At 43.2% G+C, this 288,358-nt stretch overlaps 1 protein-coding gene and 1 pseudogene across 1 annotated transcript; both read left to right on the forward strand.

Annotated features, from left to right (window-relative positions):
- Positions 1 to 74,815: 74,815 nt before the first annotated feature.
- On the forward strand, positions 74,816 to 199,969 carry ICE1 (interactor of little elongation complex ELL subunit 1). The gene is made up of 18 exons (XM_088442295.1): positions 74,816 to 74,911; positions 87,519 to 87,544; positions 89,372 to 89,483; positions 99,205 to 99,281; positions 100,530 to 100,567; positions 103,369 to 103,451; positions 103,549 to 103,588; positions 103,677 to 103,736; positions 114,782 to 114,865; positions 118,265 to 118,306; positions 120,399 to 120,742; positions 121,555 to 125,763; positions 127,015 to 127,183; positions 127,364 to 127,524; positions 175,275 to 175,465; positions 181,839 to 181,945; positions 193,780 to 193,878; positions 196,881 to 199,969. Exons 1-18 carry the CDS (start codon positions 74,816 to 74,818, stop codon positions 197,057 to 197,059), a joined length of 6,117 nt encoding a protein of 2,038 aa, XP_088298421.1. The 3' UTR covers positions 197,060 to 199,969.
- A 47,905-nt stretch (positions 199,970 to 247,874) lies between these two features.
- LOC148511372 (U2 spliceosomal RNA) lies at positions 247,875 to 248,052 on the forward strand (annotated as a pseudogene).
- Positions 248,053 to 288,358: the final 40,306 nt, after the last annotated feature.

Here is a 288,358-nt window from a genome sequence, read left to right on the forward strand (position 1 = left end):
CCTGGCTGATGCCAAGGACTATAAAAAACTAAAACAGGAGATCCTAACTCGCTTGGGAGTCACCTCCTTTGTTCGTGCCCAACGGGTCCACCGCTGGGAGTTCCATATGGACAAGCCTCCACGTTCACAGATGCATGACCTCATCCATCTGTCCTCAAAATGGCTACAGCCCGAGACGCTGATGGGACCACAGATCGTGGAAAGGGTCGTGATGGACCGGTACCTGTGATCGTTACCTGCGACTCTGCACAAGTGGGTGAGCCATGCAGACCCTAAGTCCGTGGACCAGTTGGTCGAGCTGGTGGAGAGGTACGTGGCGGCTGAGGAGCTGATGAGTATGCCCCACCGAGCCCCGATGGCGCACCGGCGAACTCCCACAGACACTGGTAAGACTGTTCCAGGGGAGAAGGGTGCTGGGCGGTGGAATGTACCTAAGACTGAGGGTGTAGAACCTGGAGACAGGCCTGCCAGGCCAGGAAGGTTCTTGCCCAGTAAACGACTAGACATTAATATGATTCAGTGTTTCCGGTGTGGTGACTTCGGCCATATTTCCGCTAATTGTTCACTTACAACTGAACCTATGCAATGTGACACTGCTCATGTCTACCGCAGGGCGTCTTTCTTTGCACAGACAGCCTGTATGGCTGACCGGCAGGCTGAGACTGATAAGCACATGTGTGTACTCACTGTAGGTGGCAACCGAGTAGAGGCACTGTTAGACTCTGGTAGCTTGGTGACACTTATGAAAGCTGAGCTGGTGAACCCCTTAAGGCATACAGGGAAAACTGTTGGTGTGACCTGCATACATGGGGATACTCGATATTATGTTACTGCCGAGGTGAACATCGAGACACCATGTGGTTCGGCTATAGTTTCTGTGGGTTTGGTGCATGGTCTGATGTACGATGCAATATTGGGGAGAGACTTTGCTCACTTCTGGAAGTTGTGGGAAAGTCGTTTTGTTCCAGAAGTGAACAACCCCGATCCATTTGAGAAGGTTGTCGATGTAGTGGAGAAGGGAGTTTCTTCTGAGTCAGAGTTATTCCCTTTTTCTACTATAATTGGCGAACTAGAGAATGCAGAGCGTGACGGTGGCCCGCCAACTGATGTGCCTCCCATTGAGGTGGGAAGTGTTGTTGGGCCAGTTGATCGTCTGCCTGATTTAGAGGTCAGAAGAGAGGTCTTTGCCGTGGAGCAGTTGAATGACCCTACTTTGGTAAAAGCCAGGGAGACTGTAAAAGTAGATGATGGTAAACCCGTAGACCCTGATAGTCCTTTGTCCTATCCCCACATGGCAATGTGTCAGGATTTGTTATATCAGGTGACTAAGAAGGGGGAAGATGTTGTGGAACAACTAATAGTTCCCAAAGCCTACAGAAGAACAGTGTTGGATCTGGCCCATGGTCATATAATGGCAGGCCATCTAGGGGTAGAGAAAACCACTGAGCGAATAACGCAGAGGTTTTTTTGGCCCGGGCTTCATAAAGAGGTATCTGACTTTTGCGCATCCTGCCCTGAGTGTCAGTATCATGCTCCCAGACCACATTTTAAGGGTCCACTAGTTCCATTGCCTGTTATAGAGGTGCCGATAGTGAGAGAGCACCTGGAACAGGCTCAACAGGCACAGCAGAGGGTATACAACCGCAATGCTTGGTTACGCAGCTTTGCTCCTGGGGACAGAGTGTTAGTGTTGGTTCCCACTGTGGAAAATAAACTTTTGGCTAAATGGCAAGGGCCCTTTGAAATCTTAGAAAGAGTGGGACAGGTCAATTACAAAGTTTACCAGCCGGGGAAAAGAAAGCCGGAACAGATATACCATATAAATCTGTTAAAGCCCTGGAAAGATAGAACGGTACTGTTGGCCGTCCGAGCCCCTTCAGTAAATCCAGGGCCCTTAGTTCCCGAAGTGACAGTGGCAAAAACCCTGTTGGCAATTCAACAACAAGAGGTCAAGGAGTTTCTGATCAGAAATAGGGTGCTGTTCTCTGACGTACCTGGGAAAACCTCGGTCGTTAAACATGACATCATCACTGACCCAGGGGTTAAAGTTAATCTAAAGCCCTATAGGTTACCAGTAGCACAAAGAGAATCGGTGTTGAAAGAAATTAAAAATATGCTAGAGTTAGGGGTTATTGAAGAATCACATAGTGAATGGTCAAGTCCCATTGTGTTGATTCCAAAGCCCGACGGGAGTGTGCGTTTCTGCAATGACTTCTGAAAGTTGAACAGTGTCTCAAAATTCGATGCCTACCCGATGCCACAGTGGAGAAGGAGGCGTTGGCCATAAAGTTGGCGTTAGAGGCTCTCAGGTACTACTTGGTTGGAAGAAAGTTCAAATTGATCACTGATCATGCCCGTTTGAAGTGGATGTCCGAAAATAAGGACAGTAATGCGAGAATTACGAGATGGTTCTTGGCGTTACAAACTTTTAAATTTTCAGTGGAACACAGGCCAGGAAGCCAGCTGGCCAATGCAGATGCGTTGTCACGCGTTCATTGTTTGGGGGCTTCAGTTGTTCCGCCCCACAGGTCGAAACAAAGGAGGGGGATATGTGATAGGATCACTGGTAAAGTGGTCTGTGGCAGGTACATTTGTCCCAGATTCCTGTCTTATGTGTTTTAAACCCCCAGGAGAAAGTTTGCAGTGTAGCAGGCTTGAGTCTCGGCTTTTTGAAAAGCCGGTTTGGGACCTGGGGGTTGTGGGTGAGAGGAGAGGGAGGGCTCCACCCATGGCCACTCCAGGTTTTGGTTCTCGCAGCCTGGTAACAGGCTTGATAGGGTTTCCACCTGAGAGTGGCCAATATAAGCCTAGTTTGGATAAGGCTGAGTGTCTCACCTGGGAGAGCAGGCTTGGAGTTTGCTCAGAGACACTTGAAAACCTATTTGTAAGTGCTGTGCTGTGCCTTTGTTGCTGGCGAGGGCATTAGGCCCTGCCAGGTACTTGTAGTGAGTGAAGTCACTTGTGAAGTTAGTGCCCCGACAGGGCTAGGATTTATGTTTGTTTTCTTTATGATTATTTCTGACATTGTACAATAAAGACTGGCGCCGACCAGCTTGTACTCTAATCCAGTCTGGCGTGCTGTTTCCCAGCTGCTGTGTGTGAAAGGAAGGAGTCCTCTACCCAGGAGAGGGACCCCCTAACCTGACTGTGTCACAATATATATACATATATATATGTGTGTGTGCATGTTTTGGTTTTGAGTCTAAATCATCGTTATGTTTTGGTTTTGGCAAAACCAACCTCAATTGTGTTTTTTGGTTTGTTTTGAATTTCTTTACAAATTGATAAAACAACTAAAATCATGTAATTTTGACCTGTTTTTGTTCCTACAGTATTGATAACATCAACACCATTAATTTCCAGTTAATTTCGACCTCCTCACAGCTCTCAATATTGTTTTACCAATATCGGCTAAAGGCTGCATTGAACTGGCTGGATAAATTAAGTAACAGAGCAACGGCACAAACACATGGCAGTTTTAATATATATAGCACATATATTAAACATAGTGGCACAAAGTAGCAGATAGGATGGTAGATTAGTAAACTATATGATCCTATAGAATGTTTTTTTAATCAAGAACTAATAGCCTAAAAGTAAAAACCTAGTAGAAAATATAATATATTACCAACACACTTCTCCAACCAGCAAAGCACAGGCCTCAGGTCAATACAGGCAATTCAAGCCAGAGTAACAGCCTAGTAGAAAAGATAGTAAATTAATAATTAATAAATAACAAACATCTCCATCTAGTAAATTAAAGGCTTTAGGCCAATGCAGGTGAATGGATATGGAGAAAAATTAATCAATTAGCGGAAATATTAAAGAGAATCTCATTAGCAAAGGGTGCCTATTTTTCCTTAAATTCTGTTTGGCTGAGATAATCAGCTGACTTCTTTATTTTTCACAATAGTTTAAACATATCTATACTGTCACCATCACTATTTATATTAATTTTACGGAAGCATAGTGGTGACAATCATATGGAGACTTGTAACCTTGTCTTCTTGTGGTCAACATTTTGCTTTGTATTAAAATAATTTTGATTTGCTGCCAAAACCCTCAGTTAAGTACAGTAATATACGCTGCATGTCAAACACACACAATCTTGGCAAAGCCCATAATGAAAAGTGGCGCCTGATGGAATTGTCCTTGGGCTCTCCCACCCACTCATATGATGTATATTTGAATGTTTAACAAAAACTTCAGTGACAGGGACTGCCATTTTTGTGGCTAAAGTGTTTGATCCCCATAACAAAAACATCTTAGTGGTTTGGTTAAACCAGGCTACCAATAGGTTTAAGGCTAACAGTGTTGTTATTCATTGTCACAGTTGAAAGACATCATCATTCTCATCATCACCATCTTTACTATTGTTAATATATTCATCACACAATATTAGCTCATATCCACTGGAAACCACCATTAAAGAAGTCTATGTGTGTTTGGTCTTCCTCATAGAATTCAAAGTTAATTTTGATGAACATTATTTAACTTTTTTAATTTTTGGAATTAGTCTCATGTGCCAGTTGCTCACAAGGTTCCTGGATGTGCTAAACACTCTTTTTGAGTACACAGGAGTGCTCAGCTTAAGTAAACTATAGCTAGTTTGTACAAGGGGATGTAGTTATGAGTCTCAATACCTACATCCAAATCCCGACAAGGGACTTAATATAGACATTGAAATACTGACGCCTATCTCAATCCCAATGCTGGAATGCTGAAGGATGCCAGCCCAAACTAGGTAAGTCCAGGGCACCCTTAGTGTTAGCCGTGGGGGGGGGAGGTTAGGTTTAGGGAGCGTAAGAGGGTTAGGGTTAGGTTTGGGGGGGAGGTTAGCATTAGGCATCCCTAGGGGGGAGGGTTAGGCACCCCCGGGGAGGTTAGAGATAGGCAGGGTTAGGTTTAGGGTGCAGTAAGGAGGGTTATACACCCCCGGGTGGAGGTTAGGGTTAGGCACTAGGGGAGAGGTTAGGGCTAGGCACCACTAAGGTGAGGGTTTAGGGGGGGAGAGGGTTAAGGATGGGGTACTTACCTGCCCTGTTGGGATCTGAATTAATAAATTGAAACAGACCTTCAACAAAATGGCCACCAATCTGCAATCTAACTACTAGACTTGACTTTTAGTGACAGATGTGTACACCAATCAAATCAAGCTTCATGGACAGGAAGTCCAATCAAAGAAGTAACATGCACCCAGCAAATGATTTAAGCAGCTAATCGGTATGTGCAGCATACCCACAACCCCCGCATGCAAGGCAGCAACTGCATACCTAGTTGTAACTCCCCAAGCCACGTCACATGACTGCACCACCCGGAAGTGAGTGAAAGACCACGGTGATCTCCCCAGTGGCAAGTGTGGCTGTGTACCAAACAACAGGAGAGGAAGTAAAATGATCTCCGTGGTTAGCCCCCAACAGGGCAACCCATAGCAACACTGCTCCAACCACAGACTCCCAACAAAGGTCGATGCCCAGCAGACCACCGCAAAAAGTGCGCCCAATGATGCGTCCCCTGTTTGAGAACTGACTTTTATTCCGACGACAGCAAAAATCACTGCCTGAAGGTGACTGCTACTACAACTAAGGTACACTTCAAAAGCAAATAAGACTGCCTATTCTACACATACCAGTCTGTGACTGGGGACTCCAGAGTAGTAGAGCAGGACGTCGATCTCTACTACAGACTCCTAGTACCACCTAGGCATGGACTACATCCATCACAGCAGCATATGTTTTATAGAGACTCTTTTTTCTTAACACATTTATTTAGCCATTTCTCTCATATGTTTAATTGATGCATGTGATACCCCAATTATTGAATCACTGTCTATTGCTTTGTTGTTGCATTATGTGTTATATTTATGGTATAGTTCACTTTGTGTTGTGACCGATACAAAAGTGTTCTTCCTTTTACCCGGGTTCACTCCAATGCGACTATGAAAACATTTACTGTATGAGGGTCTGATATATATTCTTCCTAAAATTCATAAGGGTCTGAATCCACCTCCAGGCCATCCAATTATTGCAACTCATGGTTCATTATTCCAACCCTCATCTACTTATCTAGATACTATTCTTCAGCCTCTAATCCAGAGTCATGCAAATTTTCTTCTTGATACCACCATGCTCCTGAATAAACTTGTGACCTTGGGTACTATACCACCTGATGCATGGTTAATGCATGCTCATGTAACCAGCCTATACACTGTTTGGCTGCTCTTAAGAAATGTTTGGGCTTTGCGCTGGAGCATGCATGATAACGTCATCAGCCAGCGACATAGGCTGGGTGCAGGGTTTTGTTTCCAGATGTGCGGCTTCACGTGTGGTAGGGTAGTGCATATAAGGTAAGCAAGTTTTATGTATCTTTAGAATCCTGAAGACAGTGTGAATACACTGAAACGCTGATTGAAGACTTTTATGTCCAGTGTTTTCATTTATGGGGCTGAATAACACACCTTTTGGATTCCATACAATGTTATTGTACCCTACATGTTGCATATCGGTATTAGGCTTCTGAAAAAAAGGAACCATTGCCGTTTTTTAATATATTTTTACATTAGTGTCACTTAATTACTGACTCAATTAAGTGCCCCTTATTATATCATATATTATATGCTATTTTAACTATTTTATCAATTTGAATAAATTCATAGAATCTACACCCTATTGGTTGTCTTCCTTTTTTATATATATTTATATTGTCCTAGTCATAGTTTGGTGAGCGCTGGTTTCTTTTCCATTTGTATTGTGAAGACACCTAACTGAGCTTGTGTTTGTCATTTGGAATGCCAGATCTGCAGAGATAGATTTGTAGAATCGAGCTGTCAGGGTTCGGCCTAGGATCGTCCATTACTCACCCCAGCAACGGCTTCCACTGACTTCTTGTGCAGTCAGACATCAGGTGCGGCGGCGGGTGACGCGCTGAGGATTTTGCCTTAGGTGCTCTGGGACTTCCATGTGCGGCTCTGTGTCTTGGTTACTGAGGTTGCCGTCATGGGCGCTGCCATGATAGTCTTTCTCACCTGACTGTTCCTTCAGCCAATGGTAGCGTGGTCTCAGTCACCTGAAGCTGTTCTCCTATGAACTGCTACCATAGAGTATATAACTGGGCTCTGGTCACAAGGAAGTTGCCTGTACAATATCGTTACTACTGGTGCCTGCTTGCCATCACTTCTTTCCAGGTTTCTGTTCCTTGCTCTCGAGTCTTCTCCAACTTCTATATCCCTCCAGTGCATCAAGAGAAGCATTCGGTGTACTTAGTAGACATCAGCTGAGTACAACCACTCTGTCATCCTCCGGTGCATCTAATTTTGCACTCTGTGCACTCAGTACACATCAACTGAGTACAACCACTGTGTCATCCTCTGGTGTGCCTCAATTCGCACTCTGTGTACTCAGCACACATCAACTAAATACAACCACTGTGTCATCCTCCAGAGCATCGGGTATCACACTCCGTGTACTCAGTACACATCAACTGAGTACAACCACAGTGTCATCCTCTGGTGTGCCTCAATTTGCACCCCATGTACTCAGTACCCACCAACCGAGTACAACCACTGTGTCATCCTCCTGTACCAGCGGTGCAAATGGATTCGCACATCATGTACTTAGTGCGCATCCATCCTAGCATAATCCCTGAGTCAACCTTCTTTTCCAACGGTGTGCCAGGATCTGCACTCCATGCAATCAGTGTTCGTCTATTCAAGTGCAGATCACCATCCTCCTATAGTGCCAGCCGAGCATCCTACTCCTCTGTGGACCTGCCCTCCTGTCTTTCTGTGTACCACTTCAGGAAGCAATTCCCATTGTGCCAACTCTGTACCTATAGGTATAGAATCTGTACTAGTACTTCTCCAAAGTACTTCCTCTGGGCCATAGCGGTGTGCCTCTCTCCATTTCCCACTCATATCGGATACCTGACCAAAGGTCCGCAACCTGCTTGTCGGGAGCAGCTAAAACCCATATCCCGCTTGGAGGGGTCACTGGTGAACACCTCCCAGCAGGTTACAATCCGTGCCTTTGGTCAGGTCTCGTCAACATCCGATACTTGTGGATGAGGAGAACTTACATTCAGGCCCCTTGCCTCCGATTCCTCCCTCAACCCGGGACCTCAGCTTTCAGTTCTTCAGTAGGGAATTCCTCGGAGGCAGGTGTGACAGTTTGTACAGGCCAAATGGTAGCTACTGGGTCCCAGGGTGTGGGAGCACAGCAAGACCTTGCCTCTCGCATGGATAATCAGAAGGCCACGCAACATCAGGTGGGTCAACACCTACCAACAGCTTTCAGGGCAGTTACTGTCCATACAGGCAACCTTGGCCACACTACTTTCTCCTCCCACTGTGGTAGCCCCTTCCAATCCTCCAGTTCATCCTCTGGTTTCTGGAAGCCCAAAGCATCGTCTTCAGTTGGAATCTCCTGAATGCTTCGATGATAACCCTAACGCTGTTGAGGTTTCGTTAACCAGTGTGAAATACAATTTGAATGCCTGTCACAGAACTTTCCTATGTCAAGGTCTAAGGTGGCCTACATTATCTCTCTCCTATCTGGAACCACTGTGGACTGGGAATGGGCAGATCCTTTGGTGTCCAACTCCGAAAATGTTATTTCTGCTTTCCAGAGAATCTTTAACGAGATGGGTCGCACTGCCTCAGACTCCTCTGATCTCCTTCGAGTCTGACAAGGGATCCATACTGTAGGTCAGTACATGGTCCAATTCCAAACGATTTTCTCTGAATTAATATGGAATAAAGAGGCCCTCAAGGTCGCCTTTCTTCATGGTATTTCGGAAAAAAGAAAGGCGAATTAACATTCCTTCCTGAGTCTTTTGCTGATGTAATCTCCTTGTGTATAAAAATTGATTTACACCATAGAGAACGGTTGGCAAGTAGAGGGTGAAAGGACCGTTTCCGGGACCGGTTTTTACTAGAGGCACATCCACCTCCCTCTGCTACAAGAAAAGCCCATGCAGGTCAATAAGTCTCGGTTAACTATGGCTGAGTGTACCCGTCAGTTTCAGAACAAGCTCTGTCTTTACTGTGCAGCCCCAGACCATATTCTCAAAACGTGTCCTCTTCTTGCAGGAAACGCAAGACCCTAACTGGTCCTAGAGGTGTCCAGTTGGGGGTATTAGTCAAGCCATACCATTTGATGGATAGCCTTTTATCAGTGATCATTTCCCACAAGTCAAGGACAAAAGGTGTGAAAGCCTTGGTCAATTCAGGTGCTGCTGGGAATTTTATTTCCGAGTCTCTGGCTGTAACCTTGGGTATACCGGTTACTCCCTTACCAAATAAGTTAGACATCTCTGGTGTTGACGGCAACGTCATTTGCGGAGACTCTATCTCCTCAATTACTCTTTTGGTCTCTCTTCAAATAGGATGTTTTCACCATGAAGAATTGCAACTTCAAGTTCTTCCAAAAACCTCCTACTAACTAGTCTTAAGTCTGTCTTGGCTTAGAAGACACAATCCCATGCTGAACTGGGCTATTATGCAAATCCTGGCTTGGGGATCTGGCTGCTTCCATCAATGTCTGACTTGGGTGCTTCCAGTGCATATCAAGCCTCTTCCTTCCAATCAATCAAGAGTCCACTCTGACCTCTGTCTACCTGTAATCTATCAAGATTTTTCTGATGTTTTTAACAAACAGGCTGCAGACCAGCTACCTCCCCATCACTCCTGGGATTGTGGCATTGATCTACTTCAAGGGAAAATGCCACCCCCTGGCTGTATTTACCCTTTATCTTTTCCAGAGACAGCGGCTATGTCCGATTACATCAAAGAAAAACTAGCTAAAGGCTTTATCAGACCATCCTCCTCTCCTGCTGGGGCCGGTTTCTTTTTTGTTGAAAAGAATAATGGAGGGGTCAGACCCTGTACAGACTACTGTGGTCGAAACTTGATCACTATCCAGAACCAATACCCACTTCCACTCATCTCTGAACTTTTCGATAAGTTTTGTAGGGCTCACTTTTTCACCAAATTAGACCTTTGAGGTGCCTACAATTTAATTCGCATCAAGGCTGGAGATGAGTGTAAAACCATGTTCAACACCTGGGATGGCCATTTTGAATATTTGGTGATGCCATTTGCACATCATTTCCGGGAATACTCTGCAGATGGATCCAAACAAACTGTGTGCCATCCGGGACTGGCCCCAATCAAACTCATTAGCATCTCATTAGCGATTCTTGGGGTTCTCAAATTATTATCGCATTTTTATTTCAAACTTCTCCTCCTTAGTTGCTCCCAACACAGCCCCCACTAAAAAGGGAAACCAATCCTTCTCGCTGGCCATCTACAGCAGTGGAAGCCTTTCAACATCTAAAAACAGCCTTTTCCACCATCCCGATCCTTTGCCAACCACAACTGAAAAACCCCTACATCCTAGAAGTGGATAGCTCTTTGGAGGGAGTAGGAGCTGTACTATCTCAGACTGCGGAAAATGGGAAAATGCATCCCTGTGGGTTCTTTTCTCAAAAGTTTTCTCCGGCTGAGGAAAATTACTACATTGGTGACCAGGAATTGTTGGCTATGCGTTTGGCACTAGAGGAGTGGAGACACCTTTTAGAAGGTGAAAGGTTCCCCATTACTATCATCACAGATCATAAAAATCTGATCTTCCTCCAGTCTGCCCATCGATTCGATGCCAGACAAGCTCGTTGGTCCCTCTTTTTCTCAAGATTCAACTTCAAACTTCAATTTCACCCTGGTGTCCTGAATAAAAAAGCTGATGCTCTTTCCTATCTTCACAAGAGGAAGAGGACCAAACTCAAGTTTGCCCAAACCTGGTTCCTCTCATCTTTACATCCACCTGACTCCTGTCTCCCCTGCCAGGTAGAATCTTTGTCGCACCACAGCTGCGAAAAAACTTCCTACATCGATCCTACTCTTAGCCTAGAATGAATAAAGATGTCTGAGACTACATTATGTGCTGTGCCAAGTGTGCCCAACATAAACTCACTCGCAATAAGATTTTTGGGCAGTTACGTCCTCTACCCATTCCTGCCGCTCCTCTCATCTCTACATGGATTTTATCTTCGAATTACCACCGTCCAAAGGGCATAATACCATTTGGGTGATCGTTGACCAATTTTCAAAGATGGCTCACTTTGTTCCCTTAGTTGGTCTTCCCTTGGCACCACAGTTAGCCAAAATATTCATCCATGATGTCTTCAGGCTGCATGGTCTACCCAAGGAGATAGTGTCTGATCGAGGGATACAATTTGTGGCTAAGTTCTGGAAGGCTCTTTGTGCTTCTTGCGGAGTCAAATTAAAATTTTCATCTGCCTGTCACTCCCAAACTAATTGCCAAAGAGAGAGGGTGAATCAGGAACTGGAGACCTTTATCAGACTCTTCGTATCCTCTTCGCAAGATGACTGGCTCGATTTTTTACCTTGGGCAGAATTCTTCCATAACTTCAGATGCCATTTTTTGAGTACCACTCCATTTTTTGCAGTATATGGTAAACATCCACGAGTACCCAATTTACAAGAGTTACCTCCTATGGAAGTTCCTGCTGTAATTGATCTTGTGAATTCCTTTTCTGATATATGAGAAAAGATTCATTGTTCCCCGAAAAGGGATTCTAGAAATTACAAAAAGTCTGCTGAGCAGAAACGCCTTGCTGTTACCCTTCTAAGAGTCAGAGACAAGGTATGGTTATCATCTAAGGACATTCGTTTATATTGTATTCTTAAAGTGATTAATCCAGTGGTTTATAAATTGGAGCTCCCGCCTCAGTTGAAGATCTCCAATAACTTCTATATTTCATTGTTATGTCCTGTGATTCTTAATCAATTTCACCATTATCCACCCAAAACACCTCAAGTTCGGATTCAACAGGGTGTCGAGTTTGAAATCAAGAAAATCCTTGACTCTCGACATCGATCAAATTGCCTTCAATACCTCACTGACTGGAAAGGATATGGGCCGGAAGATCGTGCATGGATCAAAGCCTCAGACGTCCATGCTCCTCAACTCATTGGAGGGTTTCACAGGAAGTTTTCTGATAAGCCTTGTGGGTGTCTGGAGTCCACCATGAAAAAGGGGGGTACTGTCAGGGTTCAGCCTAGGAACAGCCACTACTCACCCCAGCACCGGCTTCCCCTGACTTCATGTGCAGTCAGATGTCAGGTGCAGTGGCAGGTGATGCGCTGAGGATTTTGCCTTAGGTGCTCTGGGACTTCCATGTGCGGCTCTGTGTCTTACCAAGGTTGCCGTCATGGGCGTCACCATGATAGTCTTTCTCACCTGACTGTTCCTTCAGCCAATTGTAGCATGGTCTCGGTCATCTGACGTTGTCCTCCTATGAACTGCTACCATAGGGTATATAACTGAGCTCTGGACACGAGGAAGTTGCCTGTACAACATCATTACTACTGGTGTATGCTTGCCGTCACTTCATTTCAGGTTCCCGTTCCTTGCTCTCGAGTCTTCTCCAACTTCTATCACAACTTCCGGTGCATCAAGAGACGCAATCTGTGTACTTAGGGCCTGATTCAGATCTGGACGCTACGTTGCGCTCGCTCTGCGCGATAGTAGCCTGTCTGCGCATGCGTATAAGTCGCAGTGCACATGCGCAAACTAGTATAAGCGATCAGATTTTGCTTGCTCACCCTAAAAAGACTGCCTGGTGGAATGGAATGAGTGACAGATAGCACCGTTTGTGGGTGGTAACAGGGGAAGGTGCTAGTGAACGGGGCGTGGTACTGCGAACGCAGGCATGTCTGACCGTCAGAACGGAGTTTAATGGGTGTGCATAATTAGCAAAGTAGAATCACTGAACATGTCACTTGGTTGTTTTTACCCTGAACTGCTCGCAGTGCTTGCGGGAGGGTAAGGTCTACCTCAAGCGCTGCAAGCAGCTGCAATGGCTCTCGATGTTACCGATTAATCCTTCAAATACTGGAGATGACGTGTGTTGTGAGTGGCAAGGGGGCGTCTTTATACACTAGAGAGCACTTATTGCCGGGGCTCGCTAAGACATAGTGAACTCAGTACACCTCAACTGACTACAACCACTGTGTCATCCTCCGGAGCATCTGGTATCACACTCCATGTGCTCAGTACACATCAAACGAGTACAACCATGGTGTCATCCTCTGGTGCATCCCAATTCGCACCCCATGTACTCTGTACATACCAACCGAGTACAACCACTGTGTCATCCTCCTGTACCAGCGGTGCTTCTGGATTCCCACATCGTGTACTTAGTGCGCATCCATTATAGCACAATCCGAGTCAACCTTCTGTTCCAACGGTGCGCCATCTGCACTCCGCACATTCAGTGCTCGTCTATTCAAGTGCAATCGCCATCCTCCTCCAGTGCGAGCAGAGCATCCTAATCCTCCATGGACCTGCCCTCCTGTCTTTCTTTGTACCACTTCAGGAAGCAATTCCCATTGTGCCAACTCTGTACCTATAGGTATAGCATCTGTATCTGGGCCATAGCGGTGTACCTCTCTCTATTTCCCACTTGTATCAGATACCTGACCAAAGGGCCGTGACCTGCTTGTTGGGAGCAGCTAAAACCCATATCCCGCTTGGAGGGGTCACTGGTGAACACCTCCCTACAGGTTAGACTCCGCACCTTTGGTCAGGTCTCGTCAACATCCGATACTTGTGGATGAGGAGAACTTACATTCAGGCCCCTCGCCTCTGATTCCTCCCTCAACCAGAGACCTCAGCTTTCAGCCCCTCAGTAGGGGATTCCTCTGAGCCGGGCGTGACATGAGCTCTCCAGAAATATTTTGAATTCAGCTGGGTTCCAGAATTAGTTATAGTTCCTGATATTCAATCTGAACATTGTACACTTTGTATGTGCATAGTTTATTTCTATATCTGTATTCTAATGTCAAAGTATTGTTTCATGTGTTACCTCTATTGATATGATTATTCTATTACTATAATAATTCAATTGATGATTGGGGCTATTTAATATAAATGTGGCATTATGGGGTGTCTTTTAGTTTAGGTTTGATGACAAAGGTTTATCCATTTAATGAGTAGGTCATTTGTTGGCTTTTCAATAAATATGAGGCTGAAGTTGATTTTTTTTAAAATGTGAATACTAATAATAATTGTATTGTCTGTAATATGTTTTTTTTAGGTGATAGGTCTATAATAGAGATGCACAGTTAAATTTTCCTAAAATACAAACACACCCAAAGTTAAGGGTTCCAAGTCGAATCGAGTCCTGGTTTGGAATCACTTTGGGATTCCAAGTCGAATCATGTATCGGTTCATTCTGCATTCAGGGCCTGATTCAGAGGCGGACGCAAATAGCACTCGCTCGTCCAGAAAATAGGGGTGGCTATTCAAATCAACCGTTCGCTCTTTGCGGTCTGTTCATGCCTCTAGGTCTGAACGAGCGAACAAAACTTGCGGTTGTTTTTTGAAAAAATACGCCCCCTGGCCGCTCGCATCCTACGTCATGTCCGCTATTTATTCGATTCATCGAGTACATCGACCAGGGTATGAACTGCTCGCTATTCTTGGGGTTGGTTTTTGCTACTACAATTTTGCGAGCAGTTCTGGCTATAAAATAACCCAGTGGCGTGGTCAATGACGCTGATGTTTTAATTATGCACACCCATAAAACGCCCGTTTTGACCTTTAAGCACGCCTGCGTTCGGATCTCCACTCCCAGTTTTCAAGCACCTTCCCCCGTTACCACCCGCATACGCCTACTCCTGTCACTGAAATTATCAGGCATTCGCTATTTTGCGAGCACATGAATTTCGACCGCACTGACTGGTTGGCGCATGCGTATAACGATCCGTACGCATGCGCGTACGCATCGCTCGGAGCGAACGAGCGGCCGCTTACGAGCGGCACTGAATCAGGCCCTCAGTTCGGAACTCTGATTTAAAAACCAAACTTGGGTTATGGATTGCATGTAAACAGGTCCAAATAGCAGTATTATTATTTTTTTATACATTTTTAAGGTATCCAAAACTGAACCAAAACCGAATCCAAACCAAAACACTTGAGGGTGGTTTTGCCAAAAACAAAACGCGATGATAAATTAGAACCAAAATCAAAACACAGTGGTCCATGCACATCTCTAGTCTATATATTAAATGTAAATACTATTACAGATGATGGTAATATGGGTAATCAATAAGGGGTATGGAGGAACCAAATTACATGCATTGATAAGTGTGACCTGTTTTTTGAGGGGTAAGATCCAAATGTACTGATTATAATGAAATATTGAACATGAATAGAAGCATACAAATTTATGTAACTGTTTATAAATTATAAGTATACTACTAAATACTATTTTTTAAACTCTGTATTGGTATACTACACTTATTTGCATGTTTTGTTCTGGTTCACTTGTATTAATTGTGGGTAGAGATTGCCGCCTAGAGGTTCTTTGAGGGGATGTTAGGCTGAATATTCCTTGATTTTTTTGACAGGCACAATCTACAGCCATGGCCAAAAGTTTTGAGAATGACACAAGTATTGGTTTTCACAAAGTTTGCTGCTTCAGTGTTTTTAGACCATTTTGTCAGATTTTACTATGGTATACTGAAGTAAAATTACAAGCATTTCATAAGTGTCAAAGGCTTTTATTGACAACTATGTCAATAAGTTTATGCAAAGAGTCAATATTTGCAGTGTTGACCCATCTTTTTCAAGACCTCAGCAATTCGCCCTGGCATGCTGTCAATCAACTTCTGGGCCACATACTGACTGATGGCCACCCATTCTTGCCTAATGAATGCTTGGAGTTTGCCAGAATTTGTGAGTTTTTGTTAGTTCACCCGCCTCTTGAGGATTAACCACAACTTCTCAATGGGTTTAAGGTCTGGGGAGTTAGCTGGCCATGGGCCCAAACTTTCGATGGTTTGTTCCCAGAGCCACTTAGTTATCACTTTTGCCTTATGGCAAGGTGCTCCATCATGCTGGAAAAGGCATTGTTCATCACCCAACTGTTCGTGGATGGTTGGGAGAAGTTGCTCTTGGAGGATGTTTTGGTACCATTCTTTATTCAAGGATGCTTTACTGTTGGCATGACACAGGACTGATGGTAGCGCTCACCTTTCCAGACAAGCATTTTTCCAGATGCCCCAAACAATCTGAAAGGGTATTCATCATAGAAAATAATTTTACCCCAGTCCTCAGCAGTCCAATCCCTGTACCTTTTGCAGAATATCAGTCTGTCCCTGATGTTTTCCTGGAGAGAACTGGCTTCTTTGCTGCCCTTCTTGACACCAAGCCATCCTCCAAAAGTCTTTGCCTCACTGTGCATGAAGATGCTCTGACACCTGCTTGCTGACATTCCTGAGCAAGCTCTGCACTGGCGGTGCCCTGATCCCACAGCAGAATCAACTTTAGGAGACAGTCCTGGCTGTCAGGATGTGGCCTGAGATCGGCCACTACTCACCTCTGTGCCGGCGTCCTTGGGCTTAGGTGTTCAGTCGCTGGGAGTGGAGGTGAGTGGTGGCTGAGTGTTCTCCCCGGGGTCTGCTAGGGCTTCCGTGCATACATCCTGGTTCCCATGGTAGCGGGCATGGGTGCAGCAATGTTGGTACATATCACCTGACTAGTCTCTCCCAATGGTAGCCCTGTGGTCACTCAGCTGATCCTCTGATACAATGACCAGCTACCTAGGGGTATTTAGTCTCACTCCAGGAGCAGGAAGTTGCTGTTCAACTTCGCTTTCCCAGTGACTGTGATGCCAGTGTTTGTTCCAGGCTCTTAGTACTATTTTCAGCGTATCCCACAGCTAGTCTGCAGTTATTATTTTCTGAGACTGGATCTACAGTATATCAAATATTCTAACCTGCGTTATATGTAGCAGCTCTCAGTACTGATTCCCTTTGTTACTTGTTTGAACTGCTAAGCTGGATAGCTCTGTGTCAAGTTGGATTGCTATTCAGCTCCCAGCTGAGTCCCTGTGTTGCATCCCTCAGCTAGGGTGATTACTAATGCTCCAAGTCTCATCTCTGTTCCCTGCACAAGTTACTTGTATGCTGTGCCTGAATCTCCTGTGCAACAATTTCACTCTCCAGCGTCTGAAGTCCCTGCAGTTATTATCCTCCATGACTGTTTCTACTGTGTAACAAGTTCACCCACCTGCGTCTGTGTTCTGTGCACAATTACTTACACTCCAAGTCTACCTACAGTGTATCAGTTCACTCACCAGCATCTGAATTCTTTGCAGTTACTGTTCTGTGTATGGATCTACAGTGCACCAAGTACATTACCTTGCATCTGGGTTCCCTATACACCCAGTGTCTTCCAATGTCTGGATCCCCGAGTTCCCTTTACACTACCCTGCATCCAAATTTTCCATGTTACCCTAAGCATTCAGTACCTGACCCTCCATTATTCATCATCTCTCCCAACTAGTTTGTGCCTGTCCTCCTGTGTCACTTCTTGGTGTATCCAGCAACATCTCATAAGTACATACCATCTTTTCCACGAATTACCGCAGTGACATTTCCTAGTCTCCTTGTCACTCCCAGGTACCTAACCAGAGGGCTGCGACCTGCTCACTCAGTGCGGCGAAATGCATATCCCAACAGGAGGTGTCACTGGTGAAGACCACTGAGTGGGTTAGACTCTGCACCTCTGGTTAGGTCTAGAAAACACCTGGGACTGACCTTTTGAGGATACTGGCACTGTCACTCCCCTCACTGCCTTTTAGCCATCCTAACCCCCCCCCCCTCCGGATCCCTGTCTCCCTCAGAGGAATTCCTAGCTACATATTGCGACACTGGCACCTGCTGTATATTCTTGGGTGCCCTGAAGCCTTCCTAACAACTATTGAACCTCTCTCCTTGAAGTTCTTGATGATCTGATAAATGGTTGATTTAGGTGCAATCTTACTAGCGGCAATATCCTTGCCTGTTGTGAGGTTCTGATTTTGTTGTGGAGCCGGGGTGGTGATAGGGGCAGACACAGAAGCAGATTTAAATGAAAAAGTGGAGTTTTTAATAAGTGACTTAGAGGACATGGGAATGGCAAACGAAAAAGTCCAGGTATAGCACTAAAGTGCACTTGATAACTGTAGTGGGGGTTAATGAGAAAATGTCCAGATAGTGACAGGCAATAACAGTCCAGTATACAAGTATGGTGAGCTGAAAATAGAATGCAGGTATGATGAGCTGTAACTGAATGCAGGTTTGATGAGCTGTAACTGAATGCAGGTTTGGTGAGCTGTAACTGATGCAGGCAGAGGTAGTGAAGTCCAGCTGGGAGTGAAATGAAGCAAGGTGCAGGGAAACAGCAGGTACAGGTATTCAGGCAGGTAAGAAGGTATATGGAAGGTGCAGGGTAAGTCTAGCTGACACAGGTGCTCAGGGAAGGTAATTGGAGGAGGCAGGGGAATCCACCAGGGTTGGAGCAGGTCAGGTGAAGCAGGCTTAGGCAATGAATCCAACAAACAGGTGAAAGCACAGTAACTCTCTCTCTCAGCTGTTGCTGAGAAGCACGTTGGACTGGCAATGCAAGGGAGCTCTGAACTCTCTTAAATCCCCAGTGCTCAGCCATGACTGGTCAGAGAGGAGCACGTGGCACACCAGGATAGGGCAACTAGGTCACATGTCCGGAGGCAAGATGGCGGTGCCCATGCCAGAACAGAACGGAAGCACCACAAAGCCTAACCAGACCAGAGTGACAGTATGCCCACACAGAACCACGCACAGCCAATGCTCCCCGCCAGGCACCAGCACCACTGCCAGATGCCCCTCGCCATAGCATCCTCACAGGTTACACCTGCCGAACACCATGCCGAGAACCTTTGGTCGTGACAGCACCCCCCCTTTATGGGTGGCCTCAGGACACCTTCTAGACTTTTCGGGGTGAGCCAAGTGGACTTTGTTGACAGGACTGGCAGCGTGGACATCCTCAGCTAGGGCCCAACAGGAACAGGAAACCGAAAACCCCTCCTGGGGTACGAGACCTGAAACCCCCTCCTGGGGTCCGAGACTTGAGATATCCTCTCGAGGTATGGGGCAGAAAACCCCATCCTGGGGCTGGACACTCAGAAGTCCCCTATGGGGCTGAGGCTCTGGAGACCTCCCTTGATGTTGAGACCTTAGAGACATCCTCTGGGGTTGAGGCTTTGGAGTCACCCCTCCTGGGGCTACCAAGGACTTCCCAACAGGTGGTTGCATCGCTGTCAAAACTTTTGCCTCAAGCACGGGGGTATTCCGTAGTGTTTCTGGACCACTAACAGGGGATAATAACCGTGACAAGGCGTCAGTCTTCGGAAGGCAAGACACTTGACATTCACCACTCCATGACTGAACCTGCATAGTGTTCCAATCAATTCTAGGGTTGTGCTTACACAGCCACGGGTATTCGAGTATGACTTTATGGGAAGTCTTGAGTATGATGAAAAAACTGATATGTTCTACATGGAGGGCTGCAACATGAACTAAAACCGGTGGAGTTTTCTTAGGCGCAGTTCCATTACATAGAGATTTACCATCAATAGAGGTCCAGGAGACAGTATGATCCAAGGTGCTACAAGGAATTTGAAATTTATCTGCCAACCAAGATGACATGAAATTCCCTGCTGCCCCTGAATCCAAAAGGGTAGACACAAACACAGGGCTAGAATTAATATCAAAGGCTATGGACAATACAGAGTCAATATGTTTAGAGGACGGAAGAATTGCTCCTAACCTAGCTAGAAACGGGACGCTCCCCGGCTTGCGGGTACAGGAAGCCACCAGGTGACCCGCATCTCCACATTATAGACAAAGGTTCTCTTTAATGCATCTCTGTCGTTCTTCGTTAGAGAGACGGATATGATTTACCTGCATGAGTTCTTCCTCGGAAAGGGAGGGAGTGGGACGGGTAGGGGAAGGGAAACGCTTAGCTCTGTGCTTTTCATCTTGGCGCTCTCTAAAACGTATATCAACTATATTACAAAGGGAAATGAGATCACTAAGACTATAGGGTAATTCATGAGTCACCAGGTCATCCTTTAAACAAGCTGATAGACCTTTCCAAAAGGCCAATGTTAAAGCTTCTTAGTTCCACTTGAGTTCAGATGCCAACGTCTGAAACTGAATGACGTACTGGCTGACAGGACGGGTCCCTTGTTTTAACTTCATAATACTGAAGGAAGCAGAGGAAGTTCTTCCAGGCTCATCAAAAATCCTCCTTAATGTTGCTAGAAACTCTGGGTAATTATCCAGAAGCGGATTTGAACGCTCCCAGAGCGGAGAAACCCATTCCAGGGCAGAGCTCATGCAAGAACGGAACGGTAGCATCACAAAGCCTAACCAGACCAGAGTGACAGTATGCCCACACAGAACCACGCACAGCCAATACTCCCCGCCAGGCACCAGCACCACCGCCAGATGCCCCTCGCCATAGCGTCCTCACAGGTATCACCCGCCGACCGCCATGCCGAAAAATCCTGGTCATGACACCTGTGAAGCCCTTTTTGTGCAAAGCAATGATGACTGCACATGTTTCCTTCAAGCTCCACCCTCCTTTTAAAGCTTCCAGTCTGTTATTCTAACTCAATCAGCATGACAGAGTGATCTCCAGCCTTGTCCTCTTCAACACTCTCACCTGTGTTAACGAGAGAATCACTGACATGATGTCAGCTGGTCCTTTTGTGATAGGGCTAAAATGTAGTGGAAATGTTGTTTTGGGGATTAAATTCATTGTCATGCCAAAGAGGGACTTTGCAATTAATTGCAATTCATCTGACCACTCTTCTTGACATTCTGGAGTATATGCAAATTGCCATCCTAACAACTGAAGCAGCAGACTTTGTGAAAACCAATACTTGTGTCATTCTCAAAACATTTGGCCATGGCTGTATAATAAAACAGGTAAGATATGACAGTTTTTTGTGATTGGTGATTGTTTTTGGGATTGTTTTTGTGTTTACTTAAAATATCTATATAAGTAAGATAGGTTAGTTTAGTGGAGTTGATATTCATTTTTGAAGATTTCTATAGCTTAGGGATGTCCGAGCGGACATAGGGCTTTATTCATTTTAGGATGGAATTGCAAAGCTGCACGCAAGCAGCTTTGGAATTCCATCCTTGCAATTATGGTAATGCAGCAGGAGACATTGGCCCTCATTCAGACCCGGATGCAAGTGGCCGTTCGTACGTTCGGCGTACGTACAGACATATGTTAATTCAAGCACTCGCTCGTAATTTCGAACGCATCTAAACATCCTCCCCAAACTCTACCAACCCCTCCTCTAACTAACGAGCGTGCCAAATAGCGAGCGTACATCCCCAATGTGGCTTGCAGGGAACGCACGCACAAGTACAAACCGGAAGTGGGCCTGTCAGATTCCGATTACCTGCTCCTTTATTCTGCCTACCTCCCTCAATCGTATCATGCCAATCAATATATCAATTAGCTTAATTGTTTTTTTGTTTTTTTTTGTTTTTTGGCAATGCAATAAACTTTACTCTTGTCCGTGTTTGTGTTTACCCGCAGAATACGTACGGCTTAAACATTCGCTGTTATTTGTCAAAATACATGTTTGAGACAATTAAACATTTGTTTTATTTGTTTTTAACCACGCATATTTTACTGGGTTCATTTCTTTATTTAAATTTGCTTATGCATGTCACTGCATCAAGCCTATCATAACTCGCAAAAGATTTGTGGCCCTGTCGAACACATGACTCATACACTAACCAATAGAATTGGTCCTGTTAATTACCCAAATACATTAGCCAATCAAATTTATTTTCGGGTCTTTATTAAAATTGATTTTTAGAAAATACACCATTGCCATCATGAGAGCCTCGGCATTCACCAGGCGCGAGCTGATGGTGTTAACCGAGGTCATGGACAGGCGGATCACCAGCCAGCCTCCCCCCATCACCAATAGGGAAAAGCATTCCGCATATGCAGAGGTACGTGGCCGCCTGCGTTCCTTCGGCTCACGCCGCCAGATCGGCCAGCTGGAGCGCAGGTGGTCCGACCTGCAACGGCGGATGCCCCGCTTGCTGGCATGCTTTCGCATGCAGATCGCGGAAAGTAAGTTTTTGTGACTGTGGTTTTCATGTTTTTCTTTGTGGCCATATCTGCATGGCCATGTTTTCCTGTATGTCCTATTTATTCTTTGTACTCATATCTGCTTGGCCATGTTTTCCTGTATGTCCTATTTATTCTTTGTACTCATATCTGCATGGCCATGTTTTCCTGTATGTCCTATTTATTCTTTGTACTCATATCTGCATGGCCATGTTTTCATGTATGTCCTATTTATTCTTTGTACTCATATCTGCATGGCCATGTTTACATATTTGTGTTGTCAAAAATTAGCGTTTAACTAGGTCAGGGTTGAAAATAACCACAATTTGTTTCCCATCTTTTAGGGGCAGAGCAAAGACTACGGCGTCATCGCGGTCAAAGACGGCGCTCTCGGCCCCTCTCCCCAACCCCCAGCCAAACCTACACACCCCAAAATTTCATTATTTCCCCCTCCTCCCCAGCCTGCACAGACCCTGTGGAAGATGTGTCGGGGCTCCTTCCCCTCCATCCCAATTCCCCCTCCCCTCCAACCACCCCTCTCGTAACTACCCCCTCCCCTGAATCCCAAATCACCCCTCCAAACTCGTTGGGAATGTTGGCACCTCCGAGGAGGACGAGGGAGTTGCTTCTGTCCCGGGCGTGATTTTGAACGGTATGTTAGTTTTTTTACTTTTTTTTATAAAAGTGTTTGTATGTAATCCTGTGTCTGTGCCTTTTTTGGGGGGTTTGTCAGAATTTGGTGTAGATTTCTGTTTGTCTTTACCTTTTACTGCTGTTTTCCCCATACACATATCACACCTGTCAGAATCTGATGTTTTTTGTTGCAAATTTTGGGGTGTCCATGCCTTGGTTTTTTTGGGGTAAATCTGCTTTTGGTCACAATATTGTCATTTTTGGATAGCTTTGTTTGGCTTGTTTTTTAATGTGGTTTTCATTAATTATGTATTAAGCCCCACACTTTTCTAACCCACAGAGGAACAGAGGCGTTTGGCGGACTTAGCTGGATGCGTAGAAAGGATGCGGGGCTACGTCATCGGGCTGCTGGTGGTCCTTGACCATATGTCTGTCATCCTGCATCCCTAATTTATTTTTGTTATTAAAAAATAGTTGTATTCATTAAATTTTTGAACTTAACGTTCTGTCTCATTCCTTGTCTCCAAATCTTAGATTGTTTACACTGACATAAGTAGACTCTTCCAGCAAGTATTTGCAATTAATGTCACTAAGATTGTGTGTTGTATTTTTTAGGAAAACAGGCACATGAAACACCTAACAGTAACAATCTGCTTGGCCTTTTTTTGTGTTTGACAATTTATATATTACTACATTTTACATGTTCCAATTTGGGGGGCAACCTGCTTAGGTCGAGATTACAAAGACTACTGATTGTACAGGATTCCTTTTGGTGTTGGTTTTGACCCAGAAAGCATCTTTAAATTTAGATCAAAATGCGTCATTACAGGATTAACCCTTAATACATTTTAACGTGGGTGAACCTGGTTACACTTGCTTGTAATGGGCAATAAAATGACCAAAATTACACTCTCAAAAAATTTATTCACAACATAACTAAAATAACAAAGTGTTGACTCACAAACAATACACACAGTGAAAACCAAAAATACAACCCATAAAACACCATATGAAAAAAGAAATGAAAAATCAAGAACTGGTTGACGAAGGAGCATGCCAACATGATTCCACAAATGTGGCGTTGCAATATGGGTTCCAGAATATATATCCAATGTGTCCCCATGAAGGTTTTTTTTGGGAAGCAGGAAGTAGTCATCGTTTCAGTCCCATAGATTATGAAATCAAACAGAAGATGGGAAACAAAAAACAAATTAATTAGATGTTCTCTAAAAATCCATACCACATTGTGTCTAAACACTTTTGTGTTGCCAATAATGACCTAAAATATCTGGCCACCACATCATCGCGTATGGCCCCCCCACATACTGACCTCTGACCAACCTCGGGGGGGCCATCCTCAGGCAAGGCATCCTCTGGCTGCATTGGGACACCACTCCTTATGGCAATGTTGTGAAATATCCCACACAGGACCACAATTTTCGAAACCATATCCGGAAAATACATGAGCTCGCCACCAGAGCGGTGGAGGCATCTGAATCGGCCTTTTAAAAGGCCGATACAGCGCTCCACCACTTGCCTGGTGGCTGTAAGTGTGGAATTAAAATTTCTTTGTGGCCCTGGTGTGGGAGCCAAATAAGGAGTGAGCAGCCAGGGCGTGCAAGGGTAGCCACTGTCTCCTGTGAAAAAAAAATGACATCAGGATCACTGTGTATCAAGCTTAACATTGTTATGTACTAAAGGTCTCCACTTACCCAGAAGCCACGCATCACCAGCTTGTAGGTTGTTTAATTTGTGCCATATCCCTGATTGCCGGATGACGAATGAGTCATGTGCACTTCCAGGTAAATTTGCATTCAGGGACAGGATCTGGAGGGAGGCATCACATACCACCATTACATTCAGGAAGTGATAGTGTTTCTGGTTGTGAAATATGGCCTCCAGCCGTGCTGGAGGCTGAAGTGGTATGTGAGTACCATCCACAACCCCTATGATGTGTGGGAAGCCAGCTATTTGGTAAAAATTTGCCTTGGCCACACTAAGGGCACCCATATCCAAAGGCATTTGAATAAAATGCCTTTGGATATTGAAAAGGCCTTTGGCGCTTGAAAAGGGCCTCCATCACTGCCCTCAGGATCCGGGAAAAGGAGGATTGTGAGATCCCGCCACTATTCCCACCGTTGTTTGAAACGATCCTGAGGCACAGAAATGTAACACCGCCATAAATTGCGTAAGTGGTGGTATTGCTGTAGGACTGTCAATTTGCCGCTCAAGATCACTCTCTATTAATGAGAGAGTGTCTATGATGATTTTGGGCGGAAGACGGTAGCGTCTCAACACCTCATCATCGGGCATTCCAAAAAGGGTGACATGTGTTCGATATATCTGGGGCCTTGCACGCCTACGATGCCTACGCCTGGGACGAGATTGAGGTTGGTCGGCTTCCGGGAGCATGGCCACAAGAATCCGACCAAGATCAACCTGAAATGGCAAGATTTGAATGTAAGGCTTTTTTGGGCAAAAATATTTGAAAAATTACTTAGCTTGATGATACAATCCAATGATGCTTACATGCCGGGGTATTGTCATGAATGTCCAAAGCTATAAATAATAACAAATAAACAATGCAACAATTTAGGGTGGGCATTTAGGAATCTAAATTGGGTGCAAGACAAAACAGAAAAGGGGAGAAACACACATTTGGGCAAAGAGCAAAACGACATTGCGCAGACTACCTCAATTTGGGCCCAAATGTATTAAACAAATGCTAAAGGGAAAACACAACCAATTTCACGGATCCAAATAAGCAGATAAAAATGTGCTAATTAGTTCGCAAATACAAGTCTCAAAATAAGCAGATAAAAATGCGCTAATTATTTCGCAAATACAAGTCTCAAAATAAGCAGATAAAAATGCGCTAATTAGTTCGCAAATACAAGTCTCAAAATAAGCAGATAAAAATGCGCTAATTAGTTCGCAAATACAAGTCTCAAAATAAGCAGATAAAAATGCGCTAATTAGTTCGCAAATACAAGTCAAAAAAGAAACAGATAAAAATGCGCTAATTAGTTCGCAAATACAAGTAAAAAAATACGCAGATAAAAAAGCACGAATTAGTTCGCAAATACAAGTAAAAAAATACGCAGATAAAAAAGCACGAATTAGTTCATACATTTCGGACTCACAAAACCAAAGGTTAAAAGTGTAAGGTCAAACAAAGTTGCGTTAAAAAAAAAGTGAACATTTAATAAACAAGTGAAAAAATAAACTTACCAATAGAGGATATATAAGTCACCGGATAAAAAGGTAGTTGGGGCAGAGCCAAAAGAAACCTAACAAAGGAGATTTTTGAATAAATTAACGAGCCAAAATTCACAAAAAGAAGGAGACACAAAGTGAACAAAAGTAAGACGGCCAAAAACTTACCAAAAAATAACTCGACAAAGAAAACAACCACAGCAAAAAAAGCGAACGAAAAAAAAAAAATAGACAAACCAAAAACCACTCCAAACAATGCCAAATCCCGCCAACAATCCACTCAGACCAACGTAACCTCCAACAACCAACAACCGCCACCTCGACTCGAGATGCCCCAAGCCATAAATAGTGTTTAAATTAAGGAGGGATCATAGGAACGCACAATCAATGATGCAGACGAAAAATAAGGACGCATGTATAAATACGTCACGAGGCAAAAAAAACGTTCTGGTGTATTTCTTGTTTGGAGATAAGAAATGGCTACAGACCAGGGAAACATAATATAGTGCAAGTTTGCAAGCTTAAATTTCTCAACATTTAAACAAATAGGTGAGGAGGATGACATGGAAGAGGCTGCTGGGCCCAGTATTCCGGCAAAAGCAGGGAAAAAGAAAAGTCAGCCACAATTCACAAGAAAGGAGATGGAGGTTTTGGTTCAGAAGTGTGTGGACATCCTGCCACAGACAGACAGGAATATGAGTGCAAGCCAGAAGTGGAGAATGTGGGAGGAGGTAGTCAGTGCTGTCAATAGGGTGGGTGATTATGTCCGTCTAGCCCGGGATGTCAAACGGCGGTAAGTAAAAACTTGACCCCCCTAAAACCAAAACCCACCAAAAAAAACAGAATAATGGTTCTTTTTTCACCCACAGATGGGGCGACTTCAAATATCGCCTGAAGCAAAAACTGGCGGACAGGGCTAGGCATGCAAGGGGGACAGGTGGGGGTCCCACCCCTGTGTCATTGGAGTTGAATGATTTAGAAGAGCTGGCACAGGGGTGTGTGCAGGCTGTGGAGGTGTTTGGCGTGTCCAACATGGATACGGACATGCCAGACTTTGCGGCTCCTCATGTTGTCCCAGGTAAATATTGTGATGTCACCAACTCGGAAATGCTATTGTGCCAATATGTAGATTCTAATGTGACTCTTTTCTCATTTTTCCAACAGAGACACAGGCGGATGAGTCTGCTCCAGAGGGGAGCCTTGGCCGGAGAATTTCTGCTGGCTCTGCAAGGGAGGAACCAGTACATCCGGCTGAGGACCCTGCAGAAGCCAGTCCAGGGCAATTCCCCTCGCAGGCAGTGTCCCTCCTCACAGAACTCAATTTTAAATCGGATTTCCATACGGAGATTCTGCAGAGGATGGACGCCAGTCTGGTACGGGTGGCTGAGGCCCTGGAGCAAAATGCTGCGGCCAACGTGACCATTGGTCAGGCCCTGGCGGAAAATACCAGGGCCAACATCCGCATCGCCAATGCCCTGGAGCAGCTCGTTCGCCAGCACATGGTGGAGCCGACCTCCCTTCCTGCCGGATCATCAGGATCCTCCACCTCTGGCACAACATCAGCCAATCCTCCAAATGTGCCTAGCCCTGTGCCTAGTCCAGAGGCCACAACATCTGCCTCTGGACGGGCCAGCCCGATGACATCCCGGACCCGGTCTGGTGCCCACCCTTCCCCAGCCAAACGGGGGAAAAAACGTTGACAGCACTGGCTACTTTTCCCACACTTCTTCTGTGCTTGCCCCATATTCCTTTCTGGACAAAACTTCCCTCTCCTTTCTTGTGAATTGTTTTTAATTTTTAGATTTAAGTTTCCATACCTTTTATGTTTGCACAAATTTAAAAATTATTGGGAATAACACTGCCAAAAATATTTGGGGCAAAAATGTGCCTGAAAATGTTTTTAGTTTCCAATAAATTTTTAAAAAATGTTCGACATTGTATTCTGACATTATTTTAGAAATGGTTTACATTTAATCCTGGCCCACAAGGCAAAAACGAGCTCCCAAAAAATTTAAACGAAATAAAAAAAAAAGGCCTCTTTAAGGAACACTTTAAAATTTACATAAGGATGCAAATTCTCCAGACAAAAGCAAAATGGAAAAATACACACAAACATGATGACATTATTGTTACAATAGCACAAAAACCAAATATCAACCAAAAAAAACAGACCAACAAATGTACGCTAATTGATTGTGTAATCCTGACATTAGCAGCTATGATTTCCACCTGCATACGGTTTTGTGCTAACCCAAAAAACTGATTTCAAAACACATTACAAGCTGGTTTTCAATACAAAAATAATTGTTTTTCTGACAAGCCGTGATTAATCGATGAAACATCGTGGAGGGCCGGGACGGAGGAGAAGGCCATCGCCAATGTGGTTGAGTAATCCAGACCCTAAGCTGCGCGAGCAGTTTGAACGGAAAGAGGATCATCCAGTGACGTATGAGTTGGTACGAACACATTTGACGTTCGCATCAGATAATGCATGTACGCCCAAAAAACGCCTCGCCACGCCTGCGTTTTTCCATCTCCACCCCGTCAACGCTCAAAAACGCCCTGTTCTGTCAATCACATTTGACATGTCACTTCCTGTACGCTATTTGATGAACGAGACAAAAAAACCTCGCAATATGCCGTACGCACATGCGCAGTGTTACACCGACGCATGCGTGCTTTCTCAACATCGGAACGCAACGAGCGTACTGCTGTTAACGAGCGGCTCTGAATGAGGGCCATTATTCCTACTGCACAAATTAGTTATCCGAGCTGCGCTGTACAATACAGCATCGGATAATCTTCGAAAACATTTTCCGGCTAAGTGACCTATGGGGTCATGCAAGCCGGCCACCGCAGATGAGAGAAAGAGACTAGGAAATCTCTGTCAGCCAACAGAGATCCTGGACTCTTTTGGGAAACAAAGGCCCTCGCCATTGCTGCTCTCTCCCACCCACAAAATCTGCGCTCAGCAGTGCACTGCTAAATCAGGCTCAGTCCAATAGTTGGGACAAGCCTTTTTGACATAAATACGTAGCAAGAAACTGTCAACATAATAGGGTGACATCACAAATGGCTAAGAGCCAGTCATTAATGTAACAACTTCCAGAAAGTAAGATACCAGGTAGTCAGATGTTCAGGGAACATGATTTGTTTGCAGTAAGGTCTGTGCAGAGGTGGAATATAAAGACTAAGGATTCAGTTCAGTTCCCAAACAGTACGTAAAGATAAACTACATTTGCTAAAGTTCCATGTGGTTGTTGGAGGAGCTATCCTGGTTGCTGGCGTTCCCCACGTACAGGGGATAGAGTTAAAATGATCATCTGTCTCAAAGGTGTTGTCAGGTTGTGGGATTTCTGATTGCTTATTATTTCAAACCTGATGCCATTTGGGTCACATGTTCTGAACTTCCTATGGATCACAGACCCATAGTATAAAGCCTGTTACTAACTGTGTCTCAGTGTCTGTGCAATTTTACTTTCAGGTCTTTCTTGGACTCCTGCCAGATCCCCGCTGAGCCTGTGGTTTGCTGTGGACTTTGCTATATCTCTGCCTGTGCTCCGGTTAAACTTCTGATACTGGTTATCAGCCGCACTACAGAACTCAGCATTGCCATTTCCTAAGTATTGTTATCCAGCTCCATTGCTGTGGTTGCATCCCCTGCTGGATTATTTACTCTGCCTGTTGTCTTCTACTTCCATGGATATTGAACTCACCTCTACTACAGTTGTCAACTGCACCGTTACAGTTATCGTCACCGGACCCTTTGTGCATCGTGGGGCTCAATCCCACTCTGGATCCCCATCACGCTGCAGGGCTCAACCTTGCCCCAGACCCTCACTACATTGTGGGGCTCAACCCCGCTTTGGATCCTCATCACGCTGCAGGGCTCAACCCTGCTCCGGACCTTCACTGCATAGCAGGGCTCAACCGTGTCCTGGATCTTCACTACATCACAGGGCTCAACCCTGTCACGGATCTTCACTGCATCACAGGGGTCAAACCTACTTCACATCACAGGGCTCAACCCTGTATCGGATTTTCACCACGTCTCAGGGCTCAACCCTGTTCTGGATCTTCACTACTTTGCAAGGCTCAACCCTGTTCCGGATTTTCATCACACTACAGGGCTCAACCCTAGTAACGTCCTTTATACCATCCTGAGGTCTTAGCCTCATATTGGACTCGGGGTTCCCCACCACATTAGTATCAGAGACTTTATTTACATATGCGGGGTAATCCTATATTGACTACTGCATATCTGAACTTCTGTGTTGTTGAGACTGTGGGCCTGAATCAGAGCCGGACGCTATTTGCGCTCGCTCATTCAGAAAAAGGGTCCGGCTATTTAAATTGAGCGCTCACTCTTTGCGGTCTGTTGACGCCTCTATGTCTGAGCTAGCGAATGAAACATGCGCTCGCTATTTTGTAAAGACGCCCCCTGGCCGCTCACATCATACGTCATCTCTGCTATTTATTAGATTAATTGAGTACATCGAAAGGCGTCTGAACTGCTCGCAGTGCTTGTGGTTGGATTTTCCTACTGCAATCATGCGAACAGTTCAGGCTAAGAAACAACCAAGTGATGTGGTCGATGACGCTGCTTTGTTAATTATGCACACCCTTAAAACGCCCGTTTTGACTGTTTGGCACGCCTGCGTTCGGATCTCCACTCCCTGTTTTCAAGCACCTTCCCCTGTTACCACCCACAAACGCCTCATCCTGTCACTCAAATTAGCAGGCACTCGCTATTTTGCGAACACACGATTTCCGACCGCACTGACTGGTTGGCGCATGCGCATTACGACCCATATGCATATGTGCGAACATCGCTCGGAGCGAACGAGCGTCCGCTTACGAGCAGCTCTGAATCAGGCCCTGTATGTGAAATGTTGCTATATATTTTGCCTGTGAATAAATTCTATTTACTTTTATTCCATGTTACTGAGATTCCATGAACAGGTCATTCCTAAAGCCACCTCAGTTTATAGTGCCCAGTAGGCCTGACTCCTTCCAGGAGTCTGAAGTGTCGGCAACCGTGACACAGTGGCACTTTTGACCTACAGTGCATGTTTTAGAGTCATTGCAAAATGTGTTGATTAAAGTTGTGAATGTGATGAAAGCGTGCTAGCTGGAAGCATTTAGGTATGTTTCCTGAACCTTCTATGTTTAATCAGATGTCAGCTCTATGTGGTACTGTACCCCAGAACATGAGTGTAAGATTGCCTTAAGAAACATAGCTATATAGGTGCAAAAAAGGGAACACAAGCAAATTCCAATATATGGAAACATTGCGTGTCTGTTGTATTTGCCATACTTATTTCTCCTGTATGTGTTAGAGTCTGTGTTTGTTGTGGACCCGGGGTGGTAACAGGAGTAAACACCGGTACAGGTTTAAATTGAAAAGTAGGTTGTTTAATGTGAATATTGGTAGACTTGAACAATAAGATAAACTAAAGTCCAGAAATAACAAACTAATAAATGTAGCAGGGGGAAACTGTAGTGAGTGGGAATAAACTAATGTCCAGCACAGTGACAGAGATGAATAAGGTGAATCCAGATAGACTGTAAAGGTGAAATGGATATATGGTTATGCAAAGTAATGGCTAATAGGGAAATCCAGAATGGCTGTGATGATGGCAGAAAAGAAAATCCGGAAATGCTGTGATGATGGCTGAAAGGAGAATCCAGTAATGCTGTGATGATAGCTGAAAGGAGAATCCGGTAATGCTGTGATGTTGGCTGAAAGGAGAATCCAGTAATGCTGTGATGATGACTGTACAGGAATGGGTTAACTGTGGAGACAGGTTCAGGCAGGAGTGGGTCTGGTGGAAGGTGCAGGGCGATCTCCAGCAGAGTGCAAGGCAAGGCAGAGCGGTGCAGGCTGCAGGAAGCCAAAGGCAGACAAGGAGCTAGGGCAAGAACTGGAGCACAGGTCTTAGGTTCAGGAGTGCAGGAACTCTCTCTCACAGCTGATGCTGTGAAACACGTTGCACTGGCAACTACAGGGCACTCCAAACACCCTTAAGTACCCAGCAACAGAACATGCTAGGCCAGAGAGAGCAGGTGACCCACAGATGATTGGCCTGCTAAGTCACATGGCCAAAGACAACATGGTGGTGCCCAGACATCCGTGATGCCACTAGTCTTACCCCAATCAGGATGGCCCAATGCTGCCAGACCTCTGTGCACACACTATGCCAATCTCCACATGCCAGCTCCCCTGCCAGAAGGACCATGCCACAGCGCCCTCACCGGTAAGGACCAAACACCTCCACGCAGTGAAACCTGGGTCGTGACAGTATGATATCTAGCACCCTATGGGGAGTTTCATTGTGTAAGTATTGTATAAAGTTTAATCCAATATTGTGGATGATTCTCTGCACCAAGAAAGAGAACCAAGGGACTGAAGGGGGTTATAAAAAGCCCATCTGCCGGACCAATGTTGAGTCAGTGGCAGGTCACATAACTCAGAACCTGTTGAAACCAGCTGCAAGTGGCTGAGTTGGACTGTTACATCAGTTACAGAGGGTCCTGAGGTAATTGTGAGGAAGGAGCAGGAGCTGCACTATGGGTGCCACCTGTGAGAGCTGGTCAATAGGACTGGAGCACCAGGGGAAGGGCCAGGTCAGAAGGAGGTGATTCCTCAATGATAGACTGTCACCTCAGGAGAGCCACAAGCATCTAGAGAGGTCTGTAACTTCACACCATCCACAGCACACACCACCTCCCTGCACTTACAGCCGACTGAACAGAGGGCCTGATTCAGACCCGCTCGCGAGCGCAGGACGCTTGCAAGCAGGTCGATGGTGCCCTACTGCGCATGCGCATGACGGAGCTCCCTCCGTCGTGCGCATGCGCGAGACTCGGCTAGCGACGAGGTAGCCGTCGCTCCGGGTCTCGCACCAAAGGGAGCGTGCTGTCGATGTTGATTGACAGCACGCCCCCTTTGGTGGGCGTGCCGGGGGCATTGCTGCCAGACGGAGGCGTTCCCATGGGAACACCTACCGTCTGAAGTTGACCCCATTGACATCAGTAGTGATGTCAGTGGGAGTGATTTTGGCTCTGATAGAGCCAAAATCACTCCAGGGCTTGCGGCAGCGAGACCCTACCGCAGGGTCTCCGTCGCAAGCCCGATGGTCGCGATGGAGCTATGCTATGCGAGCATTCAAGAGGCCGCTCCATTTTCATGTAGGAGGGCCCTGATTCAGAGCGAGCGCTCTGGTCAGAACGTCCGGCTCTGAATCAGGCCCATAGTTCCCTCTACTGATGTGAAGTACAGGGTGAAGAATAGCTTTGGTCACAGTACAGCCACCAGCCCTTCTCACTGCACAGTCATGGTATACAGGGTTCATATTTACCTGCCTGGTCAACGCAGCTATTGTGAAGAGAGGCAGCTATAAACTGTTAGAAGTAGCTGTCAATTCTCCTCATCACAGTAATCATATATCTCCAGCTGATAGTAAATCCAGAGTTAGAAGGTGAACATTATCTACGGTACCTCAGATAATTAGTTATTGAGTCAAAGTAGGAAAGCATCTATCAGCAGTGGCAGGGATAAACTGACATTTGTGTGCTTACGAGCATCAAACCTCTCCCAATACCCAGTAAAGGGTCAGCAGCATCCCTCAGTTTATCTGCAAGAGAAACACAACCTAATTAGTCAGTAAATAAGGAGTCTCATGTTTAACCCCACTTAAATTAAATAAAGGGTCCCCTCTTCGCTTAGAAGTAATTATAAATGCATATAAATAACAACATTGGCTCTATAATACTGTTCCTAGAGTTCTTTAAGGCTAAATATCATAATTAGCTAATTTGGCAGGTCATCTGTCACCATCCTATGGCCTAGAACTGTACATCTGGACTATAAATTGATATATTGTAGAAAGTAGATTACAACAAATGGGTGTTTACTATTTGTGTAATAAACACTGTAGCCAGCGCAAGTATTAGATATTGCAACAAATGTTACTGCTAAGGTTATGCTTGGTAAATCCCATAAAGTGTTACTGTGTTTGCTAAGTGGTAAGGTTTTGCTAAACCATTCATTCCTCCTGCAAGCTTAAGTTCCAGTGTTCCTGCAAAATAAACCATTTTATTTGTGTACAGTTGTAATATTTGATGCAACCAACTGTTATGTGTGTTAATGTTTTCTGAGAAACTGTTATGGCAACTGCTGAAAAGTGAAACTTTATTCTGAAACCCCGGAGATTTCCTTTGTGTGTGGATAACCCTCCTTTATCTATCCTATCCTAATAAAATTAGAACGCATCACACCACACTTGTACAACACCTGTTCGGGTATCACATCTATACATTCAGGGCCTGATTCAGAGCCGAACGCTCTGACCAGAGTGCTCGCTCTGAATCAGTACCCTCCTCCCTGAAAATGGAGCGGCCTCCTGGCCGCTCGCATAGCTGTGTGTGACCACCCACAGCATATGCAAGCGGCCAAAAAGATGGTCGCGATGGTCAAGACCATCGCGACCATCGGGCTTGCGACGAGACCCTGCGGTAGGGTCTCACTGCCGCAAGCCCTGGAGTGATTTTGGCTCTATCAGAGCCAAAATCACTCCCACTAACATCATTACTGATGTCAGTGGGGCCGGCTTGAGACTGTAGGCGTTCCCATGGGAACGCCTCTGTCTGGCAGCCACGCCCCCGGCATGCCCACCAAAGGGGGCATGCTGTCAAGCAACATCAACAGCACGCCCTCTTTGGTGCGAGACCCGGAGCGACGGAGAGCCCGTCGCTATCCGGGTCTCGCGCATGCGCACGACGGAGCTCCCTCCGTCGTGCGCATGCACAGTGGGGCAGCATCGACCCACTTGCGAGCGTCCTGCGCTCGCGAGCGGGTCTGAATGACCCCCTCAGTCCCATTGTTCCATCCCACTTTTAAGCCCTGAGTGCTTGGACCACTTATCTCATAAACCACAAGTGTAACTACCCAATACTGTAGTTAGACAAGGGGATCTTCAGGACTTTTATCATGGAGATAGGTTGACCCAGTCTAGTATTTTACTGTACTTGTTGGTACTAAAAGCAATCATAGTCCTCCTAGGTTTTTTCCACCAAGTCTGCCATAAACAGTTAGGATAATAACATTTCCACATTTGGGTATTTTATTTATTTCCAGTTATTTATATAGCGCACACATATTCTGCAGCGCTTTACAGAGAATACTTTGGCCATTCACATCAGTATAACTCCAATACGTACAATCACTGTACCATAAGGAGATGAGTGGGTGAAGGAGGCTGACTGGACGACACATGTTGCTTGGTCTGCCACTGAACTCCATGCCATCATGCAGGAGTGCCACTCATACAAGACAGACTTGATTGTATTATATACTCAAATATAATATATTGTTATTATTACTTGAAGAGGCGAGTGGATGAAGGTGTTATGTTACATTTAGAAGAAACTAAGCTATTTACAGTTAAAGATCATTTTATCCACAAAATATATCAGTAAATAGACTACCAACATTTTAAATAACATTGTTACTATGATACCTACAGTAGCTCATAACATCTTCATCCATTAAAAAAGTAATTTAAAAAATGTAAAAAAAAATTGGTACATAACATCTTCATCCACTCACCTCTTCATTTATTATTTATTTATTAACAGTTGCTTATATAGCACCAGCATATTCCATTGCTCTTTACAATTGGGAACATATTCATAAGCCATTTTATGTTATTTTACTCCATCTCATAACTGCAGTTTTCACAGCAGAGAATGCAGAGGCAGTGTTAAGGCAGTAAAAAAGGTCACCTTATTGTAAGGATATTAATACTAGGAAGGATCTGGATGGGGTGTGGGCAGCATTTACACAAGTGATACAACAAGTTTAGTCAAATCATGTAATGGTATTTCCAGACATATTTGACATGGCTGAAATGCAACCTCTCATAGAGCCGGATACAGAGGTGGATAGTAATGAAAGCCACAACTGCATCTTCTTACGCAACAGTGCCGCAGCCAACTGAATTCATACAGAGATGCCCACTGGCTGCAATTCAGTTCCATCATTTTGCGTAATAAATCAGACCATCGGACGCATATCGATCGCACCATCGAACATTAGAGCAGCCCTTTGGTTGCTCAGAATGTCAATTAGAACATGGCCGCTGGTGACAGCGCAAGTGGGCAAAAAGACACAGTTGCTGGCTGTGACATGCCTGCGAGAGTGATCATGGGCACTGTTTTTGCCTCAATAACTTTGTCATTATAATCCTAAGAAAAAGTTTATATTTACAGTGTACTGACTATGAAGAAACATACATGGTAATGGTCCTTCTGAAAATACCACTCATTTGATTTTAATATGACACTTTTATATTTGTGTATAACTGAGTCTCTGAATCTGTATACGAAGTGCTACAATGTAGCAGCCGCAGCTTTTTTCATTCCAAGTTCCACAGATATACAAGTGTTGCATATCAAGTTAATCAGCACAGAGTTGGTGCGTTCTAGTCACATTGTTTTCGGCAAAAAAAGATGCCCAATGCTAGCAGAGTTGCACGGGAAATGGCGGCTCACTCACGCTAGGCAAGTTGCACTGCGTGACGTATTGGGGCTAGATGTATGGGGACATATCTGTACTTTTCCAAACAGATTCACAACATTTTAAGATCCAGAAAAACAGAAACTGAGCTTGAAATCACATGACATTAAGTAGTGAAAGATACAAAAACAGCCTACTGTTCTCATTTGGTGGGGCACCCTTAATTTTGGGAGACTGTGCTACTCATTCAGAGATCTGCCAGTAAGAAGGGAGATCTGAATGCAACAAATAGTCATTAACAATGTATTAAAATGAGTGCAACCTAGCATGGAGTCAATGATTGCCACACCCCTTGAATGCTTCCCATGTCTGGTAAAATGGTATGGAATCCCACCTCTCAAAAACATCTTGTCTCCCTCTAAAAGTAATAATGGGAATTTGCATGCAAATTATTATCATCATCATATTTTATTTATTAGGTGTTACAAAGGTTCCCCAACACTGTACAATGGGGTAAATAAAAAAAAAATAGCGAAGTAACAGTGTAACAGATCCTAAGTACACCACACAACAACTAAACAGAGCAAAGTGCACACATTACTGCGATCAGCCCCTGAGGTGGCACTTGGATTTCCAACGTTACAGGTCAAAGCAAAGGGTTTGTGGCTGTTTGAGGTGAAGTGAAGAAGCCACAGACAGCCTCCAATGGCAGTGCTTGGTGAGAGAAGCAATTGAGGAGAGGCCAAGCAACCACCACCCAGCTACTGACAATTGGGTAAGAATCATCCTCTCTGACTAAGACTGAGGAACTGGGACTAGAGGTCTCATTCAGACCCACTCGCAAGCGCTTGAGCGCTCGCAAGCGGGTAGATGTTTGGCTGTGCGCAAGTGCAGCGGCTGCACTGCGCGTACGCAAGCCCCAGAGCGAGAGAGAAATTCTCTCGCTCCGGAGCTCACTACAAAAGGGGCGGCTGTCGATGTTGATCGACAGCTCGCCCCATTTTGTAGGGATGGCGGGGGGGTGGCTTCACAAATGCAGGCGTTCCCAAGCGAATGCCTGCCATTTGTGGGCGGCCCCACTAACATCACCAGTGATGTCAGTGGAAGAGCTTCCGGCTCTATTAGAGCGGAAAGCTCTCTGGGGCTTGCGGTAGACAAGACCCTACCACAAGGGTCTCGTCGCAAGCCCCGATGGTCGCAATGGTCTTGACACATCCATTACTTAAATAGCAAAGCAGTGACTTTTTATTAATCTCATACCTTATAATTGAAGTTTAGGACTTTACCTTAAGTGTGTCACTTTTAAGTCATTAAAAGTGATAATTTAAGGTAAAGCACAATGAGGAGAGTAGGAGGGAGGGGATCAAAGAGGAGAGGAAATTGCCGATCAGAGAAGGGAGGTGACAGAAGCCAATAAGAAAGGAGAGGGGAAGGGCAAAGACAATCAGAGAGGGCCAGTGAAAGAAGCCAATAAGAAAAGGAGAGGAGAGGGGTGCTGACATAAGCCAATAAGGAGAGGGGAGGGACAAAGTCAATCAGAGAGGGATGGTGACAGAAGCCAATAAGAAAGGAGATGGGGGGAGAGAGTATCAGAGAGGGGTGGTGACAGAAGCCAATAAGAAAGGACTGGACAGGGGCAAAGAGCCGATCACAAGGTATAGAGGGGAGGGAATTAAAGAGGTGAGAAATGAATGTAATCTGACATGAAAGGGGAGGTGACCGAAGATGATCACAGAGGAGGGAGGGCCGAAGAGGAGGCAATTTGGGCAGCTTGAGAGAGCATGAAATGTAGAAACAGATCTCAGATCTGTAACTTATTTAGGATATAGAGCAAACAAACCAAGATAAAACTAACAGGCGGCCGTCATACTGTGCAGCACCCCTTGAATTTGGGTACTCTGGATGGTGCCGTCTGGGCCTGATTCAGAGCCGGACGCTCTGACCAGAGCGCTCGCTCTGAATCAGGGCCCTCCTACCTAAAAATGGAGCGGCCTCGTGGACGCTCGCATAGCTGTGGGTGACCACCCACAGCTATAGCGAGCGGCCAAAATGATGGTCGCGATGGTAAAGACCATCGCGACCATCGGGCTTGCGATGAGACCCTGCGGTAGGGTCTCGCTGCCGCAAGCCCAGGAATGCTTTTGGCTCTATCAGAGCCAAAAACACTCCCACTGACATCACTAGTGATGTCAGTGGGGCCGGACCCAGACGGTAGGCGTTCCCATGGGAACGCCTCCGTCTGGGCAGCAACGCCCCCGGCACGCCCACCAAAGGGGGCGTGCTGTCAGTCATAATCGACAGCACGCCCCCTTTGGTGTGAGACCCATAGCGACAGCTTGGCTGAGCGCTCACAAAAGGGTCGATGTTTGCCCACTGGGCATGCGCACAATGGAGCCGGTTCCGTCGTGCGCATGCGCAAGACCCAGCTAGCGACGGGTGCTCCGTCGCTCCAGGTCTCGCACCAAAGGGGGCGAGCTGTTGATGGTGATTGATCGCTCGCCCCATTTGGTAGGCGTGGACGGGGGGGTGGCTTCACAAATGGAAGCGTTCCCAAGCGAACGCCTGCCGTTTGTGGGCGGCCCCACTGACATCACCAGTGATGTCAGTGGGAGGGCTTCCGGCTCTATTAGAGCCAGAAGCTCTCTGGTGCTTGCGGCCACGAGACCCTACCACAAGCGTCTCGTCACAAGCCCGATGGTCGCGATGGTCTTGACCATCGCGACCATCATCCTGGCCACTCGCAATAGCTGTGGGTGGCAACCCACAGCTATGCGACCGGCCGGGAGGCCGCCCAAAAAAAATAAAAAAACGCCCAGATTCAGAGCGAGCGCTCTTTCAGAGCGTCCGTCTCTGAATCAGGCCCTTAGGCCCTCATTCAGACCCACTCGCGAGCGGCTGTCCGCTCGCAAGTGGGTCGATGGTCTGCACTGCGAATGCGCATGACGGAGGGAGCACCGTCGTGCGCATGCGCGAGACACGACGAGCGAAGGACTTTCCTTTGCTCGGAGTGTCTGATCAAAGGGGGCGTGCTGTCGATGTTGACTGACAGCACGCCCCCTTTGGTGGGCGTGCCTGCCAGACGGAGGCGTTCCCAAGGGAACGCCTACCGTCTGAAGCCGGCCCCACTGACATCACTAGTGATGTCAGTGGGAGTGATTTTGGCTCTGATAGAGCCAAAATCACTCCTGGCCTTGCGGTTGAAAAACTCAACCGCAGGCTTTTGCTCGCAGTTTCGATGGTCGCGATGGTCAAGACCATCGCGACCATCATCCTGCACGCTTGTATATGCTGTGGGTGGTGACCCACAGCTATACGAGCTTCCAGGAGGACGCTCCATATTAATGGAGGTGGGCCCTGATTCAGAGCCGGACGCAAGTATCGTTATAAAGAACACCCATCCTACAGATAATACGGGGTTAACCCATTAAGACTATAAAAACTTTTGGGACCATTAACACGATTCTGTACATACAAGAAACGTATGCGTTTGTGGACATTGGACATTTAAGAACACCCAACCTACAGATTCAAAGTCGGGACGTTTTTTACCCATTTGGAACATTAGGAACATATAGGTTTTTCATAATTATATGGTCACATCCCTTAGTCAGCACACACTAAGATTGCCCCAAACTGCACCACTACTATCTCTACTCATTGTATTAATTAGAGGTTGAGATACCTCTACAAGTGGAGCAGCTAGGGACGACCTTGAGATAAGACCAAGAGCGCTGGATACCCATACCATTATAGATTTAGACATGCATGAAATGTATTATGAAATGTTATTTTAAACATCTTAAATTATGTAAGTCCCTATCCCCTTCAAGACTTCCTTTATATACGATATGTTCTTCATCATTCCCCAATATATATTCCACAGTGAATATTTAAAAAGATTGATGGCCTTCTTTCCTCTTTAATTTGGTCTAGTGGGAGAGTTCGAATTAAAACTGATACGTTGACTAGGCGCAGAGACTCTGGCACTGCCCTCATTTAAATTATATTACTATGCCACGCAACTGGCACATTTATGGGAGAGGTTCCAAGCACTACAGGTAGACTCAATGATTAATCATATCATAGCTGAGAGCGACACGGGTTTGTCTCCGGTTCAACTACTCCTTAGCGACAGCTTGATAACTGTCAAAATGCCCCTGGTTAAACAAGCTGTATTGATTTGGAGATTGGCCTCGCGAATTTTAAAGATGGAGGGATTAGATCCAGATGCCCCGTTAGCTCACACAAGAGCACTTTCTGAGCTTTCAGAGTTGCAAGTTGGGGAAGTATGGGGAAGATGGGGAGTGACATCTATTGGGCAATTATATCGGGAAGAATTTTTGAAATCTCTTCAGCAAATTCAAGCAGAGTTTAAAGTCCCTGGAGAATACTTTTACAGATTTATTCAACTAAGACATGCACTTAATGCTCAATTCAGAGGGGCTCCACTGCTTCTTCGTTACTCGCCACTTAAAACAATGATGACATCGTTAGGGTCTTGCCGCCTGATTTCTATTTTATATAATAAATTATTGGATGGGCATCATGCATCTGACCTAGCGCATATTAGACAAAAATGGGTAAACGATGTTGGTGTACTCTCTGATGAGGCATGGCAACTGGCTTTGACCAGTCCGCGCAATGCCACAGCGTCTGCTCGATTTCAACAGATACAGCTGTTTATACTCCATAGAGTTTATATGACACCCACTAGGTTATATGCAATTGGGGGTAGGGCAAACTCACAGTGACCCAAATGTAACTCAGCAGGGAAATTTTTGGCATCTCATATGGCAATGTCCAAAGATAAATACTTTCTGGCAAGAGGTATGTCATATTATATCAGACACAGGTATACCACAAGATATCCTCACTCCAGTGTCCTGTGTTCTAGCTACAATTGAAGATGAGTCTATTGATAAATACTCTAAACTATTTGTAAATTATATGTGCATGCTCGCTAAAGTATGCATAGCGAGGGAGTGGATGGCGCTCTGCTCCCCGAGCATTAATGCATGGATATCGCTGGTAAAAAAAAAAGTAGCTTCACATGAAAAATATGTATTTATAGCCAGGAAGTCAGAAAAGAAATTTCTTAAGATATGGTCTAGGTGGCTTGAATCGACACATGCTGGTCATGCCAGCTCGGGATCTGTCGGTGATGATTACTTACTAAATTTTGATGATAAATATCAAATGTCTGATACAATAGCTTTACATTTGTATGATGTTTAGCTGTTATTCAAAGTATACATATATTTGAGATTTGACTGGCCGAAATCAACTCTAAACGACTATGTTAGATCCTCTCAGAAGTTGCTTTTTCTATATACTATATGTTGATGTTTGACTATAACAAATTGAGGCCAAGTCCAGGTTTCTCTTTGAAATACAATTTATTGTGAATCAACAATTGTCAATATACTGTTTTTACAATGTTTCAGCACTGTTAGTATATTTTTTATGCTTGTAACTGCTTATAAAAATCAATAAAAATGTATTGAATAAAAAAAAAGACTTCCTTTATAGGTTAGAAGCATCCCCACATCTTTCCCATGATCTCCCATGATCCGCGGTATGCGCATAAGGGTAGTTTTATGTCCCCCAGAGACACTAATTGATGGCTTAAGAACCACCTTGTGCCATCCCATAATATAACATTAAATAATATGTCATAATGTAAGCCTAAATTAAATTTTTTTAAAATCAGAGTGTGATAGCATGTTGTTGGCTATCAAAAGGTGGACTGTCGAAGCCGGATGATTGGCTGAGACAGAATCTGTTACAATTAAAATCTGCACAACGCCATTTTGCGAATGGCAATAAAACGCTATTTTGCGAATGGCCACCCAGCACCATTTTAGCGAAACTCACACATTATAAGTACATACGGCGATGCTATTTTTTAGCGTCGTGCGATTTCCACGCAATAGAACAATGTTAAAAGTCCTCATTATATAAATACATACAATTACTAAAACATATAATATGAACAACCTTGCATAACACGTACCACGGTGTACGCCACAAACACGTAGTCGCACAATGCTACAGTAACTAGCATCTTTTCTTAATATCCTTACACTTACACTTTGCACACTTACATAGGAAGGTTCCCTAGCATTAAGGTTAATAACCGAGGTTTTATTCATTATTATGTAATAAAGCGACTGTATTTAAGATATCAGGTTTAGTACATGATAAGCAGACCGTGTTTGGTGCCATTCTGAACAACTGTTTATTTGCAGATTTCTGGTTCCATCGGCAAGGAAATCGCAAAATGCGTCTGGGAATTATGGATCATAAAGAGATAGGCATTGAAATGTACTCTGTTCGTGTAATGTAATTAGCCAGTTTAGACTTGTTCTTCGGCGGGAAAACGGACACAAAGAAGCTGTTGGGGGCTGAACTATTACAATACAAACTGACCTATGAACTGCATCATAACAGGAGAACCAGGAAGAAGAACCAATGGGATTATGCCAACTTGTTCTATTGTATTGCCCATGTCTGCAAGGGTCTATATGCAAGCACCCTGAATCTGCTAGTCAGTCATCTTTTCTTTGCTGTTGACGGAGGTTTCATAGTTGATGCCTGGAATCAGAGCGCATGCATATGTATTCGACTGTACCTAGTGATTGTATAATCTGTTTGCGCTAAATGTATTTAGATCACAGCATGTAACTATCTGCTTTTGGGTGAATAATATCTTTTTGTACTTTGGAAACACAATCAAAGTCTGGAAAGCAATTATTTTTTGTGCAACTTATAATGCTAAATAGTGACATTTAGGGTGTATAGATAGGTAGGAATTCATAAAAGAGACCCTGCCAAAGAGACCAGCCACAACCTTAACACAATCAGAGAACTGAGGGCCAGAAACAGCTCCATCTGCAAAGTTCATGACCCAGATGCCAAAAAAGAGACAGGTAACAGCCGTAGAAAGAGACTAAGCCATAAGCATCAGCCCCTCCATTCCAACTGCACCTAGTAGACAGCTGCCCACACACAGTAAGGGTAAGCAGACTATTGATATATATATATATATACAGTATATGTGTATATATATATATATATATATATATATATAAATAAGATACCAGGAGGTCCGGCACTCACAGTGACATATAAAGCTTTAGAGGTGCCCTCACAATTAAAGAAATGTAAAAATCAAGAGGTGCGGAACTCTCAATGAAAATATACAAGCAACACCTATGTGTAAATCAACGTTTCATTAACTATGTACTATCTTCAGGATTACAAAAAGTTAAATGTCTTACCTTATATACATGATACACCCTGTGTGGAGATTGCACCGACAATGGGACCGTGCACCCAGCCGGTGTCAATCAGTGATGACGTCATCGCATCAGGCATGAACGTCAGACAAACGTGCCCATCACCATGGTTACCGAATAAACAAATCAATTAGCAACAGAAGCACTGTAAATACATAGAGATATAGTGAATCATAAATATAAACCGGCAAATTACAATTTATCATGAACACAATAAGTGGCAGAAACAGAAATAAACATGAGATATCAAAATAAGCAATCAGAAACAAGAAATAGTTATAGATTCATTAAGCCCATGGGGTGAGATCACATCTAAGCGATGGATCCACCTAGCTTCACATTGCAGTTTGGAATGCTTATGTTATAGGATGATTGATCACATCCCTCAACCTGTGAGAGGTGGCGACAGGAATTGTTTACTAATGCAATGTGAAGCTAGTTGGATCCATTGCTTAGATGTGATCTCACCCCGTGGGCTTAATTAATCTATGTATTTTTCTTTATTTCCTTAATTGTGAGGGCACCTCTAAAAGCTTTATATGTCATTGTGAGTGCCGGACCTCCTGCTATCTTGTACATTTAAGACTCCTGTACTGGGTTCTATTGTCAAGGCACCCATCATCTATTATTGTTGCACTATTGATTCCTAATAGTCACTAGTCGCTATTTAGCGCTTCAAATCACTTAAGAAAGAATTGCTTTCCAGTCCAATCGTGTGGTTCCAAAGCACAAAAAGTTATTTATGTAATGAAAAAGTAACACGATGAAAGATTTAACACTTAGTGTGAAAAGCAATAATATAGTACAAGCCGATACATACGCGTGCGCACTGGTCCCAGTATACAGTCATCAATACAGAAGCCTGCGGTCATCCAAGAGAATGGCTGAACACTGGGATTGGAACACTGCTTACATACCTTACAGAGTTCGAGGTTAACAAAAGAACTAGTTGACAAGTTTCCATTGGTTCTAGCTTCTGGATACTCTGGTCATTGGTTGATTCATACGGTGTCATCAGGGGCATGGCTCAGTCCTCAAATGGTTACATTGTGTAGATTCCCGCCGAACAACTGGTTAAATCTAGCTACAACACTGCATATAGATTATAACATTCTATGCAATAACTTCCTATCATCCATAACTAGCGGACGCAAGATGCGACTCCTTTGCCGATAGGAACGGAGGTCTGCAAATAAACATGGATTTAGTATGATACCAAACATGACATGTCTACTATATTCTAAACCTTAGATCTTATTTACGTACATATTTCATAATGATCACTTGTTAAAAGGACCTTTAATAACTCTAGTTATTACCTATTGTGAATAGGAACCATTTTATATATATATGCGTTTGCATATGTGCGTCTGTGCTTTGGAATAGGAAGTGTTCATATGTATGTATGTGAATACGCATGTGAGCGTATATGTGTATGCATGTGGATACACATACGAGCGTCTATGTGTATGTATATAAGTCTATGGGCCTCATTCAGAGGTGGTCGGAGGATGCAAGCGGTCGCTCAGAAACTGGGCGGCCACTTGCATCCTGACCGCCCGCCTCTGTTGCGGTCGTTAGGCTGTGGGTTAACACCCACGGCTTACGACAAGACCCTAGGGTAGGGTCTCACTTGTCGTAAGCCCCGGAGAGCTTCTGGCTCTGTCAGAGCCGGAAGCTCTCCACTGACATCACTAGTGATGTCAGTGGGGCCTCCCCCAAACGGCAGGCGTTCCCATAGGAACGCCTCCGTTCGGGCTGCCACCCCCCCGACCCACCTTCCAAATGGGGCGAGCTGTCAATCAACTTCGACAGCTCGCCCCCTTTGGAAAGAGACCCGCTACAACCAGCGCTGTCGGTCATAGCGGGTCTCACGCATGCGCACGAGGGAGCTGGCTCCCTCGTGCACATGCGCACTGGCAAAACATCGAGGCGGCCGTGCGGTCGTAGACTGTACCGCCGCCTCTGAATAAGGTCCAATGTGTGAGCATTATGTGCATCAGTGTATGTGTGTTGGGTTCGCATTTGTGCGCACTGGATTGCATCGACAAAAAAGTAGCATCCGATTTACTCTTTAGCAGATCGTAGATGACTAGATCGTCAGATAATAGCAAGTGATCTTATCAAATTATTTGACTTCGACAGTCCACCCTTTGATAGCAAACATAAAACTATCACCTTCTATTCTTAACCATTCCAGTCATGCATAATAATTTATTACTCAATGTTCTAAATGGTATGACACAAATTGGTCATTGAACCATCAATAATGCATTTCAGGAAGGGTAAAACAACCCTTATACACACTCAGCAGATCCATAGGGGATCATTGACAGGATGTGAGATCTCATCGAACCTATAAAGGAAGTTTGGGGGAATTGAGACTACATTATATAGGATGTTTAATGGAACATTTGCAATAATTATTATTATACATGACTTAGCCTATTCACATATTATTATCTGATAGTACATTCAATTTCAGGATTGTAATGCAGTTCTTTATCAACCTTAGTACCCATACCACCACCACTCACCACCATCATGATTTCATTTTTACTGTTCACCTTAAGTGGTACATTTTCCACACTTCAACACAGCGAGAACACATCTGACACATAAACCAATTAGTAAAATGACAATCAGTATAAGAATAAGGAGTTTACCTATACTAGCAACCATCTCCTGTACCCACTCTCCCAGACCGGCGAACCATTTTACAGGGTTTAACCAAGAGAACCATTTCTCTACCTTTACCTCTGTCTCATTTAACAAAATATTATGGTCCTTCCGAAACTCCCACTTCAGTTGTAGGATTTCATCCATTTTTTTGGTCAATCACCTCTTTGGGGTCACTAGTATTATTGGTAATGTACGTGCAACACTTGACAGCAAATTGGGTGGCCAAAGTCACACAGTATCCACCAGTAACAGATGTTGAATAGTTTAACACTAACCTATGTTGTACCAACTCCTTTTTATAAGCCTGTAGCTCTTTACCAGTATATCTGAAAGTGTCATCATACTTCTTGATGATGTTATCTATTAATTTAGCCAGGTCTTGAATATATCTAATATTTAAAGTTCCCCGAATGATCCTGGTGGGATCTAATGCTACCAAAATTTGAAAGCCAGTTGTTTCACTAATCAACTGTTTGGCCATATGGAGGTGGTGCGGTTCTATGGATACCAATCATTTCATCATGTGAAAGTGTCATAACCTCTGGGATCAATTTACCAATAAAATATAAACCTTCAGAACTCAGAGAAAGCCACTTGTATGCTTTCCTTCCACATATAAAAAACACATAATCCGGGAGTAAGGAACAGAATGCATCATTATCATTGAACACATTATTCTAACAAAGAATCCTGCCCCTTTTTCCCCCGTTTGCCTGGTACACGTTTCTGGTTGTATAACATCTGCACAGTACCCTAATGATACTCTACCATTTCTTTGTCATAACTACACATGTACCTATACCGGAAATATTTTCTGAAATTTGTGATATTCGAACATAACAGGGATCTATCTACTTGGTACTAGTGGAGCCTAAAATTAGGGGGTCTAGATATATTAAATTTCTTGTCCACCGGTCTTCCCCCATGTAATTCAAGGACCTCATAGTTTAATGGGAATCGTACTAATCCTACATTATGTTGTCCCTGAGGCACGTGAGTGCAAACCCAACATTCAGTCTGGTTTAAGACCTTACCCACTAAGGAATGACAATCCTCTAAAGGATGCCTGCCCAAAAATAGATTACTCTTGGACTGGCATCGTTGGATGCACTTCTCATCAACTAGGGATCCACAGTACTCACAAGCACAGTATTCCTCAGACAATAACCCCTCACACTGTCTCTGAGTTTCTTAGCTAACAGATCTCTTAACAAATTCCTGTACTCAATTTGACCATATGCCGCCCTGATTGTTTTATCGCTCCCTCTCCCAACTCCACTCCATCGACATCACCATCAGCTTCCCTCTCCGGCACAGAGACAGGAAATTCCAAAACAAATAAGAATGAGAACCCTGGAAGGAAGCAAAAACACAAATCCAGCCCGCCACACCATTGCTGGAATAGTGGTCTGCACACTTCTCTAGCTCAGGTGTTCCACTGCAGTCTCTAGCTCTCCCGGAACAGGCTTGCAATCAACAGGTCCATGTTATCTGCCTCGACTCCACCTTGTACCTCCTTTGGATAGTTGACCTTTCTGCAGTGAGTGGAATGGACCCAGGTATCTCTTTCTGCTACTTTCAAAGATGTTGTACTTGTCATCAACACCTGATACGGACCTTCCCACCGGTCTGTCAAACAACCTGAGCGTAAGAATTTTCGGATCATAACATTTTCTCCAGGTTCAGCATCATGACAGTTTGTTTCTGGCATATCTGGTGACATTTTCAATTTCTGTTGCTGCTGTTTCAGCTGTTTACTCATTTTTATAAGATATTTCACAGTAACCTCATTATTACTCTTCAAGTCATCCTGTGGACTTACAATCAAATGAGGTTGTTTCCCAAACAGTATCTCAAAGGGGTACAGATTAAGAGGTCTAGGAGTTGTTCTGATGCTATGGAGGACTAGCGGTAAGGCTTCTTAATAGTACCATTCACTGTTTCCACCTTCACACTGGCTTGCGGTCAGTAGGTGGTGTGAAGTCTACTATTGATACCCATAAGCTTACACATGTTCTGGAAGACATCACCAGTGAAATGAGTACCCCTATCACTTTCTATGATTCTAGGGATACCGTATCTGCATACAAATTCCTGGACAGTCTTTTAGCAGTAAAAACAGCAGTATTAGTGGCAGCTGGATATGCCTCTACCCAGTTAGAAAATACATCACTACAAACTAATACATACTTGAGATTCCTGGAAGGTGGTAATTGGATTAAATCAATTTGTATTACCTGAAAAGGAAAGTTTGTTGGAGGGATATGGGATGGCTCAGTGGGGATTGTCTTCACGACATTTTTCCTCAAACAAGTCAGACAGGACATTGCTCTTTCGAGCTTGAGCAGAAAAGCCTGGTGCACACCAATATGCTCTGACCAACTTGCACATACATCCTTTTCCCATGTGAGTTAGACCATGCACTGCCTCAGCCAAGCTTGGGTAATATGCCTTGGGAGCAACATGCCTACCTAGTCCATATCTCCAGAGTCCAGAGGACTCATGAACACATCCCTTCAACCTCCAGACTGCCTTTTCCTGTAGGGAAGACAAATTTTGCATCTCAATTAATTTCTGCATGTCTATTGTCTGGAAGACCATCACTTATTCAGTTGTTAAGTTTATGCGTAAACCAGCTGCAAATTTGGCAGCTTCATCTGCTCTGTTATTGCCCATCGACACCGGGTCTTCTTCGCATTTGTGTGGGCTTTACATTTGATGACAGCTACTGCCTTTGGTAGCTGGATCGCTGTCAGAAGTCCTTTTATGTGATGTGAGTGTGCAACTGGTGTACCTGCTGCTGTCATAAAGTTTCTCAGATGCCAAAGAGGCCCAAAATCATGCACTACCCCGAAGGCGTACCTACAGTCAGTGTAGATATTAGCGGATTTACCTTCTGCCAGTTCACATGGTATCTCTAAAATGTGACCAGTTCAGCCACCTGTGCTGAGTGAGGTGGACCACGTGGTTCAGCTTCTACAACATCCTCACCATTTACAACAGCATAACCTGTGCATAATTCTCCTGTGTCAGTTTGTCTATGCCAACTTCCATCCGTGTAAAATGTCAAATCTACATTTTCTAATGGAGTATCACGTATGTATGGTCTTGCAATAAAGGTCTGATTCATATATTCCATACAATCATGTTAGTATATCTGCAAAACTCACCTTCAACCACCCTCTGTGCATCTTGAGGCACATATGGTAAGAACGTTGCTGGATTTACCATATTGCACCATTTAATGGTGATATTTGCAGGTGCCATTAGAGCTAGTCCCCATTTCGTGAACCTTGCTGAAGGGACATGTCTGGTTTGGGCAGAATTCAACAAGGCAGATACTGCATGTGGTGTATAGACCGTTGTATCATGTCCTAATACTACATCTTTGCTCTTATTTACCAGAAGAGCGGTTGCACTTACACTTCTTAAACATGTTGGGAGTGATCTTGCTACAGTGTCCAGTTGTGCACTGTAGTATGCTACAGGTCTGCTAGCATCACCATGTGTTTGTGTGAGGACACCTGCTGCGCAGCCATCAGCTTCCATAAAATATAACTCAAAGGGTTCATAATCTGGTATTCCCAAGGCAGATGCTCTTGTCAGACTATCCTTAAGGAAAGCCTGCTCTGTTTCCTCAGTGTGTGTGACACGGTCGAGTTTTGAGGATAACACCAGTTCCTGCAATGGTAATGCCAATATAGAAAAACCTGGGATCCAAGTTCTGCAGTATCCATACATGCCCAAGAAGGTAAGGATTTGCTGTTGGTTTTGCAGCAGTGTCACGGTCTGTATTGCCTGTATTCTGACAGTCATCAAGTGTCTTAGCCCCTGGGTTAGACAGTGTCCAAGTATTTAACCTTAGTCTGGCATGGTTGTAATTTGTCCTTTGCAACCTTGTGCCCTGTTTGTGAGAGATTAAGCAACAACAGTTTAGTATCATTTAAACATGACATAAATGAATCAGAGCACAACAACAAATCATCTACATATTGAATTAAGACAGACCCATTGCTTGGTCAAAAAGATTGCAAACAGTCGTGTAAGGCCTCAGAGAAAATACTGGGGCTATCTATGAAACCCTGGGGAAATCGTCTCCATGTATATTGTACCCCTCTGTAGGAGAATGCAAATAGATATTGACAGTCAGGGTGGAGGAACAGAGAAGAATGCAGAACACAGATCAATAACAGTGAAGTGGGTTGCAGATAGTGGGATCTGTATGAGGATGACAGCTGGACTGGGCACTACGGGGAATTGGCTTTCTCAACTTCGTTAACACCCCTAAGGTCCTGTACTAATCTATAACCCCTCCCCCCAGCCTTCTTTACTGGAAAAATGGGACTATTGGCTGGACTTGCTGTAAAAATTAAAATCCCTTGTTGCAGTAACCTTTCAATTATGGGATAAACCCCTAGCTCCACCTCTGGCTTTAATGGGTACTGAGGGATTTTTGGAGCTTGCCTACCACTCTCCAAATTTACCATTACAGGGGATACATTTGCCATCAATCCAGTGTCTTGTCCATCTTTGGTCCAGAGGGAACCTGGTATTTGTAACAACATTTATTTTACCTGTGTTGGAATTTGTTCTAGAACAGAGTGTAACATTAGCCTTTGTGGTGTATCGAAGATATCCTGTACCTTATGCGCAACCTTTTCCAATACATCTAGATATATACCATCAGGGGTACAGTATATAACACATCCCATTTTACACAGCAAATCCCTTCCCAGCAGGTTAGTAGGAGCCGCCGCTGCCAGGAGAAAGAAATGCTTGGTTTGCAGTGGCCCGATAGTAACTTCTGCAGATCTGGTTAGAGGGTAATGCTGTACCCTCCCCATACTCCCATTGCTGCTACGGTTTTGTTAGTAATCTGTAAATTAAATGGAGAATTATCACTGATCTGGTCACCCCTGTATCTACAAGAAAAGTGTGTTTAATACCAGATATATCAACTTTCATTGTAGGTTCTTCCCTAGTATTCTCAGTCAACCTGACTGGCTGTAGACTACAGGTATGACCTGACCCCTAGCACTATCATTCTCCAGTAAAGCATTTGTGGTCACTATGTGGGCAGGTAACTGTTGGAACTTTCCTGAATTTTGTGAGTGCCCTCTCTGCATGTACCTAGGTGCTCCCTTCTTATGTGCCCCTGAATTCCCTCTCTGCACTCCCTTCTTAGATGACCTTCTTTATTATAATTAAAACAACTTGCAGTATAATTCCGTTGCTAGTATGTGTTGTAAGGTTGTGGCTGTGTATATGATCCCTCTAGAGCTTGAATGCTCACTGCCATTAATTTCTCACTCTGGGCCTCTTTCTTCCTGCAAATGTTCTTGTCATGCTTTATGGCTGAATCTCTAAGTGCATCTACAGTAATCCCTCTCCAGTTAGGTAGAGAGGTTTGCACCCTGGTTTTTAGATTGTCTTTGAGACCATCCATTAGTACCATTACAGCTACATCCCTGTGGTGTACATCATTCTTTATATCTGCTATCACAGTATCCTGTGTTATTGTTAGCAGCGCTCAGGCAAAATAATCTGCAGACTCACTTTTTGTTTAATAGTGAAAAGTTTGCTCCAGTTCACTACCACTGGAAAGTATATAGCCAATTGTGTGATTCATACGCTTTATATTCACCTGATTATTCTCATCTGTTAAGGATTCATCCTCCTCCAGTACACAATCAGTAATAAACTTTTGTGCATCAGTATTGGAAGGAAGACAGGCCCTTAACACCATTCACCAATCCTTATTAGTTGGTTCGTGAGCATTACCCAAATCTTTAATAAATTTCTGGCATTTGGCTCTTTCCTAGGGTCTGGGAAGTTTGACATAATTGAATGCAATTCTGCTCTAGTCCATGGACAATGCATTGCTACATTCCTGATGGGAACTATACCCTCTTTGTCTGGAACTGCTATAGTATGGACAGGATGTATACCTACCTCATCATCATCTGCAGGATCAATTACCAGACTTAGTGTTTCAGTACTAGGGGCATTCCCTCTCCTACTACGCTCTCCACTAGTCTCACCAATTTCAGCTGCTGGTTGGATCACTGCCTTTCCTTGTCTCTGTGGAATATCTAACAGATTAACAGCTTGGGCAAGGGTTGAAATTATAGTGGGTTCATCTTCTATAATTCCATTTTCCTGTAGGTGACTTAAAACAGGGTATAAGTTATTTGTTACAATTTTTTTATTATTTTTGGTATCGGCTGTACTTGCACCTTCGGCCGCATAGGGCAGTGGAGGTGCGCATGTGCTATGCTACCGGGCGGCACCTTGCTTTGCGGCATGAGTACGCTGTTTTGCGGCATGCTACTATGCCACGTGTGTACGCTATTTTGCAGTGTGAACATGCTAATTTGCGGCATGTGCACGCTGCTTAGTGGTGTGAGTACACTGCTTTGCGACATACATACACCACCGTGCCACGTGTTCCCCTCATGCTGCCATAACTTTAAACAATCATTATACTTTACTCTTTTCTTCATAGACTTCACAAAACATGTTATCTCTAACAATATTCAATACCTCCAAATTGAAACTGCCAACTTTGGGAAAGGGTTTCATACATCCTTTGGTCATTTTGACCCATTTGTCACAATATATGGTCGCGTACGCACCATATTTCACATTAATTAAATACCTTGCTGAACCGGTAGGCCCATCCATTAGCAGCATCACCTCGACCATCCCTAGTGACTGCTTAGCACCCATCTGGGACGTTTTATCAGTTCTACACAATGAGGAACAGAAAATAGCCTATGCTATTTTTCTGTCTCTGGGACAAATTCACAAGCTTTCTGACACAGCTTCCTCCCATTGTGCTCAACCAACCACTAATCATTTTGTCAGTTTTACACGAGGAACAGAAAACAGCCTATGATGTTTTCTGCCTTCCAGCACAACCCTTTCACAATCACTTATAAATAAGTTTTGCAATTACTCTCAGGTGTGCCTACCGAAAACCCCTTCCGGTCTTCGCCGGAAACAGCAATCCCTGTTTCCGCTGCCAGTATACCTGCTATTGTATACCTACTCGGTAGTAGTTGCACCTTGTCAGACACTCTACCGGGTCTCTCCTGCCTCGTACCGACAGTGAAGAAAAACCTTTTCCATTCCTCTTTCCCTTTTATCACATCAAGCATACATTCATATACTTTTGTTTTCTGGCCAGATAAATACTTTCCCCTTGGCAATACCTATTCAGAGGTGTTCTAATAAATGATATAAGACTATCTATCAAAACAATTGTTTAAACACGCAGCAGCAATACCGAGAAGACGCATACGCTATTTGCGAATCACCTATTGCAGTGCAAAAATGACAATAAAAGAAACAGACTTTTCTCTCTTGTCCCTAGGTCCTAATCAGCGCTCCCTAGATCACCCAAAATGGATATTCGATTTCACAACACTGAATACAAAACAGGCTTAAAACACATTGCCTTCTTATCCGTATGTGACACATCCAACCTTTGTTGAGGAATCGAAATCCGGTAGCATCGAGTAATTTCCGGTAGCGTGACCTCACAGCTGAGCCCCCATCTATTGATTCCTAATAGTCGCTATTTAGTGCTGCAGGTCGCATAAGAAAGAATTGCTTTCCAGTCCAATCGTGTGGTTCCAAAGCACAAAAAGTTATTTATATAATGAAAAAGTAACACGATGAAAGATTTAACACTTAAGAGTAAAAAGCAATAAAATAGTACAAGCCGATACATACGCGTGCGCACTGGTCCCAGTATACAGTCATCAATACAGAAGCCTGCGGTCATCCAAGAGAATGGCTGAACACTGGGATCAGAACACCGCTTATATACCTTACAGAGTTTGACGTTAACAAAAGAACTAGTTGACAGGTTTCCATTGGTTCTTGCTTCTGGATACTCTGGTCATTGGTCGATTCATACGGTGTCATCAGGGGCATGGCTCAGTCCTCAAATGGTTACATTGTGTAGATTCCCGCCGAACAACTGGTTAAATCTAGCTACAACCACTGCATATAGATTATAACATTCTATGCAATAACTTTCTATCATCCATAACTAGCGGACGCAAGATGCGACTCCTTTGCCGATAGGAATGGAGGTCTGCAAATAAACAGGGATTTAGTATGATACCAAACATGACATGTCTACTATATTCTAAACCTTAGATCTTATTTACGTACATACTTCATCATAATTACTTGCTAAAAGGACCTTTAATAACTCTAGTAATTACCTATTGTGAATAGGAACCATTTTATACATATGCGTTCGCATGTGTGTCTGTGCATTGGAATAGGAAGTGTTCGTATGTATGTATGTGAATACGCATGTGAGCGTCTATGTGTATGTATATAAGTCTATGTGTGAGCGTTATGTGCATCACTGTATGTGTGTTGGGTTCGCATTTGTGCGCATTGGATTGCGCCGACGCATAGTAGCATCCGATTTACTCTTTATCAGACCATAGACGACTAGATCATCAGATAATTGCAAGCGATCTTGTCCAATTATTTGACTTCGACAGCACTCTTCACTCCGGGGATTGATATTTTTTTGTCACATGGGTGATTCTGAATGAACTAATCAATGCATGTGAGGCACAGATTGTCACACCATAACTACTTTTATTTTTATACTGACGTGATGATTGTTATAAGCCATGGCTGAAAAGCATAATTTGGAGCAAGATCTGCCATTTAATCCTTTGATATTCACTGCTGGAGAAATTTCGGCTACTCAGAATCAGATGCTGAGAATATCCTGGAAAAGGATTGCTTATTGGAACAGGCAGAATCTCTACCTAGTGATTTTATCTAGAGACCTCTTAAAATTGAAGAAAAGAGAGGTAGACTTTCAATTGCATGGGATTTCATTAAGCAATTATTACAGAGCAAAGTTGATACCAAGGTGCTTCAGCATGAAGAATTGTCTGACTATAGGTAGATATGACCCCCAGTTCTGTAAAAAATGGATCGCAATTATGAACAAATGCTCTTTTGACCTCATGTTTTTAGTGATTGTGCAATCTAAAAAAGAGCTCCTAGCCGTTAAGGATAAGATTGTCATCTTTGAAAGCAAACAATTATCTGTCTTATCATCTGACAGTGAAACAGACTGGCTGAGTAATCATAATAACCAGATCGCTATTTACAAATGGGACTTTTGAAATATAAAGAGGGAAAAATTAAACAAAGCAGAAATGGATTATGAGCAACACAAAGTGTATCAGTGGTTAAGTGGCAGCAAGCTGAATATATCAAGACATCCGTTTTTTTGCCGGAGGTAATCTAAATCTGACACAGATTAATCGCAGGAGGCTATTAATACTGCTAGTGACTCTAAACAATCTGCTAGCAACAGTGTCCCTTTAGGGAAAGTGACTCGATCAAAGGTTATCAAATGTCAGACATACCCGGAGAGGGGGACAAAACCAAAGGAAGAAATTGTGGAAGACCACCCTTAGAAAAGAAGAAATAGTGCTCAATTATTCATCCTCTAAGCTATCAAAAGCAAAATTACAACTTTTGACCAAAGGACTATCTTTTGTCCCTAACGTACCATTTGATGATTTAAATGGCAGACTGAGAAACATCAATTTAATCGACAATTAAAACTGAAATAATTTTTTAATAAACCAGAAAATAAGAAAAATACCATCAGTGACCCTATACCATCTTCATTACGTAGAGTACGACAACGTTCTAATTTTGAACCTAACTCCAATAATGCAAGTATAAAAACTTATATTCACATCCTTGAACAGGAAGTATCCAGCATTAGTAAGATGCCTCGGATGAGCCATCCCAATCTAACGCCATCTGAAAGAACTTGACGGACAATCCTAACCTAGTCATTCGTCCCACTGCTAAGGTGGGAGCGGTGGTCCTGCAGGACCTATGTGATTACAAAACTGAAGTTCAATGACAACTAACTGATTAATCTACATACTGCAGACTATAGGGTGATCCTACCTCAGTCTTTAAACAAGAATTCACAAATCTTCTCTTTGACGATTTCATCGAGAAATTTGTTGAACATGGCTATTGTCGCAAGAGATTACTTGAATCTAAGAATCAAGTTATGATTATTGACAGGTGTGACCTACTCAAGAAATAAAGTGACTGTACTAAGAGAAAAGTTTGGCCATGGGTCAATCAATGTAATGTGTTGTCTCCAGCAATTAACAAATAGTTAAAAAGCATATTATAACCAATGATTCAGTGGACTTAACAGACACTGATATCATGCCTTATTACTCCAGAGGTAGAAACTTGCGTGATATTCTTGTCAAGTCAGATATTACCAGAGTATTACTCCTGACAAAAGGCATTTTTTGTCCCGTAAAGAAACTGGATGCTTTAGATGTTCTTGTGTCACATGTAGATACTTAATATCAGGGAATACTTTTAACCATCTGCACTATGATAGGAAATATGACATTTTTCATCACCTAACGTGCAACAGTACAGTACATATTTTGTGTTTCAAATCGTGTGCCCTTGCGCGCTATCATACATTGGCAAGACCCAATGTAAATTTAAGGAACGCATGGCAATGCATCGCTCGAGCATTCGATTGGCATTGCTATGTGATACCAGTGATCAGCCCGTAGCTTGCCATTTTGCAGAATTTAATCACAGTTTGGCATGTTTACATTATAGGATGATTGATCACATCCCTCAACCTGTGAGAGGTGGTGACAGGAATCGTTTACTAATGCAATGTGAAGCTAGGTGGATCCATCCCTTAGATGTGATCTCACCCCATGGCCTTAATGAATCTACATCTTTTTCTTGCTTTGATTGCTTATTTTGATAGCTCATGTTTATTTCTGTTTCTGCCACTTACTGTGTTCATGATAACTTGTAATTTGCCAGTTTATATTATGATTCACTGTATCTCTATGTATTTACAGTGATTCTGTTGCTTATTGGTTTGTTTATTCAGTAACCATGGTGACGGGCACGTTTGTCTGGCGTTCACGCCTGGCCCGATGACGTCATCACTGATTGAAGTCGACTGGGTGCACGGTCCCATTGTCAGTGCGATCTCCACACGGGGTGAATTATGTATATAAGGTAAGACATATTTTACTTTTTGTAATCCTGAATATAGTACATAAAGGTAGCGAACGTTGATTTACACATTTGTGTTGCTCGTATTTTTTCATTGAGAGTGCTGAACCTCTGGATATCTACATAATATATATACAGGCTGAGTCACCCATATCCAAATATTCCGAAATACAGTTTTTTCTTTTAGCATGATTGACGTATAGTGACACCTTTGCTTTTTGATGGTTCAATGAACACAAACTTTGTTTAAGCCACAAAATTATTAAAAATATTATATACATTTACTTGCAGGCTGTGTGTATAAGGTGTACAGTATATAAAACATAAATGCATTCTATGTTTACATTTGGGTCCCATTCCCAAGATATTTCATTATGGTATGCAAATGGTCCAAAATACGGATTATTCTGATATCCAAAATACCCCTTGTCCCAAGCATTTTAGATAGGGGAGACTCAACCTGTAATATTAGTATATCTAAATATATCTATATATCTAAAAATATGGATGCAGAGCGCTCACTATAGTGGCGCCGGCAGCCGACTCAATATTTAAATATGTAAACAAACCTCCCATCGCTGTATGTCATATTTCCAAGTCCCAATTGATTCATTTTAAGGCAACTTTGACTGTACTAGGGAAAGAAATGTGCTAAACTCACACATTTTGTAAACTCGGTCAATGTAATCGGGTCCGAGAACATGCAAACTCAAATGATTTTTGGACTTGCATAGCTCTCAAGATTTAAACTGTCATCCAGATGTTTTCCTAATTTGAACGCACAACTCGCCCAGTGTAATAGGGTAGCAATTTGAAACTCACACCTAAAACAAACAAATACTCTCAAAAACATAGAGGTGGTTTTAATAGGCCTTCTTTCACTGGATTATGAGTTTTAAAGTCTTTAGGTCTTGGGATCAATATGGACCACCACTCCCCTCTGTAGTAGTCCTAATTGGTGGATTTTAATGCAGGATTGACTAACTGGGCCAAATGTAATAATAGGGTCAGAGTTTACAAATGAACATGCAAACTTGCATGTTTTATGGGCTCACATAACTCTCGTGATTTAAACTCTCATCCAGATGTTTTCCCATTTTGAATATAGAACTCAAACAATGTAATAGGGTAAGAGTTTGAAACTGACATGACCGAAAACTAAACAAAAAACAGTGGTGGTTTTAATAGCATATACTGTATACCAATGGACACATATTCTGCTCAGGGTGACACACGGCATTAGTAAACATAACATTTAAAGGCATTACGTACACACACTTTTAATAGTGGCACATATTTTTGAAAAGCAAACCTTTATACATTTAAATGCATTGAAACAATCATTTAAACAGCATGGTCCACTTTAAAAAAAACAAAAAAAACCTATGGTTATAAGGATAAAAATGATAATATATTAATAATAATTATGTGTGACATATTATTTTGTCCGTAAAGAGGTTCAGAAATTATAAAAATCATTTAGGTTGTTAGTTAAGAGGGGAGTTTTTTTTGTGTTGACTTATGAGGACGAGGTGGAGTCGCTGGATGGTCCATGCCCATTACATGCTTGAGTTCTTCCTCAAACTATGTGCAGTCGACTGATGCTGGATGTACTCCGCCTGCCCTGCGACCCATGTGGCGCTCCTCAAACATCTTGGCTTCAGGACCCTCTTAATGTCTCCAAACCTCTTCTTCACATTAGAGAGGTCTTGCTGGCAGGAGCTAACCATATTCATTGCGTCCTAGACCGATCTCTCCAAAGCCTTCTTCCGGGATGCAGGGGTCCTGTGTGCCTAGGCACCCAGCAGGCGTAGAAATACCTACACCATAGCATGGACCAGGGCACAGTTCTCATCATATGAGAATCTCACATTGCGCCCTGTACTAGTCTTGCCAGGTGCAGTGGCCTACTCTTTCTCCTCCTCACTGGCCTCCACAGCACCTTCTGCTCCTCACTGTCTTACTACTCTGTGGCAGGCTCAGACTGCTGCTGCAGCATTAATTCCTGCCCCTCCATTCTCCTCTCTCTGTCCACTCTCCTGTAAGACACTGCTACTCCAAAACAACTACCAAAACTGCAAATCCTTCTCTCAAAGGACAAAATGGAGGATCAGGGTTTAGTGTGTGTGATCAGGGGCGCATGTATAATGCGTGCAGGGTGTGCGGTGCACACAGGCCTCTTGATCCAGGGGGGGCCCACATCACACACTCTGCACCCATAATTTACTTACCTCTCCAGAGCCCCATGTCGGCACCGGTGTCCGTGCTGTAAAATCGCCGCCACAGCCATTTTCACGCCATTTTCGTATGCATAGTCCAGGGAAAATGGCCACCGCAGTCATTTTCCAGGTGACCTGCGCAAGCATTAGACTTTGGGCACACTCTAGTGCCCAAAGTCTATAAGTGCGTCGCTAGCCATGCACCGCCAGCCACCGGAGAGGTCCCGTGACGGAGACTGTACACGGGCCCCCTCCTCTCTAGAAACACCCATGTGTGATGCTTTAATCAGGGTACTTGTGGGTGCCAATGGGTGAATTAACATGCTGATCAACGCTACTAAATGAAACTCACATTACGGTTGGTCTAAAAACTTGGATGCTTCCTGGTTCGAAATCTTGTGAGATGTCGTGATTTAGGTTTGGGCCTGAAAATTCAGACCCTATTACAGTGACCAAGTTGCACACCATAATGTCCGAGTTGAAGCGAGTTTATTCCGCACACCACTCTCAACCCCACTACATTTGGCCCTCTAACTTTTATATAGCATGAGCTATATATATATATATATATATATATATATATATATATATACATACATACATACATACACACACACGTTGAGTCTCCCATATCCAAAATGCTTGGGACCAGGGGTATTTTGGATAATGGAATATTCCGTATTTTGGGAGAATTGCATACCACAATGAAATATCTTGGGAATGGGACCAAATCTAAATCACAGAATGCATGTATGTGTTCTATACACGTTATATACACGGCCTGCAGGTAATATTATACAATATATTCAATAATTTTGTGGCTCAAAGTTTGTGTACAGAAATTAAATTCATTTATGTTTCATATACACCTTATACACACAGCCTGAAGGTAATTTTATACAATATTCTTATATATATATATATATATTTGTGCCTTAGACAAAGTTTGTGTACATTGAACCATCAAAAATCAAAAGTTTAATTATCTCAATCATGCCAAGAAAATTCTGTATTTTGGAATCTTTGGATATGGGAGACTCAACCTGTATATATAAATTATAGCCATTATACAAGTATTAAACTATATTAACTCTCAATCACCATAACTTTCACGGTGATATGGTTGTCATTAAAATTTTCTCAGTTTTCTTTTGTTACATTAGTGACTGGCTGCTGGAGAAAAGTACTTGTACTGATAAACGTCGAGACCAGGTCTTGTTCAAGCCTTAAGGGGGGTATCCACTAGACGATTAAGTTGAATGATAACGATCGTTCGTTCAATCATTTGCAAAAGTGTCTAAAATGACCAGCAATGCGCGTGCCCGCTGGTTTAGACATCTATCATCTTTCATACATGCTGGTCAACCAGACGATATCGTCAGGTTCAGCATGTTTCCAGATGATTGATGACCCTGCACTGAAAGTCTGCTCGTTCAGTGCAGGCTCATCACACGACTGACAAATGACGGAACGATTAATAATAATTTAATAATTTTATTTATATAGCGCTTTTCTCCTAAAGTGCTTTACATTTGCCTTTACAGTACAAAACACAAAATAAGCTTAAACAAGGGACATTAGTGAAATGCTTGAGTGAAGAGGTAAGTCTTGAGTCTATTTTTGAAGGATTCTAGAGGGGAGTCCTCACGAACTGTGCGGGGAAGTGAGTTCCATAAGGTTGGAGCCCCAAAACTGAAAGTTCGACCCCCAGACGAATTCCGGGAGATTCTAGGTACTGTTAATAGCCCTTCGTCAACGGATCGCAGTACTCATGTGGGACAGTACAGAATCAGAAGCTGCTTTAGGTACCTTGGGCCATGTAGGGCTTTGTAAGTTAGTAATCCAATTTTGAAAATAATTCGCCATCTGACAGGCAGGCAGTGAAGGGAGTAGAGAGTGGGTATTATGTGGCTGGAACGGGGCTGGTTGGCTAATAGCCTGGCAGATGCGTTTTGTACCATCTGCAAGCGGTGCAATTCTTTTGCTGGGAGTCCAAAGTAGAGGGCGTTGCAGTAGTCTAGGCGCGATGATATAAATGCATGTATGACTTTAGGCAGATCTTCTGAGGGAATTAAGTGCTTGATTCTGGCAATCTTCCTCAGATGAAAGAATGAGGATTTGATACCTGGTTGTCAATCCACTATCCAGGAAAACACCAAGATTCCGGACATGTTCAGCGTTTTGTAATTCTGATCCCCCAAGTGTTAGTCCTGTTGGTTGGCTATGCTGTAGCCCTGACTTGTGACCTATCATAAGGACCTCTGTTTTATCAGGGTTCAGTCGCAGCCAACTGGCACTCATCCACTCCTGAAGCTCAGCTAGGCAGTCATTTAGGGTTGTTATGGGGTCCTTTGTACCTGGAGCAAAGGACAGGTACAGTTGTGTATCATCTGCATAGCAGTGTTACACCAGGCCATGACGTCTGATTATTTCACCCAATGGTAGATGTATACTGCAGAAAGCATTTGAGATAGTATAGAACCTTGTGGGAAACCGCATGGAAGTGGCACTGGTGATGAAGAGTTTACTCCAGAAGAAACTCTCTGTGACCTGCCATCCAGTCCACAGAAATTTTTCAGCCGCTAAACCAGAATCCCGTGGTCCACAGTATCAAATGCTGCTGAGAGATCCAGAATGATTAAGATTGAAGAATCACCTCTTTCTCTTGCCATCAGAAGATCATTAAGCACACAGAACAGAGCAGATTACAATGTCGTAATCGTGCAGTTGTTTTCAGATCTTGTAGTGGAAACCCCCCTTTACTTCCCAGGTTCACTTTTGCACACTAAATCAGCAGATATACCAGATTGTTAATTAAACCATATCATATTTAGAGATATGTACTATGCATGGGTACATATTGACAAAAAACTTGGTGGAAATCACCGGTCCTTTCAGTATGTTCGCATATGGGTTGGGTAATACCGCTGGATGTCAGCCCGCTGCCGGAAGAAGATCCTGACAGGGAAGGTAAGTAGGCTATCCCTACCCCTCAATTAGTGGTGCCTACCTCTAACCTCCCCCCCAGGGGTGCCTAAACCTAACCCCCCCTCCTAATCCTCCCAGGTGGGTGCCTAATTCTAAACTCCCCCTGTGGTGCCTAAACCTAACCCCCCTTTTCCCTAGCCTAACCCTGCTTCGCCCTAAGTCCCCCCGGGAGTCCCTAAACCTAACCCTCACCCCACACGGCTAAGAGCTCCCGATGCCCGGCTTACCCACGTTTGGTATGCCGGGCATCAGGATTTCGTCGTGGGGCTGAAGTCAGCAGTCGGTATTTAGACTGCCGGCTTTCTGACTACATTTCCCCCCCTTGTTGACCATTACTAACTTCCTCTTATGGAAAGAGAAGGGTCTCTCCAGTTACAATAATGTATTTGACCAAGGAGGAGTATTGCTCCCTTTCACTGTGCTCCAGCAGAGATTTGACCTCCCCAGACAGCACTTCTATATGTACTTACAAGTGAGGTATTATGTATCCTCTCTCTCAATTCATCCCACTACTTTATCTGAGCCAGTTCATTTAGATTCTCTTTCGTATACTTAAGAATAACCCCTTTAGGCTCAGTTATTTATATCACCACCTCCTACCCAGTCTTACTGTCCCCCAATGGGAGGTTTTACAAATAAATGGCACACAGATATTTCAGAGGTACATGTATTATCGGCTCTAGTTTCTCATCACGATGTGACCTTACGTCACCTATATTCTGCAAAAGGTAAACATTCGTACACTCCACAGGGCCTATATTACTCCATTTCAACGTAGACTTATGATATCCACAAAGACTCACTCGCTCGTTTCTTTCGCAATATGTGGGAATGTTAAAAATTTTTAAATAAACTTGTTAGTTTTATTAATTTAGTTTTTTCCACTCATGCGATCCCCTTGCCTGTCTATGTTCGAATTTTAAATGCTGGGATTTATGCTCTCAAAAAAAGGTTATATTGACACTTCTCACCATCTTAGTAACACTGGGGAAAAAAATGTTACAACTTCTTTATTTTGACAGGCACTCTACATTTCCAGATGTAAACAATGGGGTAAATTTTTTTTGCAAGAAATGGAAATTGTACATTGATAAGTTAGATCTATCCAGAGCTATTTTTCAGCAGGAACTAAAGGTCCGATTCAGACCCACTTGCTTGGATGCATTTGCACGCAGACTGCCAATGTTTGCATTGTGCGCATGCAGTGCCCATGCAGTGCGCGAACCAGTCCGAGCGATCGGGAAGCGTATGCTCGCTGTGCATAGACTGCTCAGCCGAGTGAGTGACAGAAGTCATTTGTGGGTGGTGACAAGGGTTGGTCTTTAAAAACGGAGGAGTGGAGGTGCGAACGAAGGCATGCCTGAGCATCTCAACGCCGTTTCAGAGGTGTGCATGAGACGCGTCATAGTACACGTCACCTAGCTGGATTGTACACTGAAGTGCTCACACTGCTTGTGGTAAGGTATGGTCAACTACAAACGCTGCATTCGCTTCCGATGCTTGAATACACATCCTGGAGAGGACTTGCGCAAGTGGGCGTCTTTAGACAGGCTGGTGTGCGTCTGCATACACAGAGCGATCGCACGCCAAGACATAGTGGGCGTGCTAATGCCTTGCCGTGCGATCACCTGCCTTGCTGTTAGTTAGCCGGATTTGCATACGCATCTAGCGAGTGGGTCTGAATCGAGCCCTCAGTTCCTGAACCTCTCATTTACTGTAACGTAATGTCCTGGGCCAAAGTGTATTTTCCATTAGATAAGTTTTATTTTAAAGTCCCTTTTGAGTACCTTATTTTCTAAATACTATACATATATACTGTATACTATACAGTCAGGTGCATAAATATTGGGACATTCATATTTTGGCCTCTATTCACCACCACAATGGCTTTGAAATGAAACAAGATGTGCTTTAACTGCAGACTTGCAGATTTAATTTGAGGGTGATTACATCCAAATCAGGTGAACGGTGTAGGAATTACAACGGTTTCTATATGTGCCTCCCACTTTTTAAGGGGCCAAAAGTAATGGGACAAACTAAACAATCCTAAATCAAACTTTCACTTTTTAATACTTTGTTGCAAATCCTTTGCAGGCAATTACAGCCTGAAGTCTGGAATGCATAGACATCAGCAGACGCTGGGTTTCATCCCTGGTGATGCTCTGCCAGGCCTCTACTGCAAATGTCTTCAGTTCCTGCTTGTTCTTGGGTATTTTCCCTTAAGTTTTGTCTTCATCAAGTGAAATGCATGCGCAATCTGATTCAGGTCAGGGGATTGACTTGGCCATTGCATAACATTCCCCTTTTTAGCCTTAAAAAACTCTTTGGTTGCTTTTGCAGTATGCTTCAGGTCATTGTCCATCTGCACTGTGAAGCGCCGTCCAATGAGTTCTGAAGCATTTGACTGAATATGAGCATATATTGCCCGAAACTTCAGAATTCATTCTGCTGCTTTTGTTAGCAGTCACATCATCAATAAATACAAGGGAACCAGTTCCATTGGCAGCCATACATGCCCACTCCAAGACACTACCACCACCATGCTTCACTGATGAGGTGGTATGTTTTGGATCATGAGCAGTTCCTTTCCTTCTCCATACTCTTCTCTTCCCATCACTCTGGTACAAGTTGATCTTTGTCTCATCTGTCCATAGGATGTTGTTCCAGAACTGTAATGGCTTTTTTAGATGTTGTTTGGCAAACTCTAATCTGGTCTTCCTGTTTTTGAGGCTCACCAATGGTTTACATCTTGTGGTGAACCCTCTAGATTCACTCTTGTGAAGTCTTCTCTTGATTGTTGACTTTGACACATATACACCTACCTCCTGGAGAGTGTTCTTGATTTGACCAACTGTTGTGAAGGGGTTTTTCTTCACCAGGGAAATAATTCTTCTGTCATCCACCACAGTTGTTTTCCGTGGACTTCCCGGTCTTTTGGTGTTGCTGAGCTCTCCGGTGCATTCTTTCTTTTTAAGAATGTTCCAAACAGTTGATTTGGCCACACCTAATGTTATTGCTATCTCTCTGATGGGTTTGTTTTGATTTTCAGCCTAATGATGGCTTGCTTCACTGATAGTGACAGCTCTTTGGATCTTGAGAGTCGACAGCAACTGATTCCAAATGCAAATGTCACACCTAGAATCAACTCCAGACCTTTTACCTGCTTAATTGATAATGAAATAATGAAGGAATAGCCCACACCTGTCCATGAAATAGCTTTTGAGTTGATAGTCCCATTACTTTTGGCCCCTTAAAAAGTGGGAGGCACATATAGAAACCGTTGTAATTCCTACACCGTTCACCTGATTTGGATGTAATTACCCTCAAATTAAATCTGAAAGTCTGCAGTTAAAGCACATCTTGTTTGTTTCATTTCAAAGCCATTGTGGTGGTGAATAGAGGCCAAAATATGAAAATTCTGTCAATGTCCCAATATTTATGCACCTGACTGTATATACCATAGACAAAAAAAATTACGGTTTCACGTCTCATTAAGGCTGCTTAGACATGGGGCCTGATTCAGAGCCGCTCGCAAGTGGCTCAATGTTTGGCCAATGCGCATGCACCGCATCTGGCGTACGCGAGCCCCGCAGAGTGACTGACAGCTCACCCAGTTTTCTAGTCGAGTAGGGGGGGTTGGCGTTTGTGGGAGGACCTACTGACATCATAGTGATGTCAGTAGTGGACTTCCTGCTCTATTAGAGCAGGGAGTCCACTCGGGCTTGCGGCAGCTGAGACCCTACCCCAGGGTCTCGTCTCCAGCCCGATGGTCGCGATGGTCTCCAGCCCGCTTGCACAAGCTGTGGGTGGACACCCACAGCTTTACCAGTGGCCTGGAGGCAAAAAAAGCCCACAGACCCTACGAGCTGCCTGCGGCAGCGAGCGGGTCTGAATCGGGGCCCTGATCTGAAAATTCACAAAACCTATTGAATTTCTGCCACTCAAACTCCAAAAAGCATTGAAATTACGATCATTAATATATGGTATGCCATGACACCATGTGGTTAACTGCAGTTTCAGCACTCTCACAAATTGGTGGAGCTGCTAATTCACAGAACTGTGTGCTCATTGGAATATATACATGCAGTCTATGCAACTGAGGTCCGAGCAGTTATGTGGCACACACATCCCACTCAGTGCCCATACATTCAGTCACCACAAAAATTTGACTGAGTTCCAACATCCTTCTCACTCCATACATCCATCTCATTCATTATACACATTCAGCTTCCCAATTGCTAAAACTATCATACTCTGTCTATACATGTACACTATCTTTGCCTCCATGCTGCTATACCTTCCCCAATCCCTCCAGCTGTGTTTTCTCCAAACTGTGCTAGTCTGCATGCCCTGATCCACACCAATTTGTTTTTCCCCATGTGCACCGCCCTGTCTTCTTGCATCTGTGCCACTGTTTCCTCATCTGCACCACTGCCGTGCCCCATCCACGTCACTGTCTTGACCTTATCTCTGCCACTCTTTAATCCTCGATCTGCACCACTCTGTCCCTCCCAATCATGCCACTCTGTCTTCCCCAATCCCTTCTGTTGTGTGTTTTCCCATTATACTAGCTTGTATTCCTCATCCACACCAATCTGGCGTTACCCATCTGCGCTGCTGTCTTCCCGCATCCACGCACTCTGTAACCCCCATTCATGTCACTGTTCCCCCAAACTGTGCCACTCTGTCTCCCCCCCATGTGCATAATTTCCCATCAATCTGCATCACTTTGGCTCGCCCCCATTTGTGCTGCCTAATCTTCCCCTCTACACGTCATTCTGTCTGCCCAATCCACACAGCTATGTCTCTTTCCCCCACAGTGGCGTAAATTCATCCCAGACGCCCGGAGGCAAGTTTTAATTAGGGAAAATATATATTGTGCATATCTATTACATATGCAGTGATCGCGGTGTGACAAAATATGTGGGTCCCACAGACCCTCCACTTTAAAAAAATGGGGTCCTACCTGATCATTTCTGGGTCCCATCACAATTTATGCTTTAGAGCTCCCCATATGCCTCTCAGACCTCCCCTAACCCCTTACAAATGATGCCACACAGCCATGCCTGGCCTTTTATGCCGCAAATTAATGCCATTTACACATTATGCCCACATCAGTGCCCGGTCTTTACACATTTTGCCACACAGCCATGCCCAGTTTTTAAACATTATGCCGCACACTAATGCCTGGTCTTTACACATTATGCCATGCAGTAATAGCCCTTACAATGATTCCACACAGCCATGCCCGGCCTTTATACGTTATGCTGTACATTAATGCTCACATTAATGCCCTTTAGTCCCTCTATGCATTGCCCCCAGCAGTAGTCCCTCTATGCATTGCCCACAGTAGTAGTCCCCCCCTATGCATTTCCCCCAGTAGTAATCCCCCCCCTATGCATTGCCCCCAGTATTGGCCCAGCAAATTGCCCTTTAGTGACCTGGGCCTAATGCCCAAGTCACTCACACCTTCAATTGGGCCCAATGCCACCTATGTAGCCCGGGCCTTGCGCCCACCTATATACCCACAGGCCTATTGCCTGAAATTATCCCACGGGCCTAGTGCCTGACAACCCTGGTGGTCTAGGGAGGGGTTAAATAACGGTGGCCCAAGGCCGCCTACCCGTATGGTGGAAGAGGCTGCGGGGGGGAGCTTTGTTAGCTCTTTTTCTTTCCACCCCCGCAGTCCTCTTCGGTCCTCAGCTTCATTCTTCTGCCGCTGGCCTGTCCTGGCCAGCAGCACCGCCTCTTCCTTTCTTCCTCCTTGATCACGCCGTCTTCTGGCCTTTGGCGTGGCCGCCGGAACTGTTGCCGCGCCGCTCTTCTCTTCGGTAGATCTTCACTCCTCCCCTCCGCCGCCGGTACTGAAGTTTCCCGCTCAGCGGAGTCTAATTCAAGACGCCACGAGTGGGCGGGGCTATGACACTGCGATTGGCTCATCGCGTCTGCCTCCTGCTGGATCGCGAGCCGTGTTTGGCTCGCGGCCAGTGCCAAATAACCGCCGCCGCTTCTAGGCTTCCGGGCAGCTAGTTCAGCTTAGCTTGTGCCTCCCACCGCCACTGGTGGTAGAGACCAGACAGTCCCTTCACCAGGTACCTGCCGCTGTAGTTTACCCGGCGCTGGGAACAAACACACTGTCCCAGCGAGCACTGTTGCTGTGCCGATGCTGGGATCTGCTCAGACCTCAATCGCATAGACTGCATGTGTGTATTCCAATGAGCACACAATTCTGTGAATTAGCAGCTCTACCATTTTGGGAGTGACAGCAATCTCACTCTGAGTGCTGAATCTGCAGTTAACCACATGGTGTCATGGCATACAATATCTGTATTTCGCAAGGAACAAATCCACTTAAGGCGTCAGCATTAATGATCATAATTTCATTTCTTTTTGGAGTTCGAGTGGCATAAATTCAATAGGTTTTGTGAATTTTCAGATCATGTCTAAGCAGCCTTAATGAGACATGTGAATCCGTAAGGTTTTTTGTCTATGGAATTTCATAGCTTTTTTAAAATTTATTAACCATCAGGGTTTGCATGAGCAAACCAGGCCACCTGCAGGGGAGAAGGGCTATAAAATGGTACACTAGCGCAGCTGGAAGAGGTGGTTTGGGAGGTGCAGAGTGTGAGACAGCTGAAGGGGTGCGGGGTAGCGGCAGCAGCGGTGGTGTAGAGCAGTAGCAGCGGTGCAGTGCAAAGGGGACATCAGTGGGCGACAGAGGACTCACTGGTAGTGCGCATGCACCTCAGAAAATAAAATCAATAAGTCACAGATGCACAAACGCAGCAGCAAGATCCATCTATGCATCCATGTTCAAAATGTAATGTGTACAAAAAAAAAGGTGCCCCCCCCCCCCCCCCCCCCAAAAAAAAAAAAACACAACCAGCACTAGGCTTCTAACAGCCAGTCCTGGTTGTGTTTAAATACAGGAGGAAAATGACGTAGGGGGTCCCCTGTACTTAAGCACAACCAGCACCGGGCCAGTCAGATCCAGCTCTGGTTGCCAAAATACTGGGGACAAATGTAGGGGGTCCCCCGTATTCAGCGCAACCAGCACTGGGCTCTGAGCCGGCCCTGGTTCTGGAAATAGAGGGGGGAAAAATGCGTAGTGTCCCCCCGTATGTACCAGAACCGGACCCTTTCTAGCGGGGGGTGATGCCACAGCCAGGGGAGCCCTTTCACCGGGTCCACCAGCCAAAGCATTACCCCTGGCCGATAGCCTAGGCCAGAGATCCCCCTAAACAAAAGGGGTCCCCCTCTCCAGGGCACCCAAGGCCCAGGCTGAGAGCCCGGGGCTAACCCCGGCACCCCTGGGTGGTGGGTGCAGAGTTGATTATGTAAAGTGTGGTGCAAGTAAAGTTTGAATATTGGCTTTTGCTGTTGAACTACAGTTCCCAGCAAGCCTCCCTGCATGCTGGTACTTGGAGAACCACAAGTATCAGCATGTGGGGCATTACGGGCCTGCTGGTACCTGTAGTTCCACAGCAAAAGCAATATTAAAACAACACAGAACACACACACACCGTAAAAAAGTAACATTTTATTAAAACATACATGCACACACTATCTCATACTCACCTATGTTTCCCTGTAGCCAATCTGTCCAATGGAGCACCTGTAAATATGAAAAAAAAAGAAAAAAGAAAAAGCGTGGCCCGCCCTCCAAAAACAATAACCAGGACCGGGCTTTGAAGAACCAGTACTGGTTGTGCTAAATATAGGGGACAAATGACGTAGGAGTCCCTTGTATTAGGCACCAACCAGCACCAGGCCTGGTTGTCAAGATACAGGGGACAAACGATATAGGGTTCCCTCTGTATTCAGCGCAACCAGCACTGGGCTCTGAGACGTGGTTAGCTGTGGTTTTACACGTCCCATCAAGCCTACCCTGCATGATGGTACTTGGAGAACCACAAGTACCAGCATGCAGGCCCGCTGGTACCTGTAGTTCTCAGCAAAATAAATATTAAAATAAACCCAGGATACACACCGTACAAAGTAAAAGTTTATTTAAAATACATGCGCGCACACACACATGTACACATACTCACCTATGTATCCATGTAGCCATCAGTCCACTTCTCCAGTAGATTATCCATATGGTATCTGAAAAAAAAAAACCACACTCACCTTCTCCTATGCGTGGATCGGTCCTCTTCGGTCCAAAGTAGGCAATCCCCGGGCTTGGCAAAACAAAAAAACATGACCCACGGACATCCCGAATGAGAGCTTAGCGGCGGGATTTCACTTTGGAAACCCCAACGCTGAGCGCTCATTGGCTGAGAGAGGCAATCCTTCCACCTCTCAGCCAATGAGCGGTTCTCACCATTGACTTCAATGGTGAGAACCAAGTGTGCCCATTTCAAAAACGGCGCCTCAGCGCCATTTTTGAAATTCAAGATGGCCGCCATGAGCCAATCATGGCTCGCGACGTCATCGCCCTGCCCCTTCAGCTGGCTTATATAAAGCCAGCGTGAGGCGCTGTCAGGCCAGTCCGTACCCGGGGATGCAGCAGTGAAGAGCTGCCGAAGAAAGAAGACGTCGGGGAAGTCCAGGGGCAGGTGGCAGCCATGAAAAAGAACTTCAAGGCTGCTGCCCTCCAGTTGAAGATGCAGTACAATAAAATAAAACAAACAGTGTCTGTTGTTTTTTTTCTTAATATTTCTTTTACAAGGGTAATATAGGTACCAGTGGGCCACTAATGTCCCGCTTGCTGGTACTTGTGATTCTCCAAGCACCAGCATGTGGGGGAGGCTTGCTTGGACCTGTGGTTCTACTACAAAAGACAATATTAACAATTCTATTTTTTTACACCACATTACACTATCAACCCGGCACCCACCGCCCCAGAGGTGCTGGGGATAGCCCCGGGCTATCAGCCTGGGTTGCCCTGGAGAGGGGGACCCCTTTATTGGGGGGGTCCCCAGTTTTGGCTGACTAGCGTTCAGGGTTGATGCTTCGGCTGGGGAGCCCAGTGAAAAGGCTCCCCTGGCTGTGGCATTAGCCCCCACTAGAAAAAGTCCGGTGCTGGTTCTGGAAAATACACGGAACCCTACTCATTTTTTCCTTTGTATTTCCAGAACCATCTCAAAGCCCAATGCTGGTTGCATTAAATACGGGGGACCCCTTACGTCATTTGTCCCCCGTATTTTGTAGGGCTGTGCACCAGACCATTTTTGCTGGGTTTGGTTCCGACTCCTCATCCGGCTTTGGATTTACCAAACCTGCCATGACTGGCTTTGGATTTGTTTTACAAAAACTGTACCAAAAAAGCTAAAAATCACATAATTTGGGCTTTCTTTTGTTCCTAGAGTATTATTATCCCCAATAACATTAATTTACAGTCAATTTAGACCACGTCACAATATTGTTTTCACCATTATTGGCCAAAGGCTTCAGTGAGATGGCTGGTTACTAAGCCACAGACACCGCAGTTTAAAGCACATCTATGAAACATTGCCACTCACTACTGAGTCACAGTACTTGTGTATCATGGACACACAGATGGCTATTGCCCAAGGAGTCATGGTGCTTATACACACAGAGGGCTATTGCCCAAGGAGTCATGGTGCTTATACAGAGGGCTATTGCTAAATTGAGTCATGGTGCTTGTATACGGATTCAGTATGATTTACCGCATGGCCGGCAGTTCAAATCCCAACAGCAGCATCCTGGCAGCAGTGAAAGATAAGTTTTGACTAACCTATTCTACCCCCTAACCCTCCCTTAGGGGTGCCTAACCCTAACCTCCCCCCAAGTGCCTAACCCTAATCCCCCCTCTAAGTGCCTAAAACTAACACCCCCTTCCCTGCCGCCTAAACCTAAGACCCCCGTGGTGGTGCCTAACCTCCCCCAGGGGTGCCGTCGAAATTCCGACGCCTGTCATTTTACCTACGCCGGGAGCCTGACATCCCGATTGAAGGTAAGCCAGGTTCGTACAGCCGCAGGGTGGGGGGGAGGTTTAGGTTAGGGGCACCCAGGGGGGGATTTAGGATTAGGCACCCCCCCTGGGTTAGGTTTAGTCTAGGCAGGGCAGGATTAACGGGGGGGGGCGCCAGGGGCGATCGTCCCAGGGCCCCCACACCTGAAGGTTTAAAGTAAACCTGAATAGACGGAACCAGTTCCGCCGCCTCCGGCCAACCTAACCTCGGCGCCACAGAGAGGCACCATTTGCCAGACGCCCGCTGAGATTATAACCAGCGGGGGCCCGGCTCCCTCCTTGCAGGGGCAGCCGGAGACTGCAGGGCCCCGGCTCACGCAGTGCACTATGGGAGAGACGTCATGACAGAGCAGCAGCCTGGACGTGGATGGCAGCGGGGCTTAAGGTAAGTAATAGCTCTTTTTTTTTTTTTAGTGCAAGCTGCTATTGTACTGGGGGCATTCCTCGGGGGGGGGGGAGCATTACTACTAAGGGGCATTACTATTGGGGGCACCACTTCTGGGGGCTTTACTACTTGAAGCGGGGCGTTACTACTGGGGCACTACTACAGAAGGAGCATTACTATTAGGGGCACTAATACAGGGGCATTACTACTGGGGGCATTTATACAGACAGTACTACTACAGGGGGCATGACTACAAGGGTATTACTACTGAGGGCATTTAGACAGGGGGCATTACTATTGGGCACACACAGGAGGCATTTATACAGAGAGTACTACTACTACAGGGGCCATGACTACTGCGGGCACAACTACAAGGGTATTACTACTGAGAGCATTTAGACAGGGGGCATTACTATTGGACACACACAGGGGGCACTACTACAGTGATTACTACTGGGGGTAGTTACACAGGGGGCATTACTATTGGGAACACTACCACAGGGGGCATGACTATTAGGGGCACGACTAATGGGTGAATTGCATAGGGGGCACCACTCCTGGGTGCACTGTATAAAGGGCACCACCACTGTGGGCACTGACACTACTGAGGTCCCCATTGCGCACACCCCCAGTTCATCACATCTAATAACGGCCCCCACATGTTTGTTGCCCAGGGGCCCCCACAGACCTTAATCCGGCCCTGAGGCTAGGGGAAGTGGGGTTAGGCACTGGGGGGAGGTTAGGCACCTCTAAGGGAGGGTTGGGGGGTTGGAGATTAGGGCTACTTACCTTAATCACCGTTCGGGATTTTCACCCATGTCGGGCTGACGCTGTCGGGATTTTGGTAAATCATACCGATCCCACCCAACTTTGCCTTTAGTCAATTTGCCAGTTGAAAATCATGCCTAAAGTCTCCTGAGATTGGCATCTCGACCATTCTCAATTCTTAGTAAATTTACCCCCAGGACTGCATTGGTCCACAGATAATCCTGAAATACAAAAAAAAAAAATATTAAAACTTATGCTTCTAATTAAAAAGTATTTTGGGATATTAAAAAATATATTAAAATCAAATGAAAAATACTACAGTATATCCTAATAACCATGTGGTTAGTCATGTAGGTGTGTGCTGTGTGATTGGGGTAAGATGCGACAAGTCTAACACGTGTAATTGAGCAGATCACAAAAACAAATCAGTGTTGTGCTTATGCTATACTACAATATTACATACTCCGCTGGCAGCGGGCACAGTGTAACGTGTATAATAATGCAGCGATCCCAGGATTAGAGACGTACAATGCAGCCAGAGCCGCCCTACTTGCCCCCGGCACGAAACACAACGCCTGCCCCAATCACTTGTGTGTATACAGGTCGCGTCGCAGTTTTACCGTCGGCCAATCTGAGGTCCTGTCTCACACAGGCTGAGGAGTGTATCTGTCACAGCCGCCAGCCTGTTGGTGTGTCTTGCTAAAAGAAGGCCGCGCCCAGCGGGATATGGGCCGGACGCGGCAGGGAAGTGTTTTGCTGGTAAACGCACTACTTCCGGGACATAGAGCAGCAGTAGTAGCGCTGGCTGCCCGGTTACTCCTCAACATGGTTCTTTATCGGCTGAAGCGATACAGTTGGTTGGTGAGTCCGCGTGCCTGGCTATCTCCCCCTGTGTGTGTGTATTATAGGGAGGACCTGCCGCTGCTGCCCTGTGCTGTGTGTGTACCAGCTATGCTTATTGTGTTCTGTGGGGTGTGATGTCTTGTTATTATATATCTAGAGTCTGTTTCCCACCATACATTTCTTACATATACTTGTAAACTTCCATTCTTCTATGTGTTATTATGCTGTTGTACCAATCCATTATGTAAAGTACTAAATGGATGATCAGGATGTGGAGTTGTCAGGATCACTATCACTGTCTATTCTGAGCATTATGCTCATCTACACCAGTGGTTCCCAGTTTTCCGACTGGGTAAACCATGTCCACCCATTTGCATTATTTGTGACCCCCCCCCCCCATTAGTTGTAAAGTGATACATTTGTAGTGAATATATATTAGATACAATTATTACAATATTTAGGTGTCACTATAAATAAAAGCAGTATATGTGCCATAAACAAGATTTTTTTAAAGAAAGACAAGAATAGAATGGAGTGTATATATTTATTCCAAACAATATATATATGAAAAATGTAAATATTTATAATCTATAGTCCACATATGATTTCTTTCACAGAGATACAAGAATAGACTTTTTCATGGGTGATGCATGGGACTTGAGTTCATTAGGACACTGCTTATCCCGGCATATTTCATTATCACCTGATGTCCCACCACGTTATTAAAGAAAGTTTTTCAAGTTCCTCAGGGGCAAACCCATGGCGTAACTACTAGTGTGCGAGTGGTGCAATTGCACAGAGTGCAGGCCCTGTGAACTACACCATCGCTGCCCAACAGTTCCAGCATCTGGCTAGCAGAATGCCTGAGACGACACCGTCCTCTGGACGCTCCAGACGTGGACACCACAGCCTATACAGCTCTCCTCAGTATCCTGCGAATGTTCTGGGCACTTGTGGCCCCGCCCCCTTGGCATGATGTTATGTACTTAGGAGTGTGGCTGGTACAGGGCCCCATAACATCCAGTTACGCTGGGACTAGCAACATCCCAGGTTGAGAACCACTTATCTATACAATTGTGTGGATTGTTTTATAGAAGTGGAGGATCCTGAAAATGTTTTTAAAAGGTCTTTGGAATAACTCTACAATGTGATGTCATTTTCTGTGAGTCTGTATGTAGTATGTATACAAGTCCATATTCTGATATTTATTAATAAAGAGATTTGTGGGTTTTTTTTAGTACTCTTTCTTTAGTTTCTATTATCAGACATTTAATTTCCAAGTTTTCTAATGTTGAGTGTTTTAAGAAAAAGAAAAAATTCTGCAGAATGTTTTGCCAGCTGGGTGGCATTAAGACGTAGCCGAGTGGGGGCAGTGTTATGCTTTGCAATCATTTTGATATCATTTTTAAAGACTCTTGTGAACATTGCTAACTTGCTTGACACTTAAATCTTTTTTAAAGACTCTTACAGATGTTACCCAATTGCTGGCTGGACACAAATATTTGTGTCCAGCAATGCACATTGAGGCATAGTGCACATCTGCATCATTAGTCTACCCTCTCTGTAGTCCAAACTGTACCCTGTCTCTTAAAGATGTGGGAGGGATTTGTGATGGGTATCCTGTCACAAAAACATCAAAGCGTAATAGATTGCTACCCGAGAGTGAGCCATCAGCAGAGCACAACCAGCGTTGTGGTTATGTGACGGACGCAGCTCTCAGCTAATAACGCTCCATTGCTAGACTAATAGTGGGAAGCTATTGGCTGAGCTCTGTATTGGTCACTTGACCACAATGCTGTTTAGGCTCCTGGAGGAGGTTTATAAATGACATTCTCACTGCAGATTACTCCGCAGTACTGACTTTTGGACCACAAGACACTGCCAGAGTAGGTAGGTGAAGTTGTTGCGCCACCAGGGCTGTTGCTGTTTTGTCAACATTGTAATAAAGTTGACATTTTGCCAGTGTTGACAAAACAAACACAACAAATTTCTGTTTTCAGAAGGTTGATACATTTTTATACAGCTTTATTCTGAATCAGACCCGTTTTGTAAGGTTTTTAAAATTTTTAAACTCATCCTTATATAAAAAGTATAATAAAGAGAGAGCAGTTATACAGTGCAGAACACTCCAGTTTATCATTTAAAATATTGATAATATAATGCTTTTGTAATCTTATGCTGGATCATTGTGTGTAATTTACTTTAGAAATACAAATGTATAATATGTGTTTGAGGTCTTTTACAAAGTTAGTTATGTCTACATTCTATTTCTTGCAATTTTGGCTATTTTTCAGGTGTAGTTTGTATTCTCACTGTCCAAGAGAGGGTCAGTGATCCTCATCATGATGCCCGGGGAGACCCACTCAAACGCTGCTGACATTGCTTCAGAGGCTGCAGGATCCTGTCAAAATTGTACTTCTTTACAGCAGGTATTAATTACTCAAACATCTAGCAGAAATGCATTGCAGACAATCATTGAATGAATTCTCACACATCTGTATAGTCGCAAATGCCAAACTAAGCATAATAGACATACTATGATAGCCTTTTGAGCACTGTATTTAATCTTTACACTTCATAGGAAAATGCTAGTTACAGGACGGTGAATATTTGTTTATTTATGTTAGAGTAACAAGTGTGTGAGACACTTTCTGATCTGCACCATTAAATCCAGTCCTATGCGAATGTGCGTGGTTTAAAACTTAGGGGCAGATTCAATTAGCTGTGTACAAGGTCACACAATTTTTCTCCCACAGCCTGACTTTTTGCTTTGAATGCAAGAAATCATGGCTTCACTATGAGGTATGTTTACTAAAGTGAGAGTTTTTAGAAGTGGAGATGTTGCATATAGCAACCAATTAGATTCTAGCTATTATCTTCTAGAAGGTGCTAGTTCAATGTTAAGTAGAATCTAATTGGTTGCTATGGGCAACATCTCCACTTCTAAAATCTCTCACTTTAGTAAATATACTTCATGGGGGTCAATTCAATTAGCCGGGAGGGGTGCGGATGGGATACGTTTTGCTGTTGCCATAGCATTCAAACGCCGCCAACGACACCGCATCTCTCACCCCTTGCGGCTCTTTTTTAGGCAGAATTCGCTTAATTTTGTACTCAACCATATGGGGCTATGAACAATTTTGAGCGAATTCAGTCTGCCGTCAAGCACCTGCGAGTGCATCACGCCTAATTGGATTGACCCCATGGTGTGCGACTTTTGTTTTTGTTACTTTAATAATATTACAATTTCAAAATATAGTGCAGTTCCTCTGGTACACCCCTTCTAATGAATAATCTTGTATTTACATAGGTAATTATAAAATATGGTTAATAAAGACCATTCCTAGTTATGCCATTTAATGACATGTATGTTGAAGTATTGTATTGATAGAAAATATTTGTTTTCTTTAAACTTAGTAGCAAATATTCTTTCACAATATTTTACTACTTGTTTACTCAAATGTACAAAATGCAATAGAGACACATAAATGTACCCCAAAATACTCCAAACACTGTTAATTTCTTAAATAGACCTGCTGATTATTTTCAATTCGGGGTAATTCAATTCTGTGCATTGGCTGTGATGTTCCTTTGGAATGGATGGGTGAAGGCTTTGACCATAATTGACTGTAATATGTGCGGCTGGACATCATGTTGATGTCTTGTAGTACACTGCATTGAATTCTCCCAGAGAATTTAAACTGAAGTCACAGCTGGAAGCAGACTGAGGTGACCCGGCTTATGCTGGTCCCTTTACTAGTTATCTATATATCTGCATAATTCATTACAGGCCCCAGAGTATAAGTTTCTTTTGTTTATAGTTACAATTGAAAAGATTTCCACCCAAATTAAATATGTAGGTAATTATGAATCCTTTGGTTATTACAAGTCTCTGAATAATAAGATTGTTTTCAAAGCATTTTGTTTCACATTACATTTGGAGTTGACAATAAGAATTTTAAAGTAGATTCAAGTAATCTAGAAAAAAAAAGCTGTTGTCGCAATTTAAATTCTAATATGTAAAATTTCAGTGTCAATTTTTGTCTTGAATCCTTCTATTTTATTTAAAATTCCAGAATCTGAATGAATACGTTGCAGCTTTGATTGCGCTCAAACAAAAAATAATAGAATCGGAGTAAGTATATTTAATGCAATTGTGAAATTGTATATTTGTCATCATCTAACATGATATTGTAAGCAGAATGATGCACATTGAAGGGGCAGATCTGGACAAACCAAAGCCCATATTGATAGTTACACTTATCAGGGACATCATGAACTGTTATACTGAATAGATGTACAGGTATCAATTTCGGGAGGCATCCTGTTCTTTGAAAATATGTTTTGTGTTGGTGCTCAGGGTTTCAAAGTATTCCACTTATTTTACTGTTGACATTGCTTCTCTGCTATTGAATGTACTATACATTCCATTTACAGATCAGTAATTTGCATGCGAAACACATAACCTGAATCTTACTGTTGCATGTTAATAATTTTGCATGCATATTTTTCATATACCAAACAGCAGAACTTAGTTCTGGCTACACAACCTATCATAATGCTTTGGCTGGGAACTCCTAATTGCTTTGAACCAATTCTAAAGGTCACAGTAAATAGTCAAAAGAGACCTGCTTACACATCTTGCTTCTAAGCAGTGGATAAGGGTGTACAGAAAGGGAAAATGCCTTGCTCATGGTGCGCTTTCTTAAGTCACTACGATGACATGCATCCAAACTTTGGGCCTAATACACTACGGATCGCAGCTGCGATTACGCACGGAGGTCTGCTGCGAAAGTATGCTAATGAATGCAATTGCAAAGCCGTCGCACAGCCAGCATAGAGACTCCCTCTACCGCTATCTCACATCTGTAATACTTTGCATATACATTGGGAACATCTTCCCCTCACGCAGACTTACAACAGGTCTGACCTTACTCAGAAATTGCTATCCTCATTGCACGCAGTGAGTACTCCAGCTGCGTTGCTGTCACAGTGGCTAATTTATGCACGCCATGTATTGGCGTTCAAACGGATAGGCGCGCCTGCATTTCTTCGACCACTCCCACGTCGTCACCCCCAAATGCTGACCCTCCCGTCACTCAATCTGCAATGACTTTCTTTCTGCGTGAGTGATCGCAGGGCGGTCGCAATGCTAACTCACGCACGCGCACTGCGAAGCATGCACAGTACACCCCATCGACCGATTTGCGTATGCTGTTGTAGTTGGGATCTGTGATAAATCAGGCCCTTTATCCAGAATGTCCTTGTGTGTAGCACCTTTATATGGACACTCACACGGTACAAACACTCAACTCTTTAAGAGCTTCAGAAGATCCCAGCAATGAAGTTTGCATAAGCCAAGAAAGCAGACTTGTCAAGTCCATAACTTGATGGTCCACTCCCTTTTCGCTAAGCTTATTAAATAATTGTATTTATTTATTATGCTTTTATTGATGCAAATACACTTCTAGGTCTACTGTAGTGCGTGTTTATTTTGCATACACATGTAAATTGTCTAATTTTGTTTTCCAGCCACCTGCTTGCAAAATATCAGCAGAAGTGTGATGATATCCTTTACAAGAAATGTTTTGTAACAGTGAAGTGTAATAGCTTTCTAGTTTAGTTTTTGTATATATTCTTAGACGCACACCCCAATATTTATCTACTCTTGTTTTTTAGGTTTTGCAGGTTATCTATTGAAGATGAGTATTTAAAGTAATGCAATTGCAGATTATTTTAAGATGTTGGCAGTTATATGTATAAACAAAAATAAAGTTCAGCATTCATGTCCTTATATTTCTACAGTGCTCAATGTATATACTGCCACATGGTCTAGTTGTCTTAGTGGAGAGCATAGCATTATGCAGATGATGATATACAAGTGACTTAGCATCTTTTAGTAACTATATAGTAGTGGCATCTACTAAAAATAGTTTTCTACTTCAGGGTCCATAGGGTATCCACAGGATACCTTGGGGTATAGGTGTGACGTCAGTCGCTGGGCACCATAGAGTTAAGCTTTTCAGCCTCCCAGGATGCACTAGGGTCCCCCTCCTATACCCCGCCCCCGAGCCAAGGCACCTCAGTTTAGTTTGGTGCCCGGCCGGCGTCGGGTGCACCTGTCGGAGTGGGGGCTAGAAGAGCCCCTGAAGCTTTCTTCAGTGCAGCTGTGGCTGCACATCTGGATGTACAGCATGGACAGTCAGTCCTGACGTCCATGCTGTCTTCCCTACACCCCCGCCGGTACCAGAACGCCGGTACCGATCCGGGGATGCTGGTGAGCATCTGGGGTCACAGCTAGCGGTGACCCCAGATGTTCCGGACCATGGCCGGATCCAAGGGGGACAAAGGTAAGCAGCAGGGTCCCGCGGTGGGTCCCCGCTGGTCACATGGTCCTAAGTCCCCAGGCAGGGGGCTCCCTGGGGACTGGCTGCAGCGTGGAGCCAGGCGACCAACCTGCGCTTTCCACTACCCCCTGGGACAGTGGACCGCAGCAGAGCGGTAGCGCTGCGGCGTCCCAGGGGTTAAATGCATGCCAGGGGAGCGCGCCTTCCCTGTCTCACAGCCGGCGCCTCCCCCGCTGCACACAGCCCTCTCTGCATGCTGCCGACTGGTCCTGTGGCAGCGCTCCTCCCCCAGGCCAGCCTCCTCTCTGCTCCTCGGCGGCCATCTTCTCCAGAACGCATGGTGAACGCTGCTGGAAGCGCTGGACGGAAGCATCGTGGTCTGGGTCCCCCCGCATACCTCTCCTCCGCTGTGGTCAGGTCTGTGTATGCAGCGCTGTGTCCTACCAGGCCCTGTGTCTGCGTAGTTGAGTGATCAGCGCTGTTAGTGCAGGAATTGTTTTTCTTTGCATTGTATGTGACTGTGCTAGCGCTGCTGCCTGTAACTTTCGAAACTGTCAGCTTTATTACTGTCCCTGTTCTTTCTGCTAAGCCCTTGCGGTGCGGTGCTGCAGGGTGGTCTCTCGCCTATTTAAGTTATAATTGGTGAGAGAGGTCACATACGTGGTGCCATCATGTCCGAAAGTGATTTTCCCCTCCGGCTACAGTGTACTACGTGTAAAGTACCGTTAGCGGAGGGGGAGGGTAGCGCGGAGGGCCTTTGCCGGCAGTGTTTGTCCATGGCGCGGCCTCTTACGGTTACAGCACCGGTACAGGAGCCGCCCTGGGCTTGTTTCGCTCAGGCGCTTACAGCCTTAGTGGGCCAGTTAGCTCCGCAGCCCGCGTTTACACCGATGGGTTTATCCCAGCAGTCAGTGGTGTCGTCACCCATGCAGGGTTTCCCACGACAATTGGTGGTGCCCCACAGTCTCCCTATTTCCCCGCTCCCGGTTTCTCAGGAGCCAGCGTGGGTTAACTCCCTGACGAGTTCTGTACAGCACTTGTCGGATGTGTTGCAAGGGGAGTCTGTGATGCGGCCGCATAAACGGCCGGTGGCGTCTCTGTCGGCTCCTTATGAGGATGATGAGGGGACGTCTGATGATGGGGAGATTCTGGATCCTTACGATCAGGAACCTCTCCATGCTAAGGACGCTGATGCTAAGTCCAAAGTATATATTCCTGGACTTATTCGGGCGGTCTGCACAGCCTTGGTGATTGAGGACGAAGTTCCCCCAGCGGCTAAACCTAAGTATGCCTTTTTCAAGGATGTAAAGGGCGATGCCACAGTCTTTCCTCTTTCGGGTCAGTTGGTGGACCATTTAGAGGAGGCGTGGAAGCAGCCTGGCAAAAGATACCAGCCGCAGAGACGCCTGGCGGTGGCTTATCCGTTCGCGGATAATTATTTTGCAAAGTGGGAATCCCCTCCACAGGTGGATTCTCACGTGACCCGTCTTGTCCGTAGTGCCACATTGCCGATGCCATCCATGTCCTCCCTTAAGGATGCTACGGACCGCAAGGTGGAAATCTGCCTGAAGTCCGCTTATTCCCTTGCCAGGGGGGCAGCATGGCCGGCTATGGCCATTTGCTGGGTTGCCAGAGCGATGGAGCGCTGGGCGGATTCATTAGAGGCTTCTTTTGATTCCGACTGTCCGGCCGAACAGGCGGAGTTGATTGGCAATCTCCGTGATTCGGCCACCTACATCAACGAGGCAGCCCTAAAGCCAGATGACAAGCCTGCGGCCTGACGGTCCGGGCCTCCCTTTGGAGTTCGCCCAGTGTTGGTCGACCACTACGACAGACACTTGGGTTCTGGAGGTGGTTTCCCACGGATACACCCTCTCCTTCCGGCACAGACCCCCGGCTCGATTCTTCACCACGGGTCTGCCATCAGACCGGAACAAGGCTACGGAGCTGCGGAAGGTATTGCACACTATGCTCCAGGCTGGAGTTATAGTGCCTGTTTCATTCTCCCAGAGGGGCCAGGGTTTCTATTCAAATCTATTTTTGGTACAGAAACCCAATGGGTCATATCGTCCGATTCTCAACCTCAAAGCACTCAACAAGTCTTTGCGGGTCCCGAAGTTTCGGATGGAGACCCTACGGTCCATCATTCTGGCGCTGGAACCTGGTTACTACATGGTGTCATTGGACATACAGGACGCTTACCTGCATGTCCCTATTCTTTTGCGCCATCAACAGTTCCTCAGGTTTGCAATCCGCAGCGACCACTTCCAGTTTCGGGCGTTACCTTTTGGCCTGGCGACAGCACCATGTGTTTTCACCAAGGTGATGGCGGTCATGGCGGCTTCTCTGCGGCTGCAGGGAGTCCGCATGTTGCCGTACTTGGACGACCTGTTATTGGTGGCAGGATCTCCAGAGCTCCTGTTACGCCACTTGGACCTGACCATTGCACTGCTGCAATGGCACGGCTGGTTAATCAACTGGCAGAAGTCCACTCTAATCCCGTCTCGGAGGATTCTGCATCTTGGAGCCTTATTGGACTCGGGACAGCAAAGGATCTTCGTGACGGAGGACAAGATCTCTGCTTTACAGTCAAGGGTGCGCAGTTGTCTGCACAGCCGCCGGGTGTCCTTACACTCGGCGATGAGGTTACTGGGCTCCATGGTGTCGGTGTTCGACATGGTGGAATACGCCCAGTTTCACTCCAGACCTCTGCAGCACCTGATCCTGTCTAAGTGGAACGGGCTGCCTCAGTCTCTGAAGTCCCAGACGATTGTGCTCACCCCGGAGGTTCGCCTGTCCCTTGCGTGGTGGTTACAGACGACCCACCTCAACAAGGGACGTCCGTTCTGGGTTCCAAATTGGGTCCTGTTGACAACGGACGCCAGTCTTCGGGGCTGGGGAGCAGTTTCGGGTCCACACTTGTTCCAGGGCAGGTGGACGCCGACAGAAGCGGAGCTTCCAATAAATATCTTGGAACTCCGTGCGGTCTTCAATGCTCTCCAGCAGGCACAGCGGTTTCTCCAGGGTCACCCGGTGCAGGTCCAGTCGGACAACGCTACCACTGTGGCCTACATAAACAGGCAAGGAGGAACTCGCAGTCGGGCGGCTCTCGTAGAGGTCTCTCGGATCCTGGTTTGGGCGGAGCGCAATCTTCCGGCCATATCAGCGGTCTTCATCCCGGGAGTGCTAAATTGGGAGGCGGACTTTCTAAGTCGCCAGGACGTTCATCCGGGGGAATGGTCCCTGCACCCGGACGTTTTTCAACTACTGGTGGACAGGTGGGGTCTTCCAGAAATCGACCTCATGGCGTCCCAGCACAACAACAAGTTGCCGGTGTACGGGTCTCGCACAAGAGACGTAGGGGCGTCTCTGGTGGATTCTCTGTCCGTCCGGTGGACGTTCCGGTTCGCATACCTGTTTCATCCGGTCTCCCTTCTTCCACGGGTAATCCGGAAATTCAAACAGGAAGGAGGGACGCTCCTGTTGATAGCTCCTGCGTGGCCCAGACGGCACTGGTTCTCAGACCTTCAGGGTCTGTCCGTGGACAGTCCTCTGCGGTTGCCGCTACGACCGGACCTTCTGTCTCAGGGTCCTTGCCTTCACCCGGATCTGACTCGGCTGTCTTTGACGGCGTGGCTGTTGAGACGGCCATGCTGAGGTCCCGGGGGTTTTCCGGCTCTGTGGTGCGTACCATGTTACGAGCTCGGAAACCGTCTTCCACGAGGATATACCATCGCGTGTGGCATACGTTCTTCCAGTGGTGTCGACCGAGAGGTTATGCACCGCGGGAGTTTCGTCTGTCTCGGATTCTCGCCTTCCTGCAAGCGGGACTAGATCACGGGCTTCGCCTTGCTTCTTTGAAGGTACAGGTTTCGGCCCTATCTGTCTGGTTTCACCGTAGGATTGCTACAATCCCGGATGTGCGCACCTTAATGCAAGGTGTTCTCCGCATTCAGCCGCCCTTTGTTCCACCTGTGGTGCCTTGGGATTTGGCTGTGGTCCTGAGGGCTCTCCAAGGACCGCCGTTTGAACCACTGGGCTCAGTGGATCTTAAATGGCTAACAGCTAAGACTGTTTTCCTTCTGGCCATTGCTTCGGCCAGACGTGTTTCTGAGTTAGGGGCTCTTTCTTGTAGACCCCCTTTTTTGGTTTTTCATGGGAACAGGGCAGTGCTCCGCACTCGGCCCGAGTTTCTTCCCAAAGTTGTTTCCCAGTTTCATGTTAACGAGGAAATAGTTGTTCCGGCCTTTAACTCACCGGGTCTTTCCGTGGGTGAGGCCTCTTTGGATGTTGTGCGGGCCTTAAGGACTTATGTTGACCGCACTTCTTCGTTTAGGAAGTCGGACGCTTTGTTTGTCCTCTATGGCTTCCGTAAAAAGGGTTAGCCTGCTTCAAAGCAAACTTTGGCAGCCTGGATCCGTATGGCTATTTCTGAAGCTTATCTTCATGAAGGCCTACCGGTCCCTCCTTCTCTGAAGGCTCATTCCACTAGGTCTGTGGGTCCTTCGTGGGCAGCTCGACGTGGTGCCTCGACAGTTCAGATCTGCAAGGCTGCTACGTGGTCCTCTGTCCATACCTTCGTGAGGTATTACAGGTTTGACACCTTCGCCTCTCAGGATGCTTCCTTCGGGCGGCGGATTCTCCTTTCTGCACAGGAGCGTCCCCACCCTTAAAGGATACTGCTTTGGGACATCCCCAAGGTATCCTGTGGATACCCTATGGACCCTGAAGTAGAAAATATGAGATAAGGTAAGAACTTACCCTTGTTATCTCTATTTCTACGAAGTCCATAGGGTTCCACAGGACTCCCGCCCTGTCGCACCTGTGCTGCAGATGGGCTTTGCTCTGGTCACCGGTTTTCCGTTTCCCTCTGGTGAGAATGTGATTCTTGTATGTGTCCAATTCTTTTTTCTCTCTCTTCCTTCTCCTCCTCCGGCCTATGACTTGATAACTAACTGAGGTGCCTTGGCTCGGGGGCGGGGTATAGGAGGGGGACCCTAGTGTATCCTGGGAGGCTGAAAAGCTTAACTCTATGGTGCCCAGCGACTGATGTCACACCTATACAACAAGGTATCCTGTGGAACCCTATGGACTTCGTAGAAATAGAGATAACAAGGGTAAGTTCTTACCATATCTCATATTATTTAACTCTTAAAATCTATTAAAATTAGTAATAGTAACAAAGTATTTAATGGTCTCAGGTAATATGTCGATTAGCAGTTTAAGTTCAAAAGTCATACAAGTGGTGGCGGTTTCTATAGATTAAAAAAAAAAACCTTCTTTCCTGTTTTAACATACATTTGCAGTATGAGCCCGGGTTCACGCCACCCGTCTAAACAGCTCCCATGGCTATGGAGTAAAATTGGGTAAAATTACTTTTTAAGATTTTTTTTTTCTTTTCTGTACTTTTAGCTTTTGTTAGCTTTATATATTTTAAGTCTAAGGGGTTTCTTTACAAAGCGGCAGATTATAATGGCCACTGCTTCCCCCAGTGTTTAATTTCTACAATGTAAAAAGGTAATGCAAAGCTTTTAATAGCAAAATATGTGTTGACTTACACCTTTACTCAAATTGCGCAAATAGCCCCATTTGACGAGCCATGGACTTTGTGACTTATCCGTGTCAAGTATATTTTTCCCTTAAATATGTGTTTTGGTCACATCACTAATGTTACAATGGTGCACAGACTACTGGGGCTAGCATTACATGTACTTCTATGTGTGACTATTGTAAGGCGTAGCTGCACCAGGTCCCCTTCCATGTAACCTTATTCTTAATCTGTGACTTTATACATACTTTAGTATTTCTTGTCACACATGAATTAATATAAACTAGTGTATCTGGTACTGTGAGTGTCTATGTACATGGCTACATTGTGACTAAGATGCACAATTTCAGAAAAAGTACATGTTTCTTATGGTGGCAATGACTCATCAATAAAAGCATTGCCCCTTTAAATTTCAGGCTCAAACATGCCAGGAAACATGGTGAATAAACACCTAACTTCACTTCACCATAGTATCCTTCTCAACCTCCCTGCTGCCTTTGATACTGTTGACCGCCCCCTTTTGCAACCCCTCAATTTCATCATCCTCAGTGACACTGTCCTTTCCTGGTTTGTCTCCTACCTCACCAATTACTTCTTTTCTGTATCTACTCATGACTCCACTACACCCTTTCCTCACCTACCAGAGTTCACCAAGGACCTATCTTGGTCCTCTACTCTTCTCCCTCTACACCTCCTCCCTTGGTGGTTTTTTATCAGCTCCTTATGCTAATAACACTCAAATGTATCTCTTCACTGACCTCTGTCCTCAGGTTTGTTTGCCTTACAAGATTTGGTGAAACCTATATCACTTAAACATAAAGTATAAATTTATTTTTTTAATTCCCCACATTCCACTCTTTCTGTAAATCGACCTCTAGTAATTTCCTCTCCCCATATATGAAAAATGTTGTTGATGTAATAACTTATGTGCTTTATTTTTAATTTGGTGATTTTGTTGTAGTTTCATTTAATAGAAAGAAAATGAATAAAATATATATATATAACATACTCTCTAGTAATCTTGATCTATATTCTGTATGTAGTTTCTTTTTTTCCTTAACTAGAAAATACATCTTCAGTATGCAGAAAGGTAAGAGCACACCATCCTGGACATGTGCCACTATTTGCTTTACACCTAATAGACAAATGCAGGCACATTTGTGTTTTGTAATACGTACTTCATCGGTATGAAAAATCATATAGGAAGTAGCAAAATTGATCAGTCTATTTCTACTATTTATTTAATAACCAAGACCATGCAACCCATGTAAAATACGCTGGTGATGTCCTGAGGATGTACGAATGGTGCATCAACATGTGCAACTACTTTGAATGTAAGGGAAGTAAACCTCTAAACAAGCACCTTTAATATTTTTAGACTGTCATACTTTTTTTTTTGTCTTGATTTTAAAGATACAAAACCCCCCAATAATGAATATACACTACCAGGGAAAAGGCTTCGAACATCCCATTTTCTCCAGTTTCTATTGAAATGTATACAATGTCTCAGTGTATTCCGGAGTTGGCGCATATAACAAAATCAATTGGAGATTTTAAAAAACAAAATTTAATTAAAATTTGTGACTTCTTAAAGTAGCCACATTTTGCAGATACAGCCGGCAGTCAAACTTGCCGCACTCTTTCTACAATGGAAATCGAGCACTGTTGCAGAAGTTCATCACAAAACAGTTCAATTGGGGTTAAAAAGAAAAGAATGGTGCACTGGAAAACAATGAGGCTTTTCCTCGTTGATCCCTAGTATTGGCTATAATCCAGATAGCAGGAAGAGATGATATTAGCTGATAAGATGGTAAGGCTGGGAATCGGCATGCAGACTTGATTTACTGTATATTGGTGTATGCCATTCTTTCATAGGTCATGTGCCGTCTGCAAAGCCTATAAATGGCAGGTGGATCTGAACCACAGCTGAAATTATATTGCAGCTGTAAACGGCAATAGACTAGAGCCATTGTTTATGCGGAAGGTTCGAAGCTCTGCTCGGTTAAACAGCAGATAACTAATTGTCAGTCTCTAGTAAAAGCAGAGCCTCAATGGGGTTTAAGTCTAGACTGTTTTGGCCATTCTATGATTTGAAGCCTAATGTCTTATTTTTATTTAAAAATTAGCTCTGATGGCTTGGAGGTATGTTTAGGGTCATTTTTCTTTCTATAGAATGAACACTTAACTAACTACTGTAAGTGTAGTCCATAGGGTATTGCATGGTTCTGCAAAATGCTGTGGTAGCCCTTGTGGTTCAGGGGGCCAGTGACACTGCAGTGATTCTGTTGCTTTTGGTCTGGTCGACCTCTTCCTGTGAGAGTTTCCTCCAACTACCAAGTGTCTTTTGATGGAGTAGGAAACTGTACTCATTGACAACTTGGCTTTCTTTGCTATTTCTTTCTCTGAAATACTTTTAAAGGTTATAATGGTCTATCTTTCTTTTGTATATTGCCATCAGGTGAGAAAAAGGCAATTAACAGACAGGAGGTTTGTAATCAACACATTGTGACTCCTGTAGAAATTGTTTGCATCAATTTTTAAGGCTTAATTTATTTCCATTTCTGCAGAACGTTAATATTGCTTACCTTTTGTACCCTTTCATGTTATTCAGGGGACTTGAATTGCTTAAATTACAATAAAAACTGGAATAATGTGGGTGTTATGAAACTTGACCAGCAGTGTATGTATTTATAAAATCTTTAAGAAGTGCTGTATTGTTGTTTATATATAATTATAAAGTAGAAGCATGAAATAGCTGTACTGGATAAGCTCTGTTTCAAACTGAAGTTAGGTCATAATTCTAGTTGTAAGTGTTAGCATATTTTATAATGGATGTTTTACCAAAGTCAGCACTGTTTACACTAAATACAAACTCCTCATAATTGTCCGCATTCTTATATGATATGTATTGATTTAGGGCGAATGAAACTTTAAGATGTCAGCTAGAACAAATATTGCAGAAAATATTACCCCAGGAACGTAATGAAGAGGAACTTAAATCTTTAAGAGCGGAACTGGAAGAGAAATCGGTATGTCATACTTTCTATATTCATAATGTGTTCCGTAATTAAGAGAAGCATAATCCATATATTTTAAGGTTTAAAAATAAAACATAGGTTCACTCTAGCACTCGTGATTTGGTAATGCAGGCCTGTGTCGCTCCTTGGTCCACCAATTGGACCAGAGGATAGAAATAATAAACAATAAAGTAGAGTCCCAAATATACGTTAATCCTGTAAACAATTATGGGATTTGTCGCCTGCATTCAGAGGCAATGTAAATGAAAAACAAAATAAATTTACTCTTTCCACTGGTCACATCTGCTGGCAAAGGTAAGCTTTTTACAGATATGTATAAAAGAACTTGTTGCCTTTATGTACTGCTTCCCGGCACACTGCCTGTGAGCAGATTGGGGCAGGTTTGTTATTACTCGCATTCACAGTAGAGCCGGTATGTTTCACACCTCCCTGGGGCTTCCACAGCACCACGCCGCTTTCAGTCCCCGACTGTTTCCTGGGTGGACCGCCGAAGGGAATTACAGAGCAGCAACATGCTACTGGCTTTTGGGGAGAGAGAGGCTTGATTGGTTCCAGGACGGGGTGCCGTTGCACGTGTGGGTGACGTCATCATTTTGGGCCGCGGGTAGTCTCCAGGGAATGCCGGCGGCTATGATTACATTGTGTCCAGAGTGAGTAGGATGCCATGCCTCCACCAGGTATTTCATTGGCAGCATCCCACGCAGCTGCAAAGCCATGCAGCATAACATCTGATGACAGCGGCTGAAGTTCTGTGTGGAATAGCTCACAGCAGATACAGGGGGATGGATGTGTACTAACAAGATAAGCAGTTAACTAGGATTATTACGTATGAGTGTTAACTTGGTGATTTCTGGGCTTATAGTATATAAGCAACTTTCTCCTTCATCCACCAGGTGACACTGGAGATCTAGACACTGGGGTATAGACAGGTGGATGAGAGGAGCTGGCACTTGAAATCTTTGTGTGAGTGACTCTTCCCCCTCTATCCCCCAGAAGCCCCAGTTTTAGAATTGTGCCCGAGAGAGCCAGTCACATGGGGCTGAGCTCCAGCCCGTACTTAGTTTTTTTGTCTTTATTTATTTTCATTACTCTCACAGCATTGAGGACAGGCTGACAGAGAACTGCATCTGTCAGCCTGCTACATGGAGGCATCAGGAGACCCACCGCCACTAATAAAGAGTGTGTGTCCGGGTCCCAGGCACCCTGGCAGTAGCTCAGGGAGGGACACGCCACAGCTTATTATAGAAGCTGCATCCGTGCTACCCTATGCCTAGCCGCAGACCTGATTGCCAGCAGTGGCAAGTATAAATCTCTACCCCCAACTAGCGAGGGACTGAGATATATCTGCGGCACCCCCACCCCTTCCCTCGATCAAGTAGTAGGCATTGCTCAGTTTGTCATTCACAGGCAGGAGCAGATAGCTCTGAGTTTCAGTAGAAGCAGATATCTCAGTTAAGGAGTCTGACTAAAATTCATCATGAATTGCTTGCAGATATCTGATACCTCAGCAGTGTTCTCCCCAGGCTTTATTTAAAGGGCAGTCCATCCGGCAAAATTGTCTTGTCGCCCGGGACCTGTAGGATGCACTGTTTGTCCTGTGTGCAGTGCCGCAGAAACCAATCACAGCCGGCAGCATCTTCTCAACTAATCGCCGCCAACAGATTCTCTTCACTACAGCTCCCAGAATCACCCTGGCGCTTGCGGCTCCTCCTCCCTTTGTGTTCGCCTTCTGCAGCTGCCGCCCGCTCGTCACACAGACTCCTTTACTCTTCCTGTGCCCCGTGTTCCCTGCTCACTCAGCCACACTCCGTTCCCTCTCCATCACACGCTGCTCCTGCCACAGCCACTCTCCATTCACTGCGCCTCAGTGGGGATGTCGGACCCAGGCTGGGGAGGTGTGCAGACCTGTTGGAGCTGCAGAAACTCTTCCAGAAGCTGGTGCCGCAGGTAGAGGAGCACCCTGAAAGGTGAGGACCCCTGTCCTTGCTGCTATTGGCTGGCTTTGTGGCCCCTGTCACTCCCCGGCTGTGTGGCCCCTTTGCCTGATATTAATTCCCATGTACCCTGACTGCTGTGTGCACCCCCTCCTTAGCCCTAGCACTGCCTGTCCCTAACCACCTCCTTGCCCAATACTGCCCTAGCTATCTATCCTTGCCTCCTCCCAACACCCAGGCCAGGCATAGTGTGCAATAAGCGGCCATACTGTGTGGGCATATTGTGCAATAAGGGGGCATACTGTGTACATATTGGTCAATAAGGGGGCATACTGTGTACATAATGGGCAATAAAGGGGCCATATTATGTGGGCTTGATGTGAATTGGTACTATTGTGTGGACACGCCCCCTTCATGTAAAGCTACTCCCCTTTTTGCACAAAGGCTGCCACGCGGCTGCTACTTGATGCCACCCAGCTGCCAAAATTTTCTGGGGAGAACACTGCTCAGCTTAACACTATCTTCGGTTATCTGACCTCTGAGGTCAGGAATTGTGGGTTCAGGTCCCATCTGGGGTGATAGTCTTTATTTCAGCAGTCGTATCAATAGAGGTAATTTTTTGCAAGCCTTTGCTTGACAGATATTTGTAAAATCATACATTTTTCTATTAATTCACCCTCCTTCAGTTGGGATCTCTATTATCTTAATTTCTTTTCTACAGGTCATTCTAGACGCTTGCCTGTATTAAATGTTGGATAATAATGCTTATGCTTCTAGTGCGTAACATACAGCATTATGTTCTTCTGTAATGATTGGCCTATCTAGTGTTCACTCTAGCTCCGGCGGCAGATAGGGCGCTGGAGCCAGAGAGGGCACTTACATGCACCCGCCGAAGGCGTGCGCCCAAAAAGGGGGCGTTTCTATAAGACACGTCCCCTTTTCGTCACACCTGGGGGCGTGCCCGGCACTTACGGACACGCTGGGCAGCCCCCAAACATTGCCGACAGGGAGAATAGATGCCGGGCGCATGTGCCTGGCGTCTATTTTCTGGTGGTGACCGGGTCACTGCACATTTCCCCACCCACTGGACACTGTGACCCGCGGGTGAAGACTGCACCCGCAGGCTGTGAGGGCAGGGCGCTTTTTGCCCTCCAGAAGGAGGGCAGGGCGCCGCGCCCCGCTAAAACAGCCTAGCGGGAACACTACCTATCTTTCCTTACACATAGACTAGACACTGTCTGGTTTTCTCCCCTGAACCTTTTCTTTAGACCAAGAGTCTTCTTTTTTTTTTTTTTTTTTTTTTTTTTTCTCCTCCCATGTGAGTGCGCGAGGAATTTTAGTTTTGCGCTGTTATCACTCTATGGGGGTATTCAATATTGAGCGAAAAGTCCTTGTTGGACTTTTCACTCCATATCGGAGCCTTGATGGGGATAAAGTATTGGGCGCGCGGCCGTTTTATCCCCGTTTTCAATTTGAAAGCTGCGAGAACGGGACCCGGCGGAAAGGTAAGTATCGGAAAAAATTTGGGAATTTTCGGGAAAGCATACAGGGACCCCCCTAATGATGTCCTGACATGGGGGATCATTATGGGTACCCCTATTTTGGGGTAATTGTTGGTTAGGATGCGCTTCGGGGTGTGGTGGTGTTTGGGGATATGTAGTTAGGGATGGGGAAGTGGGGATGGTGCTGCAGCGTAAAGTAGGGGTACCTTATTCTACTTGTAGGTTAACGTGATGAGAGAGGTTGCGTGCGCTCCTGGGTTGTGTGTGTGTGTGTGTGAGAGAGAGCGAGAGATTTGATTGGAGGTACAGTGCTCCTCGGGGATCGTTGCGTCTCTGGATTGTTCGTGGGGGCGTGTGGTGGTGGAGGGGATGAACAGGTACAGTCCACAGTTTGGGAGATAGGTAAAGCCTTTCAGGGGGCTACTTGACATGCGGTCCTTACTACTGCATGTTCCCCTGCTGGACCTTTGGTCTACAGATTTGAGAACTGGGATGCCCTAGTTGTGGTGGTCGGGGGTTGTCCCCAGTTGCGGCGTCCCGCACTGGTGAGGAGAGGCGATGCTTACCTACCAGTAGGTGCCCGGGGTCCGTGGCAGGGAGCGTCTTTCTCAAGTTCCAGTTGGGGCCAAAGTGTCTGTTTGGCTGATGTGGATTTTCCACGTGCCCATGGGTGCAAGGCAGAGATTGTCCTGTTGGCTGTGTGCGGTCGCCCTTGTGCAAGTGTGACTGCACAGCTGGACTATCCCATCCAGCCGTGTTGCATCAGAGTGTGTCAATTAACTCATCAAGCGCCTGGGTATTTTCTTTCTATTTTACAAATTGTATGATACCCTCTGCTCAAGCTCCTACCTTGTCTGATCCCTCGGTAGAGCCCAGATGGACCCAGAATATGGGACAATATCTTGCTCAGATGGCAATGTACCTAGATAACCTCAGCAGGGACCACAGCCGCTAAGAGACGTTCATCCCATTCCTCAGTGGATTTTCCTGGAGAAGAGGCTTCAGCATCCTCTTTCCAGGAAGAAGGGGAATTGGATTATGACTGGAAAGACACCACAAACTGGGAGGGTGACTTCCCTTCTGATTCAGGAGTTTCTATTTTGATAGATGCGGTCAGGGCGACTTTGCATCTACAGTAAACAGCTATTCCAGAGACTAGTTAAGCTTCTTTCTTTAAACGTAAGAAGAAACGTATATATTTTTTCCAAGAATTTTCAACATTTTGAGGGAATATTTCTTAACAGTTTCTTATATAGCACAGCATATTCCGTTGCACTTTACAATTGTAAACACTAATTGAACAAAACTGGGTAATAACAGACAGATATATAGGTATGATGGCCCTGCTCGCAAGCTTACAATCTATAGGGAAATGGGCATTGATATACAAGGATAGGTGCTATATATTGCATTTGGTCGAGCCAGAATGCACAGTTTCTTGGTGGGCTGCATGATCCAGTCACACCAGAATGTCGGCCAAATGTCATGAGGATGTGTGAGGTTGTGTGTGGACTGTGAAAGGGGATGTAATTAGATATGGACGCTATGAAGGTGATGTGGGTGGTTCCGGAATCTGATAAGCTTGCCTGAAGAGGTGAGTTTTCAGGGAACGCTATTAAAAGAAGCCTGGTTTAAACCTGATTCCAAATTTCACATTCCCCAAAAAAATGAAGTGTCTTATTCTTTTTCGGAAGAGTATACCAAGCTTTGGGACATTCCACCCATGGTGGTTGCTCCTATTGCTAGGATAGTTAGGAATACTGTATTCCCACAACACAATCTGTAACTCCTAAAGATCTTATTGATAGAAAGAATGAGGCTGTACTTAAGTCTTTATTCACTTTGTCAGGAGTCTTGCTTCTCCCAATTCTGGCCAGCGCCTGGGTGATAAATGCTTTCAATCCCTGGATGAACCAGATGATTACTAGATTTCAATCAGAGGAGGTGTCTGAAGCTAGCTCTTTAGCTGATCAGGTTTTGGACGCTCTAAGCTATATAGGCGACGCTTTAATAGATACTATTCATTTACAGTCTCATATTTCGGCTTTGGCCATTTCCACCAGGCGTTCGCTATGGCTTAAAACATGGAAGGCAGACATTGAATCCAAGCATGTTTTAGAAGCATTGCCTTTTGAAGGAGGTTCTTTGTTTGGTCCAGAATTAACTAAAATAATTTCTCAGATTACAGGAGGAAAAAGTCCTTACCTTCCTGTAACTACACCAAAAACAAAATCCCCTAGGTTTTGATCCTTTCGGACATGAGGCAGGGGAAGCTTTCAGGCCTTCCGGGGCGTGTCTAGGGTCCTTGGGATGGACCTTCAGGGGACGGGCTGTCCCCGGCACCAGGTCAATCCACATGGCTGTCACGGGACTGGGATCCGTCCTCTGGTGGGAGGCCGCTTATTAAGATTCCGGGAAACTTGGATTGAATCCAATCCAGTTTTTTGTCAATTGGGGGGTTACATCTTGGATTTGGGGGGGTCCAGTTCCCAAAAAACTCTTTTCCATGCATCTCCCTGTGGATGATTGCAGAAGGACGGCTCTCATACAGGCAATTTCCGTGCTTTATACACAAAGTAGGTAGTAGCGTTTTGAATAATATAAAAGAATTGATGTACGTCTAATTACATAATCACTTAGTAGCATTTATTAAAAACTAATATAATATAAAAAGCAATTGATAGCAAACACAATAAAAATGAGCTGTGAATCAGCAAGCTAAAATATTAGGACAATATTCCACCCTGATTGTGTGTTCATACAGGCATACGATGTTTGTTCCTATGATGCTCCCGGATAAAATGTATGTCTCAATGATAGACAATAACATTTGTGAAATTCACTGTCCCGTATAGATGATAAAATATCAACAAGTGGTACTTGAATCAGTAGAATATATGACTGTTCATGATATAATTACCGTTCCTTGCACCGATAGGGGGAATGCTCCTATTGACATATACACTTGATATGCTGCAGTTGGAGTCCTCCAAAGTTCACAGTGTGGATCTGTATTATGGTCCAGTGATGATCAAGGCAATGAATGTTCCAAAAAGGGGCCCCTGATGGGGTATAGCCGGTGAGCTGGTTCAGAGTATTCAATCCAACAGTGATGCTGTAAGTGGGGTCACTTAGGCAAATTGGGGTGGTGTGCTGGTAGTATACTGACGCGTTTCGCTGTACAGAATGACAGCTTTTTCAAAGGTAACTTTCGTGCTTTCCGATTCTGGAGTTATTATTCCGGTTCCAGTTCTGCTCTAGTCTTTTCTTAGTAGACAAACCAGACGGGTCGTTTCGTCCCATTCTCAACCTTAAATGCTTATCTCCATTTAGCAAAATTCAAGATGGAGTCAATAAGGTCAGTCATTTGCTCCACGGAGGTAGCGGAATTTCTGGCCTCCATAGATATCAAGGATGCCTACCTCCATATTTCTATGTGGAGGGGTCATCAACATATTCTGCGGTTTGCAGTGGGGCATCTGCATTTTCAGTATCTGGCTCTGCCATTCGGTTTGGCCACCACTCCCAGAGTCTTTACAAAGGATATGGCACACATGATCTCCCTACTAAGGAGTGGGGGGTAAAATGTGTTGAGCTGCATTTACACGGTACAATATCTATGAACGATAACAATATCGTTCAACGATATATCGTTCATTTTTATGCAGTGAACGCCCAACGATGTGCGTTCATGCAGGTCAACTTGCGCGATATTGTCAACTTTGCCTGTTCAGAGATGTGGCAGGATGACTTCACTGAAAGATATCTTTTAAAGATATCTTTCAAGTCGGTGGTGGTACAGATCGTACCGTGTGTATGCAGCTTTAGCTTATCTGGATGATTTGTTTTAAAGGTATCCTCAATAGCCTTATTGCAACAACATCTTCAGGTTACCTTAGGCATGCTCCAGAGATTCGTCTGGATCATCAATTTTACCAAAACAAATTTAATTCCATCTCCGAGGATGGTATTTTTGGGTCTTCTCTTCGACACTGTAGGGGTAAATTTACTAAAGTGAAAGTTTTTCAAAGTGGAGATGTTGCCCATAGCAACCAATCAAATTCTACTCAACATTTAACTAGCACCTTCTAGAAGATAATGGCTAGAATCTTATTGGTTGCTTTATGCAACATCTCCACTTCTATAAACTCTCGCTTTAGTACATTTACCCCCCAGTGTCAGTGTTTCTTCCCCAGGCGAAGATTCAGAATCGCAATCCAGAATAAGGACCATTTTACAGATGTCTCATATCTCAGTTCTCAGGGCTATGCGGATACTGGGAAAAATTGTGGCTTCATTCGAAGCCGTTCCTTTCGCCAGATATCATGCCTGACCACTACAAAACCAATTGCTTCATCGATGGGTGAAGCCATACCCTCGATTAATCAGGCAGATGTTCAGATTATCTCTGCAGACCCGGCAGTCTCTCCACTGGTGTCTACAGGATGCAAATCTGAACTGGAGTTTTCAATTGTCAATAATTAGACTATTGTCCCCCCAGATGCAAGCCTAACAGGCTGGGGGGGCAGTGGTTCTATAGACAGACCGTATCTTTTGGTCTGTCCAGGAAGCATCTCTTTCCATCAGTATATTGGAATTAAGGGCAGTTCAATATGCATTGGTTCAGGCTTGCTTTGGTATATCCCAGAATTAATGGCATCCCTAGATGGATGAAAAAGGAATTATTAACCGTAAAATCTCTTCCTTGGAGTCCATCTGGAGGATGCCGAGATCCCTCCCTTGTTTGGTTTCATACTAGATACCTGTTGTTCTCTGGTTTCTCAGTTCTTCTGTGGGTCTTTCTCCATCTTTGTTAAATATAGACGGAGCTTAGGGTGAAAGGGGAGGGGGTTATATAGGGGGTGGGAGTCAGTTTCAATTAGCTACTGTCCGACTCCACACCTCACTACTCATATCCCAGAAGTAATGGCATACCCTAGATGGACTCCAAGGAAGAGATTTTACAGTGAGTAAAAATCGTAGTATAATTCGTCTGCCACCACCAAGGAATTTAATGTAGGAAGAATCTTCTCCCACAGCTGGTACAAAAAAAAGTTAGAAATATTATTGTGATTATTAAAAGGACACACAGATTACAGACTATTTCAAAGAAAATATAAAAAGGGTAAAACAAAGTTAAGATATCAACTTTTGGAATTGAACAATGCTGGAGTAAGGTCTCTTCTAGAAGAAATTTGGTTCATCCCAGCCATGTGACTCCCTGAACCACTTGCTGTCTAGTTTGCTGGGTTAATATACCCATTCTGTCATGCTTCCTATCTCACAGAAATGGATTCTGAACTTCATAGCACATGGCATACAGCTAGTCTGATATTTAATTACTTCCCTGGTTTCAGATGTGATGGCCGGACCTTGTTCTCATGACAGCGCTCCTGTTCAGCAAATGGATATGGCACAGTGGGCAGCTTGACAATAGGACAAGATCTAGAGGTCTTGTTTCCTCCTTCCTGAGCTTTCTGTGTACTGTAGAGACTGGCTTAAATTTCAGACAAGTGTGAATTCATATTTCCCATTCTGCCCCACAACTTAGACAATGCACTGCACACAGGACGTTTCTTTTGGCATGAAAACATTGGGTCCTGCTCTACTGGAAATGACAATCTGCCACATCCTCTGAAACTTAAAAATGTAAACATTCTGGTTTGCTATAGCTGAACATACAAATCGTTTGGCTAGCTGATACAATTTAAACATGTATACAGTGGATCATATAGATCATAACACATATATGGTTACCAATGTTATTGTTAATATGCCCAGTGCAATATGAAATGGGCTTTATCATTAGAGTATGTTTTGTGTGTGGGGAATGGAATGATCTTTACCTAAAGCTGATCCTTTTTCCTTTTCGCTGTCTTTGTAGGTGGTTATTGTGTACGTGTCCATTCACTCCCTGTCATGTTTGTTATTTGTATATTCTCTGACTCTAATGGTGCGTACACACGGTACGATCAGTCAGCGATAATTATCTCGCTGACTGATCTCCCTGCACGTTCCCGGTGTGCTGGATGATCGAAATCGATCATCCAGCACACCACCACCGACTGTCCCTATGTAACCTGGACGAGATCGCCCAGGTTAGCTAGCATGCACTGTTTGTTTGTTTTCAGTTACACTTTAAGAAACCAAGCAGTTATAGAAAAAGCTAGCATGTTGGCAAATAGTATAACCTTTATAAAAATTCTGCTTTGTAATAGTTATTTTCATTTACTGTATTTTTTTTTTTTTTTTTTTTTACTCTGTTTTCATTTACAGTCTACACTCAGGATTTATCAACAATCACAAGTGGATTATGTCAGAGTCAAAGAAGAATGTCAAAGAAGTGATGTGTTGTATGTATCCCTGTTAGCTGATCATAACTGAACATTACGGTTGCTTAGTTGCCGCGGTTGGGTTCTTATGTGATTTGAAGAAGTCATGGTTTGGAAGAACTACAATATGACAGAACAGGCAGGGGAAGATGGACATAACTCATTACATTTTCTCATCTTCCCTGTTGAGAGAACCTATATGCACTCTTACAGACACTGTTAAGGAAAAAGAATATTTGAGGATGGGTACTTTAAGAAAGTGGTTTGAAATGTACAGTTCCAGTATTCCTGTGACTGTCTTTTAACTCTACCCAAATCATGTTCCTTAAGTTGTCCTTCACTAAATTAACATTAAAGAGAGACCTACAAATAAAATACAAGGAGCATTAGGGCATTATTTTTCCATAAACTAATAACTGCATTCCCCCTTTATGATGACTTTTGGCTACAATTGCCTACTAGACATGCATAGGCAGATTGTTGTGCACAAGGGAACATGGTAGCTGTTGGTGAATGCTCAAATTTTGCAGGAGCACAGGTGACGTTCTGCAAGTCGTCATGTTCTGTTAAATAATTTCATTCCAAGCTATCTATTGTTTTACAGAGCTAGTCTGTCATTGCTTACAAAACAAGGCAGCGTAGAGACACCTAATTTACTGCACAAACACATTGGACCTCATTCAGAGCCGCTCGCTCTGAATGAGGGCGACTGTTTTATTTATTTATTTATTTTAAAAGCTGGCCGCCTGGCTGCTCGCTAAGCTGTGGGTGACCACCCACAGCTTTTGCTAGCGGCCAGATGATGGTCGCGACCATTGGGCTTGCGACGAGAACCTTGTGGTAGGGTCTCGTCTGCCACAAGCCCCAGTGAACTTTCGGCTCTAAAGGAGCTAGAAGCTCACTACTGACATCACTGGTGATGTCAGTAGGGCCGCCCACAAACGGCAGGCGTTCCTTCAGGAATGCCTCCGTTTGTCCAGCCACCCCCCCCACCCCGCCTACAAAACGGGGCGAGCTGTCGATCAACATCAACAGCTGCCCCATTTGTAGCAAGCCCCGGAGTGAGTTAATTTTTTCACTCGCTACTCCGCGCACAACCATCGACCCGCTTGCGAGTGGGTCTGAATGAGACCCATTGTTACAACACAGTGGGAAACTAAAAGAGCAAAGTTGGTTTAGGTGAAGGTGCTTTTGAACTCCTATTTTCACTTTTTAATGTTAATCATGCAGTTTCAGTTAATGTATTAATAGGTTGTTAATCACCCTTAGGAAGAAGAAACTGGAAGCAAAGTTAAAGAAAATGGAAGGTAATGTGCCCCTTTGACTGCTTTGTTGGGAAGCTAAACGTTTAGGGAGTCTATTATTGTAAAATCATGGTCACATATTTTTCTGGTGATGTGGCTGGAACTGTGTCCTTGGCTGAAGATGTCTTAAAATGCTTCCAGTGCCTTGGTGTCTTGTTGTTTTCGTTTGGAAATAGTTATTTGATCTTGCTTCATGTTAATAATTGTTTTATAGATCTTCTGCTAGAATAGGAGTAATCATTAGACAGTGCTTCTTCAGAAGTGCATGTTTTGTGGCTCTCCTCTCGATCACAGGTGTATCAATGGTTCAGACAATTTGGCAGATCCACCTGTTGTCCTGCTTTTATGGGTATGAGTCAAGATGTTAATAACTTTCTTACACCTGCAAATTCTGGATAACAAAAGCATGTACATTCTAAAATGAAGCTTAATGGGATTTCCCATGTATCTGGAGGCAACTACCATACATACTGTAGCTGCAGTATTGCTCACATTCCAAACTTCTAGCAAACTAATTGGCAACAGTTTTTGCCTGTCCCAATTTATTTAATGAACACTGTTGTATTATTTTAACATTTTTTAAGGGGTACTTTTATCCAAGAGTAGCATGTCATTATATATGGGTAAGTGAACATAATAGTGAAGTACATACAAGAAAAGGAGTAAAGCCGGATACACATTAGATGATGTTCAAACGATACAATGGTCACCCCTATTTCCCTTAAACTCCCAGGTAAACTATATAGTGTGTGCACACTGTGCCTGATTCAGAGACAGACGATCTGAAAGAGCGCAAGCTCTGAATCAGGGCGTTTTTTGGGGGGTTTTTTTGTGCGCCCTCCTGGCCGCTCGCATAGTGTGGGTGACCACCCACAGCTATTGCGAGCGGCCAGGATGATGGTCGTGATGGCCAAGACCATCGGGGCTTGGGACGAGAACCTTGTGGTAGGGTCTCGTGGCCGCAAGCCACAGAGAGCTTCTGGCTCTAATAGAGCCGGAAGCTCTCCCACTGACATCACTGGTGATGTCAGTGGGGCCGCCCACAAACGGCAGGCGTTCGCATGGGAACGCCTCCGTTTCTTAAGCTACCCCCCGCCACGCCTACAAAACGGGACGAGCTGTCGATCAACATCGACAGCCATCCCTTTGTAGTGAGCCACGGAGCGAGAGAATTTCTCTCTCGCTACGGGGCTTGCGCACGCGCAGTGTGGCCGCTGCACGTGCACAGAGCACACCATTGACCCGCTCGCGAGCGGGTCTGAATCGGGCCCATTGTGCAATCTTCCAAATGACCCAACGATATATTGTGCGTCGTTCAATCGACTCATTGTTAATATATATAATGTTAACATATCGCCTGGTTGTCCTGTAGTGTGTACACACTGCATGATTTGCAGAAAATAATTGACGATATCCACAGACTGAGCAGCATGTACGGCAGATCAGAAGATGCCACGGAAGTGCGCATAGTGCGTTCACACTGGACGATTTGAACAATTTGTCGTTCCAATCCGTCGGAAAAAAACAAATCGTTTAAAAATTGTCTAATATGTACGCAGCTTAACTTTTGCATCAATGCATGAGTAAACACATTCTAAGTGTTAATGTGGGTACACACTATATAGATATATCTGCAAATGATGGTTGTTCGTACACACTGAACTACCATCATCTGTGCCTGCACGTAGGTCCCGGCGACCAGGGGGCGTGTCCCGACACCCCTCCTTGCGGCTGCCGCTGTGTGTGTATGGGCGGTCTGCCGACCGCCCGTACACACCTGCCGATGGACAGATATGTCTGCATACATGTCTGTCCATCGGCTACAGCCCAGCCAATGCAATAGGTCTGTGAACGCCAACGTCACCGATATGTCGTGGGTACACACTGCCCGACAGGCAGCAGATACATTGGCCGATCAATTGATCGCCCAATGTATTTGTCAATGTGTACCCAGCTTTAGTATTCATCCACTCTTATTATATCTAGGCAGGCTGCAGCTTAATAAATGAAACAAAATAGAGCAGGAAATATTATTTTATACAGCATGGCCACCATCCCTGAAAAATAGAATGTGATATATTAGAGATTAATTGAAGGATTTATATTGTAGATTAGACGTCTAGTGCAACAGAAAGATAACGTAACACTGTGCATATTACCGCCTTAGTCTAATGCCGATGTCCAGGGACATCCTGGATATCGCATGATTGCCGGTACACACTCCAGCAATTAATGAAGCGCGAAACGATCACTCGTTGTTTTCTTCATTAACATGCATGGCGCCGCATACGATGATATCAGGTTTCATGTACAGCACGTCAAACCTGACAACATCACATGCGACCGTACCAATTTGGCCAAATCAGAACATCACTCTGGTGTGCTTCCAGCTTAACCATGGAGATGTTTGAAATGCCACTCAGTGATGGCTTCATAACGTGCCGCACCTTCTCCTTAACTGGTCCCACCCACTGATCCAGTGTCATTTGTTGATGCCGCCACTTCTTAAGAGTGCAGTAGAGATGCATTCCTTGATGGCACTTGCTGGCCAGTGGACAGTCTGTGGAGAGGGATATCTAAGGCTAGTTTGTCCCTGGTAATAGTTTATAAAGGTGGTTAAGCAAAGCATTGTCCAGGTTTATAAATGCTTAGTAAATGATATTTCATGGGTTTTTTTTTTTTTTTTTACTTTTTAAATAACTATTCTTTAATCTTCATGGTCTCCCCAAAAATGAATGTGACTCAAATTTCCTCTTTCTAAAACATAAGTGTTAGTGAAATTGCAATAACTACTTTTATTTTAGAGGCTGCTGCAAAACATGTTAAAGATTTTAAACAGCTGCAGTTGGAAAAGAAAGTTATTGAGAAGGAATTAAAGAAAATGCAGGTACGACATATCTTAAGTGCTACTTGGATCGCACTGAAGTCTATTTCCATACATAATTTGGATGGTAAATGCAGGCTTTTGTTCATGTTTCATACAGAAAAGACTTGGTGGCTTTGAAGAGGAAAAGAGTAAAAAAGGTACAGTTACTGTTTACCCTGCTGTTTTTTGCTTACTTACTATTTTGTTTTTAATTTCTATTGATTTAATTTCCTGCTTTCATTATAGCAATGAAGAATGCACAGACCCAAGTTGAGATTAAAGAACCTGTTGTGGCATTAGATAAACGTAAGAATTTTCACACAATTATGTCTTGGCTTTTGGTATTTAAATTTTTAAACCAGTTCAAAAACAATGCAACTGCCCTTTCTAGGAATTTTACTCCAAAAAGAAACCAGAAATGGAGCTTCTTTGTTGCCTATTTGACAGAGAGAGAGTGGCCACAAATTAGTTAATTTCTCTTAGCCGAGTACCTCCCAACAAGATCACTGTTTCATTTGCCTACAACTGTGAAGTTGTGTTTTTTGTTTTTTTTATATTGTGAATGAAACAACATTTAGGACAACATAACAGAAAACTTCAGCGTGCATAACTATTCACCCCCCTAAAGTCCTTTGTCGAGCCACCTTTTGCGGCAATTACAGCTGCAAGTCACTTTTGATAAGTCTCTATGAGCTTGCCACATCTTGCCCCTGGGATTTTTGCCCATTCCTCAAGGCAAAACTGCTCCAGCTCCTTCATGTTGGATGGTTTTCGCTTTGAACTGCAATCTCCAAGTCTGACCACAGATTCTCAATTGGATTGAGATCTGGGCTTTGACTCTGCCATTCCAACACATTTAAATGTTTCCCCTTAAACCACTCGAGTGTTGCTTTAGCAGTATGCTTCGGGTCATTGTCCTGCTGGAAGGTGAACCTCCGTCCCAGTCTCAAATCACAGGCAGACTGAAACAGGTTTTTCTCAAGAATATCCCTGTATTTAGCACCATTCATTTTTCCCTCGACTTGAATCAGTTTCCCAGTCGCTGCTGCTGAAAAAAATCCCCACAGCATGATTCTGCCACCACCATGTTTCACTGTGGGGATGGTGTTCTTGGGGATGATGGGATGTGTTGGGTTTGCTCCACACATAGCTTTTTCCTTGGTGGCCGAAAATTTAAATTTTAGTCTCATCTGACCAGAGCACCTTCCACCATACATTAGGGGAGTCGCCCACATGCCTTTTGGCAAACTCAAATCGTGTCTTCTTATTTTTAACACTAAGTAATGGCTTTTTTCTGGCCACTCTTCCATAAAGCCCAGCTATGGAGTGTACGGCTTATTGTGGTCACATGCACAGATACACCAGTCTCTGCTGTGGAACTCTGCAGCTACTTCAGGGTTACCTTTGGTCTCTGTGCTGCCTCTTTGATTAATGCCCTCCTTGCCCGGTCTGTGAGTTTTGGTGGGCGTCCCTCTCTTGGCAGGTTTGTTGTGGTACCATGTTCTTTCCATTTGATGATGATGGATTTGATGGTGTTCTGGGGGATCATCAAAGATTTTGATATTTTTTTTATAACCCAACCCAGAATTCTCAACAACATTGTCCCTGACTTGTTTGGAGAGCTCCTTTGTCTTCATGGTGTGATGCCTCTTGCTTAGTGGTGTTGCAGCCTCTTCAGAAAAGGTGTGTTTATACTGACAGATCATGTGACACTTAACGAGCGTACATACTAGACGATATGCTTCCTGAGTGATATCGTCTAGTGTGTCCCCGGCAGGGTGTGCTCAATGTCGTTTATGACATTGAGCACACATGCTGAACGATATCATTAATGATATCGTTCAGCGCCGGGCTCTCTTCCCCATTCCCCAACATGCAGCAACCTGACGATATCGTCAGGTTGGCCTGCATGTTTGCCTGATGAACGATAATGACAAACGACCCGCGGGAATGCGCAACGTCATTATCGTTCATCGTTTTGGTGTTAAAAATGGACGATAAAGTGGACGACTGGACAATAACTATATCGTTCAGTTGTCCACTTTAATCGCCCAGTGTGTACGCACCATTTGATTTCAGACAGGTGGACTTCATTTCACTAATTATGTGCCTTCTGAAGGTTATTGGTTGCACCAGAACTTTTGAGGGGCTTCATAGCAAAGGGGGTGATTACATATGCACATGCCAATTTTCAGAATTTTATTTATAAAGATTATTTTTTATATATATTTCTCTCATTTCACTTCACCAAATCAGACTATTTTGTGCAGATCCACCACATAAAATTCAGATTACAACCTGTATTTTTATTTTTTTAATGTAACAAAAAAGGTAAAAAGCAAAGGGGCGTGAATACTTTTGCAAGGCCTGGACCCCAAAACGTCGATTAAAGCACCTGTTTTTTTTTTACCCTTAAAAACGAGACTTGGAGTGCTATCTTTTTGTTCTTTGATTACATTGGGGGTGTGCTAGCCCCAGGGAGGCACCCAAGCAAGCTATCAGTGGGTTCCAGCTACCTGCTATATATAATTTTTTTTTTTTTTTCCCAAAGAGTATTTCAGTCAGAGATGACTGAACAGCTGTCCTGTAGAAGGCTCCTGAATGAGCCAAAATATCGACCTACATGAGTTAATTGTTAACTATTGGTGACATTCAATAAAGCTTTTTTTTTTCTTTAGAAAAATAATTATATTATAAAATACAAATTAATCTCTGTGACTAGTTGGTACATGGTGTGCGTGTTTTAAAATGAGTTTAAAATATTCATTATACAAGTATTGAACACATCAACATTTTTCTCAGTAAATATATATGTAATGGGGCTATTGTAATGAAATATTCACCAAATGTCAGCAACGACCCCAGTGATAGCGCTGAGTTACAAAATATGTGGGTCCCAGGGACCCTCCACTTAAAAAAAAAAAAAAAAATGGGGTCCTACATGCTTTAGACCTCCCCACGTCACTACACACCCTTAGAATGCCCATCTGATACCCCCAACAGTATCAGACCTACCCACATGCCCCTTAAATCAGGGCTCGACAAATCCCGGGGGCCATGTCGCCATGGCTACCAGATTTTGCTGCTTGACTACTAGATTTTGCAGTGAGGGAGGAAGCAGATCCTTATCAGCTCCGGCGGAGATTCGTGCTAATAGTATTGCAGTGTTCATATCATGCACAGGAGTGCATGTGCTGAGTGTCGCCTGCGGTGACTGTTGTGCCTCTGTCCGTCCCGGCCTGCACTGACTCCTCTCCATCCTGGCCTGCTCTGATCCCTGCTGTCTGTCCCAGTCTACGCTGATCCTCCTGTACGTCCCAGCTGCCTACTGTCTCCTATCTCCAGCTGCATAGAGCTCTCCGGTAGTAGGTTCTATGCGTGGCCAGGGATTGCGGAGCGGCTTCAGAGGGATAGTGGTGTGACCATGAGGGAAGGGGGATTTTGTTGTACTTTCTGGCACCATTATTTTATGTGAAATGTGGTCCGTTATTACTGGAGGGTGGGGGGTGGAGCAGGGGAGCTGTGCAGAGCAGTGAGGGGGCCTCCGTTTTACTGTATCCATTCAACTGTGACCATTTTGTGGACTAGTATAGTGTGTATAACAGTTGCATAACACACAAAGCTGTGCTCATTCACTCCTGTAATTTTGTCAAGCCCTGCCTTAAATGCATTTTTAATACCTCCATGATCCTACATGTGATATGAGACTGTATGACTGTACACAAACACCATAGTGAATAAGGTATTAGGTAATAAGAGGCATATTCATCAATGAATATGTGCGTTATATCCCAGATAACAGCTGTTTTCAAAGGTGGTACGTATAAGTATGTACAGGGGACCATAGCAGATATTAGAAATTATATCTGCTGCAACCCCCTAGTCTTCATGTTAGTGTTGGCAGGGAGCCTTTGGCGCATGCCCCCGAAAAAGGGGCAGGGTCAGAAAAGGGGACGTGTCCTTGAGATGCGCCCCCTTTTCATCACTGTAAGGGGCATGCCCATCACTCACGGAGATGCTGAGCTGCTCCCAAGCTCTCCCTGCAGTGTGAAATAGATGCCGTTCGATGCCGGGCACAGTGGCTTGCAGCTGGGGACGTCCGTTGTAGCTTTTCGCTGTATATAGTGTCCCTTATTCACGTTACGTCACACAGTAGTGCCCTTTGTTCACGTTACACCTCAGTAGTGCCCCTTACAACACATTATGCCACGCCGTAGTGCCCTTTTACACATTGTTATCCAATAAAAATCAATTCCAGCAGATAGAAACCTCACTCCATATAATTGCAAGTGTGACTCCAGGGTCAAAGGGTAGAATTGATTGCATGCAAAAAGTCCTCAGCAGTATTATCTTGCGGTTATAGTATCAGCAATGTCTGTTACTTGTCAAGCAGCTAGCTTGTCTTCGAAAGCAGTTCAATCTGTCACTGTGGATAGTCCGTGTTAATAGTGCCATGCATTACCGGTATCTGTTCTGTGATGGCGTCTGGAGCCGGGGAACCCCCTCTTGCCGCTGCTGCTGGTAAGCGGCGTCTGAAACCAATGCTGGTAAGCAACGCCTGGAGCTATGGGAAATAGCTCTTGCCGCTGCTAATGGTAAGCGGCGCCTAGAGGCACCCCTGCTGTATGTGGAAGTTCGGGGATAGCACTGTACCCCTTCAAAATAGTGCCGCCGTCATTCAAATCAGGCGCCGGATGCAAACCAATCTGAGCTCGCTGACCTGCAGCTGCTGCTGATTGGCTGCTGGTCTGCAAGCTCCAATTGGCTCGCGACTGGCGCCTATCGGGCTTGTGAGAACTGCTGTGTGCAGTCCTTGTGTCTAGTGTAGCCAGCCAGCCAGCCAGCCAGCCATTTAGAGCTGGTTTTTATTTTTATTTTTTTTCCTCTGCAGGGCGGATGTTGCCAGTCCCCAGAGAGTGCATCCCTGGGGACCCAGGCACTTTTTAAAAGTGAGTCCCCTGTCTCCAATACCGAGTAAAATGTACGCTGTAGCGCGTATTTGTGATCACTGAACCCATGTCATCCACACATGCAAAGAAATCAAACCATAGATGTCCATAAATTAAGTTAATTAGAGATGAGCTAGTTCGGATTTCCGAAATCCAAGCCCCCCTGATCCGAGCCGGGAACCGAGTCAGGCTCAGGTTTTCCCGCATGGCTCGGATCTGAAATCGAGGCAAAACGTCATCATCCCGCTGTCGGTTTCTCACGGGTTTTGGATTCTATAAAGGTCACGTGATCGCCACTATTTTTTTTTTCCAGCTGTGGAGTGTGCAGAGTTGGGTGGGAGCTGGGAGCTCGGTGTGTTTAGAGTGTTATAAAAATAAAAAATAATAAAGTACCGCTAGCTGGCTACTGTGGGCAGGGAGGGAGGGAGCTGTTGCTGACGCTGACCATAGGGGCTGGCTGGCTACTGTTGTCCATATACAAAAAATAGGGGCTGGCTGGCTACTGTTGTCCTTGTCCATATAGGGGCTGATTTGGATGTAATTACCCTCAAATTAAATCTGAAAGTCTGCAGTTAAAGCACATCTTGTTTGTTTCATTTCAAAGCCATTGTGGTGGTGAATAGAGGCCAAAATATGAAAATTCTTGTCAATGTACCAATATTTATGCACCTGCCTGTATACATAGGGGCTGGCTGGCTACTGTTGTCCATATATTGGCTGGCTGTAGTGCTGTGTTGTCAAGAGGCTGCCCTGTCTGCTGCAGGGGTACGCTCATACAAATAATTTTTACAGGGGTTGTACGCTGTCCTTCATCAAATTAATTTTTACAGGGGCTGTCCTGTGGGTTGTATGCCACCCTTCATCAAAGTAAGTTTTACAGAGGTTGTACGCTGACCTTCATCAAACTAATTTTTACAGGGGTAAAAAGTCTTTGCGCAGATTCAGAACTACCTATTTGTTGTATAATTTTTACAGGGGCTGCACTGTGTGTTGTACGCTGCTCTTCATCAAAATAATTTTTACATGGGCTGTCCTATGGCTTCCACGCTGCCCTTCATCAACATAATTTTTACAGGGGCTGTCCTGGACAAAAGTCCATGAAAGATGAAGTTTTGCCGCTTTCTGAGACCTGATTTTTGGCGGGAAAAATCTGAACTTGGTTGGAAAATCCGAGCCTGCACATCCCTAGTCTCTGCTACAGTGGTAACTCTCCTTTAGATAAGAATGAGAGCTATGGCTTCTGCTGGATCGGTGGCTGGAAGAGGAATCATATCTGTGAATGGGAGAATGATCCGATCTGTGACTGTACCGACTTTGGTGAAATGGATAATGTGATGGCGAGTAACTGGGTTGGGCCATCATTGCTGTGCTGGATCCGTGAGGGGTTTCCGACCTATAGAAGTTATTCATCATTGCTTGTCTTTGAAGATTGTCCGGAGAAGAGTAAGATCTCTGATACTTTGAACTTTCACCTCCTGTTCCAAACTATTTCATGAACTCCCCATTGCCATCATGCCTGCGGTCATGTGTTGATGGACTGTTTCCAATAAAAATGCCATTTCCTTGTGGTGAGTAGGCTGCGCTATTTGCTTCTGCGGAGCCATGGCTGCTTCCTGATCTGAACTGAATTTCAGCGGCCTCCCAAAGAGTTTGATTCCATTTGGCTAACTCATTCTACAGGGAACAGGCTCCTCATGTTTGAAATTGACAAAAGCAAACTGTTTCGACTTTCCATCCTTGTCCTTTGGAATTTTAACGTTAATTGCAGGACCATCCTGCAGGAACAGCTCAAACAGGATCTCCTTGGTGGCCCTGGGATCTAAGTTCCCCACAAACCGCGTCCTATCAGCCTCGGCAGCGCCCATCTCTCTCCTGAGTCCCGTCTTGTGTGCCCAGCAGCAGCAGTCGATGGGTGACACGATAAGTCACCGCGCAGCACCTTTTGGAGCCTAGTTTTTTAAACTGCCATCCTGTCTGCCACTGCAGTGCCACTCCTAGATGGGCCACGTGTTTGTGCCACCCACTTGTTTCGCTTAGCATAGTCATCCAGCTACCTCGGTGCAACCTTTTGGCCTAAAAACAATATTGTGAGGTGTTCAGAATAGACTGGAAATGAGTGGAAATGAATGTTATTGAGGTTAATAATAGCGTAGGAACGAAAAAAAAATATTCTGTGATTTTAGCTGTTTTTATGCTTTTTCCCAAAAAAATACAGATCCAAAACACAAAATCCGGAAGGGTGGTTTTGGCAAAACCAATCCAGATCCAAAACCAAAACACGTAAAGTGGCTGGTGCACACCCCTAGTAGTAATGTGCAATGACACGGGGAAAAAGTATTGAACACATTAAGAAAGGGAGGTGCAAAAAGGCATGGAAAGCCAAGACACCAGCTGAAATAGATCAGTAATTAGAAAGCAATACTGCCCCTTGTCAATGCAAATTAATATAAACTGGTTCAGTCCCAACTGATGGCCTATAAAAAGGTGTCTTATTACCAAGGTGTCGCACAAGAAACCTTTCATGATGGGTAAAGCAAAGAGCTCTCAAGACCTTTGCAACCTTATTGTTGCAAAACATACTGATGGCATTGGTTACAGAAGGATTTCTAAACTTCTGAATTTTCCAGTGAGCACCATTGGGACCATAATCCGGAAGTGGAAAGAACATCATTTCACCTTAAACTGGCCACGACCAGATGCTCCTTGCAAGATTTCTGACAGAGGAGTAAAAAGAGTTATCAGAAGAGTTGTCCAAGAGCTAAGAACCACTTGTGGAGAGCTTCAGAAAGACCTGGAATTAGCAGGTACTACAATTGTTTGTTTCAAAGAATACAATACATAATGCACTCAACCGCCATGGCCTGTATGCACGCTCCTCACGCAAGACTCCATTGCTGAAGAAAAAGCATGTTGGAGCTTGTTTAAAGTTTGCTGCACAACATTTCAACAAGCCTGTGAAATACTGGGAGAATATAGGGGGTCATTCAGACCCGCTCGCGAGCAGCAGGATGCTCGCAAGCGGGTCGATGTTCCCCACTGCGCATACGCACGACGGAGGGAGCTCCGTCGTGCGCATGCGCGAGACCCGGCGAGCGACGGGCTCACCATCGCTCCGGGTCTCGCACCAAAGGGGGCGTGCTGTCGATGTTGATTGACAGCACGCCCCCTTTTGAGGGCGTGCCAGGGGCGTGCCTGCCAGACGGAGGCCGTCTCAGCCGGCCCCACTGACATCACTAGTGATGTCAGTGGGACTGAATTTGGCTCTGATAGAGCCAAAATCACTCCAGGGCTTGCGGCAGCGAGACCCTACCGCAGGGTCTCCGTCGCAAGCCCAATGGTAGCGATGGTCAAGACCAACGCGACCATCATCATGGACACTCGCTATAGCTGTGGGTGGTAACCCACAGCTATGCGAGCGTCCATGAGGACGCTCCAAAAAAAGGTAGGAGGGCCCTGATTCAGAGCGAGCGATCTGGTCAGAGCGTTCAGCTCTATAGTCTGGTTAGATGAGACCAAAATGTAACTCTTTGGATGCCATAATACGCACCATGTTTGGAGGGGAAATCGCACTGCACATCACCCTAAAAAAAAAACATACCAACAGTGAAATTTGGAGGTGGGAACATCATGGTGTGTGGCTGTATTTCAGCATACGGTACTAGCATACGACGTATGACTGAAGGAAGGATGAATGGTAAAATGTACCGAGACATTCTTGACAAAAATCTACTGACATCTACCAGGATGCTGAAGATGAAACGAGGGTGGACATTTCAACTAGACCATGATCCCAAACTCACAGCCCAGGACAATATCTCAATTGGTTTCAGAGAGAGAAAATAAACCTACTAGAATGGCCCAGCCACTCACCTGACTTGAATCCAACTGAAAATCTATGGAAATAACTAAAGATCAGAGTTCAAAGCAGAGGCCCACAGAATCTTCAAGATTTGAAGACTGTGTGGAAGAATGGGCCAAAATCGCACCTGAGCAATGCATGCGACTAGTTTCTCCATACAGGAGGCATCTTGAAGCTGTCATTACCAACAATTACTTTTGTACGAAGTATTAAATAAATTTCAGTAAATGTGTTCAATACTTTTTTACTGTGTCATTTCACATTATTTCACATAACTTAATTTATGGACACCTATGGTTTGATTCCTTTGCATGGGTTGTTGCTGACATTTGGTGAAAATGTCATTACAATAGCCCAATTACATAAATATTTACTGAGAAAAATGTTGATGTGTTCAATACTTATTTTACCCGCTGTATACTTTTCAATTATACTGGCGCCACTGGAATCATGGATGTCATCCAATTGTCATTTTGGTTCTCTATTATAGACACCTGTTGTGTAACTGCTAAATCCTACCAGAGGCCTGCGGGGACTTGCAGCTCTTAACAGCCGGGAAAAGTTCACATATATTGCCAAAGAAACCTTCTCATAGGAGAGATTAGGATGTTGTATCATGTAGAACTTAAACTAGGTCTGGAGTGACAGGAGGCCATATAATTTACAAGTACGATACAAGACATATCGCTCTCATATGTGTGTATGTATATATGTATATGTGTGTGTATATATATATATCAGTCAGGTGCATAAATATTGGGACATTAACAGAATCTTCATATTTTGGCCTTTATTCGCCACCACAATGGCTTTGAAATGAAACAAACAAGATGTGCTTTAACTGCAGACTTTCAGATTTAATTTGAGGGTAATTACATCCAAATCAGGTGAACGGTGTAGGAATTACAACGGTTTCTATATGTGCCTCCCACTTTTTAAGGGGCCAAAAGTAATGGGACTATCAACTCAAAAGCTATTTCATGGACAGGTGTGGGCTATTCCCTCGTTATTTCATTATCAATTAAGCAGGTAAAAGGTCTGGAGTTGATTCTAGGTGTGACATTTGCATTTGGAATCAGTTGCTGTCGACTCTCAATATGAGATCCAAAGAGCTGTCAATATCAGTGAAGCAAGCCATCATTTGGCTGAAAAATCAAAACAAACCCATCAGAGAGATAGCAAAAACATTAGGAGTGGCCAAATCAACTGTTTGGAACATTCTTAAAAAGAAAGAACGCACCGGAGAGCTCAGCAACACCAAAAGACCCGGAAGACCATGGAAAACTACTGTGGTGGATGACAGAAGAATTATTTCCCTGGTGAAGAAAAACCCCTTCACAACAGTTGGCCAAATCAAGAACACTCTCCAGGAGGTAGGTGTATATGTGTCAAAGTCAACAATCAAGAGAAGACTTCACAAGAGTGAATATAGAGGGTTCACCACAAGATGTAAACCATTGGTGAGCCACAAAAACAGGAAGACCAGATTAGAGTTTGCCAAACAACATCTAAAAAAGCCATTACAGTTCTGGAACAACATCCTATGGACAGATGAGACAAAGATCAACTTGTACCAGAGTGATGGGAAGAGAAGAGTATGGAGAAGGAAAGGAACTGCTCATGATCCAAAACATACCACCTAATCAGTGAAGCATGGTGGTGGTAGTCTCATGGCGTGGGCATGTATGGCTGCCAATGGAACTGGTTCCCTTGTATTTATTGATGATGTGACTGCTGACAAAAGCAGCAGAATGAATTCTGAAGTGTTTCGGGCAATAATATATGCTCATATTCAGTCAAATGCTTCAGAACTCATTGGACGGCGCTTCACAGTGCAGATGGACAATGATCCGAAGCATACTGCAAAAGCAACCAGAGTTTTTTAAAGGCTAAAAAGTGAAATGTTATGCAATGGCCAAGTCAATCCCCTGACCTGAATCTGATTAAGCATGCATTTCACTTGATGAAGACAAAACTGAAGGGCAAATGCCCCAAAACAAGCAGATACTCAAGACATTTGCAGTAGAGGCCTGGCAGAGCATCACCAGGGATGAAACCCAGCGTCTGGTGATGTCTGTGCGTTCCAGACTTCAGGCTGTAATTGCCTGCAAAGGATTTGCAACAGAGTATTAAAAAGTGAAAGTTAGATTTAGGATTGTTTAGTTTGTCCCATTACTTTTGGCCCCTTAAAAAGTGGGAGGCACATATAGAAACCGTTGTAATTCCTACACCGTTCACCTGATTTGGATGTAATTACCCTCAAATTAAATCTGAAAGTCTGCAGTTAAAGCACATCTTGTGTGTTTCATTTCAAAGCCATTGTGGTGGTGAATAGAGGCCAAACTATGAAAATTCTGTCAATGTCCCAATATTTATGCACCTGACTGTATGTATGTGTATGTGACTGTGTGTGTGTATATCTGTAGATAGATTATATATATATATACACACACACACACACACACACACACACACACACACACACACACACACACACTGTTATAATACAGAAATTTTTTTTTTTTTTTTTTTTTTGTCTTCAGAGAAAATAAAATTCTTGCTGGAAGAACTCTGGGGTTGCTTAGACTCTTCAAAAGAAAAAAACGATCTTGATCACCTGATATTTGGTAAGAAATTAAATATCTTAAGTTATGTGCAAATTGTTCCTGAATTTGGTAAAAATTACTGGAAGAGCATGGTATTACTTATCTGGAATGCTTGTGACTTTCTGTATATGGAGAAATGTGCCTAATATTAAAAAAAAAAAAAAATAAATAAAAAAAAAAGTACAGAACAATACATGCCTGGGTTCTAAACAACATTAAGTACAATATTTTGGGCCTTATTTATCAATGAGTATTATCGTTCATAACGAGTGATAAAACTTGTTGTGAATGATAAATGGTGCTCCAGCCATACAGCACCCAACTGTCATTTTCAAACAGATGACAGTTGAGAGCTGATTGGTTGGAGCACCATTTATCATACACAACAAATTTTATCACTAGTTGTGAATGATAAAACTTGTTGATAAATAAGGCCATTTGTCTTAAGAACAACTATTCTGGTTTGAACACCATCCACAAGATTGTGATGGAAAACCAAATGGCATAACCTGTAATGGTGCGGTCACACTGGGCGATTAAGGTGGACGACTGAACGATAACGTTATCGTTCAGTCGTCCACTTTATCGTCCATTTTTATCACAAAAACGGTGAACGATAACGACGCGCATACCCGCGGGTCGTTCGTCATCATCGTTCATCGGGTTAACATGCAGGCCAACCTGACGATGTCGTCAGGTTGCTGCATGTTGGGGAATGGGGGAAGAGAACCCGGCGCTGAACGATATCGTTAATGATATCGTTGAGCGGGTGTGCTCAATGTCATGAACGACATTGAGCACACCCTGCCGGGGACACAGTAGACGATATCGCTCAGGGAGCATATCGTCTAGTGTGTACGCACCATAAGAGTGTAATTGGTCTAATCAAGGCACTGAGAATAGATAGGACACTTTGTTTATAGTACACTGTAGTACTAAACACCAGTAGCTACCACTGGGCAGCTCTGTGTAGGGCGAGTGGGCACACTATAATATAATATGAAGAGCACAGAATGGGGCAGCTGGAGTCAGTGCAAAAAGAAAGTTAAATGTATTTTTTTTGTATGAAGTTTCATTAATAAACATTGTTCTTGTGTGTCTCTATTAGGTTTTTATAGCGCCAGTGATTTGTGATGTACCAAAACAATAAATAAAATAAGAATCTGTGTATGTCTCGTAGCCTCCCCCCACAACATCGGGGTGTCAGCTCAACCTGACATAAATGAAGTGGTGGTTAGCAACTTCTAATATGATGTGTAGACAGTGAAATCAAGTCAGAGCACCTTAAAGTGCTTAATAGTGTAAATAAATGATGTGCAAAAGGAGCAATGAAGAATCAGTTATTGCTATTTATTATTTTTATGTCTTTTTATCCATGTTTTTATGTCCTATGTTATTATTAAATATGTATTTTTTATTCATACATCCATGGTCTAGATCAATTGTTAGCTAGAGGTTTCTTGTATCTAAACAATTGATCTAGACCATGGATGTATGAATAAAAAATACATATTTAATAATATGTACTGTACTAAGTACAGTACTGGCAGTGGGGGAGTGTGCTGCTTGTTAGTACAGTACTGGCAGTGGGGGAGTGTGCTGCTTGTTAGTACAGTACTGGCAGTGGGGGAGAGTGCTGCTTGTTAGGACAGTACTGGCAGTGGGGGAGTGTGCTGCTTGTTAGTACAGTACTGGCAGTGGGGGAGTGTGCTGCTTGTTAGTACAGTACTGGCAGTGGGGGAGTGTGTTGCTTGTTAGTACAGTACTGGCAGTGGGGGAGAGTGCTGCTGCTTAGTACAGTACTGGCAGTGGGGGAGAGTGCTGCTTGTTAGTACAGTACTGGCAGTGGGGGAGAGTGCTGCTTGTTAGTACAGTACTGGCAGTTGGGGAGTGTGTTGCTTGTTAGTACAGTACTGGCAGTGGGGGAGTGTGTTGCTTGTTGGGACAGTACTGGCAGTGGGGGAGTGTGTTGCTTGTTGGGACAGTACTGGCAGTGGGGGAGTGTGCTGCTTGTTAGGACAGTACTGGCAGTGGGGGAGTGTGCTGCTTGTTAGGACAGTACTGGCAGTGGGGGAGTGTGCTGCTTGTTAGTACAGTACTGGCAGTGGGGGAGAGTGCTGCTTGTTAGTACAGTACTGGCAGTTGGGGAGTGTGTTGCTTGTTGGGACAGTACTGGCAGTGGGGGAGTGTTGCTTGTTAGTACAGTACTGGCAGTGGGGGAGAGTGCTGCTTGTTAGTACAGTACTGGCAGTGGGGGAGTGTGTTGCTTGTTAGTACAGTACTGGCAGTGGGGGATTGTGAGTTTTCCTTCAAATTGTCATTCAGAACTTCAGATTTCCTCATAGATTTCTTCTCGTGTCTCTTAAAGTAGCATCTTAATAGACTGGCAGTGGGGGAAGTGTGCTGCTTGTTAGTACAGTACTGGCAGTGGGGGAGTGTGTTGCTTGTTGGGACAGTACTGGCAGTGGGGGAGAGTGCTGCTTGTTAGTACAGTACTGGCAGTGGGGTAGTGTGTTGCTTGTTAGTACAGTACTGGCAGTGGGGTAGTGTGCTGCTTGTTAGTACAGTACTGGCAGTGGGGGAGTGTGCTGCTTGTTAGTACAGTACTGGCAGTGGGGGAGTGTGCTGCTTGTTAGTACAGTATTGGCAGTGGGGGAGTGTGTTGCTTGTTAGCAGCACACTCCCCCACTGCCAGTACTGTACTAACAAGCAGCACACTCCCCCACTGCCAGTACTGTACTTAGGAGCACACTCCCCCACTGCCAGTACTGTACTAAGTACAGTACTGGCAGTGGGGGAGTGTGCTGCTTGTTAGGACAGTACTGGCAGTGGGGGAGTGTGCTGCTTGTTAGTACAGTACTGGCAGTGGGGGAGAGTGCTGCTTGTTAGTACAGTACTGGCAGTTGGGGAGTGTGTTGCTTGTTAGTACAGTACTGGCAGTGGGGGAGTGTGTTGCTTGTTGGGACAGTACTGGCAGTGGGGGAGTGTTGCTTGTTAGTACAGTACTGGCAGTGGGGGAGAGTGCTGCTTGTTAGTACAGTACTGGCAGTGGGGGAGTGTGTTGCTTGTTGGGACAGTACTGGCAGTGGGGGAGAGTGCTGCTTGTTAGTACAGTACTGGCAGTGGGGGAGTGTGTTGCTTGTTAGTACAGTACTGGCAGTGGGGGAGAGTGCTGCTTGTTAGTACAGTACTGGCAGTGGGGGAGTGAGTTGCTTGTTAGTACAGTACTGGCAGTGGGGGATTGTGAGTTTTCCTTCAAATTGTCATTCAGAACTTCAGATTTCTACATAGATTTCCTCTCGTGTCTCTTAAAAACAGATAGATAGATATATCTATCTATTATATATAGATAGATAGATAGATAGATAGATAGATAGATATCTATTATATAATTTTTTTTTTTTTCTTTAATTTATTTAGATGGACAACTCCGGACACTTACAGAAGTGAAAGCCAGCAAAAGTAAGTCGCTTGGTAGTCTTCGTGTATTGGAAACCTTTGTCTATTGTACTCTATGTGGAGCCCACACTTGCAACGTCCAAAGTAAAAACACAACATATATAGGTATCATTGACTAGTCTTAACTTTGGCATTGGCCTCGTTCATTTAAATCATTCATTATTCATTCATTCTGTAAATTTTCACCTGTTGATAAAACGTAAACTGAACAAACATTAGGGGAAATTCAATTAGCACAGTGGGGATGTAGCTCCCTGGTTAAGAGCTCGCAGCTATTCAGTTGACTGCATCATACCCTGCATTTAACCCAGAATGTGCAATTTAGAGCGACTACTGCCAAGTAAATTATCTCCTGGGTGCGATTCATTTACAGCATTCGGTAACCTCGCTACTAGCCCCGGGGCACAACTCAATGCAGATTTCTGCTGGCATCATCAGGAGGCTGCCAGCTGAAATCTACATTAAGGGACAGTCACGTGCTTACAGTACCACGGGAGTAATTGAAGAGCTCCTGGCACTTAAGCCGGGAGCTACATCCCAACAATGCTAATTGAATCGCCCTCTGTGAGTGAAACTAAGATGGTGTAGGGACGATCTATGTGACAATATGCATGTTTTATTCACATAGGCAAATATGAAGAGTATCAAGCACATGCAAACATACAAAAGTGTCTTTTGGTTACGCAATTCATGTTGAGTATTTAAATAATGAGGGTTTTACTCGCAGTGCCAAATTGTGACAAGGTCAGGTTGCTGCCGGACTTCTAATGTGTTTCCTGGTGGTATAACAGGCAGATGAATGTCAAGTATCTGTCGAACTGCATCAAAACAGACAATAAAATTGTAAATGTGTCTTTAGTTAGAGAATATGTAGAATCTTCTTAACCTTTTGTGTGTTAAATAAGCTTAACAGTGGGCTCTATTCTCTTGTGTTCATATCTTGCATCAGAATAGATATAGATATGATATAATCATACAAGTTTAGTCTGACCTGAGCAGTTAACCCATGGATAAAATTTTTTATCAAATTACATTTGTATTTTGAGTGACATAGTGGTTAGCATTGAGACTTACAATATTGAGGCCATGTGTTCTATCATAACTTGGGTGCTATCTGTGTGGTGTGTGATTATCTTCCATGTGCTGGGATTTCCTACTACAGTTCATTTATTAGGTTGTTAATATTAGTGTTTTTGATTGGTACAAAATTTAGACCTTAGCGCAGTGATTTTCAACCTTTTTCAACTTGCGGCACACTGAATAAGATTTTAAAATTGCCAAGTAACACCATCGGTCCACCACTGAGAAAAACAAGTACATTGGTCACAACGGGGAAAAAAAAACACATACATTGGCCCATGCAGAAGAAAACAATCACATTGGCCTCCACAGTAAACAAAATAATACACACTGGACCTCGCATAAAAAAACACAATCGCCCTGGCACCCACAGAAAGCAAAATAACACATTTGGTCCCTACCTGTCCATAGCAAGGAAAGGAGATCCCTGTCACTCAGCCGCGGAAGTGGGTGCAGCCTGTCACACTTACTCCTCAGCAGTGAGCACTGTGGGGCGGGACGGTGACGTGACGTGTGTGACCTAGAATTTCACACCGCCGCGTCTCCATGGGTCACAGCCCGAGCAGTGGCTGAGCCAAGCACTGCCTGAGCCCAAAGCTAAGAGTTTCACTGCGGGCATCTCCGGTGGCACACTTGGGAACCGCTCGCAGCACACTGGTTGAAAAATGCTGCTTTAATGGGTCAATCCTATTTTGTGTGAGCAGGAGCCAGTTGCCATTGCTACGGTGTAGACTGCCGTCAACTCGCTCCCCTCATGGCCTGATCTCGCAACTGGACTTGCAGATTTTTTATGTGAAGTCCTATGAGGTTGCGAAGAAATGTCAGTGTGTCCGGAGGTACCATAAGTGCAGCATATAGTCACACATGCGTTGCGAGGGCAAACACGGATAATAGGATCAGTACCTTAGCTTCACTAAGGCAGGGACTGATGAAACGGCTATATAAACAAACTTAATAAAAATTTAAGCTTTATTATTTGCTTTAAGCAAAACTTTACATTTTTGTTTAATCATAGAAATACATGTGAGAAAAGAGAGAAAAACCAAACCTCCTTGCCATAGCAGCCCTGAAATAAGTCTCTCAAAGCTGGCTTCAGTACAAGCATCGTATGAGCCAAGAAAGTGTACGAAATCAAAGTGGAAGCCTACTTCTGAGGTAGCTACAGCAGGGTGCAATGGAGACAGTGCCTTTTACGAGGAGACAACTACAGACTTATTTATACCCAAGGATCTGAGTGACAGCAACTCTGTGAATTCCGATCTTGAAAATGAAATGGAAGAAGTTCAGCAAGTAATGAATTGGGCAACGCCTCTCCCACGTCTTTTATCTCCTTTAGAATTGTCACCATTGACTGCAGAGGTAGGTCTGAAACCTTAACGATCATCGTATTGATAACTGATCTGTGAACGGATATCAAAGTTATGGAGCCTAATCTCAGTTACACGTAACTAGTCTCCTTCGCATATAGGGCCTGATTCAGAGACTGACACAGAGGTGGTTACACACACAATGGAGTGATTGTTTGCCATTGCAAATGCGTATAAGCCACACTGCGCATGCGCAGCAGTCACAGACGAGTGAGTGACAGGTTATCAGCGTATGGGGGTGGAGACGGGGGGTGGTATGAGAAACACTGGCGTGTCTGTCCATGTAAACGCCGTTACATGGGCATGCATTAATTAGCCACTACGAGTGCATACGCAGCTCTGTGTGTTTAAAGAGCGCCCAAGGCTGCGGCAGGTTAGACCTGCCGCAAGGCCAGGATGGCCACCAATGTGCGGTAATGTTAACCGATATTTACATTGGTATGCGTCGCTCGCACGTAAGAAGGCAGCAGTGGTCATCCTTATGTTTGGGTGATCTTCGCAGACATTAGCATATTTTCGCTGCTGCGTTGCGTGCGAAATAGCAGCTGCGATCGCATTAGCATCCATCTCTGAATCAGGCCCATAGAGCTCAACAATAATGGACAACACATTTAGAATAAGTAAACATTTCAGTTTTATGGCTATCTAATGAAGATTAACTGTATTCCCTTAAGAAGGGGCTATACTTGTACTGATGCTGAGTCTGTTTGGTTGTAATTCTATATATTCTTTTCTCTGATAATGTGACATCCTTAGAAAGATGTTAAACAGATCTTTTGACCTTGCTATTTTTCTGTATTCCAGCATGTGTTTGGAGAATTCACAGACTCTAGTGATGCTGAGAGCTGCGATGGCGCAAGTGAAATTGTGGCAAACAGTACAATTGACTCTGCAACCATAGATAATAACTTACTTTCTGTTCAAGACCAGGCCAAATCTTTTTCACATGTACAAACAGGATATGTTCTTGAGAAGGCCACTAAACAATACATTGACATAAATGAAGAAAGTAACACTGCAGTAGCTACAGAGGACTTTACAACATGTCATATCACAACATGTTCTACTTCTAATGATGACGCTGCCACAGCTACACAATTGGTAACAAACAGGCAAGACATAGATTCAACTACATTGCAGACTGAATTAAGTTGTGGCCATATTGCAAATACATTGCCTGCATTTAAAGAGGTGATGACTGAACACACCGGTATGGATCATAAATGCACATCAAATGATCCTGGTAACAGAAAAGACATCTCTGAGGAACATTCTTTAGTTCAGGCAAACTTTGATATATATCCAGGAACTTTAGATGACCTGAATGAGTCAAAGTTAGAAAAACCTGATATTCCTGAAGAATCCACAACTGAAATAAACCCTGTAGATAACTTTAAACCTGGAGACTTTGCAAACAAGTTGGAAAATCAGAAAATGTGGACTTCCGAAGATGGCTTCAGTTCTACATCTCCTTTGTCTGTTATTTGTAATCCATCAGTAAATTTGATCAAGCAAGATGGCCCAATCAACTTAGCTGTAGATAGTAATAACTGCCCTACATTTGTATCTAATGACCATGAATCTATTGGATGTTTATTTGATCATTCCAGAGCTGAAAACCTCATTGTTCATAACCGTTTCACAGCAAATGAGGACATCTTAGCTTCCATGGAGAAGTCCAGTGTTACTGTTCCATACTGTGACCAGGAAAGCTCATCATGTATAAACTCTGAAAAATGTTCAAGTGAAAATTATAGTCAATTAAATATTGTTAATGTTGAGCAAAATGTGACGGGTGACGCAAGTCAGTCTCATTTTGAAGATAAAATTTGTGCAGACTTCAAACAGTTGGAACATTGTACTAAAACTGTTAATTCTGAGAATGTTGTTAGTGGTTCACCTATGGACACTGATGAAGTTGTAGAGCAGTTAGGCAGCTTGCCTGTTTTGCATTTCACAAAACACACTGAGATGTCTGAGCAAAATATTTCCAACACTGACAATAATTACCCAGGATCCATTTTGAAGCCACAAGAACAAATCCAATCAAAGATGCTATCAGGGCAGGAAGCACATATGCTTTATAATAATTTCCCAGTGGTTTGTGATACAAATGGTATCGATGTAAAGGAGTTTACGTCAACTTTAGTTAATCAGCAATTTGAACATCATTTAGAGAATCCAAATCAGAATGTTAATGAAGTAAATGTAAATCGTTTGGATAAACAAAATATTCTGTCTCCATCTTTGAACAACAAAGATAGCGTTTACTTTTTATCAGAAGAATTGGCATGTGGAAGAAAGAAAGATGATGATATGGAAAAAGACTTATCCCAAAATGAGAAACCATTGGTAACCAAATGTAACACAAAAATGTGCCTTGACATTAAATTATATGAAATGGGCAATGCATCTAACTCCTGCTCTGCAGACGAACAGAATGAAAGGACTTCACCAAAGACTTTAGAACTGTCTTCTGGGGTTTCAAGTTCCACTAAACTCTCGTCTACTTCTCTAGTGGACCAGAAAACGGCTGCAACAGAGGCACAGTCCGTGTCGGCAGGCACTTCTGATGTAAATGGTGGTTACTCTCTGTTTTGTACTGATGATCCATTATGTTCATCCGTGAATGACAAATGCAGCTCAGATATGCCTACATCTAAGGCTGAAGGTATATTTGATTGTTTAGAGAAACCTTTTTGCCATGACATCAGTATGTCAGTTGTTGCCAATAACATTAAATTACCAATGGATAAGGACAAACAAGGTGACAACATAAGTAAAGTAGAACACAACCATGCGGAGAATGATGACACATCACATTATCTAAATAAAAGAATAGCCAGCTCTGAGGAACCTTCATTAGTACAGTCAAGCCTAGATTTGTCTCCAGAAAATGAGATTGAAAAAAATTATTTTACTGAAGTAAGCACAACTGAAATCAGAAATTTGTCTAACGCTCAAGAAGTAGATCCATATAAAGACTTCGGCATTCAGCTGAATTCTGATGATTTAAAAGAGAAAAGTGCTGTCCGGTCTTTACTTTCAAATACAAACCTTATTCCTTCAAAAGAGAAGCAATCTATAGTAATAACTGACATCACTTCGGAAGAATTGCAACATGATCATTTACACTCAGATTCAAGTAGCAGCTTAAAAAAATTAACTAAAGAAACAACTGACCTGTATGATGCTTCTTTAGATAGTAGCGAAGCAGAAGATGATTGTCTAATGCGTAAAGTCAGCTATTCACGGACAGCCTTAAACAATCCAGCTAGAACTCAATCTTGCAAAACTATTTCCAATGATAGTAAAAAGTGTAGTGATAATGGACACTTCAGAATAGGTGATACACATGTTGCTCCCTTGGTCCATGATGAATGTGAAGGACAAGTTCCTACAAAGCTTGTTCCTCAAAATTATTTAAATTCTTTTAAAATGGAAAAAGACAGCTCAGTAGTTCAACTGAAAGGGAATGTACAGAGACTAACTGTAGCTCCAAAGAATGACCCATCTACTGAAGTAAATCCTACAGAGTGTTACCCCGATGACCGTAAACAGGAAGTATCTCCTCCACTTGTTTCTGCTTACATTCAATCTGACATTAATGACACGGAAACAAGTATTAGCAATAGTGTTGGAAAAGAATGCAGAAGAATAGTTCCTGGTAAAAATCTCATATGGAATTTTAGTAGGCCTGATGATTTCTTTGACCACAGAGCAATATCTATGACCAAAGGACATAAAGCAAATACAGAAAGGTTATGTGCTGGCTCAGAAGTTTTGCGTGGTAAAGGAATTGTAAATACAGGGAAAACAGAAATTCTTCATACAAATATGCCAAAAAAGTCCAACCATAGTGGGTTTGATTTTCAAACTGTTAGGAAAGAAAACCATCCACATTTACTTTCTCGCAGAGGAACCATACTACAGAATACACAGTTGGGACAAACTGTGTTAGCTAATGCTGACACATCCACCAACACAGACGTTTCACCAGAAACTATTAATACAGTAAGGTCAGAAATGGGTCCACCATTGCCACCTCTACTGGGTCCTTTGTTGGCAACTCCTCCCAGAAGTCTGCGTCCTTTGTCACCTGTGATGTCGTCTTCAAGTCGTTCATCATTACCATCTCCTCTTGATGACTTAATTTCTCCTTTGCCAGGAACTCCATTTCCACCATTAATGTCACCATTATGTGATGGTCGCAAACGAAAATCGCCAGTATTTACTACGCCTTCTCCTGTTGAGAAGGCAAACCAAAGGATTTTGTCTTCCCCTTTGCAGTTCTGTTCTGCAACCCCAAAGCATGCCGTTCCTGTACCTGGAAGATTACCTCTTTCTGCTACTGGAACATCTACACCTAATGTTCAAGAAAATTCTGTCAAAATTCTAGACACAATGTATCCAGAATTGTCTGCACGGGCCAGGACTTTGAACATCTTAAAGGGCAATGTTCAGCTAAATCGGAGTTTGCCAGGAGAGTGCAAAACTGTACCTGTGAGCCAAATAACTGGCTTTAAAGCTATTACATCAACCTCAACAGCATTTATAAAAACAGGGAGCAACTCCAAAGCAAACCACTGTATAGACGAACTAGGCTCTTGTGACAGTCAACAGCCAACTAGCAACTGTGCCTCAGTAAATAAGAGGGCAACCAATTCTTTCCCAATGCCAAAAAGTGCCAAAAGACTCCGTTTAGACAGCGAATCCCCATTTGCAGAAAACATCAAAGACAGTTTCACAACACCTGCAAAAAAGAACTCTGAAGCAGGGAAATTGGATGAGTCTTGTCAAAACATTATTTATTGTGAGTTGTGTCCAGATGTAATGAAAGATGGCAATGTTGATGAGGAAATTATAACAAATGCTCTTAGAAGAGTAGAGGACTTGTGTTTTGATCTTCTGCCAGTAATTCGTAGCCATGTTCATGTAGGAACCATTCCCAAAGTTCCAGTCATGAGAAATGAGGAAAAGGAAGTGATTTATGAATTCAGCAGCTCCAAAAAAGTAAGTCTGTTGCTGTGCAGCAAATGTTACTGTTTCACTGCCCTTTCCTTAAAGGGAAAAAACAAGTTGTAATTTATATATGCTGGTAGTTGCATGATTGTGATTACCCAAGTGCATAATAATCCTCATTCAAGTAACCAGACACAGGATGAACCAAAACACTATTACAACTTTTGCAGTCAGGCATTCTTGTGGAGTTTTTTTATTTTTTTTATTTTTGCTCAAACCTATTTGCTCACAGAACTTTACCCACATTACCTTTTTCTTAGTTAAAAATACAGATAAAGTTCTAGGTGGTACAAACGACACATTTAGATCACTAAGAGATGTTCAGTTCCTGAAGCAGTCCGTCACCACAGAATAGGCAGTTCACTTTCTTGTCTTCATTATATACCAGTCACTACTTTTGATTAGTCATTTCCAGGAAAAGCTTGGAAAGGTGGCGTATGGGTGGTCGGGTGAAAAGCCATCGATTACACCACTGTTATTAAATGTCCTCTTTTAAACATGGGCCTTCTGATCAAATAAAAATGGGGGGGGGGGGGGTTTACAGTAAATGTTGAAGCTCCTTGATTAACTGAGCACTTGTTTGCTAAATAATTCTTTAATATTTATGCTTTAGTACACAAACATTATTTTGCTGCTTTTAAACCTAGATCTGGAAAATCCATAGAGCCTATCCTCCTAGGACGTTATGTCCTGCATGGATTGGAACATTTTTCCTTCTCCAGTGCCCGTGTATCATGCAGTTCCCAAAGGAAAGGTTGTGCGTGCACAGCTCCGACTGCAACGCTAGCATCTGATTGATGCCACAAACTGCTGTGCATATTGCTTTGCATTTCAGAGCAACAAACTTTTATTATAAGGGAACTGATCATAATCTGGGTGCACTCTTATCAAACTGGTCTATGCTCCACAGTGGCATTGAAGTAATTAGAGGGGAACTGAAATGGATATATGATGTACTGGATGACAGCGTTATGAAGGGGGCTTATTAATAATGCACAATGGGGTTTTGATGATGGGTAACCGGTTTTTTGGAAAACCACTATAATTGAAAAGTCCTGTTTTTATTAGAATAAATTATCCCAAAGCTTGGGGTTTTTTTTTACCATCACAGAGTTTAAGACTGAATAATAGCACTTCTGCATGCAAAATTAATCTTGTCATATCCTTGTTTGATAAATGTGTGCAAAGACCTGAATGCGTCATTGATGAAACTTTATTTTGTTTTCTGTATTGTGCATTCAGGATATAGCTGACCATTTCCTTCATGCGGTTTTCAAAAAATTGAAAACTGGAAAAAGAACATTGGATGGTGCTTGTCTCCAGGCTCTTTGCAGAGTTTATGTGGGATTGTGTCGTCAACTCGGAGACATCGAAAGGGCGCGAATTCTCTGTTATAGTATACTTAAAGAAGGTAAGGTTGTATTATGTGACAACTTTCAAAACCCTACCTAACGTGGTCTAGCTTTAGAGAATGTATGTGTGTACAGTATATGCTCCTTATTGTCCAAAAGTAATAAGATGAGCATCCTAGAGGTGGCGTGACTAAAAGACTTTATGTATAATTTACTATTGAATCCTTGCTCTTTCTTAGATTTCCCAGAGCCTGATAAATTGTTCCTGTTCATAATCAGTTCGTGGAATGATCTATTTTCCCTGCATGGAGTGATCAGTAAGGCAATACAAGCAGTTCTTAAAAGCCTGACAAAAGAAGAGGTTGGCCCATGTCTTAGTGCTTATCTTAACTGGGAAAAGGTAAGTTCATCATGTTGTGTATTATATGGAACATGAGAAGTTTGAGTGGATAGTATTATTGCTTACCACTACATTCATTCCTGCAGTCATCATTGATCAAGCTATTATTTCAGATATGTATTGTATGTTTGTGGATATTAGCATCAGTTTCTCATACAGAATAGCACCCCTAATGATCTAAGACTTGTCTTTAAAGTTTTATTAATGTCCATAGTATAGCCCATCATAATAACTACAATAGTAACTCCGAACGTATTGTTTCCTGTGTTCATTTTTTATTATAAGCTCTTTTAAGGTATAGATGTGTCCTCATACTTGTAGCCAAATACGCCATGTGGCACGCGATGCCTGGTATAAGTTAGCTGCCAGGTTCCATGCGACTTGGCGCCGGGCGTCTCTTTCGCCTGAAAATGCTTCTTAGTCACTATGCAGTGTACTAGGATGCACCAAGAGACTGTGCTGATTAATTTGATATGTGACACTTGTATATCTTGGTGTGGAAAAAAGCCGCGGCTGCTGCATCGTAGCACTTCGTATACAGATTGAGACTCAGTCGCTCACAGATATGCAAGTGTCACGTAACAAATTAATCAGCACAGGCTCCTGGTGCATCCTAGTTGCATCACATTTGCTTTTTCAGGCTAACACACATTACAGGCTAAAAAGACGCCTGGCGCTAACACCGGAGTCACACGGGTGTGACTGCAGCAAGAATGTATAAGGACACATCTGTAGGTTTTATTATACTGATGACTGCCCTTCCCCCATTCTACATTTAACTTGCCTAATTCTAAAACACATATTGATATATCTCTATGCAGTATCAAAAGAATAAATATTAGGCTAGTGTCTGATTTCACTTGACTTCTTTGGCCAGTGACAGCAATAAGGCCTTTTGGGCACTGGATTAAAAAAACTAAACTTAAGTACCTGTCCCAGCTCCAACTGAAGATTGGTCTAAATCAGGGATGGGGAACCTCAGGCTCATCAGAATTATTTGGTCTGGCCCTCTGAGCTTTTTTTTTTTTTTGCTAGCCTCATCTGGATAGCAGGGTGCCTATAATGCTACCCTGCAGCCAGAATCTATGCAGCAGTGCTGGCTGGAACGTCCTTAGGACGTTTCAGACGGTCACACCGATGTCCTTACAGCTCCACGGAGCATCCTCAGGATGATCCAGGTATCGCTGTAATCACTGTCGATTGTGCCCCCGCCCCCGTGTGACATCACGCGGAGGGGGCGTGTGCCTGCATCGGGCCTGCAAATAATGTTATATATATCAAAATGGCCCTCGGCAGAAAAAAGGTTCCGCACCCCTGGTCTAAATATAAAATTAGTTAAGTGTCTCAGTTGTTGCCTTTCAGTCACGGACAAGTCAATGGCAGGACTTCTAATTCGGGCTTCCTATGTTGTCTGCTTTGCAACCAGGTCTGTGGAATTGGTACACCTTGCCTTTGACTCTGACTCCTCTTTTTTTCTACTGTCCGACTCCTTAATAAATGGCAAATGTGTATTAATTAGTAATAACAAATTTAATGTCGTAAAATGGTAGCACATGGCATTTTCATGAACACCACATAAATCTTCAGGCTGCTTAGATTGATTGAACATAAAATATGTATAATTTATTAAAATTTTTGAATATGAAAACTTTGCCCAAATCATTTAAGGGCATGAAATAGTAGAGGAATACATGTAAACTATTAAAGCAGGATGGTCTGATTAAATCACTGTGTAGTGTCTAAGAGTGTCGGCTGCATATGGTAATTGGTAATTATCGCAGTGTAGTGGTTGACAACATCGTGGGGGTAATTATTGCAATCTAGACGGAGGTGACTGGCAGCATGGATTAATTATAATGGCTTCATATATTATACCATAACCTTCTTTATACAGAAATCACTCTTAAAATGCTTAGAGGAGTAAGTTTGTTTCTCAAAAAAATAACCACTTCTTCCAACAAGTAATTAATAACTTATTAGTTACTGGAGAATATGACCATAAGGTAATTAAATAAATGCAATACATGATTTCACAGTCATGTATTCTCAAGTAACTAATGCACAATGCTGCTAATACTCATCCCTGCTGTACCAACATTATTATACTCCTTACCTATTCCCTGTACTGTACCACTTCCAACATTATTAGTATCATATTATGTGTCACTTACTTACACTCACAGATCATTATCTGGACAAAGTACACTTTTTAACTTCACTATGCAGCTATAGATTTTTTTCTTTGTTTGCAACAGAACTTTATTGTTCCCAAACAGAGAATAACGAAGCGTTGCTGACTGTCCTGTTAATCCAAGCTTTCTACTCATTCTGTTTAGCCAGATACATGATTTCACTGTGATATAATTTCCAGTAACTAATGTACAATGCAATATTTAACTACATTTGCATGAATGACATTCATACTTAAATCCTGTTTGATATTAGTCGCTATTTCAGACATCGACAATCAGAAGCAGTGTTCTCCCCACACTGTATTTCTCAGCGGTCCGTCTGGTATAAAGGGGAGGGCGCGGTTGCCAATGGGAGCATTCACTTGTTAAGAGCGTTGTCCTCCTGAGTTCACTCTCTGTATGACTGTGTTTTTGTTACTGGGCCTTCTGTGTAGCTAACAAGTGGGGCAGTATCTGAGCAGTGCTGCCGTCTGTGTCCATCCAGCATTTTGTTTGTCACTGTACCTTCTGTGTAGCCATCAAAGTATCCGGTGCTGTTAAAAATTGTCCAAAAAACAATTGGCCAGTATTTGGGCATTGTTACCAAAAAAATAAAAAATTGTGTCCAAAAAGCAATTGGGCCATTTCTGGGTGCTGGGTGCTGTTAAAAATATGTATTTTGTAATTGGGCAGTATGTGGGAGTTGTTAAATATCAAATGTATTTGTGTCCCATAATGAGTAAAGCTGCATACACAAACACCGATTTTTTTTTGAACGATTATCGTTAAACGATATCGTTTGAAATAATCGTTCAGTTTCTGAGTTAAACGATGAACGATAATTGTTCATGCGCATTCACGTTTGTAGTTCAGGCAGACTTGCCAACTCAACGATTTTCATTAAGGGAATATGCAAAAATAGTTTGTAGTTCAAAAAAATCATTCATTACACTTTAAAAAATCTGACAGAAAATCGTTCATAAAATCGTTGGTATCAAAATCGTTGTGTGTGTGTGTGTATGCAGTTTAAGAATTTAAATCAGACAACTACAATCTTACCTTTCTGAAAAATGAAAGTACAAACCCAACAGCAGAGACAAATATTTCCAACAAGGACATTGCAGACAAGGCTGGTCATCTTATAAATGTTTTGCATGAAAAATGTTTCTCTAAACATCGTATATCAGATGTAAACAGTGACTGGTTTAAAACATTTCAGTGGTTGCTAGTGGGTCATTCCATGTCAAGTGAACCAGACTAATTTTGGGAACATTTTAGTACACACTATGCAATAGTAACTAAACACCCACCCATAGTTTTGCTACTATTGCATATTGTGAACTAAACTTTTGTGGGGACGATCAATGCAATGATGTGTTCTACATGTATACTGTACATTTTGGAAAGAAGACCAGCCACAAAAGAGGAAGTGACTTAGGTAACTATTCTGTGCAAAGAACTTTGAAAATTAATTTTAATCAACCATGAGTAAAGTAAATTACACACTGATTCGTGCTCAAACTTAAAAAAAAAAAAAGTGTTCTTGAAGAAACATGGTTAGGAGAAATTGTACGTTCAATTGCTGTTTTGATTGACTTACAGAGAGATGCTTTTGTGGGAGCTTTAGGAACTGTGTTGGTTGTCAAAAAACAAACTGCCATGTACTACATTGTACGGAAAATTGCTTGAGCAGTGCAAGGCTATGGGTTGTACGTACTTAGAGCATCTTGTTATTGGAAAGAATGCAAATTACACTTTGGAAAGAATATGGCAAAGAGTTCTTGACATCTTGGCTTCACAAATAAGATGTGAAATACTTAGACATTTGCATTCAGCAGATTATTTCAGAGTTCTGTGTGATGAAACAAGATATCTCAGTTTTGAAGCAATTATATACATTACATATATCTGTCAACTTACAAAACTAACCGTAATCATTTTTTTTTTTTGTTATCTGTAATGATGGCAGTGCTGAAACTATAACTAGCAAAATAATTGAAAAATTTGCCAACGTAGGGTTGAAAAAACTTAGGCTGTGATGTAGTTGCTGTCATAATTAGGAAGCACAAAGGAGAACAGAATGTCATCGGCGCTGACCATTATATACAGTCAGGTGCATAAATATTGGGATTTTGGCCTCTATTCACCACCACAATGGCTTTGAAATTAAACAAACAAGATGTGCTTTAACTGCAGACATTCAGATTTAATTTGAGGGTAATTACATTAAAAACACATCAGGTGAACTGTGTAGGAACTACAAAGGTTTCTTTATGTGCCTCCCACTTTTTAAGGGGCCAAAAGTAATGGGACTATCAACTCAAAAGCTATTCCCTCGTTATTTCATTATCAATTAAGCAGGTAAAAGGTCTGGAGTTGATTCTAGGTGTGACATTTGCATTTGGAATCAGTTGCTGTCGACTCTCAATATGAGATCCAAAGAGCTGTCACTATCAGTGAAGCAAGCCATCATTAGGTTGAAAAAATCAAAACAAACCCATCAGAGAGATAGCGAAAACATTAGGAGTGGCCAAATCAACTGTTTGGAACATTCTTAAAAAGAAAGAATGCACTGGAGAGCTCAGCAACACCAAAAGACCCGGAAGACCATGGAAAACAACTGTGGTGGATGACAGAACAATTATTTCCCGGTGAAGAAAAACCCCTTCACAACAGTTGGTGAAATCAAGAACACTCTCCAGGAGGTAAGTGTATATGTGTCAAAGTCAACAATCAAGAGAAGACTTCACAAGAGTGAATATAGAGGGTTCAGCACAAGATGTAAACCATTGGTGAGCCACAAAAACAGGAAGACCAGATTAGAGTTTGCCAAACAACATCTAAAAAAGCCATTACAGTTCTGGAACAACATCCTATGGACAGATGAGACAAAGATCAACTTGTACCAGAGTGATGGGAAAAGAAGAGTATGGAGAAGGAAAGGAACTGCTCATAATCCAAAATATTCCACCTCATCAGTGAAGCATGGTGGTGGTAGTGTCATGGCGTGGGCATGTATGGCTGCCAATGGAACTTGTTCCCTTGTATTTATTGATGATGTGACTGCTGACAAAAGCAGCAGAATGAATTCTGAAGTGTTTCGGGCAATATTGTATGCTCATATTCAGTCAAATGCTTCAGAACTCATTGGACAGCGCTTCACAGTGCAGGTGGACAATGATCCGAAGCATACTGCAAAAGCAACCAAAGAGTTTTTTTAAGGCTAAAAGTGGAATGTTATGCAATGGCCAAGTCAATCCCCTCACCTGATGCGTCTGGTGATGTCTATGCATTCCAGACTTCAGGCATTTAATTGCCTGCAAAGGATTTGCAACAGAGTATTAAAAAGTGAAAGTTAGATTTAGGATTGTTTAGTTTGTCCCATTACTTTTGGCCCCTTAAAAAGTGGGAGGCACATATAGAAACCGTTGTAATTCCTACACCGTTCACCTGATTTGGATGTAATTACCCTCAAATTAAATCTGAAAGTCTGCAGTTAAAGCACATCTTGTTTGTTTCATTTCAAAGTCATTGTGGTGGTGAATAGAGGCCAAAATCTGAAAATTCTGTCAATGTCCCAATATTTATGCACCTGACTGTATGTGTTTAATATTATATATGCAAATATTGTAACCAAAAACAACACCTGTGTGTAAAAATAAAAAATAGCAGCTTGTTCCAATATTGTAATTGGTGAACAATTCCACCTAATAAAATATAAACAGAAAAAAGTAACCTTGTGGAATTGCACTTAAAGAATAGTGACCCTGGGCAGTAAAATATCAAGACCATTTAATTCTATAAAATTAGTACCAATATATTAGCCATCATTAAATATAATTCAATATAATAAATAGCATAGTCATAAAAATACCATATTTCAATACTCCCCTATAAGAAATTCACCATGCTGGTAAAGGTAATGATAGGCCTCTTTAGGAAATTTCGGTAAGAGGGTCAAATGAACAATGAATACAGTCTCAATTAATAGATACAGTCTCTATTGATTCATGTGATCTGTGGAACCACAAGTCCCAGATATATAATTTTCGGGTTAACTGTATCTCTGACTGATAGCAACCCAAATCGGATATATAGACAGGCGACTACCCGGTGAATAATACTCCTTTACCACTTAGCACTGCGGTGTCTCTCTCCCAAACAGACATCAGGTGACAGGGATGTCACCATAAAGGGGCCTATCCATTAGCAGATCTTTCTTTAACGATGAAAGACAAAAGATTATCCCTTGAAAATTCCTGGGGCTGCGGTGACAGATATCTGTCATGTACATGACAGATTTTTGCAAACGACGAACGATATTGCATGACATCATTCAGGGAGTGGATTTTTTTTATGTTCCTATGAATTTTCATTAAAAATATAGTTCGTCGTTTACCGCTTATAAACTGCCAGATATTTCTAATATCTGGCATCGATGAGCGATATTTGACCAACATGTTGGAGAGACGAAAGACACAATTTATCGGCCGCAGGAGTGCGCATCTGTCATCGTTCAGGGCCTATCCATTAGCAGATAAATTGAACGACTGAACGATATATCGTTCAATTTATCTGCTAATGGATAGTCCCCTTAACACCAGGCTCCAAACAACCATCGAGCCTGCCTGCAAAGTCTGAAAAGCAATCCAAATTGCTGTGTAATGTATAATAACCAGCATAGAAGGATCCTCTGACTGATTCTGGCTCCGAATCAAGGAGGCGTTCTTTTTTATAAAGCCTCCTTACAATAGGGGTGAAACTATTAGGTGGATTTGTTCACCATTTCCAATATTGGAACTAGCTGCTATTTTTTATTTCTTCTTCGGGTTCCATAGGGTCCATATGATCTACCTTGGGGTATGTAGGTGAATCTCATCCAATGCACTAAACAGCAAAGCTTTGGAGCTCCCAGCATGCACTGGTCCTCCTCCCTATATACCCCGCCCCCAGCCACAGGGATTCAGTTTTATTGTTTGGTGCGCGGAAAGACGCACCTGTTATAACAGCGGGACTGCTAGGCAGTTCTAGGCTTTTTTCTTTTTATGTATTACCTTAAGTTTTTTTCGAACTTCCGAGTTTAGCGGTACCAGCAGCTGTGAAAGACGCTTGCACCGCGACTCCTCCTACCTCCGTCGACGGTGAAACACCAGCACCGCTATATGCCCTGAGGTACTCGGCAGGACTCAGCGTGGCTTGGCTAGCGACTTTCGCTGAGGCCCGGGACTGTGGTCGGGTCACGGAGATGGCAGGTAAGCGATTCCTTTCGGGGAATCGTGCGCGAAGCAGTCCCCTGCCTCCGGTTTTGAGACGCTGTCAGGATCCGGCCTGGGATCAACCTTTACTCACCGCTGGACTGGTGTCTTTAGGTTCTGAGGCATTCAGACGTCAGTGGCAGTGGTGGGTTATGGCTGAGGATTCTCCCCGGGGTCCGGTTGGACTTCCATGCATGCGTCCGGACTCCTGTGTTAGCAGGCATGGGCGGAGCCATGTTGGTTCATCTCACCTGACCAGTTTTCTCCAATGGCAGTCCTGCTAGTGTACCAGCTGATCTCAGGATCCAATGACCAGCTGCCTGAGGGTATTTAGGACCTATTCCTGCAACAGGAAGTTGCTTGAGCAACAATTGTCACCCCTAGTGTGCTAGTAGAGTCTTTGTTCCAGGTTCCTTTTGTTTTCTCGTTTTCCAGTGTTTCTCTCGAACTACAGTGCGACCAATATCCCTGCCTGTGTGCCAAGTCTCCAGTGTCTCCTTTGAGCGACAGTGCGATTACATCTTTGCCTGTGCATTAGTTCCAGTGTCTCCTTTGAGCAACAGTGCGACCAACTTCCCTGCCTGTGTACAAATTACCAGTGTCTTCCGGAGCAGCAGTGCGATAACATCTTTGCCTGAGTGCTTCACCTCCAGCAACAGTGCACTTACATCTCTGCCTGTGTGCATCCGCATGCCATTACCTGTGTATCCCACGAGTGCCATTCCGTGGTGCAAAAGTGCGTCTGCACGCCACTTCCAGTGTACCTCTCAAGTGCCAATTCCAAAGTACCTTTCAAGTGCAATCCGGTTGTGCAAAAGTGCGTCAGTGTGCTATTCCTGGAGTACTCAAGTACCATCTACTGGTGAAACTCCTTGTGTAACAGTGCCTGAGTTAGGAACTTCCCCTGGGCCATTGATATCTTGAGTTTCTATTCCCACGGATCTTGGATACCTGGTCAAAGGACCGCTACCTGCCTGTAGGGTGCAACTAAACCCATATCCCGCTTGGAGGGGTCACTGGTGAACACCTCCCTGCAGGTTAGACTCCGCACCATTGACCAGGTCTCGCCAACGTCCAAGATCTGTGGATGAGGAATTCTGATATCCAGGCCTCACCCCGAATTCTTCCAAACCCAAGATCACAACCCCTCAGTGGGGCATTCCTCAACAGCAAACCTGGCAGACGCATCGGAGACTGCTGCTGGTGAAGGCCTCGTGTAATGTGTCCTCACGGAGGCGGCCGGGGCCATATCGTTTGTCGCCGAGGACGGGTGGTAAGATGCACTAGAGCACACTAGTAAACGTCTTACTGCCGTGATGTCAGCGTACCGGGCCATCAAAATCGCAGCCATGGGGAGATAGGTGCTCCCTCGGCCGCTCCTCCCCCCAGACGCAAACGTCCGGTTAAGGATTCCCGAGTCTGGCTTGCTATAATTGGCCACCTCGTGTGTGAGACGCGCGCAGTTTAGCAGTGATCCGTGCACTGAAGCAGTGGTCTCAGAGGTTTGGTCTGTCTCTCTTTATACCTCTCTTTTGGGTTTGGCATATAGTTCACTCTATATCCTACCATTACCCCTTCGGGGCTGGTCAGTTGATCCTGAGTCCATATTGCTTTAGCAAATATGCATATTTATGCCTTGCCTATTTTTTCAAGACTGTCAGGTATAACTATCTGTGTTTCTCCTCATCCCTCTGAAGTTGTGTGGGGTGTCTCATTGATACAAAGTCTCACATTACATTTATATTGTATACCTTGTACCATTTATACATTGTCATGTCTGAATGTAAAGGTGAAGATGGGAGGTCTCCAGTGCTTAATTCCCGTAAGTCTTGTTTGGCAGACTTATCAGACCAGGATGTAAACCAGTATGGATTGAACAGCTATCCAATATATCTGGTACACCTGCACCAGCACCAGAGTCATCATGGATGGCCATTACACCTGAGGTTTTGTCCTATTTAATAGTCAAGGCCACAGAGGTACAGGCTCCGGCTGCTGCAGCGCCTCATGCTATGGGGTACGCACAGCATATGCATCATCCTATGTGTATGCCCCCCATGAATCCCTGTTGGGGTAATTTGCCTGCTCACTCTAGTCAGAGTATACTGCCACTTCAGCCTCTCCGCAGGTGGATAGACCGGTGGTAGTAAAAAAGCAGGGGCATAAAAGAGGTTCTTGTTATGTGTTGCTTCACGAGTCTGACTCGACCTCCTCATCAGACTGATACTCAGAGCTCTGGGTCTGTCTCACTGAAAGAGGACCATCAGTCCCTGGTGGATGTTCCCTCTCTAGTAAGAGTGGTCAGGTCTGTCCTCAATATGGAGGAAGAGGAGGTGCCGGTGGCATCTAAGGGGCCAATCTTCAGGCGACAGTCAGTGACTAAGAATTAATTTCCTCAGTCAGGGCAGCTGTCGAATCTCATGTCCGAAGCATGGGATACTCTTAGTAAGCATTTTAATGCCACAAGGAATATAACCGCTCTGTACTAGTGATGAGCGGTTCGGATTCTGAGGAATCCGAACCGCTCCGAACAGGTGGAATCCGAGTCCACCCGAACGCAAGTTCGGGTGTTCCCGCCTGACTCGGATTCCACCTCGAGGCCGAACGTCACCCGTCCGGCGTCGGATTCTCGCGAGAGCCGAGTGACGTTCGGCCTCAATAAAAAGGCGCGGCGCCCGGCAGTCGGCGCCATTTCTCGCGTGACGCGTAGTTAGGTAGTTAGCTAGTGCGCTGTCTGTTCTAGTGTTAGATAGATTAGAGTAGGCAGTGCTCTGTGACTTTACTGGGCATAAGCCCTTGTGTGTGCTCCGTGACTGGGCATAATAAGCCCACTGTGTGTATGTGTACTCTACTACTCACTGTATTATACAAGCTCCGTGACAACTGACAGGGCATAGCCCACTGAGTGTATTATACAAGCTCCGTGACAGGGCATAGCCCACTGAGTATTATACAAGCTCCTTGACAGGGCATAGCCCACTGTGTCTATTATACAAGCTCTGTGACAGGGCATAGCCCACTGAGTGTATTATACAAGCTCCGTGACAGGGCATAGCCCACTGAGTGTATTATACAAGCTCCTTGACAGGGCATAGCCCACTGTGTCTATTATACAAGCTCTGTGACAGGGCATAGCCCACTGTGTCTATTATACAAGCTCCGTGACAGGGCATAAGCCCACTGAGTGTATTATACAAGCTCCGTGACAGGGCATAAGCCCACTGAGTATTATACAAGCTCCGTGACAGGGCATAGCCCACTGAGTGTATTATACAAGCTCCGTGACAGGGCATAGCCCACTGTGTCTATTATACAAGCTCCGTGACAGGGCATAAACCCACTGAGTATTATACAAGCTCCGTGACAGGGCATAGCCTACTGTGTATATTATACAAGCTCCGTGACAGGGCATAGCCCACTGAGTGTATTATACAAGCTCCGTGACAGGGCATAAGCCCACTGAGTATTATACAAGCTCCGTGACAGGGCATAAGCCCACTGAGTATTATACAAGCTCCGTGACAGGGCATAGCCCACTGTGTCTATTATACAAGCTCCGTGACAGGGCATAGCCCACTGTGTCTATTATACAAGCTCCGTGACAGGGCATAAACCCACTGAGTATTATACAAGCTCCGTGACAGGGCATAGCCTACTGTGTATATTATACAAGCTCCGTGACAGGGCATAGCCCACTGTGTCTATTATACAAGCTCCGTGACAGGGCATAAACCCACTGAGTATTATACAAGCTCCGTGACAGGGCATAGCCTACTGTGTATATTATACAAGCTCCGTGACAGGGCATAGCCCACTGAGTGTATTATACAAGCTCCGTGACAGGGCATAAGCCCACTGAGTATTATACAAGCTCCGTGACAGGGCATAAGCCCACTGAGTATTATACAAGCTCTGTGACAGGGCATAGCCCACTGTGTCTATTATACAAGCTCCGTGACAGGGCATAGCCCACTGAGTGTATTATACAAGCTCCGTGACAGGGCATAGCCCACTGTGTCTATTATACAAGCTCCGTGACAGGGCATAAGCCCACTGAGTATTATACAAGCTCCGTGACAGGGCATAGCCCACTGAGTGTATTATACAAGCTCCGTGACAGGGCATAGCCCACTGTGTCTATTATACAAGCTCAGTGACAGGGCATAAGCCCACTGAGTATTATACAAGCTCCGTGACAGGGCATAGCCCACTGTGTCTATTATACAAGCTCCGTGACAGGGCATAGCCCACTGGGTCTATTATACAAGCTCCGTGACAGGGCATAGCCCACTGGGTCTATTATACAAGCTCCGTGACAGGGCATAGCCCACTGAGTGTATTATACAAGCTCCGTGACAGGGCATAGCCCACTGTGTCTATTATACAAGCTCCGTGACAGGGCATAGCCCACTGAGTGTATTATACAAGCTCCGTGACAGGGCATAGCCCACTGTGTCTATTATACAAGCTCCGTGACAGGGCATAAACCCACTGAGTATTATACAAGCTCCGTGACAGGGCATAGCCTACTGTGTATATTATACAAGCTCCGTGACAGGGCATAGCCCACTGAGTGTATTATACAAGCTCCGTGACAGGGCATAAGCCCACTGAGTATTATACAAGCTCCGTGACAGGGCATAGCCCACTGTGTCTATTCTACAAGCTCCGTGACAGGGCATAGCCCACTGAGTGTATTATACAAGCTCCGTGACAGGGCATAAGCCCACTGAGTATTATACAAGCTCCGTGACAGGGCATAAGCCCACTGTGTCTATTATACAAGCTCTGTGACAGGGCATAAGCCCACTGTGTCTATTATACAAGCTCCGTGACAGGGCATAGCCCACTGAGTCTATTATACAAGCTCCGTGACAGGGCATAAGCCCACTGAGTATTATACAAGCTTCGTGACAGGGCATAGCCCACTGAGTGTATTATACAAGCTCCGTGACAGGGCATAGCCCACTGTGTCTATTATACAAGCTCCGTGACAGGGCATAAGCCCACTGAGTATTATACAAGCTCCGTGACAGGGCATAGCCCACTGAGTGTATTATACAAGCTCCGTGACAGGGCATAGCCCACTGTGTCTATTATACAAGCTCCGTGACAGGGCATAAGCCCACTGAGTATTATACAAGCTCCGTGACAGGGCATAGCCCACTGTGTCTATTATACAAGCTCCGTGACAGGGCATAGCCCACTGGGTCTATTATACAAGCTCCGTGACAGGGCATAGCCCACTGGGTCTATTATACAAGCTCCGTGACAGGGCATAGCCGACTGAGTGTATTATACAAGCTCCGTGACAGGGCATAGCCCACTGTGTCTATTATACAAGCTCCGTGACAGGGCATAGCCCACTGTGTCTATTATACAAGCTCCGTGACAGGGCATAGCCCACTGAGTGTATTATACAAGCTCCGTGACAGGGCATAGCCCACTGAGTGTATTATACAAGCTCCGTGACAGGGCATAAGCCCACTGAGTCTATTATACAAGCTCTGTGACAGGGCATAAGCCCACTGTGTCTATTATACAAGCTCCGTGACAGGGCATAAGCCCACTGAGTATTATACAAGCTTTGTGACAGGGCATAAGCCCACTGAGTATTATACAAGCTTCGTGACAGGGCATAGCCCACTGAGTGTATTATACAAGCTCCGTGACAGGGCATAGCCCACTGTGTCTATTATACAAGCTCCGTGACAGGGCATAAGCCCACTGAGTATTATACAAGCTCCGTGACAGGGCATAAGCCCACTGTGTCTATTATACAAGCTCTGTGACAGGGCATAAGCCCACTGTGTCTATTATACAAGCTCCGTGACAGGGCATAGCCCACTGAGTCTATTATACAAGCTCCGTGACAGGGCATAAGCCCACTGAGTATTATACAAGCTTCGTGACAGGGCATAGCCCACTGAGTGTATTATACAAGCTCCGTGACAGGGCATAGCCCACTGTGTCTATTATACAAGCTCCGTGACAGGGCATAAGCCCACTGTGTCTATTATACAAGCTCCGTGACAGGGCATAGCCCACTGAGTGTATTATACAAGCTCCGTGACAGGGCATAGCCCACTGTGTCTATTATACAAGCTCCGTGACAGGGCATAAGCCCACTGAGTATTATACAAGCTCCGTGACAGGGCATAGCCCACTGTGTCTATTATACAAGCTCCGTGACAGGGCATAGCCCACTGGGTCTATTATACAAGCTCCGTGACAGGGCATAGCCCACTGAGTGTATTATACAAGCTCCGTGACAGGGCATAGCCCACTGTGTCTATTATACAAGCTCCGTGACATGGCATAGCCCACTGAGTGTATTATACAAGCTCCGTGACAGGGCATAGCCCACTGTGTCTATTATACAAGCTCCGTGACAGGGCATAAACCCACTGAGTATTATACAAGCTCCGTGACAGGGCATAGCCTACTGTGTATATTATACAAGCTCCGTGACAGGGCATAGCCCACTGAGTGTATTATACAAGCTCCGTGACAGGGCATAAGCCCACTGAGTATTATACAAGCTCCGTGACAGGGCATAGCCCACTGAGTGTATTATACAAGCTCCGTGACAGGGCATAGCCCACTGTGTCTATTATACAAGCTCCGTGAAAGGGCATAGCCCACTGTGTGTATACAAGCTCTGTGACTCCAGTTCATAGTGATAAAGTAATATGGATCACGAGAATGAACTGAGAGGAGAGCAGAAACAACATGTAAATGCTAGCATTGCAGCGGCTGGAAGTCCATCACTTTTATCTAAAGCTGATGCTCAAGGGCGTAGAGGCTTTAAAACCTTAGGGAACCTGAAATCAAAAAATTTAGATTTTACAGGAGTAAAGACAAAAAAAAAACCTCTAAAGACTACTACTTTTGCAGAGAAACAGAAAATTGGCAACATACCATTCACCACACGTAGCGGCAAGGAAAGACTCAGGCTTTGCCCTTTATTTCTGAGTGGTGGTTCTGCAGCTGTCAGTGAGGCATCTTGTGCCTCTCGTGATGATAAAAGACCTTTTCAATCAGACTATAGAAGTGTGAAAAAATTTAAAACCAATAAGGCAGTCGAACAAACTGTGTTTTTTGAAACACAAATGTCAGAAATCCCTGAGGAGAGTCTAAGTGGGTCCACAAGTGGCATTTCTATGTGTAAGCCTGACCTTTCAGAGAAGCCGCCCTCCACAGTTTCTTTTCCATCTGTAGTTGTGGGGATGAGCAGTATTGCCAAGGACATAGAAATTGAGGATGCCACCGTGGAATTGCAAGAGGATGAGAGGAATATATGTGCAGCTGATGCTGGCACTAATGAGGATGTTGAGGATGAGGATATTATTTGTATAAGTCAGGCACCAGTGGAAGCAGCTCTTGGCCAAGATAAGAAGGCCATTGCCATGCCTGGGCATAGAACCAAGAAATCCACATCTTTTGTGTGGAATTACTTTTACCCTGACAACGTTTGTCAAGCCATTTGTAGCCTCTGTGAGACCACAGTTAGTAGAGGTAGGGACGTTAAACATCTAGGAACCTCTACGCTATTACGTCATCTGCAGCGAGCTCATGACAGGTGTTTGATAACAGAAACTACTGCAAAAAAAATAACAACAAGCAGTCCAGCATTAGCTAGATGCCTTCTCTCTACTAAATCCCAGCACCTGCAATCTCCGCCGACAACACCTTCCTCCTCAATATCCTCAGGAATGATCAGTGGTAGTACAACATCCAATTTGTTAGTGCTAAGTCACGGTGACTCCTCCAATTTCCAGGACACCTCAGAAGAAACTGAATCTTTGAGCGCTAGGCCTGCTGCTGCTGCTGCTGCTGCTGGTGGATCTTCATCCCAGAAGTGGACAAAGAAGACTACTAGTAGTATACCAAAAAAACAATTGACTGTTAAAGAATCTCTTGCAAGGGGAAGCAAGTATGACAGCTCTCACCCTGTCGCACAGCGGATCACTGACGCCATGACAGCTATGCTAATATTAGATCTGCGTCCAATATCCTCAATTAATGCAGTGGGATTTACACAGCTAGTTGAGGTCATGTGTCCCCGGTACCAAATTCCATCTCGGTTTCATTTTACCCGAAAAGCCATTCCTCGGCTGTACCAGGACGTTAAACAGAACCTAATTATTGGTCTGCAAAATGCTATTGTACCCACTGTCCACTTAACCACAGATATGTGGACAAGCGGTAGTGGACAAACTAAAGATTACATGACTGTGACAGCCCACTGGGTGGGTGAATCGCCTTCAGCAGCAGCAGTATCTAACAAACAACACCAGCTCATTCAGAGGCAGGCAACTCTGTGCATCACCGGATTCAATAAGAGGCATACCGCTGACAACCTCTTAGAAAAACTAAGAGATGTCATAGAAACATGGCTTACCCCACTTGGACTCTCCTCAGGATTTGTGATTTCTGACAATGCTACAAATATAGTGAAAGCATTACAGCTGGGTGAATTCCAACACATCCCCTGTTTTGCTCACACAATAAACTTAGTGGTGCAGGGTTTTTTAAAAAACGACAGGGGCGTTCAGGAGATGCTGTCTGTGGCCCGAAAAATTTCGGGACATTTTCGGCATTCAGCAACAGCGTGCAGGAGATTGCAGCACCTGCAAGAGCAGTTTAATTTGCCCTGCCATCAACTGAAGCAAGAAGTGGTAACGAGGTGGAAGTCAACCCTGTATATGCTTCAGCGGATGGAGGAGCAGCAAAAAGCCATCCATAGCTATACGACAAGCCATGACATTGGGAGAGGAGGGGGAATGTACCTTACCCCAGCACAGTGGAGAGTACTTTCTGTCTTGTGCAAGGTGCTCAAACCATTTGAAGTTGCCACTTGTGAAGTGAGTGCTGACACTGCTAGCTTGAGTAAGGTGATTCCCCTGATTTCGCTTTTGGAAAAGCAGCTGGAGAAATTGAAGGATGATATTAAACAAAGTGATTCCGCAAAGTATGCTGGACTGATAGATCAAGTCCTTTGTTCGCTTCGCCAGGATCCACGGGTGGCCAAGATCTTGAAATCTGATCATTATATTTTAGCAACCATTCTTGATCCTAGGTTCAAGTCATATGCTGTGTCTTTCTTTACAACTGACCCAGATCTTAAAAGAACCAAAGCGCTCCTGGTGAGCAAGTTGGCAGCTGAAGTGACACATGGCACTACGATGACGTCTCCTCCTTCGGTTTCTCCAGCAGCAGCCAGAAAAAAATGCACCTTTTCCAAAAGACCCAGTGGTGATGCAGATAAGTCAAGTCAACATTTTGACATCTGGTCGGGTCTAAAAGATTTGCCCAACACCAGTGACACCTCTACCGCAACTCCATCTAATACGATTACCATCCAAAGAATGGTGGAGGATTATTTTCAGGACACCATACACGTAGACATGTCACAGAGTCCCTTCGAATATTGGAAGAAAAAAAAGGCAATTTGGAGACCCTTGTATAAACTGGCTTTGCATTATTTAAGCTGCCCACCCTCCAGTGTGTACTCGGAGAGAGTTTTCAGTACAGCCGGGAACCTTGTGAGTGAACGACGAAGGAGGCTACTTCCACAAAATGTAGAAAAAATGATGTTCATTAAAATGAACTGGAAATTTCACGAGGAAAACCTTTCCCATCAATCACGTCACAGTACAGATACTTCTGTAATGGTAGATTCCAGCGGGGATGAACTGATATTGTGTGAGGAATCGGATGATGTACACACTGATGAGGGTGAGGATGGCAATGATGGTGACATCATGCCACTGTAGACCTGTTGCCTTTAGTAGATTGGAAGATTTTTTTGTGGGGGCCCAAACAAACCAAGCACTTCAGCCACAAAGTGGCAGTACCTGTCGCTGAAATGCTTTGTTTGTTAAAGTGTGCATGTCCTTTTTAAGATCCAACATAAAGGATGGGTGGGAGGGCCCAAGGACAATTCCATCTAGCACTACCTTTCATTTCTGCCACTGCTGTGTGGCATAGTTTCATAGATGTGCTTTAAACTGTGGTGTCTGTGCCACTGCGCCGCTGCTCTGACGCTTGGTCACCAGTCAGCTCACTGCAACCTTTGGCCAATAATGGTGAAACCAATAATTTAAGCTGTGAGGTGGTCTAAATTGACTGTAAATGACTGGAAATTAATGTTATTGAGGTAAATAACACTCTAGGAAGAAAAAAAAGCCCAATTTATGTAATTTTAGCTTTTTTTGCCAATTTTGGCAAAAAATCCAAATCCAAATCCAAAGCCAGTCACCGCAGTTTGGCAAATCCAAATCCAAAGCCGGATGACGAATTAGAACCAAATCCAAATCCGGCAAAAATGGTCCGGCGCACATCCCTACTCTGTACCCATTTGCACCAGGAGTGTGTAATAAATGGGAAATTCCCCCAACGATAGATGCTCATGTGACATGATTAATCAGGAGCGCTACGTTGCCAATTCCTGCAGCATCTTCTGTGAAAAAGGTTATGGATAGAAAACTGGATAATCACTAGAAATCAATGTTTTCACTATCTGGAGCTGTTACTAGACCAGCTACGGGTGTAGCTTGGGTGGTCAAGATCATGGAGGAATGGATGAAATCTCTGGAGGATACTATAGTTGATCCAACGAGAGAGCAGCAGTCCCTTCTCTGCCAGATGCGGGAAGCAGCTATGTATATGGGGGCAGTGGGAATTGACGCAGGCATCCTGGCTTCTTGGGTCTCGGCTAACTCGATTGCAGCCCGAAGAGCCCTTTGGCTAAAGACCTGGAAGGCGGACGCAGGGTCTAAGAAGGCACTGAAATCTTTGCCTTTTGCAGGGAAGGTACTGTTTATGGAAGTCTGCTGAATTGCCATCTACATCTACCTCTGGGAGGCAGTCGTCATCTCAGTCCTTTCGTCCACAAGGTAGGACAAAGAAACAGTCCAAAAAATCTTGCTCTACTAAATGCCCGGCTGCCAAACCAGATGGTAAGCCTACTGTCTGATGGGGCAGGCCTCCCCCTGGAGTATGTCAAGTTTGGAGGCCAACTTACAATTTTCCCAGGCCAGGCAGCAGGCAACTACAGATGCCTGGGTGCGAGAGCTGGTCTTTCAGGGTTATGCCATCACATTCCTAAAGCATCCCCCTCAGAGGTTTGTTGCTACAAACCTTCCTGCAGACCCAGTCAGAGCTTCGGCCTACCGAGAGTCTATTGGGGCACTCCTGTAGTCAGGAGTCCTAGTCCCTGTTCCTGTGACGCAACAGGAAAGGGGTTATTACTCAATTATTTTTTATTCAATGAGTGTCATTGCCCTATCCTGAATCTTTAGTCTCTCAACAGATTCATCCATGTGCCCAAATTCCGTATGGAAACTCTACGGTCAATTATGCTGGTGATGGAGCCTGGAGACTTCAAAGTCTCACTGGACTTACAAGATGCATATCGGCATGTCCATTTGCAAGATCCCACCAGGCCTTTCTCAGGTTTGCGGTGGATCAGCAACATTATCAATTCCGGCTCTACCCTTCAGTCTGGCCACAGTCCCTCAGGTATTTACCAAGATAATGGCAGTCATGACGGCAGACAACAAGGAGTCAGGATCCTGCCATATCTAGAAGACCTCCTGCTATTGGCACAATCTCAGGAGATGTTACAATGTCCTCTACGGATGACCATTGTCTGCCTACTGGAGCACGGCTGGGTGATCAATTGGAATGTATTTTCTTTCACCAACTCAGCAGATGGTGCACTTGGGGGCGCTGCTGGACTCTCTGGGATAGAGGATTCTTCTTCCAGAGGACAAGATTGTAGCACTACAGTCTCGTGAGCAGAATCTACTTTGCAAGCAAATAATGTCAATTCACTTGGCTATGCAGATACTGGGCTCCATGGTAGCCACATTCGACATGGCGCCTTCTGCCCAGTTTCACTCCAGGCCTCTACAGCTGTGGAATTTGGCCCAGTGGGATAGTCAGTATCATTGAATAAAGCATCAGATGATTCACATCTCACCAGAGGTTCAGCTCTCCCTTGCTTTGTGGCTGGAGACCACTCATTTGGACAAGGTTCGTCTGTCATGGATCCCGGAATGGGTTCTCCTCATCACGGACGCAAGTCTGCGAGGATAGGGAGCAGTGACTGGTCATCGCACCTTCCAAGGAAGGTGGACGGACCAGAAAAGTCATCTACCAATAAATATATTGGAGCTTCGAGCACAAAGCACTCAGTCTGGTGCAGGACCTTCTTCAGGGCAGGCTTGTCCAGGTTCAGTCCAACAATGTGACAGCAGTGGCCTACATAAATCATCAAGGAGGCACACGAAGTCCGGCAGCCAAGAGGGAAGTGGCAAAAATTCTGCTGTGGGCAGAGGGCCATCTTCCAGCAATCTCGGCAATATTTATCCCAGGTGTTCTCCACTGGGAGGCAGACTTCCTATGACGCTAAGACATACACGCCGGAGGATAGGCTCTTCATCCGGAGGTGTTTCAACTGCTGGTGGACAGGTGGGGGTTACCGGATTTAGATCTCATGGCATCACGTCACAACCACCAAGTCCCCAGGTACGGGTCCAGAAAAAGGGACCCCTCAGCTGCCTTCGTGTACACTCTGGCGGTGATATGGAACTTCAGGTTTCCTCCAATCTCCCTCCTCTCAAGAGTCGTTAAAAAGTTCAAGCAGCAGGGAGGCAGGATGATACAAATAGCCCCTGCCTGGCCCAGGAGGCATTAGTTCTCAGATCTGACACGTCTATCAGTCGACAGTCCACTTCCACTGCCTCTAAAACAGGATTTGCTAATGCAGGCTCTTGAGTTGTCCGTCTTAAAGGCCGTGATTCAGACGATGCTGAAAGCAGGGAAGCCTGCTTCTGCTCGCATCTATCACAGAATTTGGCGGTCGTTTTATTTTTGGTGTTCCCACAGAAAATATGACCCTACAGTTTTCAGGGTAACGAGAATACTGTGTTTTCTTCAGGCTGGATTAGATTTAGGTCTTCGTCTGGCTACCTTGAGAGTCCAAGTTTCGGCTTTGACAGTGCAAAATTGCTCCTCTGCCGTATGTAAGAACATTCTTACAAGGGTTTGTGCCTGCAACCTCCATTTCTCCCACCGGTGGCACCGTAGGATTTGTCCTTGGTTCTCAGGGCACTGCTGTCGCATCCTTTTGAACCCTTGGATAAGGTGGACTTGAGATGGCTGACTGCGAAGACACTTTTTTTTTTTTTTTTCTTCTCGCCATCTCTTCAGTTCGCAGAGTTTCTAACTTGGCAGCATTGTCATGTCGTTCTCCATATTTGATCTTTCATCCAAATAGAGCGGTCCTCCGTACTAAGGCGGGGTACCTCCCGAAGGTTGTTTCCCGTTTCCATATAAATAAGGAAATTGTAGTCCCAGCCTTCAAGTCTTCAGACCTGTCTACAGGTGAAGCTTCCTTGGAAGTGGTTTGAGCGCTTCGTATTTTACGTAGATCAGACCAGTTCCTTCAGGAAATTAAATTCTCTCTTTGTGCTATATGGATTTCACAAAAGAGGTTGGCCAGCAAACAAACAGACGTTGGCTTGCTGGCTTGGTATGGCTATTTCTCACAACTATACACAAGCTGGTCTCCCTGTTTAAAATAAGGTGTGGTCTGTTGGACCTTCGTGGGCGGTAAGACATGGCGCCTTGCTGAACAGCTTTGCAAGGCAGTCACTTGGTCTTTCGTTAATACGTATATCAAATTCTATTCTTTTGATACGTTTGCCTCCCAGGATTCTTCCTTGGGGCGGCGGATTCTCCTCTCTGCGCAGGAGGGTTCCCACGCTTAAGGGAACTGCTTTAGGACGTCCCCAAGGAAGATCCTGTGGACCCTATGGAATCCGAAGAAGAAAGACAGAATTATGGTATAACATACCTTGGATCATTTTTTCTTCAAGGTCCATAGGGTCCACAGGGCACCTGGCCTCAGTTGGGATCTGTTCTTTACTTTTTTGTATCACTGATTCCCTCTTCGTATGTTGAGTATTTCTTGTGCAATTTTTCTTCCTTCTCCACTCTCTCTCTCTTGCCTTTAGACTTGGTTACAAACTGAATGGCTGAGGGTGGGGTATATAGGGAGGAGGACAAGTACATGCTGGGAGCTCCAAAGCTTCGCTGTTCGGTCCATTGGATGGACCTTGAAGAAAAAGAATTATCCAAGGTATGTTATACCATAATTCTGTATTTTTACAAACGTGTTGTTTTTGGATTGCTATTCGAACTTGGCAGGCCTGTCCGTTGTTTATGGAATTGAATGAGACACCTGCTATTGATTTTAAAAATCTCAATCTACATCTTGCTGGTGAATGGTAAGAGCTTCAAATACATTGTTCTGATGCTTATGGTATTCCTTTTAAGACCAATATCTATGGTAAATACAGAGACACAGTTATTAACCACATAGAAGAAAGATTTCTAGTTATGCCAATCATATCCTGTTTTTTCAAGAGTTTTCAATAGAACAATGATGAAAATGAGGCCTTTCAGTTGCTTTTAGAGCATTATTCTAAACATGGAAGTTCTGCGATTCTAAACTATGAAAATGGTGAACTAGAATGCGCAGTGGCATCAAAATTGTTTGAACTAGAGCACAGGTTCTCAAGCTCTGTCCTCAGGACCACAAACAGTGCATGTTTTCCAAGTCTCCTCAAAGAATCACAAGTGACCTAATTAGCTCCACCTGTGGTTCTTTTAAATGTGTCCGTGAGTAATGACTACACCTGCTGGGTGACCTGGAAAATGTGACCCTGTGTGGGGTCCTGAGGACCATGTTTGAGAACCACTGAACTAGAGTACTACAAAAATCTAGATTCAAAACAAACAATGCATACATTTGCAACAACAACTGAGCTCAACAGGGGCGATTCAATTGTTTAGCCAGCGGCTTTCTTTTTTATTTTTTTAAAGGCGCATGACGGAGCAATTCAATTTTTAGCCGCTGCGCGCGCCATTTCTAAAGGTGCAAGCAAAAATATGCGAGAAACCTGTTAGGGCACCCTAACCAAAACTTTAGATAAATAGGTATAATAAGGCGTAAAGGCGGCGATAATTAATGAGCACCCAGAACAATTAAATTGCAAAACTGGGCGCTCATTAATTATCGCCGCCCACACAACAATTGAATTGCCCCCAATGAATGTTTTCGAAATTTAGCAAAGCTAGCTGCTATTGGTTTGACTATACCTGTGAGCATAGCTGAATTTGTAAGATAAATTTTTACTGTAAAACGAAGTAAAACCTGTTTTAAGAAATGGCGTGAAGCCGTGCACACTTAATATAAGTAGAAGAGAAGAATTAATATAAAAATGTTAATCTCGATCTTAAATCAATATAATGTCAAGATTTCAACATTTCATTATTGTGAAGGCCCCAATCTGGCTTCTTCTTGATGCCATCTGGCTGGCCTCATTTTCTGAGGAGAACACTGATAAGAATGGTAAGTTTGAATATGAAATATACAGAGCGAAGTCTCAATACAGAGACACACTAATAGGGGTATTCAATATGAAACGTAAACTTCGCCGTCTATGCGTGTCGAAGTTTTCGCCGCACATCGGAGCTTTTGCCGGCGAAAAAGTATGGCGTGCGCCCCCGATTTATACCCGTATTCAATATGAAATCGTCGAAAACGGCACCCGGCGAATGTGAAATCAGCGAAAACTTCGCTGATTTTTGGGGAAATGACCCTAACACCCCCAAAAAGATGCTCTGACATGGGGGAGCACTCTGGATACCCCCTATTAGCCCTGCTGAATGTTTTTGGGGTCTTTAAACGGGCTCAAAGCTGCTATTTTGGGGATTTCCGAAGGTGGTGAAGAATAGTATTTAGAAGTTTTTTTTCGCAGAAAATAAGTAGTCCCAGCACATTTTGGGTACTTGAAAATGGGGGTGAGCATAGTTAAAAGTTGCAAAAGTGAAATTTAAAAAAAAATTTTCGCTCCATATTGAATACCCCTATAAGTGGCTACTTTTTTAGGTAACACTTAAAAACACTTTCCTGGTACTGGGTAGGACTCCCCTTTGCTGATAGAACAACCTGAGTTCTCAGTGGGATGGGTGCAACCATGTACTGGAAACTTTTCTTAGGGATTCTGGCCCTGATTCAGAGCCGGACGCTCTGACAGAGCGCTCGCTCTGAATCAGGGCCGGGCTTTTTTTTTTTTTTTTTTTTTGAACAGCCTCCTGCCCGCTCGCATAGCTATGGGTGACCACACACAGCTATAGCGAGCGAGCATGAAGATGGTCGCGATGGTCAAGACCATCGCGACCATCGGGTTTGCGACGAGACCCTTGTGGTAGGGTCTCGTTGCCGCAAGCCCTGGAGTGCTTTCGGCTCTAACAGAGCCGAAAGCACTCCCACTGACATCACTTGTGATGTCAGTGGGGCCGGCCCCAGACGGTAGGCGTTCCCATGGGAACGCCTCAGTCTGGGCAGCCACTCCCCCTTTGGTACGAGACCTGGAGCGACGGCTTGCCCGTCGCTATCCAGGCCTCGCGTATGCGCACGACGAGTGGGTCTGAATCAGGCCCTCTGTTCCATGTTGACCTCCCAAAGCTATTGGATTGAAATCCGGTAATAGTGGACACACTGAACTTAATGTAATATTTGTGGAACCAGCTTAAAACGATGAGTGTTTTATAACATGGCATGTTATCCTGTGGGATTTAAACTGATAGATCCATGTTAGAATCCTCATTGGCCAATCACTGGGCCAGAGCTCGTTATGTGTATCAGAACCCCTGTGCTGAGCACTGAATGGACAGTTGGGGAGAAAGAACACTAGACTACCACCAGTGCTGTGTTCTGTATTCTCTGAGCTCTATTTTGTGATACACACAGTTTTATAACCATATGCAAACATTTTATTTATTTATTTATTTACAGTTTCTTATATAGCGCAGCAAATTCCGTTGCGCTTTACAATTGTAAACATTAATAGAACAAAACTGGGTAATAACAGACAGATATATAGGTAGGAAGGCCCTGTTCGCAAGCTTACAATCTATAGGGAAATAGGCATTGATGCACAAGGATAGGTGCTATATATTGCATTTTGGTCCAGCCAGAATGCACAGTTGCATGACCCATTTACACCGGAATGTCGGCCAAATGTCATGAGGATGTGAGAGAAAGACGATGTGTGAGGTTGTGTGTGGACTGTGAAAGGGGATGTAATTACATATGGAGGTTATGTGGGTGGTTCTGGGATCTGGTAAGCTTGCCTGAAGAGGTGAGCTTTCAGGGATCGCTTGAAGGATTGGAGACTAGAGGAAAGTCGTATTGTGCGTGGTAAGGCATTCCATAGACTGGGTGCAGCCCGAAGAAAGTCCTGTAACCGTGAATGGGAGCAAGTAATGCGTGGGGATGAGAGACGCAGATCTTGTGCTGAGCGGAGAGGTCGAGTAGGGAGATATTTAGAAATGAGTGAAGAGATGTATGTTGGTGTGGTTTGGTTAATAGCCTTATGTGTAAGTAAGAGTATTTTGTATTGAATACGGTAGAAAACCGGCAACCAGTGGAGGGACTGACAGAGTGGGGCAGCAGACGATGAACGTTTGGCAAGGAAGATAAGCCTTGCAGCTGCATTCATAATTGATTGTAATGGAGATAGCCTGTTTTTGGGAATACCAGTAAGGAGGCTATTGCAATAGTCAATACGGGAAATAATAAGTGCATGGATTAGAGTTTTTGCAGTGTCTTGTGTGAGATATGGTCGAATTTTGGATATGTTTTTTAGATGTATGTAACATGATTTTGAGAAAGACTGAATGTGGGGGACAAAGGACAGTTCAGAGTCAAGGATGACACCAAGGCAGCGAGCTTGTGGGGCAGGGTGGATTGTCAAGTTGTCAACAGTGATAGAGAGATCAGTTTGGTAACCGTTATTGGCTGGTGGAAATATAATTAATTCTGTTTTAGAAATATTAAGTTTCAGGTGGCGAGATGACATCCAAGATGAAATTGCAGAAAGACATTCAGTGACACGGACCAGTACAGATGGTGATAAATCTGGGGAAGATAGGTAGATTTGAGTATCATCTGCATACAGATACTACTGAAATCCAAAAGAGCTGATTAGTTTGCCAAGAAAGGAGGTATAGATTGAGAATAACAGAGGCCCTAAGACAGAGCCTTGCGGCACTCCAACTGATAGAGGTAGCGAAGACGAGGCAGAATCAGAAAAACGAACAGTAAAAGAGCGATCAGATAGGTAGGAAGAGAACCAAGAAAGAGCTGTGCCCTTAAGACCTAGGGATTGTAGTGTTTGTATGAGAAGAGAGTGGTCAACAGTGTCAAAAGCAGCAGAGAGATCTAGAAGAATTAGGAGTGAGTAATGGCCTTTAGCCTTGGCAGTGACCAGATCATTTACTACCTTAGTCAGTGCTGTCTCTGTGGAGTGTTGGGAACGGAAGCCGGACTGAAGTGGGTCCAATAAGTTATGTGAGTTAAGAAAGTGTGTGAGGCAGGTGTAGACAAGTCTCTCAAGTAGCTTGGAGGGGCATGGGAGCTGGGAAATAGGACGGTAATTTGAGAGAGTGTTGGGGTCAGAGTTTTGTTTTTTCAGAATAGGAGTAATCACTGCATGCTTGAACAGTGATGGATTGTTGCCAGTAGAGAGAGAGAGATTACAGATTTTAGTCAGGGTTGGGATAAGCACAGGAGACAGAGCTTTACTGATTTGTGAGGGTAAAGGATCTAGAGTAGAGGTAATACAGTAGGAGGAAGAGAAGAGGGAAGATACTTAATCTTCGTTTGTGAGATCAAATGAAGAGAATGTGCCAGAGGATTTAGGTAGGGAATTGAGCAAGTCACTAGCTGAAGAAGAGCATACCATTTCATTTCGGATCTCATCAATCTTGTCCCTAAAATAGGAAGCAAAATCTTGCACACAGATAGTAGCAGGTGGTTTGGGTGAAGGAGGGGTAAGAAGCAGTTTAAGAGATAAGAGATTGGAAATATGTTTGTTTGGCAGTGTCCAGAGCAGCACGATAAGAGTTGTAGATAGTCTTCTACTCCAACTGACTTCCTCACATATAAGACTTTCGCCACGGACGTTCAACTTTATGTGAGAGTTTTTGTAGATGCCTTGTTAGGTTAGAATGCCACGGTTGACGTCTAACTCTACGTGGTGTGTGATGGGTAGCTGGAGCTACTTCATTGAGAACTTTTTCTAGAATCTGGTTTAGGTGTGATGCCGCAGTCTCAGGAGAAGTGAATGTAGAAATAGGTGAGAGGTGTTGTTGTAGAGAGGTAGATAGTTGTTGAAAGTTAATAGCATCAATATTTCTGTGGGTTTTAGGTTTGGTTAATTTCAAGGACGTTGCTGTAATGGAGGAGAGTGTGCAGGTAATAAGGTTGTGATCTGAGAGAGGGAAATTAGCATTAGTGAAATCAGAAAGTGAGCATAGTCGAGTGAATACAAGATCAAGGCAGTGGCCCTCCTGATGAGTAGCGGAGTCAGTCCATTGGAAGAGGCCAAGAGAGGATGTTAAAGAGAGTCGTTTGGAGGGATGAGGAGATTGTGGACTGTCAATGGGGATATTGAAATCACCCATAACGATGGTGGAGATGTCTGATGATAGGAAGTGAGGGAACCAGGCAGAAAAATGTTCCAGAAATTGTTGAGGTGGCCCAGTTGGGCGATAGATAACAGCAACTCGCACAGAGAAAGGGGTGAAAGTCCTGATATAGTGTACTTCAAATGATGTAAATTGAGTGAAGGTACCTGTGGGAGAACTGTGTATGTAACAGATTGGGAGAGTAATATTCCTACCCCACCTCCTTTACAATTACCAGGCCTGGAGGTGTGAGAGAAGTGTAGGTTACCATTTGAAAGTGCAGCAGGAGAGACAGTGTCTGATTGTGTGAGCCATGTTTCCGTTATTGCCAGATGGTTGAGGTTAGTTGAAATAAAGAGGTCATGGATGGATGTTAGTTTGCCTTGCAAAGATATTCACCCCCTTTGCATTTTTCATGTTTTGCTGCCTCACAAACTGGAATTAAAATGGATTGTTTGAAGGTGTGCATCATTTAATTCACAGAACATGCCTACAACTGTGAAGTTGTTTTTTTTTTTTTATATTGTGAATCAAACAACATTTAGAACAACATAACAGAAAACTTCAGCGTGCATAGCTATTCACCCCCCTAAAATCAGTACTTTGTCGAGCCACCTTTTGCGGCAATTACAGCTGCAAGTCGCTTTGGAGAAGTCTCTATGAGCTTGCCCCTGGGATTTTTGCCCATTCCGCAAGGCAAAACTGCTTCAGCTCCTTCATGTTGGATGGTTTCCGCTTGTGAACAGCAATCTTCAATTCTGACCACAGATTCTCAATTGGATTGAGATCTGGGCTTTGACTAGGCCGTTCCAACTCATTTAACTGTTTCCCCTTAAACCACTCGAGTGCTGCTTTAGCAGTATGCTTTGGGTCATTGTCCTGCTGGAAGGTGAACCTCCGTCCCAGTCTCAAATCACAGGCAATACAGTACAAGTGGAGATCTATTGCTTACTGGACTGTCCAATTCTCTATTGCAGCAAAGACTACCTTACATATACCAACATTGATGGGACCCCTGACCAATAGAGACATAAGGGAAGGGAAGGCCGCCACATTATTCTCACAAGTAGGCCACAAGAACGTACACAATAACAGTATAGATGATTTCTTTACTACCTTTACTAAATTAGAGAAAGTAGTCACGATAGAAAACAAGGTATAGTGGGACCTACAGACTTTGAATTGGTACTCAGAAAATAAGATTATACCCAAAGGGTTGAAAATCACAAAGGAACCATCCGTTCACCGTAATAATTTGACGTTTACAGAGGCATGGAATAATATACTCAAAGAATGCTCACACAGGTTATTATCATTATTGATCAAGACACACACGGACCACTTGAACAAACTTAAGCAAGACATACAACAATGGAGTGCACTCCTTACTCCGTATGAACAAGATGCTGAGTTTCTGACTCTGATCAAACTAACCACAGACAAACTTAATAAAAAAGAGGACAAAACTATCTCCATCAAAAAGAAGAAAATCCTTAGGGATAAATACAGTATTAGCCACACAACACTGAAACCTAAGAATTACCCCTCCACATATAAAAAGAAAAATAAGGATCAGAAGAAATCCACAGACAAAAACCACCAACACACACCTAGGATTGGCAAATCTCCCACTCTCAGAACTCCAATCTATAAAAAGTTGAACCTCACATATCAAGAATTTCAAACACAAATCCACAGCCACAAAACCAACACACAGGCATTAAAGAATAAGACCAACTCTTAAGTCTCCGAGCATCACAGTAGACTCAGAAGATAGTCTATCTAGCGAAGATTCATTCACAGTACATGATATAGATGAAGACCCAGAATACCAACTAGCTAGACTATCACTAGAACGTGGCTGGTTAGATACTGAACCCGAACTTCTAAATCTTACCATACACGACACATTTCAATCAAACCAATTGGACAGCACGTGCAAACCTCAGACTACAAATACAGAAGTACAAAGTACTTCGGATACGGCATCTGATACACCATGTGTAAACCCTCTTCTTTTTTTAGACCTACAATCCCAAGTACACATGATCCCCCCACAACCGAAATCTACAAAAAGAAAACTAGAAGAGGATGCAGGGGAGGCGAGACAAGCAAAAAAACCCGGACAACCACCAATACCACTAAAGGACAGGGTATTTTCAATCTGAGTAGTTTCCCGTTAACAGTTCATCACATTTCAGCATTAGACAAGGGACTTAAATTTGCGCCCACTAATCAACCAGACAAATTTAATACATATTTAGATATACACAAATTTGCAAGAAAACTGACTCTAAAAAAAAATTTTCAGCAAAAACCATTACCCCAACACATACCAGCGGAAGACAACATCCGGCATACAGATTTAAAACCACCATCCAGATTCTATCCCATCCAAAGTACCGACAATCATATCACAACATTCACAAACATGTTAACTAAAGATGTGGAGCAATTATGTGACCATACCACCAAACGTAAACAACAATACAGGAATATGACTTTGAATGAAATAAAAGCTCTCAAAGAACTGAGCACCAACTCCAATATCATAATCAAACCAGCGGATAAAGGGGGGGGTATAGTAATCCTAGATAAAATACAGTATATCCAAGAGGCCCAGAGGATCTTGAATGATACCACAACTTATAAAATATTACCTAAAGATCCCACAACGCAGTACCGACATGAACTCAAATCATTACTACAGGAAGGTTTAGAGAAAGGCATACTGACACAAAAGGAATACCAATACCTAGACATACCACATCCCATCATCCCAGTTTTTTACTATCTGCCTAAGGTACACAAGAACTCCAAGAAACCACCCGGCCGTCCCATTGTATCAGGTATCAACTCATTAACTTCCAACCTTTCCCAATACCTAGATATTTATTTGCAACCCTTTGTTAAAAAACAAAGGTCTTATCTACAAGACACCACGAATATTCTAAATATACTTAATACAATACATTGGGACAAAGAGCTTTGGCTAGCTACTAGCGACGTAACATCCCTCTATTCGGTTATAAGACACACACAAGGCCTACAAAGTATTAAATACTTTTTGGAACATGACTCATTGATGCCTATGGAACAGACTGATTTCATTTTGAACAGTATTGCATTCATCTTATCACACAATTACCTGTGGTTTGATGATCAATTTTATCTACAAACCACAGGGACAGCTATGGGGACGAGGTTTGCGCCTAGTTATGCCAACCTCTTTATGAGCCACTGGGAGGACAATAACATCTGGTCCGGGCATGACTTTGGCGCAAACCTCGTCCTCTGGAAACGCTATATAGACGATATATTCTTCATTTGGAGGGGAGACGAAACATCACTTTTATCATTTATTGACCACATTAACATCAATGACTGCAACTTAGAATTTACCACCAAATACAGTAAAACCAATGTGGAATTTCTCGACTTAAACATACTTATAGACAACAACTGTATCCACACAAACACCTATCACAAGCAGGTAGATGTTAATAGTTATATCTTAGCCACCAGCAACCACCACCCCAGCTGGCTTAATAGTATACCCACAGGACAATTCAAGCGATTGAGACGCAATTGCTCAAGAATTGCAGATTATGAAACACAAGGACAACATTTAAAATCACAATTACTATCCAAGAAGTATAATACTAACTTAGTAGAAGCAGCCTTTACAAATGTCAAGAAGACCGATAGGGAACCCCTCCTAGAATACAAAATACAAAACACAAAACACAATAATGAGGATAATGATATATACTTTATTACCCAATATAGCAACCAAGCCAAACGCATTAAACAATTAATCTACAAACACTGGCCAATCCTCCTAGGAGATGAAACGCTGCAAAAGGCCTTACCATACAAACCGAAAGTAGTGTTCCGCAAAACATCTGACATTAGAAGCACTATCACTAGGAATCACATTCCCCCGAACAAGGAGGGAAATACGCAGAACACACTAACTAGAATGTGGAGCCAAAACATAGGGGCTATTTTAGGGGGATTTTTTTACTGTGGCACAGGCAAAGCTTGCATTACGACCAAGCAAAGGAGCACCCAACCCATCAGGACCATAAATTCAACAAGTAACAATATGGTCTGGCACATCAAAGATAACATAAACTGCAACAGCAAAGGGGTTATTTATCTATTACAATGCCCCTGCCATAAGCAATATATTGGCAGAACAATTCGCTCACTTAAAATAAGGGTGAACGAACATCTTTACAACATAAAGAAAGGTTGTGAGGATCATCCCCTCTCGTTACATTTCAAGAGATTTCATGACTCAGATCCAACATGTCTGATGTTCACTGCACTTAAGTTAGTCAAACACAACTGGCGGGGGGGTGATTATCTCAAAAAAATAAATAAGGAAGAACTTAGGACCATCATTAACATGGGCACTCTTCACCCTAGGGGTCTTAACCTGGACAACGAAATCAGGTCGATTGTATGCGATAATTGACCCAGACTATTATCACCATCCCCTTATGTTGTAAGGGTCTTGTTTTTCCACATGATTAAATAGTAAGCATAAGATTCCTTCTTTGCTTATATATATATATATATATATATATACATACATACACATATATATATATACATATATATATATATATATACATATATATATATGTATTGAGTTGTTTTATTTTCTAGGCAATATTGGACCAATCGCTTTATGCGGTGATAACCTTATATTTTTTAGATTATAGTCAGTTAGTGTCTATGGGAGATTCACCTTAGATTGCTCTCTGCTATTCTTTATTCAGTCCCTATTCAGTGTTCATTACTTCACATGCGACACAGGCCATATATATACTATACATCCGTTATGTCTGTGATTTGCTTTGCAATCATGGTATATTGTCAATTCTACCAAGTGACGCTCATACACACTTAAGAGAACAGATTCAATTAGCAATCAAGTTACCACGCCCCATTACACCAGCACCAATCAATGGAGCTTGTGACTGGGACTGGATGTTTAAAAACACACCCTTGAGACTGGACATTAACCACATTGCCTTGAAGAAGACCCTCTGTGGGTCGAAACGCGTTGGCACCAGAACCATAATCCTATTTAACCCACAAGCGAGGACTGGAGAGAAACACTGAATCCACAGTGTCGGCTGACACTTACTGCCAGGACACGTAACAAGGGACACCAGACCAGAGAGGAGGATCCCAGAGATCATCGAGCCGGCAGGTGTAAGAGCGGAGTCCTGTCGAGGCAGGAGGAGGTGAGTGCCTTAGCAGGTCTGGAGAACAGGGACTGTTCCCACCAGAGCCATCTCCGTTCATCCGTCTCTGTTACACCACGCAGTCCCGCCCGACTGGACGCGCCGGTGGTCACGGAGTCAGCCCGGTGCTCTCCGGCGAGGTCCACGGCCCGGACTCGGTGTTAGTGTCCTACGCCTCCCACTGCTATCCAGGTATATACCCGTACTGCTTACCCCAGAACATCACCCCGGGCATCTATACTCATCCTACACGCCGCTGTCCACTGACTTTATCGTGCGGGACGCCGCACCAACTTATTCCCCCCCCTTACACATTAACTCTTCCCAGCTAAATTATCTCCAGATCCCAGCAGTGTGTTGTTTTATCACATCATATCCCACTTTGTAACAGTGGGGGACTCATTCTCTTACAGAGAGGCACGCACCTCGAGACTTGCCCCATACAGCTGTACACTGCATACTCACCTGCATGTGTATAATCTGACGATTCATTCACCATCCACTACAATACTTTGATAATATTGTTTGCTCTTTATTCATGTATGTTTTTCTTCAGTAAATATATATCTTTTAGCCAATTGGGTCATTTTGTATGCACCATATGCAATCATACGTACTTATATATTTGTAAGGGGTATAGAGCGCATTTGCTCACATTTGTTTTTCTCAAATCACAGGCAGACTGAAACAGGTTTTGCTCAAGAATATCCCTGTATTTAGCACCATCCATCTTTCCCTCGACTCAAAATAGGTTACCCAGTCCCTGCTGCTGTAAAACATCCCCACAGCATGATGCTGCCACCACCATGTTTCACTGTGGGGATGGTGTTCTTGGGGTGATGGGATGTGTTGGATTTGCGCCAGACATAGCATTTTCCTTGGTAGCTGAAAAGTTAAATTTTAGTCTCATCTGACCAGAGCAACTTCCTCCATACATTTGGGGAGTCGCCCACATGCCTTTTGGCAAACTAAAATCGTGTCGTCTTATTTTTATCACTAAGTAATGGCTTTTTTTCTGGCTACTCTTCCATAAAGCCCAGCTCTATGGAGTGTACGGCTTATTGTAGTCACATGCATAGATCAGGGCTTGACAAATTTTTCTAAAATCTAGGAGCCAGGATAAAAGTGTAGGAGCCAGACCACCGTCCCCCCAAAAAAATGACAGGAGTGATTAAGGAGCACAGTTGTGTGTGTTATGCAACTGTTATACACACTATACTAGTCCACAAAATGGTTGCAGTTGAATGGATATAGTAACATGGAGACCTACTCACTGCTCTGCACAGCTTCCCTTGCTCCACCCCCCCCCACCCTCCAGTAATAATGGACCACATTTCATATAAAACAATGGTGCCAGAAAGTACAACAGAACCCCCCTCCCCCCCTCGTGGTCACACCACTATCCCTCTGAAGCCACTCCACAATCCCTGGCCACGCATGTACCCTTTTACCGGGGAGCTTTATACAGCCAGAGATAGGTGACAGTAGACAGCCGGGACATACAGGAGGATCAGCGAAAACTGAGACAGACAGCAGGGATCAGAGCAGGCCAGGAGGATTCAGTGCAGGATGGGATGGACAGGAGGAGTCGGCGCAGGCCAGGGCGGACAGAGGCACAGCATTCACCGCAGACGACACTCAGCACATACACTCCTGTGCATGAACTTAATGCCGCAATATTATAGGTACAATTCTCCATTCTCCATGAGGATCTGCTTCCTCCCTCACTGCAAAATCTGGTAGCCATGGTGACCTGGCCCTAGGGATTTGTCAAGCCCTGGCATAGATGCACCAGTCTCTGCTGTGGAACTCTGCAGCTCCTGCAGGGTTACCTTTTGGTCTCTGTGCTGCCTCTTTGATTTATGCTCTCTGTGCCCGGTCTGTGAGTTTTGGTGGGCGGCCCACTCTTGGCAGGTTTGTTGTGGTACCATGTTCTTTCCATTTGTTTATGATGGATTTGATGCTGCTCCGGGGGATCATCAAAGAGTTGGATTTTTTTTTATATCCCAACCCAGAATTGTACTTCTCAACAACTTTGTCCCTGACTTGTTTGGAGAGCTCCTTGGTCTTCATGGTGTGATGCCTCTTGCTTAGTGGTGTTGCAGCCTCTGGGGCCTTTCAGAAAAGGTGTGCACTTGCCAATTTTCAGAATTTTATTTATAAAGATTCTTTTTTATATATATTTGTCTCATTTCACTTCACCAAATTAGTCTCTTTTGTGCAGATCCATCACCTAAAATTCAGATAAAAAAATAAATAAATTACAGGCTGTAATGTAACAAAGGTAAGAAGCCAAGGGGGGTGAATACTTTTGCAAGGCACTGTATTGATTTTATAGTGTAACACAGGGCTCGACAAATTTTTGTAAAATCTAGGAGCCATCTTAAAAGTTTAGGAGCCAGACCATCGTCCATTACCAAAATATATGAAAGCTTGTATAGACCACCACACATGCCCTTTCAGTGCCTCTCAACCTAGTAGTAAGCCCCCTGTAAAAGTGCCCCCCGTAGTAAGCCCCTTGATATAGTGCCCCGGTAGTAAGCCCCCTGTAATAGTACCCCCAATAGTAAGTCCCCTGTAATAGTGCCCCCAGTAGTAAGCCCCCTGTAATAGTGCCCCCTGTAGTAAGGCCCTTGAAATAGAGCCCCTAGTAGTAAGCCCCCTGTATTAGTGCCCCTAGTAGTAAGCCCCTTCTAATAGTGCCCCCAGTAGTGAGCCCCTTGAAATAGTGCCCCCTGTAGTAAGCCCCCTCTAAGTGTGCCACACGCACACACAAAAAAAACCCAGAATGCTTACCTTAGGCCAAGATCCTGCGTCCGCTGCCGTCTGCCGCTCTTCGGAACTATGGGATAGACATCATGGACGTCTCTCCCATAATGCCCATGGGGGGAGCCGTATGTCGGAGCTCAGGAGTGAGCTCCGGCTGCCGTTGCGGGGAGTCGGGCGTCCGCCGGTAACATTTCAGCGGGCGCCCGGCAGGAGCTTTCCGGAGGCGGTGGGGGGGGCTTGGAAAACCCGGTCGCCAGGACTAAAATCTTAGTCGCCATGGCGACCTGGCGCCCGGGATTTGTCGAGCCCTGGTATAACGTGATTATTCAAATTATAAACACTCATTAATTCTTGACCGCTCATTACTGAGAACCCTTTAATCATACCTCGTTATTTGTTATCTATGGTCTAAGGAGTAAAGGCACATTCTAAAGAGTATGAACACTCCTAACGAGCAGAAACATTGTTATCTCTGGTACATTCCAATCTCTTGAGTATTTGAAAACTACTGAAATCTGTCTCTATTTCAAAGTATGTCAACTTATGAATAACTTTTAAAGGCTTACACCATCTTGTCACAAACGGAGTCTAATGTGTGGAGCCTAAGATCGACTTTCTCAGTTTCCATCTTTTATTCATAGCTTATCCTATACTATCTACCTAATCAGGATCGTGCTCTTGCTAAACTAAGAACAGGTGCGTATACATATAACAAAACAAATTACCTTGTGCTAAATGAGGCACCTGTAAGAGCGGATTCAAGTATCCCCAGCAACCAGCAGCACAAGACACGTGGAGAATGCCAATCTCCACACACAAGAAACTTGAACAAAAAGAATTGTGTAGTGCTTAATGGCTCTAAAAAATACAAGAACTCAATCTTCCAAAAAATAATAATTTTAATATTAATAATAGTTGAAATTAGAAATTAAATAAAAAATTTACAATTAATGCATAATATAAATGGCTCCCGGGAGTACATTTATTGGATACAATTAAATTGGAACAATTAAACATTAAAACATTTAAAACATTACAAATCAAAAATGAAAACAATTTAATCTTCCACAGTTGTGATAATAGCACTGTCTGGTTGTCGGTTATATTGATACTATGTGGGAGAGCTCAAAATAAACAAAGTAGCAAATAACTTGTTGTCAGTCCAGAAACATGTGTCTAAAAAGCCAGCCTTTTCTTATTGTTCCATAAACGCTGGACACATTGGAAAAACACAATAAAGTGCACAAATTGCTGTCTTCTAGTAAGTCTCTGAACTCTAACAGGGGTATTCAATATGGGTGCGATAACATCGTTTTTGCGTTAATATCGCACCTATGACGTCATTATCGCAGGTTTTACTTTTACACCGTATTCAATTTCAAACACTTATCGCAGTTTTGAAAAGTCTTTGATAAAAAACGGGGATAATTTTTCACCATTGAAAAGGTGTCGAAAAAAAGTGCAGAATTGGGGTTTAGGGGTGCAGGCTTAAAAAAATAGCCTGCACCCCTGGGAATGACATTTAAAAAAGAACTGTGTCAAAAAAAGTAAAAAAATAGGGACACCCCAAAAAATGAAATAAAAAATTGGGGTGAAAAAAAAAATGGGAAAAAATTGTTTAACAATAGGGAAATAGGTTCAGGGCTATTCTGCAAGTATGCGGCAGATGTTTTCTAGAATAGAATTATAGCAGCAGCTGCACAAATGCAGAATTTAAAAAAACATTACTTTAGGGACACCAAAATATGCTAGTACCCATTTTCATGTATCCCAAATTTGATGGGACCACTTAAAAAACGAAAAAAATAACCTAAGTGCTCTTCTGCATCACTTCTTCAATGTTGGGAAAAAAACACCTGCTGCGGCTATTTAAATCCCCGACTTTCAATTAAAGGCTAAAACGGGGGTACCCATAGTGTTCCCCCATGTTTTTACAACTTTAGGGGGGTCTTACAATTATTTTAAGGAAAAATTCGTAACTTTACGCAAATCCAACTTCGGAGCTTCCCGTTTTCGTTAATTTTATATTGAATACGGGGATAAGCGGGAGCGCGCACCAGACTTTAACGCAGGAGAAAACTCCGATATGAAACGTTAACTTCAACAGTGAAGTTAACGTTTCATATTGAATACCCTTGTTAGTACTAGAAATCAGTTGCTGAGATGGTATTGTTGCTTCCATCTGCATTATTGCAGTGGGTCCGCTGCCCGCCAATACAGACAACTATTGGAAAGGTACATACCTGTGCCACTGGGTGCTGCTCCTTCTGCTCTCCACTCTCCTGGTGTGCTGCATCGGCAGCGTGAGCCACTGGAGCAGCTTTAGCCCGCTGTGGATTTACATTTATTCATCCGGTTTTCAGGACAGTCATCTATGGGGACACCGATCATTTCCATTACCTATTTGTGAGTATACCATCTCAGCAGCTGATTTCTAGTACGAAGAGTCCAGAGACTTACTAGAAGACAGCAATTTGTGCACTTTATTGTGTTTTTCCAATGTGTCCAGCGCTTATGGAACAATAAGAAAAGGCTGGCTTTTTAGACACATGTTTCTGGACTGACAACAAGTTATTTGCTACTTTGTTTATTTTGAGCTCTCCTACATAGTAGTATCAATATAACCAACACCCAGACAGTGCTATTATCACAACTGTGGAAGATTAAATTGTTTTAATTTTTATTTTTGATTTGTAATGTTTTAATGTTTAATTGTTCCAATTTAATTGTATCCAATATATGTACTCCCGGGAGCCAATTATATTATGTATTAATTGACAATTTTTTTTTTTATTTCAACTATTAATTATTAATATTAAAATTATTTTTTATTAGATTGAGTTCTTGTATTTTTTAGCGCCATTAAGCACTACACAATTCTTTTTGTTCAATTTGCGTATACATATAAGCCCATCTACAGGAACTTATACATAGGATCACCCCCCCTTTCCCGGGAGCTTTGGCCCATCCCCCGTTGGGCAAGTTCAGTCTTCAGTCTCTAATTGTCCTTTGTCTAATTCATCTTGTCATGAATATTCAGGGAAATAATGATAGTCTTGCATTGTCCACATGTCTGTCATCTTCAGTTAGGCTTTTCCCACATATGGTGCAGTTTGGAATGTCGTCTTGGGCATAGATGTTATCATAGACTTCAGTCATCATCAACGTCTTTGGTGTAGCTTCCTTGGCGAAACCGTTAAGTGTAAATTACTTCTTAATCAGAAAAATAGCAAGTTTTACTGCAATATAAATGATTACAAACAAAGCTAAGCCTTCAGCAATAAGTGAAATGATTCCTGATATCAATCCACCAAATCCCGTAAACCAGGATTGAGGAACCTTTTTTTCTTCTGTCGAGGGCCATTTTGATATCTATAACATGCAGGCCAAGCCCCCTCCATGTGACATCACACAGGGTGGGGTCCCAATCATCGGTGATTACAGCAATGCCGGAGCATCCTGTGGATGCTCCGTGGAGCTGTAAGGGCAGCGAGGTGACCGTCTGAAGCATCCTAAGGGCGCTTCAGCCGGCACTGCTGCATAGCTTCTGTCTGCAGTGTGCTATTCTACGCACCCTGCTAGCCAGATGGCTCGCATAAAAATGCTCAGAGGGCCAGACCAAATTATTCCGAGGGCCTTATATGGCCCCTGGGCCTCAAATTCCACATCCCTGCCTTAAACCAATTAACTGGGTTTAACCAGGAAAACCATCCATTACCATCAAGATCATGCTCTGGATCATTATGCGTTTTTCTACACTGATCTTGATTTTCTTAGTATTGGTAAATTGTGCTAGAACATGATGCATGCAAATACATTTGTAATCCCGTACCTCATTTAGATGAAAGTACAACTCTCTCCTGTCACTTAATATACTATTTGTGCAGTAACTTGGCTTAATGCTTGTGATGAAAAACTCAGAGTTTAAAGCTAAAATTAAAACTATAATAAAAGCAAAGTATGCATTCACACAAGCCTCAAGTCTGGCTTTGGGCTTAACATATATCTGTTCATAATCTAAAATTACTCGAACTCCCCTTGGGTGAAGGTTTTGCAATGTGAGGCGTGTATCCTGGTGTACTTTCCCTGAAGTTTCACCGAAGTAGATGTAGATGTAGTCGTCAGGATTTGGAATGGACTTTCAAATCTGGGCTCAAGAACCTTCCTGGTATGATTCCGAACTACCACCCAGTCTCCTGGTTGTAAACGGTGGGTACCTGTATCAAGGTTAGGGTCTGGAATAGAAGAAAACACTTGACTAAGTATTTTAGTTAATTGTTTCTGTAAGGTAGATACATAGTGCATCATACATCATATCTGCAGATGACCTCAGTCATGATTTTTCTTAGCCACTGTCTTTGCATCTGCTCTCTGACACTCCCACCCTCCAGGCCAGTGACTGTCTAGGTCCGTACAAATGAGGATATCATACATATCTGGAGCATTTGGGCAGTTGTATAAAATCAATTTGCATCACCTGAAAGGGATACTGAGTCTGGGGAGTACTTTTCAATGGGGTTGGGACAGACTTACCAGGATTGTTCAATGCACATATTAGACACCCTGTTACAAAGGCCTGTGCTGTCTGTGCAAATCCTGGAGCTATCCAATTACGGTTGGGGATGGCCACCATTGTATCTTTCCCCAGGTGCACTTTACCATGTATTATGTGGACTATAACTGGGTAAAGTGCTTTTGGTAGACACAAACGTTGACCTCACCCCCCCCACTCACCATTTGTTTCTTTAGCTCCTATTTTTGACCATGCATTTTTTTTTTTTTTTCAGCCTCTGGAGCTTGGGCCTGGAGCTTTATGAGGGTACTTATGTCAACCTTGGGGGTGGGATCTAGCACGTAAGTGGGATCACCCTGGGAATATAGACTTATGGCAGCAGCGTGTGCGGCTTGGTCTACCAGTCTATTGCCTTCAGATGTAGTCTCTTGAGTGTGTGCCTTTATCTTTATCACTACAAGCCTTTGGGGCAACTGGAATGCTGTAAACAGTGCTCTTATGTGGCCAGTGGGTCTCATTCAGACCGGCTCGCAAGCACCTATGCGCTTACAAGCGGGTCGATGTTAATGCCCTGCACACGCGCAGCGGCTGCACTGCGCTTTGCTCAAGCCCCTGAGCGAAAGATAAATTCTCTCGCTCCGGGGCTCACTACAAAAGGGGCGGCTGTCGATTGTGATCGACAGCTCGCACCGTTTTGTGGGCGGGGGGGTGGCTGGCCAAATGGAGGCGTTCCCGACGGAACGCCTGCAGTTTGGGGGCGGCTCCACTGACATCACTCGTGATGTCAGTGGCGAGCTTCCGGCTCTAATAGAGCCGAAAGCTCACTGGGGCTTGCGGTAGATGAGACCCTACCACAAGGGTCTCGTCGCAAGTCCCTATGGTCGCGATGGTCTTGACCATCAACCTGGCCGCTCGCTAAAGCTGTGGGTGGTCACCCACAGCCTAGCGAGTGGCCAGGAGGCCGGCTCAGAACATAGAAGTGGCCGCCCTCATTCAGAGCGAGCGCTCGCATTTTGTTGTTCAGAGTAGTTTATGCTTAGGTGGTTAAATATCAAATTATCTCATATATTTTTGAGAGCTGTATGGGTTTTCCCACAGTGGCACCTCATGATATGCTATTGAGATTACTGTTCTCTTCAATAAATGGACTCTTGAAAGTATCCATCTTATTAACCTCTCAAATTGCCTGATTTATATTGGGATTCCTCCCAAATAATTAGCTATCGTTTATATGTGTGCTTGTTATTGTATTGATCTTCCATAGCATGTAATGTCAGCATTGTAGTTGACATTATGGCTGTCATTAGCACTTTGACTTTATAAGACATGATTTGTCAGTATTGTACAGGATTGTGGCTAATTCCATTTCGAAAAATATTACGTCATGATTAAACTCTGAACAATTAGCCTAAATATGTTGAGCGTATACATTGTACATTTATTACGGTGTTGGTGCTTTTAATATAACAATTGTCTCAAACGGATTGAATCAAAAAGTATTTATCTTTTTGTTTACCTGACATTTTATTAACTTTAGCATTAGCTTCTCATTTCATTTTATAATATTTATCATGACAATTGAGCAACATGTTGACAGTTAGATTACATAACAGACCTTCCCAGACCAGCTCCTTTTTGGATTTATCACTTATTTGCTGTCTTATTACATTTTGCATAAAAAAAGAAAAAGTTGCGTTTGAATTTACTCCACATTATATTGATATGAAAGTAGTGTCTCTCTCTCTCTCTCTCTCTCTCTCTCTCTCTCTCTCTCTCTCTCTCTCTCTCTCTCTCTCTCTCTCCCCCTCTCTCTCCCCCTCCCCACACCAAGGGTCGTATTCAATTAGCCTTGGTAATTAACCACGGACTAATGCAGTTGCTGGAGCTATTCACTTGAAACCCATGGCAGTGCGCAGGCTGCAATAACACTAATTAATATCTGTTCGAGCCTTTTAATTGTTGCTGGTGTCGCAGTTGTTTTGAATTTTATTGTTGTAGTTTTTTTTTTTTTTTAAATAGTCCCTGGAGTTGTGTGTGTGTGTGTATGTATGTGTGTGTGTGTGTATATATATATATATATATATATATATATATATATATATATATATATATAGATAGATAGATAGATAGATAGATATATAGATATATATATAAATATATATATATATAGATTCTAGAGACTTGCACTCACACCTCACTTAGCAGGCCAACGTAGGGGTGCCACACGGATTTTTTAGGGTCCACAAATAGAAAACAATTGTCATAGACAAGGGCACTCACCATATAATAAACACATTTTATTGAGGCAAAATATAGCTTCCTTGATATAGAGAATATCAATCTTCCAGATATAAATCCAGATAAAAGTCGTCAACATTTCGGTCCCTGACGGACCTTCCTCAGGACATTACATCATATAAGAATAGAATAATGATCTGGTCATCTATTGTACTAATATCTGCGGAAAAAACAAACATAGAAAAACACAGGCTCAGTCTCCCAGGCTTCAAAAATCGTGGCCAAAAAATAAATACATAAAAAGACGCAGACAAAATTACCCAACTGGTATGAAATATATCAAAATGAAAAATTAAAAAATTAACTATACCATGTCATACAGAAAACTCATATACTTCGTATGCACATGCCTTTAACTGGTACAAATCATGTGGACACAGGATGGATGGACCTAACAACACATAGTTCCATTATACACGCATATCATACACATACATATTGTGGGCTAGTAACACTAGTCATCACTACAATTTACTGGTGATTCAATGAAAAATATACATGGTAATCCAGTAGTATCTACATACCATAACACCAATTACAAGTGCAACAGAAGGTATAGTATACCTGAGTTAGAAACTGAAACCCAATAAATGAAGTCACAATTTGCAGCTCACAGGGACCAGCACGTGTATACAGACAAGAGCCAGAAAGTCCAATGCGGCTGAATAACAAAAAAAGCAGGAAAACAAATCTTAATAGATCATTAGACGGCCAGCGCGTCCGCTGTATACCAAAAAGTAACCAGTCTCTTACCAATGCTGTACAAATATGCCACCAGCAGAATCCCGCTCCTGTGTTCAAGACGCCTGCTTCCATGCGACGCCAATGTGTGTGCCACTAGACAGACCATGCCGCTCTCTTAAACCGGAAAATCCGGAAGTGCGTCATGTGACACGCACGCTGGTGATTCATACCACCAATATCCTGCTTAGCCAAGGAAACGCACAGGCTTGCGTTCCATGACAACTCACTAACCCCAGGCAATAAACATCCGCTCTGCCTCACCTCTAGTATAGGCGCACAACCCGACCACGGTATAGTCCATCTGTGCATATAAGTATCCATCCTGAGACATGGCATAGAATATCACTGACAGGTTTCATTAACATATCGGCTAGCCAGCCAAATATTAATAATAATAAATGATAAAAAATTAAACATACTCGGCTAATGATGGCTCTAGCAGGCACACACCCAATGTACACCATCACAGCTCACAAACAATAATAAGAACCTAAATAAACAAAAACAATAAACAGACTATACAATCAATAATGACTAATAACTACGCCACGCTATGAAGTCCGAGACCATATACTCATATCACCACCAACAGGATCTGTCTGAAATATAGCTTATTGCCAATTCACACATACCTGTCACATTAAAAAAAATTTGGGGAGTGATATATTTTTTTAATGAGAATATAAAAAAATTAAAAAATTTTTTTTTTTTTTTTTTTAAAAACAAAATAAGACCTCCACATTGCAATGACATACATAATACAAAAAATAAAAAATATGAGAAATATCAGAAAACATATAAAGAGAAATACCCCACATATAACACCCATATGTGGTTTAAATACAGAAATAAATATAAAATCAGGAATACAAAATCCACCACCCAGAAGAAAATCCAAATAAAGAAAAACTAACATCCACATCAACCACAATAGAAGAAACAAAGCCCCCACCAAAGAGAAATACTAAAGAAACATATTGAATGAATTGTTTTCGTTAAGACCCTTTGGGGCCACAGTGTCCAATCGATGTATCCAATAGCTTTCACGTTGTTTCAATAACTGGAGTCTGTCACCGCCGAATCTTGGGGGAGGAATCCAATCGATAAGTTTACATTTCAGACTTGCCACCTGGTGATGTCGATCCAAAAAATGTCTGGCTACAGGCTTGTCCGAAGACCCAGAACTTAATGCTGCCCGGATGGTGGCCCGATGGTTTGCCATACTGTCACGGAATTTACGAGACGCAAGTCCAACGTAATAAAGTCCACATGGACAGATCAAAATATAGATCAGATGATCTAATGCACAATGTAGATGGTAATATTGATTTTTTTTTGCCTGAATGAGGGTGTGGGAATGAAGGACCAGTCAGCATTGATACAAGAGAAACAGGAAAAACTTCCAGGTCTGACAGTCATGATATTCTGAATGGACGTGTTCTCATTAGGATAAATTGTAGGACGCAGCAACATCTGCTTCAGACTTGGTCCCCTCTTATAGGCCATCATAGGAGGTCCCATATTCTTAAATGGTAGTTGTCTATCACTTGATACAATAGGCCAATGCCTTCTGAGTGGCAAATGCATGATTGTCAAACTTAGTGATAAAAATCTGACGGTGTTCTTTAGAGGTACTGGAAATTACCTCAGTGCTTGGTGTTGCAAAAACCTTTTGTGCTTGTCTTAAACATCGTTTTAAAATGTCGGATTTATAACCTCTCTCTTTGAATTTATTAGTCATTTCTTGTAGCTGCCTGTCCCTATTCATGGGATCGCTGTTAATCCTCATCACTCTCAAATACTGTGAGATGGGCAGATTATTTTTCAATGCTGGAGGATGAAAACTGGTGGCCACAATGCTAGATTCCTATCTGTTGGTTTCTGGTACAATGACGTCACCATACGTCCGTTCACTTTGGTAATTACATCTAAAAAACTGATGGTGGTATTATCAACCTGAGAAGTGAACCTGATGGGACTGGACAATGAATTTAACGAGTCGACCATATCAGTAAATGCTGCTTTAGTACCACTCCATAATAATAAAATATTGTCGATGAACCTACGATAAAAAATAATGTGTACTATACTGGGTATAGATACGTTCTAACTCATATCTGGCCATGTAAAGGTTGGCATAAGCTGGGGCCAAATTAGACCCCATTGCAGTCCCCGACAGCTGCAAATAATAAGAATCTTTATACAAAAAATGATTGTGATACAAAACTAAACTGACGAGATCAACTAGAAACTCGGTTGGTATATGTGCTCCCTTAAGTATTTTATCACTTACAGGTTCAATGTAGGACATTGGACCTGTAAGTGATAATATACTTTTGGGTACTATGGATGTAAATTCCTTATACACCGTAATTCCCCATATAGGCGGCCTTGAAGCCATTAAGCTTCAATTACATAATCGTAAAATATAGTACACATATTATTTTTTATCGTAGGTTCATCGACGATATTTTTTTATTATGGAGTGGTACTAAAGCAGCATTTACTGATATGGTCGACTCGTTAAATTCATTGTCCAGTCCCATCAGGTTCACTTCTCAGGTTGATAATACCACCATCAGTTTTTTAGATGTAATTACCAAAGTGAACGGACGTATGGTGACGTCATTGTACCAGAAACCAACAGATAGGAATCTAGCATTGTGGCCACCAGTTTTCATCCTCCAGCATTGAAAAATAATCTGCCCATCTCACAGTATTTGAGAGTGATGAGGATTAACAGCGATCCCATGAATAGGGACAGGCAGCTACAAGAAATGACTAATAAATTCAAAGAGAGAGGTTATAAATCTGACATTTTAAAACGATGTTTAAGACAAGCACAAAAGGTTTTTGCAACACCAAGCACTGAGGTAATTTCCAGTACCTCTAAAGAACACCGTCAGATTTTTATCACTAAGTTTGACAATCATGCATTTGCCACTCAGAAGGCATTGGCCTATTGTATCAAGTGATAGACAACTACCATTTAAGAATATGGGACCTCCTATGATTGCCTATAAGAGGGGACCAAGTCTGAAGCAGATGTTGCTGCGTCCTACAATTTATCCTAATGAGAACACGTCCATTCAGAATATCATGACTGTCAGACCTGGAAGTTTTTCCTGTTTCTCTTGTATCACTTGTACATCAATGCTGACTGGTCCTTCATTCCCACACCCTCATTCAGGCAAAAAAAATCAATATTAAGTACCATCTACATTGTGCATTAGATCATCTGATCTATATTTTGATCTGTCCATGTGGACTTTATTACGTTGGACTTACGTCTCGTAAACTCCGTGACCGTATGGCAAACCATCGGGCCACCATCCGGGCAGCATTAAGTTCTGGGTCTTCGGACAAGCCTGTACCCAGACATTTTTTGGATCGACATCACCAGGTGGCAAGTCTGAAATGTAAACTTATCGATTGGATTCCTCCCCCAAGATTCGGCGGTGACAGACTCCAGTTATTGAAACAACGTGAAAGCTATTGGATACATCGATTGGACACTGTGGCCCCAAAGGGTCTTAACGAATACAATTCATTCAATATGTTTCTTTAGTATTTCTCTTTGGTGGGGGCTTTGTTTCTTCTATTGTGGTTGATGTGGATGTTAGTTTTTCTTTATTTGGATTTTCTTCTGGGTGGTGGATTTTGTATTCCTGATTTTATATTTATTTCTGTATTTAAACCACATATGGGTGTTATATGTGGGGTATTTCTCTTTATATGTTTTCTAATATTTCTCATATTTTTTATTTTTTGTATTATGTATGTCATTGCACTGTGGAGGTTTTATTTTGTTTTGTTTGTTTTTAAAAAAAAAAAAAATTTCTTTTTTTATATTCTCATTTAAAAAATTTTTGGGGAGTGATATATTTTTTTTATGTGACAGGTATGTGTGAATTGGCAATAAGGTATATTTCAGACAGATCTTGTTGGTGGTGATATGAGTATATGGTCTCGGGCTTCATAGCGTGGCGTAGTTATTAGTCATTATTTATTGTATAGTCTGTTTATTGTTTTTGTTTATTTAGGTTCTTATTATTGTTTGTGAGCTGTGATGGTGTACATTGGGTGTGTGCCTGCTAGAGCCATCATTAGCCGAGTATGTTTCATTTTTTATCATTTATTATTATTATTAATATTTGGCTGGCTAGCCGATATGTTAATGAAACCTGTCAGTGATATTCTATGCCATGTCTCAGGATGGATACTTATATGCACAGATGGACTATACCGTGGTCGGGTTGTGCGCCTATACTAGAGGTGAGGCAGAGCGGATGTTTATTGCCTGGGGTTAGTGAATTGTCATGGAACGCAAGCCTGTGCGTTTCCTTGGCTAAGCAGGATATTGGTGGTATGAATCACCAGCGTGCGTGTCACGTGACGCACTTCCGGATTTTCCGGTTTAAGAGAGCGGCATGGTCTGTCTAGTGGCACACACATTGGCGTCGCATGGAAGCAGGCGTCTTGAACACAGGAGCGGGATTCTGCTGGTGGCATATTTGTACAGCATTGGTAAGAGACTGGTTACTTTTTGGTATACAGCGGACGCGCTGGCCGTCTAATGATCTATTAAGATTTGTTTTCCTGCTTTTTTTGTTATTCAGCCGCATTGGACTTTCTGGCTCTTGTCTGTATACACGTGCTGGTCCCTGTGAGCTGCAAATTGTGACTTCATTTATTGGGTTTCAGTTTCTAACTCCGGTATACTATACCTTCTGTTGCACTTGTAATTGGTGTTATGGTATGTAGATAAAACTGGATTACCATGTGTATTTTTCATTGAATCACCAGTAAATTGTAGTGATGACTAGTGTTACTAGCCCACAATATGTATGTGTATGATATGCGTGTATAATGGAACTATGTGTTGTTAGGTCCATCCATCCTGTGTCCACATGATTTGTACCAGTTAAAGGCATGTGCATACGAAGTATATGAGTTTTCTGTATGACATGGTATAGTTAATTTTTTAATTTTTCATTTTGATATATTTCATACCAGTTGGGTAATTTTGTCTGTGTCTTTTTATGTATTTATTTTTTGCCACGATTTTTGAAGCCTGGGAGACTGAGCCTGTGTTTTTCTATGTGTGTGTGTGTGTGTATATATATATATATTTTATAATATAATATAATTTTTATTTTTTTACTTTTAATGTTCTCTTATTTTGCAGACACCACCAATGAATATAAGTGTCATGCTGTCAAGTGTTCTTATGGCAATACAGCTCTATCCAGATGTAAAATTTTGTCAAAGTGAGACGTATGGAGAAGATTTGTCAGACAACATTTGGGAATATGTGTTTGCTGTTGATCTCCTGTGCAACCACTGTAAATGGACTTGGACACATGATAATGTTATAAGGTATTGGGGATATTCATGTTAATGCCGATTTAAAAAAAAAAAAAATTTAAGAGCTTACACTATATTATGTAAGAAGCTGTTGTAAATGAGTGATTATTCAATTCAGTATAATCTACTTTATTGACATTTTTTCCATGTTGTAAAGCTGGATACACATTAGGATGACAGTTCGGCCATCCGGCCAATCCGCCCTCCTATCTGGCGATTGGTAAGTGCATACACACTTGCCAATCATCGGCCTGATGTGTCATGCCTGACGTCACAACTGGGCGGGCATTTACATATGTTTGGTTTGGTTTTCTTTTTAGTTTGTTTTCCATTTTACCTGTGATGTGCTTTTATTGTTAGTTTATTTGATGCCCATGTATATCAAGTCGAAGTAGTGTTATTTCTTCTTCAGGGTCCATAGGGATCCACAGGGATACCATGGGGATATTTATGGTTGGAGAACAAGAACCACATAGTTAAGCTTCAGCTCCTAGGATGTCTCGGGTCCTCCTCCATATATACCCCGCCCCTAGCCATAGGATTTCAGTTGTTCGTTTGGTGCAGCAGGATCAATACGCACCTTTGTAACGGGACTGCTCTGGCAGTCCTAAGCTTTTTTTTTTTTATGTTTTATTTTATTTCTTATGTCTGAGTCAGCAGTACTCAGCGTCTGTATTAAGACGCAGATAATGCAACTCCATCTACCTCCGCCAAGCCGCAACACCAGTAGCTGGCCTGGTGATCTCGACGGGTCGCGGCTGAGCTTGCTAGCAGCAATGCTGCGACCCGGACTGCGACCAGACACATGGAGATGTTGGTTAAGGTTATTCCTCGCTTCAGGTTTCAGAGACGCACCAGAAGCTGCTGCAGTCAGGGCCCGGGGTCCGCATCCTCACTACACCACCAGGGCCTTATCGCCTCACGACCGGGGATCGGCAGAAGACTCGTCTGCTGCCACGACGCCAGCGTACCCGGCAGATTAACGCAGCTAAGGGGAGGTAGGCGCTCCCCCGGCATCTATTCCCCTGACCCAGATGCAGTCCCTAAGAAAGGTTTCACGCATCTGGGTTGCTCCTCCTATCCTCAGCGTGTATATGAGATTCTCAAGGTCCACGCTCATTACGCCCTATAGCTGTTGGTCTCTGGAGGGTTTGGGTCAGTCTCCCTGTATACCTCTCCCTTGGTTAAGGTGTATAGTGCTCTATATCCTACCATTCCTTTGTGTAGTTGAGTTAGAGTTGATTGTGATTTTATTACATATGCATTGTATGTGACTGTTTGCTAGCTGCTGTATTGACACACTCCTTTATTTCTGTCAATTATAACTATTACTGTTTTTCTTATCTTCCTCTTGGGGTGGAGGTCTTTCTCTGAGTGCTTCACATTCATTAAGATTTTGTGAAGGCTGTCACATAACATTGCAATTATTGCCTTTATTTTGAACATGTCAAAAGCTAAAGGGGATACAGGAGGGGGAGCCCTCTGTGCTGGTTTCATGTAAATCATGTATGGCTTCTTTGTCCCCTCAGGACATTAAGGATTGTTTGTGTGTTGCCCGTTATAAAGAGCCACCTAACCAGTTCAGTTCAGTTTACTTTTTGGGTATCCTCTTTGTCACAGCTAATGAAGCATTTTGTGGATTGTATGGCTGCTCCCGCTATGCCTCCTTGGATGGGGTGTCCACAGCATGCTATGTTTGCACCTCCTATGCATTTTTCCTTGAAGTATGTTGTTGGCCATTCTAGTCAGAGTATGTCACCATCTAATGTTAATAGCAGACCGGTAGTTACTAGGGCGCCTAAGCGCAAGTTGACTTTTTATCAGTCTGCTCAACATATGGATTCAGATTATGTGCAAGGTTCCTCTCCGGGCTCTAGCTCGGGTGTGGAGGACCTTCCGTCCACAGTGGATGTTCCTTCTTTGGTGACGGCAGTTAAATTAATCCTAGACATTCAGGATTATGAACCAGCTCATAGTAAGAAGGCTCCAGTGTTTAATCACCACTAGAAGGTGGTCAAAACGGAGCTCCCTGTATCTGAACAGCTTACAGAGCTTATCGAGGAGGCATGGGATAACCCTGATAAACGATTTTATGTGAAGAAGAGAATAACATCATTGTATCCGTTCCCACCTTCTGTATGTACTAAGTGGGAGGTACATCCTACTGTGGATGCTCATGTAACACATTTAGTCAGAAATGCTACATTGCCTATTCCGTCAGCATCTTCACAGATAAAAAGATTGAAGCCTGTCTTAAAACAATATTTTCGTCATCTGGAGCTGTTACTCATCCAGCTATGGCTGGAGCCTGGGTAGCCAAAGCGGTTGAAGAATGGATGGGAGCATTGGAAAATTCTTTACCAAATGCTACCAGAGAACAGGTGATGTATATCTCCCATATATGGGAAGTGGCTTCCTATTTGGGAGGAGCTGCTGTAGATGCTGGAATTTTAGCTTCTAAAGCACCAGCAGCTTCAATAGTGGTGCGCAGGGCCCTTTGGTAAAGATACTGGAAAGGCGCTGGAAGTTTTACCTTTCTATGAAAAATTACTATTTGGAGCAGATTTGGATAAACTAATAGCTACTCTGACGGCTTCAAAGTCAGCAGGTCTACCATCTACAGCGACTATAAAGTCCAGGCAGGTTTCTTTTTGGTCCTTCGGTTCTCAGGGACGAGCAAGGGAGCAGCCTTCCTCTAAGACATCTAGTTTTAGCAAAATATCAAGGCGACAAGCTAAGAGGTCTGGCCCGGCAAGACGTCCAGCTTCTAAGTCGGACAACAAACTCTGCCTCCCGGGGGATCCCAGGGTGGGAGGGCGACTTCTTCAGTTTGCGAATTGTTGGCATCAAACGACAACAGATGCCTGGGTCCAAGAAATGATCTCTCAGGGGTATGCCCTCACTTTCAGGAGGCATCCTCTCCAGATTTTTTTTTCTTTTCCACAGATCCCCCCCCCCCCCCATCAGATGCAGTCAAGGCCTTGGCCTTTCAGGAAGCCATTCACTCCCTGCTGCAGGTGGGGGTAATAGTCCCGGTTCCTGTGTTGCAACAGGGAAGGTGTAATTATTCCTATCTATTTCTGGTTCAGAAACTGAATGGGGCTCATCACTCTATACTAAATCTAAAAACCCTCAACAGGTTTATCCATGTACCCAAGTTTTGTATGGATACTCTCCGGTCAATTATTTTGGCAATGGAGCAGGGGATTACATGGTTTCCCTGGACATTCAGGATGCATATCTGCATGTTCCTATTATACCATCCCACCAGCAATTTTTACGGTTTGCTGTCCTTCAGCAACATTACCAGTTTCAGGCTCTACCTTTTGGCCTATCTACGGCTCCCCGTGTTTTTACCATAATAATGGCAGTCATGAATGCCTATCTCAGGTGTCAGGGAGTCAGAATTCTGCCATATCTGGACAACATTCTGATAATGGCACAGACTCCGGTTGTTTTACAAAACCATCTTCAACTGACCATCGCCTGCTTACAAAAGCACGGCTGGATCATCAATTGTAAGAAATAATCACTTTCTCCAACACAGCAGATGGTACATCTGGGAGCTCTTCTGGATTCTCGGGCACAGACTGTGTTTCTGCCAGAGGACAAGATTGTGGCCCTATCGTTGCGAATACGAAAGCTGCTTCGAAAGCGAAGGGTATCCATTCTACTAGCAATGCAGGTCCTGGGATCAATGGTATCCACCTTCGACATGATGGGGTATGCTCAGTTCCATTCCACGCCTCTACAAAGATTGATTCTCTCCAAGTGGAACAGACAGTATCATCGAATAAAGTCCCAGAGGATTTTTCTTACTCCAAAGGTTTGTCACTCCCTCCTGTGGTAGCTGAGAAAGGCTCATTTGAACAAAGGGCGCCCATTCTGGATTCCAAATTAGGTGCTGCTCACCACAGATGCCAGTCTTTGCGGACGGAGAGCAATGACAGGTCATCACACTTTTTCAGGGAATATGGACAAATCCGGAAAGTCGTCTACCAATAAACATTCTGGAACTGCGAGCAGTATACAAAGCACTTGTCATGGCACAGGACCTGCTCCAGGGCAAGTCGGTCCAGATCCAGTCCGACAATGCGACATTAGTGGCCTACCTCAATCATCAGGGAGGCACAAAAAGTAACGCAGCCATGAAAGAGGTGAAAAAGGTTCTGATTTGGGCAAAACGTCATCTTCCGGGGCTCACGGCAATATTCATACCAGGAGTACTCATTTGGGAAGCAGACTTCCTAAGTCGCCAGGACATACACGCCGGAGAATGGTCTCTCCATCCGGGAGTGTTTCAGCTCCTGGTAAACAAATGAGAGATCTCTTGGCATCCATCAGCAACCTTCGTGGACGCACTGGCAGTAAGATGGGACTTCAAGCTGGCATATCTATTTCCTCTGATCTCCCTCCTACCAAGAGTTCTCAGGAAATTCAAGCAGGAAGGCGGAACATTAATCCTGGGGACTTCAGCTTGGCCCACATGTCATTGGGTCACCGACATACAGAATCTGTCAATAGACAGTCCGTATCCTCTTCCTTTATGGCAGAATCTGCTAACGCAGAACCCCTGCCGGCATCCGTCTGGCTTTGACGGTGTGGCTCTTGAATCTTCCATCCTAAGAGCAAAAGCTTTTTCCAATTCTGTAATTCAAACGATGCTTAGGGCACGGAAGCCTGCCCCTGCCCGCATTTATTACAGAGTTAGCCATTCTTTTGGTCACTGGTGTTCCCACAGATGATCCTAAGGTGTTTAGGATTTCCAGGATATTGGCTTTTCTCCAGGCAGGTTTAGACTGTGGTCTCTGCCTGGCTTCTTTGATAGTTCAGGTTTCTGCACTGTTAGTCTGGTTTCAGAGGAAGATTGCCTCATTAACAGATGTTACAATTTTTTTCCAAGGAGTTCTGCGAGTTCAGCTTCTTTTGTTCCGCCGGTAGCACCCTGGGATTTGTCCTTGGTTCTTAAGGGGCTACAAGCTCACCCATTTGAACCTCTAGACCCTGTAGATTTGAAGTGGTTTACAGCGTTTTCGCACGCTCTCCATTTTGATTTTTCACCAGGATAAAACTGTTCTTCGTACAATGGAGGGTTACCTTCCAAAGGTAGGGTCCCATTTTCATGTAATTGAAGAAATTGTAGTTCCAGCTTTTCAGGCTCCACAACTTTCTGTTGGTGAAGCCTCCCTGTATGTAGTTCGTGCTCTCCGTATCTATGTGGAGCGCTCAAACACTGTTACAAAAAGAGCATCTGATTTTCTATTATATGGTTTTCACAAACGAGGATGGCCAGCTAATAAGCAGACTGTGGCGAGATGGCTACGGATGACTATCTCTCAGGTGTACACACAGGCTGATCTCCCTGTCCCAAGCATGGTGATAGCACATTCTACTCTGTCTGTAGGGCCATCGTGGCATTTAGTCATGGTGCCTCTGCTGAACAATTTTGCTAGGCAGCCAGGTGGTTGTCTGTCCACACTTTTCTTTTATGCCTTTGATACTTTTGCCTCTCAGGATGCTTCCTTTGGGCGGTGAGTTCTCCTTTCTGTTCAGGAGCATCTCCCACCCTAGAGCTGCTTTGGGACATCCCCATGGTATCCCTCTGGATCACTATGGACCCTGAAGAAGAAAATTAGAGTTATGGTAGACTTGCCTAGATAACTCATTTTCTTCCAGGTCCATAGGGTCCACAGGGCACCCACCCTGACTGCATGGGAATATTTTTTCTTTAGGGCACAGATTCCCTCCTTTTGTGTGAGAGTGTTTCTGATGTACGATTCCTCTTTCCTTCTCCTCTTTCCTTCTCCTCTTTCCTTCTCCTGCCTTGAGGCTTGTTAACTAAACTGAAGTCCTATGGCTAGGGGTGGGGTATATATGGAGGAGGACCCGAGGCATCCTGGGACCTGAAGCTCTAACTGTTTGGTGCCTGGTCTCCAACAATAATATCCCCATGAACTCTATGGACTTCAAAGAAAAGGAGTTATCTAGGTAAGTGTACCATAACTCTTTATTTTTTTGCCTCTAAACTCCTCAGCCACAATATAATACTGGGTAGTAGATACTAATGAGTTTGTCAGCTCTCTTGCAGGACGCTGTTATAAATATGGTGGTCTACATATGCCGTATATTCATACTTTTTTCTCAATCTTTGAAATACAGAAAATGAATAGTACTTTGTGCATTCAAATTGCCAGAAATATCATGTTTGATTTGGTGTCCTGCAGTGGTTGTGTTGACCTAATTTCACTTAAAGATTCAATTAAACATAAAATATACATACATCTTTACATACTCCGAAACGAATTGGTGGATAAACAGATTTATATTCAAATGTTTTGCAATGCACCGTAACATGGCTATTATCTGTACTTCCCCGTGTTCCTAGTAAAGAACTTTGGCCAATTTTGGATAAATGGGTGAGACGCAAAAAGGGCAACCTGAATATTGCACTTGTCCCAGATATAATCGTTGCTACTGTGCTTCGTCTTGTTGGTAAGTTCCCATTGGTTGGTTCTGTTTGTTTTTTGTTTTTTTAATGTGGTAATAACACTCTACATATCGATAGTTTACTTTAAAGTATAATGTTGAGTGGGACAATAGTTTAGTGCTTCTATTATTCACATGTTACATGTTCAAAATATTTCACATATCATTTTATGTTGGCCAGTATTATCTGCAATGTCTGATAGTTCCTTGAAGATTAATCAGATCATTATTGGCTTGTTTATTTAGTGCCTGATTCTGCGCTGCACGCTATTGCACAGTAGCTGCACCTTTGTACACAGCAACTATGTGGGGCAGATGTATGAAGCGATAAAGTGGATAAACGACCAGCCACTCCACTCCTAACTGTGACATGTTGCAGGCTGTGTTTGAAAAATGACAGTTGGGAGCTGATTGGTTGTTACTTTCTCTTTCCCATTTATCTCTCTCCAAGCTTTGATAAATCTCCCATATAATTTGGGTAGGTCAACTCCATAATTCACCTTTTAGTACTGATTAAAAACACACTAATGAAAAGCTAGATTATCACTGGTCTGCAAAAATAAACTTTTTTTTTTCTTTCACAAGAACCAAATAAACTGAATCCAAATGTATTTTTCATGCTGAATTCGAATATGCATTCATATTATTTCCATCTCCATCGTGCAGCGTTTTTTTGAGATATACGATTAAAGTTTTTTATTAAATTAGTTATTCTAAATGATAAATATGCACCTCATTCTGGCTGACCTAAAAAGTTGTAGATGATGATTTTGGGGCATATTTTGCCTTTGGGATGTCTCTCATGGTCTAGCAATAGTCAGCCAGCATACTGGAACTCCATTTGCCTTGATACCTCTTTTCCATCATAGAAATCTGCTGATGGAAATGCTCGCCATGCTCATCACTGACGGTCACAAGATTTTCTGGGAAGAATCTAGGTGGGGGAGTCCAAGAAGTGAAATTTTATAGACTTCTTTTTTTTATTTTTTAAGAAGTGGTGTGAAATTTTGCCTTTTGAGATTTGAAGGTTACTTCACCACACACAACAGAAATTGTGTGGATGATTTAAACACTTTCTTAGCATTATTGAAAGTATTCGAACAACTAATATAACAAATACTTGGCTCCTGTATGGTGAGGGACACTCTGAGGTTACAGGACAATCAGGGGGGTGTCTTAGGGGTTCATCAGTGTCTTGACATTTTAACCTTAAAAATAAAGATTTTCTTTTCCATCTCCCACCCTCAGGGAGGTGCGATCCTGAAAGTTGTGAATTCAGTCTGACTGATTTAGTGCGAGTTGCTAATTTTATTGCAAAATGTGAAAATAGCAACTCGCACCTGGCAATTCGCACCTAATTGCCTGATGGAAAAATTCTAATCACATATTTGAATTCAGAATTTATAACTGTCCTAGAGTCACTTTTTCAGTTTGTGAAGAATATCATGTTGACCGTGTTCTTTATCTGTAATACACAACAGATTAAACACTGCGCACTGGAGTTGCGACTGTGGGGTAGGATGTGCTGCTGAATGAGGGGGGTGTCTATCCTCCCAATGATATCAGGCAAATACAATCACAGTGTATTCAGCGCACTAACCCTATGGAAGAAAATGACTGTATAACAGGTGTGGAATAGTGTCAATAATATATGATTTATTATTCATGACACTTGTAAAAAAGCAGGCATATGCGTGAAATATTATTGGGGCTCTGCTAATCCTCCTCCTGGGGTGGGTGGGATGAGTGGAGCCTGTAGAGTTACTTGCTGTCCATAAGGTAAGTTAGGTGTGTGTTGAAATAAATAAATATCTATCTCTGTGGACAACGCTGCGTCCTGCTGTTGTTTATGCTGTTAGAGTCACTGTATGGCTAGATGTGATGGTGCCTGGGTGGTCTTCAATACATGTAGGAGACCACTGGGGCTGTGGGGCTCGGTGTCTGGACTAGTAGGTCTTAGCTAAGTCCGGACCCGGGTGTCCTCTAGTGAAAGAGGAGACCCCGGGGTCCCAGCGTGTAGCCTGACGCTCCTGTCTATGGGGAGGGGAGAGCTGGTCTGCGACCTCCGCTTGTCTCAACCTGGCTAACCCCTCCACTACAGATGCCCCACCTTCCACACGCCGCCTGATGTGGCTGGATCCCTCCTACACCTGTCCTCTCGTCCGCGCTTCCTGCTTTGCGTTCCTGGGCCGTGTAGCTGTTGAATCCTGCTCCGTCTTCGTCGTGCTGCTGCTTCCGCATCAGGTGATGCGGACTGTGTCACGTGACTGGGTCCGTCTAGTGCAGGCTTGGTGAATTGTAGTGCTGCAGTGTGTGGACTCTGTATATGGAACAGCAAGTCTGGGTTTAGAGAGAGATCAATGGGATCTGGTACATCTGGGTGTATTCTCCAATGCGTTTCTACCCCTTGGGGTCTTCCTCTGGGAGATAAGCATGTGTAATGAATGTTCCAGCAGTGTTAAATGGGGTGGTGGGTCCCCGCCTCTGTTTGTGATAGGTGGGTATCCTATTAGGCTATTGGTTATCGTAACTGTCAATCTCTGGTTGTAAAAAGGCTGTCAGTCTCTCGTCTGAGCTAGTTAGTATTTATGATGTTAGTAATTGGTGTATCCAATATAATATAGGGTATAGCATAATGATGGAAATAATGTGACAAGATAATATATTCAGTATATTCTTAATGTGTATATGTGTGTGTGTATGTGTGTATATGTATATATATATATATATATATATATATATATATATATATATACACACACACGTTGCAAATGTGTTAGGTGACCAGCGACTGACGTATAGTGAAAAGTGTGTGAACATAAACCAGTGAAATATACAATACACAGTGAAAACTATATAATCACAATTTATTGTTATAAATTTTAAAAGAATATATATCGCTCTCTCTAAATCCTGTGCATACAAGCACGGATGATTCAAAATAACAGGTTACCACAATGTGCAAAAGAGTGCTAATAAATATTTAAGATGACGTTATAAAATACATTTCATACTCATAAATACATCTTAAAAACAATAGGAGTATATGAATTTAAATATTTATAAAGCCAAACAGCACAAAGAGATCAGTGGATAAAACGAAGTAAAGAGAATATTTTAAAAAATTCTTTAAAAAGTATAAAAACTTTTTCTAAGAATATAAATGGGAAATTTCTGTAAAAAGTGCTTATCTGTATAGTTCATTCAGTCATGAAGGCAGCTCCCCCAACGCGTTTCATCCATGGGACTTCATCAAGGGGATACTAGTTTAGTGGGGTATTCTCCTATTTATACCCCTACACCAGCTCGTTAGAGATCAGGGGACCGCATCACTTCCTGTCTAACAAATAAGGAAGTTCTAATCAAATTCAAGTTTTTACAGGCTCCCAGCCATAATTTATATCGATAATGTAGTATTCTATATTATTTTTACACTTTTCGTGTATCAATAAACATGTATATATATATATGAACCAGATGCATATCGTACATGGGCGACTTCCGCCCTTATCTCCTGGGTACTTCCACCCTTAAAGTTTCCCTCATGTATAATCAAGTTCCATACACGAGGGGGACACGTGCTCACTGGCCGCGTCATATCCGGGCATGTAATTTCCCTTCCAATGGTGCTTGTTAGTCGCGTCCTCACCACGCTGTCACTTCCGCCCTTCTCTGGAGTAATGCTCATGCCGATTCCGCGTCATCACTTCCGCCCTTCGTAGGGTCATGCTCCTGGCTTAATGTGCGCTTCCTACAGCACTTGGTGATGTCATCAAGTTCATGTTGCCCATTCGTCGTGCAGCATCATGTAAACTGTAAAGGGCTGTACTTCCGCCCTTATGCCAGTATAGTTCATCTTCTTCATACAGCAATCTAGTAGCTTGAAAGATATTAATATATTAGACTTTACTAATTAAAATGTATATAGCCAATATGGAATAAAAGATGTAATAATATTGAGATGTGCACATATATCGTTTGTGTCAAAAATGTAGGGTGTGAATGTGGACAAATATTATTTAGGTCTTTAAGTACCAAAGGATGGTAGTGACTAGAACAATTTAACTATTTGTTGAACTTATAGTCACAACAAATTTGAACTTGGAGAATATTAGCCTTGAACATAAGTTCAACAAATAGTTAAATTGTTCTAGTCACTACCATCCTTTGGTACTTAAAGACCTAAATAATATTTGTCCACATTCACACCCTACATTTTTGACACAAACGATATATGTGCACATCTCAATATTATTACATCTTTTATTCCATATTGGCTATATACATTTTAATTAGTAAAGTCTAATATATTAATATCTTTCAAGCTACTAGATTGCTGTATGAAGAAGATGAACTATACTGGCATAAGGGCGGAAGTACAGCCCTTTACAGTTTACATGATGCTGCACGACGAATGGGCAACATGAACTTGATGACATCACCAAGTGCTGTAGGAAGCGCACATTAAGCCAGGAGCATGACCCTACGAAGGGCGGAAGTGATGACGCGGAATCGGCATGAGCATTACTCCAGAGAAGGGCGGAAGTGACAGCGTGGTGAGGACGCGACTAACAAGCACCATTGGAAGGGAAATTACATGCCCGGATATGACGCGGCCAGTGAGCACGTGTCCCCCTCGTGTATGGAACTTGATTATACATGAGGGAAACTTTAAGGGCGGAAGTACCCAGGAGATAAGGGCGGAAGTCGCCCATGTACAATATGCATCTGGTTCATATATATATATATATACATGTTTATTGATACACGAAAAGTGTAAAAATAATATAGAATATTACATTATCAATATAAATTATGGCTGGGAGCCTGTAAAAAGTTGAATTTGATTAGAACTTCCTTATTTGTTAGACAGGAAGTGATGCGGTCCCCTGATCTCTAACGAGCTGGTGTAGGGGTATAAATAGGAGAATACCCCACTAAACTAGTATCCCCTTGATGAAGTCCTATGGATGAAACGCGTTGGGAGAGCTGCCTTCATGACTGAATGAACTATACAGATAAGCACTTTTTGCAGAAATTTCCCATTTATATTCTTAGAAAAAGTTTTTATACTTTTTAAAGAATTTTTAAAAATATTCTCTTTACTTGGTTTTATCCACTGATCTCTTTGTGCTGTTTGGCTTTTTAAATATTTAAATTCATATACTCCTATTGTTTTTAAGATGTATTTATGAGTATGAAATGTATTTTATAACGTCATCTTAAATATTTATTAGCACTCTTTTGCACATTGTGGTAACCTGTTATTTTGAATCATCCGTGCTTGTATGCACAGGATTTAGAGAGAGAGATATATATTCTTTTAAAATTTATAACAATAAATTGTGATTATATAGTTTTCACTGTGTATTGTATATTTCACTGGTTTATGTTCACACACTTTTCACTATACGTCAGTCGCTGGTCACCTAACACATTTGCAACATTTTTGAATAGGGCTCATCCGAAAGTCCTTTTATGTTTGGTTTTAGCTGACACCTTTTACACTAAGGGAGTACGTATTTTATATGGTTCTTGTGTATTTGATCTTCTGAAAAACCTTAAGGTGGCGCCGACACATTTTTGGTATATTTGTTATATATATATATATATATATATATATATATATATCTGTGTGTGTGTGTATATATATATATGTATGTGTGTGTATATATGTAGGGATTGCGAGTGGAACAGGGGATCATATGATTGGGTGTATATATCCATAGCTTGGATCTCATACAAGTGGGGTGTTTTCATTTGTAAATTTCTTGTTCGATGTACCTAAGTGGTGGGTAACAGGGGAATATGAGATCAGGAGTAATGGTTTCTATTGCTTGCAGATAGATATAGGTATAATTTTATTCGCAGATGATGGACTTCATTGTCAATATTTAGTCCCTGCGGTATCAGGGTGTCCATAGTTATTATCAATTTCAATTCTTCTTTATCTATACAGTGTAGTTCCCCCCTCTCCAATTTGGTTTGACCAGTTTTAAAGCAGTGAATTTTATTTTTGCAGGGTCAGACTGGTGAAATTGTTTGTAATGTAGTGAAATGTGATTTTCTTCGTTCCCTGTTGTGTACTGCATTATCTAGTGTCTTTAACACCTGCCGCAAGGACTCACGACTGTTACAGATAGATGGGGATACTCAACATCAAAAATAGCAGAGTACTGTACATAGAGCTGAGACTCTATTCTCACAACTTGCAGGGAATAAAACCTATACACCAGACACCCACAGTTTCTTTACTACCTACACCCTATTTGAGAAAACAATTACCAAGGAAAATAGATTATGGTGGGACACAGAAACTCTCAAATGGTATCTACAAAATAAAGTAATCCCCAAGGGCCTCAAAAGAAAGAAAGCACCAGCACATCATCAAGACAATAACAAGTTTATGAACCAATGGGATCAAATTCTATTAGATTGTTCTCTACAATTACTAAACTTACTAGTGAACACACAAAGACAGGAAATGAATATACTAGACAAAGAAATAAAACAACTCAATACTCAACTAGCCCCCTACGAAACGGAACAAGAATACAGAGCACTCCTAGAACTAACTCTAAACAAAATACGCAAAGGGGAAGACACTTATATCCACAAAGAAAGATATTAAGAGATAAGTACCATATCTCCAAAAAAACACGGAAGCCACATAAGATACTAGACAAACACACCAGGTCTGTAGGAAAAAAGCATCAAACATCAGGCAAAAGAATTAAACACACAGGTGGCCTTAATAACAACACTCCCTTCTACAGAAGGCTAAATCTTACATATCAGGAATACATGACCAAAATTAATTCTAACAAAACACTCAACATTAGAGACAAACAATATAACTCACCAGCACCATCTGAGGATCATAATACCACTACAGGCAGTGACCATTCATTTTCCATACACGACATTGAGGAAGAAGAGGGAAATCTAGATCTGACTGGACAATCATTGGAACAAGGCTGGTTTGACATAGCACCGGAACTTCTGAACATCAGCGCACACAACATAAATATAACTACCACAACACAAATACCTAATTTAGATACAGACCAATGAGACGATATTATCAATCAATCAGCCAATATACAAAATATCACCAACATTAGCAAGGAGATTGCAATGATAAACTCAGGAACATGTCCAGATCATTTTTTAGGACCAAGTCACCCACCAACACCAACCACAACATTGAACAAATCACAAAAAAGAAAACTAGACTGGGCTGTAGAGAAGGAGAGGGAAGCAAAAAGACACGACCCAAGAGAGTAGAACAGACTAAAGGGTTAGGGATATTCAATTTGAGTAGCACTCCACTAGATGAAGACCACATAGCAGTATTAGACAAAGGCCTAAAATTCGCTACGACCACCAAATAAACAAATTCAACACTTATCTAGATATCCACAAATTTTCCAGGAAATTAACACTCAAGAAATAATTTAAAAAAACACCCACTTTACAACACAAACCTGTGAATGACAAATACCATCACACCGATTTAAAGACTAAATCAAAGTTTTATCCGACCTGCATGTCAGGCAATTACATCACCAATTACACCAGCATGGTTGAAAAAGACTTGGCCAGACTGAGCAAACAAAACCAAAGCATTTACAGCAAAACATGACAAAAAAACAATTACAAGCATTAAAAGACCTCAAGGAAAATAGAGATTTAATAATCAAGCCTGCAGATAAAGGGTGTCATGGCCAGGGTATTTCAGCATGGCGCTAGGCGGGTGTTGCCTGTGAGGTCATTGTGGCGCAGGCTGTCTGGTGACGGAGCAGGTGTCTGGCGGGGGGCTTTGGCTGCGCGCGTTGTTGTGTGGCCCTGTTGTCACTCTGCGCTGGTGAGGCCTGGCGCCGTCTCCGTTCCGTTTGGCATGGGCGCCGCCATCTTGCCTTCTGGCCATGTTATGCGGCTGGCCAATCCTGGTGAGTCACATGTTCCCTCCGGCCAGTAACAGCACGGCATGGGGGTATTTAGGAAGGGTCAGTGCCTTCCTCCTTTGCCAGTGCAACGTGTATCTCAGCCTAGCTGAGAGGGAGTTCTCTGTGCTTACCCTGTTCCTGTGAATTTGCCTGTCTGCCAGTCTGCCTGTCAGCTCCTAGCTTCCGCTGGACTACCCCGCTTCCTCCATCACCCCTGGCCCATACCTGAGTGCCTGAGCCTGCTGACATCCTGCTCATTGCCTTAGTTCACTACCTGCATACCTGGCTATTATTTTCCTGCTTCACTACCTGCATACCTGGCTGATTATTTTCAGTCTCACTACCTGCACACCTGGACAGCTCTAATTGTTTCTACTTGGACATTAACCCATTACTCCCACCACAGAACTCTTGTGCACATTTATATATTCCTGGACTTTTATTTACTGCTATAGTTTATGTCTACTCAAGCACTTATTAAAAAACCTAGTATTTTATTCAAACCCGCTTCTGTGTTCGCTCCTGCTACCACCCCGGGTCCACAAACAACCCAGAACATAACAAAGGGGGAGGCATAGTGATCATGAACAAGGATGCCTATATCACCGAGGCTAATAGAATCTTACACGACAACACCACATACCAACAACTGAAACATGATCCAACAAAAGAATTTCAGTTAGAACTAAGGAACCTCCTCCAGGAGGGGCTTAACAAAGATATCTTGATTACTCCAGTACACATATTTAAATACCCCACATCCAGTCATCCCGGTCTTTTATCATTTACCGAAAGTCCACAAAAATCCTATCCATCCACCAGGCAGACCTATTGTATCAGGCATTCAATCACTCACATCCAACCTATCGAAATATGTAGATACCTTCCTCCAGCCCCTTGTCAAGACAGAACGGTCGTATCTAAAAAACACCATCAGCATCTTAAAAAAAACACAATACATACATTGGGACAGTCACTGCTGGCTTGTCTCTAGTGATGTCACTTCCTTATATTCAATCATCAAACATGAAACAGGTATAGATAGCATCAAACATTACCTCACTAAAGATTCACAGATGGAACCAGATCAAATTGACTTCATTACAGACAGCATTATGCACATATTGACACACAACTACTTATGGTTTGAGAACCAGTTTTACCTTCAAACAACCGGCACAGCGATGGGGACGAGGTTTGCGCCGAGTTACGCGAACCTGGTTATGAGCCATTGGGAAGATCTGCATGGGCCCATTGCAAGCTCGACGCAAGCCTCGTCCTCTGGTCGCGCTTCATAGACAACATTTTTTTCATCTGGCGGGGAGCAATCACTAATCAAATTCATCGAATATATGAACGCCAATAATTTCAATCTAGATTTCACTACCAAATACAGTAAGACACAGGTGGAATTCCTCGATTTTAAATATTTTCATATCAATCAGATCCATACCAACACATACCGTAAGATAGTTGATGTTAATAGTTTCATTCTAGCCTCCAGTGGGCATCATCAACATTGGTTGGATAGTATTCCGATAAGCCAATTTCAGAGATTCCGATGTAACTGCTCAAGACACAGTGACTATATCACACAAGGCAACCTTTAGAAGAACCAACTCCTTGACAAACAATATCCACCAGACAAAGTTGAAGAAGCATATAAAAAATTCAGTACAACAGACAGGGAACCATTATTACAATATAGAGATAAGAGCAGCACAACAAAGGAGCCTAAGGACATCTATTTTGTTACTGACTATAGTAGTCAAGCCAGACAAATCAAAAACATAAGCATTAAACACTGGCCTATATTACAGGACGACACATTAGCAGCATCACTACCAGACGCTCCAAAGGTTGTGTTCAGGAAAGCGCCTGACATCAGAACCAAGCTAGTCAAGAACCATTTAGCCCCCACTGACCATATACAAACCACTTTGACCAACATATGGGCAAACAAAGACAGTAGATATAAAGGGGGTTCTTTCATTGCGGCCAATGCATAGCCTGCACTATGACCGGAGAAAGAACCACCAAACCGACAACGTCAATGACATCTACCTCCAATCAAGTAGAATGGAAGATCACAGACAACATAACTTGCCACACGAAGGGAGTGATATATATATTGGAGTGTCCTTGTAGGAAACAGTACATAGGCAGGACCATTCGCCCATTAAAACAGACTGGGGGAGCATCTCCGCAATATAAATAAAGGGAACGAAGAAAATCCCATTTCACTACATTACAAACAATTTCACCAGTCCGACCCTGCAAAAATAAAATTCACTGCTTTAAAACTGGTCAAACCAAATTGGAGAGGGGGGAACTACGCTGCACAGATAAATAAATAAAGAATTGAAATTGATAATAACTATGGACACCCTGATACTGCAGGGACTAAATATTGACAATGAAGTCAAGTCCATCATCTACGAATAAAATTATACCTATATCTATCTGCAAGCAATAGAAACCATTATTCCTGATCTCATATTCCCCTGTTACCCACCACTTAGGTACATCAAACAAGAAATTTACAAATTAATACACCCGACTTGTATGAGATCCAAGCTATGTATATATACACCCAATCATAAGATCCCCTGTTCCACTCGCAATCCCTACACATATATATATATATATATATATATATATATATATATATACACACATTAAGAGGCATATGATCATACTGAATATATTATCTTGTCACATTATTTCCATCATTATGCTATAACCTACATTATATTGGATACACCAATTACTAACATCATAAATACTAACTAGCTCAGACGAGAGACTGACAGCCTTTTTACAACCAGAGATTGACAGTTACGATAACCAATAGCCTGATAGGATACCCACCTATCACAAACAGAGGCGGGGACCCACCACCCCATTTAACACTGCTGGAACATTCATTACACATGCTTATATCCCAGAGGAAGACCCCAAGGGGTAGAAACGCGTTGGAGAATACACCCAGATGTACCAGATCCCATTGATCTCTCTCTAAACCCAGACTTGCTGTTCCATATACAGAGTCCACACACTGCAGCGCTACAATTCACCAAGCCTGCACTAGACGGACCCAGTCACGTGACACAGTCCGCATCACCTGATGCGGAAGTAGCAGCACGACGAAGACGGAGCAGGATCCAACAGCCACACAGCGCAGGAACGCCAAACAGGAAGCGCGGACGAGAGGACAGGTGTAGGAGGGATCCAGCCACATCAGGCAGCGTGTGGAAGGTGAGGCATCTTGTAGTGGAGGGGTTAGCCAGGTTGAGACCAGCGGAGGTCGCAGATCGGCTCTCCTCTCACCATAGACAGCAGCGTCATTCTACATGCTGGGACCCCGGGGTCTCCTCTTTCACTAGAGGACACCCGGGTCCGGACTTAGCTAAGACCTACTAGTCCAGACTCCGAGCCCCACAGCCCCAGTGGTCTCCTACATGTATTGAAGACCACCCGGGCACCATCACATCTAGCCATACAGTGACTCTAACAGCATAGACAACAGCGGGACGCAGCGTTGTCCACAGAGACAGATATTTATTTATTTCAACACACACTCCTCACTTACCTTATGGACAGCAAGTAACTCTACAGGCTCCACTCATCCCACCCACCCCAGGAGGAGGATTAACAGAGCCCCAATCATTTTTCACGCATATACCTGCTTTTTTTACAAGTGTCATGAACAATAAATCATATATTATTGACACTATTCAATACCTGTTATACAGTCATTTTCTTCCATAGGGTTAGTGCGTTGAATATATTGTGATTGTTCTTTATCTGCAAGTGTTTCAGCATGTGGACAAGTTTAAATGCTAAATTGTTAATGCCTCCTAAATTCTGTGATCTAATTTCTTTTTGTAGGACATCTATGTCAGCTGGGTTTGAAAGAAGGGTTTGTCAATACTGTGAAGAACGTTGGGTCTGTTATCATTGCATTCATCCGGCATGCAGATGAAGAAGGTAATAGCTTGTTTGTAAGCTTAGTAAAAAAAACTTTTAACTTTAGTTTGTTTTCAGAGTTTTTTTAACCATAATAAGTATATGCCATTACAGTCATATAAAGTTAATTTGTGCATCTCGTAATAAAATTGCTTTTAGTGTTTGAGTAAAGACACTCACACATACGTGTATGTGTGTGTATGTATGTATGTGTATATAATATATATATATATATATAAATAATGTATATAAAAAAATAGTTCATTCTAGCACCTGTCACATCCCGTGCAGTTCCTCTTTCCTGCCTAGGGTATCTCTCTATTCTCTGGTACTTCTAGCACACTCAGCTCTCAGCTGATTCAACAAACTGCTGAGACACAGACCAGAGTATGCTAGAAGCACCAGAGTAGAGAGCAACACAACGCACTCTGGGACTAACTGTGCTCAAATAACAGGCAGACAGTCTTGGCACTCCACTATACATTAAGATTGTTTACTGTAATAAATAGATTTTACATAAACTCGCCAATTACTTTTTTCCTCGCATCATAACATAAACAAAGCAGTAGAGTACCTCTAAATAAGAATAAATATATATACAGTACCAGTCAAAAGTTTGGACACACCTTCTCATTCAATGGTTTTTGTTTATTTAAATTATTTTCAACATAGTAGCTTAATACTGAAGACATCAAAACTATGAAAGAACACACATGGAATTATGTTGTAAACAAAAGTGTGTTAAACAAATCAAAATATGTTTTATATTTTAGATTCCTCAAAGTAGCCTCCTTTTGCTTGGATGACAGCTTTGCACACTCTTGGCATTCTCTCAATCAGCTTCATGAGGTAGTCTCCTGGAATGGTATTCCAACAGTCTTGAAGGAGTTCCCAGAGGTGCTGAGCACTTGTTCGCTGCTTTTTCTTCACTCTGCAGTCAAACTCATCCCAAACCAGCTCAATTGGGTTTAGGTCGGGTGATTGTGGAGGCCAGGTCATCTGACGCAGCACTCCATCACTTTCTTTCTTGATCAAGTAGCCCTTACATAGCCTGGAGGTGTGTTTGGGGTCATTGTCTTGTTGAAAACCAAATGATGGTCCCAGTAAGCGCAAACCAGATGGAATGGCATGGCGCTACAGAATGCTGTGGTAGCCATGCTGGTTAAGTGTGCCTTGAATTTTGAATAAATCACCAACAGTGTCACCAGCAAAGCACCCCCACACCATCACACTTCCTCCTCCATGCTTCACAGTGGGAACCACACATGCAGAAACCATCTGCTCACCTTCTCTGCGTCTCACAAAGACACGGCGTTGGAACCAAAAATCTCAAATTTGGTCTCTTCAGACCAAAGTACAGATTTCCACTCTTCTAATGTCCATTCCTTGTGTTTCTTGGCCCAAACAATTCTCCTCTTCTTGTTGTTAATCCTCAGTAGTGGCTTCTTCGCAGGAATACGACCATGAATGCCTGATTCATGCAGTCTCTTCTGAACAGTTGATGTTGAGATTTGTCTGCTACTTGAACTCTGGGCCTGATTCAGAGCCGCTTGTTCGCTCCGAGCGATGTTCTCACAACTGTGCATGCGTATGGGTTGTAATACGAATGCGCGAATCATTCTTTGTGGTCGGAAATTGTGTGCTCGCAAAATAGCAAATGCCTGCTAATTTGAGTGCCAGAATGAGGCGTTTGTGGGTGGTAACAGGGGAAGGTGCTTGAAAACGGGGAGTGGAGATCCGAATGCAGGCGTGCCAAAAGGTCAAAACGGGCGTTTTAAGGGTGTGCATAATTAACAGCAGCGTCAACGACCCCGTCACTTGGTTGTTTCTTAGCCTGAACTGTTCGCATGATTGCGGTAGGAAAATCCAACCACAAGCACTGCGAGCAGTTCAGATGCCTTTCGATGTACTCGATTAATCAAATAAATAGCGGAGATGACGTATGATGCAAGCGGCCAGGGGGCGTCTTTAGAAAATAGCGAGTGCATATTTAGTTCGCTCGCTCAGACATAGAGGCGTCAACAGACCGCAAAGAGCGAGCACTCAATTTAAATAGCCAGCCCCTTTTCCTGAACGAGCGAGCGCAAACAGCGTCCGGCTCTGAATCAGGCCCTCTGTGAAGACTTTATGTGGTCTCTAATCTGAGGTGCTGTTAAGTAGCGGTTTCTGAGGCTGGTAACTCAAATTAACTTATCCTCTGCAGCAGAGGTAACTATTGGTCTTCCTTTCCTGGGATGGTCCTCATGAGAGACAGTTTCATCATAGCATTTGATGGTTTTTGCAACTGCAGTTGAGGATACGTTCAAAGTTCTTGAAATTTTTCATATAGTCTGACCATGTCTTAAAGTAATGATGGACTGTCATTTCTCTTTACTGAGTTAAGTGGTTGGTGCCATAATATGGATTACAACAGTAGTCAAATAGTGGTGTCCACTGTGTACTAACCCAACCTCTGCACAACACAACTGATGGTCTGAAACACATTAAGAAGGCAAGTAATTGCACAGATAACTCTCGACAAGGCACACCTGTTAATGCAAAACCATTCCAGGAGACTACCTCATGAAGCTGATTGAGAGAATGCCAAGAGTGTGCAAAGCTGTTATCCAAGGAAAAGAAGGCTACTTTGAGGAATCTAAAATATAAAACCTATTTTGATTTGTTTAACACTTTATTGCTTACAACATAATTCCATATGTATTCTTTTATAGTTTTGATTTCTTCAGTATTAATCTACTATGTTGAAAATAATTAAAATAAACAAAAACCATTGAATGAGAAGGTGTCTAAACTTTTGACTGGTACTGTGTATGTGTGTGTGTGTGTGTGTGTATGTATGTATGTGTATATATATATATATGTATGTATATATGTGTATATATATATACATACATACATACGTGTGTGTGTATGTATATATATATATATATATATATATATATATATATTTTAGAGTATGTGTGTGTTTGTTTATTGTCATCTGTGTATCAACCAGTCATGAGCTATTCTATTGTGTTATGCAGGTATGCCATGGGGTGTCCAGTTGGCGTCTGTGTACATGCTTCGTGACTTGGCTCCAAGTGACCCAGTTGCCATACACCAGGCACTACAGACATGGAAAGAGACTGCAAAGTGCAACATTCCACCAGCTGTTGAAAGCTGTATGCAAGAAGTTGCGTCATTGTGTAATCAAGAGACATAAATCATTTTGATTTTATTCCTTAGGTGTAAAGTGAGCTTAAATTCAAGATCTCTCTGCACTGTATGGTAGAAGTGCCTTTTTTTTCTTTAAATTAGTTTGCACTAAGGAAAAAAGCCATTTGTACATTTGTGTTTTGGTAACCCAACAAAACACAAAACTCTCCGCAACATTGTAAATCTGTAAATTTTGACACCGGCTTGTAAAGGTTTTGTAGAGTATATTTAGCTGAAAATGTCTTATCAATGGGTTATTCCATAAGAGTCTTGCAAATTGCCAACATAAGCATTATTCATGTTTTATGTAACCAAATTTTCATTTGGTTTTAGCTAAACAGTACGTATCCACTTGCCGACTGAGGAACGTTTGAACGATTACGACATCGTAATCGTTCAGTCGTTCCTCGTCCTGTAGGTGCCCACACTGAGCGATATGTCGTTCAGTACAGACACCCTCCCTCATCCACAAACATGCCCAATCTGTCATTATCGGCAGTTTGGCCGTCATGTTCGGACGATGATTGATGTCGGTAACGACCAGCGGGAGCGCGCATCGCTGGTCGTTTTCGACAAATTCATGCACGATTCATGCGATGTCGTTATCGTTCAATCGCTCATTTTAATCAGCAAGTGGATACGCAGCTTAATGTTTTTAAAAGTGATTTATTTTTAAAGGTTTGTTGCTATATAGAACCTTAGCTTGTTTCTAAAAGGCAAATCCTTAATATGTAATGGTGCATTTACCACTTCTAAATGTAGTGCCTGCACTTGTATAGTCTCCTTTTTGTCCCGTCTTTTCTGCACAATTAGTCCCCTTCAGGGGAGAATGTGATTTTGTATAGCAGTATCTAGCAGTGTGTACTGGTTTCTGCCCACTGCTTCATTTCAGTAACATTTTATTGGCACTGGGAATTTCTATTTACATTGTTGGGATGATACAGTGAGAAGACTAGATGTCAAACCTTTTTACTACCAGCTCTAGATATCAGGTCTTCCTTAGAGGATCATTTCAAAGAGAAGGACATTTTTCAGGAGAGGTACAGAGGGGCCAGGAACTGCATTTTGAAATGGACACATCCTTTAACATTACCTGCCTTGAATTTAAATTATTCCCCATAAAAACTCTATATAACAATTTTCAGAAAAATCTAAATGCATCCTCCATTATCCAATCAAAAGCTTTCCTACTGCCCCCTCTTTAGAATAGTTTCTCTTAATTGTAAAAATGGCTTCAAAAGCAAATATTTATTTGAACATAGAACGGCACCAGCTGCTTTCTAAATTTGATTTGCCACTATCCTATTGACTGACACAACACAGTTATCCAGGAAGCCTGTTACAGCAAAATGTACAGTAATATTCTGCTATGGGTTGAATGTAACCCTCCGCCATAACGTTTTAAAATTGAAGTTCATTTTATAAGCAATGTGAATTTTGGACTAGGTTTGTGGCCATAAGGTTTTCTGACCTTAAACATTTATTTAGGAGACTGCACATTTTATGAAACTTTATCAGTTTTGCTTGGAATTATTCTTTGTGAATTTCATGTAAAGCATGATGTCACTGATGCAGTTGATTTGGTCCTTTTGCCAGTTTTGTACATTCTTTTTTTGAGCTTTGTACATTCTTCTGTTTTTGATTCTGCATTGTATGGACCTATAAATCACTTCTGTAATTTGACTAAGGCTCTCAAATTATTTGCACTTAAATTGATTTTTGCAGAACAATTACAGCGAACGTGGCTCATCTCTGGTTATTTATGAGGTTGCATATTGACAAGCAAGCAGACTCCAGTGTTGGAAGGCCTATTGATAATGACGGTTTAGTACGGTGGTGGGATGATCGTTTATTTTTTTTTTATTTTCTTATAATGTTTTACATATCTATACAGTTGGGATTATGTTTGTAATGCTGAAAGGCGATTTGCTCAAAAATTCAAATTTTGATTTTGAGTGGTATTATGCAAGACAAAATTAGGATATCTCACTTACCTGGGCTCCCCAGCAGGTCCTGCAACCTACATCTCTAAGCAGGCTTTTTTTCTCTCTTAAGTAAACTGACAGTGGCATTGTCAAGGCCCTTATCACACGCATTTGTCAATCAAAATCCTAGTGAATGGAAAAGATCATGGGGCAGGGGCTTGGCAACATCACTAGCAGTTTAAAAAAGCCTACCGCTAGCCAGAGGAAGGTTCTCCTACTATGGGGCAATTCAATTAGCCAATGTAATTTACCTCCTGCTAATTGATCCCCCAGTTCTATTCAATTAGTCCCGAAGGCAGCTGGCAGGATGCACTTATCGGAATTTGATAAGACCCGAAAAGAAATCCCTAGTAACTAGCCAGTTAACTGGACACGTGAGGCACTTAACACATAGAACTCCATGAACTTTTAACGGATTCTATGTGTTAACACCCAGTAACGCATGTTAACACCCTGTAACACATTGATTTAATGGGTGTTAACAAGCCCGTTAACAAGTGAAAAAGGGGACTTTAATTGACTAGCCACGGGCGTTAAAGCCCGAAGCTATCATCCTTTTTCACTCCTGTTAACTGAACGTGGCTAATTGAATTCTGCCCCAAAGCTGCTGCAATTTTGTGGGACACACTGGTTCAGGTGAGTGCAGGTAAGTGAGATTTTATTTTTAGTTATCTCACATTAACTTTCTTCACTGTTGCACACAGATACCTGTGTATTCACCTTGTACAGTTTTAAAAATATACTCACAGAGATAACTAGGGAATCTCTGTGAATGACTGTAATTATAGTATAGGCCTATAATGTGATTCACATTTGATGTTGTTCCACTTTGGGAATTTTAGTTCCTGTACATAGAATGTATTGTAAAACCATGTCTTCAGTTATTTGCTTTTTGACTTATTTAGTATGCATCTGAGATGCTTTATAATAAAAAGGACAAATGTAACTTTTGACTGATGTCATTTGTAGAAGCTTATGTCTGTAAAATACTATGCTTTTAAAGACCACAAATGTGAAGATAAATGTATAAGTAGAGTTGATGTACAGTACTTTACAGTAAAGATGACTTCAACCAAAATATAGTTTTGGTTGCAGCTAAAGTAGGTAGTAAGTAGGGGTGAGCGGGTTCGGATTTCTGAAATCCGAACCCCCCCGAGCCCCCCCGATCCGAGTCTGATCCGAATCAGGCTCGACTTTTCCCGCCTGACTCGGATCTGAAATCGAGGCAAAACGTCATCATCCCGCCTTCCGAGTCTCGCGGGTTTTGGATCCTATATAAGGTACCCACGTCGGCGCCATTTTCTCACTCGGCTGTGGACAGTGAAGAGGGAGGGTGGGAGTTAGGGCTGTGTAGTGTAGTGTAGTGCTGCTGTTGTCCACTACTTCAAAGTCCATAGGGGCTGGCTGTGTTGTGCTGTGCTGCTGTTGTTAATAGGGGCTGTGTCCACTACTTCAAAGTCCATAGGGGCTGGCTGGACTGTGTTGTGCAGTCAGTTCTCCATAGGGGCTGTGTCCACTCCAAAGTCCTGTGCAGTGTCCCAGTCCTAAAGAGGTGCTGTAGTGTTGTCCAGGGGGTGCTCTGTCCATCAGGGGTGCTCCCCCCAAGTGCTAAAAAAATAATATATTTTCTGTGTTTGTGAATTGTGTGCGCAGTAGCCGCACGTGCATCAACAAAGTAGTGCCAAGCGTGCGCCTGTGTCATAAGTAAAGGGCCGGCTGGCTTGACCGTTAAGGGTGCTGTAACCCCCGAAAGTACACTCCAGTCCAAACCAAAAAAAAAATTATTTTCTGTGTTTGTGAATTGTGTGCGCAGTAGCCGCATGTGCATCAACAAAGTAGTGCCAAGCGTGCGCCTGTGTCATAAGTAAAGGGCCGGCTGGCTTGACCGTTAAAGGGTGCTGTAACCCCCAAAGTACACTCCAAACCAAAAAAATATATATTTTCTGTGTTTGTGACTTGTGTGCACTGTGGCTGCACGTGCATCAACAAAGGAGCAGCGCCAAGCGTGCGCCTGTGTCCCATAAGTAAAGAGCCGGCTGGCTCATTTCTTAAAGGGTGGTGTAACCCACAAAGTGCACTACTCTCCAGCAAAAATAAAAAAATATTTTCTGTGTTTGTGTGCGCTTTAGCCGCACGTATATATATCAATATAACATAAATGGAGGACCAAACTTTCTCTGATAAAAATAAAATAGGGAAAGATCAAGAACCACTTCCTACTAGTGCTGTTGCTGCTGCTGGGAGTTGTTCATCATCCCAGAGAGGAAGTAGGAACATCACTACTTTTACTAAACAATTGACCCTCCAACAGTCCCTAGCAATGAGGATGAAGTACGACAGCAGTCATCCTGAAGCAAAACGTATAACTGAGGCCTTGACTGCTATGTTGGTGTTAGACGTGCGTCCGGTATCCGACATTAGTGCAGTGGGATTTAGACAATTGATGGAGGTAGTGTGTCCTCGGTTCCAAATCCCGTCTAGATTCCACCTGCATCCTCAAAGCAGCAGCGACAAGCGTGCGTCTGTCTGTTAAAGGGTGGTGACACCCTCAAAGTGTGCTACACAAACAATAAAAATATTCTTCTTCTTTTATCTGTCTATGTGAATTGTGTGGGCTGTAGCCGCACCTGCATCCTTAAAGCAGCAGCGACAAGCGTGCGTCTGTCTGTTAAAGGGTGGTGACACCCTCAAAGTGTTCTACACAAACAATTAAAATATTGTTCTTTTTTTTCGGTCTTTGTGAAATGTGTGGGCTGTAGCCGCACCTGCATCCTTAAAGCAGCAGCGACAAGCGTGCGTCTGTCTGTTAAAGGGTGGTGTAACTCTCAAAGTGCTCCAAAAAATAAAAAACTATTTTTTTTATGTGTTTGTGACTTGTGTGCGATGTAGCCGCACTTGCATCCTCAAAGCAGCAGCGACAAGCGTGCGTCTGTCTGTTAAAGGGTGGTGACACCCTCAAAGTGTGCTACACAAAGAATAAAAATATTCTTCTTCTTTTTTCTGTCTTTGTGAATTGTGTGGGCTGTAGCCGCACTTGCATCCTCAAAGCAGCAACGACAAGCGTGCGTCTGTCTGTTAAAGGATTACATCGGTGACAGCATCCAAGTAGGCATGTCAGACAGTCCGTACCTGTACTGGCAGGAAAAAGAAGCAATTTGGAGGTCCCTGTACAAACTGGCTCTATTTTACCTGAGTTGCCCCCCCTCCAGTGTGTACTCCGAAAGAGTGTTTAGTGCAGCCGGGAACCTTGTTAGCGAAAGGCGTAGGAGGTTGCTTCCACAAAATGTGGAGAAGATGATGTTCATAAAATGAATGATCAACTCTTCCAGGGAGACCAGCCTCCAGAACGTACAGAGGGACCTGTGGTTCCAGCAGGGACGAATTAATACTCTGTGAGGATGAGGATGTACATAACACTGAAGAGGGTGAGGAATCTGTGGATGAGGAGGATGAGGACGACTTCTTGCCTCCGTAGAGCCAGTTTGTGCAGGGACAGATTAATTGCCAGCTTGTTTTGTGGGGGCCCAAACGAACCAATCATTTCAGCCACAGTTGTGTGGCAGACCCTGGCGCTGAAATGATTGGTTTGTTAAAGTGTGCATGTCCTGTTTATACAACATAAGGGTGGGTGGGAGGGCCCAAGGACAATTCCATCTTGCACCTCTTTTTTTTCTTTGCATTATGTACAGTTTGGGGCCTAGTTTTTCAATGCCATCCTGTCTGCCACTGCAGTTTCACGCCTAGATGGGTCACGTGTTTGTGCCGCCCACTCGTGTCGCTTAGCATAGTCATCCAGCTACCTCGGTGCAACCTTTTGGACATAAAAACACTATTGTGAGGTGTGAGGTATTCAGAATAGACTGGAAATGAGTGGAAATTAAGGTTATTGAGGTTAATAATAGCATAGGAGCAGAAAAACCTACAAATTCTGTGATTTTAGCTGTTTTTATGCTTTTTTTCAAAAAAATACAGATCCAAAACACAAAACCCAGAACCCAAAACACGGAAGGGTGGTTTTGGCAAAACCAATCCAGATCCAAAACACGAAGAAAGATCCAGATCCAAAACCAAAACACAAAACACGAAAAGTGGCCGGTGCACACCCCTAGTAGTAAGCAGTTGCTGGGGAAAAATAAAACTGGATGACTGGCATCCTTTAAATAAAGACTACGTTAGAGTATAAAATGTTGAAACCACATGACTTCAAAAAAGTAGGAGTGAATAGAAGATCATGTGGATATATTCATATATATTTTTGTACTATAAAGGTTACATAATAAAATTAGTGCTTTTTTCACCTTTTTTTTTAAAAGTCAGTTTCTTAGTTGGTAAGCTAAATTTGTCTTTGTGTATTCTATAGGAATAAGTAACCTACTATTCAGTAAATATGTAAACCTTACTCCCTATAATACAGTGGCAAAGTTACTATAAAAATTATTTGTGGCTCTGTGTGAACATATTAAATGGCATTTGAAGTAATGTCCATTTGGAAGTGCTACCTGTGCTGTGCACATTAGGTGCTATTTTCATGAGGTGTATATTGGAAGAGTTTAGGTGTACACTGGACGAGATAGCTACCCTCCTGTCTCCAGTATGTACCTATCGTGGGTGCAGGGGGTGCAGATGCTATGGGGCCCGCAACTCCTCCATGGCCCGCCTTCCCCGCCCCTGCACCCAGTTTTGGTGTGTTGGACTCATGGAGTTAGTGCTGTTGTCAGGACCACGGGCGCAGCTGATCCCTCTGTGAACTGCTTCTTAATCACAGACACACTTCAGCCTGTGACTCTGTTGCTGCAGGGTAATGCTGCGGGCCCCCTATCAGACAGATCAGCCCCAACCCTCCTCAAATTTTTTCACTGATTCTGGGAGGAGGTGTGGCACGTGCAGATGCAGCTGACACATCCCTGAACAACAGCCACGCTTCCTCCCAGCATCAGTGACGAGAGACACTGCTAAGAAATTTTAACTGCCCACAGAGCTCAGGAGTTGAGTAGAACACAGCACAGGGGAAGACAGGTTGTGGGGGACCCCATAGGTTTAGCTTCACCCCTGACTGGAGACATGAGGTTTATGCACATAATGGTGCATGATTTGGAGTACTGGAGACACATAAAGCAAAGCGGAGTCAGCTCACCTTTAGCCTTACAGGTGATTGAGGAGACTATTTTCTTTCCCATAAAGCTTTGTACAAATGCGGCACATGTAAGCCTCCTTTTGAATATTTTTTTTTTTTTAATCTCTTTATGAAATATTTTTCAGTAACAATACCATAATAAACTGTAATATCTCTAAAACAAATTAACTAATTGAAGAGCGTCTGGTTTCTATATGTCACCCATTTGTTTTAATACTCCATTTTGTTACCTTAACTAAACTTACAAATGTTTCTTTGTACATCTTTGCTGCAGTCACGCTAAAAAGCCCCTCTCTGCACGCCAGGCCCCCTGAGCCCAGCTTGCCGGGCTTCTTTTTTTCCGCCGAAAAATACATTGTCATGTGATTAGAACACACCAGCAGACTGTGCTTATTAATTTGTATATATGTGTGCGAATTAGCCACTGAATCTGTATATGAAGTGCTACAATGTAGCGGCCACAGCTTTTTTTCATTCCAAGTTCCATTGTGCTTCATATACAGACTCAGGTTCATATCAAAACCAAGAAAAAGAAGATATTCCCGTAACAGTGCATTCGAACTGGAAACTAATGTGTGGTTCACCAATTACTTGACACATAACTTTGCTCAATCAGTGACCCACACTAATATTGAACTGAGGGCCTGATTCAGAGCCGAACGCTCTGACCAGAGCGCTCGCTCTGAATCAGGGCCCTCCTCCATGAAAATGGAGCATCAAGACCATTGCGACCATCGGGCTTGTGACGAGACCCGCGGTAGGGTCTCTCTGCCACAAGCCCTGGAGTGATTTTGGCTCTATCAGAGCCAAAATCACTCCCACTGACATCACTAGTGATGTCAGTGGGGCCGGCTTCAGACGGTAGGCGTTCCCATGGGAACGCCTCCGTCTGGCAGCCACGCTCTCGGCACGGCCACCAAAGGGGGCATGCTGTCAATCAACATCGACAGCACGCCCCCTTTGGTGCGAGACCAGGAGCGACGGAGAGCCCGTCGCTATCCGGGTCTCGCGCATGCGCACGACGGAGCTCCCTCCGTCGTGCGCATGCGTAGTGGGGCAACATCGACCCGCTTGCGAGCGTCCTGCGCTCGCGAGCGGGTCTGAATGACCCCCTGAGTTAGGATATACTTGCATTATCATTCACTATCCCCTCGGGACATCAGAAAAAATATTATTTTCTTCAGGGTCCATAGAAGGTCCACAGGAAACCTTGGGATATAGGTGATGACTAAGACATCCGGGCACCATGCAGTTAAATTTTTTCTGCCAGGATGCAACTGGGCCTTCCTCTATACCCCGCGCCGGAGGCTTCTCAGTTTCGTTTGGTGCCTGGCCAGAGTGGGGCACTGTATTGCAGTGGGGCTGTTATGAACAGCCCTGAAAATTTCAAGTTTTTTTCTAAGTGTGGTCAGCGGGAACAGTCCAGTGGAAGTTTGCATGGCCATATCACCCCGCTGATGCTGAGACGCCGGTACTGATCCATGCCTCTTGGCGGGCATCAGAGGTCTTTGCTAGCAGGGACCCCGGAGGATTCCTAGACTGTGGCTGGACACTATGGGGTAAAGGTAAGCAACACTCACCGTGGTGGTGCATGCCGAGACAGTCTTTTTCTACCATGGTTGGGGGACACCCTGGGGATGACAGCAAGTGTGGCTAGGCACTGAGTCCTGCGTCCACTCTAAGCCTCTAATGCTACCAGGGAACAGCAGAATCTGGTGGGAAATATCAGAGATTCGGCTAACTATATAAATGAGCCAGCTTTGGATATTGGCCTGCTAAATGCCAGGGTTTCTTCGGCGGCTATTGCGCCTCGCCGTTCTCTGTGGCTCAGTTTATGGAGAGCTGATGCGGAATCCAAGAAGGGATTGGAATGTTTGCCTTCTGACGGTAAAGTCTTTTTTGGCCCTGATCTGGACAAGATTGTGAATACCTTAGCAGCAGCTAAGTCGGCTTGTCTGCCTTCTGCTCCAGCCACTTCGGAGGTTTGGACTCCGGGCCTGATTCAGAGCCGCTCGTAAGCGGCCGCTTGTTCACTCCGAGTGATGTTCGCACATCTGCGCATGGGTCGTCATGCGCCAACCAGTCATTGCGGTCGGAAATCGTGTGTTTGCAAAATTGTGAGTGCCTGCTAATTTGAGTGAAAGGATGAGGCGTTTGTGGGTGGTAACGGGAAGGTGCTTGAAAACGGGAAGTGGAGATCCGAACGCAGGCGTGCCAAACGGGCGTTTTAAGGGTGTGCATAATTAACAAAGCAGCGTCATCGGCCACGTCACTTGGTTGTCTCTTAGCCTGAACTGTTCGCATGATTGCAGTAGGAAAATCCTACCACAAGCACTGCGAGCAGTTCAGACGCCTTTTCGATGTACTCGATTAATCTAATAGCGGAGATGAGGTATGATACGAACGGCCAGGGGGCATTTTTACAAAATAGCGAGCGCATATTTCGCTCGCTCAGACATAGAGGCGTCAACAGACCGCAAAGAGCGAGCGCTCAATTTAAATATCCGGATCCTTTTTCTGAACGAGCAAGCGCAAATAGCGTCCGGCTCTGAATCAGGCCCTCCGTCCTTTCGTACCTATCGGGCCCCAGGTAAGGCTAGAACTCAGTCCTTTCCCAGGCCATCCACCACCAAGAAATCTGCCAGGCCTATGAAGCAGCCCTGGAGTACCAGATGTCCGGCTGCCAAGCCTAATGACAAGCCCTCCTCTTGATGGGACGGGCCTCCTCCTGGTGGACCCCAGGGTGGGAGGCCGACTTCTTCAGTTTGCCCAGTGCTGCTGTCAAACTACCACGGATTACTGGGTGAAGGAAGTGGTCTCTCTGGCGTATGCCCTCTCTTTCCACAGAAGGCCTCCCCATCAATTCTTTTGCACTGGACTTCCGATAAACTCTGATAAGGCTGTGGCTATTCAAGAGGTGGTACAATCCATGCTGCAGGCAGGGGTCATTGTACCGGTCCCGTTGTCCCAAAGGGGAACGGGTTATTATTCCATCCTTTTTCTAGTCCAGAAACCAAACTGTTCTTACCGTCCTATTTTCAATCTCAGGTCCCTGAACAAATTCTTCAAGGTACCCAGGTTCACAGTGGATACCCTACGCTCAGTTATACTGGCTATGCAACCTGGGGATTTATGGTATCCCTGGATATTCAGGATGCATACCTACATACTGTATTCTGATTGTTTCAGCTCACCAATGTTTTCTCAGGTTCACTGTGTCACAACAACATTTCTAGTTTCAGGCTCTGCCGTTTGGCCTTGCAACTGCACCTTAGGTGTTTACAAAGGTAATGGCAGCCCATCTGTGGCTGCAGGGGATTCGCCTGTTGCTATACCTGGATGACCTCTTGCTACTAGCAGGGTCCTCAGAGGTACTTCACCGCGACCTGCAGCTAACAATATTTGTGCTCCAGGTACATGGGTGGTTGATACTTTGGAAAAAGTCTTCACCGATTTCGTCTCATAGGATGCTCCATCTAGGAGCCCTGTTGGATTCACAACAGCAAAGGATTTTTCTGACAGCAGAAAAGATCTCCACTTTGCAGACGCGTGTAAGCAGATGCCTTCACAATCGCCGAGTGTCAGTCCACTCAGCAATGCAGTTACTGGGATCCATGGTGTCAACATTCGACATGGTGGAGTGTGCCCATTTTCATTCCCGGCCTCTGCAGCTATTGATCCTCTCCAAGTGGGATGGATTTCCCCATCCTATACAGACTCAAATGAGGGTGCTCTCTCCAGAGGTATGCTTGTCGCTGACCTGGTGGCTACAGATGGCTCACCAAGGGGCGTCCCTTTTGGATCTCTGACTGGGTCCTTATGACGACGGATGCCAGTCTTCAGGGCTGGGGCACAGTGACGGGTCCAAACTCCTTTCAGGGAAGGTAGAGCGCATAGGAATCTGTGCTTCCAATCAATATATTGATACTGCGGGCAATCTTCAGGGCTCTGCAGCAAGCCAGGCTGTTGCTTCACTGAAAACTCATGTAAGTACAGTCAGACAATGCCACGACAGTGGCTTATCTAAACTGTCAAGCAGGAACTCGAAGTCAGGTGGCAATGACAGGTGTCATGCATTCTGACATGGGCGGAAGGCCATCTACCAGCCATATCAGTGGGGTTCATTCCAGGAGTGCTGAATTGGGAAGCTGACTTCCTCAGCCATCACGACGTGCATCCAGGGAAATGGTCTCTTCACCAAGAAGTGTTTCAACTCCTAGTGGACAGGTGAACCTCTAGACGTGGACCTCATGGCCTCTCGACTAAATTACAAGCTGCTTCTGTACGGGTCCAGGACAAGAGACGCCAGTGCTCTCTTGGTGGATGCTCTGTCAGTCAAGTGGACTTTCCAGTTTGTGTATCTTTCCTCCAATCTCCCTCTTTCCTTGAGTAATTTGGAAGTTCAAACAATAGGGAGGCATGGTCCTGCTGGTGGCTCCAGCGTGGCCCCCATGTCCATGGTACTCAGATCATCGGTCTCTCCATCGACACTCCGTGGCTGTTGCCTCAACGTCCATACCTGTTGTCTCAGGGTCCTTGCCTCACCACAGATCTGGGTTGTCCTGTATTTGACGGCATGGCTCTTGAGACATCCCTCTTAAGGTCCAAGGGTTTTTCCGGCTCTGTGGTTAACACAATGCTCAGAGCATGTAAGCCTGCTTCTGCTAGAATTTATCACAGGTTATGGCATACCTATTTTGAATGGTGTCATCCAAAAAGTTATGACCCAAGGTGTTTAGGATACCCTGAGTGTTGGCTTTCCTGCAAGCGGGTTTAGACCTTGGTCTCTGCCTTGCTACACTGAAATTCCATATCTCTGCCCTTTCAGTGTGGTTCCAGCAAAAGATTGCTCCTCTTCCTGACATCCGCACTTTTTTGTAGGGGGTCCTTCATATCCAGCCTCCCTTTGTCCCTCCTGTAGTGCCTTGGGATTTGGATGTTGTCCTCAAGGCTCTTCAGAGCCCTCCATTTGAACCACTGGACTCAGTGGATCTCAAATGGCTTACTGCCAAGACTTTTTTTTTTTTTTCTTCTGGCCATTGCTTTCGCCATAAGAGTTTCTGATTTAGGGGCTCCCTTGTCGTTCCCATTTCTAGTTTTTCATAGGGACAGGGCAGTGCTTCGAACTCGCCCTCTGTTCCTTCCTAAGGTGGTCTCTAGTTTCCACATTAATCATGAAATTATTGTGCCTGCCTTTAATTCCTCTGATCTCTTGGCAGGGAGGCCTCATCGGATGTGGTATGTGCCCTCAGGATTTGTGTTGTACCAGTTCTCTTTGGAAATCGGACTCCTTGTTTGTTCTTTACGGTTTCCACAAGAGAGGATGGCCAGCCAATAAACAAACTTTGGCTAGATGGATTTGCATGACTATTTCTGATGCTTACATTCATGAGGGCCTTCCAGTCCCGTTCTCTTACTGCTCATTCTACTCGGTCTGTAGGCCCTTCGTGGGCAGCTAGTCGTGTTGCCTCGGCTGTACAGCTTTGTAAGGCGGCCACGTGGTCGTCTTCTATTCAGACCTTTTTGAGGTATTATGCCTTTGATACCTTTTGCCACTCAGGATGCTTCCTTCGGGCAGTGGATTCTCCTTTCTGCGCAGGAACATCCCTGCCCTTGAGGGTACTGCTTTGGGAATCCCCAAAGTTTCCTGTGGACCTTCTATGGACCCCGATGTAGAAAAATAGAGATATGGTAAGAATTTACCATTATCTTTTTTTCTACACCTGTGCTTCAGAGGGGTGTGAGAATGTGTTTCTTGAGTGCTCCAGAATTTCTTCTCTCTCTTATCCTCCTCCGGCCTTTGGCTTGCTACGTAACTGAGGAGCCTCGAGGGAGGCCCCGTTTCATCCTGGGAGCAAAAAATGTAACCACATGGAGCCCTGATGCTTTCATCATCACCTATACCCCAAGGTTTCCTGTGGACCCTATGGACCTCGTAGAAAAAGATAACAAAGGCAAGTTCTTGCCATATCGCTACTTATTGTTCCATTAACATTATATATATATATATATATATATATATATAAAAATTTAAAACATAACCTTTTATTTCAATCCTAAAATTAATTCAGCAAAATTTTCAAATTAATTTTTTTTTCTGTATAGTTCTTCACTGTTAATAAAAAAATTATTGTGTAAAAGTGAATTCAAATATTACCACCAAGTATATTTTTATCCTCCATATCTCTTCAATATTTCATTTATTTTTATTCCATAAATTATTACTCTTAGGGGTAAATTTACTAAGAATCGAGAATGGTCGAGTTTAGGTTTTTTTAATCTCTATTTGCATCGCTGAATCTCGGGTGAGTTTCCTGTTTTTCATCTCTCAAATTTACTAAAAAGTGAGATGGCCGATGGTGAAGCAGATCGAGATATCTCCCCCGATTTGCAAGTACGGTCTGGTTCGGGTAACTTGTTTGTGTTTTACCAAGACACTGGATGCGACGGAGAGCAGCGCCAGGATCTAGGTGAGTATAGATTCTTTTTTGCAGGGCCAGGCATACGGATTCTACTTGAAAAGGGGACAGACACATCTGGAAGCAGGTAAGTATGTATGAATGGGTAGGTGTATGAAATAAAGTTTTACTAGGCACGGTGTGTGTTTTGTCTTTAACTATTTTACAGTGGAGGGTATGGGTGCCAGCCACCTGCTGGTACTAGTAGTTCCACAAGTGCCAAGGGCAGGCATGCTGACACCTGTAGTCCCACTGTAAAATACAATAGTTTACTTACATTTATTACCCCTGTACCCACACCCCAGGGGTGCGAGGAAGAACCCCAGGCTTCAGACAAAGCCTGGGGCTTGGGGGGGGGAGAGGAGAGAGAGTCATCGGGACTCCTTCTTTGGGGAGGGTCCCCACACTTGACCTGAGATCCCCGGCTTGGGCTGATAATGCTTTGACCATGGAGCCCCGGCAATAGGGTCTACGGGCTGTTGCATTACTACCTGGCCAGTTTTGGTCCGGTGCTGGTTTTAAATGCTTTACATTAAGTACACGCAGAAATATACAGAAATCACACTGATCTGTGTGTGTTCTGGCAAACAGCTCAGGAGGTGGAGTGTTTGAAACTTAAATTTCTTTGCGAGTTTGCTCTAATCTCACCCGTGATTGTAATCTCGAATCTTAGTAAATTTGCAAGATGCATCTTTTTCATGAAAAGTACTTCCGAGTTTGCCTGATGGTGAGTTGATTTGAGTTTGCAATCTCCCCCGAGTTTTACGAGTGAGAAGAGAGAACTCTCCAAAACTCACCCGAGTTTGTCTTTAGTAAATTTGTGAGATGAAAAAAATGCCTAAACTCACCCGAACTTGCAATCTCGACCAAACTCGAATCTTCGTAAAGTTACCACTTATAGTCAATTTATTGGGTGTCATCAGACTACAAGACCCTAATTTCTTCTTTGGGTCCATAGGGATCCACAGGGATATCATGGGAATATTATGGTTGGAAGACCAGACATCAAACAGTTAAAGCTTCTGCTCCCAGAATACCCCGAGTCCTCCATGTAACCCCGCCCCTAGCCATAGGACTTCAGTTGTTCGTTTAGTGCAGCAGGATCAAGACACACCTTTGTAACAGAGGGATTGCTTAGAGCAGTCCTAAGCTTTTATTTTGTTTTATTTTGATTTTCTGAGTTGACAGTACCAAGCATCTGAATCAAGACACACGTACTGCAGCTCCATCTACCTCCGCCGGGCCATTACATCAGTAATTGTGCTGGTGATTTTGGCGGGTCGCGGCTGAGCTTAGCTAGCAGCCAGGCTGCAACCTGGACTGCACCAGAGGCTTGGAGATGTCAGGTAAGTCGATTCCTCGCTTACGGGGAATCGCGCGCGGCAGTCCTTGCTTTTGGTGTCAGAGATGCACCAGATGCCGCTACTGTCAGGGCCGAGGATTGTCCGCGTCCTCAATACACCAGCTGGGGCCTTATCATCTGACACTGAGGATCGGCAGCAGACGCTATCTGTGCAACGAGGCAGGCGTAACCAGCTGGACAATGCAGCTTAGGGGAGGTAGGTGCTCCTCTGGTAGCTCCTCCCCCAACCCAGATGCAGTCCCTACAAAGGGTTTTGCGCGTCTTGGTTGCTCCTCCACGTTTGAGACTCTCATGGTCCACACTCAGTGCGCCCAGTGGCTGTGGTCTCAGGAGGTTCTGGGTCAGTCTACCTGTATACCTCTCCCTTGGTTAAGGTATATGGTGCTCTATATCCTACCATTCCTTTGCATTGCTGTAGTTGATTTAAAGCCGATTGTAATTATATTACATATACATTGTATGTGACTGTTTGCTAGCTGCGGATTGACACTGTTTTATTTTTAATTCTGTCAATTATAACTATCACTGTTTTTCTCTCCATCCTCTTGGGGTGTAGGTTTCTGTCTGAGTACTTCACATTCAATTAAGATTTTGTGAAGGCTGTCACATACCACTGCAATTATTGCCTTTATTTACCATGTCAAAAGATAAAGGGAAACAGGAGATGGAGCAGCCTGTGCTGGTTCCATGTAAGTCATGTACGGCTCATGTGTCCTCTTAGGATGTTAAGGATGGTTTGTGTGTTGTCTGTTATAAAGAGTCACCTCACCAATCCAGTTTACCTGTCCCTGAACAAGAGCCGTCTTGGGTTTCCTCTTTGTCCCACGTTATGATGAAGGTTGTGGATCGTATGGATGCCTCCGTGGATGGGGTGTCCACAGTATACTATGTTTCCACCTACTATGCATCCTTCATGGAAGGATGTTTATGGCCATTCTAGTCAGACTATGGCACCATGTAATGTTGATAACTTGTGCTTAGGTCACTACCGGTCTGTTATCTTTTTATCAGTCTGCCCAACATATGTATTCAGATGCATTATCAGTGGAATTAGATGATGCACAGGGTTCCTATCCAAGATCTAGCTCTGGGGAGGAGGATCATCCGTCCACGGTGGATGATTCTTCTTTGGTGAGGGTGGTTAAATCAGTTCTAGACATTCAGGACAATGAACCAGCTCATAGAAAGAAGGCTCCAATGTTTAATCACCACCGAAAGGTGGTCAAAATGGAGTTCCCTGACTCTGAACAGCTTACAGAGCTTATCGAGGAGGCATGGGGTAACCCTGATAAACGATTTTATGTGAATAAGAATAATATAATTGTATCCGTTCCCACCTTCTGTATGTACTAAGTGGGAGGTACATCCTACTGTGGATGCTCATGTAACACATTTAATCAGAAATGCTACATTGCCTATTCCATCAGCATCTGCGCTGAAGGATTCCACAGATAAAAAGTTTGAAGCCCATCTTAATATTTTTGTCATCTGGAGCGCTTACTCGTCCAGCTATATGGCTGGAGCCTGGGTAGCCAAAACTGTTGAAGAATGGATAGGGGTATTGTATCCAAGGAAAAGAGAAAATAGGCTCTCTTTGTGGGGCACTCTTGTATTATCTTAACAGATTAAAATATAACTTTTATTATGGTTATTAAAATAATTCCCAAATACACGTATTCAACAAACAACATATATCCAATCAAGAAAAATTGATGAAATGGCTACAGTTTTCCATATGCATAGCTTAAAGAACTGAATCAGTTCTAAAATATATCCAATGGTATAGCGAGTAAATATGCTTTCCAGGGATCTAATGCATCTCAAGAGCCCTGAATCCTAGTCTCATCACTCAGTACAATTTAATATAATATGTACGTGCTTATAACACAGTATGGAAAAGGGGTGAAAATAATATGAGTGATGGTGAAGCTCAGGTATCCAACCCTATATTGGCTAAATGTTTAGCTCCGTGTCAATATAACACATTCTGACAATATTACATATGAAATAATACAATTGTAAGGTGTATACCTCACGTATTCAATTATCCATATATATGATATAATAAGGGTCAAACATTAGGACTATTCCCAAAAGGATTTGTAAAGTCTATGTAAATACCACACAGAGCCCCAATCTTCTCATATCTCTGAGGAACAGAAGTATGAACAAATATATCAGATTTGGTACGTGAATATACAACAATGTATTGGAACTAGTAGTGCTACTCACATGTGGTATATAAACAAATGTCCACTGTTTACTCTAGTAACTGGATATAATATCCATGAGTGCACCCACCATATCCATTACCACAGCCAAAATCTTAGAATGTGTGTTCCACCAGTGTATGTGTGTATATATATATATATATATACACACACAAATATCCGATTATAGTCAATGGTGTATAACTGATATGAAAGAACAGTCATTAGACTCTCTCACAATCATAGGAAAATACAGAGTACTGTATGAAGTATTTAGGCAATATTATAGATGCGGAGGTCTGAGTGGTAAGATACAGTGTTACCCTTTAGAAGAAATGAGCAGACGTGGTCGGCCTGTGCACCAGCCTGACCATCATCCTTGAAGTCCTTGGATGCGCGTTTCGCCCATGGTGGGCTTGTTCACCATTGTATAAGGAACAGACCAGCTGTTCTCACCTTATGTGCATACTGCCGAGAAGGCGTTACGATCACGTGATCACGGGGAGTCCTCATTCATTGGTCTGCTCATCCACGTGATCTCCTGTCCTTGGTCACGTGTGTCGGGCCAGCCATTGATCATTAGGCATTCCCTGTCGGTGATCATGCTACGTATTAGGCTGGATGGAATCCATGTTCTTCGTACAATTAACTCCCCCATTGCTGGTATTTTAATCAGCACTATGGGAAGCAGGTTATGCGGATAATTAACTCCCTCGTTGCTGGTATATTTAGACCAGCGCTATGGGAAGAGGGTTAGATGGGTAGCATATATATGTGTCCTTCACCTGTCACCAGCCTTATAATAAAAAACAGGTCAGAGAACGGGTAAAAATGTGTAACATAAAAGCGATTATTCTATTTGTAAAGTTTCCCAATTTAGAGGGAGGGATGGACATTGTTATAGATATCTCAGTAACATGATTAAACAATGAAATGAGTTTATCTTATATGTAAATACAGTGTGTGAAGGATAAATTTTAGTCCAATTAATTGAACTCCGGTAATCTGACAAAGTGTGGATGAAATTAGATAAACTTTGCCCACTAAGTCACAGATTAGTGGTAATTCATTATATGGTATATACATTTATTTCAATATTTTATATTCTTTATTCTTATTTTGTCAACATGTGCAGTCATACCAAATAGGTATAGGTACTTTTTAAATCCGTTTTTAAGATTTATATCTCCAAACATAGTTATTCAGATGGTGTCACGCCTACAGCAATAGATGTTTAATCTCTACAGTCACAGAATATCTGTGAATGGAATTATATATAGATGATCTACAACCACAGAATAAATGGTATTATATGTAGGTAGTAACCTTTAAAGGGTATAAGGTTCTTCCATATGTGATATGTAATCCTATGATGATAAGTATTGCATCTATCTGATCAATGTGTGTACTCCAGGATTATCCATCTGGGATAGTGTGTGAGTTGATTTTAAAGAGGTTATCTATAGAGTTTAGGTCCGAAAGGTAATATCCTGCTATATAGAGTCATATATGCAGGAGAATATTGGAGATTTAGTAAAAAAATAATAGAGCGAGGAAAGAGAGGATAGAAGAGAAGAGAGGAACGGAATTGAGTAGAAGTGAAGAAGGAGAGAGTATATATACACCCCAAATATATAACATACACGACAGCTGCTGCATGTCATCATATCCTGTATTGAATGACATGTGAGCGTGTCATGAAATGTAATTTGAGGATGTGAATAAGTATACTGGGTATCTGCTATTACATTGTATCAGCAGAAGGACACCTGATAATAACATTGCAGGAGTCCTCCCTGAAAATCTATAATGAGAGCACCCATAAGGATGTATAAGTTATAGACAAGCTTTGCCTATTGTCAATCCATAAGATACTGAAGTGAAAAGTCTCACTATAGAGGCACTTTTTCCAGGACATCCATCATATATCCGAAACATTGATGATTAATGAGCATTGGAATTATGCATAACGTGAAATGAGAAGAGAGAAAGACAAATGTAGTTGCAGTATGTGATAGTACTAGCTGGTTTCCAGCTCTGTTGCATAGCATTGCAGAGGCAGGAATTCCTGTTTTCCTGTCACTACTGCATACATAAACAATAATGCAGAAAAGGCTGAGAGTGAAAAACGTGTTGTATGTCCCATTGATAAATCCTAAGATAAATTCTGTCCTGATAAAGGTGTACAGATTGTGACAACAGGTATAGAAATCTCTGTATCTTGCCCAAAATATATGTGATAGTAATGATAAATTACAATGTGTATGTGATATGTGAGGGCTTACTGTGAATGTAAAAGAGAGAAAATGTGGGGAGAAGGGGAAGAGATAAACAGGTAAGTATAAAAGTGTAGTGTAAGAGTTCCTTAGGAACAGAGGTTGTGATAACATAATATCCTGGTGTAAACTGATATGTTTCGTCTATATTCTAGATCGCTGGATACATGTTAATGATTATTCTAACAGTATCACAATCATGGATTATAATGACTATGCTTGATATTTATTATTCAATAAAGACACTATAGTTGATAAATTCATTTAGGCCTTCTGGACTTAATGTTCCTAGTTTATATGTCCAGGCACTAGTTTGTGTACCATATCTCCTCCATGTATGCCCAAGCTAATTTTTTCCAAGCCAAAGATTTTAAAATCTAGATTCGATCCTTGATGGTATTTCAGGAAATGTCGGGCTACAGATGTCAATTTCCTGTTTTTCTCTAAATCGGAGGATGCATTCCTGATAGATCCAATATGTTCCAAGATTCTATGTTTAAATGCCCGAGAAGTCATGCCCACATACTTTTTATTACAACTGCAGATTATGCAATAGATTACCCCTATCGCATTGCAGTTCATAAAGTTCTTAATATGTAATGTTTGGCCAAATTTGTCCTCTATTTTATTGGTCTTAAGTATGTATTGGCACGCCTTGCAGGAACCACATGGAAAGGTACCCGTGAGTTTCGTTGGTCTTGGTGGGTTTTTGACAAAATGACTTTTCACTAGCCCGTCACGTAGATTTTTTGATCGTCTCCAACTCATGGAGACTTTGTCTTCTAGAATCTCTGCCAGGTCCCTGTCTAGATGGAGAGAGTGCCAATGTTTCTGAATAATTCCCTGTATTTCCCTCCATTCTTGGCAGAAATCCCCAACAAAGCGGAGCTTATCTTGGGCCTTGTTCACCTTTTGATCTTTATTCGGGAAGATAAGTGATTCCTCTGGGTAAGTCAGACGTGTTCCTCTTAGCTCTTTTGATGGATCTTTTGCTATAGCCTCTCTCCAAAAGTCTCTCAGTGAGTTCCACACACTTATCTTCAAAAATCTTCTTATCGGAACAATTGCGTTTCAGTCTTAGGAATTCGCCCTTGGGTAAATTCACTATAGTTGGGGGAAAGTGGGCACTGGTTTGGTGCAATAAGTTGTTCATAGCAGTTTCTTTATGAAAAAGTTCTGTTTGAATAATGCCAGTGGAGTCTTTATAGATTTTGAGATCCTGGAAGGGGACTGATTATCTGCTAATGAGATGTGTCAGTTTAACTTTGATGTTATTTGTATTCAGAGTTCTAATAAATATCATCAAAGAGTCCTCATCACCTTCCCAAATCATGATGATATCATCTATGTATCTCCACCAAGAGGTTATATACTTCGTGAGATTATCATTCTCATCACAAAATACAATCTCTTTTTCCCACCACCCTAGAAAGAGGTTAGCATATGTCGGGGCACAAGATGCCCTCATTGCTGTCCCCCTAATTTGAAGATAATGGTGGTCTCCAAAAGTAAAGCTATTTCTGGTTAACACAAATTCCAATAATTCCAAAAGGAATTCGTGGAAGTCACAGTATCCTTCCATCATTAGGAAGTATTTCACAGCTTTTAGTCCCAGTTCATGTGTTATGCTGGTATACAGTGATTCAACATCCAACGTTACCAGGAGATGATGTTCTTCTAATTTGACATAATTTAATTTTCGCAGCACATCTGCTGTATCCTGGATATAAGAAGGTAAACCCAAGACATGATGTCTAAGATGTAGATCAATAAATTTACCCACCTTCTCTGATACTCCACCTATCCCTAATACGATAGGTCTTCCGGGTGGTTTAACTATGTTTTTGTGTACCTTAGGAAGAAGGTAGAATGTGGGTGTTTTGGGATGTGGTGTTTTAAGGTATTCATGCTCACATTTAAGTATTTTACCATTATGAAGAGCTTTATCCAGTATTCTATTCAAGATGATATTAGAGTTATCCGTTGGATTAAAGATAATTTTCTTATAGCATTTTTCATCCTCCAATTGGTGTAGGGCCTCCTTGATATACATATCTGTGGGCCAGATCACAATATTACCCCCCTTGTCTGAGGGTTTTATTACTACGTCATGCCAATCATTCATCTTTTTCAAGGTTTGTATTTCTTTATTATTCAAATTGCCATGGATTCTTTTGTTTTTCCTGTTGTGGTTATGTAGGATATCCAGGTCCCGAGATACGAGTTCCTGGAATATTCTAACCTCTGGGCATATTTGCTCTTGAGGGAAAAATTCAGATTTCTTTTTACACATGGGTCGTTTTGATGGATTAGAGGAGGCTATAGATGTACTTTCTACCTCCAATTCCTCCAATATTCTTAATGCCACAAGTTCTTGTTCATCTAGGGTTTGTGATGAAGACTGTGAGATTGTCATAGTTGTTTCCATATTCTCCAAGAATTTCTCTTTATTTGCAAAAAACTTTTTTAGAAGTAACTTCCGTCCAAACAATTTAAGATCTTTTTCCCATAAAAATCTGTTAAAGGATCTGGTAGGTGAGAAGGTTAGGCCTTTTTCTAGAATTTTAATTTCACATTCATTTAAAATTATTTGGGATAGATTAATGATTTGTAAATTCCCATTTTCCATATTTATTTCCCTTTCCACGTTCTTGTGAAGTATCTGGGTATTATCTGGGGATCCCAGTTTTGTTATCCTTGACTTCTTCCTCCCCCTCCTCATCTTCCTTTTGGACGTTGTCGGCCTCTGCCTGATCCTAAAAAAGAAGATGATGATGGCTTATCATTATATACCTCACCTCTATATGTTGGATTATTGATCCTATTGTCCTCACTGAAATCTTCTCCTGATGATTCAGCTTCGGAGGATGTGTAAAATTCTTGGGATCTTGGTGTCTGTTTTTCTGTTCTAATTTATTCCATCTAAAGATGTTACCTGTTTGGAAGTCTTTTTTATCTCTATTGAATTTGTATTTTTTCCGATCAATGATGGTTAATTCGTATGTTACAAGGTCTTTTTTCTGTTTTTCAAAATTTCTTTGGAAGTTTAGATCCTTCTCCCAACTTTCTAGTTTCTTCCCCAGGTCTTCAATTTCTTTTTCGCAGCTATCCAATATGAGGTGGTTGTGTTTAATTAGGATGGACATTAGATCATTGGAACATTTTTTAATAATGTAGATTCCCAATCTTTTACTGGATTTTTGGTTGCCAATTTGAATGTCGGAAAGACTTTGGGTCTAAGACCACTTGGTGTAATTTTCCAAAGTGGTGATGTCCCATGAGACTCGAATTTGTCTCTGTAGAACAGATTTAAGTTTATAGAGGTCGTCTCCCCAATTTTTTAATTGTGTGTCCTCCGTGGGAATATCCGGGAAGATGTCATCCATATTTTCAGGGACTTTTCTTCTAGTACTTAGTTCATTTTTTAAAGAGAAGGAGGACATGGTATAAATTTAGATAGATGTATACACCATGAATTTTAATGTCTATGAATTTCCTCTGTGTTGACAAGTAAAATGAGATGTATGCACCATGAATTTTAATGTCTCTGAATTTTTTCGTGTTGTTAAGTAAAATGAGAAAATGAGAAGATAGTATAGTAAATAGAGAAAGTAATAATAATAAGGACAGGGATTATTATGCACAATGGTGTTAGAGAGGCATATGTTATGACTTCTAATCAATTGTGTTGTGTATATTTTGGGATGGAGTAAGTATGTGAAATCACATTAGAGACAAAAGATTTATTTTTCGTGCAGGAAATCAGAAACTGAGCAATCGTCAGCCAATGCAAGCTTAATAAGACAAAAAGAGGAAATGATCTCCGCACAGAAATGCAATATTCTCATATATTTATGTATTAGTTACCAATATTTTTACAGATAATGTCCAAAAGAATTTGGACCTCTAAATCGCTCTTATTGGTGGTGCTCCCCAGAGCCAAAGTACAACTGTATCCAAGGAAAAGAGAAAGTAGGCTCTCTTTGTGGGGCACTCTTGTATTATCTTAACAGATTAAAATATAACTTTTATTATGGTTATTAAAATAATTCCCAAATACACGTATTCAACAAACAACATATATCCAATCAAGAAAAATTTATGAAATGGCTACAGTTTTCCACATGCATAGTCTTAAAGAACTGAATCAAGTTCTAAAATATATCCAATGGTATAGCGAGTAAATATGCTTTCCAGGGATCTAATGCATCTCAAGAGCCCTGAATCCTAGTCTCATCACTCAGTACAATTTAATACCATATGGACGTGCTTATAACACAGTATGGAAAAGGGGCGAAAATATTATGAGTGATGGTGAAGCTCAGGTATCCAACCCTATATTGGGTATATTGGGCAAATGTTTAGCTCCGTGTCAATATAACATATTCTGACATTATTACATATGAAATAGTACAATTGTAAGGTGTATACCTCACGTATTCAATTATCCATATATATGATATAATATTAGGACTATTCCCAAAAGGAATTGTATACTCGATGTAAATCCCACACAGAGCCCCAATCTTCTCATATCTCTGAGGAACAGAAGTATGAACAAATATATCAGATTTGGTATGTGAATATACAACAATGTATTGGAACTAGTAGTGCTACTCACATGTGGTATATAAACAAATGTCCACTGTTTACTCTAGTAACTGGATATAATATCCATGAGTGCACCCACCATATCCATTACCACAGCCAAAATCTCAGAATGTGTCACCAGGACATACACGCCAGAGAGTGGTCTCTCCATCTGGGAGTGTTTCAGCTCCTGGTAAACAAATGGGGTCTACCAGAGAGAGATCTCATGGCATCACACCACAACCACAAGGTTCCCAGGTTCAGAGTCCCATTAGCAGTGTTCGTGGATGCACTTGCAGTAAGATGGGATTTCAAGCTGGCGTATCTCTTTCCTTCGATTTCTTTACTGCTAAGAGTAAGGTGGAAGGTGGAATGGTAATACTGGTGGCTCCAGCTTGGCCCAGACGTTAATGGTTCACCGACATACAGAATCTGTCCATAGACAGTCCATACCCTCTTCCTCTATGGCAGGATCTGCTAACACAGGGTCCCTGTCAACATCCTGACTAACCTCATCTGACTTTGATGGCGTGGCTCTTGAATCTTCCATCCTAAGAGCGAAAGGTTTTTCCAATTCTGTCATTCAAACGTTGAATAGGGCATGGAAGCCTGCCTCTGCCCGCATCTATTACAGAGTTTGGTACTTTTTTGGTCAATGGTGTTCCCATAGGAAGTATGATCCTAAGATATTCAGGATTTCCAGGATATTGACTTTTCTTCAGGCAGGATTAGACAAATGTCTATGTCTGGCCACGTTGAGATTCAGTCTGCTTCTGGGAGCAGAAGCTTTAACTGTTTGGTGTCTGGTCTTCCAACCAGAATATCCCCATGGTATCCCTGTGGATCCTATGGACCTCGAAGAAAAGGACTTATCTAGGTAAGTTTACCATAACTCTAACACTGTACAACAAATTAATACTTTTAATTTGTTTCCTTTCTAAAAATAGTCATACATTACTAATTTGAGGTCAAGAACAACTAAAATGATTTCAGAATGTTTTTACTAGCTCTATTTTTTGAGCTACACTACTTGCACTAAACTGTATGTACATTAGTAATATAGTCATAGTGAAAAGCTATTTTAAAATAATCTGATATTTTCTTGATTGAATTAAAACAACTGTTATTTATTTTCTATCAATCACAAATAAGAACACAAAACAAAACAAACATACAGCATACGAAACAAACATACAGCAGTCCTATCTAATATAGTGGCCTATTCATGGGAGTGCTTTCTCTTTGCTTGTCGCTGGTACTCCTCTTCTGGGGCATCTCTTGTCACTGTCCAACAGTAGTGATTCACCTACCCTGATATCTTTGTTCCATTGCTGAAATGTCTTGGTGGAATCGCTCACTATGCTTGTCACTCAGTGCACCATAGTTATCTTGTGTGGGTAATCCCGTGAATCGCATATATTTGAATAGGGGAGGGGACAAATAACTGATTATTTTAATTGGGTCATTAGGCCCCGCCCCCTCTGCGTGGAACGCAGATTGCTGGTAAGATTCTCTCCATTCTGCCCACTTCACTAGGAATACCCCTACATCGTCATTATGGGTGTGCACCGGCCACTTTTTGCGTTTTGGATCTGGATCTTTCTTCTTGTTTTGGATCTGGATTGGTTTTGCCAAAACCACCCTTCCATGGTTTGGGTTCTGGGTTTTGTGTTTTGGATCTGTATTTTTAAAAAAAAAAGCATAAAAACAACTAAAATCACCGAATTTGTGGGTTTTTCTGCTCCTATGCTATTATTAACCTCAATAACCTTAATTTCCAGTCTATTCTGAACACCTCACACCTCACAAAAGGTTGCACCGAGGTAGCTGGATGACTATGCTAAGAGATACGAGTGGGCGACACAAACACGTGGCCCATCTAGGAGTGACACTGCAGTGGCAGACAGGATGGCAGTTTGGAAAACTAGCCCCCAAACAGTACATAATGCAAAGAAAAAAAAAAAGGTACAAGATGGAATTGTCCTTGGGCCCTCCCACCCACACTTATGTTGTATAAACGGACATGCACACTTTAATAAACCAATCATTTCAGCGTTCGTTTGGGCCCCCACAAAACAAGCTGGCAATTAATCTGTCCCTGCACAAACTGGCTCTACGGAGGCAAGTTGTCGTCCTCATCCTCCTCATCCACCGATTCCTCACCCTCTTCAGTGTAGTGTACATCCTCATCCTCACAGAGTATTAATTCATCCCCGCTGGAATCCACCACCACAGGTCCCTCTGTACGTTCTGGAGGCTGGTCTCCCTGGAAGAGTTGATAATTCATTTTTATGAACATCATCTTCTCCACATTTTGTCGAAGCAACCTCCTACGCCTTTCGCTGACAAGGTTCCCGGCTGCACTAAACACTCTTTCGGAGTACACACTGGAGGGGGGGCAACTCAGGTAAAATAGAGCCAGTTTGTACAGGGGCCTCCAAATTGCCTCTTTTTCCTGCCATACAGGTACGGACTGTCTGACATGCCTACTTGGATGCTGTCACCGATGTAATCCTCCCACCATTCTGTCAATGGTGACAGTATCATATGTAGTGACAGTAGACATCTCAGAAATTGTTGCCAGGTCCTTCAGTCCAGACCAGATGTCCAAACTTGGTCCTGCCTGCCCTGCATCACCGCCAGCGGGTTGCTTAGGATACCTAAGTTTTTTCCTGGCAGCCCCAGTTGCGGGAGAAAATGAAGAAGGAGCTGTTGACGTGTCACGTTCCGCTTCAGCTGACAGTGTTTTCACCAGCAGGTCTTTGCACCTCTGCAGGCTTGTCTCGGAAAGAGAGACACCGCATTTAAACCTAGGATCGAGCACGGTGGCCAAAATGTAGTGGTCTGATTTCAACAGATTGACCACCCTGGAATCCTGGCAAAGCGAATGAAGGGCTTCATCCACAAGTCCCACATGCCGAGCGGAATCGCTCCGTCTTAGCTCCTCCTTCACTTTCTTCAGCTGCTTCTGCAAAAGCCTGATGAGGGGAATGACCTGACTCAAGCTGGCAGTGTCTGAACTGACTTCACGTGTGGCAAGTTCGAAGGGCTGGAGAACTTTGCACAACACGGAAATCATTCTCCACTGCGCTTGAGTCAGGTGCATACCCCCTCCTTTGCCTATGTCATAGGTGGATGTATAGGCTTGAATGGCCTTTTGCTGCTCCTCCATCCTCTGAAGCATATAGAGGGTTGAGTTCCACCGCGTCACAACCTCTTGCTTCAGGTGATGGGGCAGGGTCAAGAGTGTTTGCTGGCGCTCCAGTCTTCGGCACGCATGCGCTGAATGGCGAAAGTGGCCAGAAATTTTTCGGGCCACCCAAAGCGTCTCCTGCATGCCCCTGTCGCTTTTCAGAAAATTCTGCACCACCAAGTTCATTGTGTGAGCAAAACATGGGACGTGCTGGAATTTGCCCAGATGTAATGCTCGCACAATATTGGTGGCGTTGTCAGATATCACAAATCCCCAGGAGAGTCTAAGTGGGGTAAGCCACTGGGCGATGATTTCCCTCAGTTTCTCTAAGAGGTTGTCGGCAGTGTGCCTCTTACAGAAACCGGTGATACACAGCGTAGCCTGCCTTGGAATGAGCTGGCGTTTCTGAGATGCTGCTACTTTTGACGCTGCTGTTGTTGCTGCGTAAGGTGATACATCTAGCCAGTGGGCTGTCACAGTCATATAGTCCTTAGTCTGCCCTGTTCCACTTGTCCACATGTCCGTGGTTAAGTGGACATTGGGTACAACTGCATTTTTCAGGACACTGAGGACACTCTTTCTGACGTTTCTGTACAGTCTCGGTATCGCCTGCCTAGTGAAGTGGAATCTAGATGGGATTTGGAACCGGGGACACACTACCTCCATCAATTGTCTAAATCCCACTGCACTAATGGCGGATACCGGATGCACGTATAACACCAACATAGCAGTCAAGGCCTCAGTTATACGTTTTGCTTCAGGATGACTGCTGTCGTACTTCATCCTCCTCGCTAAGGACTGTTGGAGGGTCAATTGTATAGTAAAAGTAGTGGTGTTCCTACTTCCTCTCTGGGATGATGAATGACTCCCAGCAGCAGCAGCGGCAGCAGTAGGCGTAGCAATGCAGATTTCTCCGGAGGAATCCCGGATAGGAGAGTCAGTCATGCCAGTGACATGGCCTGCATGACTACTTCCGATCCTGACTAAGAAGGAAATTGACGAGAAGGGAGTTGGTGTGGTTTGCAGGCGCTTGGATACAACAGGACAACGGGATTTAGGTGTCCCTGGACTGCTTACGGTCTTAGCCAAAGTTTCTGAACTTGACAGTAACTTTTTATGAACGCGCTGCAGGTGCCATATAAGGGAGGATGTTCCTAGGTGGTTAACGTCCCTACCCCTACTTATTTCACCTTTACATATGGTACATATGGCAAGACAGTTGTTGTCCGGATTTGGATAGAAATATTGCCAGACCGAAGAGGTGGAATGTTTGGTCTTCTGCCCAGGCATGACCGTGATGGGCTTGTTCATCCCACAGACAACTGTCTGCCCCGGAGCCGGATTTAAACAAACCACATCACCATCAGAATCCTCCTTGCCAACTTTCTCCTCAGCGCCAGCTACACCAGTGTCCTCATCGTGTTGTACTTCAATTTGCATATCAGCAAGTGGACTGTGGGTGCTCCTTTCAGCACTTGCAAGGGGCGTGCAAATGGTGGAAAGAGCCACCTCTTCCCGTCCAGTGCTGGGAAGGTCAGGCATTGCAACCGCCACCACACTTGGACTCTCCTTGGGGATTTGTGATATCTTCTTAGAACGCACAGTTCTTCGCTGTGCTTTTGCCAGCTTAACTCGTTCGATTTTTTTAGTGGGAGGAGGGCTTCCATCGTCATGTGAAGCTGAACCACCATTCATGAACATAGGGAAAGACCTTAGCCATTCCTTGCCACTCCGTTTCGTAAATGGCATATTGGAAAGTTTACGTTTCTCCTCAGATGATTTAAATGTTTTTTTCAAAGTCATTTTCTTGAACTTTGTCATTTGGGATTGTATGTGCCCTCTACTATGACACTGGGCATTGGCCTTGGCAGACGACATTGATAGCATCTTATTATCTATGTCATGGCTAGTGGCAGCAGCTTCAGCACTAGGAGGAAGTGGTTCTTGATCTTTCCCTATTTTATTTTTATCGGAGAAAGTTTGGTCCTCCATTTATGTTATAATGATATATACGTGCAGCTAAGGCGCACACAAACACAGAAAATATTTTTTTATTTTTGTTGGAGACTAGTGCACTGTGTGGGTTACACTACCCTTTAAGAAATGAGCCAGCTGGCTCTTTACTTATGGGACACAGGCGCACGCTTGGCGCTGCTCCTTTTGTTGATGCACGTGCAGCTACAGTGCACACAATTCACAGACAGAAAAAAAAGAAGAATTTTTTATTTTTTGTGGAGTGCACGTTGAGGGTTAACCATCCTTTAACACACAGACGCACACTTGGCGCTGCTGCTTTGAGGATGCACGTACAGTGCAGACAATTCACAAACACAGAAGAAAATGTTTTATTTTTGTTGGAGTGCACTTTGGGGGTTACAGCACCCTTTAACGGTCAAGCCAGCTGGCCCTTTACTTATGACACAGGCGCACGCTTGGCGCTACTTTGTTGATGCACGTGCGGCTACTGCGCACACAATTCACAAACACAGAAAAAATATTAATTTTTTTTGCACTTGGGGCGGAGCACCCCTGATGGACAGAGCACCCCCTGGACAACACTACAGTACCCCTTTAGGACTGGGACACTGGGCCTGATTTAGAGCTGAACACTCTGACCAGAGCGCTCGCTCTGAATCAGGGCCCTCCCTGAAAATGGAGCGGCCTCTTGGACGCTTGCATAGCTGTGGGTTACCACCCACAGCTTATGCGAGCGTCCATGATGATGGTTGCGATGGTCTTGACCATCGCGACCATCGGGCTTGCGACGAGACCCTGCGGTAGGGTCTCGCTGCCGCAAGCCCTGGAGTGATTTTGGATCTATCAGAGCCAAAATCACTCCCACTGACATCATTACTGATGCCAGTGGGGCCGGCTTCAGACGGTAGGCGTTCCCATGGGAACGCCTCCGTCTGGCAGGCACGCCCACCAAAGGGGGCGTGCTGTCAATCAACATCGACAGCACACCCCCTTTGGTGCGAGACCCGGTGCGATGGAGAGCCTGTCGCTCGCCGGATCTCGTGCATGCGCACGATGGAGCTCCTTCGGTCGTGCGCATGCGCAGTGGGGGAACATCGACCCACTTGCAAGCGTACTGCCGCTCACGAGCGGGTCTGAATGACCCCCACTGCACAGGACTTTGGAGTGGACACAGCCCCTATGGACAACTGACTGCACAACACAGTCCAGCCAGCCCCTATGGACTTTGGAGGAGTGGACACAGCCCCTATGGACAACAGCAGCACTGCACAACACTACACTGCACTACACTAAACTACACAGCCCAGCCAGCCCTAACTCCCACCCTCCCTCTTCACTGTCCACAGCCAAGTGAGAAAATGGCGCTACCTTATATGGTATCCTAAATCCGCGAGACCCGGAAGGTGGGATGATGACGTTTTGCCTCGATTTCAGATCCAAGTCAGGCGGGAAAAGTTAAGCCTGACTCGGATCGGCCTCGGATCGGGGGGGTTCGGATTTCAGAAATCCAAACCCGCTCACCCCTAATCGTCATATATGGGCTATATCTCAGAACTCAGAGCTAACTGAGAGTTTTAAATGTCATATTCATTCTTTGCATGCTGAAATCAATTAGAAGTAATTATTTTCACATCAGAAACATTTTCATTGCTGTGCTGTGTAATCAGACCCTCATGTAACTTAATTTAGATCTTGAGAGTTCAAATGCTAGTTCTTACTACCACAGGAATCGGTATGAAAATCCGGCAGCTGAAATCCCGACAATGGAAACCCAGCTGGTTCAGAATCCCGGCAGTGGTAGGTAAGTACACTAACCTGCCCCTAACCCTCCCTTGGTGGTGCCTAACCCCCCTTCCCCTAGCCTAACCCGGGAGTGCCTAACCCTAACCTCCCCCCAGTAGTGCCTAATACTAACCCCCTCTTCCCCTAGCCTAGCCCTCCTGGGGGTGCCTAACCCTAACCTCTCCACCAGTGTTGCCTAAACCTAAGCCCCCCCTCTTCCCCGGGGACAGAGCCATTACCCGTCCGGATGATCGGGATTCCAGTTCTTCGAGATGCCGGCGTCGGTATCCTGTCGGGATATCAGTGTTGGCATATTGTGGGGGGCAGGATTCGGGCGGCGGAATATCGACGCCCGGCATTTTATCCGCCGGCAATGTGACCGCATCCTCTACCACTTACATATATATTGTTATTGGAGCTAACATGAATAGTATTGTTTGTTGTGAGGTGAGTGTTTAGCCCATTGATTTTATTATTTAGCTTAGACCAGTTATTATAAATCTTATATTAACGATGTCTCAAACCAGATATTAATATGTGCTTGGATACTATTAAATTAGGAATTATGGAAAATCCCAAAGTGATTTAAGTTACAATTCCATAACTTAGTACTGTTGTAACATTAAATAACCTTTCTCAAATCACATATAGGTATTAGATCACACTCATTCAGAGCTGAATTGTCATTATAATATATAATTTCTCTATATCAAGGGTATTGACAGCAACATATACTGTGTTGTGACCAGGGGCTGGCTGGCAACTTTTAGCCTGGGGGGCAAATGCATGCAGGTGGCCCTGACAGAGGAGTAGCGTGTAGCCAGGGTGCCTGGAGCACGTGCGTGCTTAGGCGCCCCCCCCCTCAAGTGTTCCAGGGAGGAGGCAGGTCCATGGACTCCATATGGAATTAATGTAAAGTAAAAATAAAGATATGGGGCAGCCCCCTGTAGTGGTGCCCATATGCAGTGCCCCAGGAGAGGACCCCCTTATAGAGGCCACCAGTAGTGATCCTCCTATGCAGTCCCCCCTGTGCAGTTCCCCTTGTGCCCCCAGTAGTAAGCTTCTTATATAGTGTCCCCAGTAGTGGTCCCCCCAGTAGTAACCCCGTTATATAGTGCCCCCAGTAGTGGTACCCCCTATGCAGTGCCTCCAGTAGTGCTCTCCCCCCTTGTAGTGCCCCCAGTAGTAGTCCCCCCTTTGTAATGCCCCCAGTAGTAGCCCCCCTTGTACCCCCAGTACCAATCCCCCTTGTAGAGCCCCCAGTAGTGCTTTCCCCCTTGTAGTGCCCCCAGTAGTAGTCCCCCCTTTGTAGTGCTCCCAGTAGTGCTCTCCCCCTTGTAGTGCCCCCAGTAGTAGTCTCCCACCCCTTGTAGTTCCCCCAGTAGCAGCCCACCCCTTGTAGTGCCCCCAGTAGTGCTCTCCCCCTTGTAGTGCCCCCAGTAGTAGTCCCCCCTTGTAATGCCCCAGTAGTAATATCCTTGTAGTGCCCCAGTAGTGTTCTCCCCCTTGTAGTGTCCCCAGTAGTAGTCCCCCCTTGTAATGCCCCCAGTATTAATCCCCCTTGTAGTGCCCCCAGTAGTAGTCCCCCCCTTGTAATGCCCCAGTAGTAATATCCTTGTAGTGCCCCCAGTAGTGTTCTCCCCCTTGTAGTGTCCCCAGTAGTAGTCCCCCCCCCTTGTAATGCCCCAGTATTAATCCCCCTTGTAGTGTCCCCAGTAGTGTTCTCCCCCTTGTAGTGCCCCCAGTAGTGTTCTCCCCCTTGTAGTGTCCCCAGTAGTAGTCCCCCCCCCCTCCCACAGTACACACACACACGTAATAAATAATTTAAAAAGACACTTACCTGAATCCCCGCTCCCGCCACCACCGCCATCCGCTCCTCCATCTTTCCTCCCGGCCGGGCCGCTCTGCATTATGGGAGAGACGTCATGACGTCTCTCACATTACCCACTGCAGGAGCCGGAAGATGGAGCGGCTCCTTCAGTGGGTGCAGCAGCAGTCAGTGAGAGTCTGACAGACTCTCATTGGCTGCCACTCAAAACAAACACACAGCTGCCGGAGGCTGTGTGTTTGTAACTGTGTAGCGCTGACGGAACTCCATCCGGTCAGCGCTACACACGCGGTGCAGCTGTGTCACACAGACACAGACTGCCCGCTGCCCGTATGGCGCTGCGGCCCGGGGGGAACATGGCACCATGCCCCCCGGCCCAGCCTGCCACTGGTTGTGACTCAAATAGGAATAAAAGGCAAATCCCACAATAGTATATAATCACAACCAATCTAAGCTGTATAGCTCTTCTATATTGCAATCTTTAGTTGTCCCTATATTAGAGGTTACTGATAGAGGTTACTGGTTGAAAATAGCATATATCAGAATGTGACTCAATTAGGAATAAAGAGCAAATCCCACTATGATACTGAGTCACAATCTGCCTAGACAAAATAACTCTTCTAGTACATGGTTACTCCTGCATCAAAGGCAGTTAATTAGTAATCATTGTATTATGTTGCTATATTCATCTTTTCCCTCTGTGTTCCTTAAAACCAGATACTACTGGCATTAGATTATGTGTATCAATGTTATTATTGACACAGTGGTATATTAAATCTCCATAGGAACTTCAGGGATTTGTGTATATCTCTCTAATGCATCCCCTTTAGGATTGTTCTTTTAACCCTTTACAGTGCTTATTTTGATAAGGTTGAATAGACAGGGCTCGTATATTCATGCATTCTCATCCCTCTGCTTTCTCAAAGTAATTGATATTATATATCTGTATGAGTCTCCCTCATAACAGTTGTATCAGTGTTAGTTGCGGAACATTTCTCATTATTATTCAGCATGCATATAGACTGGAATCTCATCTATATGGTTAATACATACAAAACAACATAGTAAACCTAGAAAACATCATAGTTCATGCCAGACAGTGTGAACTCCGTGCATCCTGACTCGCGTTTCGCTGTTAAGCTTATTCATAGGATCCTATGAATAAGTTTAACAGCGAAACGCACATCAGGATGTTTTATATGTATTAACCACCTGCTGTAAATAATACTCTAAACTGTTATGGGTGTGTGTTAGACAATCAGACCCACATAAATACCATATGCGTATGATCGCTTGCACTTATAAGTGGGTAGTGAGAGATGAGATCCAGGTCTATATGCATGCTGAATAACAATGAGAGATGTGCCACAACTAACTGTGATACAACTGTTATGAGGGAGACTCATGCAGATACATAATATAAATTACTTTGAGAATACAGAGGGATGAGAATCTGCATGAATATACAAACCCTGTCTATTCAACCTGATCACTGATTATTAGTCTTGAGAGCGGTTATTTAATGTTATTTAACAGTACTAAATTAGGAAATTGTAATTTAAATCACTTTGGGATGTGCCTAAATTCCTAATTGAATAGTAACCAAGCACAGATTAATATCTCCTTTGAGATATCATTAATATAAGATTTATAATAACTGGTCTATGCTAAATTAATAAAAATCAATGGGCTAAACACAACAAACAATACTATTCATGTTAGCTCAAATAACAATATAGACGTATGTGGTACATGAGGGTATGATTATGTGACACATTTGGACAGGTGACATGTGATGAAAATTAGGGTGTTGTAGTCTGACGACACCCAATAAATTAACTGTAAGGGGTACATTTTCTAAGAATCGAATTTGGTCAAGTTTTTTAGTTTTTAAACTCACTTTGCTTTGCCAAAACTCTGGTGAGTTTTCCCTTTAACAACTCGCAAATGTACTAAGAAGTGCGTTTAGGTGAAAGTTAGTTTTTCGATGGTGAAGCAGATCGAGTTTTTTCCTCCAAATTGCGAGTTTAGAGAAGAGTTTAGATGACCCGAGATTGCAGTGTTTTCTCTCTTCCAAACTCACCCGAGCAAGCAGCCTGCACATATTGAGATATGTGTAAACTGCTTGTGTATTAAGACCTGTAAAAAAATGGGTTAAATAATATTTAAAAAAATGACATGGGGTCCCCCACCCCCTAAAGCTTAACCAGCCCCGGACTTGCCAGCCTGTCGTGGTACCTACAATTACGGGGAACAAAATCAGTAGGTTTCCACCGTAAATAAGGTACCAGCACCAGGCCGCAGGGCCAGTCCTTGTTTTAATTATAGGGGGAAAAAAAATTGCATAGAGGTACCCCCATAATTAAAACCAGCACTGGACCCTTTCTAATGGGGGGCTGATGCCACAGCCAGGGGAGCCCTTTCACCGGGCCCCCCAGCCGCAGCATCAGCCCTGACCGCTAGTCAGCCCAGACCAGGGATCCCTGGGGAGTTGTGGACCCCTCCAATAAAGGGGTCCCCTCTCCATGGCAAAACCTGTCCTACGCTGGTAGCCGGGGGCTATCCCAGGCACCCTAGGGCAGTGGGTGCTGGGTTGATAGTGTCAGTGTGTAAAATCAATGTTTAAATATTGCCTTTAGTTGTGGAACTACACATACCAGCAAGCCTCCCCCACATGCTGCTATTTGGAGAACCACAAATACCAGCATGCGGGGCATTATAGGCACGCTGGCACTTGTAGTTCCACAACCAAAGCAATACATAAATAAACACAACACCTTGAAATTAAAATTTTATTATAACATGCACGCTCACACTCACTATCACACATACTCACCTAGTATCCGAAGTAACCATAGGGGTACCTATAAAAAAAAAAGTCCATACTCCCCTCTCTTATGCATAGTTCATGCCCTCTTCTCCAAGTAGGCATCAGTCCCCCGCTAGAAAGGGTCTGGAGCTGGTTTTAAATATACGGGGGACCTCACGCCATTTTTTTTTCCGTATATTTAAAACCAGGTCTGGCCCTGCTGCCTGGTGCTGGTTCTTAAATTACGGTGGAACCCTATTCAATTTGTTCCCCATAAGTTTAGGAACCAGGACTGGCTGGCAACTCTGGGGCTGGTTATGCTTTTGAGGGGGGACCCTATGTCATTTAAAAAAAAAAAAAAACTTTATATTAGGTATAAAGGCAGAAACATACACAAATCACACTGATCTGTGTATGTTTCTGCCAAACTCGCAGCTCAGGAGGTGGTCTATTTGAAACTTCTATTGTTTTTCAGAGTTTTTTTTGAGTTTGCAAACTCGCATGAGTTTTAACAGTGAAAAGAGAACTCCCTTCCAAACTCACTCGAGATTATCTTTAGTTAATTTGCGAGATGAAAAAAATGCCAAAACTCACGTGAGAATGGAATCTCACCAAAACTCACACAAACTCGAGCCTTAATAAATATACCCCAAGAGTCATAATTGATGGAATAATAATAAGTTAAATATTGAAGAGACATGGAGGATAAAGCTATATTTGAATTCACTTATTTATACAATATTTTTTTTATTAACAGTGAAGAACTGTACAGAAAAATAAAATACATTTGAATATTTTGCTGAACTAATTTTAGGACGCCACTATTAAGGTCTGGGGGCGGCGCTTAACACCAGCGCAACTTGTCCGCTCCCACGCTACCAGTTGTGGTTCTCTGTTCAGGCCATTTCAAGTGTTTAGAAGAGGCTATCTACCTCTTTACATTAGCGTGCTCCCACAGGTGGGGTTCCCACCATTTTAGTACACAGTATGTGTATAGCACTGCTGTCCTGCTTAATTGCAAGCATGCTAGGGCGGTGGGCTCAGACAACCCCCCTATAAGCTCTGTACTGGGGAAGTCCTGGTACCACCTCTATATTAGTACTTCTCTGTCCTTCGATCGTACAACTGTAATGTCGGATATGCCTCCCTTCGTGGGCATAGGCAGTGTTACCGTTACACCATCTCACAATACATCCCAGATGAGTCACGTTCAACATAATAGGTGGAAACCTTTATAAGTATATATGTGTACCTCTGCATACTTACCTGGCTGGGTAGATACCATGGTCACAAAGTCTTTCTCCCACATTGCACTCCAGATGTGCTGACCCCTGTGATTATCCCAGTTACGGGAAACTCGACTGCACTTATGTGTTTATGTTTCTATAAGTGGATTTATAGCTTCCATTATCCCAGCAAATAGGGTTTTTTGCCTTGGGGTGGCACTCTTCCCACACACAGTTTACGCCTGGACTGTACAGTAGCTTATGTCTGGGCTATATATATATATATATATATATATATATATATATATATATATGTGTATATATATATATATATATATATATATATGTGTGTGTGTATGTATGTATGTGTGTATATATATATATATATATATATATATATATATATATATATATATATATGAGAGAGAGAGCGAGAAAAAAAAAAGGAGCACTCTCCAGAGTTTTTTTAGAAAATGAAAAAAACGATTTATTCCTTATACATGATACCTCAGGTTTTTTAAGCTTGAGGGATAATCTCAACGTTTCGGTCCATATAGGACCTTCCTCAAGAGGCACAACCGCACATATCTTGCAACAGGGCAAACAGCCCACCCAGAAGCCAACCTCACACTGACCATGTCTAACAGGCCCCTATAAATACCCCCAAAGAAATGGGCGCCAAAGACACATCACCAATTACAGCACATGTATAGTAATAAACAAAACATCGCAGTCCAGACACTCACCTGATAAAAATCAGCATGAGCCACCATCATGCGATGCAAACAATCAGTATCTGCAGCTCGATACTATGCCAGGTACACACCCGATGGGCATATATCCACATCGCCCGACGAGATACACCGGCCGTCTAAAAAGAATAACATCTGGCCAGGTGCAATGTACATCCGGATGGCACGCACACAGTCACAAGGTGCGCGCCAACCATCCGGCCCAGTGAAACATAAGTCGCCTAGACCAAATACCAGCATCCAGCCAAGTGCAATGCACATCCGGATGGCACACACAACCACATGGTGCGCGCCATCCATCCGGTAGAGAATATCAACATCCGGCCAGTGTGCTGTCAGTGCACAGCCCGGATGTAACCATAGCAACCACAGATAACAAATACATTAATGTGTTACAACTAAGACGCAATATTTTAACATCATAGTTACATAATATAAATAAACGTGCTGTCACTAGAATAGTAATAGGGACCTGCTATATATGGAACATATATCAATATTATAAATAGAGCATTCAATAATCAAACCAAAATAACTGAAAAAAAGAAATATATATATATATATATATATGAAAAATTTTTTTTTATATAATATGCAGTCAGGTGCATAAATATTGGGACATTGACAGAATTTCATATTTTGGCCTCTATTCACCACCACAATGGCTTTGAAATGAAACAAACAAGTTATGCTTTAACTGCAGACTTTCAGATTTAATTTGAGGGTAATTATATCCAAATCAGGTGAACGGTGTAGGAATTACAACGGTTTCTATATGTGCCTCCCACTTTTATATATATATATATATATATATATATATATATATACACTGACAAAAACATATACAAAAGGAAAAGTATACCTAAACGGTGTATTGGTCACAAAAGAAAAAAATATATTTGCTAAAAACCATCAAATAAATTAAAAAAGAAAAAAATATCAAGGAAGAAAAACATTCAATGGATTGCTTTCATTTAGTCCATGCGGTGCTACTGTGTCCAAACGAAAAATTAATCTGGCCTCAAGCTTTTTCAACAGTAATAACCGGTCACCACCCCGTATAGGAGGTGGGACCCAATCAATAATGCGACAACGTAGAGATGACACTTGATGTCCTCTTCGTAAAAAATGCTGAGCCACTGGCTTGTCAGAGTTCCCAGTAGATAATGCTTGCCTAATAGTACTGTGGTTGGCCATCCTCTCCCGAAACTTGCCTGAGGTCATGCCCACATATGCAAGCCCACAGGGGCACGTGAGTAGATATATCACGAAGTCTAATAAACAATGCAATTTGTAACGTATAGGAATGGGGCGACTGCTATGTGGGTGAGAAAAACTTGAACACGGTATCAACTGTCTGCAGGTTGTGCATCCAATACATTTTATGCATCCTGGCTTCTGGGTAAGGAGCCAAGTATTATCCTTCAGGCCACTAGATTGATGGGGATGCATCAACAGTTGTTTCAAATTCTTGCCCCTCCGAAAAGGCCATCATAGGTGGTTCTTGCGCCACTTTAGACAAAGCAGGATCAGATTTAATAATAGGCCTACGGAGTGATCTTGCCACAGAGTTGGAAGTACCATCATACTGCATGACAAAAAGCATATGACTTTGCGTTGGCTTAGTCCCGGGACCGCATACAACGGGCTCTAATCAGGCAATCTTCCACAATCTACTTCCTGTAGCCCCGTCCAATAAACCGTTCCCTCATCTCAAGCAGTTGCCGCTCAGCCATTACTGGATCCGTGTTATTTCTCAACACTCTCATGAACTGAGAGACCGGAAGACTATTCATTAGCTTTGGTGGATGGTTACTGGTTGCATATAATAAAGTGTTGCTCCGGTTCCGGCTGCCGCATGGAAAGCAGCTTATAGAGACAGCTCCGTTACCACCCGTCCAACATACCTTTTACAAGGCTATTTTAGCCTCTACAACTGGCCGTAGTGAGAACCCTGCACAAGTGGAAGGCTGGGCGCTGCATGGAGAAATATTTTCTCCCTCTCATGCCGAGTAAACAGTAGAGGCAAAAGCAGGAGAAGCTCCGAACAGAAAATAAGATGGCGCCGTCCACCGCTACGAGTGCAGAGCAGGAAGATTCTTCTCCTGCGCAGTTTACAGAGGAGACTTCTGAATATTCCACCAACTCCCTGACTTCTGGAGATAAGGGTGAGCACTTATTATTACCTGCAGCGGACACTCCAGTTACATATGGGGGATTGGTTCAGGCGGTGAGAGAGGCCATCAACCCATTATTGCAAGCCCAGACAGAGGATATTAAACATCAGATTGCCCAGATATCAGGCAGAGTTTTGCAGGTGGAGCAGCGCATGGGGGAAATGTTTCATGATGTGCAGGAGATGAAGCAATCAGTGGCTAAAGTCACAAAAAAAATATACAAATGTGGAATAGGGTGGATGATTTAGAGAATAGATCACGCCGCAATAATCTCCGAGTGGTCGGTGTACCTGAATCGATAAAAGGAGTTGAGCTGGCAGATTTTGTTCGCAAGACTTTACCTGCGTTGCTTACTGTGCAAGATAAATGTGCTGACATTATAATAGAAAGAGTTCATCATGTGGGACCTCAGCGTAACTCTGACGGATCCAGGCCTAGAGTGGTATTATTTCGATGCCTGAATTACCTACATAAGGAGACACTCTGGATTGCATCACGTAAAATGCGTAATTTAGTTTGGGAAGGAAACAAACTTTTCATTTTTCAGGATTATTCTGCTGAACTCTCCAAAGCTAGAAGAGAATTCTCCCCATTATGTGCACGTCTTGTTCAGCAAAGCAAAAAATTTGCGCTTTTATATCCTGCACGTCTACGTTTATATGAGGGCACGTCGTTTACTGACTTCCTCACAGTTGCGGATGCCGAGGAATACTTGAAAGAATTAGAAGATGATCGCAGACCCTCTCTTTCGCCAGTATCTACTTGAACTATGTTTATGAGGGAATACTCTCACCTTTTCCTTTGTGTGCATAACTAAATTAGCACTATTGGGAAAGTTTATCTACATCAAAGCTCAGAAAAATTTGTAGTTATACTTGCTGGTGAATTATGTAACATGTTCTAGACACATATTACCCAAGATGATAACTATTTCATCAGTTTGGAGTACTGATGGAGAATTCTGAGATATGGCTTATGTTTTTTTTCCACAATATATTATATATTGCAAAATATATTTCATGTTTGTCATTGCGGTCACTTTTGTAATACTGTGATAAAGACGGTGTTGGTTAGGAGTTAATGAAAAAAGTAAAAAAGTCTCTATTTTGAGGACGTATAGATTACGTTCTTCAACCGGAAGGCCACATTGCGCAGTTCATGATAGTAAAATACGTGAGTGGGTGGTTGATTCCACTGGTATATATGTATCAGAAGCTGTCAATGTGTATATCCAATATATATCTCTGCTTGTTTTTTTTACTTTTTCGTCTTTTTCGTTTTTTTGTTTGTTTTTCATTAGATTATGTTTTAGATGATTGTTTTTTCCTTTTTTCTTTCATTTCTTCTTTTTATTTCATTAATGTGGTGTCTGTTATGTACTTACGGATTGACATATACATGCTTACAATTATTCTTGAGTGGCATATGCTTAAACTAATTTTTATCATCAACAATGGTTAATTTGAAAATAGGATCCTGGAACATCGGTGGATTTAATTCTCCACAAAAACGTAAGAAAACTCTATTGTATTTAAATAAGTTGCATCTGAATGTGATATTCCTACAGGAGACGCATTTGATCCCTAGTGAGATTCTCAAGTTAAATATATTAAAATGGAAAGTTATTGCTTCAGCCCCTTACTCCTCAAAGGCCAGAGAAGTAGTAATACTTGCCAAACAACACTTACAGATAGAATTGAGATCTACTAAAATTGATCGTGAGGGGAGATTTGTTTTATGTGATTTTCTGATAGAAAAACAAAGATTTATTTTTTGTAATTTTTACGCCCCCAATGTATATTCCAAATCATTTTTTCAAAAATTGATAGCTGATCTTAGTCCTTATACAAATGTCCCTATGATTGTTGGTGGAGATTTCAATTTAGTATCCTCGATCCAACTAGACAATTTCCGAAAATGGGTAGAAGTAGTACTCCAAAACTAGGTATTCCTATGTTTATAAAACAATTACAATCGCTAGATACTTGGAGGGTCTTTCATCCCACAGATCGTGAATTTTCTTGTTTGTCGGCTGCTTATGGTACTATGTCTAGGATTGACTACATGTTTGCATCCTCATCCTTATTACCGAGGATCTCAAGTGTAGAAATAGAACCCATTTGTTTGTCGGACCATGCGCTAATCTGGTTAGACCTAGAGCTAATAGGGGAAAAAAGTTCTTATCGGTCGTGGAGATTTCCTTCTTTCTTGTCTCAATCCATCAAATTTCGTAATAAAGTGGAATCAGCATGGGAAGAGTATAGACTGAATAACTCGCAATCGTGTTCTGATGCCCCAATATTGTTCTGGCAGGCCTCTAAGGCTGTTATACGGGGGAATATAATCTCATATACGTCAACGATAAAAAAAACATTGGCTGAAGATTACCTTAAGGCACAACAAACTTTAACAAATGCTTTCCAAACTTATAAAACTTCTCCTACATCATATACTAAAACTAAATATTTAGAGTCTAAAATCCATTTTGATAATTTATTCATTAAGATGGAATCTAATTATTCCTTTAGAAAAGAACACAGATTCTATAAATTTGGGAACAAATCTAGTCGTTTATTAACAAATTTATTGAAAGGACAGAGGCCAAGGATGATGGTACACCCACTACGCTTATCTAATGGCAAATTGACTAACTCCAATGCACAAATAGCACTAACAATGAAGAACTTTTATTCAAATCTTTATTCAGAACCGTCTTCTGACGCTTCTGAGTCTTTACATTTTTGGAGAAATCTACATTTGCCAAATATATCTGAAGAACAAAGTGATGTCTTAATATCGCAGATTGAGGAACTAGAAGTTTCAAAGGCGATATCGGGACTGAAAATAGGTAAAGCTCCCGGCCCAGATGGCCTAACGGCAGAATTTTATAGGCTCATGTCACCTAAAATTACACCTATACTGACTGAGGTATTTAACAAAATTCTGAACTCGGGAAATATGCCTCTTTATTTTAACTCGGCGGTGATAAATGTAATTCCAAAGGCGGGAAGGGATCTATCCAACCCTGGCTCTTATAGACCTATATCTTTATTAAACATCGATTACAAGTTACTAACGAAAATTTTGGCAGAACGCCTGAAATATATACTTCCTTCTATAATACATTGCGATCAGACAGGATTTATAATTGGACGAAATTCGGTTGTAAATGTTCGTAAGGTATTGTCAGTATTGCATAACAGTAAAATTTCTACAACTAATATACCAAAGGCCATACTGACTTTAGACGCTGAAAAAGCGTTTGATATGATTCACTGGACCCATTTATTTGACACATTAAGTAGATTCGGTTTCCCACCAAAATTTATAGATTTTTTAAAAATATATTCTAGCTCCACATCTCAAGTATTATGTAATGGGTTTTTGTCAGACCCACTTTTCATATTTCGAGGAACAAGACAGGGGTGTCCCTTATCACCTTTGCTCTTTGCAATTGCAATAGAACCTCTGGCTTTGTCTATACGTCAATCACCTTTGTTTCAAGGTATTGTAATAAAAGATATAGATTTAAGAGTAGCGTTATTCGCAGATGACGTTACTTTTTTTGTCATATCCTCAACATGCTATTCCGATAGTTTTTGAAATAATAGAGCGATTTGGAAAGTTTTCCGGTTATAAGATTAATATTGATAAGAGTGAAATTTTGCCCTTGAATACTGACTCATTCATTTTACCTGACTCTGGACCATTACAAAGTATGAAAATAGTGACCACACAATTTAAATACTTAGGTATTTATATTCCCTCATGTTTATTATCATTGTATAAACTTAACTATACCCCAATTATAAAAAATATTATAAAAAAATTGGATAGTTGGCGTTTATTACCCCTTTCACTTTTGGGACAAATAACAGTGATAAAGGCTATACTATTTCCTAAACTCTTATATATAATGCAGATGATTCCACTGAAATTATCTAATTCAGATATAAAATTACTAAACACTGCTTTCCAGAGATTTATTTGGAAAGGAGGGAAATCTAGAATTGCCCGTGCAAAATTACAATCTTCACGAACGAAGGAGGACTAGGATTACCAGACCTATTACAATATTCTCATTCAATACTTTTCAGATATATAATAGACTGGTTGTTAAATAAAAATTATTTTACAATTGTGGCCTTAGACGCTGCTCTTTTGACTCCTTTTTCACCTAGTGCCTTACTACATACCCCGATAGCTCAAGTACCACCACACTTATTTAGTAATATAATGTTTAGAGATACGTATAATGCATGGTGGGCCATAAATAAGAAACTGGGAAGAAATCCTAGGCATTCCAACATGATACCATTTGTGGGAAATCCCTTGTTCACCCCGGGACTGGAAAATGCAGTATACTTGCGCTTAATTAAAAAAGGTATTCGAATTACTGCTGATGTATTTGATCCAGGGGGAGGAATATTACCATTTCAATTGTTACAAGATAGATACGGTCTCACTAAACAATTTTTTTTATGCCTATCTTCAAATGAAACATTTTATTGCATCAATCCCAATGGCTATGTTATCTCCTGACAAAACAGATCCTTTGATGTCTCTACTATCATTTGTCAAGCAAACTAAATACAAACTTAGATATTTGTATATAGATCTGATACGTCCTAATAGAAATATTTTATGGAAAAATACTATTAAAGCTTGGCAGAAAGATATACCATCTTTTGTCCAGGCGGAGATATGAAGATGTATTGAGTACTTTACATTCCTCTGATGTCCAAGAGATACATGTAAAAACGGTCCATAGGGCATACATTTCCCAGCATCAAAGGAGTCATTATATATCTTCAGAAACAGGTGTTTGTCTAAAATGCAGAAGGGAAAAAGCTACATTTGTTCATAATTTCTGGTATTGTCGATATATCGAACGTTTCTGGAATAAAGTACTTACTTTCATAAACAATACTTTTTTAACACATTTTAAGTTAGACCCTTTAGTCTTTCTTGGTGCAAATTTTTTGTCTTGGAATCTAGAAGCAGAGGGAAAAAAAATATAAAGCCTTTTTTGACTATTCTAGTAACAGTCGCAAAGAAGACAATACTGAAATCTTGGATATCGCATGGATCACCTAAACTATCAGTAGTAACTCAATTATTACTGAGAGTACTGTATAATGATAGACAGTCAGCTATTGTTGTCTTGCTAGGATCAACAAGAATGAGATTAGCTATGTATTATATGCATGTAATTTCATTGAGATATTTTATATGGCTGATTATACTTTGTTAAAGAATTGTATTCTAAGACATGAACCAACTGTCGTTAAATGTATACTTTAATGAAAAATCCAATAAATATGATGTGAAAAAAATAAAGTGTTGCGATCAGTGTCCTCTCTGAACAACGTAGTGCCTAATCTGGTACCAGTACGAAAAACCGTCACGTCAAGAAAATTGATTGACTCACGATTACAGCTGCCAGTAAAACGCACAGTGCAATCCAAATGATTTAGCTCAAAAAGCATAGTATTAAATTGCTCCACGGTGCCTCTCCAAATCAAAAAAAATTTTCAAAAAAATGTTTATAATGAATAATCCGATCACCATACCTAGGAATAACATGAGTTGACTCATAGTATTGCATAAATATCCCAGCATAGGCCAGTGTCACATTAGAGCCCATGGCCGTACCCAATACTTGCATATAGTAACAGCCATTGTACATAAAGTGATTCTGTGCCAAAATCAATTGCAGAAGTTCCAAAACAAACTCAGTTGGTGGACCATTAATTTTAGCCACACTCATCAGTTTCCTAACAGAGTCAACCCCCTGGATATGGGGAATAATGGTATACAAGGATGATACATCCATAGTAACCAAGAGCATATCATCAGTCAGATCAGAGATCTGTAAAATCTTGTCAAGAAAATCCCCAGTATCTCGTAAGTAACTAGGGATCAATGGAATAAGCTCCTGCAAAAAAACATCCACAAACATTGCCAAAGGCTGCAACAGCGAACCCCCGGCAGAGATATAGGTCTTCCCGGGGGTTTGACCAACGATTTATGAACCTTTGGCAAAGTGTAGATAACAGGGCACACTGGGTGCTCAACCTTCAAAAAATTGGCTATACTATCAGTTAACCAACCACATGATGGCCCGATTAATTTGGCCATCAATCAAACTTTTAATGGCAGGCATTGGATTATCATCACATAACAAATATACATTACTGTCAGATAGTTGAAAGCAATATCTCAGCGTCATAGTCAGCATGATTCTGAACCACTACCGCACTGTCTTTATCAGCGGGGCGAATCACAATCATAGTATTGTGTCTCAATGTATCAATAGCTGCTCTTTGAACAGGCGTCAAATTACCAAACTTCTGCGAAGAGGCCACTCCATTGAAGTCCTCCTCAGTCATCCTAAGAAAAGTACGAATACTTGCATTGGAAGACTGAGGATCAAACAGACTAGGAGAAGATAGTGCAATTGATACACACACATATCAGGATTACAATTTTTAACATTAAAAAATTGCTTTAGTCTCAGTTTGTGCCCAAATTTAAAATGATCAACCGCAAGGTTAAACTAATCATGCCTACATAAGGGCACAAAAGACAGACCCAGAGACAACAGGGATTTCCCTCCACTAGACAGACCGTAATCAGAAAGATTGAAAATGAGACTCAAATCCTCCTTCTCCTCCCTCTTCTCCTTGTGCCCCCCTCTCCTCGGGTGGGGCCTACGAATCCAGGATCTGGCCCTCCCTGCTGAACCGTGGCTAAAAAACCACTAGGTGGCAGGGGGTTCAGTGCATCAGAGTCAGAGGCAGATTGAGATGAGGAGGAGGAGTCAACAGTATTAAATGTTCTCACCCTAGGATTTCTAAAAGTTCTCTGGTGGCATTGACCACCAGATTGGTTACCAGTCAGCCATCTATAAACATTATGGGTGACATAATCATTATTAACTGTCTGTAGTTTTTTCCTCTTAAAGGAGACCAAATCATCCCTAAATGTTTCAATCTGTGTTTGAAGTTTATCTAACCAGACTTCAGAATGATCCGATTTTAATGTTGATATCCTGGCTTTTTTCCAGTTTAGTGATCTCATCACGTACCTTGACCAGCTCGAGCCCCACTTAATCAACAACCAGCAGAACCAAATCAAAAGAGCATTTATGTCATACTCCACACCATTTACTGCAAAAAATTGCACTAGTTCTGCCAATGGTGGGAATATTATTAACTCTAAATCCTCGCGGTATCTGCTTGGATCTATGATATTCATATAGGAATTGACCATGTAAGGTCAACTCCACCTCCCTCCTTTTAAGTCTTAACAGTTTATAATAAATATCTATAGGCTTTTCTGCTGGTAATTTTTGGAACTCGAGATGGTCAAAGTACACTTTATCGGCATCGTCGTCAGTAAGTGATACCACTATATTCTCAGCTGCAAAAAGCAAGCCCTCATCAAAAGCTATCTGATTAGACTGAGACATTTAAAATAAAAAGAGAGACACAACAATAATAACCTACACAAAATTTCACAAATACAACACATACAAAAAAAGACAATGATCAGGAGAGACACCGAGGAGGGTGACCAATACACCAAAAAATATAAACCAAAAAATATCAATAAATGCTTATTGCATCAAATCATATTAATACACTATTTTGTTTCAAAAACAAAAAAAAGAAAAGAAAAAAATGTTCCATAATAAGGTGCACGTGCAAAAGGGCAACATCAGGGTATCAATTTAAATATATAAAAAAATGATGGGTGACAGGCCAAAAGAGAACTCCAAATCGGGTCCCCTCCAGAAATATAAACTCTATTGTTGGGTTGCACTCACATCCATAAATAGTATCATCCACTGGGTTGCAGATCCAGACCAGAAAGTCCAAATATAGAACAAGAAGAAAGGAGCAGTCACCACCTCCTATACGGGGTGGTGACCGGTTATTACTGTTGAAAAAGCTTGAGGCCAGATGGATTTTTTTTTGGACATAGTAGCACCGCATGGACTAAATGAAAGCAATCCATTGAATGTTTTTCTTCGTTGATATTTTTTTATTTTTTTATTTATATGATGGTTTTTAGCAAATGTATTTTTTTCTTTTGTGGCCAATACACCGTTTAGGTATACTTTTCCTTTTGTATATGTTTTTGTTAGTGTATGTGTATATATATATATAAAAGTGGGAGGCACATATAGAAATTCCTAAACCGTTCACCTGATTTGGATATAATTACCCTCAAATTAAATCTGAAAGTCTGCAGTTAAAGCATAACTTGTTTGTTTCATTTTAAAGCCATTGTGGTGGTGAATAGAGGCCAAAATATGAAAATTCTGTCAATGTCCCAATATTTATGCACCTGACTGTATATTATATAAAAAAAAAAATTTTCATATATATATATTTTTTTTCTTATATATTTTTTCAGTTGTTTAGTGTTATTTTGGTTTGATTATCGAATGCTCTATTTATAATATTGATATATGTTGTTTTATGTTCCATATATAGCAGGTCCCTATTACTACTCTAGTGACAGCACATGTTTATTTATATTATGTAACTATGATGTTAATATATTGCGTCTTAGTTGTAACGCATTAATGTATTTCTTATCTGTGGTTGCTATGGTTACATCCGGGCTGTGCACTGACAACGCACTGGCCGGATGTTGATATTCTCTACAGGATGGATGGCGCGCACCATGTGGTTGCGTGTGCCATCCGGATGTGCGTTGCACTTGGCTTGATGCTGGTATTTGGTCTAGGCGACTGTTATGTTTCACTGGGCCAGATGGTTGGCGCGCACCATGTGACTGTGTGCGTGCCATCCGGATTTAGATTGCACCTGGCCGGATGTTATTCTTTTTAGACGGCCAGTGTATCTTGTCATGCGATGTGGATATATGTCCATCAGGTGTGTACCTGGCATAGTATCGAGCTGCAGATACTGATTGTTTGCATCGCATGATGGTGGCTCATGCTGATTTTTATCAGGTGAGTGTCTGGACTGCGATGTTTTGTTTATTACTATACATGTGCTGTAATTGGGTGATGTGTTTGGTGCCCATTTCTTTGGGGGTATTTATAGGGGCCTGTTAGACATGGTCAGTGTGAGGTTGGCTTCTGGGTGGGCTGTTTGCCCTGTTGCAAGATATGTGCGGTTGTGCCTCTTGAGGAAGGTCCTATATGGACCGAAACATCGAGATTATCCCTCAAGCTTGAAAAACCTGAGGTATCATGTATAAGGAATAAATCGATTTTTCATTTTCTAAAAAACTTTGGTGAGTGCTCCTTTCTTCTTGCTCTATTTTTGGACTTTCTGGTCTGGATCTGCACCCCAGTGGATGATAATATTTATGGATGTGAGTGCGACCCAACAATAGAGAGAGTATGTATGTGTGTGTGTATGTATATATATATATATATATATATATATATTCGAAGGCTTGGCACTCCGCCTTTCATATAATAATGGGTGCTCTCCGCAGATAACAAATACAAGGCAAGCAACAGTGGCAGCGGCACTCCCCAATAAAATGTATTAAACAGGTTGCAGAGAACCTAAAGTTTTTACTTCAACATTTCTATCAGCAATGATTTTCATCATGAAGATAGTAAAAATGCAAAGTACACTTATCTAAATAACATACAGAGTACACTACGAGTGCGGCTGCCTCCATCCATTTAAGAGGGCGTCTGACGTCATCGCGCAGCACCACACTGCAGGCGCGACGTCCAGCACACTGCTCACTATGGTGACCAGAGGAAACAATCTTAGTGCAAACCCTTCACCAATATAAACATAGTAGATCTAGCGGCAGTACTATATAACTCTAAATGCAGACAAAAAGTAGTACACTGGCAAAGTGTACAAGGAAATGCTGAACTGAAGGCACTAATGGATCATCTGCAAACCGACTAAACAAATGAACAAAGCATGATCGGCAGTCAAGCAGGGCTGAATAATATTGCATAAGCGTAATGGGGAATGATATACAGAGGGGCAAGGCTATATAATGTAGAATAAACATTGAAAGGAGTGATCTATTAACCTTGAGGAAATGTAGAATTACCTAAAGTTTAATTAAAGCAGGACAATTAGTGTCTCATTCAAACCGTGTGGCTGTAAGGTATTAAGACGATAGATCCAAAATGCCTCCCTCTGTAATAATTTTTTGGCCCTATCTCCACCTCTATGACTATCAGGGACCTGATCGATCATTTTATAACGTAAGGTAGATAAAGTGTGTCTACACATCCGAAAATGCCGGGCCACAGGCTGCTCATTATCTTTGCCAGATAAGGCCAAGCGAATGGCAAACCTGTGGAGGGTCATTCTCTCACGAAACTGTCTCATGGTCTTCCCTATATATATAATAAACCACAGGGGCAACGTATAAAATAAACTACGAATTGGCTGGTACAAGTCAGTAGTCCCTTAACCTTATTTCTATGTCCTGTATGCGGATGGGCGAAACTATCACCCTTTTCTAGAAATCCGCAAGTGGTACAGCCCAGGCATTTGTAGTTTCCTGGCTTTTTGGTTTGCACTAAGATTGTTTCCTCTGGTCACCATAGTGAGCGGTGTGCTGGACGTCGCGCCTGCTGCGCGGTGCTGCGCGATGACGTCAGACGCCCTCTTAGATGGATGGAGGCAGCCGCACTCGTGGTGTACTCTGTATGTTATTTAGATAAGTGTATTTTGTATTTTTACTATCTTCATGATGAAAATCATTGCTGATTGAAACGTTGAAGTAAAGACTTTAGGTTCTCTGCAACCTGTTTATTACATTTTATTGGGGAGTGCCACTGCCACTGTTGCTTGCCATATATATATATATATATATATATATATATATATATTATAATTTTTTATATATTTATTAAAGATTAGGTAATTTATATATAATATATATTATACAGTACTTCAGCTCTGCTTTAGTGCTGATACTGTACAGTATTATTTTGCTCTGTACTACAGGGCCTCTCTCAAAATCATGAGGCTGTAGACTGCTCTGTGTATCAGTAACTGGCCCAGGTTTTCTATTCCTTTTTATATGTATGATGATCGCTTCTCAGCTACGACCATGTGTAGTATCTGTTCTTATCAGTTTAATATATGATTTGCCCCTATCTGGGGGCCATATATTAATTAATTTTACAACAGGGTGATGGAACAAGAGTTTGCTCTGTCCACTCCACACATCAATTAGAGTATATCTCTGTCCAGTGTGGAGTGTGTGTTTTTATCCCTCCCAATACTAGGCTGTAGGGTCTGGTCTCTCACCTGAACTATTTTCCATAGGCTAGGAGTTCTTCTCCGCCTTCCATGTGAGCACATGAAGCATTCTAGTTTTATGCTGTTATCATTCTGTAAGTCTAAAGCTTTGTGCACACGGAGCGACTTAACGATCAGACAACGATCAGATGATAGTTGTCTGATCGTCCTGCATGTGCTAGATCGAACATGCAGCAACCCCCCAACTACTATAGCGACCCGCGATCAATGATCGCAGATCCCTATAGTAACAGGCTAACATGGTCAATATCGACCATGTTGGCCTGCATGCACAGGCGAGGGTCGATATCTATATCATCCATTTGTGCCCTCGCATCGACCATTGTTTGGTTGTTTGAGGGGGCCAAATCAGGATGATATGAACGATAATAATATAAAGATATTGTTATCGTTCATATTGTCCTGTTTAATCGTACCGTGTGTACACAGCAATAGACTGCGGTATCTTGGTGTGACCACTAATGTTTCCAGTAACAACTCTCCTAGTTTTTAAGACAGGGTGAGGCTTTTACTGATTCTATTCCAGTGTACAGACAAGGTTGTAAAGCGTATGGTCATAGGTTCCATAGGTTGACTATCGGTGCTCTACATGCATGAGGATGTTGGCAACGTTAAACACAAGTCCGTTAAGTCCACCTGCAAGTGACCAAGTGGTCCCTGGTCACTTGCAGGTAAGAGTTTGCTCCATCTTTCTAAGCAGGTGCTCTTGTCTCTGATCCATTTAGCAGAGTAACAGGCTCACTGTGCAACAGTGCGCTCTTAAACTAACACCTTAACGCAGGGCTTGACAAATTTTTCTAAAATCTAGGAGCCAGGATGAAAGTGTAAGAGTCAGACCACTGTCCGCACCAAAAAATTACAGCAGTGAGTGAGGAGAACAGCTCTGTGTTATGCAACTGTTATACACACTATACTAGTCCACAAAATGGTCACACATTGAATGGATACAGTAAAACAAAGGCCCCCTCACTGCTCTGCACAGATCCACCCCCCACCCTCCAGTAATAACGGGCCACATTTCCCATAAAATAATGGTGCAGGGAAAATAGAACAAAACCCCCTCCCCTCTTGGTCACACCACTATCCCTCTGAAGCCGCTCCCACTAGCGCACGCAGGGGGGTTTTCTGAGTACCTAGAAACCCCCCTGCTCGCCGATCCATTGCTGCAGCTGACCGATATGAGGAGGCAGCTGTGTCAGTAACGCGGCACATGCCTCCTCCTATCGAGCGGTTTCCAGTGTGTGCCGCTGGAGTTTGGGTCCGGGCAGCGCTGGGCTCTTCCAGGTGGCTCAACCGCTGCCCGGACCATGACCAGTGGAAAAGCGGCGGCGTGAGATCACAGGTCACGCCCACCGCGTCGCCGTCACGCCCGCACAGTGCTCCCTGCTGCGCAGGGAGAGGTTCTTCATGGCAGGCTGCCGTTGTACCCGCTTCCACGGCTGAGGTGCAGGGAGCACCTTTCTCTGCCATGGACAGGTAGGGCCAATATAATTTATAGCCAGTGTGGTTATGTTTTTTTTTTTTTTTTTTATGTGGGAGTAATGTATTGTTTTGCCATCTGTGGGGACAATGCAATCTTTTATTTAATGTGGGGGGAAATGTGATTGTTTCTTATGTGGGGATATTTTTTTTTGGTGGAGGGGCGCATCTTTAATAAAATTATGTGTCAGCAGTGTTTATATGCAGAGGTGTGTGTGTGGTGCGCGTGGCTGAGGGCTGCTCTAAAGGTTTTAAAAACTCTGGCACGTAGGTAACCATCTAGGTTCACTAATGGCAGTACCTGCCCAATGCATATCCAATCTACTACAGTAAAACAAAATAAGTGTGTGTGTGTCTTACCATAAAAATAGCCCTGTGTAAATATATATATATGGGGCGTGGCTTGGTGATGTCATGACGGCGTGACGCTGCCGCGATCTGAGTGAGGTCTGAGTTAGGAAGCTGGAGCCGGGACGCGATCACCGCTAAACACTGCTGAGTGAGCCAAACTTTGCTGCTAATATCTAAGCTGCTGGCGCTGCTCCTGGGCCCCGGAAATCCCGCGATTATTGATGTTATTTGTATGCTGATTGCTGGAAACTTAGATGCAAGTTTTTTATGTGTGCTGTAATTAAGGAATTTTACTATACTGACTGTGGTGCGCACCGTTCTTCTCCTTCTTTGACCATATATATATCTATATATCTATAGATATATCTATAGATATATATATATATATATATATACTGTAATGTATGGAAACCCCCCCCATAAAAATCCTGCGTTTGCCCCTGGCTCCACAATCCCTGGCCACGCATAGAACCTACTACCGGAGAGCTCTATGCAGCCAGAGATCGGAGACAGTAGACAGCCGACTCAGTAGACTCAGCACTCACCATTGTTAAATCACTCACAATAATATATGAATATATAATGGGGTTTTGGTTCATGGATTGATCAATGCATTTAATCCTGCAGCCCACATCATGGGACCCCACTTCTCTGCAGTCCTACACTATCTGTCATACTTATGGAAACCTGGTAGCTGCTATCACAGAGTTTAAACTGAAAAAATGTTAGCTGATTTAAAGCTCACCTGCCAGCTAATGGTTTTTAAAGGCAAGACAGTCACCAAACATAGCTTCTATCATACTACCAAAAAGGCAGCTAAACCAAAACCCCATTATTTATTTAAAAATGTCTGACTTTATTTGGTTAATTTTCAATTAACCCTTTTGTGATAACCGCTTTCTCATGCACCCCTGTGCAAGCTCATTTATAATAACCTGTGTCAACTGCCTTTTTGGTAGTATGATAGAAGCTATATATACAATTTCATTATATGTGACTTATGTAAGTTCTGCTGTGTGTTATACTGCCTTTTTATTTCTGAATGACTGTCAGAACTATCACTGCTATTTATCCTCATAACCCTCTGCTACAGGTGTGTGGGTTGTTTTAGGGGTGAACACTGTCACATTGTATTTCATTGCATATCATTACCTTTATGTCTAAATATAAGGAGAAGCAGGAGGCTGAAGCCCCTGTGCTGCTTTCATTTATGGCTTGTCAGACGGGCTTGTCCCCTCAGGATTTCATACATGATGGATTGTGTGGTCGCTGTTATAAGGAGCCACCACATCATTCCAACCTACCAGCTCCTGGGCAGGAACCACCTTGGGCTTCCTTTTCTCAGGTTATGGCGCAGGTTGTGAACCATTTATCTACACCCACGCCAACCCCTACTTTAGGGTACCCTCAGCAGCTACAACCTGCTATGTTTATGCATCCGTCCTGGATGTATATTTATGCCCACTCAAGCCAGGCTCTGTCTCCTACTTCATTTTAGCAAATGCTGCAGGCAGGATGGTAGTACCTAAAACCAGAAGGCGGTCGGCTGCTTCTTATTAGTCCATCCAGCCTGTAGATTCTGATGTATCTTAAGATGAATTTGAAGAGGTACAGGGCTCCTCTCATGAGTCTCTCTCAGGAAAGGAGGACCATCTGGTAACAGTGGATGTTCCCTCCTTGATTAGGGCAGTCAAAATTATTTTAAACATAGATAGTGAAGAGCCAGCACCTAGGAAGGCTTCGGTGTTCAAGCGCCAGAAAGTCATTAAGGCTGAGTTTCCCAAATTTGAGCAACTCTCTTATATGGAGATCTCCTGATAGATGATTCCATTTTACAAAGAAGGTTACAGCTTTATACCCCCTCCCACCTGACGAATGTGCTAAATGGGAAGTTCCGCCTACTCTGGATGCTCATGTGGCACATCTGATTAAGAGCACCCCATTGCCCATACCATCTAAATCCTCCCTTAAGGATCCTATAGATAGAAGACTTGAGGCGTGTCTCTAGGCAGTTTTTTCTCTGTCAAGAGCTGTTGCCCGCCCGACCATGGCTACGGCCTGGGTGTCCAAGGCCATTGAAGAATGGACAGGGGCACTGAAAATACTCTTCCAGAGGCTTCCAGAGAGCAGCTGACAATTACCTCCTATATCAAGGAGGCAGCCTGCTATTTGGGGGAGGCAGCATTAGACGCCGGTATTCTAGCTTCCAAGGCATCAGCTACCTCAGTTGTTGCTCACAGAGCCCTATGGTTAAGGGCCTGGAAAGCAGATGCAGGTTCCAAGAAGGTTTTGGAATTCCTGCCGTTTGCTGGAGGCATACTGTTTGGTAAGGAGGTGCTACCCACAATCCATTATTAAGCTTAGGTGTGATACGTACGTTGGGTACATGGCAGTGACTAAGTAAAATGCTCTAAAAAATTGCCCCTGAACCTTTGACTGAATATCTGTTTGAAATGACTAATTGTATTGAGTAATTGTCAGTTCTTACCACAGTAGGTGGCTGAATGTATGCCAGCAGTTTAATGATTTTCTATTAAACTCCTATGAAATACTTCTATACAAATATGGGGGATAATATGCACTAATAACCACTCTACAGAACCTAAAGGCTGAGAGTGGCTTATTTACAACATCATTGTATTACTGGTATTTACTAGCAGTTTTCTAGAACAGCCACGTGAATAGCGCTGTTCATGAGCTAGCAGCGAAGTTGCATTGGTACTGCAATATTAACAAAATCTCGAGAGAGACTGTGTGTTTGAATGAAACATTGAACTTTGATGTGATCGCTTATGTTGCAATTGTATCAGAGACTCATCTCCGTTATAATTAGTGTAATACGTTATTGTCCATTATTGCCATACTATAGGGATGGATGCATGCCAGCGGTGTAATTAATCTGTCAACCATCCCCTTATGCCAAGAATTGCTCTAAGTTAGTAAGAGTTTCTGATCTCATTACTGGCAATTGTTACACACCAACTGAATACAGATTAATGACTGGGGGTGTGAAGCATTGAATAGCGGTGAGCAGCACAGCAGAATAAAATAGTAAAAAATCAATTAGTGACACGATAAGATCTAGCAGCTGCTGAATAAGTTTGAGATAACTAACATTTCAGGAGGATTCAACCTCAACACGGAGAGCAGCCTGAGAATGTTAAACTACCCCTTAGAAGGCATGATATCTTAGATGAAACTATATATTATACGGCACTGCAATTAGCCACATAAGAGCACGTTAAGTGCCACTATAATACATCCCCCCCAGTGAGTGGTACGGATGCACACTGGGGGGGATGTATTATAGCAGCACCTTAAGTGCCGCTATATCGCTTCCTGCTTTGCCTCTTTACCAAGGCAAAACAGGAAGTACTAACAATGAGATGTATAAAGATCTCATCACCGGAGCAGAGGAGCGTTAACTCCCCAATCTGGCGATCCCGGCTAGAGACCAAAGCGCATCAGCCTAGTGCTGATGCGCTGTGTCTCAGTCCCAGCTAGCTCCACTGAGCATGCGGGGGATCTCGCAAGTATCGCAGCCCTGGAGCCGGCAGCCACCGCAGCAGGGACAGCGCTGTCCCTGCTGTGGGGATAGGGCATTGCTAGGCTGTAGCTGTTGATGGCGACAGCTACAGTGGGCGGAACGGACAGGTGAACTGACCATTCATACATGCCCTGCCGATCGGTGCTGCTATCTTGAAGATAGCAGCGCTGATAATGACAGGGGTGCATAGCGCCTGTCATTTACCTCCAAACCCCTCTGTCATACATCGGGGAGAAGCGGTATCAGCGCACATAACCGGCGGTTCATACATCTCCCCCACGATACCTAACATCTTGTACCTTAGGTGAACAATCATATGTTGAGGACACTGTTAATTAGCAGTCTACGATATAACACTGACAGAGCTAAAGATATGATAACAGTGAATTACAAACATTGACCAGTGAATAAAATTGGAATTTACCTACTACACACAGTGATTACCGAGAGATAACATTCTATAGTTTCCAAGTCATGCTTATGGAGATAAAGGGGATATCCAAGAATTGTAATAGACTTTTATTTTAACTTTTGAGAATTGTTATCTAGTAGAAACCACAGATCAGGGGTGTATCTAGGGGACAGAGCGCCCATGGCAAAGTAATGGAATGGCGCCCCCTCCCCCATATTTTCTGTATAAATACACACACTGTACTTAAAACCTCTCCCTAGCCAGCCCCCATGTCTCACCTGCCAGTTACAGTAACACTACACCCTGTCACATACTTACCCTGTCACCTGTAACACTACACCCTGTCACATACTCACACTACACCCTGTCACACACTCACACTACATCCTGTCACATATTCACACTCACCCCGTCACCTGTAACACTACACCCTGTCACACACTCACACTATGCACTGTCACATACTCACACTCAGCCTGTCACACTACACCCTGTCATATACTCACACTCAGCCTGTCACACTACACCCTGTCACATACCTCTGGTGTCCCGCTGTCAGCCCGCACAGGAGCAGCCAGAAGGTACCCTTCCACATTCTCCGCTCCTCGGTTCCCGGCGGCATGTGAGATTGATGCCCGGGTGTCCCGCTGTCAGCCCGCACAGGAGCAGCCGGCAGGTACACTCCTTCATCCTCCGCTCCCCGGTGGCATGTGAGCCAGAGTCAGCCGCAAGCGCGGGTGTCCCGCTGTCAGGCACACAGGAGCAGCCATCAGGTACCCCGCTTCATCCTCCGCTCCCCGGTGCCCGGCGGTATGTGAGAGGGAGAGTCAGCCGCGGCTGCCGAAGAGGCCGAGCGGGGGAGGATTCGGGGACAGGGAGGAGGAGGCTGGGGGAGGACGGGTGGGGAGGTGCTGGGGGGCGGGTGAGGAGGTGGTGCCGGGAAGTAGGGGGTGGGTGACTCCCTCTCACTCACCAGCGGCTCCCAGGCTCTGGACGGACATCATAGGGGCATACCTGGGACCCTGCGGCAGTCCTATCTATTTCTACCCCTTGACCATGGGAGGCACTGCCGGACGGCACCCCCCCCTCGGCCGGCGCCCCTGGCGAGTGCCATCCTGGCCAAGGGGTAGATACGCCCCTGCCACAAATATACTTTAAACTCTGAAACAGACATTGGGCAAAATTTACTAAGTGGCGGGTTCTATTCTATTCTAAACCCCGGCAGTTTGGTGGTGGGTTCTATTCTGTTCTAAACACCGGGGGTTTGGTGGCGGTTTTGCAGCAGTTTCTAAATGACAGCCCTGTTCTATTCTATTCTAAAATGTGTTTTGGTGGCGGTTTGCAGATTTACTAAGGCCAAAACCGCTGCAAAACTGCCATCAAATACATTTTAGAATAGAATAGAACAGGGCTGTCATTTAGAAACCGCTGCAAAACCGCCACCAAACCCCCGGGGTTTAGAACAGAATAGAACCCACCACCAAACCACTAGGGTGTAGAATAGAATAGAACCCGCCGTCAAACCGCCGCTTAGTCAATTTTACCCAAAGTACCTTTGTTAGGGCTAATAGTACACATCTGTACTGATGTCAGTGCATCTTATTTTGGGGTACAGACTGATTCCCCCAATCAATTCAGTACTTTCCGCCTGTTCCGCATTCGCTGCTTTCCATTTTTGCCTGTTTTGGAATTGAATTAGGCGAAAATGGGGAAGTGCCCGGAAAGATCCGCCTCTGAAACAGGTGAAGGAGGCGGAAAGTCGGACAGGCAAAACTTTTCTGACTTTTGTTCTCTAAGTAAATACAGGCCTTAGGTGCATGTGCAGAATAAATAACAACGCTCCACTGTGCCCAGGCATCGGCAGTGCGTGTGTCTCAGAGTCAGGACCACTGTCTCACAGTGCTGGAGCCTTGGTACAGATGTGTCCACATACATCTATGCTCCATGTGCTACAAGTCACGCTACACATAATGCGTGAGGTCCATGTGACCCGGTAGCGCCCAGCGTCATTTCGTTCAACTTTTTGCCTACAGATGCATCTTATTCACACAGCAATGCAAGCAGGATGCACAAGTCGCTTCTGCTGATTAAAATGATATGCGGCATACCTATATTCTGTGTGCGACTGAGGGTGTATTTGCATGCTAAACGCTAGGTTACACTGTCAGCGGCTCTGACACTGTAACATAGCGTTTCGCATGCAGATAAAGCCGCAGTTGCACAGAGAACATAGGCATGCCACATATCATTTTAATCAGCAGAAGCTGCTTGCGTGTCCTAGTCACCTATTCACATCACTCTGTGAATAAGATTCATTTTAAGATAAAAAGACGCTAGGCTCTACCGAGCCACCCCACAGAAGGGTTGTTTAATGCACAAGGAGGCTATATGTATGGGTTCTCAGATGCTCCAGTTTATTCCCACAGACCAGAAACATACAGTACGTGTAGGTAATAGGCCATGTGGTGGGTTTCCGTGCTGGTGCTTGGGAACTACACAGTGAGATCCACTAGGGCAGGCATTGAAAGAATAAACAATGGAGCAGAGTATGCTGACCTCATATAAACAAAGAATAATAATAACAATATAAATAGCCCATGCATCATTGCTGGCTCTGTAAAACAGATGGGACCGAGACAAGATGCTCTGGCAAAGTCAGATACTAAAATGAGAGATTTATATAGCAAAAAAGTGGCATACATGAAATTAATGATATGGGTAGTATGGTGACACAGGACCCTATCTGTCTGGAGTTTGTATGTTCTCCCCATGATTATGTGGATTTCCCCTGGAGCACCTGTTTTCTCCCAAACACAAATAACTTACTGGAAGTTTAAACAGTTTAAGATGAAATGGTCCTGATGGTTCAGAGGCTAATGCTTAAATATTCTCTGTACAGGGCTACGTAATATGTAGGTGCTATATGAATACTAATATACGGATGATGTATAACTGGGTGATGCATAGGTAGATGATATAGAAGTACAGATGTATAAATGGATGAAATATATATAAATGAGATATAGGAAGATGATGTATAAGTGGATTAGATATTGTTGGCTGATGTATAAACTAGTGCGATATTACTGGATGATACATAGGTTTATGATATACGGTATAAGTGAATAAGATATATTGTAAGTGGATCAGATATTGGTGAAGGATTAATAAATTGAAAATGTATAAGTGAATCAGACAATCTGTAGGTGGAGGATGTATAAGGAATATTGCATTGTTACACAAGAGTAAGAAGACAGTTTGGAGAGATCAGACCATGGTGAGATCAGTAGAGTCAGGCATTGCATGTGGTAAGATTAGTGGTGTCAGACATTGCATGTGGTGAGATTAGTAGTGTCAGGCATTGCATGTGGTGAGATCAGTGGTGTCAGGCATTGCATGCGGTGAGATCAGCGGTGTCAGGCATTGCATGCGGTGAGATTAGTGGTGTCAGGCATTGCATGTGTCGAGATTAGTGGTGTCAGGCATTGCATGCGGCGAGATCAGTGGTGTCAGACATTGCATGTGATGAGATCAGTGGTGTCAGACATTGCCTGTGGTGAGATTAGTAGTGTCAGGCATTGCATGTGGTGAGATCAGTGGTGTCAGGCATTGCATGCGGTGAGATCAGCGGTGTCAGGCATTGCATGCGGTGAGATTAGTGGTGTCAGACATTGCCTGTGGTGAGATTAGTAGTGTCAGGCATTGCCTGTGGTGAGATCAGGGGTGTCAGACATTGCCTGTGGTGAGATCAGGGGTGTCAGACATTGCCTGTGGTGAGATCAGGGGTGTCAGACATTGCCTGCGGTGAGATCAGGGGTGTCAAGCATTGCATGAGGCGAGATCAGGGGTGTCGGCCACTGCAATGTAAAAGTAGAGAAAAGTATAAATAGATCACTTATAAGTAGATGTAGTAAAAGCTGGTGATGTATAGGTGATGGATGATATGTAATCAGATTACATTGTACATATACACGTGCATTTGCGCAAATATTTCACACACAAGAGCAAAAAGATAGTGTGAAGAGATCAGACTGTGGCAAGATCAGGGATGTCAGAGTCCGACATTGCAAGCGGCAAGATCAAGGGTGTCAGGCACTGAATGAGGTGAGATCAGTGGTGTCAGGCATTGCATGCAGTGAGATCAGCAGTGTCAGACATTGCATGCAGTGAGATCAGCAGTGTCAGACATTGCATGCAGTGAGATCAGCAGTGTCAGACATTGCATGCAGTGAGATCAGCAGTGTCTGACATTGCATGCAGTGAGATCAGCAGTGTCAGACATTGCTAGCAGCAAGATCACTGCTGTCAGGCATTGCATGCGGCGAGTTAAGCGGTGTCAGACATTGAATGAGGCAAGATCAGCAGTGTCAGACAGGGCGTAATATTTGATTTGTAGATAGGTAACCGATCAATTCCATCAGTCTCTAGAATATCTCAAGATTTCACTTCACACAAGTACACTGTGCGATAAAATAATGCAGATGAAGAACATGAGGAAGGCAGTGACAAACGCAGGATTTCTAGAGGGGGGTTTCCAAATGCTTGATTTTAGACTGAGTGTGGCCAGTCCATGAACAGGGCAGAATTAGCACTTAAACAGCTTTAATATGCATCATACAAAGTATATTGTGTGTCATAATTCCAGCATGTACAGGACCAGAGATCTCAGTAAGCCATTAGATGCGGCAGTAGGCCATCCTGCCTGAGCTGAATATTTTTATTTTAGATGTGGGCACCATTCCAAGAACATGCAGCACTAGTAAAATTCTTTTATATTTTTATTTCTATTGTGGCAATTGTGTGGGCTGTGGAGGGGGGTTTCCAGGCAGACGGAAACCCCCCTGCATTTGCCTATGGAAGGTCATGCATCTGCTCAGTATTCTAAAATGTGTTTTGATGGCAGTTTTGCAGCGGTTTTGGCCTTAGTAAATCTGCAGAAAGCAAAACCGCCGCCAAACCACAGTCAAAACACATTTTAGAATAGAATAGAACAGGGCAGTCATTTAGAAACTGCTGCAAAACCGCCACCAAACCCCCAGAGTTTAGAACGGAATAGAACCTGCCACCAAACCGCCGGAGTTTAGAATAAAATAGGACCCGCTGTCAAACCGCCGCTTAGTAAATTTTACCCATTAGCTCAAAACATTTCTTACTACATAGTTAATAAATATTAAACCCGGTTCAGGAAATAAAGTGCAATAAATGGAACGTTATGCTAGCACACAGAGAACAATTTATTTCACTTAATCTCCACCCTTACACGTTTCTAATTCAGTAGAGGCTTATACTTAGATTAATAACATTGTATATCTGTTAAGTGCAACTATTGTTGCAATAACAGTCAGACACTAGTTAAAACTGCTATACATTTTCTGGAGAGAAGTACAGAACTGATAGCTTTGTTTATTTAGAAAGTTTCCATCTGTCATGTGTGTTTTTTATGAATTCCTGTCACAGATTTTAACAATATTTTCTCACCCTACTCATGACAATATGATACACTATATGTAGGATATATGGTTATGTGATTATTATCTATTTAATTGTTATTATTGTCTTAAATAAGTGTATAAACGTTATATTTTAATGTAATAATGTGACCAGTGCACAATTACACTATTTCTGTTTTTTCTTTCTGGCATACTGTTTGGCACAGAATTGGATAAGATTGTGGCTACTCTGGCAGCTTCTAAAGCAGCCGGTCTTGCCTTCGACAACTACCCCTAGGCCTAGGCAGTCATCGTTTGGAGGCTTTTGTCTGCAAGGAAAAGCGAAAGGACAGTCTTTCTTTAGACAATCCAGTTCTCATAGGAGACCGCAAACTAAGAAATCTTGGGCAATAAGACGTCTGGCTTCCAAGTCAGACAACAAACCCTCGGCCTGATGGGGCGGGCATCCTCCTTGGGAATCCCAGGGTGGGAGGCCGACTTTTGGATACCTGGCATCAGACAACAACAGAAGCCTGGGTCCGAGAAGTGGTCTCTCGAGTGTATGCCCTGACTTTCTGGAAGGGTCCCCTGCAATATTTTTTTTTTGTGCACAGCTCCTCCTTCAGAGTCTACCAAGGCCTTAGCCCTCCAGCAGGCCATTCGTTCCTTGCTGGGTTCAGGGGTAATAATCCCAGTTCTGTTGGATCAGCAAAGAAAGGGTTATTATTCCAATCTATTTTCAATCCAGAAGCCCAATGGGTCCCACCGGCCTATTCTGAATCTGAAAGTCCTCAACAAATTTATCCAGTTTCCCAAGTTCTGTATGGAAACTCTTTGGTCAATTGCTCTGGCAATGGAACTGGGGGATTTTATGGTGTCCTTGGACATTCAGGATGCATATCTGCATGTGCCAATTACGTCTTCCCACCAAATGTTTCTGCGGTTTGTTGTTTTGTATCCAGATGTATTACAACAACATCTCAGACTGACGATTGCCTGCCTACACAGACACGGCTGGATCATAAATTGGAAAAAGTCTTCTCTTTCTCCAGAACAGCAGATGGTCCATTTAGGTGCACTCCTGGATTCTCTGGCACAGAAGATATTTCTGCCAGGAGATTTTGGCCCTTCAATTACATGTTCGCAGATTTCTCCATAATCAGACGGTGTCTATCCACTCAACGATGCAGGTTCTGGGGTCCATGGTGTCCACCTTTGACATGGTGGAATATGCTCAGTTCCACTCCAGACCACTGCAACAACTGACCCTCTCCTGGTGGAGTGGGGAGTATCTGGTAATAAAGTCACAGACGATATGTCTTTCTCCAGAGGTTTGGCTTTTCCTCTCATGGTGGCTGCAGACGTTTCGTCTGAACAGTGGTTGCCCCTTTTGGATTCCAGATTGGATGTTCCTCATTACAAATGCCAGCCTCTGCAGATGGGACGCAGTGACAGGTCATCACACTTTTCAGGAAGATGGACGACCAAGGAGGGTTACCTATCCATAAACATCCTGGAACTTCATGCAGTTTTCAGTGCACTCATTCAGGCACAGGATATACTAAAGGGCAGACCTGTTCAGATAAAGTCCGACAATGCAACCGCAGTAGCCTACCTCAACCATCAGGGAGGCATTCAAAGTCTGGCAGCCATGGCAGAAGTGACAAACATTCTGTCATCTTCCAGCAATCTCGGCAGTATTCATACCAGGAGTCCTCAACTGGGAAGCGGACTTCTTAGGTAGTCAGGATATACACCCCGGGGAATGGGTTCTTCAACTAGTGGACAAATGCGGACTACCAGAGGTAGACCTCAAGCCACAACTACAAGGTCCTCAGGTATGGGTCCAGAACCAGAGATCCCTCAGCTCATTTTGTGGACGCTCTAGCAGTGAAATGGAACTTCAAGCTAGCATATCTCTTTCCTCTGATCTCCCTCCTCCCAAGGGTCATCAGGAAATTCAAGCAGGAGGGCGACACAGTAATACTGATAGCCCCTGCTTGGCCCAGGCGCCATTGGTTCACCGACCTTCAGAGTCTCTCCATAGATACTCTATGGCCTCTTCCTCTAAGGCCGGACCTATTAACACTGGGTCCCTGCCTGTATCCGGACCTTCCCCATCTGTCTTTGATTGTGTGGCTCTTGAATCTTCCATCTTAAGAGCAAAGGGTTTTACTGCCTCTGTAATTCAGACGATGCTTAGGGCATGAAAGCCTTCCTCTGCCCGCATCTATTACAGAATTTGGCACTCATATTTTCAATGGTGTAGTCATAGAAAATATGATCCTGAAGTTTTTAGGGTCTCATGAGTGCTTGCTTTTCCCCAGGCTAGGTTAGACATGGCTATCTGCCTGGCCACCCTGAGAGTTCAGGTATCTGCACTCTGTTTGGTTTTAGCGAAGGATCGCCCCTTTGCCTGATGTTAGGACATTTTTTCAGGAGGTTTTGAGGGTTCAGCCTCCTTGTCCCTCCGGTAGCTCTGTTGGATTTGTCTTTGGTTCTCAGGGCTCTACAGGCTCCCCCATTTGAACCCCTGAAAATAGTAGACCTTAGGTGGTTGACAGTAAAGATGGTTTTTCTTCTTGCCATCTCCTCTGATCTCTGATTTGGCAGCCCTTTCTTGTCGCTCTCCCTTTTAATTTTTCACCAGAGTAGAGCTGTTCTTTGTACCAGGGCAGATTACCTTCCTAAGGTATGTCGAAGTCGGATGATTGGCTGAGACCAATCTTAAATTAATATCTGGTGATGCCATTTTGTGTGGCCCCTGACGATGCCATCTTGTGTTGACAGCATGAAACCATTGTGTACGATGCTATATTTGATTATTAGCATCGTGCATCTGCTTTGCTACCGCATATTGTTGAAAGTCCTATCAAAACCTATATGCACATTAAATAATACATATAAAATATACAAGACGCACAACACACAGTTGCGCTGTTTATCAAAGCACAAAACACATAGATACAACATGCATACTAGGGTCTTTACACAATTTTCTGACTCTCACACATGTAATCTCTTATAAAAAGGTTCCCAAGCATTAAGCTTAATAGTAGAGGTTTTATTAGCTAATACTTATGTTATGAAATGTAAAGTATATGATGTTTAAGGTATAGAGACTAGGAGGCAAGTCATGTTTGGTACCATTCTAAATCACTGTTTATTTGCAGATCTCCGGTTCTATCGGCAAGGAGATTGCATCATGCATCTGCAAGTTATGAATCATAGGAAATTAGTGGTTAGAATGTATATCTTTATGTAGTGTCTTTTGACTAGTTTAGACCTGTTCTTCAGCGGGAAAATGACACAAAGCAACATCTCAGGAACTGGGACAAACCCCTAGTGATGCTGTATGAACTGTCCAGTTACCTGCATCCTGGAGCAAGACCCAATGGAAATCTGTTAACTAGTCTCTTTGTTCTGTAACGTATATAGCCTGGTTATAGTATACAGCCATTCTTCTTGGATGACCACAGGCTTCTGGAGAGATGACTGTATACTGGGACCAGTGAGCATGCGCATGTATTGGCTTGTACCTTTTGTATTTACTTGCTTTTTGCACTAATTGTCTAGATCACAGCGTGTTATACTTTTCATTGAATAATATAACTTTTGTGCTTTGGAACCACAATTGGATTGGAAAGCAATTATTTCTTATGCGACTTGTAGCACTAAACAGCGACATTTTGGGTATATAGATTTAGGGGTATCAATAGTTGGGGGCTCATAGCTTTGGAGGCCACACTACTGAGAGGATGCATGATAGCATACGGATCTCAATTTCACAACAAAGGGTGGAAGGCATCATAAGCAGGAAAGAACGCACTGTGGCCCTGATTCAGAGCCGGACACTCTGACAGAACGCTCGCTTTGAATCAGGGCTTTCCCTCTTACTTTTTGGAGCGGCCTCCTGGAAAAATCTAGTTTCTGCACAGAAAACTAAAGGTGTATGAAAGCAGACATGTGATTGTAACATGATAGAGGCTACTACTGTGCATGGGACCTATGCTAGGTATTGTGTGTTGGTTCTAAAGACTTGGTAGGTGTTTCATGAGGCAGAAAGCTACTGAGTGTGTACACATATCAGGTGTATTGCAGCAAGGATAGGGATTTTCTACCTTGAAGAAAACAAGGGGTTTTCGAAATTCGGCTCCCAATAGTGGTCGCAGAGCCCATTGATCAGTTAGGTTCTCTGGACACTGCGACTAGACCGCATGGTTGGGTAGACCACGATTGTGACTTGGGTTGTAGTGGAGGAAATCACTGGAAAGGGTAAGTGTTATGGGAACACTTACATTCTAACAGAGGAGAGTACTCAAAAAGGGTGAGCTACCGGACAAGGGCTGAAAGGTGTCCGGAAAGACAGTAAAATCGTATAGACGTTATTCTGTTCCTCATTGTGTGCGCCGTTCATAACTGTTAGCAGGCTGGTTGTGCACAATGGGATAGGAGTGCGTGAACGTAGCTCCATAGGAATCGTTCACCGGTCCACATTCTCTATTGATAAGCTGCTTAGCATTTTCTCAGATGGGTGCTAAGCAGACACTGGGAATGGTCGACGATGCACTGCTTTTGGAAGTCCGACAGGTTTGGCAAGGCATATAATGTATACAAAGTATGGTGCGAATGCAACTCCGTACTGTGATGATGTATAGGTTAAGATGACCAAAAGATGTGTGAAACCTTTTCCTAAGATTGGCAGTTTTGATGCGGAGGTGTTGAATAATGTTAGATATAGCATCTGTGTGGTGAAATATCTAAAGAAACGAGTAAAGTATAATGATTGTTTGAAATTATGGCAGCATGAGGGGAACACGTGGTTGAGTGGCGTGCTCACGCCGCTAAGTAGCATTGTGAGCACTACGCAGAAGGGTGTGCACGTGATGCAAAACAGCATTGCGCATGCGGAACTGGTTAGCGTCGGGTGCAGTGCAAAATAGCATGCACGCATCACAAAGAAGCGGTGCCAAAGGTATAGGTATTCGCGCTTGCGCACCTCCGCTGCCCTATGCAGCTGAAGGTGATGGGACAGTCGGTACTAAAAATGATAAAAATGGAACAAGTAATTTGTACCTTATCCTGAGTAATCATAAGGAAAATGTTTGTGTAGATGATGAACCTGTTGAAATGTCAGCCATTCCATATGCAGTAAATCTGTTGGACACAGCACTGAACCCAGAAAGGGAAGTGATCCAACCCGCTGTATCAGCAGAAGGGATCCCATCAGTTATCAAGCAGTAGAAATTTATGAAGGTAATGCAGTGCGTTGTAGTAACAGATTGAACCCCCAGAGTACCAAGGTAAAAGTTCCCGTAAGTAACCCTAAAAATAGCAAAGTGGTAGGTGTCCATCCTGTCCGGACAATAACTGTTCCCAATGGGATTCTGGACGGAAATGGTGTAATACCCACAAGGGATGTAGCAATGCATTGTCCATGGACAAGAGCAGAGTTACATTCAATAATGACAGATTTTCCCAATCCTAGAAAAGAATTAGCTAAGTGCCAAAAATTTGTAAAAGATTTAGGTAATGCTCATGAGCCAACCAACAAAGATTGGCGGGTGGTATTACGGGGATGTCTTCCATCCAATACCAATGTGAAAAAGTTTATCACGGATTGTGTATTGGATGGAGATAGTCCCTTAACTGATGAGAATAACCAAGGTAACATTACACGCATAGTCACCCAATTAGCCATATATTTTCCAGTAGTAGTGAACTGGAGTAAAATTTTCACCATCAGGCAAAAGGATAGTGAGTCTGCAGAAGATTATTTCACCCGAGCGCTGCTGACAATCACCCAATATACAGGTATAGAAAATATAAAAGACAACACACACCACAGGGAAGTAGCTGTCACGGTACTTATGGATGGTCTGAAAGACACTCTAAAGACCATGGTTCAAACCTCTCAGCCTAACTGGAGAGGAATTACTGTAGATGCCCTCAGGGAATCAGCTATAGAACATGCTTAAAAACATCCTCAGGAAGAGAGAAACACAAAGTGAGAAGCTAATGGCTGTTAACATTCAAGCTTTAGAAGGAATGTACACACAGCCACAAAACCTATAACACACACAGCCAAAAAACACATATCAACACACACAGCCACAAACCTCATACCACACACAACCACAAACTCTCCATGCACAACAACCCACACAGCGACAACTTTCCAACATAAGATGTTACACATTTAACCAGAAAGGACACATAAGTAGATACTGTCAAGAGAGAAATTGGGGGACAAATAATAAGAAAATACATAAGTACACACCAAAAGGATACCAGCAGAATGTAGGAAACTCTCAGCAGTCGGCGGCTCACATAGTGGCCATGAATGCTTTACTGGAGAATGATAGTCAGCTCTAGGGGTCAGGTCATACCTGTAGTCTACAGCCAGTCAGATTAACTGAGAGTACTAGGGAAGAACCTGCAATGACAGTAGATATAGCGGGTACTAAACACTTTTCTTGTAGACACAGGGGCGACCAGATCCGTATTAAATTCTCCATCAAATTTACAGGTGACCAACAAGATAGTACCAGCAATGGGAGTAACGGGTAAAGTGCAGCATTATCCTTTAACCAAATCTGCAGAGGTTACTATCGGGCCGCTGCAAACTAGGCATTTCTTTCTTCTGGTGGCAGCGGCTCCTACTAACCTACTGGGAAGGGATTTGTTATGTAAAATGGGATGTGTCATTTACTGTACCCCTGATGGTATATTCCTAGATATCCTTGAGAAGGTTGCGCATGAGGTAAGGGATATATTGGACACTCCACAAAGGTTAATGCTTCACTCTAACATTTTAGAACAAAGTCCATGCCAAGTAAAAGAGATGTTATCTCAAATACCGGGTTCACTTTGGACCAAGGATGGACATGACACTGGATTGATGGCAAATGTATCTCCTGTAATGGTAAATTTAAAAAGTAACAGGCAAGCTCCAAAAATCCCTCAATACCGGTTAAAGCCAGAGATAGAGCTAGGGGTTTATCCAATAATTGAAAGGTTGTTACAACAGAGGATTTTAATCTGTACAGCTAGCCCAGATAAGTCCCATTTTTCCAGTGAAGAAAGCTGGGGGGAGGGGCTATAGGTTAGTACAGGACGTTAGGGGTGTAAACAAAGTAGTTGAGAGACAATTCCCTGTAATGTCCAATCCAGCTGTCATCCTCATGCAAATTCCACCATCTGCAACCCATTTTACTGTCATTGACCTATGTTCTGCTTTCTTCTCTGTCCCTCCTCAACCTGACTGTCAGTATCTCTTTGCATTCTCCTACAGGGGGTTACAATATACATGGACACGATTTCCCCAGGGTTTTATAGATAGCCCCAGTATTTTCTCTCAAGCCTTACACGACTGTTTGCAATCTTTTCAACAAGGCAATGGATCTGTTCTAATTCAATATGTAGACGATTTGTTGTTGTGCTCTTATTCGTTTGTAATGTTTAAATGATACTAAACTACTGTTGCTTCATCTCTCACAGACAGGACACAAGGTTGCTAAGGACAAATAACAGCCATGCCAGACTAAGGTTAAATAATTGGGACACTGTCTAACCCAGGGCCTACGACATTTGACAACCGACAGGATACAGGCCATACAGACCATGACACTGCCACAAAACCAGCAGCAAATCCGTACCTTCTTGGGCATGTGTGGATACTGCAGAAGGTGGATCCCAGGTTTTTCTATTCTGGCCTTACCTTTACAGGAATTGGTGTCATCCTCAAAACCCGACCGTGTCACACACACTGAGGAAACAGAGTAGACTTTTCTTAACCTTAAGGATAGTCTGACAAGAGCACCTGCATTGGGAATACCAGATTATGAAAAACCTTTTGATTTATATTGTACGGAAGCTGATGGCTGCGTGGCAGGTGTCCTCACACAAAAACATGGTGATGCTAGACCTGTAGCATACTACAGCGCACAACTGGACACTGTGGCAAGATCACTCCCAACGTGTTTAAGAAGTGTAGCAGCAACTGCTCTTTTGGTCAGTAAGAGTGAGGATGTAGTATTAGGCCATGATATGATTGTTTATACACCCCATGCTGTATCTGCTTTGCTGAATTCTGCCCAACCAGACATGTCTCCTCAGCTAGGTTCACGAAATGGGAACTAGCTCTAATGGCACCTGCAAATATCACCATTAAACGGTGCAGTACGTTAAACCCAGCAACGTATTTACCATATGTGCCTCAGGATGCACAAAGGGTGGAGAGAGGCGAGTTGCCGGTTAAAGGTGAGTTTTGCAGGTATACTGATACACATGATTGTATGGAATATTTGAATCAGACCTTTACTGCACGACCTGACATATGTGATACACCATTAGAAAATGTAGATGGGACATTTTACATTGATGGGAGTTGTCATAGACAAAATGACACAGGAGAATTATGCACAGGTTATGCTGTTGTAGATGATGACGGTGTTGTAGAAGATGAACCACTTGGTCCACCTCACTCAGCAGAGGTAGCTGAACTAGTGGCATTAAGGAGAGCTTGTGAGCTGGCAGAAGCTAATATCTACACTGACTCTAGGTATGCCTTCGGGGTAGTTCACAATTTTGGGGCTCTTTGGCATCTTTGAAAATTTACGACAGCAGCAGGTACACCAGTTGCACACTCACACCACATAAAAGAACTCTTGACAGCAATCCAACTAATAAAGGTAGTAGCTGTCATCAAATGTAAAGCCCATACATGCGAAGAAGACCCAGTGTCACTGGGTAATAACAGAGCAGACGAAGCTGCCAAATGGGCAGCAGGGTTAAAAATAAACATGTAAATTGATAAAATTATGGTTTTTGAAATGATTAACACCCAGAAATTGAGATGCAAAAATGTGTGTTCCATACAGGAAAAGGCAGTCTGGAGATCAAAGGGATGTGGTCAGGAGTCCTCTGGACTCTGGAGAGATGGACAAGGTAGGCCGGTTGCTCCCAAGGCATATTACCCAACCCTGGCTGAGGCAGCGCATGGTTTGACTCACCTAGGAAAAGGAGGTATGTGCAAGTTAGTCAGAGCATACTGGTGTGCACCTGGATTTTCCTCCTAATCTGAAAAGAGGGCTATGTACTGTTTGACTTGCTTGAGGAAAAATGCCAGGAAGACAATCCCTAACAAACCATCCCATATCCCTCTGACAGACTGACCTTTTCAGGTAATACAAATTGATTTCATCCAATTACTAACCTGTAGGAATCTCAAGTATGTATTAGTTTGTACAGATGTGTTTTCTAATTGGGTAGAGGCATATCCAGCTGCCACTAATACTGCTGTTTTTACTGCTAAAAAAATTGTTCAGGAATTTGTATGCAGATACAGTATCCCTAGAATCATAGAAAGTGATAGGGGTACTCATTTCACTGGAGATGTTTTCCAGAACATGTGTAACCTAATGGGTATTAATAGTAGACTTCACACCCTCTACCGACCGCAAGCCAGCGTGAAGGTGGAGAGAGTGAACGGTACTATTAAGAACAAACTGAGCAAGATCACGGCTGAAACTGGGTTAGGATGGCCAGAAGCCTTACCGCTAGTCCTCCATAGCATCAGGACCACTCCTAGATCTCCTCTTAATCTGTCCCTCTTTGAGATACTGTTTGCGAGACAACCTCATTTGATTGTAAGTCCACAGGATGATCTGAAGTGTAATAATGAAGTTACTGTGAAATACCTTATAACAATGAGTAAACAGTTGAGACAGCAACAACAGAAATTTAAATTATCACCTGACGTGCCTGAAACAAACTGTCATGATGTTGAACCTGGAGAATATGTTATGTTTCGAAATTTCTTACGTTCAGGTTGTTTGATAGATCGGTGGGAAGGACCGTAACAAGTGTTACTGACAAGTACAACATCGTTGAAAGTAGCAGAGCGAGATACCTGGGTCCATTCCACTCACTGCAGAAATGTCAACCACCCGCAGGTGATACAAGGTGGAGTCGAGACAGATAATGTGGACCTGTCGATTGCGAGCCTGTTCCAGGAGAGTTAGAGATTGCAGTGAAACACCTGAGCTAGGGAGATTTGCAGACCACTATTCCAGCAATGAAGTGGTGGGCTGGGGTTGTGTTTGTGTTTCCTTCCAGGGTTCTCATCATGCTCATTTGTTTCGGGAATTTCTGTTTCTGTGATGGAGGACAGATGACGGAGAGGGAGGTTGATGGTGATATTGATGAAATGGGGTCAGGAGAAGGAGTGATAAAACCATCAGGGCGGTATTTGGCAAAACTTAGTACAGTAATTAAGAGATCTGTCATCCTAGAAACTTCGAGTCAGTGTGAAGGTCTATTGTCTGAGGAATACTGTATGTGTGCGAACTGTGGATCCCTAATTGATGAAAAGTGCATCCAACGATGCCAGTCCAAGAGTAATCTGTATTTGGACAAGCATCCTTTAGAGGATTACCATTCCTTAGTGGGTAAGGTCTTAAACCAGACTGTGTTGGGTTTGCACTCATGTGCCTCAGGGACAACATAATGTAGGTTTAGTACCACTCCCGTTAAATGTCTCAGAGGTTCTTGGATTACATAAGGGGAAAATGCTGGACGGGAAATTCGTTAAGTCCAAACCTCCAAATTTTAAGCTCCACCCGTACCAAGTAGATAGAACTCTCTTATGTTTAAACTTCACCAATTCCAATAAACCAGGAAGTTGGGAGGTGATCGGGAACAATCAGACAATGACCTTCTCACACAGAGCTGATAATAGACCACTAGATGATAAACTTGTACAAACCATTACTTACAGTGGGAGATATTTCCGGTATAGGTATACTCGCACTCCCTTCAAGGAAATGGTTGGCAGAGTACCAGTAGGGTACTGTGCAGATATTATACAACCAGAGACATGTTTCAGTCAAATGGGAGAACCTGGGATAGGATCCTTTGTCAGAGAAATGTGTTTAATGGTAATGTTGCATTCTATCCCTTATGTACTCCTAGACGATGTGTATTTTATATGTGGAAGGAAATCGTACAAGTGGCTCACTCTGAGTTCTGAAGGTTTATGTTATCTGGGAAGGGTAATCCCAGAGGTCATGACCCTTATACATGGTGAAATGCTTGGTATTCATAAAAACACACCATCACCATATCTACATACACAGTATGAACACAGAGACAAAAGAAACATGATACCTGGTGATGTACATACAGCGACACAGTTGATTAGCGAAACAACTGGCTTCCAAATTTTGGTAGCATTAGATCCCACCAGGATCACTCGGGGTACTTAAATTTTAGATACATCCAAGACCTTGCTAAATTAATAGATAATATCACAGAGATGTATGATGACACATTCAGATACACAAGTAAAGAGCTACAGGCCTATAAGAAAGAACTTGTGCAACATAGACTAGTGTTAAATTATTTAACAGCTGTAACTGGTGGATACTGTGTGACTCTGGCCACCCAAATTGATGTCAAGTGTAGCACTTACATCACAAATAATACTAGTGATCCCAAAGAGGTGATAGACTGGAAGATGGATGAGATTCTGCAGCTGAAATGGGAATTTCAAAGAACCATAATGCCTCATTTACTGAGGTGGAGGAACAGGTAGAAGAACAGTTCACGTGGTTGAACCCTGTAAAATGGTTCTCCGGTCTAAGAGAGTGGGTCCAGGAAATGGTTGCTAGCGTAGGTAAGCTCCTGATCCTCATATTGCTTGTCATCTTAGTAATTGGCTTATGTGTCAGATGTGTTCCTACTGTGTTGAAGTGTGGAAAATGTAATGCTAAGGTAAACCAGGAGAATGAAATTGATGATGGTTAGTAGTAATAGTATGAATACCAAGCTAAATGAAGAACTGCATTACAATCCTGAACTAGAATGTACAATCAGATTATGTTTAGATTTAGCCATGCATGAAAAGTATTATTAAATGTTATTTTAAACATCTTAAATAATGTAAGTCCCGATCCCCTTCAAGACTTCCTTTATAGGTTAGGTGCATCCCACATCTTTCCCATGATCTTCCGAGATCCGCGGTGTGCGTATAAGGGTAGTTTTATGTCTCTCCCAGGGGCGCATTATTGATTGTTTAATGAGGGAATTGTGCTATCCCATAATATAACATTGACTAATATTTTATAGTTATGACCGAATAGATTAAGACTAGAGTGTGTGAGCGGTTTGGTTGCTATCAAAGGGTGGACTGTCGAAGCCGGATGATTGGCTGAGACCAAATCTTAAATTAATATCTGGCGATGCCATTTTGTGTCGCCCCTGACGACGCCATCTTGCATCGTCAGCACAAAACCATTGTGTACGATGCTATATTTGATTATTAGCATTGTGCGTCTGCCTTGCTACCGCATATTGTTGAAAGTCCTATCAAAACCTATACGCACATTAAATAATACATATAAAATATACAAGATGCACAATGCACAGTTGTGCTGTTTATCAAAGCACAGATAAGCACAAAACATCTAGACGCACAGCGCATACTAGCGACTTTACACAATATTCTCACTCTCACACATGTAATCTCTTATAAAAAGGTTCCCAAGCATTAAGCTTAATATTAAAGGTTTTATTAGCTAATACTTATGTTATGAAATGTTAAGTATATGATGTTTAAAGTATAGAGACTAGGAGACAAGTCATGTTTGGTACCATTCTAAATCACTGTTTATTTGCAGATCTCCGGTTCGATCGGCAAGGAGATCGCATCATGCGTCTTCAAGTTATGAATCATAGGAAATTAGTGGTTAGAATGTATATCTTTATGTAGTGTCTTTTGACTAGTTTAAACCTGTTCTTCGGCGGGAAAACGACACAAAGCAACGTCTGAGGAACTGGGACATACCCCTAGTGATGATGTATGAACTGTCCAATTACCTGCATCGTACCAGAATGTCCAGGAGCAAGACCCAATGGAAATCTGTTAACTAATCTCTTTGTTCTGTAAGGTATATAGCCTGGGCACTGGTTATAGTATACAGCCATTCTTCTTGGATGACCACAGGCTTCTGGAGAGACGACTGTATACTGGGACCAGTGAGCATGTGTATGTATCGGCTTGTACCTTTTGTATTTACTTGCTTTTTCCACTAATTGTATAGATCACCGTGTGTTGTACTTTTCATTGAATAATATAACTTTTTGTGCTTTGGAACCACAATTGGATTGGAAAGCAATTATTTCTTATGTGACTTATAGCTCTAAACAGCGACATTTTGGGTATATAGATTTAGGGGTATCAATAGGTAGTATCCTGGTTTCATGTAAATGAAGAAATAGTGGCTACAGCCTTCCAGTCTTCAAACCTCTCTGTAGGTGAAGCTTCTTTCGATGTGGTGCGTGCCCTACATATCTACATGGATCATACCAACTCCTTTAGGAAATTGCATTCTCTTTTTGTGTTGTATGGCATTCATAAGCGAGGCTGGTCAGCTAACAAACAGACTCTGGCTAGATGGCTTCGCATGATTTCTCAGGCTTACACACAAGCTGATCTTCCTGTTCCAAACGCAGTGACAGCATATTCAACTCGATCTGTGAGACCATAGTGGGCATTTGGTCGTGGTGAACAATTGTGCAAGGCAGCCACGTGGTTATCCACCCACACTTTTCTAAAATGTTAAGTCTTTGATACTTTTGCCTCTTTTCTTTTTTTCAATATTCAATTTTTATTTATTTTCAGAAAAACATACAGAAAGGGAAAAAACACAGAAAAAAATTAGAAAAAAATTAAATGGGGGAATAAACAAAATAAAATTAGACATCCAACTTAAAGTGGTACATGCATTATAATCATATCTTTTGGTCAAAATAGACCTTAATTCTTGGATTAGAGTATATAGTACAAATACCTTAGACATATACATGTTTAATCATGTAATAGTTTCATAGATAAACACCACATTATTTGACACATTAACCATTCTTACTGTAAAAACCCTACAATAAATTATGAAATGAAGCCAGTAAAGCCTTGAGAAAAAAAAATGTTACAATGGTATTCTTTTTAATCAATTAGCTAACTGAGGAGCATTTATGACTCCAATATTCATTCCAAGTGAGCCAGCGGATCAAATGGCTTGAAGCCAATGAAGAGTAAGGGACACCCGCTGTCTCAAATTCATAATGAGCTTGAATTTTATTTTCGATAGCCTGTATATTAGGGATAACATTAGATTTCCAATGTTGGGCGATTAGTATTTTAGTCATAATAAGAATATGCCCCATAATATAGAGATCATTATTAGTAATGGGCCCATGATAGATATGGAAGATAGCTATTAAAGGATCTGGGGTTATATGGATCTTCAAAACCTACTCTGTGAGTTTAAATACCCGATACCAAAGAGGGAGTAACAGGACACGACCAGAACATGTCAGGCAAAGTACCCACATGGCCACACTGTCGCCAACACAGATTGGAAGCTGAGGGTCAATTCATATGAAGTTTCTCCGGGGTTAAGTACCATCTATGTAAGAGTTTACAGAATTGTTCCACATGGGAAACACATTTTGATAGCTTAAAGCAGGTGCGAAAGACTGACTGCCAGTCTTCTTCAGTCAATGAGCACCATAAATCCAACTCCCACTTTACCAAAGAAGGGAATTTATAAGATTCTGTGGATCCTTTTATAAGGGAATACCACCAAGTTATGCCACCTTTGTAAGAGACTGAAGTAACCCTATCTTTTAGATATTTAGGAACCTTGCATATATGATGAGGAGTAGGTGTTGCATTATATAACCAATGACGTAGTTGAAGAAATTTGAAAAAATCATTAACCGGTATCGAGAATTTTTCACATATCTGGGAAAAAGAAGTCAGAGTGCTGTTTGAGGCAATATCACCTAAGGTAATCACCTCTCTATTTGTCCAATTATCAAATCGTAAATTTGGGATAAACGTTTCAATTCCCCTAAGGGAGAGGTTAATAGTAGGTAGGGTAATGTCATCCAATCTAAAAACTGATACTTTTGCCTCTTAGGATGCTCCCTTTGGGCACCGGATTCTCCTTTCTGCTAAACAGGAGCGTCCCCCCCCCCCCCCTTACGGGAACTGCTTTGGGGCATCCCCAAGGTAATTCCTGTGGACCGTATGGAACCCAAAGAAGAAAATAAGAGTAATGGTATAACATACCTTTTGTTAACTCTCTTTAAGGTCCATAGGGTCCACAGGGCACCCACCCTAATGCACCTGGTTGTTATTGGGTAATCTTTTTTTCTTTTGTATTTCAATAATTCCCTCTTCTTAGAGTGTTTCTGGTGTACAATTGTCCTTCCTTCTCCTCTTTCCTTCTCCTGCCTTGGGCTTGGTAACAAACTAAGTGCCTGTAGCCAAAGGCGGGGTATATATGGAGGAGGACACCGTGCATCCCCGGGAGCTAAAGCTTGTAACTGTTTGGCGCCTGGATCACTCCAACCAAGGTAATTCATGTGAACCCTATGGATCTCGAAGAAAAAAAGTTAACAAAGGTATGTTATACCATAACTCTTATTATTGTCATAACACCATGGCAATTGTACTACGGTACAGTATTGTATGTGTGCTGACTTCCATCCAGTTCAACGAGCTTCTGCAATATTATTAAAGATCGGTTGTACAAACATATGACATGCAAATACACTGCAAAAGAGTCCCGAACATGATTGGTACAAATGACTGACATGGTCAAAGGTCAACACAAAAATTGGTTGACACAAAAATAGTCGACACATTATTTTCTTATTATTTTTAGGGTTTGGTCAAAAGGTCGACCAATAAATGGTCGACACATGGTTTTTTGTTGTTTTTTTTACAGTTAGGGTTTGGTCAAAATGTTGACACAAAAACAGTAGACCCATGATTTTTTCATTATTATTTTTAGGGGTAGGGTTTGGTCAAAGGTTGACATATAAAAAAAAAATGTTCTTAATATTTTTTTAGAGTTAGTGCTTGGTCAAAAGGTCGACACATTATTATTTTTAAGATTTATAATAGGATGAAGGCTTTTGGAGGATGGCCTGGTGTCAAGAAGGGTAGCAAAAAAGCCACTTCTATCCAGGAAAAACAATCAGGGATAGGCTGATATTCTGCAAAAGGTACAGGGATTAGACTGCTGAGGACTGGGGTAAAGTTATTTTTGCTGATGAATCCCCTTTTATTTGTTTGGGGCATCTGGAAAAACGCTTGTCCAAAGAAGAAAAGGTGAGCGCTACCATCAGTCCTGTGTCATGCCAACAGTGAAGCATCTTGAGATCATTCATGTGTGGGGTTGCTTCTCTGCCAAGGGAGTGGGCTCACTCACAATTTTGCTTCTCCCAACTATCCAAAAAACAGTTTGGTGATGAACCATGCTTTTTCCAGCATGATGGAGCACCTTGCCATAAGGCAAAAGTGATAACTAAGTGGCTTGGCGAACAAAACATCAACATTTTGGGTCCATGGCCAGGAAACTCCCCACTTCTTAATCCCATTGAGAAGTTGTGGTCAATCCACAAGAGGCGGGTGGACAAACAAAACCCCACAAATTCTGACAAACTCCAAGCATTGATTAGGCAAGAATGGGTGGCCATCAGTCAGTATGTGGCTCAGAAGATGATTGACAGCATGCCAGGGCGAATTGCAGAGGTCTTGGAAAAAGAAGGCTCAACACTGCAAAGATTGACTCTGCATAAACTGAATGTAATTGTCAATAAAAGCTTTTGAGGCTTATGAAATGCTTGTAATTTTACTTCAGTATAGCATAGTAACATCTGACAAAAAGGTCTAAAAACACTGAAGCAGCAAACTTTGTGAAAACCAATACTTGTGTCATTCTCAAAACTTTTGGCCATGGCTGTACTACAGCATTATTGAACAGGAAATCATGTGGTCTTGAAAACTGAGGTTGCGTTTGAGTCCCTGAACCCCAACACCTGTGGGTGTGTCTGACCCGTCTAAGCCCCTGATGCTAAAAGTGCATCTGAAACCCGACACTCGAGCCCCTGCACCCCATAACTGTATGGGTGTGTCATTGCAGGGTGTGGGGGAGTTGTGGAGCAATGTAGTGCCTTCAAAATACTACTGCAACATTATTGAACGGGAAATCATTTGGTCTTATTTAAAAAACCTGTGGGTGCGTCTGAAACTCGATTAGTGCGGATGGATCCACCACTGTACTTTATAAAAAAATATATAGAGGGATGAATCTAAAGCAGTGGTTCTCAAACTCTGTCTTCAGGACCCCACACAGTTCACAGTTTCCAGGTCACCCAGCAGCTGCACAGGTGAATTACTTACTCACTTACACATTTAAAAATATTCACAAGTGGAGTAATTATTTCACTCGTGATTCTGTGAGGAGACCTGTAAAACAGGCACTGTTTGGTGTCCTGAGGACCGAGTTTGAGAACCTGTGATCTAAAGTAATCATAATTACGAAATAATATTGGGCTGTGGTAAGATTTGAACCCTGGCAAGTAAAACCACTGCTCTACCACTAGCCCAAGAAGGATTTCACATCAATCGACTGAATCCTTGTGGACTCCACCCACCCGCTGCCTTTCGAGATGGCACAGTGAGGGAAGTATAATATTAATGAAGATAATAATAAAAATTTGTCTTCCTTTCAAAATATTATACTAGTACATGCAAACACATAACCCCACCATTAGTGAATAATAATTCATCCCGTCTCATTTGAAAGCTGTGCATGCGTCTCATTAATGTATCGGTGATACCATCATAACAACACGGCAATTACACTGTACCATACAGTACTGTATGTGTACTGATTTGCGTCCCGTTCAATGAGCTTCTGTGATATTATTAAAAAGATTGGTTGTGCGAACATCCAAATACACTGCATGAACGTGATTGGCTCGCTTGTCAGGGATATCCATCCACTTCTACAGTATGGTATTCAGTAGTACATATTTCATCAGTGGAGCACTCGCCACCCAGCGGTTAAGCGGTGTATTACATGACGTGGATTCTCTTACGTTGTAAAATGCCACGGTGCGCCACAGTACAGCCATCATACAACATTCCAAGGCGTGAGTCAGAAGAGTGAATGTTGCGCTATGAGCAACAAACTAGCTTGACCAATCTGTACAGAGTTGTTACTAGACTTTTTGGTGCCCTGTGCCAGAGAGGGCATTGGCGCCTTCCATTCCCTATTTTTCAAATAGAGACATTAGACACGCACCCAGAAAAAGGGCCATGGCCTCATTAGGAAGAGCCAGGGAAGAGATAGGGGTGACCAGGAGATGCTGGGGTTAAAAGAAGAGGAAGCTACAAGTGAGAATGATAATAAACAGAAAATTGACAGGCCCAATCAGCGCCCCCTGCCCTACGGTATGCCAAAGGTCGTATCACCCTAGTTACGGCCCTGCATCTGTATTATACTCATTTTGATTCTAGGTTTTCTGCCAGTTCATATGCAGTATGAGATAACCTATTGGAATTGTTTTAATGATTTATGTTGGGACTTGCATGGGGAGTGTCTGTCACAGATAGTGTATTCATTTTGGTGGCTACAGTGCAACCAAACCAGGAAATGTGGAGTGTGTTCCAGACTGTAAATATATGGAAACATTTAAGGTGGGTACAAATTAGACGATATGTTGCACGATTGGGAGACCGGATCAGGCCGACTATAGTCCACATCGGCAACTGTGTATGCACTTGGTTGGATCATGAGTGCTCCTGCAGGGTCGTTCATCTCATCGACAGATTGAGCATACATGCTGCTCAATATGTCAATTTGATGAACGACCCCATGCTGGAAGCGGCTGGTGAATGACATATTGTGCGTTCATTCACCACATCATGCGGTGTCAAGTGACCACACGATAGGTCATCCGTCACATCTGCTATCGGTTAGGTATACATGCCATCTAATGCTTTAGTCTTGGAAAGTTGGCTGCATATTTTTGATTATGCAATCTAGTCAAATATGTCCCCAGATATTTAAGCTTTTGAGCCTGCCATCAGAAATTATAGTAGTTTTTAATGATTGTGAAACATTGGGAATATATTTAATCTAATATCTCTGATGGCCTGTGTTGATTTTGTAGTTGGTGCTATAATTTTTTGTAACTCCTTAAATAGGCTGGGAATTGTATTGTATAGTTTGTTGTTTGCCAGAGGACTATGTTGTGCTCTTGGGGCTGTAGATATCTGTAGATGTCTCTATTAAGATGAATACATGCTGCTAAGGATTCAGTGATCAGGGGACACCACTTTCATGTACAATTTGGAATGGACATGCATTAAAACCATTTGTGAGTATAAAAGAGTATAGATTGTGGTAAAGCAATGCTAGACCTCTAAAGGAGGTGCCCCTGATCGAGAGGCGTCCCTCCCCGCTGTGACACCCAGTGCTGGGAGTGACAATGGCGTCACACGTGGGGGTGCAGGCCGCACCTTGGTGTCACCCGCCGATGTATATGACATTAGTAGTTTTTCCTCTGTATGCAAACACGAAAAGATTTAGTTCTGACGTGACACACAAAAGGGCCACATAAAGTTGTCCATGATATAAACAGTCTTCACTTATGTCAACTCCAGGCACGTTATGTGTCTGTCCCTGTGCTTTATATTTTTGTCATGCCAAAGCATACTCTAACCGGGAATTGGAGTCATTTGACATTAAAGAATCGTTTTTCACATAAATGAAATAACTGTTAAAAAAAGGGAAAAACTTAAATTTTGTATCGGTATACGTACTACCTGGTTTCTTCAGAAAAATTGATGTATCAATCTCTACATGGTATAAAATCCAGCATAAGCCAAGAAAGTGCTCAGACATTTATTTTGTCATTGACTTGCTTCACTTAAATCATCACTGCTCAGCTTTCTTTTGTCTTACATTAATGTTTCATACACCTAAACTTTCCTCCACAAATGCTCTGTAGAATAGTGAAAACTGCATCAAAATCTGTCCAGTGGTTCTTGAGATTAGCTCATACAAACAGACAGACGCCTACCAGTGACTTTATTTTATACTATGTATAGATTACAAATACAATTTAGATTTGAGTTTGGACAAACTTAAATCTTTGCACATTGTAAATCTGCCCCATCTGCAGTGCAGCATAGTTACCATGGTGCAAAGTTACTTTCTATTTTTCTGCTTTGCTCCCAACTCCGAATCAGCCCCTATGTATCAACCAATTGTATGTGGTGAGATTTAGACTAGTGTTTATTACCTCTTCCATCTGCCAATCGTTACTCACATTAGTGAAGAACAATACACTTGTCACAGAATGCTGTGCACGTTGTTCTTTACTTCCCAAAGACAGTTAATCATGTACAATCATGAACGAAGGTAAACCAGGCAGTGGGAGCGGATAGCCGTGGGGGGGGAGGGTTCGGTTAGGGGCTCTCGGAGGGGACTTACAGTTAGTCACCACCCTGGGAGGGTTAGGCTAGGGGAAGGGGGGTTAGTGTTAGGCACCCCCGGGGGGAAGGTTAGGGTTAGGCACCCCCCTGGAAGGGTTAGGTTTAGGCTGCAGGGATGGGGGGGGTTAGGTTTAGGTATTTACGGGGGGTTAGGGTTACCTGAATTACCTGTCGGGATTTGAACCGCATAGGTCCAGCAGTCATTCATACCGATCCCTGTACAGCAATCAAGGTATATTGAATAAAAGTAAAAGTTGGATGGATTTTGTTGATGTTTATTGTTTAATTAGTCATGTGCTGTTCTAGATTCCATGTAGTGTGTATATATACTTTTTAGCTGAATACTATTTGTGCGTGCCTTTGGGTCACTGCTGATCAAATATGCCAATTTTTGCAGTGTTTGTCCCACAGGTAATGAATGAAATCTTAACTGGAAGTTGGCATCTCCTCTCTTGCGGTATCTCTGGAATTGATGCCATAGATGCTACTTGACCAGACTTTTGTCTAGTGATCTTTGTGCGAGATGTCTAGAGCATTAATATTGATGGGGGCACTACATTGTGGCATAAAGAGAGAGGTGTCTCCATAAAAGATCTGGTGTGGGGGCCCATCAATATGTTGCCATGGAGCCCACTAGTTATGGCCGTAGGTATACTCCACAATCTGATACAGGTTATGACACACCTTTTACCTACAGAATATCCAGAATTCTATGTCATGTTTTCAACAAGGTGCTGGAAACATTCTTTACAGATTCTAGTACATGTTGACATGATAGCATCATGCAATTGCTACAGATTTATAAGCTGCGAGTTCATACTGCAGTTATCCCATTGCACCACACTTCAAAGGTGCTCTATTTTTTTGAGAGCTGGTACCTGTACACAACAATGGGTACATTAAACTCATTGTCATGTGCGTGGAATATCTTTGAGATGGCATGCCAGCTGTTATTGTCACAGCTACAGACTCTTGGGACTCCTGACAGGCTTAACAGGCAGTACAAACTGAGGTGGTTTGAGGAATGACCTTCTCATGAAATAGCACCAGCACGCAATGTTAAAAGTAAACAGGATTTATTCAAGGAGAAGACTGTGCTGTAAAGTTCTAGATATACAAACATAAAGTCCACACAAAGCAGAGTTCGCAATATCACTACAAGCAGGTACCAGGATTAACCCCGCAAGAACTAAAGTTCAATTAACACAAAGTTCATAATATACAAACAAGCAGGTACAGGGTTGAGTCCCGAGACGTAACCGAAATCCAATAGGAGGAGGAACGAGGTTAAACCCCGTGATGTGACAGAGATCTTGTATGGGGTTGAGCCCCAAGAGGTGATGGGAATCCGGTAAGAGGAGGTGCAGGGTTGAGCCCCATGACGTGACTGAAATCCAGTGTTGGGTTGAGCCCCAAGATGTGGCGGAGATCCGGTATGAAGAGGTGTGGGGTTGAGCCCCGTGACGTAACTGAGGTCCAATGTGAAGTAGCTTTTATGATGCAGTTGACAACTGTTGTTTAAGGTGAACACAGTGAGGTCATGAATCAGTAGTTAAGCTGGGCTATTAGTACAGCGGAGACTAATAGCAGAATTAGGCTTTGTATTGCAGCAGGGAGCCAGTAGCAGTGCTGGGCTCTGTAGTGCAGCCTAGCATCTGTAGCAGAACCGGGCAAGGGAAGTCCACAGCATATATCAGGTACAGCGAGGATCTGGCAGGAGTCCAAGGTAAAACCTAAAGGTAACGTTGCACAGACAACAGTTAGTAACAGACTTTTATACCAGGTGCATGAAATCCATTGGAAATTCGTAACATGTGATCCAAAAAGAACCAGGTTTGGAAAACCAAGTAATCACAGACCCCAGCAAGCAGACGATGCCCAAGGAACAGAAGACCACTTTAACTCTCTGCATACTCCATGTGACAAACGCCGGCAGCCCGGAAGGATACTCCAGCGACCACAACGGAAACTTGGCAAGTGTAGTTTATACAGTCAGGTCCATAAATATTGGGACATTGACAGAATTTTCAGATTTTGGCCTCTATTCACCACCACAATGGTTTTGAAATGAAACAAACAAGATGTGCTTTAACTGCAGACTATCAGATTTAATTTGAGGGTAATTACATCCAAATCGGGTGAACGGTGTAGGAATTACAACAGTTTCAATATGTGCATCCCACTTTTTAAAGGACCAAAAGTAATGGGACTATCAACTCAAAAGCTATTTCATGGACAGGTGTGAGCTATTCCCTCGTTATTTCATTTTCAATTAAGCAGGTAAAAGGTCTGGAGTTGAGTCTAGGTGTGACATTTGCATTTGGAATCAGTTGCTATCAACTCTCAATATGAGATCCAAAGAGCTGTCACTATCAGTGAAGCAAGCCATCATTAGGCTGAAAAATCAAAACAAACCCATCAGAGAGATAGCAAAAACATTAGGTGTGGCCATATCAACTGTTTGGAACATTTTTAAAAAGAAAGAACGTACCGGAGAGCTCAGCAACACCAAAAGACCCGGAAGACCACGGAAAACAACTGTGGTGGATGACAAAATAATTATTTCCCTGGTGAAGAAAAACCCCTTCACAACAGTTGGCCAAATCAAGAACACTCTCCAGGAGGTAGATGTATATGTGTCAAAGACAACAATCAAGAGAAGACTTCACAAGAGTGAATATAGAGAGTTCACCACAAGATGCAAACCATTGGTGAGCCACAAAAACAGGAAGACCAGATTAGAGTTTACCAAACAACATCTAAAAAAGCCATTACAGTTCTGGAACAACATCCTATGGACAGATGAGACAAAGATCAACTTGTACCAGAGTGATGGGAAGAGAAGAGAAGGAAAGGAACTGCTCATGATCCAAAACATACCACCTCATCAGTGAAGCATGGTGGTGGTAGTGTCATGGCGTGGGCATGTATGGCTGCCAATGGAACTGGTTCCCTTGTATTTATTGATGATGTGACTGCTGACAAAAGCAGCAGAATGAATTCTGAAGTGTTTCGGGCAATATTATATGCTCATATTCAGTCAAATACTTCAGAACTCATTGGACGGCGCTTCACAGTGCAGATGGACAATGACCCGAAGCATACTGCATAAGCAACCAAGGAGTTTTTAAGGCTAAAAAGTGGAATGTTATGCAATGGCCAAGTCAATCCCCTGACCTGAATCCGATTGAGCATGCATTTCACTTGATGAAGACAAAACTGAAAGGAAAATGCCCCAAGAACAAGCAGTAACTGAAGACTTTTGCAGTAGAGGCCTGGCAGAGCATCACCAGGGATGAAACCCAGTGTCTGGTGATGTCTATGCATTCCAGACTTCAGGCTGTAATTGCCTGCAAAGGATTTGCAACAAAGTATTAAAAAGTGAACGTTAGATATAGGATTGTTTAGTTTGTCCCATTACTTTTGACCCCTTAAAAAGTGGGAGGCACATATAGAAAGCGTTGTAATTTCTACACCGTTCACCTGATTTGGATGTAATTACCCTCAAATTAAATCTGAAAGTCTGCAGTTAAATCACATCTTGTTTGTTTCATTTCAAAGTCATTGTGGTGGTGAATAGAGGCCAAAATATGAAAATTCTGTCAATGTCCCAATATTTATGGACCTGACTGTATTTATACAAAGATACAGAAAATTACGTATCAGCCTAGGAGCATGGACGTCAGAGGCTTTTATCCATGACCTCTCCTCTGGACCATAACCGTTCCAGTCTACCAGATATTGCAATTGACTTTGATGCTTACGTGAATCCAGAATTTTATCAATTTCAAATTCCACTCCTCGAGAAGTCGATACAAGAGGTATTTTAGGCAAGCTGTCATGAAATCGATTAAGGATCAATGGTCTAAGCAAATAAACATGAAAGGAATTAGGTACACGCATGGTAGGTGGTAACTGTAACTTGCATGCCACTGGATTGATAATTTTCTCACTACAAAAAGGCCCAATATAATGAGGAGCGAACTTCATGGTAGGCACTTTAAGTCGCAAATTTCTAGTAAACAACCAGACACGATCACCAACAGAATATTTAGGAACGGCTGAATGTCTTCTGGCAGCAAAATTTTTGTATCTATGAGATGCTTTTCTAAGTGACTTATGTACCTGTTTCCAGATTCCAGAAAAGTGCTGGAGAGTAGCTTTAGCTGCTGGAACATCCACAGTGGGAACAGATTGAAGCTCAGGAATCCGAGGGTGCAAACCATAGTTGGCATAGAACGGGCTTATACCTGTAGCAGAATAATGAAAATTATGAGCAAACTCTGCCCAGGGTAAGTGATCTATCCAGTCATCTTGAGATGAAGAAAGGTACATCCTTAAGAAAGTCTCCAAATCCTGGTTCACCCTTTCAGTTTGTCCATTTGACTGAGGATGATATGCAGAAGAAAATTGAAGTTTAATTTGAAACGCTGAACACAGAGCCCTCCAAAAACGAGCAACAAACTGAACACCCCGGTCAGAAACTATTTCAGAGGGAAGTCCGTGAAGACAGAATATTTCTTTGACAAAGATTTGTGCCAATTTAGTGGCTGATGGAATTCATGCCAAAGGACAAAAATGGTCCATTTTTGTAAACCGATCCACCACTACCCAGATAACTGTACATCCCCTGGATTCGGGAAGGTCTGTAATAAAATCCATCGAGAGATGGGTCCATGGTTGTGTAGGACTGGGTAATGGATGGAGAGGACCCACTGGAGAGTGACGGGGAGACTTATGTTGTACACACTTGGAGCAAGAATGTATAAACTCTTTTTCATAGAAGGCCACCAATATGACCGTTGAAGGAAAGTGTACATTTTATGGACCCCTGGATGTCCTGAGAAACGTGAATTATGAGCCCAAGAAAGAAGTTTACCTCATAACTCGGATGCCACTAATGTCCTCCCGGGAGGTGGATCCAGAGAAATGGAAGTTGAAGAAAAGGCCAGAGGATTTATTATAGGATACCTTTGATCTTCGATTTGGTCTTTTTCCTCCAACATTGAGTGAGAAAGAGCATCTGCTTTCTTATTCAGCAAGCCAGGACGGTACCTGAGAACAAAATCAAAACGAGAGAAAAAAGGTGCCCAACGAGCTTGTCGTGGGTTTAAACAATGAGCTGTTTTTAAATATAACAGGTTTTTATGGTCCGTAAAAATGGTGAGTGGATGTTTTGCACCTTCCAGCAAATATCTCCATTCCTCTAAAGCCAATTTAATAGCTAGTAACTCCTGATCCCCAATAGAATAATTGCTCTCTGCACTAGAAAATTTTCGTGAAAAAAAAAACACAGGCTACTGTTTTCCCATCAGCAGCCACTTGGGACAATATAGCTCCTACTCCATAAGCAGATGCATCCACTTCCAAGATAAATGGTTTCTCAACATCTGGTTGAACCAAAATAGGAGCTGCTGAAATGCATCTTTAAGAATCTGAAAGGCATTAAGAGCCTCTGAGGACCACACTGCAGGATTAACCCCTTTCTTAGTCATGGCAGTAATTGGGGCCACAATCGTTGAAAATGCCCTAATAAACTTTCTATAATAGTTAGCAAAACCTAAGAATCTCTGAATAGACTTTAAGGAAGTAGGCAAGACTCAATCTTGTATGGTTTTGAGCTTCTCAATGTCCATTTGAAGTTCAGTGCCAAAGATAATACACCCCAAAAAGGGTATGACCGGAACCTCAGAAACACACTTAGAGATCTTACCATAAAGTTTACTGGCCCGAAGACGAGTTAACACTACGGTAACTCGATACGCCCAAGGAACAGAAGATCACTTTAACTCTCTGCATACTCCATGTGACAAATGCCGGCAGCCCGGAAGGATACTCCAGCGACCACAACGTAAACTTGGCAAGTGTAGTTTATTTTTATACAGAGATACAGTTCGGGTTCTAACAGTTATGCTGCTGGTCATTAGAAGATGGGTAGACTGGCAGAAAAAGGGATGCACAGGGTCAACAACAATAGGGTATTGAATCAAATGCTCATCTGGTATTAAGGGGTCCAGTTTGTGCCAAGAAAACACTTCCCACCACCTCACAAGCCTGAATCAAGGCAGCAGTCGTCTGTATTTGTTTATGCCCGATGCTGACCTTACCATGTGCACATAGCAGCAGAAATAGAGATTCATCAGTCCAAGCAACAGTTTTCCACAATTCTCTTGTCCAGTGTTGTTGAGCCTGATTTGGCTTGTTGTGCGTTCAAAGTTCCACTGTTGTAATGCATGACTATTTTAGTTACTGTCGCCTTTCTGTCAACTTTAACCTGAAAGTCCACAGTCCAGCCATTTTTCTCTGACCTCTTTTATAGGCAAGGCATTTTTTGTCAACAGAACTGCTGCTCAATGGAAATTTTTAGTTTTCTGCACCATTCTATATAGACTCTAGAGACTGTTGTGAGCAAATATCCCAGGGACTCAGCAGATTCTCAGATAGTCAAACAACTGTCTAGCATCAACAATCATGCCACAGCTAGTCACTTAGACCACAATTTTTTTCCACATTCTGGTGTTTGGGTTAAATCTTGAGTTGAGTTGCTGCCACATAATTGGCTGATTAAATATTTGCATTAACGAGCAGGTGTACATGATGAAATGTCCACTGAGTGGTCATTATATACTATACAATATATAACATAACCATCCTAATTGTCAGTCTAGCAGTTGCTCAGTAGCTCTCATTCTGCTAAGGACAGAATGAGAGAGACACAACCACCCACCCCTCCCCTCTCTCTGCACCAAACCCTGGGCCAAGGGGAAACTGATAGGAGGTTGCAGATCTCTCTCTGTCCTCTGTAAGCTGGAGCAGCCTTCAGGAGATTTCTGATGGACATCAATGAGGTGTGAGGGACAGGGATGGGTACAGGGGGAACGGATGAGAGAAAGAGAAGGTGGGGGACAGAGATAAGAGAGAATAGAGGGGAGGAAGACAGATGAGAGAGACAGACAAGAGAGATATAAATATATGGGAATGCATGTGAAGGAGGGAGAAGACTAAAGAAAAAGAAACCCTGTAATGATGGGAATGAAAACTTGTGGACCAGTCAGTTATGGGTCCAAATATTAGTGTATACATATATAACAATTCACAGCCAATAATAAAAAAAGCAAAAAACAATACATAAATTATTACTACAAAGACTAAGCAAATCCTCCCGTTAGTTATTCAGCAAACAAACCGCCTGAGGATAAAAACTATTATAATGTCTGGAAGTTTTTGCAGGCAGTGTTCTATAACGCCTGCCTGACGGAAGTAGTTTAAACAAGGGACAACCAGGATGCGAATGATCCCTTACAATATTGGTAGCCCGCTTCCTTGCCCTAGACAGGAACAGCTCCTCAACTGAGGGGAGACCTACCCCAACAATCGTTTCCGCTGTTCTCAGACTATAACTGAGGAACATAGCACCGACTCGATTATGGCTGTGTAAAAGAGAATCAGCAACTCATAGGGGAGATTAAACTGTTTGAGCTGCCGTAGAAAATACAATATTTGCTGAGCTTTCTGGACAATAACATCGATATTAGGCCCCCACTTAAGGTCTCGTGAGATTGTGAACACCAGAAACTTAAAGGAGTCAACAGTAGCCACAGCTTTTCCATCTATGACATGTGGGGGCACAGGGGCAGAACTCTTCCTAAAGTCCACAACCATCTCAACTGTCTAGAGCGGATTCAACTCTAGGTTGTTCCTGAAACACCACAAGGCCAACTGTGCCACCTCTTTTCTATATGCAGACTCATCCCCGTCCTTGATCAAACCAATAACAGTGGTGTCATCTGCAAATTTCAAAAACTTCACAGATTGCTTGTCAGCACAACAGTCATTGGTATACATAGAAAAAAGCATAGGGGACAGGACACACCCTTGGGGAGCACATATGCTGATCCTGCACGCACATGAAGTGACCTCCCCCGCTTTCACATACTGCTTCCTGTCTATCAAGAAATCTAAAATCCATGCACAAGTAGATACTGGAACTCCCATATGCAACAATTTGGAATACAATGTCCCTGGGACAATTGTATTGAATGCTGAGCTAAAGTTGACGAACAGAACCCTATAGGTACCAGGCAGGTCAAGATGTTGCAAAACCCATATTGACTGCATCCTCCACTATCCTATTTGCCCAGTAGGCAAACTGCAAGGAATCCAAGCGAGGGCCTGCCATTGCCTTCAGATGGTTCAATACCAGGCATTCAAAAGTTTTCATGGCCACAGACGTCAAAGCGATTGGTCTGTAGTCATTCAAACTCAAAAAGGCAGATTTCTTCAGGACAGGAACAATTGTGGAACATTTAAAACAGGAAGGGACCACACATAATTTCAAAGATCTATTAAAGATCCTTGCTAAAACAGGTGCCAACAGCTCAGCACAGGCTTTCAGGACAGAGGGGGATATGCCATCCAGACCAGATGCCTTCCTGGGCTTTAACTGCCCGAATAGCTTAGTCACCTCTACCTGAAAGAACCACTCCCGGTCTCAGAGGAGGCTGATTGGGGAGAGTCAATAATAAATTTAGATTCAGGCTTCTAGAACCTACAATAAAATACGTTTAACTCATCGGGCAATTTCCGGATCATGGCACCATGGCTAAATGGGTTTTTTATAATTAGTAATAGCCTGCATGCCTCTTCACCCAGACATAGGATCATTAGCC

Source organism: Taudactylus pleione, unplaced genomic scaffold (genome assembly GCF_031769625.1).
Source record: "Taudactylus pleione unplaced genomic scaffold, aTauple2 ptg000309l, whole genome shotgun sequence".
Classification (NCBI taxonomy): Eukaryota; Metazoa; Chordata; class Amphibia; order Anura; family Myobatrachidae; genus Taudactylus; species Taudactylus pleione.

Excerpts from the sequence above, each read along its gene's own strand:
- ICE1 (XM_088442295.1), top strand. The coding sequence starts at position 74,816 with ATGGATGATCAGGATGTGGAGTTGTCAGGATCACTATCACTGTCTATT. Across the intron at positions 89,484-99,204 it reads CGGAACTGGAAGAGAAATCG|TCTACACTCAGGATTTATCA; the intron begins GTATGTCATACT and ends TTTCATTTACAG. Across the intron at positions 100,568-103,368 it reads AAAGTTAAAGAAAATGGAAG|AGGCTGCTGCAAAACATGTT; the intron begins GTAATGTGCCCC and ends CTTTTATTTTAG.